This window comes from Cupressus sempervirens, chromosome 11, assembly GCF_028749045.1.
Source record: "Cupressus sempervirens isolate cs-2001-9-10 chromosome 11, ASM2874904v1, whole genome shotgun sequence".
Taxonomy (NCBI): domain Eukaryota; kingdom Viridiplantae; phylum Streptophyta; class Pinopsida; order Cupressales; family Cupressaceae; genus Cupressus; species Cupressus sempervirens.
Genome location: NC_143128.1, coordinates 1,687,038 through 1,960,000, shown reverse-complemented (window position 1 = coordinate 1,960,000; position 272,963 = coordinate 1,687,038). Strand labels below are relative to the sequence as shown.

General features: G+C 34.3%; 1 pseudogene; it reads right to left on the bottom strand.

Moving 5' to 3' along the window:
* Nucleotides 1-35,034: 35,034 nt before the first annotated feature.
* Nucleotides 35,035-152,760, bottom strand: LOC149527938 (mitochondrial carnitine/acylcarnitine carrier-like protein pseudogene; annotated as a pseudogene).
* Between the last annotated feature and the right edge of the window lie 120,203 nt (nt 152,761-272,963).

Sequence of the window (272,963 nt, the reverse complement as noted above, 5' to 3'; positions counted from 1 at the left end):
GAAACAAAAAAAATATCTAATACTAAATGCATTAAATAGGAAATTGAAATAAAAATATTCATAATAAATATTTAAATAAATGATTAAAATATATCCATTATATCTAGTAGCATATATGTATGCTATTAACTAATTTTACAAAACTATATACCATTCTATAAAAATGTAAAATTATATTAGTTTAACAATAAAATAATAAACATGACACCTAATCGGTCATACTTTTGAATTAGATGGAAAGTAATTAGGTCAGATCGACGTGGCTCTTATACATCATGTTAGTCCCTTCTATCATTCAGGGTATAAATGGGGGGTGAATATTTAAAAGGAGAAGGCACCGGGTATTAAAAGATACATTTATGGGAGGACAAGACAAGCTTAGAAATAAGATAAAGGACATAAGAACTCAAAATAATAAAGTAGATAAAGTGCAACAATATATATGAGATAAAAAGATGGCTTGAGTGCAAAAATAACCCATTAATATAAGAGGCTAAGAAGATAAAATACATAGAATATTCTAAAGGTAAGGAACTCAAAATAATTCAAAATAAGTCAAGACTATTAAATGGATAAATAAGAAAGAGGGTTATGTAATAAAGTAATAAGGACATATCAAGTGAATATTAAATGGTAAATAAGGGAAAGAGAAACAATAGTGGATAAACAATAGTATGTGATAAGTTGCCAACTTATTAGAAGACACCTATAGTTCTAATACTTTTTGTTTTGCATATGAAATAAGTATGTGTCAAAGATATATTATTCAAGTTTGATATATTTTCTTATATAAATATGTATATTTTAAATCATTCATAAGATCTTCTCAAAACCCCAAAATGAGAATTTAAAGAAACTAAAGAATAAGTTCCAAAAGGGACATTATAGTATCAAGGAACTCATTTCAATTGGAGTTACATAAACATTGTCCTAAAATTACCAAGCAATCTGACTGGGGACATTACAATGGGTATGCTTGCCAATAAGATTAGGCTTTTCACTTTGGTGTATTGAGGACTTTATACTTTGTTGAGATTTGATGAATGGTTTTTTTGGTGCAATTCATCTCTAGAATGATCTAAAAAGACTTGTAAGTAGCTACATTTGCAAGGGATAGTTTGAAGTCCAAGGACGGTTAAGACAATAGAAAGCTTTCATGGCATGATTTACAAAGGTCAACTATGATATCCAATGCAAGGCCCGTTTCATTTATATGTGCATCTCTTTTAGCCTTATTAGTCCCCTTTGTCTTTTTTTTTGTCACAATGTTTAAAAGCCTCATGATGTTTGCCTCTAAAGATTTTTGAATTGTTCACATGTTTGAATAAAAGAATGTCAAGATGCAATCTAGTGAAATGAATCTAAACAATTGTGAAGACTCACGATCACTCTCCAAAGACATTGATAAGGTGATTGCAAGTGTGTTGTAACTACTATAAGAAGTGAATATTGTTAAGATTGTTCAATATTTGCAATGTGTGACTACATAAACAAAAGTGCAACATCTTGCAAAAATCATCCCATACAATTAAAACTAAAAGACTCGTAACACCTTGTTGATCTAAAGCAATCTCTAAAGAAGACATGTATATAGGAGATGGGGACCCATCACAAGTTTCAAGAACTAAAGTGGATGAAAGCATACATAGTTCAACAAGTTCTTTTGAGAATGTATTCCAATTTAGGTGCATGAGTGTGTATGCCAATCAAAGGTATTATAATCTAATTGAAAGTGGAATATGAAAATGCAATTAATCAACACACTTGATCAATAACCCCGACAATAATTTCTCAACTCCAAAAGTCTAAATTGAGAAGCTTTGTACTGTGTGTGGACTCAACAAATTTCTCCACTTGATTGAACAATTTGATGGATACAAAGAAGAGTTGTTAATGATGAATACAATACATAATTGAAGGTTGTATTTCAAATATTTAATGGATTCTTTCCCATAAATACTCATATATGTGTTTTTACCCACTAGGAGGTGTTGCAAGGGACAAGGCTCAAATGAACAGAACATGCCTTGGGATAAATCCATATGTTGTTATGATCCTAAAGCAAGAAGCTATTGTTTTTATATGGAGGTTAATTAGACTTGGAAGTTAATTTCCCCCTAGTTCATTTGGTGAGGTTTCCTCCCATATTTTACTATGGGGGTTTGGTGGTAGCACCCCCATGCTCTAGGGGTTAAGGGGCAACATTCCTTGTGAGAACAACCTAGGCTGGGTCAAAGTGCAGTGCCCCTTGTAGGGTCTTGGGGTTAGTGACCCTAGGTGCACTCCTTGTCATGATAAGCACCCTTGAAGCCAAAAATGAATTTACTATTGTAAAAGGTGCTAAGAGTTATATTTTTCTATTGGTTGGCTTATTCTAGCCCTAATTTTTTAAGTGGCAAAAAAGTTGTATAAAATGGTGTAGGGTTAAGGATTTATTATGTATGATGAGATTATAGCTTCTTGCATCAGTATTGAGCTGTAAGAGATTATAGATTGTAATCACTAGATAATAAGAATATTGGACTCATTGTTTGGTAGGCATAGCCCAGTGATTGGGTGAACCATTTAAATCTCTATGTCTTGTGTTCTCTTTTATGTGATTTATTAGTTTTTGATATTGGTTATGTTTTGCATGTAATTATCACTTTTGTCTCATTAATCCTAACAAGTGGTATCAGATTAAGGTTTCTTTTAGTTATACTCAGCAGGAAGGACTCAAGATTGAATGAGAGTCTCACAATTAAGTGGGAGTGATGATAGATGAGGGTAAGCTAAAGGTAGAGAAGTTTAATGGGCATAACTTTCAATTATGGAAAATGCAAACGAAGGACTATCTTTATTAGAAGGATTTTTGACAACCATTGCAAGGAAAATAAGAGAAACCGATAGCTGTGACACATGAGCACTAGGATATTTTGGACAGAAAGACACTTGGATGTATTCATTTATGCTTGACACAATCGGTGGCATTTAATATTACTAAAGCAAAGATGACTGAAGAGTTGATTCAAACACTAACAAAGTTGTATGAAAAGCCTCTCGTTTCAAATAAGGTATTTCTCATGAAGTCTTTATTTAATATGAAGATGACAGAAGATGGATATGTTACTGATCATTTAAATGAGTTTAATATGGTTACTAGTCAATTATCCTATATAAATTTCAATTTTGATAAAGGAATTAGGGCTCTCTTGATTTTTTGTTCTTTTCCTAAAATTTGGAATGACTTGGTAATGACTATGAGTAATTATGTTTTTTTTGCTAATACCCTAAAATTTAATGATGTTATTGGCATGATCTTGAGTGAGGAAATTCATAGGAAAAACTTAAGTGGATCTACACCAAGAAGTGTCTTGAACACACAAAGAAAAGTTAGAATGAACAAGAGAGGAAATAATTCTAGAAATCATGGGAAATCAAGAGGAAAATCAAAGGGGAAAAGGCCTCAATCTAGGGGACTAAGAAAATTTTGGTGGTGTGGGAATCTAGGGCATGAGAAGAAAGATTGTTGGACTTGAAAGAGCAATGAAGGAGACAAACAAGAAGGGAACAAGGAGACAAATATGATAAGTAACAAATCTAAAGAGGATGTTTTGTTTCTTTTTGTAAAAGATGTTGAAGATTCATTGGTTTTAGATTCAGGGGCTTCATTTCATGCTACTCCCCATAGAGATTATTTTCTTGATTATGTTAAGGGGATTTTGGGTTAGTTTATTTGGGAGATAATACACTCTGTTAGATTGTTGGAAAGGGGAAAATTAAGATTAAGTCATGGATTGGGAACCATTGGCTACTACAAGAGGTAAGACATGTTCCAAGGTTCAGTTGGAATTTAATTTTAGCAGGGCAACTGGGTGACAAGGGTTGTACAATTACTTTTAATGAGGAAAATTGGAAGGTTTCAAAAGGTTCCTTAGTAGTATAAAAAATTCTGAAAGTAGGCACCTTATATCTTTGTACAAATCATATTGTTCCTTCTACTTTAATTGTTTTAGAGAAAAATGAATGTTCAAGAATAATTGCTGCAGTTGAGAAGGGGAGCAAATAATAGCTGCAGTTGAGAAGGGAGAACAAACAATAGCTATAGATTCTAAAACAACATTATGAAACCACAGACTTGGGCACATGAGTGGGAAAGGTACAAAATGATTTCATTTACAGAAAGTTTTACTACATCAAAAATGTGTCAATATGGATTTATCTGAAAGTTGTGTATACGGAAAACAAATGAAAGTTAGTTTTGTCAAGAGTGGGAAGGAAAAAAATGAGAAATTAGAGCTTATGCATAAATATGTATGGGGACTAGCTTAGGTATCTTCCCTAGGTGGCTCTCATTTTTATCTTACATTTATTTATGATGCAACTAGAAACATATGGGTTTATTTCCTTAGACATAAATTTGATGTATTTATAACTTTTAAGAAATGGAAATGCTTGGTTGAAAATGAGATTGGTAAAAGATTAAAATATCTCACACTTGATAATGGTGGTGAGAATTGTAGCAATGAATTTAAAGATTATTGTTCCACTAGTGATATTCATAGGTAGAAAAATATTCCAAGGACTATACAAGAAAATGGAGTTGTTGAACTCACGAACATGAAAAGCATGGATCGTCCAAGAAGTATGAGGTTGCATGTTGGGCAACCCTTAAACATATAGGAAAAGGTTGTCAATATCATTGTCTACTTGATTAATAGAGCACCATCTACTCCTTTGGGCTATGGTATTCCAAAGGAAGCATGCACTGACAAGAAGGCAAGTTATTCTTTTCTCAAAACCTTTGGTTGTGAAGCATTTTCACATATAGATTCTAAAAACTGAACCAAGTTGAAAGCTAAATCTAAGAAATGTATATTTCTTGGATATGACATTGATGAGTTTGGTTATAGGCCTTGGGATTTTGAAAATCATATAATTGTAAGAAACATGGATGTCATATTCAATGAGAAAGTGTTGTACAAAGATCTGTGGCAGCAACATTAGAAGAAAGAAAATGATTATGTACTACGGGATGATACTCTAAAAGATGATGGTCTAGTAGTTCCTTATGCTCCTCAACAACAAGAAAAGATACCATAGACATTAGTAAATTTTAGACATTCAATATGATCCACTTCCTTTGAATCAATATGATTAAAATCCTAGGAAGTTAATTGAAGCTAATCCTCTAGTTTCTCCCTGTGACATGAAAGCATGCATAATCTCAATCATGGAAGCTATCTTTCTTACCATCTGAGCTTAGAATATAAATCTCTTCTCACTCTACTCCCTCTCATTAGGAGAGCCCTATTGTCTTGACTATCCTTTTTAATCCTTGATGCTTCATCTCTTACATAATTTTAATCAAGTTCCTTTATATGCACTAGAATTAATATTAACTTTAATGATTGCAAGTGTATAAAATGATGGCCAAAATATTATATTTAAAAGCTTGCAGTTGACAACATCACCTCTTCAAAATTAATTTGGCATGAGTCTTAACACTCAATTTTGACTAGATGTATAAATTTACAAATTCAAATCTTGACGTCCATCTATTATGAGTCGAATCACATGGAACGATCAAGAGAAACATATCAATATCTTTTAGCTAGCATGGCAACAACTGACAACTAATCATTTCTTCAGCCCCTTGTAATGTTCCATATCCAACTAGCTTGAAATATTTGGATGATGTTCTCAAATTTCTACTAAAAGAGACTTCTTCCTCAAAAGTTTTTGCAATATATGCTATTTTTCTTTGATTTTATGCAAGAACATTATCGAAAATAGGCTTATATAACACTAGGAATTAGTGGTGATGGTCTAGCTACAGTGATTTTTTCTGAGGGTCTAGCTACAACAAGAGGTGTAGCTACCAATATCTTGGTTTGCCCATTGGCTTTCATTTTCTTGGTAGTACCCATGGCCTCATTATACTCTTATCTAGTCATCCTAGATTCCTTAGAGTATCTTGTATTTTCTTCTCCACATTCTTTTCAACTTGCTTACTATGAAGTCCCATATGAACTTCTCTCATCTTTTTTCCCTCATAAGTTCCCCATCGAGGAGATTCTATATTCTTCTTAGATTCAAGGTTAATCTTTGCATAAATTTTCTATGAGTTCTTTACTCATCTCATAACTTATGTGTTCTATAAGTTTCGCTCTAGGCTCTACATCCTCTATACAAGTTGTATAGGTTTCTACCATAATTTTTTTTTTGTCTTTATACTTCTATACTATAACAGGTGGAATTCTAAATCTTTGCTTCATTTTCTATTGAATTTTTCTCATCATTCTTCTAGTGTCTTCATCTCTTATTCCTTTAGCTCCATGTCTATAGCACTGAGTGATTAGCTTCATGGTGCATTGATCAGTATCCCAACCACTATTTTTCATTCTCTAGGAAACTATCTAGTTGCTTGGAAAAACAAGTAGGTCCATAAAGATTCAAACCTAAAGAATCCTTTCTTATATTTATTCAGTTTCTCTATTATGTCCAACAACTGTAGTCTGACTATTTCAGAAATTTTCATATTTTTCCTCTCAACAACCATCAAATATGCTGCATGGAAAAATCTTTCTAGCACAATGTTTATATTTGAAACATGGTTAAGCTTATAACCAATTATCTTGCTCAAAACTCTAACAATAGTATCCTTGACTAGGCCAAGTATCATATTTCTACCATCAAAATTGGTCTTCGGATTAACTTCAACCAACTTCTTAACATTCTTTTCATTAAGAGAGTTATGAACCTCATTTCTTAGTTCTATGACCTTGTGAACTAGGTCATTGTTAATCATGAAACGCATATCACCTACCCAAAACATTCCTTCATGAACTCTACTCAAAATAATCCTACTCCATTCATGGTTATTAAATTCCATGTAGAACATATACTTGATTAGATTCACCTCACTCATATGCGTGAACTCAAGTTTCAATGATAAATCTCCATTACAAACCGTGTTTAAATATTTATGAATCTCTTCATCTCCAATACTCTTAAATTTATAGTTAATGTAGCTTATAACATCTTCTATACTATAAAACACTTTCCAACTCACTGATTGATAAAATCCACTTGAAACTTGCTGGTTGCCCCTCTTGACAGCTTTTGGAACTCACTGATTGATAAAATCCACTTGAAACTTACTCATTGGAAAGGTTCTCTCCACAGTTAGGCTAGTAAGGTTATTGTTTTGAAGTCTATCCTACAAAGTGTTCCACTTTATGCTTTGAGTGTTTTCAAAATTCAAGACAGTTTGCTCTTTCTATTGAGAAAATTCAAAAGAACTTCTTATGGATTGGAACAGAGATTAAAAAAGACTCCCTCTGCTTGCTTGGGAAAATGTTTGTATGCCCTGGGGGAAGGGAGAGCTTGGCTTGCAAAGGATTTCTTCTATGAATGAATTCTTAAATTGGCTAAATTATTATGGAGATGGCACAAGGAAGAGGGGGAATGGAAGAATATTTGGGTTGATAAATATAATAGGGACCACTTTGATTTTCATCATTTCCTTAATAGTGACTTGGAACAAGGGGGTTCTCTGATATGGAAGAATGCTCAGAAATTCAAATATATTTTAAGGAAAGGGGTTAAATGGAAGGTGGGAAATGGTAGAAAATTTCTTTTTTGGGAAGACATTTGGATCTTGGACCATCCTCTTTGTGATGATCGAAGGTGGAATAGGTACATGGAGCAATGCAAGAATCAGTTCGGTACTTTTGTGGGTGATTATTGGAAGGATGATATGTGGGTGGATCTTCATAGTGTGGACTATAACTTGGGTGAGCTTGGAAAGTGTTTTAATGCATTCTTTTTAAACCATGAAGAGGATGTTTTGATATGGAAAAGTGACCCCAGTGGTATGTACTGTATTGCCTCTGCCTATGCTAATTCTTTCGATGATGATGATAAACCGTGATGGGCTAAGGCTTGGGTGAAAGGCATGACACCCAAATTTAATATCTTCTTTTGGATTCTTCTGTAGAATAAAATTTTGACTCTTGATAATCATAAGAAGAGAGGTTTCATCATTGTTAATTGATGTGTTCTTTGCAAGAATGACGGGGAATTAGTGGATCATATCATGTCACATTGTCCCTTTACCAAGAAGCTTTGGGATAAAGTTTGTAGCTTACTGAAAGTGGATTGGATTTTCCATGCTACTATCCAGTTGTTCTTTAGTACTTGGATGGCTCCTTCTAAGAATGCTTTGATTGTCAAATTGTGGGACTTCATTCCTCCTTATCTGTGTTGGGGCACTTGGAAGGAGTAAAACAATAGGATCTTTGGAGGTGTGGAATCCAATCCTAATCAAGTGTTCTATAAAATTAAAGTCCTTATGATTGAAAATATTAAAATTATTGGTTCTAGAGAAAAACCTTGTAATGAGTGGAAAGAATGCGTTCTTAATAGCTGGAACATAAGGAGTTTGGGAATGAATATTAAGGATCTTAATCCAAGGGATAATGCTAGATGGGACTATCCTTCGACGAATTGGTTTAAGATAAACTTTGACAGGGCCTCGAAAGGGAACCTAGGCAAAGTAGGATGTGAGGTTGTTATTAGAAATTCTAATGGTGACTATGTGGGATGAATGACTATTCCAATAGGGGATCAAACTAATCATGTTGCAAAAGCCTCTTCTACTCTTCATGGTCTTCTCTATGCCAAAAGTATGAATTTGAGGAACATATGGGTGGAAGGTGACTTCCTCAACATTATTAATTGTTTAAATAAAATTACTGAACCATCATGGACTATTGGCAATATTATCTTCAAGGCTATTAACATTATAAATTCTTTTCAAACATGCATTATAACTCATAATTTTGGAGAAGCCAACCATACTACTGATTGGGCTACAAATGTGGCTTGTTTTAGTGATCATAAAATCATTTGGGATTTTAATGAGTCCTTTCCTCCAGATGACCGCCAACTTATCGAGTATGATACATGGAGATCTAAGAAAAAATATTTTAATTATGATGGTGTCAGTGGTTTGTAATTATGAGGTGAACTCTTTCAGAGTGTGGTGGGTTATGATTTTTAGAAAGTTGAGCATTTCGCATGGATTTTGGGTATTTTTTTCCATTTCTCTTTTCATTTGTGGTGTGTCATTTAGTTGTAGAGTGATTTGGGGATTTCGGAGAAGAAAAACTAGCCAATTTGGTGAAGTGAATATGGGAGGAAAAAGGAAAAGGGTGGAGCCAGCAAGCTGTTTGGAGTGGAGGAACAAGATGGAGGTCTGGGATATTTTAAGGCAAGGCAATTTCATAGGGTACATGGAAAGGCTTAGAGGTAACAATCTAGCTATTATGTACCAATTCATCAAATCTTGGAAGGATGGCTTTTTGATGGTGGGTAACCAGCGAATGGATGTTACCGAAGAAGTAATTGTAGAGCCACAGGGTTGGACATGGACAAGATTAATTTTTATCCAGAGAGGAAGCTCTTGGATAGGGCCATCGATGATTTTGTGGAGACAGAGCAGGAGAAAAGTTGATTGGTAAAAATAGGTAATTTGTATTTCAACCCAGCCTCTGTTTCTCGACTATGGAAATTTGTGCTTTTTGTGATAATGGAATATCTAACTTTAGACATGAGATTCACCAAGTTTTATGGGTACCACTTCATGTTGGAAAATCACTTTTGGCATGATGTTAGGATCAATTTTCCATTTTATTTATTGCAATCTCTTAGTATTTCCACTCAGGCTATTCAAAAAAACCCAAATGGTGAGCATGTTTTCCATGAGGGTCTTATGGTTCTAATAATGAATGTGTTAAAGTCTAAGAAGATTGTGAAACCAAGGGGTAGTTTGAAAGGGGCAGACTGGAATATGGATGGGAGTCTCCTAGATAAGGGTTATGATTCTGATACCCAAGATGAAGTTGAAGGGGGTTTCTGTAGTTTGAAAAAGGGCTCTAGTTGTAGTTCTAAAAAGAAGAAAAAGATTGTTGTGTATGGTGATTCTGATCAGGAGAGTGACTTCATGGAGGAATTAGTGAGAGATTACTATAATATGAGGAGTGGAGGTAAAGGAAATGGTAGTAAGGGCTTCCAAGATGATCAAGTGTCACCTACTTCTGATGATGAGCCTCTGGCTCATTGGCTAGAAAGGAAAATAAAATCTTTAAGGTGGTAGGAGGAAAGGTTACAGACTAGAAAGAATGGTGACTCAGATAATGAGGATGTTGGAGAATAGGGGCACCTTCTAGATTTGGATGATAATATTGAAGGTGGGCTCGAGTCATCCAAGGGTCTTTATGGTAACCTTGGTTCAATTTTGAAGGATATTGGCTTCGTTAAGCAACAAATGTAGTTGCTAGGCAAGGAAATGGAGCAAGTCACCAAAACTGCCAGAGGTGAGCATACATTGGGCCAACATATCAACAAACTTTCAAAGGTTATTGGGAATGCAGAAGAAGTTAAAAACCTCATGCACAAGATACCACTCCTCGAGGCCAAAGAAAGGGTGATGGATAAAGAGACTAGTGGAATTCAGGGGAAGGTGTCAAAAATGGATACTAAACTGGGCAATTTGGAAAAATTGTTCAAATAGATGGTAGACAATGTGGGTAACCTCTTGAAGAGGAATGAAATTGACAAAGGGTAGGACTCCCCCTGGTGGTAGAGACTCAGGGACCAAGCAAATGAACCTAAGCTCATTCTAAAAAGAATGAGGATGTCAGTAAGAAGGATGAGGTGAAGGTCGGTGCTGATAATATGCATATTTTGGTGGATCAGGCTATTGACCTAATAAAGACTTCTTAGCTAGTTGGTTGTTGTTCTTTTACTATTCTTTTGCTGTCTTTTCCAGCTCTATCTTGGGTGACCTCATGGTTGTTCTTTTTGGAGGTTTGTTTCATGTTGTCCTATGCTACTTTTCTCTAATGTTTACATCTCTTGTTTATCTCTAGACTTTTGTTATTTTGTAAAGGTTTTGGGTCCTTTAAAACCTATTTTTACTTAATCAAATCATCTTCTACATGTAACACATTGGACAAGATTTGTAAAAATGATCCCAAAGGATCATCAACTAAGGATACAAATGGATGCCTTTTGAATTTATACCTTCACCTCTCACTAACATTGCATATTGTGGGAATCTCCATTATGCTAATATTGAATGCTTGAAAATTTGACTGAAAATTTTTAAAATACATAGTTTTGCTATGTTTGGCTTCCTGGACGTCACACTTACAAATACTCTTAATTTGCCTTTAATTCACTGCCAATTTTCTCTCAAAGGCTCTATAACTCCTTACATGATCAAATGGTACACTTACTCAATTTCACATTCCTTAAATATCTTCAAAATTAACTTCACATTAAATGTGTATCTTCTTCATCCATAAAAATTGTTTATGATTACCAGTAAGATTGATTTCTTTTGTAAAACTTCCTATGATTATGAAAATGTATGTGCACTTAACCATAGCCTCCTCACTATGTATTCTACATCTTGCTAACTTTATAAATTTTAATTCAAACTCTAACTTTAGTTCTAACCACTGATACTCTGTCTTTATGGGAAATACTTAATTCAAATAGGATGAATCACATACAATAGCCAACGTCAGCCATACATCATGTGCATCAAAAAATTCTTCTTCCAATACTATATGTGAGCTTGATAACTCATTTTCTTTGACAAATACTTCCTTGAATTCTTTTGCATGTTCTTTTATTTCATCTTTCTAACTGTTGTTACTACTATCATTTCTTTTGAAATTCTCCTTGTTATTCCTTCTAAAGTTTTGATTTCTATTAAAGTTCCTCATGTCCACTCTACACAATCTTTTATGTGTCCAAAGTTATTGCATAACTGACATATAGGTGTACTTCTTTTTGATTGGGTTCATGCTAATTTCCTGGTGCTTTGCAATTCTTGGCTATATGTCCAAAGTTGTTACACTTATAACATATAATATGGTTCCTCATTCCATTAGGTCTTTCTCCATCATTAGATCTTCTTTTTCTAGATCTTCTTTCACTAGATCTTCTTTTCTAGATCTTCTTTCACTATATCTTCTTCTTTCATTACTACCTGCAGGGTTAGTACCTCTAAAATTTATACTGTTCCTATTCTCAGTATCAAATTTAGGTTTGCTACAGTCAACTTCTTTATGACCAATACCATGACAATTATAACAATATTTTTTAAAACATTCTTAAATGACTTGTGTACTCTCTCTTCATGTGTCCAACTTCATTACATGTAAAACATCTTCCTTTGAATTTATATCTCACTTCTTTAGGTGGTTCAACTTGCTCTATTTTCCTAGGCTCAACACATTCTTTAGATTGACTAGCTTATCTTCTTTAGGTACTTCTTCTTCATTATGATTATTCATAGAAGTTTTAGGGGTTTCACCAAATGGATCTGATTAATTTCTTGTTTTAGTTTTCTTAGCTGACATATCAAGAAAATATCCAAGTCCTATCTTATCATTAGTAGGTCTCTATATTGACATTTACTCATCAAGTTTCTCTCTACTAGTTTACAACTTCTCAAGTTGTTGCTTAGTTTGTGTCAATTCTCCTTTCATAATGATATTGTATTTTTCAAGTTCTGCATGCTACAACTTAGTAGTTTCAAGTTTAGATGTGACTTTCTCAAGATTGGTTCTAAGGTCTACCATCTCAAATTTCAGATCATACTCTATCATGCTATCATCATCCTTTAGGCTCAACTTTAGATTTGTAATATCTAATTCATGCTTTAGAATTTTATTTTATTTCTTTAATCTCAAGATCTCATCACTATCTTTGATAGCTTGTGCTGACTCTTTCTTGGATCTAAGATGATCTATCTTATCTTTCAATTCTCTAATATATACCTTAGCATCTTCATATCTATCATTTAGTATATCAATCTTCTCAAGAGCTTCTTCAAGATTATTCTATAACTCTTCCATATTTATAGAGATCTTACTCAAGCTGTTAGGCCTTCGCAAAGTAACTATGCTCTGATACTAATGTTAGAAATAGGGAATATTGGGGGGGGGGGGGGGGTGTGAATTAGTATTCTATATTTTTTTTTCCCACAACATGATATTGTTACTTAATTTAAACCATGCATAAGAAAGTAAACCAATAATGCTAAATAGTAAAGATAACCATACACAATGAGAACTCAGAACACCATATTTTGTTAACTAGGGAAATCTTGGCCAAGGGAAAACCCTGGTGGGGATGGTACCCACAAAATGATACACTAAACAAAAGTATCCAAATAAGGATATTGACCTTATTAGGAGTCTTTTATTAAGTATAGTGTCTTGGTCCTTGTTAGAAGAATAGGCCCTGTTAAAAGCCTAAACCATTTTAGGAGTTGCTTCAACTCTATTAGGAGTTGGTGATACAAATACAATGTATGCATGATGAGCCCACTTCCCAAACATGCAATATATAATTTATCTTATTTACAAAAATAGAGATACGTACAATATTGTCTCACTGCTATACTTCATCGTTCCTCCGATCATACATCAAAATTTGCATCATACAAGCCTCCATATAGGAAAAAAAATCTTCACATAAGTTTTTATATGATCTACAACCACACACAACTTTGCAACTTATGATCTTTACTTATACCTTTACCTTTTAGAAAAAATCTATCCTGTTGGCTTTGATGCTTCCACATGCTTGGCTAATTATAAAATTGGCATCCACTAAATTAGGTTAACATCTATGATGTCATCCCAACATAGTTAAGTAATTATTTTGTTACCAAAATAATTCAAGCCATAATACTCAATCTTCTGTTGTGATCTGTTCTGCCTTGCTAATATTGGTACTAGTAAATCCTCTGTAACTATTGTTGTACTATTTGTACACATATATCCACTAGCACATGTCATCATGACACTGTCAACTATCTATCCTCAACTGCGCATGTGTCAACTCTAACTCTGTCATCTGTAATCACAAAATCTATCTCTGTGCTGATGCAAACTATCTAACACAGAGACAATTTTCTCTCTCTGATCTCACAATGAAATACCAAAATATATGTTACCATAAATGAAAACACAAAATCTACTAAATACTCAATTGACTTAACCATATTGCCAAAAATCCAAATAAGACTATAATCTTTCATATCATGTTCTAAGGGCTTGTTCCAGTCCATACAATAATTTGTTCAACTTGCATCCCATGTTCTTATTTTTATGTTCAACAAATCCTTCATGCTATTCAATATAGACTTCCTCTCCAAGTATTCTATTTAAAAATACACAGTTGACATCCATTTGATATACTTTGGAATTCTTGTACATAACACATGCCAATAGTGTACTTAATCCTTCCAATCTTGCTACAGGTGTAAAACATTCACCATAGTCAATTCCTTCTTCTTATGCATAAGCCTCACAAACAAATATTTCCTTGTTCCTAACTACATTTTTATTTAGCTTGTTTCATAAAATCTACTTGGTTCTATAACATTTTATAAGAAGGTCTCGGTACTTGTGTCTAGGTATTATTCTTCTCAATTTTATCAATCTCATCATTCATAGCATTAACCCAACATTTATTATCCAATGCAAATTTTATTTTTCTTGGTTCAAAATCAACTATTAAACATCTATCTTCGCTGAACTTTTATCTTGTTTTCATGCCTACACTTCTACCTCCAATTATCTATTTAGGTTAATGGTTGTTCCTCACATATTTGGCCAATACATGTTTTGTTCGTTGATTATCACCATTTCTTTCACTCCGTAAATGTTCAACTTCTTACTCAGGTTGTACTATCTAGTGCTTGGGTATAAAAATCTGTGACTCAAGTGTCCTTATTTGGTTCTTGGTAACTATGCTATAACTCGGGTAGAGTATCAGGTTCCTCTTCATAGACATATACAAAATTCTTGTAGTCTTTAGATTTCTTGTTTCTTTCCACATCATTCCTCTGTTGGTATCTCTAAGTTGTTTTGTCTATGCACTAGTCATATATAAGGCATAGTTAGTTGGTCATCATTGTGAATGAGTTACTCTATATAGGACGAGTCATGTAAAGACTTGCAAATAATCATGTATATGCCAAGCTCTATAGGAGTCAAATGAGTGTTTGATCATTGAGTACTTCCATACAAGATGAGTTCAGTAAATGCTGAGCATATAGATGATGAGATATATAGAAGGAGCCAAGTTAGTTAAGGCTGAAAAACAATAGGGAGAATAGTTATGACCGAGTATCAAAGATAGTATGCATCAAGTAACACATAGATAACAAACTTTGAGGTAAGCCATTTCAAGCTGACATGTAAATAATATTTAATGATCATAGAGTTTGTTATAGAGGTTGTTATGCATTTTGGCATGGATCACTAATTCGTATGAAAGGAGGAAAACCAATCAGATAAAATTAAAAAAAGGGAAATGTATAGAAGACTCTATAGATGTCTTTAAATGTGCAGATCCAAACCCTATTACAATATGATAGATGAAATGAAGGAAGCGAAGTATTATACAAAGGAGTTAGGTTTTGGAGGGTGCATGAAAAAGTTGTGAAGAAACAAATTTAGCAACCTAATGAAGTAGTGTAGGACAGAGTAAAGATATATTAGATAAGAGATCAGATCAAAGATTGGAATGAGGAGATCCATAATCAACAATTGTAAGTGTAGACCAAAGGATTAGGTCCTAAATCAATTTTGATAGATTGAATCAGGGTAAATCTCTTAACATAGCAGTTTTAATAGACCTTTGTAAATCTCTTAACAGAGTCCTTACTTTATTGTAAGTGTTAAATCCTTTAATCAAGGTAGACCTAACAATCTTGTAAATTTTTTAATAGGGCAGACCCCTCATAGGGTAGATCATAAGAAGTGATCAAATTTGTAGTCCTACTAGACTAACTTTGTTATTGCAGTAGTGAATATTTGTGGGTGTTATCCCTACCCTAGTTTTACCTTCACCTTGGAGGGTTTTTGGGTTACCAAAATCTTTTGTGTTATGTGTTTATATTTCATGGATCTGATACATAGTTAGATTTATTTCAACATTTGATAATTCAAGTTATGTTATGCATAAACTAGGTATGAGATGGTTAATATGGTGAATGTAGTCAAAAAAATTTGGAGGATAAAAGTTTTATAGATCCTGATTCATGCCTCATATGAGTATCTTAGCTTCCGAACAAGACTTAGAACAGTTGGCATAAGATAATAGTTCTCTTGAAAGAAGTTTAACAATTCAAGAGTTTAGATATTGGAGATGGAGGCTTACAAATTTGGAAAGGTTGTTGAAAATCAAGTAATTGACATCCAACTCATACTGCAACAACTTGAAGTAGCAAGAGAGGAACTGAGGAAATCCCTAAGAAAGATAAATGATATGGCTATTCAAGATAATGACACACTTTATAAAGAAGTTGATACACACAGATTTATTGATGATGGGTATTCTAGTGAAAGTGATGTAGGCATTACAAAATTATTATAGAAGAACAATATTATGAATGAAAAAGTCAAAGGATAAAAAAAAGAACATAAAATCTAGTCAGTAAGGCTATGTGAAGTAATAGAAAATAGAGAGTTGAAGAAGATAAATTGGTGGCTGAAGAAGACAAATGACTATCAAACTTGAAGAAAGATCATTTGATTGATAAAATCCCACAAACACTCAGCTAGACATGATGAATCAATTGATGCTTGTAAATAAGGAACTGAATAGAAAAGACATGAAGATAGAAAATATGAGATCATAGAGTGACCTATTGAGGAATGAGTTAACACTACAACATTTGGAGTGAAATTGAGATGACAATTTGCAATGACAGTGTAATTTGTGGTGATTTTTTTTTGCAATTGTTCATGATGTCATTGCAATACAAATGTTAGTGTCACAATTGTGATGCCCGCATGAGTATAATAAAAGAAAGAAGACATGACATAAATCATTACCCATTTGTTTTGATTACGAAGAGCTGTGCATGAAAGAGGGTGGAGAGCTCCAAATGAGGGTGGAGAGCCCTGAACATTGTCACACCCTTTTAATCTCTATATTTTGTTGTCATGGAATTTCTCTATGATTTCATTTTTGTGCCCTTGTGATCTCTTCATTTTGTTACCATGCCCTTTCTTTGTGATTCCATTGCCATGCCCTTTCTCTGCGATTTTGTTTTTGTGACGTGCCCTTGTGATCTCCATGCCCTTTCTCTACAATTTTGTTTCCGTTTCATGCCCTTACTTACAATTTTATTGCCATTCCATGCCCTTACTCTGTGATTTTCTTCAAGGGATATGCAAATGTTCTTTTCTTTTCCTTCTAAATAGGTATCTCTTTATTTCCTTCTAAACATGTATATCTTAGAGACCTTTTTAGAGGTGCTTATTACATGTTGGAAGAAAAAATAAATTGATCCAACTGCATACATATTCTAGAATCCAAATAATAAAACAATAAAAGTCACTCAACCCATGCTAAGTTACTTACGTCAAGATCCTACACAAAAATAATGTAGACTAGGAAAAATGGACATGATTTGCAAGAAATTAAAAAATAAAATCATAGAATATATTTTAGGAAAGAAGCTTGACATAACCTAGTTAAATGGGTCCAGTTGTTGATTAGCTAGGTTGATTAAAAATTCCTATAGAAGTATCATTAGATTAGGTACAATAAAACAAACAATTAGCTATTCCCAGCTAGCAGGATCAAATACAGTTTTCCAATGTGATAAAATTGCATATGTAGATGCATCACTTGCATGCTAGACATAAAGCACAATCCCCAATTTATAATGAATGGTCGGATATAAAGGATCCATACAATGGCCGAACAATGGATGTCAAGGATGTAACCATGCATGTATTAGCACACTCTCCCTATGAGGATCCCAAGTATCTACTAATGTTGTTAATTTGGGCATCACTATATGATCCAGAATGTTATGAAGTACTAAAGAAAGTAGTAACTTATCCCATGTTAGAAAATGTAGCATAGGTTCAGGTCCCTTTGCTCCCAGGAATGTGTAGTAGCTATTCTCACTGCTAGAAGAATAACTTCAGTGAAGTGTGAGGAGTTGAAGAAGCAAGTTCTATTTCTATGTAAATGCCATAATCATGAGGCTCATTACCTTGTAGAAGCCTCAACCATAATGAAATTACCTCTAAACCATGCAAAGGATTTTGAAGTGGTTCTCAACCTTGAAACACTGATATAAGAAATTGATACATGTGATCATCACACAGAGACTGTGCCAATACTTGAAACACTCTTATAAGAAAATGCAAATGCAATACATGACAAATTGCACAACTTGTAGTCCTCCCGATATTTGGACTATAAATTCTCAAAGACACTTGCAAGTGATTCCAATTTCATAGTACCTACCACAACAATGTCCTAGATTCTATCTAGTGTCTCCCATAACACCCTTTATGTTGCCTAGCTATTGTTTGTGTCGTGCAGTCTCTTTCTAAAGCTGCTCCTTTTGCTTATCTTTCTAAAGATGTTCCTTCTCCTTCCACTAGTACATTTTGGAAAATGTGTGACTATGTGACTAAATTTTTTAGTCACATTACTAATTTTTTTAGTCGTGTGACTAAAACTAACCACATCTACTATTTCTTTGCAATTTACAACTATAGCTGACCAAATAAGTGACTAAATTAGTCACTAGGCTAAATCACAAGATTAACAAGAAAAAGTCACTAAATAAACTATCAAATACATGACTAAATGCTTAATTACTAATAATTAGTCACCCAAACATGTATGTGGTTGAGATTTGACATTGCATTAAAAATAACATCAAAATTCTTCATGCATGCAATAAGACCTAAATTCTTAGTTGAGAAATAATGACCACAATATAATGCTCTTCTTGACACGCTATGACCTTCAATAAAATTAAAAAATTAAAAAAGGAGATGATATTATAGCATAAAGGAAACTTCTTGCAAAGCTTTAAAAAGTGTATTTTAATTTTTTCCCACAATATTTATACCTAAATTTTCTACATTTTAAACCATTCTAACTTAATCACTCTTTGTTCTCATAAAAATCTTCTCACTCAAAATTCAGAGCTCAAGTTCATCTAATTTTAACTAAACCAAACAGATAAAAATGTGAATGCTTTAGATAAAGGCAAAAATGTGCTTGATGTAAGCACACTTTACACGTTTAATGCACTTGAAGGCCATGTTTGTGGAGAACAAGGTAGTTCTAAAGATGATTAAAAATTATATATTAAGTATATATAATAATATTAATAAAATGCAACATATTATTATGATTAACACACACACACACACACACACATAATGGTAGTAGCAAACAACCCTCATAATCACAACACCTTGGTTGCAACATTGTTATGAAAAAACTATAAGCTCTTATTACCATGATAGAAAAATGTGTTGGGATACCTGATATATTGATGCAAAAATATTCTATACAAAATGGTAAAAAAGAGCACAATCCAATATATTGATGTGACAATATTCAATACAATTTAATTCAAAAATTGCATCTTATTGTAATTTTTAATTGAAATATGTTTAATGAAAGAATTGAGAAGAAAAAACATATAGATTAAACATCCTCATCTTTCCATCCCATTTCCAAAACCTTTAACAAGTATTGTAATCAATCACGATTCATTTTAACTTTTATTTCTTCTTCTAATATGATTTCTTTTTGATGACAAATTACATTGAATATTTTACTATATAAAAAATAAATATTATTAAATACTTTATTATTTTATTTTATGAGTAGAAATGCGCAATTTCACCATCTCAATATCCCAAAAAACACCTGCACAAAAAAGGTCTGAACCTTGAACTTCCTTTGAGATTTTAGAAGCTCCTTGTGTCGACGGAGGCTTTATTGGTAACGTTTTATGTTTTTTCACTATTCTTTCTATTTATGCCATATTCAAATTTTGTATGGTTCTTATTTTTATTTATGCAACACAGAGTAAAGTTGGGCAAGTATTTCATGGATCCAAAATCGAATCCGTAAGGAGGGTCAACATTTACAGGCTATGTGGAGCTCTCATACAAATATTATTGTAGTTCTTGTAAGTATTCAATGACCGATCATTCCTAGAATAGAGGTCATCACCACTTTGTCATTTTCATAACTCACAATCAAGGTATTATCTCCACTTATAAATTTTGACAATCATGGTATTTTATCTCCACAGATAAATTTTGATTTTCTGGATAACTGTGGACTAGCTCCACATTATTTTCTGATAAGAAAGGCATTTTCACTATCTCAAGGGCCTTTTTGCTGATGCTCACCTATCATAAGATCTTAGATAATATCAATAGGAAAACCCTAATTATTTATGTTTTTGACTGTCACGTGGTACAAGCCAAATCTCTGCAAAAATGGATTTTTTTTTATAGATTTAATTTGAGCAAAAACCATGAAACATTATATGATAAATGTCTTATTTCCAACACCTTTCAAATCCTTCCCTTATTAATCATCCTTCAGCAGGGTACTATGCCTTTGTTACCCATAAGAACCAATCATAAATACCTCCTTTAATATTGTTCAGTCTAGCAATTTTGGGCAAATTTAAGTCTTCCTAGAAACTGATTTAATGAGTATGGGCCAGCCTTCTCCGTGGCTTACCAACTGAAAAATATGGGCAGCTCTAGTGGGGCCACTCTTAGCACACACGATATAGAAGTTCACGAGGAAAATGCCAAAACTAGTAATTGATACCTATTTGGGTAGAAAGTATATAATTTGGGTAGAAAGTGTATAATTCAGTGATCAACATATGAATAAATGCCTAAACAAGCGATCATCACACATATATGAGAAAATCTATAAAACAATGATCTATGTGTATATATTTCATTTACCCAGCTGGATAAAATGTCTAGTTAAAACCTTTAGACATCTAAGAAGATAATGGCAAATAGGTACTAATGATTTCACTATCTTCAACATGCTAAAACATTCTTATTGTTAGTTTTCAGATTGATATACCAAAGTAGATAGATAGTATAATAAAAGGATTTATAGTATTGTATGTTTTTTCTTCCTTTCTTCATGTGATAATTTTAATAGTTAGCACTAATGTATCATTGGGACAATGTTGTCATTTTACTTAATTGTTATTTTTTCTATATGTATACATGCTAAAAATTTGATATGTTGTTCATCATTTCATTCAATTTCCTTTCCGTAACTTAAATTCTCAATAGACTGGCACCTATATGGAATTACCTTATCCATTAAGATGAGTAATCCCTGAAAGATGGATTTTATTTTTTATATAAGATATAAAAAAACTATATAATATGCTGATATGGAACACACTATATTACTAAAAAAAGGCCAGTTTCATTATAATGGAGTATTTTTTAGGTTGGATTTGTGATTGTTTTGTAATTTAATTATTAGGAAATCATGTTTAGAATTCAATCATTTATTAATAATGAGTGAGAGACAATCACACATTATGGTTCATAAATCAATAGATTCAGAGCTATAAAGAGTGTGCTACTTTCTAATTCCCAAGCCATGAGTTGGATTCAGCCAATGGACGAGATTAATCAGAATGACTGAACTTATGTGCACTTCATGCTATGCCTTCATAATGTGTCATCAACATAATCTTCAAGCTTCTCAAAACTTGGCAAAGATTTGATGAGTAGATTAAACTTCATACATAGTTTCAGGGATTCATTTTATAACAGCTTTTATTTAAACTCAGTTTCAATTTGTTTCATAATCATCATAAAGAAAAAGATAGAAATTCTATGAAAATAAACTAGTAACTACAACTACTCCTACAAAAAAAACTAAAAAATATTTGAATTAATATGGTTGATGGAAACATGTCAGACAAGTGACTATCTTTGAACACAGAGTAAAATATACTCCATTAAGTTATCTCAAATCACCAGATTATCTCTTATGTTAATGAAATGCATCAACAAATGCTCTTATTCAACCACAAGATTATACTTCTTTTCCATTTTATTTAACAAAAATTACAGTTGTTTACTCATAAGTCAAGAGTGGCCTTTGATCCTAACTTCTCATACATTCCCTATATTGATTTTTTTGGTTCTTGTAAAAAAATTAGGTGCTTAAAATATGATGATAAGTTCTTATAATCCAGTGGTAGTGAAGAGAACACAAATTGTGTTCCCCCAAATTGCGATATTGTCCAATTTGGATGATAAGTAAAATTATTATTTGAGTATCTTTTTCTTAATTACTATATTCATATTCCATAAGGTCTTATAAGACCACATTAATGTAATATATTTGATCAATTGGTTTCCAAAGGTTAGAAAATTCCAAAGTCATTAAAATGGCAAATATATGCAATAAACCATGTTAGAAGATCAAACACCCAAAGACAATTTTGGGGTAGTTCTGGCTGGAGTAGTACTGGGATGGGTGACCTCTGGGGAAGTCCTAGTGCTTCACCCCTGTGAGCATCACCTAGATCCAATGAGTGCTAAGTGTTCCATTTATTCTCATGAGAGATGGATTCATGTTGAATCACTACTCATGAAACATGGGTTAATGAGTTTGACTCAAAAATCACACAGTTAAATCCTGACAGCAATATCACAATTTGACTTGCTGTGGTATTTATCTCCTACTTGTCAATTTTGGGATAGTTAGGAAGTTTGTGATCAATTGTCATGATTTGAAAATGTTTGAATAAGTCTAAAATGATAAATAAAAAAAAGGGCATTGTGATGTATGAAGTTTCGAGTTAATGAAAAAGAAAGTTTTTTCTTTTTTGTATTTGCTCTCTTATTTTTTCTTTTAATATAACAGTCTGATTGCAGTCATTATTTCATGTCATAATCCTTACATTTCGATCTAATTTTCATTGGGATAGATGGAGGTCTGAACCCTCTAAAAGATGGCTTTTTTTTCACTTAATTTCGTTTAGTTTTGACTGAGATATGGGCATTTTGGTGAAAGCTGTCTAAACCATTGCAAGGGTAAACTGAAAGTCTGCAAAATGTAGTTTCTTATGCTCCACTTGCTTTAAGGCTCCATATTCGGTTGGGTGATGTGGAATATGGTAAATATTAGTATCTTAATATGTTCAGGTCACCATGCAACAGCAGGTTCATTTTTTGGATAGAAATGAACAGTGATATATTGTCTTGGTTTTAGAATGGGCAATGACACAACAAATCAAGAAAAAACTTTGTCTACACAAGTGAGAGGTAAGTAATAAAAGAGTGTTTTGAGGGATGAGAGAGGTATATTGGAGAGTCAAGGAATGAAACATTTTTAGAGATTGTGTTTGCAAGGCAAGGAATGAATTTATTTTGTTGTTGTAGAGATATTTGTAACTGTTATGCGTTGAACAGTAAAGTCATAAAATTTTGATTTTTTTTTAGAGGAGTTGTTGAGTTTAGAGCGTGAACGTAGGGGATTTTGTGGGAAGAGTCTAATACATTTATTGGGAAGTAGAATCTGAGTCAAATTCTCAATTAGAAACGCATATAGTTTTGTTGTTGCAACATACAAATGTGCAATTTTTCAGATTTGACAGTAAAGAGAGATTTTAAAAGTTGTCCCAGAATTCAAATGTAAAGTTTGGAACTATGAATGATTTTTAAATGGATACTGTAATGAGAACCATACGATCATATGTAGTTCATGCACATGAAGTATAGGGTGAGTTTCTTAATGTTTGCAAGGATTCTATCCTATTTGTTTATGATCCAGTAAAATGGTGGTGTCTAGCCTCAATTGAATTATATTTTTCTGGAAGGAATTTCAGCATCCCAAATGAGAAGTTCGAGATTGTGAATTGCTCTATATCACATTGAATGTAGGAAGGTTAGGAGTCACAGCTCTAGATTTGAGTCTAAATCTCTGTACTTTTATTTAAATTTGAATACATAATCCTTGGAGTCACAGCATTACTTGAAGGTTTTAGCTGTTGATGTTGTGTAGGGAGTCGCAACTCTACTTGAGTCTTAGATAGATTTCAAAGACTCTTGGGATGAGAAATTTTGGAGTTCTTATTCTACACTCTCTTAGAATCATTTGAGTTACAAAAACGAATATATCTTTCTGTTCATGTACAGTGTGCTACTCAGAGGCAGGGCAGTTTGGCAATAACAAGAAATGGATTCATCAAGAGTTCTCAGGTTGTAGTCTAAATATGTTAAGGGTTCTTTTGTGTTCAACATAACTTGGATTGGCCTTGTAGATGGGTCAAGGAAATTAAAGTTATTCTAATTTTCAAACCCGTGATTGGATGATAAGGAAATAATAGACTTACTAGTTTTGAAATTGGGGGTATTTCCTGCAAAGAAAGACATGGGAGAGGTTTTCTTAGGTGAAATATTATGAGTCTTTGTTGTCTTCTGATTTTCTCCATTAAAAAAGAAGGTCAAGTGCATCTTTAACACAAACTTGTGTATTCAATCTAATATCTATCACACGCTTCCTGCTATAGATTTGAGGAGTTGTATAGGGAGCATGAGAGCCAAGAATAGATCTAACATCATCACAGTCAAAGAACAAGTTAGTTGGAGAACAGGACTCATCATCAAAGTTCAAATTTATCTAGTGGTATCTATGAATCTCTAAGACACATGATGCCTCTATCAGTTTGACTTCTTCATTTCCAGGACTCCCAAAAAATGTCATCCCACTCTTCGTCAATAACTTTGAGGAGACAAGCGCGCTGCTCTAGTAGTGTTTCATGAACTTGATAAGTCTGTCAGAATTTAAACAAGCTCAGAAGGCTCCCAATGATTCACAATCTGACTTGCTACATCTGTAGAGCATTCCCAACAGCAACACTCTTATGGGAACAATCAAAACTTTATATCCTTCACCTTATTTGATAGTGATCTACTTTTTTTGGCATTTAACTAATGGAACAATGAACATGAAACTCTACTCTAAATCATCAAATACCTCTCAAGGATAGTGAAGAGAAAAATTGGAGTACGACTGAAAGGATTACCATTAAGCATAATGGTATGTGATGTTTAATTAAATACAATCCCATTTTGGGATTAAGGGGTTGGACTTTTCAATTATTTGAAGTTGAGAAACCAATGAAAAAATGTAATACTCTGTAATTTTCTGCTTTTTCTCAGTTTCGGTCATCTTGTGCTTGGAATAATGGATTAATTGTGACATGAAGTTGATTTTGTTTGAAGCATTTGTTAGTCTAATTTCCCATAAAACTTATTTGGTTTAAATCCATCAAGTTTCAAGGGAGTTTTAAAGAAAATTTGAAGAGAATAAATTACTAATTTTCTTAGCTTTTACTGCAACTTTGTTGTCCTAAAGTGAACTGTTCCCTTGTTTTAATTCTTGGTCGCTCAAGGAATATATGCTTGGAAAGTAGAGTGATTCTACGTTTTTATGCAATTGGTTTGGATCAACTTCATCAAGTAGGGAGGAAGTTATATATTTTTTCCTAAATATGTAATGGTCACCCTTGGATGTCCCAAAAAAACTAAACCAAATTGCTGAAAGGAATTATGTCAAACAGTTTGCATTCAACTTCTTAAAACCCCTTATAACTCCGGAAATCAAACGTTTTTATGGAATTGGTATCATATAACATAAACAAGAAAGAAACTATAATAATATGCAAAGTGAAAATGAATTGCTGCTAATAAAATGTTATTTTCAGAATTCATAAAACCAAATACATGGCAGATTTATCAACTCACTAATTACTTCAGCAATATTGTCATAATACTCCAGCCCATGCTTACGAACTTGCTGCTACAATACTTTGTCCTCCAATCAGTCCACTACCTTCATAATACCATTCCCTCCAAGCGGCATAAGCGACGGACAAGTAGTGAAGAAGATATGAGCAAAATATCAAATCTGCCTGTAGCCGGAAATGCAACTAAACTGCCTGATAATGAAGCCAATAAGAAAGAATTCCAAAGGCCAAACCCTAAGGGAATGACGTCTAGAATGTTACAAGAAAGGATAGACGTCCTCAAATGCCAAGAACGGAGCTGCAACTCACACACCAATTTCTTCTCATATTCAACCTGTCTAATGAAGCCACAAATGCTTCCTTTTATTCTATTCCCACGGGTCCCCTCAACTCATATGGGAAATGTGGGATAAAAGATGTGTAATATAAAACATATATTAAAATACCCCTTATGTCTCCCTTGGGTACACATCACCATAAAATAAATATTAAAGTAACACTTTAATATTTTACAATTAAATTAGACGTTACTTTAATAAAACTTCAGGCATTAAAATGTATTAGCAATCGGACTCCGAATAATGCGAGTGATAGCTCATCGAAAAGCTCTCACCGAGGAGTATCGAATCCAATCACCAAAATTGACCTGCACTGTGTCCTGCCGACTTACTAAAAATAGTAAGTATGCCTGAAACTGAGTAAATCAACTTCGTTTTGGCCCAAACTGGAAATGACTAGGCCAAAACACTCCAAGATCCCATTAAACCCTTCGTTAGCCCTCGGGACCATGTAGAACAAGGCTAACGCGCACACACCTGGTCAACTGCTAAAATGGGGACATTACAGTCCGCCCCCCTTGAAATTGCTTGTCCTCAAGCAATCTCAGTCCAGCCTGCTGAATAACCTGCTCACTCTCCCATGTAGAATCTTCCTCCGGCAGGTCTTTCCATTTGACCAAATACTCCTTCACTATCCTGTTTCTAAGCTTCCTCTCTCTGGTATCCACAATAGCCTCAGGTACTAACACAAGCTTCCCCTCCTCATCCAAAGGGGGTAAATCTGCAGAAGGCACTACACTCTGACCAATGGCTTTCTTAAGCCTAGACACATGAAACACATTGTGCACTCGATTGCCCTCTGGAAGCTCAAGCTCATAGGCGACTTTGCCCACTTTGCGAATCACCCTGTAGGGACCATAAAATCTAGGTTTCAACTTTTCAGCTCCGCTCTTCTTGAGCGATGACTGTCTATATGGTTGTAGCCTCAAGTAAACCATATCCCCTACCTCGAAGCTACGCTCTATTCGGTGCTGATCAGCATACAATTTCTGTTGATTCTGGGCCTGTTGTATATTCTCTTTGAGCACTTTCAGGATGTCCTGACTATCCTGCAATAAGTTTTTGGCTTTGGGCACTCTACTGTCCCCCAAAACTAAATCCATGAAGCTAGGTGCTTCATAACCATAGAGTGCCATGAAAGGAGTCATCTTGATGGACATATGATAAGTGGTGTTATAACAATACTCTCCCATATGCAACCATCTAATCCAAGCCTTTTGTTGTGTAGTTACATAGTTCCTCAAATATCCTTCCGCCCATTTATTCACAATCTCTGTTTGGCCATCTATTTGCAGATGATAACTAGTGCTAGGTGTAAGATCTGTACCACACAACCTAAACAACTCTTGCCAAAAAACACTCATAAACTTACTATCCCGGTCGCTGACAATGAATCTAGGCAGCCCATGTAACCTGAATATCTCTTTAAAGAAAAGATCTGCCACCTGTGCTGCTGTTTAAGTGGACGGAATAGCAAAGAAGTGAGCAAACTTCGTCAAGCGGTCCACCACCACATAGATGCAATCCCTTCCCTGCACTCATGGTAAACCAGTGATGAAGTCCATCAAAATACTTTCCCATTTCCTATCAGGAATGGGCAAGGGCTGTAATAAACCTGCAGGAAATGTGTGTTCTCCCTTATTCTGTTGACAAACCATACACTCCCTGACATACCTCTGAACATCATCCTTGAGCCCTTTCCATGAAAACTGCTCTCGGATCTGCCTGTAGGTCTTGAAGACCCCCGGATGTCCTGCTGTGGGTGCATCATGAAATGCCTTCAATATCGCCTCTCTCAAATGTGATGACAGAATCAAATAAACCCTGTCCTGAACTCTGATCAATCCATCTATCACCTCATAGCGATCATCCTGTATGGTACCTGAAATCAATCCAGAAGCCCAAGCATCTCTGACATACTCTGCTATAATCCGATCTCTCCAATCTCCTGAAATCTCTACGAGAGCACATAAGTGAGGTCTCCGAGATAAGGCATCAGCCACCACATTTTTCTTACCTTTGAAAAACTCTATGTCAAAGTCATAAGCCTGCAATTTAGTCACCCATTTTTGTTGCCGGTCATTAAGATCACGCTGGCTCATGAAGTATTTAATACTATTATGATCAGTCTTGATCACAAAACGTCCACCTACCAAATATGATCGAAATTTGGCCAATGCATGCATTATGGCCAACATCTCCCGGTCATAGACAGAATAACTTTTCTCAACTCCTCGGAGCTTCCTACTCTCAAATGCAATGGGATGCTTCTCCTGCATCAATACTGCTCCAATCCCATCACCTGATGCATCACAATGAAGCTCAAAAGGCTTTGTGAAATCCGGTAGAGCTAGAACTGGACATGAAGACATTACCTGCTTGAAATGCTCAAAACACCTTTGTGCTGCCCCTGTCCACACGAAGGCTCCTTTCCTGGTAAGATCTGTCAAGGGTGTAGCAATCTGTGAGAATCCCTTAACAAACCTTCTATAAAAACCACATAAACCAAAGAATCCCTTAAGCTGTGTAAGGTTTGTGGGAGTAGGCCACTCTACAATAGCTCTAATCTTTTCGGGATCAACCCGAATGCCATCTGCACTAATGATATGCCCCAGGTAAAGGAGCTCAGTCATGCCAAACTCACATTTAGATTCCTTGGCATACAATGAATCTCTCTCCAGAATAGATAACACCTCCTCCAGATGATGTAAGTGCTCCTCCCAGGTCTTACTGAAGACCAAGATGTCATCAAAAAAGATTAAGACAAATCTCCTCAGCTGCTTCCTGAATACCTGGTTCATACAACTTTGAAATGTAGCAGGTGCATTGGTTAGACAAAATGGCATAACCATGAACTCAAAGTGGCCATAGTGACATCGGAAGGCTGTTTTCTCAATGTCCTTTGCTCTCATCCTGATCTGATGGTATCCGGATCGCAAATCAATTTTGGTGAAGAAGCATGCCCCATGCAACTCATCAATCAATTCATCAATCCTAGGAATGGGATACCTATTTTTAATTGTTTTCTTATTCAGTGCCCTGTAATCGATGCACATGCGCATTGTCCCATCCTTCTTCTTTACCAATACTACTGCTGAAGCAAAAGGGCTCTTACTAGGCCTGATATGCCCCATCTCCAACAAATCCTTAATCGCCTTCTCTATCTCATCCTTGTGTTTCTTAGGATGACGATAGGGAGTAATCATAACTAGTTTGGCTCCCTCCTCGAGCTCAATAACATGTTCCATCCCTTTTTCAAGAGGAACCCCATGAGGAATATCGCTAAATACTTTAGCGTGTCTATCAAGTATCTTCTGGACATCTAGTGGATGACTCTTTTCTTGTGGCTCTGGTGAAGTTGGCATAATGTGGCACTCTGCCGCCCACTCTATGTCATCATGACGAAAAAGTCTCTGCATTCTCCTCAAGGACACTATTCTGCAACATCCATCTGAAAGCCCTCTAAGTACCACAGTTCTCCCCTCATGCTGGAATCTCATCTCCAATTTTGCTAGATTGAGTGTGAACTCAACTAGTGAAGCCATCCATGTCATCCCGAGGATGACATCATAATCTCCCATGTCCACAACATAGAACTCATCTTCCAACTCGTAGCCATCTCCAAACCTGATGCGAAGATTAGATATCTTCCGAGTGCATAATAACTTATCACCGTTAGCCACCATGACTCTAAACCCATCATGCTCCTCTGTCTGTAACCCTCTCCTAGCTACCAATTGTGCATCTATGAAGTTATGTGTAGCCCTAGTGTCAATAAGAGATATCACTTTCTGCCCCTGGATAGTACCCCTGACCTTAAATGTGATTGCCTTTTGGGCCCCTGTCAAGCGTGCCAACGATCTATCATCCTTAGGAATGTTGCTCTCCTCTATAGTGTTATCCTCATCTGAATCAGAGTGCTGATCCTCCCCTTCTGACTCTGACTCTTCTGCTGAAAAATACTCCATTTGATTTGCCTTAGCCTTGAGAGAACATTTATGAGATAAGTCCCAAGGCTCTCTACAATGGAAGCACAGCTTCTTCTTTCAAAGTTCATTCAAGGTTTCACTGTCTAGTCCTTTTGATCCTTCTTTGGGTTTGCTATACTCTTTCTGAAATGATTTTTTGTCTTTGTCCTTGCGGTAGGAAGAATCTGTTGAATGGTTTTTTCCTTTGTATACCGAAGGGGCTAAATCTCGTGCCTTTTTAGTTGCTTCAGCTAACGTGAGTGGATCATGTCCCTTCACCCAACCTCGTAATGGATCAGCAAGACCATCACAAAATAACACCACCAATCTCCTAGGAGAGATATCAGTAACAAGTACAGACAAGCATTGAAACTCAGCAATGTAAGCATCCACAGAACCTGACTGTTTTAACTGTGCTAGCTCCTTGAAATGTAACTCGGGATCCTTAGTGTCAAATCTCCCAATCAATGTTTCGGTGAATTCCTCATAGGATGTAATCTGATTATGCCCCAAAGTCACCATGCCATGATGCCACCATTCATGTGCAACGCCATCCAAGTGCATAGCCGCATACTTGATAGCCTCCTCCTCAGGCATAGGATTAAGCTGCAAGTATGTATCTACCTTCTGCACCCAAGCTCGTGCAGTCATCTTCCCTGAAGCATCATAATAAGGTAAAGAAAGTTTTCCAACTTTCTTCCTCAGCTCAAAGTTTTGATTCCTCCCTCCTGCTTTAGGCATGTCTCTCATCCTCAAGTCCATATAATCTCTAAGAGAAATATCCGCCTGAAACTCTGGTCCACTAGCCTCCCAGTCCCTCCTGAACTGATCCTGTAACTCAGTAATCTGTGGTTCGTTTACTGGATGAACCGGATCTCTGGGTGGAAAAGTGGGTAGAAGAGGTCTCGAGCTCACAGTCCGTGCTGGGAGTGCAACGTGTCTAAAGTTATCAGCCTCATTCCCATTGTTGCCGTGTCCATTATTACCATTAATGTTATTCTCAGGACCATTTTTGTTGCCTTGGCCTTCATGGTTATTGTTTCCCCCATTGTTATTGTTTCCCTCGTTGTTATTTTTTCTGTTGTTGGCATCACCTGGATTAATATTGACACCCATCTATCTAGCCATGAGCTGCAACATCATGTCCATTCGCCTATTCTGCTCCTGCTGCATACGTTGCCCCTGCTCTAATGTATCCAGTAACTGTCAGAACAGTACCTCCCCTTGATCTGGACCAGCATTTCAGCCTCCGCCTAATCCTGTATTCCTGTCATCTCGATCACCCATATTATTCACCTGATCAAAGAATATCTCCTCTGTGTCTGTATGGTTGAATTCAATGTCCCCCTGCACGGATGTACTAGACTGTTTGCTTTGCAAGTCTGAAATCCTATTTTGTCTTGCTCTGGTATCGCGGAAATTATAAGACCCCTGTCGCATGCTCAAACATAAATGCTTAGCCTGCGTTTTTTTTTTTTACTTACTTTTTCCCTCTATCCGGCTGTTCCAAATTCCCTATAAGACCTCCACAGGATGGCAGGACTTTTAGCTCTGATACCACTGTAATGGTCACCCTTGGATGTTCCAAAAAAACTAAACCAAATTGCTGAAAGGAATTATATCAAACAGTTTGCATTCAACTTCTTAAAACCCCTTATAACTCCGAAAATCAAACGTTTTTATGGAATTGGTATCATATAACATAAACAAGAAAGAAACTATAATAATATGCAAAGTGGAAATGAATTGCTGCTAATAAAATGTTATTTTCAGAATTCATAAAACCAAATACATGGCAGATTTATCAACTCACTAATTACTTCAGCAATATTGTCATAATACTCCAGCCCATGCTTACGAACTTGCTGCTACAATACTTTGTCCTCCAATCAGTCCACTACCTTCATAATACCATTCCCTCCAAGCGGCATAAGCGACGGACAAGTAGTGAAGAAGATATGAGCAAAATATCAAATCTGCCTGTAGCCGGAAATGCAACTAAACTGCCTGATAATGAAGCCAATAAGAAAGAATTCCAAAGGCCAAACCCCAAGGGAATGACGTCTAGAATGTTACAAGAGAAGATAGACGTCCTCAAATGCCAAGAACGGAGCTGCAACTCACACACCAATTTCTTCTCATATTCAACCTGTCTAATGAAGCCACAAATGCTTCCTTTTATTCTATTCCCACGGGTCCCCTCAACTCATATGGGCAATGTGGGATAAAAGATGTGTAATATAAAACATATATTAAAATACCCCTTATGTCTCCCTTGGGTACACATCACCATAAAATAAATATTAAAGTAACACTTTAATATTTTACAATTAAATTAGACGTTACTTTAATAAAACTTCAGGCATTAAAATGTATTAGCAATTGGACTCCGAATAATGCGAGTGATAGCTCATCGAAAAGCTCTCACTGAGGAGTATCGAATCCAATCACCAAAATTGACCTGCACTATGTCCTGCCGACTTACTAAAAATAGTAAGTATGCCTGAAACTGAGTAAATCAACTTCGTTTTGGCCCAAACTGGAAATGACTAGGCCAAAACACTCCAAGATCCCATTAAACCCTTCGTTAGCCCTCGGGACCATGTAGAACAAGGCTAACGGGCACACACTTGGTCAACTGCTAAAATGGGGACATTGCAAAATAGGCCTGTTGCAATTTAGGGTAACCAGTGACCATAAAACATCAAATTCATTTTATTTTACATGGTGGGAAGGACAATAAATTGGTGATATTTATTCCTGTAATGTACTCTTTCATATACCAAAGCATTAGGTTGCAATACTATGATTTGAATGAGTTATTTTGTTTCCCTAATACTGCTGCAGTAGTGATTAGACTGGTAGAGACAGAGTAGTGATAATTTCATATATTTTGAAGGTTGAGATTGATATCTATTGTATAGAGGCCATGAAAAATATCAAAGGATGATTAATAAATCCCTTCAACTTAGGAATAGTTAGTATTTATAATTGAATGTGAGGCCAACATTTATTGTGGATAGGGGATATAGAGTGATGATAGTCTAGTATAGATTGCAAGCTATCTTTATTTCCCATCAATGACACAAATATCATTTTTAAGGCCAATATTTTTCATCCATTTTTATTGGAGATTGTGTGTGTCAATCCAATCTAAGTGTGGGTATTCCATTGTTTGATGTTGTTACAAAACAAAGTTCTCCATCTCTTTGATATGTTAACAAAAATCGTGAAAGTTGTCCCAAGTTTGTGTATTGGATCTTTATCATATTGACGGTCAATGTGATGAGGTTACAAAATATTATGGTTGTGTTGTCTTGAAAGGTTCTTCAATTTATTATGTTTAATGTTGTTGAATGGTTTGAAAGCCGAATGGATATTTCCTTAAAGCTCTTGTAAAAGAATCAATAGTGTGAGTTTTGTGTTTGCCCTAGGCCTCTACATGATTTTTAGAGCCATCATGGCATTGGGGATAATTATCATGCTATACAAGGCATCTTTATTCAGTGACAAAACGATGAGTTTCACATGCCTGTACATGCAAATACCTATTTCTTGAATCTATCATTCTAATTTTAGATGAATTTCATGGTGAATGAGGAGGATTTGAATGGACTTTAAATAGTCATAGAGTAAGTGGAACATGATCCTCAAATCGGATAAAAGATTCTTTATAATATTGTGATGTATAAATTTACACAAAGGGATCACTTTGTACAAGATTTTTGTGAGACAACTTGAACATTGTTGCTATAGACAGCGAATCAGAAAAGATTCAAGTATTATGTCAGTGCTTAACATTTCAGTTAATTGTCCTTGTGGCTCTGTTAACATTTTACAATGTTGATTTTTCATCTTTAGTTGTTGGTTCCCAGCTCTTTCTCCTTGCACATCTATTTATATTCATACTGGTTTGTGGGTTACTCTTATTGGGTTAAGCCTTGTTTGTATTAATTTTTTTTGCTTGCTTTTCTCAATTTATTGTAATTTACTTTGAGTCTAGGACAAGTTTTCTGAGTTCTTTTCTATTATATCTGATGCACATTCAAGTCTGTAAATCTATTCTTGGTCATTCATGGTTGTTAATATAGTTTCTTTCTTTCTTTATTCCTTTGCATTATAATACAAGTTGTTACAAAAAAAAAGTTAGGTTGTGATCCATTGGAAGTAAATCCTGAGGATATGGTCCACTTTACAATGGAAGATGCAGGTCAGTCATAATGATACACTTGAATAGTCATACCAATTTCTAGGTTCACTCATGTTATTTTTCACTAGTAGGAGTAAAGTATAATATTCATACCAATTACTGAATTCATATTAACTTTAGTTAGTCCATTTGGTAGTTTGACCACAGTTTTTGGCATAATTAGCAGAAGATTTATCATTTTGGAGCTAGTACTTGTAGATTTATCCAAATGCATTATGTACTAGAGTTTATGTCAAGTCAAATTTTCATAATACTTAGTTAGAAATGCAATCTAAACTTAGTTTTAGGACAATAATAGAGTCAATTTGATAAATGTGTATTCAACACATTAAGCACACACAAAGAGCTGGTTTGATAATGTTTTCAACACACATGTATTTAGTAAGTGTTGGTTTGATTCAACCCAAACGTTTATTAAACACAGAACCCACACATGTATTAAGCACAAATACAAAACTACTCTTGAACCTATTTGATACTACCATACAATTCAAATTTGAAACAGACAACACAGTTACAGCATACAATTATATTGTTGGCAAATGAGATGTGGACTAAAATCATGTAACTGTTGTATTTTCCTTTCAGTTGCATGTTAAGAATTACAAGATCAATGAGATATGAACTTGCTCGTAAATGATAAGATAACTGATGTAAAAACAACAAAATTGTGAAGTCTATATATAGTCTCTAATACTGAGGCAAACAACTTTTAGGCCTTGAGAAAGACAGATGAAATTTCATTAAATATGAATAAAAGACCATGAAAATAAATCATTTTCATTAAAAGAGATGATTAAAATTTGTGAAACTGTAGAATTGAAACCAGCTTTCAAAGGAAGAAAGTGCTCATTCCCCAAATAATTTTTTGTTGTTGAAATTGTTCAATACACCAGAATTCTGGGTAAATATTCTATCATCCCAAACTTGACCTTGTAACCTCATAGGCCTTGACCTTGTAACCTCATAGGCAAGGAAACATGCAGCATTGACAGGAACACTTCTAGCCATGGCAAGCCCAAAGCCATTGTACAAACCTTTGATTCCTTCAGAAGCATCAAGTTTTTTAAATGCATCGATTGAACCAGAGTACTTTGGCTGGTGGTAATTATCAACCTGGATAACACTTTTGACAACATCAGTTGGATATACATCCATCCAGAAAGCATGACCAACAAGCCCACCTGATGTAAGGAGAGCACTTTGGCTCAATCTAGAAGTATCTCATCCTCCAACCAAATACTGCTTTATTCCCTCATAGACACCAAAAATAACTGTATTTCCAGGCACTTCTCATTTTAAAGTAGGAGTTAGACCCTTAAATAGTCCTAAAATCCCTCCGACTTTAAAACATGTGTGGCTACCCTGATTGGTCCATTGTATTTGATGGAAGCTGCTACTACTGTAAATGCACCTATTTTATAGGAATTTGGAAGGCCTCAATATAAATATTATATGCTTATTTTTAAGGGAAAACAATTGATTTATCAATAATATATTATCGGGTGCATTAGCAGGGCTCAAATGATGTACAAATGAATTGCACTGAACTATTAAGGTTTAATCCATGATTCCATGCAATGGGAGGTTGATTCTAATGGGTTTGAACTTTGAAAGAAATCTCAAGATTTCTATGCACCATGCCGGATGCTCAACAATGTAGATCTATTTTCCATTGTATAAAGAAAATCTCAACAGTTCAGCTCAATGCTTAAAGCCTGCTGATGTACTTCATTATTTATTATCAAGAATGGTGAAGTTTACACTAATCACATCACAATACAACAACACCAGTCTCTGTAATCCATGATTGCTAATTCTAAAAATGCAGCCAATTGAGCTAGAGTTAACCTCGAAGCTGGAAACTTAGAAGTGTACAAAGAAATTACTAAATGAAAAAATTAGGAAAAAAAAAAAACTTACCTGTCGTTGTCCCAGCAGTGGTAACTACAGCAGCTTCTCCAGTGGCAAGGGCACTTTGAGCTTGCAATCTATACTTCACTAGATCATTTGGGCATGCTAGCATTGACACAACAACGCCTGCCCCTCCTCCACAAATTATCTGTTGTTCCACAGAAAGGAGAACCGCAGGTGTTTTTCTAACTAAGGCTTCCATCTACCCTCTTGCAGTAAAGAGAACTGCATTCAGTGTTGCCACTATCGCTAATGGAGCTCCCATTCCTTTGTATAGGCCTTGGGGCCCCTCTGCTGTAATTGTCTGTTGAACAACATCCATGGCCCCAACATAGCGTGGAGGTTGGCTTGGAGGAGGTACTGGCTGACTCTGCAAATTTAGCTATATATTGAATAACTTTAAAGCCAGTTACTTTATCTATATCAACAGTTACAATGCAACAGAATCTATAGGAATGAAATTTTTCCTTCTCACACAATCATAAGCCAACCTATATAACTCACTCTTGAATGGAATAAAAATGGGGGCTTCAAACTTAACAAGTTCCCAATACATATAGAGACCCCAATCTTACCAAGAAAAACTTAAACATGCATTTTTTTCTCATGCAACATCTAATGTGTTAAAGTGCTAGATAGCACATGACCACGACCTTCCAAACTCTCTTTCAACAGGAGGTTTTTCTGAGCAATTCCAACTCTTAAAATAAATATACCTCAACTGTAAGGAATATTAATATATACCGTCTGCTCAAATGAAACTTCCTAAACAATAAAATATATAGTTTAGTTATTAAAAACTGAGTGTACGTAAATAACCAGCCATATACCTTTCCATACAAAATAGAATCAATTATTGATATCATCAGGATACTAGACACATTCTCACTACCAAACAATAAAAGAATCTTTCTAAATAATCCAACTATGGATGACTCAAAGTATTTTTGGTCTTTGCCATCATAAGTAATTAAATGAACAACTGTGCAAACATAGCTAATGCTGAGATTTTTTCAACGACAAGATAAATTAAACCCATACTGTCCTAATTCATATTAGTTGAACAAATCTTGGAAAATTTGGATTTTACAGAAAAGAACAATTCTTGCTATTCTAATTACATTCCATACAAAACCAGTACCCATCCTACTAGAACATTATAACGTCAACTCCATCCTTTCAGAGATGGTACAAAAAAGCATTCTGAAATGAATATCAATAGATATTTTGGTCTCACACAAACTACAACTCCAAATAAAAGTTAAAAATATATATAAACAAGTTACTTTTTGAAATCAACATACTTAAGACGAATTTCAAGAGTATGACGCCATAATCAAATACCAAGTACAAAAAGTCAACTATGTTCTTAATAAATGAAACAAGATTCATGTTGGTGAAGAGTAAGTAGGAGAATTTCATGCTAGTTAGGTGCCAAAGGATCACTAACAAAATGATTCCTGAAGTCAGTACCATTGCCAAAACAACTTGAAATATTGAAGATCACTCTTCCCTTGAGTTATAAAAGAGAGTGATAATGAACTGCTGAAAAACTGTCTTCCCTTCAGCTATAAATGACAATCATGATGAATGATTTCATTTATTACAATCATTTTTCTAACCCCCATGCAACTGGGTCCATCTTTTCTAATGGTCAAGGTTCTTTTAATGGACTTCCGGTTTTATCAACTATTCCTACTTCCCAATCAGGTGCAAGATGATGGGGACATTATTCAAGATATGGATTGGACTTCCAATTTTATTAACTATTCCTAGTTCCCAATCTGGTGCAAGATGATGGGGACATTATTCAAGATATGGATTGTGATAGAGTGATAAGATAAAAATTTGTCCTCTATTAATTGGTCTCAAAAATCTGTTATAGATGACAGCATATCATAGAGAGTTGGAATACACAAGGAGGTGGGTAAAAAGGGAGGAACATAGGTTACAAAGGGACAGAGTCAAGTTCACGTATGACCTCATGGAAGACTTAGAATCACATTCAGATGAAGAACCGGATTGAGAAAAAGGCAAAGCTTCTCAACTTGAAGGATCAAAGAAAGAACAGGTGGTGAAAGAGAAAAACAAAGATGAAAATCTCAATGACTCTTGACAACAAAATGATGAAAATATTTGTCTATGCCTAATCTAGATGACCCAGTGAATTTTTTTCTTACTTTGTCTGTCTTTCAACTCCACTTCTTCATTAGCATAAAGAAGTCTCTGCATCTCAAGCAATATCTCTTGATACTCAACAATGTTCAACCTTTGATTGACTCTGATTGTTCATATTCCCAAACTACTTTGTCTTGAATGCTCTTCTTCATATTGCAGACTTCTTTGTTGGTCTTGGAACAACTTTCAAGCTTACATGCATCATTGCCCTATGGATTTCAAGAGCGTTCTAATGACCCCTTATTCTTACTATTCTCTTCCATTCAAAACATGGAGTGACAAACTCAACCTAACCTAAAGGGAGCAAAAGAAAATTGGAATGGTTCTTGTCTACAACAAGGCATGTGTGCGAGGCACAATGTTGTGTAACACAAAAAAGTTGTCGATGTCAACCCATCATTTTGTCATCAGAGAAGAGAAGAATCATTAAAGAAAAAACTTCAAAGAAATTATTGTTCATTTCAAAAACCAAAACCAACAAATATTGAACAAAGAAGTTCAGAGCATTGCTGCAGTGTAGTGGTAACATAGCTTGGCAATTATGATGGAGAATGTAAATAAATAAATTTGGTTGTATGGACTTATTCAGCAGTACACAGCTGTGGTCCACATTATTTGTAGTTAAACAAAGCTATAATTGTAGGTGAATGATTACATAACATTTTGATCAAATGATACATCATTGAGTTGTATAGACAAACATGTCAAGTGACAGATGACAATAGCTAAGCTAAACAATGGAGAGAACATTTACTGTGAAGAAGAATAGAAGTTAGCAAATGAAAAAAATTGTGGCATTGGTGAGGAAAACTCTAAGTAGAGGGTTGTTGATAATTATGTTGAATGTAAAAATTTAAGGATAAGATAATTGAAGACGAATCCTATTTCAATGGAGGATTGCTAGGATGCAAGCAGAGGTTAATAGAAAAACAGCTTGTCTTGATTTCAAATAAAATCATGAATCATGAATTTGGTTTTTTTGATAGAAGAGACATATTTATAATAAAGGAAGCCTGTAAACAGAGAACTAAAACCCCGTGCAAGCCCCACAATCTATAAGGTGATAATCTATATTTATAGAAAACAAATAGAGCACATTACTAGAAAATCATCAAGATAATGTATAAAAATAGTAGGTTTCTCAAATCATATATAGAATGTTTTTAGTATCAAAATATACTATAGACTAAGACAACCAAACTTATTAAATAGTTGCAAATCAGAGCTAACGGAGACCAGTGGGCAAAGAGAAACATTTAAGGTAGAATAACAACCTTTCCCTGTACAAGTTTTAGAGGCAAACAAATATCTAATCAACATTCTTGTAAACTAAAACACATTAGTCAACAAAAAAGTGCTTGAATTCTTCATCCAATGAAATGATTCAAAACCCACAAAATATGAAAGAAGATTACATTTTCCACATGCTAGAAATGCCCATTTTCATGTAGGAGTGGCTTTTACATGGGTGTCAATAACTTGCAAAGCTTGGCACATTTCTTTTGCAGCCAAGTCTCTTTTGGTGGCTGTATATTTTTTTGCACTTGTGGCCTAGGGTGTCAAAACCTTCTTAACCAAAAATCATATAAGTATAGACCATGCGTGCATAAAAAAGTGAGATGCACAAAATTAGTCATGTTATGGTCACTCAATTTTTATTATGATGGGATCTCCCTACGGGGGAGATTGCTTAGTTCTTCCAATCTCATGTTCTATCTAGTTGGATTGCAAACAAGGAACCCCCAAGGATTCCAAGGGATTTTTATTGAAGAAACACATTTACATCATTACATGATATCGATGAAGAGCTCTACTTCAAAATTTTGTGTTCTTTTGTTATGAGTGATAAAACTCTAGTCTCTATCCAACAACAGATATGAAAAATTTGGGTGCCAATTCATGTGTGGTTTCCATCATACTTTTATGGTGCATATATTAAGTTTGATTCCCAAATTCAGTGGCATAAGGTAGTATAATAATGTATGTGACTGCCCCAAAGTAGGTAAATGGGCTTGGAGGTTATGTCAGTGTACAATAAAAAGTTCTAACAATAATGCACTCTATGAAAATAATATAAAAGAATTAAAATGCTCAAAAGAAAATAAAGCAATACAATACAGCTAGCCATGTGAAGGGAACAAAATCCTCAAACTGCAAGGGCTGATGAAGATTGGAAGGATTGAATGAAACTTCAATCAAATATCTCTAGAAGGGCCTAAAAGGGAGGAACCATCAATGCCATCATCAATCACTTGAAAGGACAGATGCACAATCTGGGAAAGCTCATTGGGGAATGCCTAAGGCTAGGGTAAGCAGGCATGATTGTGCAATGAGGGAGCAAAGAGCTCCCTCTAGACTCTCTTCTAACACTTGATGCTAGTGTAAATCTTGTAGAAGTGAATGTCCATCCCATAATCCATTTTGTAAGTGCTCATAAATCTAGTGAACCAATTTTATTAGCAGCATTGATATGATCAAAGCTAATTTTGTGTGAACCATTCCCTGTCCATCTAGGAAATGACTTCCCCTTCCTATATGGTTTGGTAGCCAAAAACTAAAATTTTGAAAGGCAAAATATGGCTAAAATAAAAAAGCTAAAGCCAAAAAGTAGAAAGGAAGTGAGTTGATCTATAGGATGGTCAAGATTACACTCAATGTAGAGGAAAGAGCTGCCAACAGGAAATAAACAATTGACTTTAGGATTACTTGCCGATTGAGGAGGTCCTCATAGGCCATGAGTTGCTTCTTGATAACAGAGATCATATTGGTCATTTGGAGAGCTAAATTAGTACAAACCAATTGGACTTTAATTTGTAGGGGAAGAAAGGTTAAAGAGAGGGGAGCCTTACAATAGAACTTCCAAATGTGGTCAGCGATAAAATGGTGAAAGTAATTGGTGATCTCATAGTGGGAAATGGAAAATCTGGGAATTACTTTTTAGGACCTAGGAAAATGGAAGATGGTAGGAAACATGGTCATGAGGAAGGGTTGTAGCAATGCAACATGTGAGTAAAACCAGCAAAATTGCTGGTTGGACTTAACCTAAACATAGAATGGGGAAGAGGAGGGTGGTTATAGGAATTTAAGCCATTTCGTAATTGGAAGTTTTGCATGGAGAAGTTTCCATGTAGTGAGGGGTGATTTTGAGTAAGTCTTGGACCACCCTATTAACAACTCATGTAGTGAGGGGCAATTCTAAATAAGCTTTTTGCCCTATTAACAGCTAGAGGATTTCCATTGAATTGGATCAACTAATACTGGTAGATTGATAAAGTAGCAAAGTTAAGCCCACTACTAAAAAAATAGCTCAAATCTAGACAAGTTAATTGAAACTAGTTGCCTAGCCTTCCACATGCTACTAAATGAAGCTGATGTGTTTGGGGGACCTCTACAAGAGGAGCCAATGAAGTGTGTCCCTCTTAGATCAAATAGGAGAAGAGCAATATATTGCTATATCTTATTCACAAAGATTTATTACATTTAAGCACATGGAGCAAAGTTAAACAAATGGAAGGAAAATGCTTCAGGAAACTGAAAAAGTAAATGAATGGGAAAAATTTTCACATGGACAAAATAAGTCCTCGAAAAAACAATTTTTGATTTCAATCTCTTGAAATGAAGTAAGAGAATTGACGACCTAAATAATGTGGAGGACAAACTTCCTTGGTAAAGAACTATGAGCTTTGAAATAAAATTTAATATTAACCCAAAATGTTAGTGTGGCATAGTAGAAGCATGATGGGCTCATAACCCATAGGTCCTAGGATCAAAACTTGGCTTTGATACTTGATTGTTATTAGTAGAGGCTTCGTAATTCTATTATGCTTTTTAAGGTTTTCTTTATCCTATTTTGTTAGCATAACCCATTTTGATGCCCCAACTGTGTTTTTCCATGTGGTCCTGGTTATTTGCTTACAATTATTTGCTACACTTAAAGCAGCTCCATTCTCAACAACATTTTAGGCAATAGCTAACATAATTAAGCTTGTTCTTTTCTCCTATAGATAAAGAATATGCCTGCCAGGAGAAAACTATGGTAGTGGGTACAAAGTGATGGTTAGGTTAATTAATTTAGTGACTTGTATATTTCATCACTTTTTTCGATGACCTTACTAATCTGATTCAAAAGATATAATGAAGTTTGATTGCCAAGTTTTCTGTAAAATCATGAGATGTGATTGTATTGTAGAAATAAACTGTATAGTTGACATAAACATGAACAATGCCATTAGAAAAACATGTAAAGCGCGCTTCATACCTTTGACTATTACAACAGAATGGTTCACTTTTGAATGTAAAGGTATTTTATCTAGAAACTCAATTTCTGATTTTTATTTAATTTAACTAAAGTGAAATAGGGGTTCAAGGGGAAAAAAAATTTGAATTGCAATCTCTTGAAAGTAAGTGCTGCAAAATGATTTTGGTACAAAAAAATTGACAAGAAAAGGGCTATAAAATTATGATCAATAGAAATTAGTTTGCAAATTTGAAGACAAATGCAAGATCTTGGAATAGCAGGCATATTAGAATATAAAAACCGAAACATAGACTTGAATAATGTTGATGGCATACTCGCTAGATTTGGAATTTAGCACTATTAAAAAAAAGTTGTTTGAGAAAAGTTGGGGCATTCTGAGGATCAAACTCGAGACCTCTCTTACCCGAAGCGAGAATCATGCCACTAGACCAAATGCCCTCATGCTTTTGCCAATTTTTCAACATTAAAATTCATAGCTTCCTTAATTTATGACTCTTAGTACACACATTTCCACAACAATGTTTTTTCTGCAAACATAAGTGTATGCGTAGATATGATTACAAATATTAGGAAATTTTACCTTTCATATATTTGTAATAAAGCCCATGCATGGGCTTCTATTCACAATGAAAACATTGCCAATGTAGCACCCAAATTGTTGTAGAAAATGCTTGGTTTTGTTGGAATATGGTGAGAAGAATTTTTCATGGTCTTGTAAAGAAGAGTGATAAACTTTGTGTGCTGAATTTTCTTATACAGTTAAAGATTTTTCTTTACTAAATGTTGTTCTGGATATCCTCATAACGTGTTGAATGTATTGGCCAATGTAGTACCGACTTATTAGGTATTGCAGCAAGTGATTGATTTTGTTGGAACATGGTAAGAAGCTTTTCTCTTGGCCTTGTTATAGTCTTACCAATGAAAAGAGTTACAAATATTGTGTGCCATCACTTTTCCTTCTTCTTTTCCTCATAGTTCATTGACTATATGTCTAATGACATATCTTGATTTTTCTTAGCAAAAATATGTACCCTTTTATATCGTTAAAAGATGTTTAATTACTTACTACTTTCTTACTGCTCATTGCATGTTTGAAGCGGCATCTGTTGTGTTCCATATGGTTGCCCCGAATCCATCATCAACAATTTTGATCTGCATTATGGTGTCACAATTCAAGGTTGATTTTTGGAAAAATTACATTAATTATTGTCCACATTTTCAACCTGTGAAAGATGCACATGCTATTTTTCTCAACTTTTAAAGTATAGAAGCATCATAAGAGATTAAATTTGTTGGTATTTAGGTACAAATAATGTAGTAAGTGCATGCCTTCAATGCAAAGTCAAGAAGCTTATTTACACTAGCTCTCCAAGTGTTGTCTTTGATGGTAATCACAACATATATAATGGTGATGAATCTTTATGTTATCTAGACAAGGTGATTTCCTTGCAAAATATTTATCTCTATTCTTTGTTCTTTTTTTGTTATCATTTTTTAGGATTTTAATTTGATTCGTGATTGTGTGGGCACTAGTTAATGATTTTTAATTATTTACCTACTAGGTACAAGAAAGTGGAGAATGCATTTGTAGTTACTAGCAACCTACCTAATCTTCTTAATGCCAATATCATGTTTGACAATGGGCCAACACTATTGGATTTTGAGGTAATCCTATCTCTTAAAAATGGTAGTCTCTTTGTATTAATTTAGCTCCCTAAATTTGCAACAATTTTGATTTTTTATCTGTAGTGCAGATTTGAACAAATTTTTTGTTTAGAAAAAAATTGCATTGGTTTCTTTCATTCACTGCTTACTTGAATTAATATTAACAGCTCTGGTTCAAGTTTTATTAAGAGTGGCATGTGATCTTTGTCATATTCATCCATCCCCATTTCTTTGATACACATCATAATTATTTAATTTCATGGTATGAGTACCATGATAGCTTTTTCATTCTCTAAATCCCCTTATTTTTTCCCTTATCAAATTGAGTATTACTACTCATAGAAGAAATAATTTATATGGTTAGATATGTGGAAGAATCACAATATCCTTTATTTCACATATCATGACAACAAGGGAGTAACTGGGTACTTCATTAGTCTATTCCTCCCATCCCCCATTTCTATACTAGAATAAAGAAGCATCTGTAGTAAACATTGGGTTTTACTTCTCTTCACTAGTCTCAACAGATACTTCTCGAGTTGTTCCCTTCCCACTTCTAATTCTCGGAATGATGTTAGTTGTTGCTGTTCCAAATAGATGGAGAGGATTATAAATATTAACTATGATGGGTCATACAAAATATTCCAACTCCTTGTGATTTTTATGATTATTGATGCAAGAAGAGTGAGAAGAGATATGTCTATTTCTTGAGTTCTTTTGATTTTTTACAGTAGCTTACACTAATTATATATAGAAACTAGATATAAATCACTAAAGAAATGATTGGGATAAACTCAACAGATAAGAACCAAGAGAGTGTAGAAAACAACACTATATATGATCATTTTTTGAAGGGTGCTAGCTCAATGGAAAAGCACCTGCTTTACAAGCAGATGGATGATGGTTCGATTCCATCATGCCCTCTTATGACTAAATACACTATTAAATATGCTACTAAATATTTGAAAAATAAACTACTAGATATGCTACTAAATATGCCACTAAACATTTGACTAAATATGCTAAATATGTTACCAAATATCTGAATAAATATACTACTAAATATGTGACTAAATCAGCTATCAAATATACAACTAAATATGTGATTAAATATACTAATAAGCATGTGACGAGCCACATAATTAAATATAATACTAAATCAATTACTTAATATGCTACTAAATATAGTACTATATATACTACTAATTATACTACTAAATCAATGATCAAAATCAGTGATCAAATAAATGACTAAAATTGCTTAGTAGTAAATTTAGTAGAGTTATAAGTGATTGGATATTAACTACTATTAGTCACATGACTGAGTTTAGTCACATATATACAAATTTTAGAGGTTTGTTTAGTCACATATTGCTATTTTTTTACTAGTGTTCTATCTCGTGCCTTAAATTTTGATTATAAAATTTTTGAATATCTACCTCTACCATAATTAAAATCAACTTCACATTGTGCTGTAACTTTGGAATAGGTGGTCATCGATAGCTTTCATTTCAGCATTCAAGTTTTCAAGATTGGTGAAAACCCTCACTTGTGGACCTCTCATGTCAAGCACTTTCTATACTATTTTAACACCATGTTCTTTCTTTTGAGCTAACAACTCTTCAGGTGCATTTTCTTATAAAACATTAATTTTGTTGAAAAATTGTAAACTCTTAGAAAGTGCATTGTTATTTTCATGTATATATTAATATATGTATGCATGGATATATGAATGTGTATATGTATGTATGTATGTATGTATGTATGTATGTATGCATGCATATATATGTATGTATGTATATACATATATATACATATGTATATGTATATATATGTGAATATATACATATAGACACACATATATCTGTGTGTCTATGTATGTATATATATATATAGAGAGAGAGAGAGATCTTGTGGATTATGGATTATGGATTATGGATTATAAAAATAAAATAAAAAATGACATTAATCATTCCCCATTTGTTTTGATTGATTGTGGTGAGTTATGCACAAAAGAGGCTAGGGAGCTCTGAACAAGGGTGGAGAGCTTTGAATGTTGGTGGAGATCAGTGAAGATCTAGGATTTTGATGTTGTTCCCTTGTGATCGCTGCATTTCATCATCATGTCATTCCCTTGTGATCTTCATGCCCTTGATTTGTGATTTTCTTCAAGGGGAGAAGAGGTATCTATGTAAATGCTTTTTTTTCCCTTCAAAACATGTATCTCTTGTTGATATATAATATCTTTGATCACATTTAAGGATAACTGATTATGCTGATTGTATGCATATGTACATATAGTATGTATATCAATTCACTATGTGAAATTATTTACATGCATACATACACACTTTCATAGTACTTGTGAAAAATTAAATTAACATTCATGTCTTGAATTCACATAAGAAATTATCCTTTTATTCAATTGAGACTATTCATACCAAACTAAGTATGCAGAAATATGTACTTACAAATTATATTATCTCTTGATGATTGAGTAAAGATCTCATACATAATAACATCTAGACAATGATTGGATGCATTCACATTAAGTCATAATAGGATGAAGCAAATGATCTATTTATGCTTATACAAATCAATGACTTAATATAAATCATGTTTGGTTAACCGTTGAATAAACTAATTAGTACAAGGTTAATAATTGTCTATATCAATAGTTATGTCATGAGTGGTTGTGTAGAGCACCAAGGCACTATTGTGGATTTTGGTTGAATGTTTTGGTTTCTCAACTAATCAGGCTAGCACAAATAAGTGTTGGATGAAAAATCCATGGTTGTAATGAAAAGATACCTTCATGTATGCCTAAGTCACTTTGGGCAAGTTATAAGCCAAAGTTGCTAGTTGGGAAAGTTGGATCTTTTTAATTTTTTGGTTAATATAGCCTAGGATTAGGTGTTTTTAGTTGTTTTTGAATAAGTTGTAATTTTTCCAAGTCCTAGAATTGAAAAATTGTGAAAATTGCAAAAGTTGGACTTTTTGTGCAAAATTGCTAATTTGCAACATTTTAAAAGTTGCTAAAAAATGCAACTTAGTTGAAAAGGAGTTGTAACTATTCAAACAATAGTGGATTTTTATTTGGATTTTAGGAAGGATAAATGCCTCATTTTTGAGGTCACAAAGGGTAGATTGTATGAATTGGGAGAAGTTGCAATAAGATATTTTTCAATTTTGAAGCAATTTTATTGTTTTCTTGTACTTTTTCCATACTATATAGATTGGTAGGCATGATTAGATGATTTTTTGAAGAACATTTTTGTCTTACCTTTCCATTTCTTTTGGTTTCAACATTTTGTGTGGAGTTTTGTTCAAGTTATTTCATTTTTTGTACAAGAGGGTTTGTAGGACAACAATTTTGTGCAAGCTTCAAAGATGGGCCGATAGTTGTGACTCCCATAGTTGGTTTTTAATGGCCTCTTGGGGAATGATAATTAGATGTGTCCTTTTAGTGATTCAAGGGCTTCAAGACTAGAAAATGTGTTTTTCTATTTTTCGTAACCAACTCTAGGTCAAGTGCCTATGAGGATTTGACCTTGTGAGCATATTGTTTGGAGTATAAGAGGAGAAGGAGACATGTTGGAGGGATGAGTGTTTGCAAAGAAGTTAGAGGAAGGTGAATAGGCATTCTTAAGTGTTGGGTATATTTCCATGACCCCACTTTCCCATAGTTGCTTAGTAAACCAATCCTAATTAGGCCAATTAGGACTACATTTCTTAGTGAAGGAAAGGGAGTGTTGGAGTGGAATTGAGTCTTGGTACTTTGGGATTGGATATAACTTTGAAAAGGGTATCTTGAACCCTAATTTTTTAAGTTTTATTTGGGACTTTTGGAAGTTAGACACCAAAAACCTCTTAAGGAGGCCTAAGAGGGGTACTAGGTGAATTTGGGTTTGATACATTATGGGAGTGTGGGGATAAAACTAGTGATGTATTTTTTATTATGTGGATGCCCTAGGTCTATTTGATTCTTTGTAACCATTGGAGCAAACCATTTTTTTGTTTTCCTCATGCTAGTCTAGTTGTGGGGATTAGGTCTTGAAGGCATAACTTGGATGAATTTGATTGTTAGATCATGGGTTCTTGAAGAAGTTGGTAGTCTTGTTTTCTTCAAGATTTGGAGGATTTGAATTGGTTATGACCTTGTGAGAAGGTTTGGGATTTGGTAACTTGTTGATTTGGTGTTAGAGTGGGAAAACCCATTTACAACTTTCTAGTTGTGTACTTTGCATCAAGTGGACATGAGACATGTCCTCTTGTGACATGCTTTTTGGCTCTGTGTCTTTTGAAATAATACTTGTACCTAGCTGAACAACCAAGAGAGGTATCAAAATCAATAAATGCCTTTCCCTTTGGTATTCAGTAACTTCAAATATAAAGAGTAGAGATTACTAATAATTATTTTCTAAAAATAGCAAAGAGATTCATAGTCAAATCTATAAGAAATATAATCACCTTCAACATCTCTTAATATTTCCCTCAGCAAGTGAATATAGAAACTTCTCTTTATGTATATGTATGTGTACACACACACACACACACACATAAAACAACAAAAATCACTCAACCAAATAATAAAATAATAGAACTCACTCAACCAAATAATAAAACAATAAAACTTACTCAACTCATACTAAGTGACTTATCTCAAAATCCTACACCCAAATAATGTAGACCAGGAAAAATGGGTAGAGTTCACAAGAAATTTTACAAAAACATATCATAGTAGACATTTTTAGAAAGAAACAAGCCATAACCCAGTTAAAGGGGTCTAGTTGTTGATTAGCTGGGTTGATTACAAATTCCTATAAAACTATCATCACATTAGGTAGAATAAAATGAACAATCAACTATTCCTAGCTAGCAGGATCAAATACAGTTTTGCAAGATGATAAAATTGCATATGTAGATGCATGTATGTATGTACATATGTATGTGTATATGTATGTATGTATATATGTATGTATATATATGTACATATGTATGTATGTATGTATGTGTATATGTATGCATATAAATGTATGTATGTATGTACATATACATTTATATATACATATGTATATATACATACATACAAACACATATATATGTGTCTATGTATGTATGTATGTATATATACAAAGAGATCTTAGGGATTGTGGAGATTAGTGGCGATCTAGGATTTTGTTGTCGTGCCCTTAGATCACTCCATTTTGTTTGTGTGCCCTTGTGATTTTTGCACCTCATTGTCGTGCCCTTGTGATCTCTATATATATATATGTATGTATATATATACACACATATATATGTATATATGCATATATATATATATATATATACATACATACACACATATGTGTGTGTATGTGTATATACACATACATATACATAAAGAGAAGATTCTCAAATCACTTGCTGGGGGAAATATAAAGAGATACATTTTTAGAAGGAAAATAATTTTTTTTTACATAGGTACCTCTTCTCCCCTTGAATAAAATCATAGAGCAAGCTCACAAAGATCACAAGGGGATGATACAACAACAAAATCATAGAGCAAGGGCACAAAGATCACAAGGGCATGACAACAAAATGTAGAGATCACAAGGGCATGGAAATGAAATGCAGTGATCACAAGGGCACGACAATGAAATCCTAGATCTCCATTGACCTTCACAAAAGGCACTACAAAAAAATGTAGAGATCATAAGGGAACATAAACAAAATGCAGTGATCACAAGGGTACAACAATGAAATCACCACCAACATTCAAAGCTCAGAGCTCTCAACCAACTTTTAAAGCTCTCCACCCTCATTTAGAGTTGTTCACCCTCTTTCATGTGCAACTCTCAAAAATCAATCAAAACAAATGGGAATGATTTATGTCATGTTTTTTTTTTAAAACTCACGTGAGCATCACAATTGTGGCACAAATATTAGTATTACGACGATGTTGAGGACACCTAAAAAAACATGAAAATCCACAAATTACCTTGTCGTTGCGAATTGCCATGAAAATTTGACCCAAATGTTCTAGTGTTAACTTAAGTGTTTTTAAGAATTTCAATTTGAAGATAGAAAAACCTATGGTTGAGGTTCCTACTATTGAAAGACAATTATCTGATCTTGTGTTTAAGAGTAGAGGGAGAAGGAAGAAAATTTATAATTAGATAAAGGCTTGCAACAAGCACAATTCATTTGATCATGGTAGTTGCAGTAGCAAGAGAAGAGATGATATTTCTAATCATACAGTTGGTTGTATCAATAAGTATCTATTGCTATTATTAATTTGGGCATCACTATGTGATCCAGAATATTATGAAGTAATTTAGCCAATAGTAACTCCTCCCATGTCTGTAGAAAATGTAACATAGGTTTAGAGTTGCTTGGCTCCTAGGAATTTATAGAATCTATTCTCACTACTAGAAGAATAACTTTAGTGAAGAGTTGAGTGTAAGGAGTTGAAGAAGTAAGTTCTACTTTTGTGTAAATGCCATAATCACGAGGCTCATTCCCTTATAGAAGCCTCTCCCAGAATGACATTACCTCTAAACCATGCAAAGCATGCATATGTATGTATGTATGTATGTAGATATGTATGTGCATATATATTTATGTATATGTATGTATGCATATATATAGACTATGAAAAATGGGCAGAGTTAATCTCATTGTTGATGGGCATTATATTTCCCCTACATACATAAATTACACACACACACACACACACACACACACACACACACACACACACAAACAAACACATGCATTTCTTATTAAATTTGCATTATTTGTGTGCAATATTTTGAGCTAAGTCACTTAGCACAAGTTGAGTGAGTTTTATTGTTTTATTATTTGGGCTTTGGAATATTTATGTAGCTAGATCAATTTTCTATTGTGCTAAGATGTAATAAGAACCTTAAAAAAGATCTCTCTATATATACATAAATACATTTATATGTATGTATGTATATATGTATGTTTGTATAAAAATATTTATACATATGCATATGTATATATGTATATACATACACACACACATGTGTGTGTCTATGCATGTGTGTGTGCATACATATATACACAAAGAGATCTTGTAGATTGTGGAGATTAGTGGAGATCTAGGATTTTTTTGTCATGCCCTTGTGATCTCCATTTATGCATGTATGCATACACACATACACAGACACATATACACATGCATATACATATATATACATATGCATATGTATATATATATGTGTATATCTAGATACATAGGTGTATGTCTATGTATGTATTTATATATAAATAGAGAGATCTTAACTAGGAAAAAAAAAACTTGCTCAACACATAGCATGACCATAGATGCAATGGAAACTCCTATTGGTAAGTAGATTATGGAATATGTATGCAGTTGGATCAATTGTATTTGATCTTGCTAGCTGGGAACAATTGATTGCTCATTTTATTGTTTCTAATTTGATTAAAATTCTATAGAAATTTGTAATCAACTCAATTAATCAAAAAATAGACCCATTTAACTAGGTTATGGATTGTTTCTTTCTTTGTATATATGTATGCATGTATGTATATGAGAATTAATGTATATATGTATATGTATCTCTCTGTATGTATGTATATATGTATATATGTATGTGCCCTTGTGATCACTACATTTTGTTGCCCTGCCCTTGTGATCTCTGAATCTCATTGCCATGCCCTTGTGATCTCTATATTTGTATGTATGTATATACATATGTATATGTACATGCATACATATATATGTATATGTATATATATGCATACACACACATGTGTGTGTCTACTTATGTATGGATGTATATAAACAAAAATATATTGGCACAAAAGAAAAACAACAAAACTCACTCATTACACAACATGGCCATTGATGCGATGTCAATGCCTATTGGTAAGTAGATTCCTCTTTCTCTCACATTTTTCATGTGTTTATTTCACTTGAACTATTATTTCTTAGGGGGATTTTGAAATATTGGATTCATTTTATGTAGGACATGATGAGGACATTCCTAGATGTACCCATGTTAAATGTATGAGAATCATTATAGAATTATGATGAATTTCTCATGAGAAATGGAGACGACCTTCCCCTAGGAGTAGTAGGAGGAAATGAGGACATTCCAAGTACTATAAGTATTGATCATTTCTTAAATATTTTAGATTTTAATAGAGAACTTAAATGTTGGGGGGCCAAATGAGCTTCCACCTTCACATGGTTGAGTCTAATTAATAGAGAATATTAGTATATTCTTGAAACCTAGTGAAGCTCATCATTAACCTATGATACCATGAAAACTAATTTTTGAATCTTTTGATTTTAGGCAATTTAGAAGGATGCCATAGTTCAATATGAAATCTCAATTCATATGCATATGACATTAGGTGGAGTTGAAAAAACTCAATAGGTTTGCATAGACCTATTAGATAAATATAAACATGGTGGGTTTTTTAGCTTTGCCTATTGTTCATGCACATAGAATGCAACTACATGTGCATTCTTGATTTAGAGTGGCATTCACAAGTTTATCAAATCAATGATATGATGTTAACGAGGAATTAATTAATAGAATTAATTAATTTTAGATGTTAACAAGGAATTTAGATGTTGGGAGGGGTGGGGGGGGGGGGTGGGTGGTTGTGGCCAAATGAGCTTCCATCTTCATGTGGTTGGCACTGATTTGTAGAGAATATTAAATTATTCTCGAAAACAAGTGAAGCTCAACATTAACCTATGATGGCATGACAATTAACTATGTGAATCTCTTGGTTTTTGGCAACACAGAAGGACATCATAGTTCAATATACAATCTCAATTTGTATTCATATGACATTAGGTGGAATTGAAAGAACCCAACATGTTTGCATTTTTGTTAGAAATTTGCATAGACCTATTAAATAAATGTAAACATAGTGGGGTTTTTTAGCTCCACCTATTGTCCATGCATACAAAACGAAGTTATACATGTATTCTCAATTTAGAGTGGCATTCACAACTTTATCAAATCAATGGTATGATGTTATTGGGGAATTTATTAATGGAATGAATGAATTTTAGATGTTAAAGAAGAATTTAGATGTTGAGGTTGCAGGGGGGGGTTGGGGCCAAATGAGCTTTCACCATTATGTGGTTGGCCCTGATTGTTAGAGAATATTAAATTATTCTCAAAAAACAAGTGAAGCTTAATATTAACCTATGATTGTAGCCAACTAACTATGTGAATCTCTTGGTTTCACGCAATTCAGAAGGACGCCATAGTTCAATATGAAATCTCAATTTATATGCATATGAAATTAGGTGGAGCTCAAAATACCCAACATGTTTGCATTTTTGTTAGAGATTTGCATAGACCTATTAAATAAATGTAAATGTGGTGAGTTTTTTTAGCTCTACCTATTGTCCATGCATATAGAACACAATTGTATGTGCATTCTCAATTGAGAGAGGAATTCACAAGTTTATCAAATCAATGGTATGATAGTAATGGGAATTTATTAATGGAATGAATGAATTTTGTTAATGAATGAATGAATTTTAGATGTTAACAAGGAATTTTGATGTTGGGTGGGTGGGGCTAAATGAGCTTCCATCTTCACATGGTTAGACCCGATTAGTGGAGAGTATTAAACTATCTTGAAACCAAGTGAAGCTCAACATTAACCTATGATTGCATGACAACTAACTGTGTGAATCTCTTGGTTTCAGGGAATGCAGAAGGGTGCCATAGTTCAATATGCAATCTCAATTCATATGCATACGACATCAGGTGGAGCTGAAAAAACCCAACATGTTTGCATGGACCTATTAAATAAATGTAGACATGGTGGGTTTTTTCAACTCTACCTATTGTCCATGCATATAGAACACAACTACATGTGCATTCTCGATTCAAAGTGGCATTCAAAAGTTTATCAAATCAATGGTATGATGTTAATGGGGAATTAATGAATTTTATTAATGAATGAATTGATTTTAGATGTTAATAGGGAATTTAGATGTTAGGAGAGGGTGGGGTCAAATGAGCTTCCACCTCACGTGGTTGCCCCTGATTAGTAGAGAATATTAAACTATTCTCAAAACTAAGTGAAGCTTAAAATTAATCTATGATTACATGACAAATAACTGTGTGAATCTATTGTTATTCGTTGGACTCATATTCCTTCATGAATTAATCAAAGTAAACATAAGAAATATTTTAGAGCTCATTATAACTAGAGAAGCTAGGTGCCCTATCCATGATTATTAAAGCCACAAAAGAAGGCATTGATTTCACCTATTGAGTATAAATATTTCAAGACCAAAGACAAAACCATGCCATGACTAATAAATCCATACAAGAAGGCATTTACTTCACCTTGATAACTTGCTTTGGAGACCAAAGGTGGTATGGTGACTATTCATTTGCAATGTCCCTCCCCATGTCCCTCAAGTAATCATGCATTCTTATCTGAACATCTTTGTTCTCTTTAGGAAAACAATTGTTTAATAGAGTTCCCCAACCAAGTGTTCCATAAAACTTAGCCTCCCATTCTTCATTGATTGCATGTCTTCTTTCTCCAATTAAGAAACATGCTGCATCCAAGAACACATCCTTCTCTTGCTTCCCTAGAGCATCATAGCTGATTTTGAGCCTCTTTGTGATGTCCTCGTGGGGAATATGGGAATACTTGCTCAATGTTTCTTTGCCTTGTTTTAATAATTCAACATGCCATCATAATTACAATGGCTTATTCTAATGGATAACCATTGCTCCTACAACATTGCTTCCACATACTCATCACAATTGTGATAGACTATTCTAACAGATAGCTGCCACTCCTACAATACCATTGTCACACAACCATCACAATTGGGATGACAAATTGAGAGCTTAAGGCATCGTATTTGTGACAGTTTACTATCGCAATTATGATGACATGAAGATGAACTCTTGCTCTTGCCTTCTTCTAAGTTATGGTAGCTTTATCTTTCACAACTATGATGGATGCTCTTGCTATCACAATTTGTGATAGAAAAATTCTATGCCTATTTAACATGATCCAATTCATGGTACTATCACTTGGGCAATGGGTGGAGATCGCAATTGTGATAGTTTGCCTTCACAATTTGGGCCCAACTGTAGCAGTGTAAAATTTGAGTAAGAACTTGTGTAAAGGATGGACACACCTAGTGAAGTAGTAAGATACTTTGCAGAACTAATGAGATCACCTAGGTCATCTGGAAACACCTTTGGATTAAAGCAACATTCATAGGCTAAAGAAGAAGAATCATCCAGGAGTGGAGAGATAAGGAATGTAAAGTCAAAATGAAATCCTAAACCTAATTTTATTGGTAACTATTTTTATTGCAAGAAGCAAGGACATAAAGTACATGAGTGTAGATGAAAGATGAACAATACACCTAATGCACCTAAATTTGAAGGATATTTGTACAATTTATAAAGGTATGGACATAGAGCATATGAATGCAGATAATAGGCAAAGCCTAACTAGACAACTAGAAGGCAGGGCAGTGCACCTAAGAAAGTTTTTTCTAATTGTCATAAGCTTTGACATTTGAGCAAGAACTACATGACCCAAGCACCAGTATCAAAGAATGAGCACAACAAATGTAAAGGAAAAGTAGATGCTAAAAAAAGAAGAACGAGATAAATCAAACTAGGAAGAAAAAGGTGGAAGCTAGAAGTAGTGGAACAAATGAAGTCAAGATCACCCAATCCAATGGAGAAGGTGGTCGCACCACCTCAAGCTGATCAAGAAAGCTATGTAAGGAACTATACATTTAATGAATTATCTTACATCAGTTCCTAACATAAATTTTTCCAAAGTTCATATTTGCATAGAACAAGATGCATTAGGACAAATTTATGGAAAGAATAATGTAATGAAATCATTTACACTTTATTGACTGAGTATTGCAATATGAATTGAGTACCCCCAATGACCAAATTGATGTATAGGCTAAGTTAGATGGTATTGACTGAGCTATATAATGAAGACTAAGTTCAAAAGGTTGATAAGGACCGAGACATGTGGATTCCACCTAACAGGGTACACAACATTTATGAAAACCCTAAGTTGAATGAATGGAGGTATATATCAAAAATTTGAAGGCATTTTACACACTTCACATTCACATTTCAAGAGCATGTAGTAATTTGAGGAATTTATGAAGAAATTTTAAGGTGATTGAAAGCTGATTTGTTGTTGAATTATGATCGAGTATTGATCATTAGTTGTGCCAAGTTGCTCAAAAATGAAAGTTTCAAAACCCTAAATGCAAAAATGGCATCATCATTATCAACGATGAAGAATAAAGAAGAAGTGGTAAGAAATGCTCAATTTATGAAGAGTGACACTTGTCCTCCACCTCATTATTGTGCTATACCTAAAATTTATATGAAATGAGATTCAATGGGTGCATTATCATTGATATATACCACCTACGTTATAATAATTCACAATAAAAGGAGTTGTTGCATGTGGAAGATTGGTGAATTAGGAGATTATGAAATTCATGTGGCATATCAAAAATTGTGTGATGAATGAGTATTGAAATATGAATTCAAGATTGTTGAGAGAAAATGGTTAATGATTTCCCCAGTATTCAAGATATTTTAAAATTGAATGGATCAAGGATGTGCTGAGAAAAAATTATGATATGAAGTTATGGCTAGAGGATGGACCAGTCAATATTATAAAGAAGATAATTCATGTTGTTACTGGTTACCCAACATTTGACAAGAAGAAGACCATAGATTTTCAAAGAAAATAATCTATTGAGGAGAATACCAAGGTCGAGTAGAATGGACATGGCATGTCTATTTCAACCATCACTAATCCATTAATTAAATTTGCGGCAAAAGTGATATCTTATAAATTTTATCAGTCAAGTTGATTAAATAGTGTGTCATATATGGCTATTGATTAGGCATGGGAATTGTGATGAAATATCATGAATATGACCTTGACGGGGTACACTACTTGCAACTGGAAAATAACCTGACATTAATTAGGAAAGCAAATAACTCAATGTGTATGTTTGGATCATTGATCATGTGTATTTTATTTTATACTTAGAGTTATTTTCCTACTATTGGAAATATTGTATGGGAATAAGGAAAACCTTCTACTAGGTAGATTAATGAGTACATTGCAAATTTGGGAGAAAATTTTGAGAATATTCTAGCTGGATGTTTTGAAAAATTCATGTAGAAAATGAGAAAGTGATTAAGGTTTCCAACATCTTTAGTCAAGAAACATTATAATGATGTGTGTTTTCAAGTTGATACTAATTACACATATGTACAAGTAGTTAAGCCAAGGCTAGTTTGACTTAAACCTTTTGGTTATGAAATTGAGATTGATGATGTAAGTGTGGGCATTACTGCACTACTTAATGAAGAAATTGATGCAAAGACTGAGTACTTTGGAAAATATGAAGAAGAAAAAGCTAGAATAATCGTGGACACCAAGATCTCTTCTATTGATAGGAAGAGAAAGAAATTTCTTGAAGACCTAGAAGGGAAACTAGACACATAGACCAGAGAAAAATAATCTTAATGGTGACACAAGGTCTTGGAGAGGATAAAGATAAAGACAATGAGAGTGATGTAGAGGAAGAGGAAGAAACTATAGAGAAATAGGGCAAAGCCCTATCACTTGTATCACCACCAACAAAGAAGGTCAAAACTATAAAAATCATTGGGCATAAGGTGAGCAATGAAGAAAAGAAGATAACATCTAAGCCCTTCTCTCCTCCTGCACCATAAAGACTAAGAACTAGGGAAACAATATCAGTTAGTGCCGAGCGACCATTGAAGAAAGATGTGGTAAAGATTAAAAAATTGAGTAAAGTTTCAAGTGGCGCGAGTATAGTCAAGAGGAAAATGTCATCCATTAAGAGTCAACCAAAGAGAAGAAGGTTAATAAAGAAAAGAGCTTTTGAAGAGGAAGATGAAGAGAGAACTAAATTTGATGAACCTAGTCATCACCGAGTCATTGATACAAAGCCTAAAACTATTGATGAGGTATGTGACAACATTTGAAACTTTGTAGGCCTATCATATTTTAGATATACCAAGTATAAAATATTGAGTGATGCTAACAAGTCTAAGGTAGAGGAGGCCATGTTAGAAATGATGGCTAAGAACAAGCTAGCATCTATAGTATTGGAACATAAGATTTTCAGAATTTGTGTAGTAGACTTGATGGCAAGTGGAAACATGCAATTGTAATTGAAAGGAAAATAAAAGAAGGCACATTAACCAAAATCATGCTTGAGTTAACGAATAAGAAAAAGACAACATTTTTGGAGAAGTATAAGAATATATTTGTTCCTAAATTTAGAATATTCATGATTTTTCAAAATAAGATTGAGGCTATTGTACAAAAAAATGAATCTTTGTGGAAAAGTATTTTTGGACTAACTATAGGAGGAGTTGAATAGGAGAAAGAACAAGACATGATAACTATTGAAGATGATCAAAGTGATGAAGAAGATTCAAATATGCTAAGCCCACAATATAATATATCTGCTATTCATGCCGCCACACCTGACACTCCTACAATACAACAAACAAGGGACTATCCCGAGGAAGTCGAAACACAAGTCCAAGCTGTTGATGAACAAATGAAAAATTTGGAAGCAAAGGAACCAGAAAAGGAGGTAGAAGAAAAGGAGAAATATAAAGATTTAAGTGTAGACCAATCTAATATAGGTCAAGGACCACTAGTCTTAGGACCTTAGAATGAGGGAAACAATGTGAATGTACAAAAAGAAGAGGAGAAATAAAGAGAGAATGTAGATTCATGGATAGTGTCGAGGGTATCGGCTAACACTCAAATCCCAACATTGATAGGCTCTACACAATAGGTGTGAGACCCTTCATATAAACTTATGTTGGGTGTTACTATTATTTTTCTCAACAATAAAACACAAATTAGATTAAGTAGTGAAACCCCCTCACCAATTTTAACTCTAGATTTGTTGAGTAGTAGCACTCCAAGGAAGGGAACATTAAAGAAGAAGGACAATTCTCTAGGTACTACTATTACCTTGGATGAAGTTATTGAGCTTAGAGAATCTAACTTTTGAACAAACTGTCATCTTGCAAGATATTCTTGTAAGAAAGAAAAGAGAAGAAGAGATGAATAGAGAGAAACAACAAAGGCAAGTGTTTTACAATATTAATGATATATTTGTTGATGCTTTTGATATATAGACCATTGATGAGAAGGCCCCCATTATCTCTTTGTGTAAATAGTTGAAAAATTCAACACTGAGGATATTGAAGCAAATGACAAACTAATGGCCTAGTCTAAGAAAAAGTTTAAAAATAAACTATTGGAGAAAATTTCTATTGATATTGTAGTCATAAATTTTAAATTGATGACACTTGTACAAAATATTGAAGAACTTGTTAAAAAAAAAAAAACTTTGTAAAATATTCTTTGTGACATGCCAAGATTTACAAACGAGTTTTAGGAAAACATTCAAAAGATTCATGTTCATACAAAATTATAAGACAACTCTATATCTTAGTCAACTAAATTGATCTCAATTCATTATAACAGATTATTATTTGCACAAGGAAGGTTGACCAAGATACAAATAATAGATAGTAGAATATGATGCAGAGGGATTTCAAAACCTTTAGAAAATCACCATGCAAAGACCACTCTCAAAACAACAGAGAGATCCGGCTGATAGGAAATGAAAAATAAGAAAATATTAAACTATTAAGATCTGATTTTCAGATTTCTTCCAAGATGTTGATCTAAATACAAATAGAAAAATGTATGTAGAATACTGCACAATCACATCTGTACAACACTAGAAACTTAAGAAAATTACAAGAAAACTCAAGAACTTCATTCTATTCACTTTCTCCCAAAAAAAATCTCTCTTAAAAAAATCTCTCTTCAAAAATCTCCCTTCAAAAATCTCCCTTACAATATGCACTCTTTCTCTTTTTGAAAAACCTTCTAATGTAACTCCCAAAAATCCATCATAGCTTTCTTGTGGCAGTTGCATTTTGAATGCTTACACATGGTGCTTTAAGAATATTCACCTTCTAATGTAACTCCCAAAAATCCATGATAGCTTTCTTGTGGCGGTTACATTTTGAATGCTTACACATGGTTCTTTAAGAATATTCACCTTCTAATGTAACTCCCAAAAATCCATCATAGCTTTCTTGTGGTGGTTACATTTTGAATGCCTACACATGGTGCTTTAAGAATATTCATCATTTTCTTCCTTTTGATTTTTCCCATAAACATTTTCAAAAATTAGAAACCTTTAACACACCCAAAATAATCTAAAATAAACTCATACTAAGTCCTAAGTGGATAATGTTGGGTAGGCTTATAATAATGCCACATAAATATTTCCACCACAAAAAAAAAGGACATTTATTTTAAAACATAAAACTCGAAACTCACACACAAACATTTCAAATTTCAAATTTTAAACTCAAAACTTTTTGATATTTGCTTTGTGCCCTGCATTTTAGTCATATTGTAGGTTGTCTTCCTGTCATAGACATGCTCCTACACCAGAATATGGACCAAACTTATCTCCATTTCGTCAATATTGATGCCTCACATGGAGGTTATGCAATGAGAGATAATTTTAACAAAGGATCTAGTTCAAAAAGATCATAATCTTTCTATTGCTGACAACCTAATCGACTTAGCTATAAATTTGGAGATAAAGATTCATGTTTTGGAATCATTAGGAACCACATGTGATCATGCTCTTGCCATGATCACTCAATCTCATAAACCATTCTTTGATAAGTATGGTTTGATTCCATCTACATAGTCCTAGAAGTAGACATAAGTACAAAAAAAAGTGGGATAGATGATATAAAGGAAAGTGAAAGGGGATAGATAAGCAATAAATAATCAAGAAAGATAAGATGTTAGAATGCACACAATTAATTAATTAGAGAATTAGGGCTCAGAATGGTAGAAATCAAACAAGTTATGAGAAAGCTAAAATTTGACTATTTGAGTCATGTACAATGTGTATTGTATGCTATGTTGTAAAAGAATTTTTGACATTCTATAACAAATGAGTCATAGACATAGGGGGAGTACTATTATTTTTTTAATGTAAAGATGTAATCATGACAAAGTATTTTTTCCACTAATGTCAAAGGGGGAGATTGTTGGTATCTCTAAGTTTTGTTGTCTATTAGTATCAAACACTTAGTCATATATAAGGAAGAGTTAGTTGGTCATCACTACAACTGAGTTACTCTATGTAGGCTGAGTCATGTAAAGACTTGTAAATAATAATGTAAATGCTAAGCTCAATAGGAGCCGAGCAAGTCTTTGGTCATTGAGTACTTCCATATAATCTAAGTTCAGTGAATGCCAAGAAGGCTAAGTACATATATTCCAAGTTACATAGACAGAGTCAAGTTAGTTAAGGTCAAGAAACAACAACAAGAATAGTTATGACCAAGCATCAGAGAAAATATGTGCCAAGTAAAACTAGAGAGAACAAAAATGTCTAAAATGGTACAAACTTTGAGCTAAATCATTTTGAGCCAACATGTAAATAACATTTAATGATCGTAGATTTTTTTACAAATATTTTTATACATTTTGATGTGGATCACTAATCCTATGAAGGGAGGTCAACCAATCAAATGAAGAGGAAACAAGGGAAATGTATAGAAGACTCTACAAATGTCTTTATAAAGGAAGATCTAAACCCTATTTTGATATGATAGATGAGATGAAGAAGTGAAGTATTATGCAAAGGAATTAGGTTTTGGAGGGTGCATGTGAATATTGTGAATTAATAGAATTAACAACCTAATAAAGTACTGAAGGATAAAGTATATTGGAAAAAGGAGATTCACAATCAATAATTGTAAGTGTAGGCTAAAGGATTAGGTATTGAATTATTTTTGATATATTGAATCATGAGAAATATCTTAATAGAGTGGTTATAAAAAACCTTTATAAATATCTTAAAGGATTCCTTACTTCATTGTGAGTGTTAAATTCTTTAATTACGGTAAACCTAGGAACCTTGTAAATCTTTTAATAGACCATAGCCCTCATAGGGTAGATCACCAGAAGTGATTAAATTTGTAGTCCTAATAGGCTAACTTTGTTACTATAGTAGTGAAGATGAGTGGATGTTATCCCCACCCTAGTCTTAGCTTCACCTTGGAGGGTTTTTGTATTACCAAAATCTTTTGTGTTATGTGTTTACATTTCATGGATGTGATACATAGATTTATTTCAGCATTTTATATTTCAAGTTATGTTATGCATAAGCTAGATACAAGATAGTTAATATGGTTAATGCATTCAAGATGTTTTGAAGGATAAAAGTTTTATAGATCTTGATTCACATCCTCCTCTTAGTATCTCAATTTTATAATATGACTTCCAACATCTTCTCTAAAAATTTATCAAATCTCACATGTTCATTTTTAATAATTTTATAGTAACCTTATTCAAACACTTATCTAGTTTACTCTTAGATGAATAGCCAAGGAATAAAAATTAATCTTTGTTGATATCAAGTTTACCATTCCTTGTATCTTTGTGAATGTAACATGCACTTTCAAAGATTTCAAAATAACTTACGTTTGGTGTGTGACCACACCATAATTTATAGGGTGTCTTGTTTGTTCCTTTCTTCAATTAAAACTTGGTGAACAATCCATGATTGATCTATTTCTCCTTTTAGAAATCCCATTTGGTTGTGGTGTCCTTAGTGCATACAAATATATTTCAATACAATTCTTAGTACATAAGTTAGTAAATTTAGAAAACATAAACTCACTGCCTCTATTATATCTTAAGAATTTCAAAGATTTACCAGTTCCTTTCCAAATCTATCTTTATAATATTTGAATATATAAAAATCATGTCATTTCACCTTCATAAAAATTATAGTCAACATCCTTGAGTAATCATTCACAAATAATATAAAATATTTATCACCATAGTAACTGCCAACACCAATTGGAGCACATAAATCTATATAAACTATTTCTAAAATATTATTTTAAGGGCATTTCTTGCTAGAAAAATAATAATTTGTCATCTTACCAAGATATCATTCCTTGTACATAGAAATTTATGGTTTCAACAGATTTTGTAAGCCTCCTATTCTTTTCTGTCTATTGATTTTTACCATGTTCTCAAAGTTTACATGACACAATCTTTTATGCCATAATTGCTCATCCTTACTTCTAGAAAATAAGAATATCTCAAGTATAGGATTAAGGTACAATTTAAGTTAACTTTTATTAGCATTCCTCTTCCAATCAGATTTCCCTAATCATCAAAGCTCTTGACCTTTCTTTTCTCAAGTTCTATCTTGTGACCTGAGCTTTTTAGCTATGTAACACTAAAAGGATTATATTTAACTCCTTGAATATAATATGCATCATCACATATGATTTTATCATTCAAAATTAGTGATCCTTTACCTTTCACTGATTATGGAACATCACTACCAAACTTCATAGTTTTACCATCATCAATTTCTTCAAATTTATCTAACTTTCTTAAATCACCAATCATATGATGTGAACAACCACTATACATAATTCATGAGTAATTCTTAATTACATGTTAAATAAGGGTAGTTTCATTATCATAACTTTCACCTTTTGTATCTTTCTTGATTGCAACATAAACCATTTCAACTACTTCTTTGTCATTATCAAAACTTGACTCTGCATGCTTTTCCCCAATAATATAGCATGACTTCTTGTATTTGCCTTTGTAATCCCTATTCTTCCTATACTTGAAATATTTCTTTTCATTTCTATCATTTCTATATGACTTGCTTCTAATAGGAGATTTAGCAGAAAGGTGACCAACCTCATTATATTTGAAACAAATCAAGGGCAATTTACTTTTACCTCTTGAGAACCTTCTTGAAAGCAGTGCTTCAAGCTCATCTATTTCATCTTTAGTTTTAGACTAAATTTCTAATGGTTAGTGAAGACTTAAATTCTTTTCCCATTGTAAGCATACCATTTTTGTAAATTTTTAGCTCAAATGCAATCAATTGCCCAACTAAGCTATTGACTGTCAGATAATTTCTAGGCGTAGCTCTTATTTCTTAAATTGCAAAAATTTTGATAGCATAAATAGGTAGAAGAGTTTTGAGAACCTTACTTATGATTTCAAAATCCATGAGAGTTCCTCTAGAAACTTTGATTGGACTTATGACCTCCTTTATTTGGTTCACATATTGTGCAACACTCTTATGTCATTTTACTTATCTCTAACACTGTAAGCTTTGGTTGTTCTTACATGATCATCTCCTCCATGTACCAGCTTCATTTTATCCCACATTTTCTTACCATTTTCACAGGTCTTGATATCATCAAATTTAACATCATTGAGAGAAGATGCAATATCAATAATCAGACTATTGTGATGTCTTTTCTAAATTATTTTTTCCATAGTCAAGTGACCAAAAAGTGTGGTATATTCATTCTCCATTGACATTATCTCTAATTCTAGATAGATACAACTTTATTTGGTCTTGCCATGATGAAAATTTATCCTTGTTCAACTTGGTACCTCTCTTTTATCTTTTATTTTTGGCTCAAATTCCTTTAAACTTCTTTCTCCAAGAACTTAGCTTTGATTAAAAAAATTGTTAGATAACCAAATGGATTTGTGTGGTGGGGGGGGGGGGAGGGGTTGAATTAGTTATATCCAACTATCATAAATTCCTTTCAAGCATTTTAGTGTGAAGAAAACATCATAAACTTCAACATTAATTACTAAGTGTACACATTAATCAACTCTGTGAAATGTTTTAATCCAAGATTTCAACTTACTGTTCTTTTCAATACTGAGTAGTAGTAAACTTTCCAATAATTACCTAGTGATTACTTAGTTATTACTAAGTTGCACTGAACTGCAAAAATATGTAAAATAACTTGCAATGAAAATAATATACACACATTTGATACCATGATTTTAATGTGGAAACCTTTTGAAGAGAAAAATACCCTGGGACTAGTAACCTATAATTTTCACTCTTCTAAAGTAAGCTGTGCTAGGAGCCAACCTTGTTAAAGGTTACATATACATTTTTAATACGACATTGTTAGAGGATTTCAACAAAAAACCATGTAGACCTTATCACTTCTTGTTCTAGTCTAAAGAGTGGCCAGATTTAAATGACTTACAAACACCACTAATTGACATTATCATATAGGATTTCATATACTTGTTATATCCACTCAATATTTCCAAGATTTTTTTCTACAATGGTTAAATAGTAATAGTATAAAGTGATATATTAAAAATATAAACTACCTTTTCTTATTTAGATATCTATACCTTTTTCTTCTCTTTGTTCGATCTCTCTTGGATCTTCGTTCACTCTGTACTCTAACTTGGCTGATTGACACCTCTTTCTCCTTCTCTTGCCTAGTTCACCTAGCTCAAAAATCTTCTTTTACCTTATTCGACTTCACATTTTGATCTCCTCTTATAAATATGATCAATAAAAAACTTAACATCAGCCAATAACCTAAAAGTTTCTCCAACATCTCCTTTAGGAAGGTTATCAATCTAATGATAGCTCATCCAACTATTGGTAACATTTGTGCCTATATTTGGGTATTTTGATTCATTGTTTTTATTTATTTTGAAGGAAAAATCTATTTACTAACAATCCCTTTGATGTCCTTGAACATTTTTAGATTATATTTAAATTTTCATAGTATATTTGTCTAATGATTGCAAAAATCTAGTTGTCTAGGGTGGTTTTTGCATTTTCATTTGAGATTTGTTCTAGCATTAAGGGGGAACCAAATATTAAATGTCAATTTGTACTATTATCCTCATTTTGTATTAGCATTTGGTGAATTTTTCCTCTATCATCTTAAGCCTATTCTAGTATCTAATCTTAGTTTTTACAATACTTAACAAATTTAGCATATTACTGATACATTAAGTTTTTGTACTTGTAGAGTATTCCATAGCTTAGAGAGAACACTATGGTGCATGCATTTACTTTCATCTTCGATGGTGTAGATAATGAAATCTAGGAGGAGGTGTACATGCTACACCCAAAATGACTATAGTGGATATTCTTCTTTCCCAATATGTGCCTCCATGTGCCTATGTTGATGCTATTAGCCAAGTGTTGGGATGTAGACATGGTGTCCTTTAATCTTCCTATCAAGGAGATGAATAGTACCTTAGAGAATGTGCACTAGATATTGCACCTACCTATTCTAGGGGTACACATATCACTTACTATGCCTCTTACAATAAAGGAGTTACAAGAGGGGAAATTATGGTTAGTGGGATAAAATACACACAACCAAAACCATATCTACTTGTAGTGGGTAGAGTAGTGTTGGATCATAATTCTCTTCTTGTGTCACATTCATATAACCACCATGACACAATTAGTGGTAACCAAAGAATAAGGATGACGTATTATTGGAGGACTTGTACTATATATTTGGGTGATTGAGGATTTGGTAGAATGATATGCATGGGGATGGAGGATTCTTGTTCATTTGTACCATGATTTGAGACGTCTTGTCTATCATAAGTTCTATAGTATAACTATTCACACACTTCTCTTTATGTGGCTCTTAGAGCACATCATGTACATGAGAGTAGTGGGGTGTTCACAATTGGCTAATGAAAATATGTAATTGTTGTCATTTATGGAAACACAAGATGTACATGCTTATAGGGAACTTCAAAAATAAAGATACTTACCTTTTGTTATCAAAAAATTGTCTAAGTATGAATTTGGTATATAACAGTGTATTGTTTTATTTATAACTTGTTTCTGACATCATATTATGACTAGTGAAGTTAGATGGAGATATTATACATGTTGATTATGACATGTATAGCCTTGGAAGTTAGTACAGACTATACAAAAAAGAGATATTCATGTTTGAAATGAAATAGGACAATAGAATTAAAGGAAAGGAATTATTTTGTTTGCAAAATAATTACTTGTCCAATTAGGGCCGACATCCTAGATGTTTACTTTAAGTTGGAAAATTTTATTATAGTATTAGCTAATCTAGAAGAAATTTGTGTAAAGGCATGGTATTTTTGCAAAGGACATAAGGTTATTTGGTTGATGTTGTGTGGGAGCAAGGAAAAATTGCTACTGGGTAGACAAGTGAGTATATTGCAAATTTGGGAGGTAGTTTTGAAAATGTATTAGATGGATATTTCGATGAGTTTAAATATAAAATGAGAAGAAGAAAAGGGATTCCTATATCCTTAGTAGAGAAATACTATAATAATGTGTGTTTTTTAGTTGATATTGATTACACATATGTTCATGTAGTTAAGCCGAGCGTGGCTTGGCTAATTAAACCATTTGGTTATGAGATTAACATTGATGATCTATGTGCAACAATCACTGCATTTCTTGCTAAGGTAGAGCCCTTTGGAAAATATGAGGAAGTAAAGGCAAGAATAATCATATATATTAAGATTGCTTCATCTGATAAGAAGAGGAAGAAGATGATTAAAGACCTAGAAGACAAACTAGGTAAATAGGTTAAAGGTGAAGAACCTTTAAAGATTACCCAACATCTTGGAGAAGATAAAGAAAGTGATGATGATGATATAGAGGAAGAGGAAGAAAGTGCAAAAAAGAATGGTAAAACCTTAGGTCTTGCCCCATTAGTAGTAAAGCAAGAAAAGAAAGTCACAATCATAGAGCCTAAGGTGAAGAAGGAAGTAAAGAAAGTAATATCTAAGCTCATGTCTCCTCTTGCACCAATTAGACCAAGAACTAGGGAAACTACAATAGCTAGTTCCAAACCACCATTAAGAAAGGGTATTACAAGAATTACCAAACCAAGTGAAGGTTCTTGTGGCATAAGTGGAAAAAAGAGAAAGCTATCAACCACCAAGGTTCAACCGAGGAGAAGAAAATTGATTACACAAAAGGATGATGATGTGGAAGATGTAGAGAAGGAAAAATATGATTAACCAAGTCACTATCGAGTAGCTATACATACAAATACAAAGTCAAATTTATGAGGTACGTAACAATGTTAAGAACTCTACAGGCTTATTTGGCTTTAAATTCATAAAGTATTGTACATTGAGTGTATTAGATAAGACTAAGGTAGGAGAAGCCATGTTAGACATGATGGAAAATTTAAAGACCACACCTATAGATATGGATAATAATATTCCTAATTAGTTGTACAATAGAACTAATACCAAATGGCAACATGCAATTAAGATCGAGAGGTATATTAGAGAAGGAGAATTAGAAAATATAATGTCTTAGTTAACCAAAAAGATTTTTTTTTTTTTTTTTGGAGAAGTATAGTAATATTTTTGTTCCTAAATATAGAGTGTTCATGGTTTTGCAACATAAAATTGAGGATGTTTTAAAATATAGTTAATTATTATGGAAGAGTATTTTTGCACTGACTGCTAGAAAAGCAATCAACAAGGGTGATAATGATAAGGATAAGGGCATTGGAGATGCTAAACTAGATAATGTATAGGATGTAAACAATTCCCTTAATACACTTGAAGAAGCTATCAAACAAAAGGTCATGGAGAGTGAAGAAGATACTTTGACAATATACAATGTACACATTGAAGAAGAAGACACATGTACCAAGATCATGAAAAAATGGTAATTTATCCCCTATTTATTCAACTACACCTAACACTCTTGTAATACAAAAAATAAGGGATTATCCTAAAATAGGAGATACATTTGTTCCAGTTGTTGATTTTAATGCAAAAATCGAATAGATTAAACAACTTCAACAATCCCCACAGACTAAAACATTAGTAATAGATGTTGAGGAGCCACTAAAAGAGATATAATCAAATAAGGTATTAGAATAATAGAAAGAGAAAGAGAAAGAACAAAAAGTAGTCTAGTCTACTATAGATCAGCAATGACCACAAGTCTCAGGACCTCTATTAGAGGGGAACAATGAGACATAGCTAAAAGAAAAGGAGAAGGAAGAAAATAAAACTGAAGTATCATAGAAAAAGATGAGTATGGTAGCTCACACTACATCCCCAACTACTTTAGATTTGTAATTTGCACAACATGTGCAAGTCCCTACAATACAAATCATACAAAGTGCTACTATTTTTGCCTTTGGCACTGATCCTTAAGATAGACCCAGTGGTCAAATCCCTTAACCCACTCTATCCATAGATGTGTTGAGTAAAAACACACCAAAAAAGAGTAAAGAGAAGAAGAAAAAGAAAAATTCTTTGGGTAAATTTGTTACCTTGGTAAAAGTCACAAAATTACTAGACTGGGATTTAAAGAATCTAACATTGTGCAGACAATCATCTTGCAAGATATCTTGGCAAGAAAGAAGAGACAAGAAGAAATGAGAAGTGAGAAATAATGGAGACAAGTACTACATGATATAAAAAATATCTTTATTGATGCATTTGACATTCATCATATTGATGAGCAAGCACCTATTATCTCTCATTTAGTCTATATTGTTGAAAAAATCAACACTAAGGATATAGAACAAATAAAAAAAGTGATCGTCTGGTTAGAAAAGAAAGTATTTGAGAAGGTATTTGATGTAATTTTATTGAGGAAAATTGAACTATTGAAAATTGTACAAAATCTAGAAGAACTTGTAAAGAAAATCCACGATCTATACAATATTCTATGTGATGTACCTAAATTCAGTAGTGAATTTCAAGCTAGTATTTAGAAGATTGAAGCTCATTTAAATCTTTAGGAAATTCTATATCTCAGTCAGTTGGATCAATTTCAATGCATTATAATAGATTATTGTTTGCACAAGGGAGGCTGGTTGAGATACATATAGTAGATACCTGAATGAGGGCCAAACATATCTCCATAAAATCCATGTTAATACATCATTTAGAGGTAATACAATGTGAGCTAGCTTCAACAAAGGATCTAGTACAATCAAACCATAATATTTCTACTGTTGATAGCTTGATTGACCTAGTTACAAATTTAGAGAGCAAGATTCAAGTCTTAGAATCAATAAGAATCACATAGGATCATACTCTTTCCATGATCATCCAAAATCAAAAGCCATTCATTGATAAATATGGTTTGATTTGATCCTGCCAAGCGTAACAACACACATGAGTGACAAAATAAAGGGAGATTGAAGATAATTTGAAAGAAAGAAAAGAAAAATGATAACATTTAGAGAATGCATAGGTCAAAGGTACGACAAAGTTACATCAAACTATTTGAGTCATGTAACATATGCATTACATGTATGAGTATGATGTAAAATTTTTTGTAGTCCTATATGGACTTAGTCATAGACATAAGGAGGGTACTATCATTTTTGAATTGTACTATAGTGATGTAAGCATGACAAAGTGTTTTTACCACTAATGTTAAAGGGGAATATTTTTGATCTCTTTAGTTTTGTTTTCTATTAGTGTCAAACAATTATTCATATAGAAGGTAGATTTGGTCAGTCATTATTGCGAATGAGTCACTCTATATATGTCGAGTTATGTAACTTGTTAAATTTGTAAATAATCTTGCATATGTTGAGCTCTATAGGAGTTGAGAAAGTATATGGTCATCAAAGTATCCCTATGCAATCTGAGTTTAGTGAATGCTAAATAAAATAGAAAGAGTTGGTGCCGAGTCACATAGAAGAAGTTGAGCTAGTTGGGGCTGAGTGTCAATAGGTAGAATAGTTATGATCGAGCATCAGAGACAATATGTGTCAAGTGTCACATACAAAATCTAGAAAGCATATTTAAATTAAGTGCAATATTATTTATTTATTTTTCTCTAGCACTGATAATAATCATTGAGTTTAATAATTTGCTAAGCAATAATGTAAGGTTATTTTATCTCCTAAGAATCACAAAAGTAAATTGAAGTCCTAACCATAACATTAAATTTACTTTAACATATTTGAATTTTAAATTTGCATAATTTTATAACACTATTTATCTACTTTTCAATACAACATGCATATAATTGAATTACAAATATAACTCATAAGTAAGGATATTACTCAATCATTTTATTTTTATTGACCACCTGATTGAAAGGCTTTGCCAGGAAAGAACCAGTAAGAAAACTCGACATTGTTGCCATTTCCACAATAAGTTAACAATATGTTTTTACACAGGATTTTAATCCTGAGGGAAAAAATTGCAACATATTTGAAATCTAATACAATTCTGAATTTCCTTCTTGGCCCTTAACAAGGGACTTATTATGAATTTTGCAGTACACCACGATGATCATGGAGAGAATGAAAACTAACTGGATAACAACCAAACATAACATGAAGACAAAAATAAACATTCACTCCCATCCCAGTTTGCACAATAGGTTTGACATTGAACTAGACTAGGGAGAAGGTGGATTTTTCCAATTGGAGACATCAGACATAAACCAAAATAGGTGCCCTTTCAGGGCTATAAACTCAAGAACTTCCATTCTTCATTCTTACATTCCAAAACTCATATGTAGTTTGTCCTGACAAGAAGGGGCCCATAATACCCTACCCTCTCTCCCTCTTCTCATCCTGAGAAGAGACTCTACATTGTCGAAGTCCAACTAAAGTGGTGCAGGAGCACCTAGGTAGGCTAAGTGTGAAACCTAGGTATTTCTTTATTTTTGGCTTGTAGTGATGCTAGCCACATCACTATTCTAATAATAGGTCCTATGTGGTCCTTAGGTGTGTTTAGGAGACTTGGCAAGACCCAAAGTGACCAAGTTGCTAGAAGTTGCCGACTATTGTCAACTAGGTGACTTAGGTCCAGAAAAGGCTAAAATGGTCTAGAAAGGTTCCAATGGCTTTGGATTGTTTATTTGAAGTCATTTTATGCATATTATATGTCTACTTTGTTTTTGTGCCAAATTTGGAGGTCTAACTCCATGTAGAACAAAAGTTGCTGAAATGTTGTCATGTTGTCATGACAACATTTTCTTGCAAAAAGCAACTTTTTGGCATTTGTGTGTTTAGAACGTCCTAACTATTTAGAAAAGTTATGGAACTGATGGAGGAGCCTTTAAAAATGTGAGGACAACCATTTTTAGGGGTTTGGACAAGTTGGTTTTGCATTTTGTACGAATTGAGCAAGTATTTTGTTGCCGGTTTTATGCATTTGAAGGCATTTTTAATAGAGGAGGATTGAATGGCCTGATTTTTGTGTTGGAAAAGTTCTAAAATATTGTTTTTAATCTTTTTGTAGTTTTGGTTTGATCATTTTAATTCATTTGCATTAGTGTAGAAAAATCTTTTTGTTCTTGGCAAGTTGCTGATCTGAACAGGGCTGCACTTAGAAAATGGGATCTTAGGGCCACTTCCCACCATTGGAAACCTCTGGTATTTTGGGATTTGAAACTAGGATCCATGTACATTATGTATCAAGAAGGAGGGACCTTGAAAGCATCAGCAAGCATTTTTAAGGTGATTCCCTAGGCAAGCCAAATGCAACTTGGCTAGGAATCACAGTTGGAAAATGAGTTATGGAGAGGATTGAGTGTACAAATACCTTAATCCGGCTGCACAACGAGTAATGAGAAGGTCTAACCTTGCTCCAATACAAAGGAGAGGTCTTGGAAAGGTGTCTAAGGTGGTTTTCCATCACAACAACGATAAAGCACTTGAAATCCTCATTTTTGGCCTAAAACTGTACTTTCATTGTACGGAAAGTTTGGAGGCTAGAAAATTACAGAATCTTGAAGTACTCTAAAAAGGGTATCCAAAAATATAATTTTTTTGTAGGGTTGTTAAGAAGTTTTTCAAGAAATCTTGTTTCCAGCTATTTAGGAGGGCTAATTTCTAGTAGCCTTTTTGGAGCAATTTGGTGTATCTTCCCTAGTAGATTGAATGCGCCTTTGAAATCAGCAATGTTTAGGGTCATTGATGTTAGAAGGAGTCTTAAAAAAAACCTAGATGAAGAACTGGTACCCTTGGAGCTATAGATGGACTTGAGGGTTAATAGTGGACTGGAGCCGGCTAGTAAGAAATTTGATGTTACTTTGTTGGTGTACCCCCAACTGAAGGATTAGGTTCTCTTGAGCAAGGTCCTAGTAATTATAGGGTGTGAAGAAGCCCTAGTGGGTCTAGTGAATGACCTAAGGTAGCCCTGAGAGAGAGCTTGGGGTTTGGAAGCAAGGTTGGGGTGTTACATCAGAGTGGTATCAGAGCCAGTTAAAGATTTGGGAAAGGTAGTTAATGTTGGAAGCCGCTGAAGAATCAGTAGGAGAATCCATGATGGTGACAAATGTGGAGTTAGCTAAAGAAGTTGATGAGAAAAGGCAAAGAAATCAGCTTCTTGAAGAAGCACTAGAAGAGGTGAAGCAAAAACTAGATGCAGTTGTAGAGGCAGCCAAGAAAAGAGATGAAGAAGAATATGGGAATGGTAAAAAGGTAGTAGAGGAAGATATTGTACCTGAACCTGATCCTATCTTGCAAGAAGAGCACTTCTTGAAGGCAATCAAAGCCTTAGGAGGTAAAGCTTTGGAAGGAGTGCCACTTTTCAGTGGTAAGATGGATATTGATGCAGTTATGGATTGGTTAGAGGGTATGGAGAACCACTTTGAGTGTGAGGGTATCTCAGAGGCACAGAAGGTTAAGGTTGCTAAGTCAAGGCTTAGAGGCTTAGCCTTAACATTGTGGAAGTATGTACAAGATGAAAGAGTCAGCATGGGCAAGAATCCAATTGCAAATTGGAGTGCTATGGCAAATAAAATCAAGGAGAACTTCCTACCTGAAGACTTTGAGATCCAACTCCATAAAAAGAGGCAAGGACTGAAGCAAAAAGATCTTGATGTGACCTCCTACACTGAAGAATTTCAAAGGTTGTGTTTGAGATCCAAGAAGCAAGAAGAGGAGTCACTCAAGGTGGCAAGGTATCTTGGTGGCTTGAAGTGGAACATTCAAGAGGAGCTTAGCTTATGGGCCCCTACCACTATCCAAAGATGTCATCAGCTAGCTTTGAAGGTAGAAGAAAAGAACAAGAGGAAAGGAGATTCTAACTTCAAAGATAGAGGCAAAGGCAGAAATCAGAAAAATCAAAGAGGAGGCTACCAAGGCAAAGGTAGTGATCAAAAGAGCCAAAGTGAAAGCAAACCCATGGAGCAAACTATTGACCACTCTTCAAGAGGTGGTTATAATAGAGGGAGAGGAAATCAAGGAGGATCAAGTAAGGGTAGAGGAGGTAGGAGCAGCTCTTACTTTGCAACAATGAAGTGTTACAATTGTGGTCAACTAGGCCATCCTGCCTATAGGTGCCCGGACAAACCCTCTTCCTCAAGCCAAGATAAAAGGCTAGCATATGCACAAGAAGATAATAGAAGTTGCAAGGATGTTGACATAGACCATATTGAGTCTGAAAAAGGTGAGAATCTTATGTTTAGGAGGGTGCTGATCAAGCAACCAGCTTCTAATGAGCCTAGACATAGAAGGACATTGTTTAGGATCAAGTGCAAGATCCTAGGAAAAGTATGCAAGGTGGTGGTTGATTCTGGATCAACTGATAATGTAATATCAGAGGAGGCTGTTACAAAGCTCAAATTGAAGAAGATACCTCATGAAAACCCTTACAAGGTCACATGGCTTAACAAAGGGAAAAGCATCCTAGTGAATGAACAAGCATGGGTGGACTTCTCAATTGCAGGATATAAAGACCGCTTATTATGTGATATTTTGCCAATGGATGCTTGTCATCTTTTGCTAGGGAGACCTTGGCAATTTGATAGGGAAGTGGTCTATGATGGCAAGGAAAATACCATAACATTTAAGAAAGGAAGCAAGACCTTCAAAATTTAGTCATTGTTAGAAGGGGATGAACCACAGTCCAAGGTGCCTAATGTGCTGCTATGTGGAGAGAAAGAGTTTATTAGAGACCTAAAGCATGAGGAGAGCCAAGGATTTGCAGTCATACTAAAGGCTGCAAGTGAAGAAAAGCCAGTCCAAGAACCTTTACCAGCAGAGGTACAAGAGTTTCTTGTAAAGTATAAGGAGATTGTTAGTGATGGTACACCAGCTACCCTACCACCAAGAAGAGTTATCAGCCATCAAATTGACTTTGTTCCAGGTACCTCACTACCTAATAAGGCAGCCTACAAGTTAACCCCAGATCAGAACCTTGAAGTGGCAAGACAAGTCCAAGAGTTGATGGACCAAGGTTTGATCCAAAAGAGCATAAGCCCTTGTGCAGTCCCGGTGGTTTTGGCATCCAAGAAGGGAGGAAAATGGAGGTTGTGTACTGACTCAAGGGCCATTAACCGCATTAAAATTAGGTATAGGTTTCCTATTCCAAGAATTGAAGACCTTATGGATTGTCTAGGAGGTGCTATGTATTTCACTAAGCTGGACTTGAAAAGTGGGTATCACCAAATTAGAATAAAGGAGGGAGATGAATGGAAGACAGCATTTACGACTACTGATGGTCTTTATGAATGGCTTGTGATGCCATTTGGTCTTTCCAATGCCCCTAGCACCTTCATGAGGCTCATGAATGAAGTGCTCAAAGACTTCACAGGCAGATTTGTGGTGGTGTATTTGGATGATATCCTCATCTAAAGCAAGACCAAAGAGGAACATGTCAAGCATGTAGAAGCAGTATTGAAGAGGCTTCATGAGGAGAAGCTATCTATCAACCTTGAGAAGTGTGACTTCTTCAAGCAAGAGTTGGTGTATCTAGGCTTTGTGGTGTCTAAAGAAACTTTGAATATGGACAAGGAGAAAGTTGCTGCTATCCTAAGTTGGCCTACACCTACCACATCTATTGAGGTAAGAAGTTTCCACGGTTTGTCTCAATTTTATAGGAAGTTCATTAGGAACTTTAGTGGTATTTGTGCACCATTTCTTGATACCATAAAGGGGGGAGTCAAGTCCAAGTTTAGGTGGACTTTAGAGGCTGAAAAGTCATTTGATATGTTAAAAAAACAAGTAGCTACTCAACCCATCCTAAAATTTCCTAGCTTTGAAAAGTTGTTCACCTTAGAATGTGATGCAAGTGGCCTAGCAGTGGGTGGGGTGTTGAGTCAAGAAGGTAGACCAGTAGCCTTCTATAGTGAAAAGCTAAATGAGGCCAAGAAGAAATACTCATCCTATGATCTAGAATTGTATGCCTTAGTCCAGTGTCTTAGGAAGTGGAGACACTATTTGTTGCCAAAAGAATTTGTTGTGTTTACAGATAATCAAGCTCTTAGCTACATCAACACACAAGAGAAGTTGAGCAACAGGCACTTGAAGTGGATGGAATATTTGCAGGCCTTCACCTTTACAATCAAGCATAAGAAAGGACAAATGAACAAGGTTGCTGATGCATTAAGTAGAAGGGTTTTAACAGTCCAAGAGATTCAGCTCCATAGCATTGGAGTGGAGAGTTTTCAGAATCTTTACAAGAATGATGAGGACTTTGATGAAGCCTATAAGGTATGCATGGATTTTGGAAACCACTTTCATAGCAGATTTTCAGAATACACTTTGCAAAATGGGTTGCTATTTAAGGGTACCCAGTTGTGTGTACCAAGAGGTTCCATGAGAGAGAACCTAATACAAGAGAAGCATAATGGCAGCTTGAGTGGGCATTTTGGTATCAGCAAGACAATAGAACTAGTGCAAAGGTTCTATTATTGGCCTAAATTGGTCAAATATGTAACCAAGTATGTGGAGCAATGTATGGTGTGTATGAAGGCAAAAGGAGGAATGAACAATGCAGGTCTTTACCAGCCCTTACCAATTCCTAGCAGACCATGGGATTGTGTAAGTATGGATTTCATTGTTGGTTTGCCTAAAACTAAGCAAGGGTATGATAGCATTTATGTTGTTGTTGATAGATTTAGTAGAATGGGACATTTCATTCCATGTAAGACAACTAATGATGCAAGTCATATAGCTCATTTGTTTTTCAAAGAGGTTGTAAGGATTCATGGACTTCCATTAAGCATTGTGTCGGATCGAGATGTGAAATTCATGAGTCACTTTTGGAAGACTTTATGGAAGAAGCTTGGCACTAACATGTCTTTTGGTTCAGCTTACCATCCTCAAACTGATGGTCAAACTGAGGTGGTTAATAGAACTTTAGGTAACCTTCTTAGGTGCCTAACTAAGGAGTATGGTCAGACTTGGGATGTTATCATCTCACAAGCAGAATATGCCTACAATGATAGCAAGAATAGGACTACCGGAAAGAGTCCTTTTGAAATTGTTTATGGCATGCACCCAAGAGGTGTGTGTGAACTAAGGTGTCTTGGAAACATGGATCAGATTAGTGGTCAAGCTGAAGACTTTGTAGAAACCATGAAGGAGATTCAGGAGCAAGTCAAGAAGACTATTCAAGACAACACTCTAAAACTCAAAGCCAAGGTGGATGAAAAGAAGAAGGATGTTCAGTTTGCTGTTGGGGACTATGTGATGGTCCATTTGGACAAAGCAAGGCTTCAAAAAGGCATTCCTACTAAGTTACAGATGAAGAGGGTAGGGCCTTGCAAAATATTGGCTAAATATGGAGCAAATGCCTATAAGGTAGATTTACCTTCCGATTTGGGCATATCCCCTATTTTTAATGTGCAAGACTTGGTGGCATACAAAGGTGACCCATCTCAGCTTAGTCCCGATGTTCATGAAGATATTGAACTTGCTTCAACACCTACAAACAACAAGTTGGAGGTAGAAAAGGTTTTAGATTCAAGGGTAAAGAAGACTACAAGGCACAAGGTTTACATGGAACACCTCATCAAATGGAAGGAGAAACCAATTTCAGAGGCTACATGGGTTGCTGAGACGGAGTTCAAGAAGGTTGGCATACCTCTAGATTTTTTGCAAACTGATCCACCTTGAGTTCTTTGTTGGAGGGGGGAGTATGGTGCAGGAGCACCTAGGTAGGCTAAGTGTGAAACCTAGGTATTTCTTTATTTTTGGCTTGTAGTGATGCTAGCCAAATCACTATTCTAATAATAGGTCCTATGTGGTCCTTAGGTGTGTTTAGGAGACTTGGCAAGACCCAAAGTGACCAAGTTGCTAGAAGTTGCCGACTATTGTCAACTAGGTGACTTAGGTCCAGAAAAGGCTAAAATGGTCTAGAAAGGTTCCAATGGCTTTGAATTGTTTATTTGAAGTTATTTTATGCATATTATATGTCTACTTTGTTTTTGTGCCAAATTTGGAGGTCTGACTCCATGTAGAACAAAAGTTGCTGAAATGTTGTCATGTTGTCATGACAACATTTTCTTGCAAAAAGCAACTTTTTGGCATTTGTGTGTTTAGAACGTCCTAACTGTTTAGAAAAGTTATGGAACTGATGGAGGAGCCTTTAAAAACATGAGGATAGCCATTTTTAGGGGGTTGGACAAGCTGGTTTTGCATTTTGTACGAATTGAGCAAGTATTTTGTTGCCAGTTTTATGCATTTGAAGGCATTTTTAATAGAGGAGGATTGAATGGCCTGATTTTTGTGTTGGAAAAGTTCTGAAATATTGTTTTTAATCTTTTTGTAGTGTTGGTTTGATCATTTTAATTCATTTGCATTAGTGTAGAAAAATCTTTTTGTTCTTGGCAAGTTGCTGATCTGAACAGGGCTGCACTTAGAAAATGGGATCTTAGGGCCACTTCCCACCATTGGAAACCTCTGGTATTTTGGGATTTGGAACTAGGATCCATGTACATTATGTATCAAGAAGGAGGGCCCTTGAAAGCATCAGCAAGCATTTTTAAGGTGATGCCCTAGGCAAGCCAAATGCAACTTGGCTAGGAATCACAGTTGGAAAATGAGTTATGGAGAGGATTGAGTATACAAATACCTTAATCCGGCTACACAGTGAGTAATGAGAAGGTCTAACCTTGCTCCAGTCCAAAGGAGAGGTCTTGGTAAGGTGTCTAAGGTGGTTTTCCATCACAATAGCGATAAAGCACTTGAAATCCTCATTTTTGGCCTAAAACTGTACTTTCATTGTACGGAAAGTTTGGAGGCTAGAAAATTACAGAATCTTGAAGTACTCTAAAAAGGGTGTCCAAAAATATAATTTTTTTGTAGGGTTGTTAAGAAGTTTTTCAAGAAATCTTGTTTCCAGCTATTTAGGAGGGCTAATTCCTAGTAGCCTTTTTGGAGCAATTTGGTGTATCTTCCCTAGTAGATTGAATGGGCCTATGAAATCAGAAATGTTTAGGGTCATGGATGTTAGAAGGAGTCTAAAAAAAAACCTAGATGAAGAACTGGTACCCTTGGAGCTATAGATGGACTTGAGGGTTAATAGCGGACTGGAGCTGGCTAGTAAGAAATTTGATGTTACTTTGTTGGTGTACCCCCAACTAAAGGATTAGGATCTCTTGAGCAAGGTCCTAGTAATTATAGGGTGTGAAGAAGCCCTAGTGGGTCTAGTGAATGACCTAAGGTAGCCCTGAGAGAGAGCTTGGGGTTTGGAAGCAAGGTTGGGGTGTTACATCATAAAGACTTTTTTCCATACATGGCCACTTCTGCTCTATCCGAGGGTGAGTAATGCTAATACACCCATTAAAAAAAAACCCTTCAAAATTCAAAGAAAAACACAAAGGAAAGACATTTAAGAAAACCTATTTGAATCCCTACTAACATACTCAACACACACACAAACATACAAATGCAAATACAATAATTTAAGCATGAACAAAACATGAACAACATGAGCTAAGGGATTCTTATATTAGAAATTAGGTTATGAAAAATGAACAAATTTGAGATGAGGATTCCCTTCCTTCTCCTTCTCCTTAAATCCTAAATTCTACTCTAAAACTAGAGGTTGGGTGAATACTCAAACCCTCTCAAATTTGCCTCTAAATAAGATCCTAAACTCAACCACCCCAAAAAGCGATAACTCCCCCACTTGTCTAAAAGTTCTAGAGTCTTCTAACTCAACTAGACATAGGCTAACCTCAAGCTAGAGTTTAAAGTTATCAAACTCATGATGGAAACAATCAATTTTCACAATAAAGTACAAATGGAGTTTTTGAGTGACCATAAAAGTCAACAAAAGGGGCTAGGGGGGTGGAAAATGCTCCCAACCCATACCCATATCCCTTAGGTACTTAGATTTCATAATTTTTGGCCTTTAGGATTAATTAGGGACCTATCAAAAGCTAGAAAATGTTAGGACTTCTAACAACCTTCAAAAATGCAGATTACTCACTAATCTTGATTAGGGTAATTACCTCAATTACCAACTAATTGGAAAAAAGATCACTAACCTAGTCCAACATAGATCTTTAGGTTACTCAATTAACCCTAACTATCACGTTGAAATGCATATACAATTTACGAGTGTCAAGTGATAATGAAAAATCATTGTTACAAAACATTAACACTTAATTCTTACAAAATGATACATTCATTCAAAGCATGATACAAATAAAATACGAACAACAGGGTTTGCGTCTTTTGTTAGACTCAACCCTAATTTCCACAAACAGTACATCAAGTTCAGTTTTGTTTCTCCATTAAATTTTCTAGGTAAAATATCTTGCACACTTATTGCACATGTCAGTAGCTCAAGAAAATCACATACATATATTCGAAACCTATCTGGATAGTTACATAAATCAAAATATGAATCTTTCATATAATTAATTATTTAATTAATTTCTACTCAGATTTGATCATCAGAAATCACATAATCAATATATCATAACTTATTCATTAATTTAGATTAAAATACTAGAATAATCATCATTAGGCATGCAGATACCTAAATATCATAACATCACCAATAGGGAATACTGAACCATCTAAAAACATATAACCTAATCATCATGGTACCAAAATCAACATCCTCATCATCAAGTGAAATTGCCTCACATCTTTGTTAGTGAAATTTTAATGTTTTAAATAGTCGAGATGATGTAGTAGTTCTTGAATCATTGACTATTAAAACATGGATGTATCAACTACTCTTTATTTAATTAGGACATTCACAACATAAAACATTTCTTCATATCCATTCAAATATCCTGCAATAGATTTAACAAAGAAAATCATATTTAATAAGTACATGTGAGGAGGGACCTTACAAAAAATCAGTAACTAGTTGCAATTGGTGGTTTTTCCCAAATTGGGTTTCCATGTTAAATCTTGGTGTCAAATGTGTTAATGCTATTTTTCTTCATGAATTTGCAACAAAGTTAAAGTAATAGTAATCACAGAGAACATCTTAAGATTTTCATGATAAATGTTTTCCAAGAATTTTTAGTATTTATCGAGTTACAACATTTCTTTATTTATCGAACATCAATAGAATTTAGTTTTCATATAATTGTTTTGTACTAACATCTAAGGGATCTAGGATTTATTTTTGTAGTAACTAATTCACCTCTCCTCTCTTAGTTACACCTCTCATATTTCCAAGAATCGGTATCAGAGCTTTTGGTTCTTGTAGAGAGGGTTTCAAGGACCTAAGCTAAAGATCAGAATGTCTTACAAAAAATAGATTCCAAAGTTGAACAGAGATAATTTTGTAGTATGGCAAGAACTTATGATATTAGGCTATGTGCAGGATCATGGTGTGCCAAAAAGTGGCAATCTAAAAAATATGTAGTTCTGAAATGCCTCAAAGAATTTCAAAATCTATTCCAATTTTTTTTTGACCCATCCTGATATTAAATGAAAACAATTAATACCTTTATAATTCCTACTATATCTCTCGATACCAACCTTATATGGTCATCTTTAAAACATCCCAAAAATGTGTTTTTGGCATGTTCTTATGTGTTTTTTACTTCAAGCATGTAGCTGACGACTTTTTTTTAACCAAAATTTGATGAAATGAAAAGGGTTTCTTAAGAATGTTCTTAGCTTTTCATAAATGTAAGGCTTGTCAAATTACAAGTTCAATAAGTAATTATTACTTATTTTCTAATGGAGTTAGCTACAAAGTGCTGATTGACATACTGGTTGAAAAATAGCTATAACTTTCAAACCATATAAGATTTGTGAAATCGAAAAGATGCATCACATTCTATGCTTCGAATAGTATAAGAAAAAAATAAGAAAAACTTAATTTTGATTTTTTTTGAACTAGTTAAGGTGGTCAAACACGAGAGTTTTTAAATTCTAAAAATAGTATAGTAAAAAATTCATAATTAATTATTTATTTGGACTGCATTAAAATCCAAACTTTTGACCAATCAAATAATTTTTTCTCTAGATAAGGCCTTGTTATTTAGAAATTACATTCAATTTCCTACAGATTATTTTCTTACAACTTTTTGATATAAATTCTAGAACCACTTTAAAATTATGTGTCAAGTTGACATAAACCTGATTTGCTGGTTTTTCACTGCCACTTAAGGCCATAGTTTGGTACACCATGATCCTACACATACCCATTACATTTGGTAACTATCAATGATTCAAGATGTAAATATCTTGATGCTAAATACAAGACTCATATTGGAACATTATCAATTGAAGACATTCTTGAAAAGAAAAATCATAACATCATTATGATTGATATTGCATCTACTCTTAGTTATGCTGAATTTGATGAAGTTAAAGATTGCAAAATAGCTCATATAATGTGGACCAGACTGAAGGACATTTATGGAGGAGATGACAATGTAAGAATAGCTAAAGTAGAAAGTTTTAGAGGTCAATTTGATCAGATGAAAATGAGAGAAGATGAAAATATTACAAAACATGTAGAAAGAATCAAAGCATGTGTGAGAGCAATCAAAGCATCTAGAGGAGACATTGATGAAAAAATATTTGTAAGAAAGGTACTCAGAACCCTTGTTCCTATTTATGAAATTAGAGTGTCTGCTATTCAAGAAATGAGATGTGAATATCCAAATAAAAATATAACTTTGGATGCTCTAGTTGGAAGATTGACAACTTTTGAGTCGGATAACTATGATAACTATGTTCCTAGTTTCAAAGGTATTGAGTCTGCATTTGAAGCCAAACTTTGACTCAAGAAAAATAGTAAGAAATAAAAAAAAATCAATAAAGAAGTGAAAAACAAACAAAAGAAATTTTTGATAGTGATCTTGAAGTTTTTGAAGCCACACTTGCAAAGAAATACTCCAAAGGCAAAGGAAAATACAAAGGCAAGATTCATCTAATCTACTTTTCTTGTGAAGAAGTTGGTCACATTGCTGCTAGTTGTCCAAATAGAGAAAACAAGTATGAGAAGAAAAGAAACAAGTACAGAGGCAAGAAGGAATTCAAGAGGTACAAGGACAAAGGTAAGAAATCTTGTTTTATGGCTAAAGATTCTGATAATAATGAAGATGAAATGGTATGAATTGCTTTAAAAGATGAATTTGATGATGAAGGAGACAAGATGGCACTTATCTCTCATGTTAGAAAAAATGATACATGAATTATTGACAGTGGTTGTTCACATCATATGACTACAGATAAAAAAAAAAATTGAACAGATAGAATATTATGATGGTGGTAGTGTGAGATTTGGAAACAATGAACCTTGTAACATAAAAGGAAGAGGATGTATCTCTTTGACTAATGAACTTGTATGTAATAATGCTTATTGGGTTGAAGGACTAAAGCATAACCTACTAAGTGTGATATAGTTGAATAACATTAGATTCAAGGTAGAATTCATGGATGGAAAAGCCAAACTGCTAGATGGAAAAGGAAATCTAGTCGGATCTAGTAAACAAACAAAAGGTAATATATTCTGTCTTGATCTCAATGAAAGTTCATGTTTTATTGCTCAAGTAGAAGAAAGCTATACATGGCACAAAAGAATATTTCATGTAAAGTTTGATAATATGGTTAAGAGAAAAAAAACATAAAAGAGTAAGAGGTATTCCTAGTTTGAAGAAACCTGATATGGGTCTATGCAAAAATTTCCAAATTAGTAAAATGGGAAAGACTAGTTTCAAAAGCAAAAACTGTCATTCTGAAGTAGTAGTAGAGCTTGTGCATACACACTTATGTGGACCTATTGGAATAAAGAATTACAGCGTAGAAAAGTTTTTCATTTTTTTTGTTGATGATTATTCTAGAATGATGACTGTAATGTATCTAAAAGAAAAATTAGAAGCTTTTCAAAATTCCAAGTGGTACTTGGCAAGAGCAGTTCAAAAGAAATTGGAAAGAGATTGAAATGTTTGAGATTAGATAGAGGTAGTAAATTTATCTCCAATGAATTTAACAAATTTTTCATTGAAAAAGGAATTAAAAGACAAGTATTAGCCCCTAGTACACCTCAATAGAATGGTATAGCTGAAAGAAGGGATAGATCCATCATAGATTGTGCAAGAACATTGATGATAGAAAATAGTGTTGCAATCAAATACTAGAAGGAAGCTATCAACATTTTAGTTCATATCCTGAATAGAGTATAGATGAAGAAAGACTCAAATAAAACTCCCTATGAACTATAGTATGGCAACAAACCTAATGTAAGCTACTTGAAAGTATTTGGTGGAAAATGTTATATCTTGAAAGAATCTAGAAAAGTAAATTTTGATGTCAAAGGTGATAAAGGCATATTTCTAGGATATTCCTATAGAAGTAAAGCATACAAAAATTTGAATTTTTCTACTCATAAAATCATAGAAAGTGCACATGTGACAATTGATGAGCTTGCAGAAAAGAGTGAAGAAGAAAGCAACAAAGAGCCTGTGGATTACAAATTTTTTGTTTACTATGAACGTGATACCCTACTAAATCTATCTAAGAGAAAGAAGGCTTCACCTCTCAAGTCCCAAAAATCTCCAATAGCTACCAAGTTGTAGATAGTGCAACCAGAGTCACCATCTAAAGGACCCATGTCACAATCAGAGGCTACCGAGCTAGAGCAAACCAAGTCTAATAGACCTAAGTCACAAATAGTGGGACCCAAGCTTGATAATAAAGTTCATGATGAAATTAATAAAATTCATTGCAAATCCAAAGAACCCATGTTACCAAGATATGTTAGAAAGCATCATGCACCTAATTAGATCATCGAAGAGAAATTAGATGGAACAATGATAAGAAGAAAATTTAAAGGTACATGTTTACTTGCTAAATTTGAACCTAGAAATGTTAAGGATGCTTTGAATAATGAAAGTTGGATTGAAGCAATGAATGAAGACATATAATAGATGGAGAAGAACAAAACTTAGAATCTTTGTTCCTAGACATAAGGATAAAAATGTAATTGGCACAAAGTGTGTGTTCATAAATGAGATGAATGAAGAGGAAAAAGTTTTCAAAAATAAATCAAGGTTGGTATGTAAAGGCTATTCTCAAGAAGAAGGTATTGATTATGGTGAAACTTTTTCTCCTATTGCAAGATTAGAAGGTGTTAAAATTTTACTAGAATATGCAGCTCATAGAGGATTTAAAGTGTATCAAATAGATGTAAAATCTACATTCTTGAATAGAATTATTGATGAGGAAGTCTACATTGAACAACTAGAAGGTCTTGTCAATCCTAGCAAAAAGGACATGGTCTGCAAGTTACACAAGGCATTATATGGTCTCAAGCAAGCTCCCAGAGCTTGGTATGAAAGACTTCATAACTAATTGATACAGATTGGTTTTCAAAGAACAAATGGTAAGAGTATCCTATATATCAAAGAAGGGCCAAACAAGAAGATTGTATTAGTATAAATATTTGTTAATGATACTTTATTCATAAGGAATAATGACTTATGCAAGGAATTCTTAGAAGAAATGAGTAAAGAATTTGAAATTTCTTTATTTGGTAACATAAAATTCTTTGTCAGATTGCAGATTCAATAGAAGAAAGATGGTATCTACATTACTCAATCTAAGTATATTCAAGAAATTCTAAAGAAATTTGGAATGGAGGATTCAAGACCAGTTGGAACTCCTATGTCTACTGAACATAAGCTTTCAAAAAATTATGATCCCAAAGAAGTAGATCAGACCACTTACATATCAATGATTGGAAAATTGAAGTATGTAGTACACACAAGGCTTGGTATTGCACTAGTAGCTAGTATTGTGGCAAGATTCTTAGCCAATCCCAAAGAAAATCACATGATGATAGTTAAAAGAATTATGAGATATTTGAAAGGTACTAAAGAATATAGTTTATGGTACAAAATAGGAGGCAATTTTACTTAAAAATATTTACAGATGCTGACTGGGCAGGAATTATTGATGACAGAGAAAACATTAGTGGTGGAGCATTCTTTCTTGGTAAAAAACTAGTATCTTGGACAAGCAATAAAAGAATTATATTTCTCAATCCACAACAAAATATGTGTTAGAAAAAGTCAATTTTTCTAATATTTTTTGGTTCAAACAACTAATGACAGGTATGAAGATAGAGATCAAGGATACAGTAGTCATATACTATGATAACACCAGTGCAATGAATATATCAAAGAATCTAGTGATGCATACCAAAAAAGAGAACATTGCTATAAAATATCATTTCTTGAGAGAAATTACAAGATGAAGAAGTTAGATTAGAATATATAAATACAAAAGAAAAAATTGTAGACATATTCACCAAGCCATTATGTAAGGATGCATTTCTATATCTAAGAGGTAAGCTAGGGATCATTCCCCTATTTGAAGCTCAATAAATGAAATTTAGTAACACATCAACCAAAGCATGTTGAAGATCAATCAGTTAATATAAAATTGGCAAGGGCATATTGGAAATGAATAAATAGTTAAGGTACATTGACATTCACTAAGTATTATATTTGGCATGTGTTGTCAAAGAGGGAAAAGTTTACTATCATATCTCATAGAAATTTTTGTTGAAAAGAAAGAGAAATTTTTTGTCAATGAGGGAGAATACACTTGGTAGAAGTTCTAGTAGACAAAATCTTTCTAACAAACGAATAAATTGGAGATAGAGTTCACACTGATAGAGGGAGTTCGCATGGATGAGAATTATAATGAAACTAAGGATATGTTCCTTACTTTAGTCTTACTTAAAAATTTAATTGTGTTATGACATTTTCCATCAATGCCAAAGAGGGAGATTTTTGAAACAATTGATTAATTGTGTATTGTCTTTTAGTTTGCATAAAATGTCATATCATTATTAGTCAGTGCATTCTGAGCTCACTCAAGCATTGAAGATAGTTTTTTTTGTGTCTACCGAGCATTCTAAAGTTTGCCAAGTAAAGAAGGTAGTTTCTACCAAGTTCACTTGGGTGCCAAAGGAAATTTTGTAGAAGATGAGTAATAATCAAGCTCACTCGATTAATGAAGGAAATTTTGGATGGAACCAGTGCTAATAGAGCTCACTCAATTACCAAAGGAACATTGTGAATATGCAGTTTTGACTGAGTTCACTTGGTTAACACATGAAAATCATTTTTGAGTTAGTGTCTACCAAGCAAGGTTGGCTAACAAAGGATTTTCTTGTTTTTGCATATTGAGTTTAATTGATTTATCTATTGGTTCTATTTGACTAAGGAGATGCATATTAATCATTCTAAAGTTGTATTCTAGCCAAGCTAATAATATGAAAGATATAAGATTAGAAGTGTATGTGTGGAAGATTTGATGATGCTAAGTAGAAGTGAATTAGAAGGATAAGAAAAATATTCTTGTGGAGCTAAAAAGATATTTTGATCAAGAAGGATCAAGTATACAAGCCAAAACCAAGATCTGTAATCAAAAAATTAATTGCATCTGAAATCAAGTCATCTCATTGTTACTCTCTAACCATTGTAGCAGTGATCTAAATCTCTTAAACATAGTTAACATAACAACTATTTTCAAATCCTCTAAAAAGGTGGCAGTTCTATTGAATTGTGTAAAGACCTCTAACAAGGCCACTCCTAACAGGGTGATTAAATCCTCTAATAGGGTCACACCTAATAGTGTATTTTGTAATCTTTAACAGGGTTGACTCCTAGTAGGGCTCCCTTCAAAAGAGTGACAATAAGTAACTAGTTGCAATTGGTGATTTTCCCAAATTGGGTTTCCATGTTATATCTTGGTGTCAAATGTGTTAATGTTATTTTTATTTATGAGTTTGCAATAAAGTTAAAGTAATAGTAATCACTTATAACATTTTAATATTTTCATGATAAATGTTTGCCAAGCATTTTTCAGTATTTACTAAGTTACAAGATTTCTTTGTTTACTGAGCATCAACAAAATTAAGTTTTTACAAAATTGTTTTGTACTAACATCTAAGGGATCTTGAATTTATTTTTTTAATAACTGATTCACCCCTCCACTCTTAGCTACTCCTCTCATATTTCCAACAACAAATTCATCAAGCATATGCATGTAGATCTAAGGTTAGTGATACACCTACTACACCTAGAATTGAGGGATATTTTTATAATTTTCAAATGTATGGACATAGAGCACAAGAATGTAGATCATAGGCAAAAATTTTCTGGACACCCAAAAGACAAGAAAATGCACCTAAGAAAGGTAACTCGATTAAAACACATGGTATATTTCTCATTATTTTGGAGAATATGGTCATATTCCAAAAAATTGCATAAGAACACATTTTAGGTGCTAGGGCCGAGAAGTGGTGACGAGTGATCCTATGTATGGAGGTTCAAACGTTGAGCATGATGAATCAAGTTGTGGGTTAGTTAACAATTGATTATAGAATAAAATGAACTTGGGTTTTGGTTAGGTTTTCACACATTAAGAAAGATAATTGTGGTAGTAATTCTAGAGTACTTAAGGAAGGGACACCCTATGTAACTTATACATCCCTAACCTATGTGGTTAATCCCAACATTGCTTGGTTGTGCCTATCCTCATTGGGGTATTCATGAAAAATGTGTTCTCTATGGAAGGATGAATTTAAGCATGTGTGGTTTATTCTAACACCTTAGGAAGGTATAATGAAACTCACCTAGATGAGGTCATAACCCCTTTACTCATACCTTCTCCTTGGTGGTCCTTTGTGATCCTTAGATTTTACTCTTGTTCACTTTTTGTTGCTTTCTTTGGAATATGAACCCTAGTAGCTCAGGCCTTATTTGGATCATGATTTTGTCTCCTAGCTCAGGGGGTGGTTACTTAGGGTCCACATGGTTGGGTGGCAAAACTTGAATCTTTTTTGTGGCTTTACAATTGAGTTCTTTCATGAAGATGCTTGGATAATATTTTTGATGATATTTTCAAAGATATTCTTGATTATTTTGTACTTGATGTAATATCAAATGATGTATATTATAAAGGAAAATTATGAATGTATTTGAAGAAAATAAATGTATAAGGAATGGGTAAATAGAAATGAAAAATTATATTGAGACCTATGATATGCAAGGGGTAGGGATGTTATCTCTCTTTATTGTAAATTCATTTATGGTATATTCATTGTGAAGATTCCTTAAAGAATGGGATAATGTTATGTTTCAATTATTTAATGAAACTTATGCTTTATTTGTATATATTATCTTTGGATAAATGTGTATAATGTTATGGTTAATGTATTGTTAATAGTACATCTTAAAGATAGGTCATGTTTTAGATTAACCAAATAAGATGCTTAAAGGAAATTAATTTAATGATTATATCATTAGGGGACCTATTGGAATTAAAAAAAAAAAAAAAACTTACCCAACTTAGTAGATTTAGATTTTCCTATTAGGTTCCCTAGTAGGGCATTACATGGCTTCTTATTACCCTATATGGGGTCCAATCGTCAACTTTATTCTTCTCTATGAGAAGTCTATTCCTTACTCTTTTATAGGTACAAAAACTTGGTGATAATGACCTCACTTATATCTATGTATTTTATTCTTCTTCTCTAACCTCATATCTGAAAGTTGTCAACCAATCAATTCTTGGTTGAACTATACAAATGATGTGCTTATTTGTGTTTGCAAGAAAACACATGTGACTCTTATAACTTTCCACAACAATTGTGGAAATTCTTTCTCATTGATACATGCCCTTCTTGAAGTCTTTGAGATAATTGCACAACATGGAATTGCCTTTTCCTTCCAATTTATTGTAGATCTCACCTATCTATATGGTTATAGGTTGGTATTTTCTCCACTTGTAGAGTGAGGACCCTGAGAACTATCCTCTAAGATAGAAAAATATATAAACTAGTATTGAGCCAAATCTTAGGGTTTGAATTTTATAGTCATTCATAATTTTTCAAAAGTTTTCTATCATTTTCCTATGTAGTCATCTACATAAGTTAATTTATGTCTTGTTGTGAATGGATTGCAATACTTCATAAGCTACATTTCTAGGGATTTGATATTCCTGACCAGAGAGGCTTAATTTAGACCCTATTACCATGCCTTCCCTTTTTTGATAGAAGGCACTTATTTTGCCAGTACAATATTCATGGATAAATGAATTCTATTCACATTTAATCTAATTACCTTATGTAATAAATTATTTGTGATCTTATAGGGCTTTTGTAGCCACATGTATTGATCATGGATTCAACATGAAGAAAATCTTACCCATTCCCCATGAAAGTAATCAAGTATGTCTACCGCTCTATTTAACACTGATTTCTCTAGGTCTTTGTGATCATCTTTTTACACTCCTAAGCATAATGCGATATATAACTTATGTATTACCTCATCACCCAATGTACCTCAACCTCTAGGTATGCACTTATATCACCTATAAAAAAAATCATCATATAGAGATGAAAACCATCTTTCATCTTCCATATCCTTTCATTTTAATATTATGCCCTCATAATTTGGATAATCACTAGTAGAATTTGATTGAAAAGATCACTATTAAAGAAGAGAGATTGTTTGCAAAGAGGAATATTGTTGATAAAGAATGTTTTCAATCATTATTTTGTCACTGATGTCAAACCTGCTATTTTTTGGAGTGACAATTGCTTATAAGATCCAAGTACTATCATTCAGTTGATTGATGAAGAGGATTTAATCAATAAGATGTAACAAAAGCACCTAAAGGAAAGGTTGAGTTATGGTTTTGTAATAAAGTACAAAGATTAGTTAAGACAATGGTAGAATAATGTATTGATAATATACTTGAAGATAAAGAGGTTGGCCACACTTAGAAACTCTAGGAGAATAAGTTGTAACAAAGCTATCTACAAAGCTTGACTAAGTTCATTAGTGAGTTCCGAGCAAGCTAGTTCATGCCGAGAAAATTATTAGTAAGTGCCAAGAAAATACATAATCTAGTGTGTGTAGAGTGAAATAGATGGAGCTAACCAACTCAAGTGCTAAGCAAGTAATAGGTGCCAAGCATCAATAAAAACTTAGTTGATGCTGAGTGAATCCACAGTAGGTGCCAAGCATAAGTAAAACATAGTAGGTGCCGAGTAACACAATATGTGTTGAGCATAAAAATTTTAATAGTGTCGAGCTATCGTATTATTTTAAAAGTGAAAGATTTTCTAGATATAAGCCAACAAAGTTTTTTACCTTGAATTTTGTGAAACAGATCAAGGATAAGGATGATGACCTAGTGGCATAGAATTTTAGGTAAACCATTTCTGGGTGAATACAAGAGGATTCTTCATGATGTTTCTAGAAGAAATAAGATATGGGGTAGATTCATTGAATATTACCTAATCCATTCGACCTAAAAGAAAGAGTGGGAAGATTCAAAAAAGAAAAGTATTCCAAACTTCTATTTAAGGAGTTATAGGTCAAGAAGCTAGAGTTGCTAAATTGCCAAGTTGTTGAAGTGGTTGATAGGATGTCAAGGTGAAGGCATCGAGAGAGAGGAAGAACAAAGTACAAAGACTCTCCTTAAATAGGTGACCACAGAGGAGATTGCACTAGTATATCAAGCATGGAGACTCAAGGAGACAAAGCTTGAAAGGAGGACAAGTTGTTAGAGCTGCAAAGACTAAAATCTAGGCAAAATTTGAGAGCTAAACTAAGATCTAAAATAAGCAAGTTAAGTTGTGAGTTGTATAAGATTGAAAGCCCTTATTGTTACTCTATAAAAATTATTTTAGTTAGGGTAAAATCCTATGGACTTAGGTTGGTTTAATAGCTATTTTAAATCCTTTAATAGGGTGGCATTCCAAGTGAATGTTCTAAAGTCCTCTAACCAGACCCACTTCTAACAGGGTGGTTAAGTCCTTTAACCAGGTCACATTTAATAGTGTGTTGTAAAGCCTTTAATAGGGTAGGCATTTCATAGGGCATCACTTCAAAAGAGTGAGAATTTAGTAGCATGTTACCGATAGGTTTTTCCCAAATTGGGTTTCCATGTAAATCATTGTGTTATGTGTTGATTCTTCATGTGTTACTCTTGCATGTTGATTTTATAATAACTTGCTAAGTAGGAAAGTTTAAGCTTGGATGCATGATTAGTTAAATGGGCTGACTATATTTAGTGAAAATGTTTTATTAGGACATTTGGACCTTGAATAATTGATTCACCCCCCCTCTCAGTTATTCTAAAGCATTTCTAACAATTGGTATTAGAGCCATCTGGCAATTTGGTTTGAAGGTACTAGAAGTAAGAAGATCAAGATATCCAAGAGAGAAGTTCCCAAGCTTAACAAATTTAACTTCATTGCATGTCAAATGTTAATGAAGCTACACCTTGTATGAATTAGTGACCATGCAAAAACCTCAATTAAAGGGGAACATGTTGATCCAGCTATTCCCACTGCAGAAGATATGAAGAAAAAGGAGCACAATCAAGCAATGCTGGAGATGGCCTCTACCCTCAACTTTCCTAAAGTTGATGACATCAAGGGATGTGACTCTGCATTCAAAATGTGGAAAGCCTTCATTGATATTTATGAAAGAGATCAAAATTTTCAAAGAGAAAAAAGAGAAAGCCTCAGAGGAAATTTTAATGACATGAAAATGGAGGAAGGTGAGAATGTTGCTCAACATGCCTCTAGAATGAATGAAGTAGTAAGTGTAATAAGAAGTTTGGGTGGTCATTTAGATGATGACATTGTTAATAGAAAATTCTTAGGAACCTTGCTCCCCATCTATGCTATTAGAGTTTTACCCATACAAGAATTAAGATGTGTACCAGGGAACTAGCTAACTCTTGAAGGTATAGTGGAAAGACTCATTGCATTTGAGTTGTCCAACTTTGATAACTACATATCTGAGAATCTTGAATTTTCTTTCAAGGCCAAGCTATCAATAAAAGATACCAAGGAGGTGAAACTAAAGAAGAAGAAGAAAAAGGTAAAGTATGCATCCAATGACAACAAAATGATAAAGAAGATGTGGAACAATTGGAAGCATTGCTAGCTAGAAGATTTCACAGAGGAAAAAGTAAATTCAAAGGTAAGTTTCTCATCATATGTTTTAATTGCAATGAAGTAGGACATATTACTACAAAGAAGGAAAAAAGAACAATAACAAAAAAGAAGATGATAGCAGAGATTATAAAGACAAGGGAAAAAAGTGCTACATTGTTGAAGAAGATGACTCTAATGAAAATGATGATGACGTAGTCTATGTAGCCATGAAGGATGAGTTAGATGAAGATGAAGCAACAACACTGGTAACCTATGTGAATAAGAATAACAAATGGATCATAGATAGTGGATGCTCACATCACATGACAGGAGACAAAAGTAAGTTTGTTACCTTTACTTAGTATGATGGAAATAGTGTTAGATTTGGAAATGATGCTCCATGTCTAATCAATGGAAAATGTTTTATTAAACTTAGAGAGAAAATTTCATGTGATAATGCATGCTATGTTGAAGGATTGAATTACAATTTTCTGAGTGTGTCATAGTTAGGCAATGTAGGATGCAAAGTAGAATTTGGAAATAAAACTATCAAAATCTATGATGTTAATGGAAATTTGATGGGAAAAGGAGAACATAATAGGAGTAATTTATTTTACCTAGATATGGAAGATGCAACCTATCTTATTGTAAAATTTGATGATGTGTGGCTATGGCATAAAAGGCTATGTCATGCCAACTTTGATAATCTAATTAGCATCAACAAAATGAAGAAAGTCAGAGGTTTGCCTAAACTAAAGAAGCCTAAAAATACAATGTGCAAACAATGTTGACTAGGGAAGATGACCAAGTCAAGTTTCAAAAGCAAAACATACACTTCCAAAGAAGTACTAGAGTTAGTGCATACTGATGTTAATGGAAATTTGATAGGAAAAGGAGAACAGAATAGGAGTAATTTATTTTACCTAGCTATGGAAGATGTAACCTATCTTATTGTAAAATTTGATGATGTGTGGCTATGGCATAAAAGGCTATGTCATGCCAACTTTGATAATCTAATTAGCATCAACAAAATGAAGAAATTCAGAGGTTTTCCTAAACTAAAGAAGCCTAAAAATACAATGTGCAAACAATGTTGACTAGGGAAGATGACCAAGTCAAGTTTCAAAAGCAAAACATACACTTCCAAAGAAGTACTAGATTTAGTGCATATTGATTTATGTGGCCTAATAGAAGTGAAAAGCTACAAAGGAGGAAGATATATAATGTTGTTTGTTGATGACTACTCTAGGATGATGACTATCATGTTATTAAAGAAAAAATTTGATGCATTTCAAATGTTTAAGTGGTATTTGGCTAGGGTTGAGAAGGAAATAGGAAAAAGTCTAAAGTGCCTAAGATTAGACAGAGGAGTAGAATTTGCATCAAAATAATTTGAGATACTTTGTAATGACAAAGGAATCAAGAGACAAACATTAGCACCTATAACTCCACCACATAATGAAATTATAGAAAGGAGGAATAGATTAGTGATAGACTGTGCTAGAACATTAATGATGTAGAAAACTGTTGCTCTAAAGTACTGTAGAGAAGCTGCTAGTACAACTATCTACACCCTGAATCGAGTACAAGTCAAGAAAGGTACAAATGCAACACCTTTTGAATTATAGTATGGTCACTCACCCAATGTAAAACAGTTCAAATTATTTGGTTGTAAATTCTATATTCTTAAAGATTCTAGAAATGACAAGTTTGATGCAAAGAGTGATGAAGGGATATTCCTTGGATACTCCACCAAAAGCAAAGCATATAAGTGTTTGAATACTAACACTAACAAGATTGTGGAGAGTGCAAATGTAAATTTTGATGAGCATGCAAATGTTCAAGTTGATGAAACAAAGAAACTAGAAGAGTACATATCCTTTGTATACTTTTATGAAGGAATTCCTAATGAAGAAGAAGCTACCAATTAAGTTGGGAATCAATAACAAGTTTAATATCAGTTGAGTCACAACCAGTGAATGCCAAGCTGCATTTAGAAGTCGAGTTGTAGAATGAAGATAATGCACATTCTAATTGTAAAATTAGTACACATGAAAGAGATGATGGAATGATAGAAAGAGATGTGCATAGTGACTCTAAAGCTGAAAGACCAAACTTGGAATTGAGGAAAGAACCAAGGTTATCCAAGTATGTGAAAAGACACCATGCTGCAAAACAAATCATTGGTGACAAAGAAGTCAAACCAATGACAAGGAATAGACTAAGAAATGAATCATGTCTGCTAAGCAAGATTGAACCCAAAACAATAAAAGGTTCACTGCAAGATGATAATTGGCATAAAGCTATGGAAGAAGAGATAGATTAGATAGAGAAGAAAAAAACTTGGACTTTAGTTCATAGACCATCTAATAAGAATGTGATTGGTACCAAATGGGTATTTAGGAACAAGCTAGATGAGAATGTTGAGATCACAAGAAATAAGGTGAGACTAGTCTGCAAAGGTTATGCACAAGAAGAAGGACTGGACTATGGGGAAACATTTGCCCCTGTTGCAAAAATGGAATGAGAAAGAATAGTACTTGCATATGCTGCCTACAAAGGTTTTAAATTATACCAAATGGATGTAAAGTTTTCTTTTTTGAATGGTATACTGGAAGAGGAAGTCTACATAGAACAACCAAAGGGATTTGTTGATGACAACAACAAGGATATGGTTTGCAAACTTCATAAAACACTCTATGGTTTGAAACAAGCACCTAGAGCATGGTTTGAGAGATTGCACAAATATCTAGTGAAGATAGGATTTGAAAGAATAGATGACAATAACAACTTGTATATCAAGGCAAAAATAGGTAAAGGCATTTTGATATCTAAAATTTTTGTTGATGATATAATATTTGGAGGAAAAGATGCCCTATGCAAAAAATTTTCTGACCAAATGAAACATGAGTTTGAGATGTCAATGTTTGGAGAAATCAAATTCTCTATTGGATTGCAAGTACATCAATTGAAACATGGCATATTTGTAACCCAATCAAAATATATCAAGTAGATACTCAAGAAATTTGGCTTAGAAGATTCAAAACCAATTAGTACACCAATGGTAATAGGACATAAGTTATCCAAAAATGATGAGTCAGCTGAGGTAAATTAGACAATGTACAGATCAATGATTGGAAATTCATAGTATGTTGTGCATTGTAGACAAGACATTGTGTTAGCTATTACAATAGTGGAAAGATTTTCTACAAACCCAAGAGAAAATCATCTTATGGTAGTAAAAAGAATATTGAGGTACCCAAAAGGAGCCAATGACTTTGGATCATACTACAAGAGGACTGAAAAGATTGAATTCAAAGCCTTCACTAATGCAGATTGGGGAGGTAATATTGATAATAGAAAAAGCACCAGTGGAGGAGAAATTTTCTTAGGTAAAATATTAGTCACTTGGACTAGCAAAAATTAAAGTTGTACCTCACAGTCTACAATAGAAGTTGAGTATTTTGCTACTGCTATCAACTTGCTATTGCTATCAACTACACCAATATTGTATGGATCAAACATTTGTTGAAAGCTATCAAAGAAGAGGTAACTGAACCTATGATACTCTATTGTGATAACACAAGTGCCTTCAACATATCAAAGAATCCTATGATGCATGCCAAAGTCAAGCACATTGCAATTAAGTATCACTATGTGAGAGAATTGGTGGAAGACAAGAAAGTGAGGATAGAATATGTCAGTTGAAAGGAACAAATTGCTGACATCTTCATAAAAGCATTACCTAAAGATGAATTTGATTATCTTAGAGGTAAGTTAGGGGTGATACCCCTATCCAAGGTTGTTTAAGAAACAACAAGATTGCCTTGCATCAAACAAGTTAATTGTTGAAATGTTATAAATTGATGCAGAGGATACTTACTTTAGGTTTTTTCTTGAAGTAATCAAAGTACTAAAATTTTAGACAAGTCACAAGCAAGGTGACAGAGGGAGAAATTGGAGTTCCTACAAATGCTACACTTTCATGAAAAGATGTTGAAATAATATGTCTTTGGCATTGTTGTCAAAGATGGAGAAATAGCAATAACTAATCAAATCTACACAATCAAATGGATAGAGGGAGAAGTAGCTAAACTGATCAAAAGAAAGAGATGATATCAGAATAGTTGAAATTGAACAATGCACGTAGAGGGAGAAATAATGTAAGAGGAAGAAATAGTAGTTAAGAGGAAGAGAAGAAATAATAAAAAAGGTAAGCTACATAAAAGAGGGAGACATACAAAACTTGATCAGATATATAAAGAAAGGATCAATTCAGAATAATAGCAGAAAGGAAGGAGAAAGGAAACAATAGCTAAGAGGTAGAAGCAGAAGCAAAGAAATTAGGATAGCAAATTAGAGAGGAAGTAGAACAAAAAGAGAAAACAATGTATCAGCAAAGAGGGAGATGTGAAAGCTAATGAAAATGGCAATGGTAAAAAAAAAATGTTGGCATTTGATTTACTAATTTAACCTAGTTAGCATTTTGATAACTTGGTTGATCTGTTTGGTTTGCCATTAATGCCAAAGAGGGAGATTGTTGGAATTTGATTGAAAAGATCACTATTAAAGAAGAGAGATTTTTTGCAAAGAGGAAGATTGTTGATAAAGAATGTTTTCAATCATTATTTTGTCACTAATGTCAAACCTGTTATTTGCTAGAATGATAATTGCTTATAAGATCCAAGTACTATCACTTAGTTGATTGAAGAAGAGGATTTAATCAATGAGATGTAACAAAAACACCTAAGGGAAAGGTTGAGTTATGGTTTTGTAATAAAGTACAAAGATCAGTTAAGACAATGGTAAAATAATGTATTGATAATATACTTGAAGATACAGAAGTTGGATACACTTAGAAACTATGGAAGAATAAGTTGTAACAAAGTTATCTGTAAAGCTTGACTAAGTTCATTAGTTTATGCCAAGCAAATTATTAGTAAGTGCTGAGCAAATGCATAATCTAGTGTGTGTTGAGTGAAATAGAAGGAGTCGACCAACTTCAAGTGCCGAGCAAGTAATAGATGCTAAGAATCAGTAAAAACTTAGTTGATGCCAAGTGAATCCGTAGTAGGTGCTGAGCATCAATAAAACATAGTAGGTGTCGAGTAACACAGTATGTGCCAAGCATCATAATTTCAATAGTGTTGATCTACTACATTATTTGAAAAGTCAAAGATTTTCCATATCCAAGTTGATAAAGTTTGTTACCTTGAATTTTGTGAACTAGATGGAGGATAAGGATGATGAGTTGGTGGCATAGAATTTTAGGTAAACCATTTTTGGGTGAATATAGGAGGATTCTTCATGGTGTTTCTAGAAGAAACAAGATATGTGGTAGATTCATTGAATCTTACCTAATCCATTTGACCTAAAAGAAAGAGAAGGAAGATTCAAGTGAGAAAAGTATTCCAAACTTCTATTTAAGGAGTTACAAGTAAAGAAGCTAGAGTTTCTAAATTGCCAAGTTGTTGAAGTGGTTGGTAGGATGTCAAGGTGAAGGCATAAGGAGAGAGGAAGAATAGAGTACAGAGACTCTACTTTGATAGGTGATCATAGAGGAGATCGCACTAGTATATCAAGCATGGAGACTCAAGGAGAAAAATCTTGAGAGGAGGACAAGCTATCGGAGCTGCAAAGACTGAAAGCTAGGCAAAATTTGAGAGCTAAACTAAGATCTAAAATTAGCAAGTTAAGTTGGGAGTTGTATCAGATCGAAAACCCTTATTATTACTCTCTAACAATTGTTTTAGTTAGGGTAAAATCCTATGGAATTAGGTTGGTTTAACAACCATTTGTAAATCCTTTAATAGGGTGACATTCCAAGTGAATGTTCTAAAGTCCTCTAACTAGGCCCACTTCTAATAGGGTGGTTAAATCCTTTAACCAGGTCACATTTAACAGTGTGTTTTAAAGCCTTTAATAGGGCAAGCCTTTCACAGGGCATCACCTCAGAAGAGTGACAATTGAGTAGCATGTTACTAGTGGTTTTTCCCAAATTGGGTTTCCACATAAATTTTTGTGTTATGTGTTGATTCTTCATGTGTTATTCTTGCATGTTGATTTTATAGTAACTTGCTAAGTAGGAAAGTTTAAGCTTGGATGAATGATTAGTTAAATGGTCTCACTATATTTATTGAAAATTTTTTATTAGGACATTTGGACCTTGAATAATTGATTCACCCCCCCTCTCACTTATTCTAAAGCATTTCTAACAATCACTTTGTCTTTTTATGATCAAATTAAACTTATTCGTGTCTTCAACCATTATGCCCTTGCATATTTTTGGGTATATTACTACACTAGATTGGGTGAATTCCTTCTTGTAATTTGTTGTTATCTTTCTTGCTATTTCTTCACAAATTCACTCTAAGCTCTTAAGGTTTCGCAATTTAAAGCACCAATTATTTCAATCTTGAAAAGTGATAAATGAATTGTAATACACCTATTTATGTCATGTAACTATAATGTTAGGGTTACAATAGTTAGCAAATATCTCTCCTATCATAGAACACAAGTCATTAAAACTTTTGATTTGCTTTGCAACAATCACTTTTCAACATTTGTTCCATGATCAATAGATTATGCTTGTTGCATTAACATCATTGCTTCTTATTTTATGACTTACCAACTTAGACTAGTGGACTAGTTTATTATTCACTTAATTACTATCTAACCAGTATAAGTATTATTAAGATTAGTTAGTTTTTGAGGTGTCACTAATGACCAATGAGATTTTAACCTCATTGTTGTTATGTGGAACCTAATTAGACTAGGAGGTTAATTTTCCCAACTTCATTTGGTATGGTTCGTACATATTTTTCTATAGGGGTTTGGAAACACCACCCATTGTGGGTTCCTAAGGTATAGAGTTTGATGCACACTCCCAATAAATTTGAGCATAAAAGAATTCATCAAATGGAAAAATGTTTATACGTGGAAACCTTCGATGAGAGGATGAAAATCAAGGTGGGGATAGTATACCCACTAGCTCTTATAATGCATGTAAAGGGTTTTCAAGTTCAGAGCTAAAAATATTTCTCCTATAAATACATCATATTAGGAATGTTCATAACTAATTAGAGTTACAAAAGCCTATGAAAGCTATCTAGTTTGAATATTTATAAATATCCTTTTGAGAAACACAATGTTAGAGGGTTTAAAAAATCTCACTAATGAAGATTTCTATGATAAGATCTACAAATAGATGTAATGACTAGAAAGAAATCTAAATGTGTGACCTAAACATAGCACTATCTTACCTTATAGATCTCCACTATGTATCCTTGAAGATGCTATGATCTCATTGTTTACTTTGTGAGAACTTTAGTCTCACTTTTGACCTTGGTTGTTTAGAATATCCTATTTCTGTAAAACTCCTCTTTGTAATTTATTTCCTTGCAATCTTTCACTTTGAAAAACTCTTCACTATTACTCTTAAAATAATCACTTTGGCTCAATAACTATGTTAGTAAAGATATCTCTTTGTTCTCCCATATTTCAAAATTAAAACTAAGCACTTTTATGTATTCGATAGTGTGAAGACATAGTTACCCACAAATTATCCTACTCAATTTTGAATTCCATGTCAGATCAATTCACATAATACCCATGACCCCTAATCCTAGGGTCTAGTCTAGTATCCCTACTAGTATATTTATGAGCCTATGTGTATTCTTTGTCCTATCCTTCTTCCATTGTTTTGACCTTACCTCCTTGAATTTCTATGCATCTGATTAAATTCATGGCAACTCACCTTGCAAATGATTAGTGATCAACTATATTCATACTTGTATGCTAGTTATGGCTTAACATGTATGTATATATTGTTTCACTCTTCTACTAGTGACGATGTTACCTTGTAACTATCCTTCCCTTTAATGATTTCCAATCAATGATAACATAGTTTTACAACCTTCATGCCAATGAGACCTGTGAGCTCAACAAACTTGACATTTTCAGATCATTGGGAAAGTATATGACATATTTCAAGTAGCACATTGGAGGAGTCAATTTTTTTTTAAATATCTTGGAGATATGATAGGGAGATCTTGTTGAAGGACAAAATGGTTATGATAAAATGTAGTATGACATTGAGGTAAATGAATTTCTTAAGGTGTATTCTTGGGAAGCTTAAGTTTTGAATGAATGGCTAAGCCTAAGATTCAACACATTGTATCTCTATTAGAACTGTTCTTAAGGAGGTATGTGATGAAAAAGTGAGATAGACTATGGAGTGTGATGGTCAAAATTAGGATATTGACTATAGAAGAGTAGATAATAGTTGAAAAAGTTCATAGAGAAGATTGATCTAAGAAGAAAGTAATTTATATCTAAATTAGTGATCTTTTTGTTTCCTAATTGTTGCAGCAAGATAATCCCTAAATTGATTGAAGTCTAACAAGTTCTTGTTATAAATCCTTAACCAAGTAAGCTCTTAAAAGATTATTTGAAATCCTCTCACAAGGTAGATCTTTGTAAATCTATTTGAACTTATAACAAGGTACAAATCACTTCTAATAGGGTTGACCCTCCAAAAGGGTTTTTTTTGTTTGTAATATAAGAGGTGTAACTAATAGAGGAGGGGTGAATTAGTTACCATAAAATAAATCCTAGATCCCTTAGATGTCAATACAAATAAAAAGATAAAATCCAATTAAACTATATTCTACTACTACTGGCAAACACACATGCACTCAGTTAACACTAGAAAATAAAGCAACTCGGTAAACACTGAGAATCAAATTTAACTTAGCAATAAAAAAAATACTAATCTCAATGTGATTAACCTTAAATTTAACTTAGTTTCATACACATAAAAGAAATAACATGAACAAAAGTGACACCAAGATTTAATGTGAAAACACAATTTGGGAAAAACTACCAATTGCAACTAGTTATTATTTTCACTCTTTTGAAGTGAGCCCTATTAGGAGCGAACCCTATTAAAGGTTACAAGAAACACTATTAGATGTGACCCTATTAGAGGATTTAATCACTCTATTAGGATTGGCCTTGTTAGAGGATTTACAAATTGCTGTTAAGCCAACTATCTATCTATATATATATATATATAACTACTACAATGGTTATGACCTGATTTCTAATGCAATTGAATTACTAATTAAAAATCTCAATTATAGCTATAATACTTGATCTTTTCTGATAAAATTTATATTTGCAACTCTATAAGGATATTCTTCTTATCCTTCAAATTCACATCCTCTAGGCTTCTTTAAATCTTCTATTTTCTTCCACACACTCAATCCTCAACTTGAACTTATATTTATATCTTACATATTGTCAAGTTATCTTGAATACAACTTAGAATACTTAATATTCATCTCCTCAGTTGGCAAGAACTAACAAACAAATCAATTGAACTCAGTATGCCATAACAAGAAAATTCTTTGTTAGCCAACCCAACTTGGTAGACACTAACATAGAAAACAATTTTCACATGTTAACCAAGTGAACTTGATTAATATTGGATATTCAAAAAGTTTTTTTGGTAATTGAGTGAACTTGGTTAACACTAATTCCATCCAACATTTCTTCATTAACTGAGTAAGTTTAGTTACCACTCACTATCTTCAAACTTTCCTTTGTCTTTTGAGAGAACTCGGTAGACATTGACTTGTGAACTTGGAATACATAGGAATTCTTAGTAGACATAGGCATAAATGATATGGCATTTTGTATAACATCAAAGACAATACATAATTAATCAATTATTTTTAACAATCTCCCACTTCGGCATTGATGGCAACACAACATGTAATAATAGAATGAAATTTTAGAGAAATAATAAAGTAAGGAAAATATCCTTAGTTTCATTTTGATTCCAATCCATGAGAACTCTCTTTATCAATGCGAACTCCCTCTACCTTCAGTTTCTCCCTTTGTCAACAAAATTATGTCTTCAACATCTTCTTCTGATAGCAGACTCTCCCTTTATGATGCTAGACCAAGTTCATCTCCTTTCTCAGACATCTTTAAATAAAAATTTTATGAAGTGTGTACTCTCCTTCTTTATAAAATTTTCTATTGTATAAAAAAAAATAGTCCCTCTTTGACATTTCATTCTAGAGAAAATATTTAGAGAATATTAGTTTACCTTATGTAACGATTCATATGCAATGTGCCTTTTTCAATATTGCATCAACTAACTAATCTTCAACATGCTCTATTTGATGCATTGCTAAACTTCATTTAGTGAGCTTAAGATAGGGGAATGACCCCTAACTTACCTTTTAGATATAAAAATGCATCCTTAGGTAATAGCTTAGTGAATATGTCTATAATATGTTCTTTAGTATTCACATATTCCTATCTTACCTCTTTATCTTGTAACGGTTCTCTCAAAAAGTGATATCTTATAGCAATGTTCTTGGCTTTGGTATGCATTACTGGATTTTTGATATGTTGATTGCACTGGTATTATCACAGAAAATAACCACTGGATCCTTGATTTCTATCTTCATACCTACCAATAGTTGTTTGAACCAAACAATATTGGAGTAATTAACTACTACTTCCACATATTCTTCATCTATTATGGATTGAGAAATAAAATTCTAGTTTCTTCTTGTCCAAGATACTAGTCTTTTACCAAGAAAGAATTATCCACCATTGGTGCACTTTCTGTCATCAATGCTTCTTGCCTAATCAACATCGACAAAGGCTTCCAACTCTAATTTGCCTCTAGAACTGTATCTCTTAGTCAATAAAAGAGGTAGAATAACAATAGGAAACAACTTTTGAACATTATGGTGAGTAGGAGCCGGAGCAGTGTAGGTGTGGTGGGTGGGAAGAATGGATTCAAAATTTTGGGGGGACTGAGATAGAATCATCTAGTTAAGAAGTGCAATCAGAGTCAGTAGGGGGAAACTCTAAAAAGAGGAATGATCCCAATGACAATAGGACTACAAAGGATTCAGGGGGGTTCTAGGTTGGATGCTACTTTGCCAAAAAAATGGGTTGGTCTATTCGACATCAAATCGATAGGCAAGTCCTCCTTTTCATTGGTAAAGAATATTTATGTGAAGGATCAAGGTACATTTACACTTGATACTCCAAATAAAATCATTGATAGAAATATTTCTAGGATGAAATTGACCTTGGTAGGAAGGTTCTCGGGTGCTAGACCCAACATTGAGGTCATTTTGGCCTTTGTTCAAAGGAAATGGGTGTTAAAAGGCTAGGTGTACATTGTAGTGAAGGTGAAAGGATACCTTTCTTTTGTTTTTTCCTGTGAAGAAGATAAATGAGAGATCCTTTGCAATAGTCCTTAGGTCAAACATACATTGATCCTATAGAAATGGGCTCCAAACTTGTATTCTCTTAATGAATCTAGGATTCAAGTGCCTGTTTGGATTAGATTGACAAGGTTACCAATGGGGTTTTGGGTGGAAGACATGTTCCACGATATTGCTAATACCTTGGGTGAGCTCCTATCTATGGATCCAGTCATATTGTTGAGAAGAAGAATAAAATATGCTAGAATCTGTGTGGGAGTTCTTCAAGGTACAGATATGCGAGAGGTTATTTCTCTTAAATCTAAACTTGGCATATGGAAGCAAAAAATTGAGTATGAGACAATTCCCTTTACTTGTTTTCACTACAAAAATCTAGCCATTGTGCTAAAAAATGCCCATCTTTGAATAGAGCTCCCAAAAAGGTGAAAAAAATGTGGGTTCACAAAGGATTGAATGATCAAAACGGAGCTAAAAAAAGAAGTTGCAAGGAAAGAAACACCCAGGAGGTTAGTGGTTTGGTGAAGGGAACTTTGGTGATTGATGAATCTGAACAAGTGGAAGTTTCTTAGGCAAAGGTGAATGCTGAAGGGGAAAATGAGGTAAAGGCTTTACTAGATAAAAAAAGTGAGCCTAAAAATTTGAATCATGAAGGAGGGATCAGTCCTAATAAAGATGATGAAGAAGAAAGTGGGGAGATCTAGATGGATAAAAGTGTTGAAGATGTTTTTGAATCATTTAATAAACCTAATTATATCATCATGAGTAGGGAAACTCAATGTCTAAATGAACCTCTTACAACCATAGAGAGTAATGAAAAAAGGGAGGATGTTGAGGAAATCCCTCAAGCTCTACAAGGGGTAGAGGAGGAATCTAGTGCAAACTAGACATAAGTTGGGGCTAAAAGAATCAATAAATCATAAAAGAAAAATGAGGTCGTATCTTCTAAAAAGAATAAAGAGATTGCTCTATTAAAAACTAGAAGTAATGAGAAAGGAGATATTCCTAGCACACCTTTAGGAAAAGGTAGTAAAAAGGGAAAATTTAAGAACAACAAGGATAGGGACTACTATCTACCTACAACACCATCAGATAAAGGTATTAAGGCTAGAGATGTTGGGCTATCTCCTTCATCAACAGGTACACCATCTAATATGCAGGGAAAAATTGTTGAGACTAATAAAAGTATAGGAGATGATAGTCAGACGAATATCTTAGATTCAAAAGAATTTCATAAGAAATAAAGTTCATTTCATGGAATATCAGAGGATTAAATAATCTTCACAAGCAAGATATTATGAAAAATATGATTAGGGATAACAAACCAAATATTGTACTCATTCAAGAAACAAAAATGTTAAAGGATAAAGTGGAAGATCTCTTGGTTTTTCGAGAAGGTAAGATTATTGGGAATGATTCTGATGGGGCCTTAGGTGCTATGGTAGTATACTGGACTGAAAAATGTATTAAGAGGGAAATTATCTCTTAGAATAGAAATATGATGAACATTAAATTTACCAATTCTAAGGATGGCTTTGTATGGGTGCTTACTAATGTTTATGCTCCCAATACTAAATGGGGTAGAAAAGCACTATAGGAAGATATCTCCAATTAGAGAAAAAACATTGCGGAGGAAAACTGGATTGTTATGGGGGATTTTAATACTCCTTTGAAAGAAAATGAAAATATGGGAGGAAGTCAAACAAACTTGGATAATAGGTTGAGTTTAATGGATATTATTGATAATCATCTATTGCATGATATGGATTTGTATGGGATTGATTATACTTGGACCAATAGAAGAACTAAAAAGGACCTCATTTAGGTAAGGTTGGAAATAGCCCTTATTAGTAGTTATTGGTTTTTAAAATCTAAATGCTCTCTTTTTGCTTAGGTTCGTATCGGCTCATATCACTACCCCATTTTTCTTGTGGCTGATATATTGACATTTAAGAAGAATTATCCCTGTAGGTTTGAAAAATTATGGACTCTCCATTTTGGACTAGAAAATCTTGTTAAGGAATGGTGGAGCATTTGTGTGGAGGGTACTGCCATGTTAAAAATTGTGAGTAAGTTGAAAAATGTTAAAAAGAATATCAAAATATGGAATAAGGACACTTTTGGGAACATTTTTGAGAATAAAAAGAAGATTCTAGAGGAGCTTAAAAAGATTCAAGATAGTATTCAGGTTGATGGATATGGATTTGTTTCTAGGGAAGAAGAGAAAATGAAATTGATTGAGATACATGATATTATCATTAAGGAGGAGATGTAATGGAGGCAACAATCTAGAAAAAAAATTTGAAGGAAGAGGCTCAAAATACTTAGTACTTTCACATGACTACTTTGAAGCATAGGATGATTAATATAATTTCTTAACTCAATGCTAATAGAGGTACTACAGAGGATAAGGAGATTATGAAAAGGGAAGTCATGGATTTTTTCAACAATTTATTGTAAGGTGATCCCAATTTGGACAAGGAGAAGCATAATATGTTCCTAGAATGTACACCAAACTATATATCTAAGGATTAAAATAAATTCCTCACTTCTATTCCATCTAATGAAGAAATTACCAAGGTTGTTTTCTCCTTTGATGGAGACAAGGCACTAGGTCCAGATGGGTTTCCTTTCCTATTCTTCCATAAGTATTGGTATATCATTTGTGAAGATGTTTTTAATGGGGTTAAGGAGTTCTTTGGTTCTAGGAAAATTCTCAAAGGATTGAATGGTACCTTTCTTGCTTTGTTTCCAAAAAAGTTGGGTGTTGATAGCATGGACTAGTTTTGACCAATTAGCCTTTGTAATTCTTTTTATAAAGTTATATCTAAAGTACTAACTCTTAGAATTTTGTCTCTTCTTCCTAATTGTATATCCATGCAGTAGAATGGTTTTGTTCCTAGTAGGAAGATCTTGGATTCTATTATCTTGATGCATGAAAATATTCACTCTCTTACTTTATCCAAGAAAGAGGGGTTTCTCCTTAAGCTTGATCTATCCAAAACTTATGATATGGTAGATTGGGCTTTTTTACAAAGAGGGCTATAAGCCTTTGGTTTTAATAAAATATTTAGGGACTAGTCATTATGCTAGTTTCTTTTGCTACTTTCTCAATGCTGGTGAATGGTAACTCCATTTTTCTGGGCTTCTCATGGTTTGAGGTAGGGGGATCCACTTCACCTATCCTCTTCATTCTTATGGCTAAATGCTTGGGAATATTTGTGGAAAAAATGGTGATTGTGAGGGATCTTGTTGGTCTCAAACCCACATCTAAAGAGTTGGTTTGTTCTCATCAACAATTTGTGGATGACTCAATAATGATGGGAGAAGCTTTAGTTAGAAATGCTAGAAACATAAATAATGCTTTAGAGGATTATGGGCAAGCTTTTGGTCAAACTATAAATTGGAACAAAAGTGTGATATATTTCATTAATGTTAATGATAATAGATAGAATAAAACTAAAAGAATTATTGGTTGTGAGATTGACACCTTACCGGGTTCTTATCTAGGTTTACCCCTTTGTATGGACCCATTTGAGATCTTTTGGAGTTCGTTGATTGATAAATTCATTTGAAGTTAGCAGGATGGAAAGGTTCCCTCCTTGGTCAGGGTAGTAAGGTTATTGTCCTTAAATCCATATTATAGAATGTTTCATTGTATGCCTTGAGTGTTTTAAAGATCTCTAGAAATTTTTCTCTAGCAATTAAAAAACATTAGAAGCTTTTCTTATGAAGGGGCAATGAAAAAAAAAAAAGACTAGCCCTAATTACTTGGGAGAGTTTGTATTCCTTTTAATAAAGGTGGCCTTAGTCTTAGAAGAGTTACCGCAATGAATGATTCTTTTTCTTGCTAAGTTGTTGTGGAGATGGCATAAAGAGGAAGGTTAATGGTGTGATATCTAGAAAGATAAATAAAATAGGGAGAATCAAGATCTTAAACACTTTCTTAACAATGAGGGGGCGGGGGGGGGGGGGGGGGGGGGGGGGGGGCTGGGTGGGGGTAGATGGAAGGTGGGAAATGGGAGGACTATTCTTTTTTGGGATGATATTTGGTTTGTTGATCATCCCCTCAGTGATGATCAAAGCTGGATTTTTCTTATGGAATAGTGTAAGAATCTCTTCGGGATTTTTGTTGAAGACTATTGGGAGGAGAATAGTTGAGTGGACCTCAAGAGAGTGGATAGAAACCTGAATGATCTCAACAAAATTTTGAATGTTATCTTTTTAATCCATGAGGAAGATGCTCTAATATGGAAATATAATCCAAATGGTTTTTTTTGTATCCTTAGTGTATGATAATGCTTTTGAAGAGCATCATGAGCCCTATTTGGCTAAAGCTTGATTTAAAGGTATGACTCCCAAAGTTAACATATTTTTTTGGATTCTTCTATAGGATAAAATTTTGACAACAGATAACTTATTGAAGAGAGGGTTCAACATAGTTAATTGATGCTATCTCTATAAGAATGATGTTGAAACAATTAACCGTATGACTATTCATCATTCTTATTCTAGAAGGCTATGGGATAACGTCTGTGGTCTACTAAATATTACTTGGATTTTCCCTACTACAATTCAAGATTTTTTCAATGGTTGGAAAGCTCCCTCTACTAACACCTTGGTTATGAAAATGTGAGATTTTATTTTCCCATTCCTTTGCTGGGGCATATGGAAGGAACATAATTATAGGTTGTTTAGGGGTTTAGATTCTAATCTATATTAGGTATTCTATAAGATTATGAATTTGGTGATTGAGAATATCAGATCTTGTGGAAAAGGACACCAACCTCAAAATGATTGGGAAGTGATGAGCTATTCTGAGATAGATGGTTTATTATCAATCAATGCCACATGGATTGTGGGTATTTTTTCCCATTAATTTCCTTGGTTGTGATATTGACTATGATTTTATGTTGTAGAGGGTTTTTATGAGAAGAGAGAAACTTTGTATTAGAGAGAAGATGATGGGAGGAAGGAGAAAAAGAATTGAACCAACAAGTTGCAAAGAGTGGAGGAAGAAGAAGGAAATCTAGGACATTCTAGAGGAAGAGAATTTTACTAGTTTTATGGAAAAATTAAAAGGAAGCAACCCTACCATAACCTGACATTTCATAAAGACATGGAAAGATGGGAGTGTTTTGGTGGGGAATCAAATAATGGAGCCCTAAAGACATCATAGCTAAAGCTACGGGGCTGAATATGGAGGGTATCAATTTCTACTCGGACATGAAGCTCTCAAATTGGGTGGTTGATGAGTTTGTAGATTCAACTAAGGAATGTAACAAACTGGTGAAAATATGTAATTCTTCCTTTAACCTTGGTTCCATTTTGTACCCTTGGAGATTTTTGATATTTGTGACTATTGAGTATCTTACTTTAGATGGGCACTTCACTAAGATTTATGGTCACCATTTCGTGTTGGTTAATCATTTTAGGCATAGGGTTAGGATAAAATTTCCTTTTTACCTTAGACAATCTTTGGGTAATTCTATTCTTGCCTTTCAAAATGATCTCGAGGGAGATCATGCATGCCATGAGGGGTTAATGGTTTTAATAATGAACCTACTAAAGTCAAAAAAGGTGGATAGGCCTAGGTAGGGTAAGAAATCACTTGATTATGAGACTGAGGGTAGTGATTCTAAGTAGGACTTTGATATGGATACTGAGGATGAGGTGGATGACATTTCTTTAAAGAACAAGAAAGGGGATCTATAAATCTATTCCAAGAAGAAAAGAAAGGGAAATGAGAGTGAATTAGATCAAGATAGTAATTATGAGGAGGAGCAGGAGAAGGGCTTTCAAAAGAGAGGAACCTTGGGAAAGGTCTTGGGAAAAAGGGGAAAGGTTACAAAAAGGGATTCTGTCCCCTTTGATTATGAACCCTTAATTAAAATGATCAAATGAAAAATAAAAAATGTGGTTGCTCAAGATGCAAGGGATGATAATGATCTCAAGGAGGTTGGCCTAGATAGAAATAAATAAGGGAGTAGGATGACTACTTTGATAAAAGGAAAGAGGATGAATAGGGGCTCCTAAAGGGCATCATGGATAACCCATGATCAATTATGAAGGATATTGGCACACTTAAACAAAAAATATAGGATATATCAAGGGACTTTGATCAGCTTAGCAAGATGGCAAGGGGGGAATGTACGCTGGGTCAGTACATTGATAGGCTATTTGAGGTTATCGACAATGTAGAAGAGGTAAAAAACTTGATGAAGTGTATGCAAACTATTGAAACCAAAAATAGGAACCTTGATCAATTAAGTAAAGAGATGCAAAAAAGGATGGATGGTCTGGTTGCTAGAGTGAGTAACATGGAAAATCTAGTCAAGAAACTAATAGATCAAAATTGCATTACTTTGAAGACTATGGCTGATAATTTCAATACCCTATTGAACAAGATGGAACAGAGTAAAGGCCAAGACTCCCCTATGAGGACTAGGGCCCAAACAAATATACACGGGCTAACTCCACGAAGATTAAAGGAGTGGAAGCCAAAAAGATGGATGATATGAAAGCCTGTACAAAAAATATGAATATCCTAGTACATCAAGCTACGAACTTGTTGAAGACGTTGTAGCTGTCCAGATGCTATCCTTTTGCTTTTTTTTTGCTATCTTTTTATGCATACTTTTACTTTGGCCTTCTTTCTCTATCCATATCCCTTTTTCTACGATACACAAAACCTTCTAGTTGTTCTATGTAAACTTCCTCTTCAAGAATTCTGTTCAAGAATGCAAATTTCACATCCATTTGATAAAATTTGAAACCTTTATGTGATGCATATGCTAGTAAAGTCCTAACACCTTCTAATCTTGCAATACGAGAAAAAGGTTCACCATAGTCAATACCTTCTTCTTGAGAGTAACCTTTGCATACTAACCTTTCTTTGTTTTTGGAAACTTATCCATCTTCATTCAACTTATTTCTAAAAACCCACTTTGTGCCAAATGCATTTTTTTCCTTGGGTTTAGGAACAAGAGTCCAAGTTTTATTCCTATCTTTCTTTTCTATTTCTTCATTCATAGCTTCAATCAAACTTTAATTATCCAAAGCATATTTTACTGATCTAAGTTCAAATTCAGCAAGCAAATATGTACCTTCTAATTTGTTTCTTGTCATTGTTCCATCTGACTTGTCCCCAATGATCTGATCAAGTGCATGGTTCCTTTTGTTATAATTTGCTAACATAGGTACTTTGGATCTAGAATTTATTTCGCTAACCTCGTTATGATCTTTTGTATCAAGCTTGGGTTTATCAAACTTGGTTTTCTCTGGCAATATCTTGGTAGCTTTTGACTATTACTCAGGTCCTTTAGACTATGAGTCAAGTTGCAACTTAGTAACTTTTGGAGATTTTGGGGACTCAAGAGGTGAAGTTTGATGACTTCCAATTATATTTGGTAATGTATTAGATTCATAATACACAAATCTTCTATAATCCTCGATTTATTTGCAACTTTTTTCTTCACTCTCTTCTACAAACTCATCAATTCTTATATGTGCACTTTTTATGATCTTATGAGTTGACAAATTTAAACATTTATATTTTTTCTTTTATAGGTGTATCCTAGGAATATGCCTTCATCACCTTTGACATCAAATTTACCTTTCCTAGATTCCTTCAAGATATAACATTTTCTACCAAATACTTTCAAGTAACTTATGTTAGGTTTGTAGCCATACCATAGTTCATAAGGAGTTTGATTTAGTCTTTCTTTAGCTATACTCTGTTCAAGGTATGGATGATAGTAACAATTGCTTCCTTCTAGTATTTGATTGCAACATTCTTTTCTATCTTCAAGGTTCTTGTACAATCAATGATAGATTTGTTGGATACAATTGATTAATTGTGTGTTGTTTTTTATGTTACACAAATGTCATATTAGTTGATAGTCAGTCATGTCGAGGTCACTTGGTTAGTGAAGACAATTTTCCTAGTCTACCAAGCATTCCTAAGTTTACTCTATATAGAAGGCAATATCTACTAAGCTCATTTGGGCATCAAAGGAAGTTATGAAGAATAGAGTGTTAACCAAGCTCACTTGGTTAATAAAGGGAAAGTTGAATAGAGTTAGTATTAATCAAGTTAACTTGGTTACCAAAGGGATTTTGTAAGTTCATAGTATTAACCAAACTTCTATTGGTTAACATAGGAAATTGCTTTAGAATCAATTTCTATCGAGCTAGATTGGCTACTAAAGGACTTTCTTATTTTGGCATGTAAAGCTTAATTATTTTACCTATTGATTCTAGCCAACTATGGTAATGAATATTGGTTATTCTAATTTGTAGTTGAGCCAACTTGATAATGTAGAAGGTATAAGTAAAAGGTTAAGCTGTGATTCCAAAGTGATGTATGCAAGTTGAATGAGTTGAAAGAGATAAAGAGAAAGGAAGCAAACTTAAAAGATAAGCAAGTATCCTTGTGGAGCAAAAAAGTGTTATTCAATCAGGAAGGCTCAAGTATAAAGTTAGAATAGAGATCTATAATCAGTAATTCAATTGCATCACAATTAGGTCATTTCATTGTTACTCTCTAACCATCATAGCAGTGATCTAAAATCTCCTAAGAGAGTTGGTTTAACAACCATTTGTGAATCCTCTAACAAGGTGGCAATTCCATTGAATTGTTTCAAGACCTCTTGCAAGGCCACTCCTAATAGGCTAATTAAATTCTTTAATAGGGTCACACCTAACAATGTGTTTTGTAACCTTTAATAGGGTTGACTACTAACAAGGCTCACTTCAAAAAAGTGAAAAATAGTAACTAGTTGCATTTTGTGGCTTTTCCCAAATTGGGTTTTCAAGCTAAATCTTGGTGTCTTATGTGTTCATGTTATTTATTTCATGCTTGCAAGTAAATTATTTATAATATATTAAGATATGCTAGGGAATACACACTCTGTATTTACCAAGTATCAACAATAATCAATTTTATCAGTCTGAGTTTTATTTGACATCTAAAGGATTTAGGATTTATTTTAGTATTAACTGATTCACCCTGACCCTCTTGGTTACTCCTCTTATATTTTGAACAATTGGTATCAGAGCTTTTGGTGCTTGCTGAGAAGGTTTCAAGGACCTAAGCTAATGATCATGATGTCTTACAAAAGAGAGATTCTGAAGTTGAACAAAGACAACTTTGTAGCATGGCAAAGACTTATGAGACTTCATCTAGCTACCATTAGTGATTGAGGTTGCAAATATCTTGATAAAGAATATAAAACTCCGATTGGAACATTGTTAATTGAAGATATTACTAAGAAGAAGAACCATAACATCATGATGATTAATTTTACATCTCCTCTTAGTCATGCTAAATTTGATGAGGTCAAAGATTATAATTCTTCTTTTGATATGTGGAACAAACTGAAATAAATCTTTGGAGGAAATGACAATGCAAGAAGAGACAAAGAAGAAAGCCTTAGAGGACAATTTGATCAAATGAGAATGAGAGAAGATGAAAATGTTCCAAAATATGTGGAAAGAACCAAGGCTAGTGTTAATGAAATCAGAGCATTTGGAGGAGAAATCAAAGAAGAAACTATTGTAAGTAAAATACTCAAAAAATTTCTTGCCATCTATGCAATCAAAGTGTCTACTATTCAAGAAAATAGATGTGATCCAAATAACAAGATAGGCTTGGATGCTCTAGTAGGAAGATTGACAACTTTTGAACTAGACAACCTTGACAACTACATTCCTACTTCCAAGAATATTGAATCTACATTTGAAGCTAAACTCTCACTCAAGGAAAAGGGAAAGAAGATAAAAGATAATCAATCGGGAAGTAAGGAAGAAACTGAAGAAAGTTTTGATAGTGATCTTGAAATTGTTGAAGCTCTACTTGCAAAGAAATATTCTAGGAGCAGAGGAAAGTACAAAGGTAAACTTCCTTTAGTTTGTCTCTCTTGTGAAAAAATTCGTCATATTGCTGCTAGGTGTCCAAACAAAGAAGGCAAGGAAGAGAAGAAAAACCACAAGTCCAAAAGCAAGAAGGAATTCAAAGGTCATTAATCCTAAAAAGACAAAGGTAAGAAAACTTGTTTTATGGCTAAAGATTCTAATAACAGTGAAGATGAAATAATGTATATTGTTCTAAAAGATGAATCTGATGATGAAGAAGATAATATGACACTTGTCTCTCATGTTAGCAAAAATGACACATGGATCATAGATAGTGGATGTTCTCACCATATGACTGTATATAAAACTAAGTTTGAACATTTTGAACACTATGGTGGAGGTAGTGTAAGGTTTGGTAATAATGAACCTTATTGCAAAAAAGGAAAAGGCCATATCTCATTAACCAATGAACTTGTATGTGACAATGCCTGGACTAAAACATAATTTACTGAGTGTGGCACAATTGAACAACATTGGATTCAAGGTAGATTTCATGAATGGTAAGGAAAGATTACTGGATAACCATGGAAATCTGATTGGATCAGGAAGGCAAACAAATGGTAACCTATTTTATCTTGATCTTGGTGATTGTTCATGCTTTATTGCTCAAGTAGAAGAAAAATGGCTATGGCACAAAAGACTATGTCATGTAAACTATGATAATATGGTCAAAATAAGAAAACTCAGAAGAGTAAGAGCTATTCCCAGTTTGAAGAAACTTGATGTTGGATTATACAAAATTTGCCAAATTGGTAAAATGGGAATGACTAGTTTTAAGAGCAAAAACTATTACTCAGAAGATATCTTGGAAATTGTATACTATTTTGTGTGGACCCATTGGAATAGAAACTTATAGTGGAGAAAATTTTTTCATTCTTTTTGTTGAATATTCTAGAATGATGACTGTTATGTATCTAAAAGAAAAATTAGAAGCTTTTGAGAAATTCAAATGGTATCCAGCTAGACTAGAAAAAGAAACTAGAAAAAGATTGAAATTCTTAAGATCAGATAGAGGTGGTGAATTCATCTCAAATGAATTCAACAACTTCTACATTGAAAGAGGAATCAAAAGACATGTATCAGCTCTTGGTACTTCTGAGAAAAATGGAATAACTAAAAGAAGAAATAGATCCATCATGGATTGTTCAAGAATACTAATAATTGAGGAGAATGTTGCTATCAAATACTGAAAGGAAGCTATCAGCACTGCAATTCATACTTTGAATTGAGTTCAATTGAAGAAGGACTCAAACAAAACTCTCTATGAACTATGGTATGGCTACAAACCCAATGTAAATTACTTGAAAGTATTTGGTAGCAAATGTTATATCTTGATAGGATCTAGAAAAGGAAAATTTGATGTAAAAGATGATGAAGGTATATTTCTAGGATATTCCTATAGAAGTAAAGTATACAAATGTTTGAATTTGTCCACTCACAAAATCATAGAAAGTGTACATGTGAGAATTGATGACTTTACAGAAAAGAGTGAAGAAGAAAGTAGAAAGAAGCTAGAAGATTATAGAAGATTTGTCTACTATGAACTTGCTACATTGCCAAACACATTTGATAAAAAAAGACTTCATCACCCGAGCTCTCCAAGTCTCCATCAGTTACCAAATTGTAGGAAGTGCAGACTGAGTCATAGGGAATCAAGTCACATTCAAAGGCTATTGAGTTAGTGCATACCAAGTCTAACGAACCCAAGCCATAGATAGAAGGACTTGAGCCTGAAGTTGAGATTCAAAATGAAGATAGCACAATTCATTCAAAAGTCAAAGGACATGTATTGGCTGAATATGTCAGAAGGCATCATGCACCTGATGAGATCATTGAAGAAAAAATAGATGGAACAATGACAAGAAGCAAATAAAAAAGTACATGTTTACTTCCCGAATTTGAACTTAGAAGTGTTAAAAATACACAAGAAAATGAAGGTTGGATTGAGGCTATAAATGAAGAAATAGAAAAAATAGAAAATAATAAAACTCAAACTCTTATACCTAGGCCCAAATATAAAAATGTGATTGGTACAAAATGGGTATTTAGAAATAAGTTGAATGAAGATGGAAAAGTGTCAAGAAATAAAGTAAGATTGATATGTAAAGGCTATTATCAAGAAGAAGGTATTGATTATGGTGAAACTTTTGCCTCTATTACAAGACTAGGCGGTGTTAGGATTTTATTGGCATATGAAGCTCACAGAGGATTCAAAGTGTATCAAATGGATGTTAAATCTACATTCTTGAATGGAATTCTTGATGAGAAAGTCTACATTGAATAGCTAGAAGGTTTTGTTGATCCTAACAAAAGGGACATGGTTTGAAAATTACACAAAGCCTTATATGGCCTAAAACAAGCTCCTAGAGCCTAGTATGAAAGATTACATAACTATTTGCTACAAATTGGATTTCAAATAAAAAATGATAACAGTAGTATGTACATCAAGGAAGGACAAGATAAGAAGATTATTTTGGCAGAAATATTTGTGGATGATACTCTATTCATAAAGAAATGATGACTTATGCAAAACATTTTCAGAGAAAATGAATAAAAAATTTGAGATGTTCAAATTTGGTGAAATGAGATTCTTTGTTGGATTGTAGATATAGTAGAACAAGAATGGTATCTATATCACTCAATCTAACTACATCAAAGAGATACTCAAGAAATTTGGAATGGACGATTCAAAACTAGTTAGAATCCCCATATGTACTGAACTTAAGCTTACCAAAGATGATGACTCCAAAGAAGTAGATTAGACCCTATACAGATCAATGATTGGGAAATTATAGTATGTAGTACATACAAGGCTTGATATTGCCTTAGTAGTTGGGATAATGGCAAGATTATTAGCAAAACCCAAAGAGAACCACCTAATGGCAATAAAAAGAATCTTGAGATATCTAAAACATACTGTAGACTATGGCTTATGTTAGAAACTCAGAGGCAACCTTCACCTAAAAGTATTTACTGATGCTGATTGGGTAGGAAATCTTGATGATAGAAAAAACACTAGTGATGAAGCATTATTTCTTGGTAATAAAGATGGTATCTTGGACAAGAAAGAAGTAAAACTACACATCTCAATCCATAACAAAAGTATAATATGTGGCTGTAGCAATAAATTTCTCTAACATTGTTTGGTTCAAACAGTTGTTGGAAGGCATGAAGGTTGAAATCAAAGAGCCAATAGTAATGTATTGTGATAACACCAGTGCAAGAAACATATCAAACAAGCCAGTGATGTATTCCAAAACAAAGCACATTGCTATAAAATATCACTTTGTAAGAGACTTAGTACAAGACAAAGAAATCAGATTGGAATATGTGTATACAAAATAACAAATTGCCAATATATTCACCAAGCCATTACCTAATGATGCATTTTTGTATGTAAGAGGTAAGCTAGGGATCATTCTCCTATCTGAAGCTCTCTAAATAAAGTTTAGTGATGCATCAACAAGAACAAAGTTGAAGATCAATCAGTTGATATAGTATTGACAAGGACATACTGCAAATGAATTTGTACTCAAGGTACATTGATACTAATTAGAATTGTCTTTGCCATGTGTTGTCAAAGAGGGAGAAGTTTACTGTCATATTTTTTGAAATTTTGTAGAGGGAGAAGTTAAGTAGTTCCTTTACAAAGGGAGAAACTTTCTAACAGAGGGAGTTTTTTTCTCAAAATTACATTGTGCTATGACATGTTGTGGTTCCATCAATGCCAAAGAGGGAGATTGTTGGATACAATTGATTAATTGTGGGTTATCTTTGATGTTGCACAAATTTCATATAAGTTAATAGTCAATGCATGCCGAGCTCACTTGGTCAATGAAGATAGTTTTCCTAGTCTAATAAACATTTCTAAGTTTACTTTGTATAGAAGGCAATATCTACTGAGCGCACTTGGGTGTCGAAAGAAGTTATGCAGAAAAGAGTGTTAACTGAGCTCACTTAGTTAACGAAGGGAAAGTTGAATAGAGATAGTATTAATTGAGTTAACTTGGTTACCAAAAGGATTTTTTAAGTTCTTAGTGTTAACCAAGCTTCTATTGGTTAACACAAGAAATTGCTTCAGAATCAGTTTCTACCAAGCTAGGTCAACTGCCAAAGGACTTTCTTATTTTGGCATGTAAAGCTTAATTATTTTACCTATTGATTCTAGCTAACTATAGAAATGAATATTGGTTATTCTAATTTTTATTTGAGCCAACTTGACAATTTGGAAGATATAAGTAAAAGGTCAAGTTGTGATTTCAAAGTGATGTATGCAAGCTGAATGAGTTGAAAGAGATAAAGAGAAAGGAAGAAAACTTGAAGGATTATTAGGTATCCTTGTGGAGAAGAAAAGTGTTATTCAATTATGAAGGATCAAGTATAAAGCCAAAATAGAGAACTATAATTAGCAATTCAGTTGCATCAAAATCATGTCATTTCATTGTTACTCTCTAACCATTGTAGCAGTGATCTAAAATCTCTTAATAGAGTTGGTTTGGTAGCAATTTTTAAATCCTCTAATAAGGTGGTAATTACATTCAACTATTTTAAGACTTCTTAGAAGGCCACTCCTAACAGGGTGATCAAATCCTTTAATAGGGTCACACCTAATAGTGTATTTTGTAACCTTTAATAGGGTTGGCTCCTAACAAGGCTCACTTCAAAAGAGTGAAAAATAGTAACTAGTTACATTTGGTGGTTTTTCCCAAATTGGGTTTCCACATTTAAATCTTGGTGTTTTATGTGTTCATGTTATTTCTTTGATGCTTGCAAGTAAATTATTGATAATATCTTAAGATTTGCTAAGCAATACACACTTTGCATTTACCGAGTATTAGTTGTAATTAGTTTTATCAGTCTAAAATTTATTTGACATCTAAGGGATCTATTTCTTTTATTTTAGTAGTAACTGGTTCACTCCTCCCCTCTCAATTACTCCTCCTATATTTCTAACACTGTCTATTCCTTCTTTTAGCTATACCATTCTACTATGGTGTACTAGGGGTTGATACTTATCTCTTAATTCCTCTTTCAATGCAAAATTCATTGAATTCATTAGAAATGAATTCACCACCTCAATCTGATCTCAAACACTTTAACTTCTTTCTAGTTTCTTTCTCTACTCTTGCAAGATACCACTTAAATTTTTGAAATGCTTCATACTTTTCTTTTAGATACATTACAATCATCATTCTATAGTAATCATAAAGAAAAAAGAATAAAAAACTTATTTCCACTATAACTCTCTATTTCAATAGGTCCACAAAAGTCTGTATGAACTAGCTCTAAGACTTCTTTAGAATGATAGTCCTTACTTCTGAAACTTGTCTTTCTCGTCTTACCAATTTGATAATTTTTCCATAGGATCAATTTTTCTCAAACTAGGAATACCTCTTACTTTTTTCTTCTTTCTTATCTTGACCAAAGTATCAAAGTTTGCATGACACAACCTTTTATGCCATAGCAACTTTATTCTACTTAATCAATAAAACATGAACTTTCATTGAGATCTAGTTAGAATAGACCTTTAGTTTGTTTGCTAGACCCAACCAAATTTCCTTTTCCATCCAACAGTTTGGCCTTCCCATTCATGAATTCTACTTTGAATACAATGTTATTAAACTATGCTACACTTAGTAGATTATGCTTTATTCCTTCAACCCAATAAACATTACCACATATAAGTTCATTGGTTAATGAGATGCAACCTTTTCCTTTGATGAAACAAAGATCATTATTTCCAAATCTAACACTTCCACCATCATAGTGTTCCATATGTTCAAAATTTGATTTGTCACTAGTCATATGAGAGAGTAACCATTATCAATAATCCATGTATCATTCTTACTAACATGATGAATATGTGCCATTTTATCTCACTCATCATCCGATTCATCTTTTATAGCTATATATACCATTTCATCATCTTCACTACTATCTGAATCTTTAGTCATAAAACAAGATTTCTGACCTTTTTCCTTGTATTTCTTGTAGCTCTTGAATTCCTTCTTTCCTTTGAACTTACTACTTTTCTTTTCATCTTTTCCTTCTTTCTTAGGACATCTTGTAGTGATGTGACCAACTTCTTCATGTGAAAAATAGATTAGAGGAATCTTACCTTTGCACTTTCCTCTACCTTTGGAATATTTCCTTGTAAGTAGGGCTTCAACAACTTCAAGATCACTATCTAAAATTTCTTCCTCTTCTTCACTTTCCTATTGTTTTCCTTTTGATTTTCCACTCTTTTTCTTGAGTAAAAGGTTGACTTCAATTGTAGATTCAATACCTTTGGAACTAGGGACATAGTTGTCATACTTATCGAACTCAAAATCTATCAATCTTCACACTAGAGCATCTAGATTTATCTTATTATTTGGATCACATCTCATCCCTTAAATAGAAGTCACTCTAATTGCATAGATAGGAAGAAGGGTTTTGAGTACCTTTCTTACAATTATTTTGTCATCAATGTCTCCTCCGGGTGCTTTTATTGCACTCACACTTGCTTTAATTCACTCAACATATTTATAATGTTTTCAACATTTCTCATATTCATTTGATAAAATTAGCCTCTAAGAATTTATGCTTTGTCTCTCCTTACATTGTCATCACCTCCATATATGTCTTTCAGTTTCATCAACATTTCATGAGTAGTAGTGCAACTTTTGACCTCAACAAATTCAACATAATTTAGAGTAGATGCAATGTCAATTATCATGATGTTATGATTTTTATTTTCAAAATTATATTTAACTACCAATGTTCCATTAGGAGCCTTGTATTGATTATAAAGATATTTACAACCTAAATCACTAATAGTTTCCAAGTGTAACCTCGTAAGTTTTTGCCATGCTGCAAAGTTGTCTCTGTTCAACTTAGGAATCTCTCTTTTATAAGACATCCTGATCTTTAGCTTAGGTCAACTAGTAGAGGATGGGGGGGGGGGGGGGGGGGGGGGTGTGAATTAGTTACCATAAAATAAATCCCAAATCCCTTGGATGTTAATACAAAGAAAAACATAAACTCTGATTAAATTGTATTCTGTTATTACAACAAACACACAGGCACTCGGTTAACACTAGTAAATACTGCAACTTTACAAATATTGTGAATCAACTCTAACTTAGAAATAACTGAATATACTGATCTCAATGTGATTAACCTTAAATTTAACTTACTTGCATACACAGAAAAGAAATATAATGAACACAAGTGACACTAAGATTTAACGTGGAAACCCAATTTGAGAAAAACCACCAACTGCAACTAGTTACTATTTTCACTCTTCTGAAGTGAGCCCTATTAGGAGACTGTTGGCACTCAAAATTGCCTTCCAAATTTCAAGCACCGTTGAAAAAATCAAGCCCTTAAACGCTTTTAAAAATGCATATGTGCTTGGTTGTACCCGACTGTCCATTCGAGATCCCTAAGGTGTTTAATTCTTCTAGCACCTTTCATTCAGCATGCCTAAGCACTTCATGAAGTTAAATTGAGTTTCTGAGTCATTTGGCAAAGTTTTGTTTCTAGCTAGTATCAATTTTGCATTTTCACCCGTGTCAAATAGCGATCAGAGGCCCAAATTGCATCTGAATATCTTTTACCCAGGAATGTATCATGACTAGCCACTTTGGGGATGCTTAGTATGCATAACAAAGAACCTATGTTTCAATTTTCAGGTCATTTCAAATCCTTTTGACTAGGTTTTGTAGCCCCCAAAGTTGGTCATTTACTGTTTTGTGCATTTGATGAGTTCACAATTCTTGGAAGCCCTGTTCGACCAATCATATCTTTGACCCAGTTGACCCAAATGAAAAAATTCCTTTTGCATCATGTTCTAGGGGTCAGACACTTCATATTTTCTAGTTTTGAGATCATGATGAATCCATTTGGGTATTTCACTAACATGATTAAAAACCCAATTTAAATTGTTTTGTTATGGCTAAGATATTCAGATTGATCCAGACCCCTGTTCGGCATGTTATAACTTTGACCCATTGATTGGTAAGCCAAAGTGAATTGTACCATTGTGTTGTGTCCTGAAAATCCTTAACGTATGCCAGTTCTTAAGTCATGACGAATCCATCTGCATACTCTAACATGTCTATACATTTTCCAAAAACTACTCTTTGACATATTTGCCAGTTTAAAATTTCCAAGTGCCTATTTTCGAAAATTCGCCAAAAGTGCCCTATGATTCGTCATGAGCCCAAAATATGGAATTATATTCTCTTCATGGAAAAGAACTTATATCCTAGTTTTTAGAACCCCAAGTGATCAATAACTCAGTTTATAATGTCGAACCCGACCTCAATTTATGTTTCTTAACATTGTTTGCCTACAGGGTAATTGAAGTATGGATGTTCGGCAATTAAAATCTCTTGACTGGGAATTCATCATGGGCTAAAAATTTGCAGTGTGATAGAGTATGCAGGACTAAATACTTATGCCAATTTTTGTCACCTGGTTGCTTGATTGAATTAGTTTTTAAGGCCAGCAGGCATGCCCCCTTACACAATTTTCACAGTGGTGTGGAGATAATTAAAATGTGCTTTCAGCAATCAATCAGCGATCACAATGGATTTCAGCCAGTTTGGGATAGTTGATGCATCAGTTTGCATATCAGTTGTTTGAAAATAAATTTTTTTTAGTCGGACCCACCTTGGGATCCGACTGATTTTATCAGACTGACTGAGGATCAGGTGTATTGTGAACAACATTGGAGCCAACTATGCGCAAGCAATTGCTTGTTTTGGTTTTGTAAACTAGAAGTGTCCATTGAAAAATTCTGAGATATAGAGGATGATTGGATGTAAAAATATGGTAATGGGAGTAATTTGGTTGTTATAAGGTTTGGAAATGGTTAAAAATTATATGGTGCATACTCTTGCTATGCATTTTCATTTGTTTGATTGCAATGGCAATGTCATCAACACCAAATGGGGGATCTATAAAAAGAATCCTCACCAATCTAGAGAGCATTCATTTTGCAGCAGGGTTGCATTTGTTTTACCATGTATAAAACAAATCAAAATTATGTGTCTTTTCTGTGGCTCACTGCCATTACACAAAGACATCCATATCCAAAGAAAAAATGTATTCCCAGCAATTGAGTGTGAGAAATCAACGTGGCACAAAGATAATGCATCTCAGGCATGAGGAGAATTCATCCAACTGTGGGGGAATCCACCATTGTCAATGTTTTGAAGGTAGGATAAGAAGGGTTTGGAGCATGGGACGGCTCCGAAGGAAGCTTGACATTTTAATTAAAATGGTCCATTTCCAAAGCACCAAGTAGAGTTCAACCCCCACAATTTGATAGGAGCGTGCAATTCCAATTGGCAGTAGGTTGTCCCGTGCCAAGATAGGGGGTGCAATTTTGAATGTGGCCGCAACAATATGAAGTGACCCATGTTTTTAGTGTGGAGAACACCCACATTTTTCTCCCGTTTACTTCCAAGTAGAATTAATGTGCAGAGCCATGTACAAGGAGGAGGGAGCAGATCAAATTTACATGTATCAGAAGAGCATCCCACATTTTTGGGGACAACTTATGCTAAGAACAGAACATTCCATGCCACGCAGCAAGAAAATGAGCAAGATTCACACCAAAATAGAGCTCACGAGAGAAATTTGAAGTCGCTTTGTTTGAAAAGTCGACAGTGTAAATAGAAGATGAGTCCACATTTTTCATGAGCAGGCAACTGCTTCACATTAGAGATTCAACACAAAAATGATGAAGCTGGTCTTGCATTTGAAGAGGTGGAGAAACACTCAAAGCTTTTGTCCCATATCGCTAGTGAGAGAGTTTTTCTTATGTTTTAAACGCAAATCTTTACAATACATAAGCTGTCTTAAGAAAGCCGCTTTCAGAAAGGCTGTGGCCATGTGTGGTGGGTCTGACCTAGGTGCTAGCTAGTGAGGAAATAAGTATCATTTTAAACAAACTCGCATATCAAAGTGGTGACATCAGCAAAGCCAAGCACTCGAAAAGCTGAAAAATCTTGCGCCTCGCTACTTCGCTAGCCGGGAAATCTAAGAAATTCTGGCTAGTGAGGTAGTGATGTCACCGGAAAACCCATAAAAAATTGGCAAGATCCAAAATATTGCGTGGGTTCCATCTTAGTGTCATCAGCGAATCAGTAAGTGACACGTGTCACTCGGTCAAACTTTCGGTTGACTCGGATGGAATGAGATGGAGAAATATGAGATGTTTAAAAAATAATATTTCTATTATTTTTCGCAAAAGGAAGTGACGTGGACATTCTTTTAAATCTGAAGGGGCTTATAAGCTAAAGTGAAAACTTTAGCTTATTTTAAATTTTGAAATTTAAAATCAAAGAGGTGCAGACTTGGTTTTTTTTGGGAGAAGGGTACTGTTTTTCAAATGAAGATTCTAGGCGATTCCTAAAGGCAAACATATCAGTATTATATATTGTCAGAATCATGGGAATCCAAATTTTTCAATTCTGAGGTTAGTTTCTCCACAGAAATCCATCTGTTAAAGCAGTATGAGGTTTTCTATCAGGTTCCTTTTCTGCAACCATTTTCTGGTATGGAAGTTCAAAATTGATTCCTAGCATAATGACAACATGGGTATGGTTAAAAGACAGTAAAAAGTGCAGTTGGGGTCGAATTGAATTAATTTCAAATAAGTTAAAGTTTGATTTGTTTAGCATTTTCATGAAGATTTCAGATATTTTGGCAAGTAAAGGGATTTCATCATTAGGCAAGGATATTTTGCAAGTTTGTTATAGATTAATGATAAAATCAAATCAGATCAAAGTGGGAGAGAGAAGAGACAGGTTTCTTCTAGTTCTTGCAAGGAATTCTGAAGGGACAAGTGTCAATTGCAAATTGAATCAGGGAATTGCCTTCTCCATACATATTCTTTCTTCTTCTCTGAAAAAGGTTGTTGGTTGGTTTTCTTTTTCCAGTTCTTAAAGCTCTGCTCAGGCTGTGAAAGCCACACACCCAACACATCTTTTATGAACAGTATATGGATTTCATAGATAGTTCTGATACAGTAGTGTGATCTTTTATCTTGTTTTATGCATTCCTAATGTACTTATTTCAAGGAGATAAATACAATGTGTAGAAGGCTTTGAATTTCAATATAATTCTATCTCCTTTCTTGTTGAATTTGTAATTTTATATGTTCAAGAACAAAGATCTTGAACCTATTTGCAATTGCCCAGTTGTATGTTTGAGGTTTGCTTGCCTTTGAATCAAGGATTCATATAATTACTTGTGGTTTCAGATAGGGTTGTAGATTCATTGAAAAGGATGTGTGAAAGTATGGGGTTATATTGGATGTTGTTGTCTGATTCATAAGGTGAATAGACCGAACATGAATGTTTCTACATATGCCATATGTTGAATGATGTTCAAGGATGCATAATTCTAGAGTATAGGATTGCCCTAATGGATAAGGCACTGGTCATTTGTAGGATCATTAAGTTTTTGGTTGCATATTGGACATGTTGTCTTTTCTCAATATAAATCAATCATTTTCCCTTCATGTTGAAGTGGACATTAAAGTTTAAACCCTCACTCAGTTTATGAATAATATAGGTTTGCACCTAGCTATTGTAGAATCTATGTTGTTTCATAAGCCATTAGGAGATATTAGGGGTTTCAATCTGCTTAATAGATTCAGTGTATGCTTTGATAACTGGTACCATATAAAGAATCTATATGTTCACCCACCTAGGTTTTGCAGAGCCTGAAGTGCAGAAGGAGTATAGCCTTATAGTTGGCCTGGTGTCTGAATGGGAATGTTGAAAATGGGAGTTAGCGACCCCTAGATGTGCTTTGTTCTCATCAGGATAATTGGAAATGGGTAACATTTTCAAACACCAATAGAGACAACCTTGTTAGAGGTTACGAAACACACTATTAGGTGTGACACTATTAGAGGATTTAATCATCTTGGTAGGAGTGACCTTGTTATAGGTCTTTGTACACTTCAATATAGAAATACTACCTTGTTTGAGGATTTACAAATAGTTGTTAAGCCAACTTTGTTAAGAGATTTGGATCACTGCTACAATGGTTAGTGAGTAACAATGAGATGACCTAATTTCTAATGCAACTAAATTATTGATTACAAATCTCAATTTTGGCTTTAATACTTGATCCTTTTTGATTTAATGTACAAGGATATTCTTCTTATCCTTCAAATTCTCTTCCTCTAGGTTTCTTCAAAACTTCTATTTTCTTCCACACATTCAATTGTCAACTTGACCTTATATTGATGTCTTATAGATTATCAATTCATCTTGAATATAACTTAGAATACTTAATATTCTTCTCCTTAGTCGACTAGAACCAACAAACAAATCAATTGAACTCAATATGCCAAAACAAGAAAATCCTTCGTTAGCAGACCTTGCTCAATAGACACTAACATAGAAAATGATTTTCCTATGTTAACCAAGTGAACTTAGTTAACATTGAATACTCATAAAGTTCCTTTGGTAACTGAGTAAGCTTTGTCAGCACTGGTTTCATAAAAAATTTCCTTCATTAACTGAGTGAGCTCGGTTAACTCTAAACTTCTACGAATTCTCTTTGTTAACTAAGTGAGCTTGGTTAAAACTTGTTATCTTCAAACTTTCCTTTGTCTCTCAAGTGAACTTGGTAGACACTAACTTTTGAGCTTGGCATACTTAGGAATTCTTAGAAGACATAGGGAAATGACTTTTATGCCTAAGTGAGTTTGACATACAATAACTAGAAATGATATGACATTTTGTGTAACATCAAAGATTAACACAATTAATCAATTATTTTCAATAATTTTAGCTCCTAACATGGAAACTAACTTCAAAACTAGTGAGGTTGTGGATATCACCCCCACCATGATTTTCACCCTCTAACAAGGGTTTTCATAATACCAAAACACTTGTGTTATGTGTGATGATTTAAGGTTATTATATATTGTTCTATTTTATTTACTTGCATCAGTTATACTCTCTATAATTTGGAAGTTAATATTTTAGCTCAATAGACCAATGTTTGAATTTATAAATCACCTATTTGTACTGTTCACCCCCTCTTAGTACCTAATAATCCTAACAATTTGTATAAGAGTTCTAATGCTCTTGATAATAAACCCAATATCTTGAGGTAAATATTCATAATCTTGGAGAGTTATAAGTATGAGAAGAAACCTAAAAGTGTAAAAAAAAATAGGAAGAAGTCATATAATTGATGGAAAAGGATTAAAAGAATTAAGAAAAAGTTACAAATTTGAAAATAGAGCTTAAAAAATAGTTTATCAAAATGTTTGAAGATCCTAAAGAAAAGAGATAAATTGAGGAAGCACTAAAAAGTTTAGAAAATGCAAAGAAAATTGTAGAGAATGCATTGAGGGAAAAAGGATGAATTCCTATTATTTTCCTTCTCATATATGGTCATGGATGTTTTATATGTGAAATTGCATTGACTGGATATCACTACAAGACTTATTATTCTCATGATCTTATTATGATTTTCCTTTCTATGTATGTTTATGGATGTTTTATATGTGCACATTGATTGATTAGATGACATCAAAAGACTTAATTTTTACCATGTATATCTTATATGGTCATCTAATGGATATGGATGGACTCATATGTTATCTTAGACATATATGTATTTATTATGGTTTCATGTAGATAGCACTTGGTTCATCATGACCACATATACCTTTATGGTTATCATAACATAAATAGATTTCATGTTTATAATGGAATTTTGTAGGTTCTCTACCTAAGTACCAAGATCTTTCATATGACACTTTATGCATAATATCAATGTAGATATTCCACATTTACTATTCGTACCTAGTAGATTATATCCTCTATATCTATAAATAGAGGTGATAATGCACTAACCCAACCATCTGGGACTTATTTTATCTCTTTGGTTAGGTGGCACAATCACATTTACATGGTTCTCATAGAGAATGAGATCTCTAACCTTAAAGGCACAAGATTATATTTTTTACAAACTGGTTTTTAGTAAGCTTGGAGATGTTGCAGTTCCATAAGGTGATACTCATCTTATATCTATATCTCATGTAACACAATGATATGATTAGTGTCATCATCAATAAACCATCTAAGAGAGACGTATAAAGATAGTATCTCAAGCTCAAGGGGAATTATGGTGTCAACTATATATTAATGAAATAAGGAGTATTCCCTATAACTATACAAATTATAGCATGGTATTCTCACAATGAGTAGGTTAATTGAACGTGCGAATCTCTCACATGTTTATTTGCCAACTTTCACAGAAATTTCTCAATGGTTGTATTAGAATCCTTGACTATTAGATTGTAGATAAAAGGGTGTAGAAAAGTGATTATGTATATGAAAATTACATATCCTTGGTATAAAAAAAATATTTGACTTATATGTGTCTTTTGCTCTTATTATGATTTCCCTTTTCATGTATATGGATGTTTTACACATATACATGTAGATTCATTAGATGACATCAAAAGAAATACTTTTTATCATGTATATCTTATATGATCAACTAGTGTATATCCATGGATTTAGATGTTACCTTAGACCTATATGTATTTATTATGGTTTCATACATATAATGCCTAGTTCATCATGACTAGATATGCATGTATGTTTATTATAACACAAATAGATTTCATGTTCATGATAGACTTTCATAGGATCTCTACTTGAGTACAAATACTTATCATATGACACATAAGTCATAACAAATTTAAAGTATTATTGTTCTATTATTATCCAATATTATACCATTTGGACTAGCTTTTGTATTAAGGATTTACCACTAGCATGCCCTTGAGTGGACCCTGAATGAGATTTCTAGAGAGAAAGGGGTATTTCATATTTATATGGACTAGCTTCTATACTAAGGATTTACCACAAACATGCCCTCTGGTGGACCTTGAATGATATTTTTGGAGAGAAAGGGGTTTATGCAATTTAAAATCTATTGTTCTTAAAACATGTACCGTCATAGAGATAATGCCGAAAGGAAATTTGAAATGATATTTTTTAGAAGGAAACTATAAATTGTTTTAGATGTGGTAGACCTTAACAAGGCTTCTATTGATCTCTTTAGTTTAGTTTTATATTAGTGTCAAACACTTAGTCATATAGAAGGTAGATTTGGTCATTTTTTACTATGACTAAGTCACTCGACATAGGTTGAGTTATGTATTTATTACACTTTTAGATAATCTTGTATATACCAAGCTCTATAGGACACAAACAAGTCTATGGTTTTTGAGTATCCCTATGGGATCCAAGTTATTTAGTGTCCAATGAATGTTGAGTAAAGCTAAGTGAGTATTTACCAAGTCACATAGAAGGAGCTAAGCTAGTAGAGGTTGAGCGTCAGTAGGAAGAATAATTATGAATGAGAATCAAGAACTATATGTGCTAAGTAAAACTATTTGAAAAAGAATGTTTAGAATGAAAAAAATTATGTGGTAAACTATTTTGGACTGAAATGTAAAAGGCATTTAATGAATGTAGAGTTTGTTATAGAGTTGTTTTACACATTTTGGCATGGATGACTAATCTCTATTAAGATGAGTTACCTAATTCAATTAAGAGGAAAAAAGGAAAGCATCCAAATAATTGATTATGTTGTAGAAGACTATATAGATGGTTATTTAAGGGAAAATAAAAAACCAATTCTATATGATGAAAAGTCTGGTAAAACTATATGCAATGGGATTGTATTTTGGAGGTTTCAAGGGATGTGAAGAAAGAAAGTATAGCAACCAAGTGGAGTAGTAAAGAGTATAGAAGAGATATATCAAATAGGACATCAGATTAGAGAGTGGAAGGACAAGATATGTAATTAACATTATAAGTGCATACCAAAGGATCAATTAGTGATACATTCTAGTAAGTGAATCAGGCTAAATCTCTTAACAGAGTTGTCCTAAAAGGCCTAGTTAAATCTCCTAATAGAATATTTACTTCATTGTAAGTTTTAAATCCTTTAATCAAGGTAGACCTAATATTCTTATAAATCTCTTAATAGGGAAGACTACTCACAAGGTAGATCATTAAAAGTGATCACATTCGTAGCCTTAATAGGAAAAATTTGCTACTATAGTAGTGAAGATTTGTGGGTGTCATCCCCAACCCATTTTTACCTTCACCTTGGAGGATTTTTGGGTAACCAAAATATTTGTGTTATATGTTTACATTTATGCTTATGGATGTGATGCATAGTTAGATCTATTTCATAATTTCAAGTTTAAGGTTATATTTTTCATGATCTATAAATGAGATAGATTAGTCATGAATGTAGTTAAGTTATTATTTTCTTTAAATCATAACAATTTTAGTGATCTAGATTCTTCCCTCTCAGTATCTCACTTTCCCAATAAAATTCCAATAATTGGTATCAGAGATTTATTCTCTTAAAATAAGTTTAACCACTTGAGAGTTGGGATCTTGGAGATGGAGGTGTATAAATTGGGAAAGATAATTGAATATCAAATGCTTGACATCTAGATCATACCAAAAACTTGAAATAGTAAGAGAGGAAATCAAGAAGTCCTTAAAGAAAGGGATTGAGATGACTTTTCATAATATGTTATATGCTCTATCAAGAAGTGGATACTAAACAAATGTTTGACAATGGAAATTCTAGTAAAAGTGATGCAACTATAGAAGATATATTAGACAAAAACAATATTCTACATGAAGAAGTTAGATGATTGAAGAGAGAACATGAAATCCAATGAGTAAGGCTCTGTGAAGTGATTAAATAGAAGAAGACACCTTAAGAAAAAAAGTCATGGAAGAAGAAGGTAAAAAAAATGGCTACTAGATATGATGAAAGATCATATGATGTGTAGACACTTACAAACAATCAGTTGGACATGATGAGACAATTGCTACTTAGAAACTAGGAGCTAAAGTAAAAGGGCATAAAGTTTAAAAATTTGAGATCACAAAGTAAAAAACTAAGGAATGATTTAAGATCTAAGAAGGAACTATTAGATGTTGAAAAGAGATTTTTTGAAGTGTGGACCCTATCATGGAACAATCATTATTTTGTCAATGATGACAAACCTACTACTTGCTAGTGAGAAAACTTCTTTTTGGTCTGAATGCTATCATTTATTTGATTGATGATAAGATAACAAGAGTACCTCGAGAAAGGTTGAGTTATTTGGTGTATAAAAAGGGCACTAAGACCAAGTAAGACAATAATGATATTATGGATTGTTGATTTTCTTAAGACTAAAGTAAATGGTTACTTAAGCTAAGCCTAGAATAAGAGTTTTCCTTAAAAGTGTGTGAGGCCTCACCCCTATCCATCATATCACATCTAAGACATTATATTTTGACACATTATGAAATGTTATGTTTAGACATTATTTGATGTACTAGAAATTATCTATATTATTTATGTTGTGTGATGTTTTATTTAAAAGAAATATTAATCATGTTAATTAATGGTTAATGTATAGGCATGCATTATGATAGTATATTTTAGTAAATGATTTAGAATTATGAATATGTTAAATGATTTAATTATGTAATTAGTGATGATTAAATATATGTAAAATATTGATAAAAGTTATCTAAATGAATTTTTTAGTGTTTTGATCAATTTGATTATACAAATTTGGTTTAAATATATGAATGTGATGTTAAAGAACTACTAATATTTGAATTAAGTGTGCAGGATAATTAACCATGGAATTAGTTGGAGAATCAGTAATTGACCCTATATGAAAACTCTAAGGCTGAAATTTAATCTAATAAAGTGATGTGAACCTCATTGTCAAGTGTTTTATTTTTCCAGTAATCTAGTAGGTCTGGGGGTCCACAACAATCTACATCACAAGATGTACAAGATTATACATTAGGGATCATGCTACACTTGTGGTGGCATGGGTCACCTAGCTAGAAAAATATCCATAGGGATAGCTAGTTTGTGTCAAAGAGGGGCTACCTCAAAGCCTAAAGTTGGTGATATGGGTAGATCCCACATAATTTTTGCAATGGTTGATAACTACCAGGTTGAGCATCAAGAAATTTTATCAAGGACACAGGTACAATAAAAGGTAATATGATTGCTATTTTATTTGATTCCAAAACCATCTACTCTTTTATATCTCCATCTATAGTGGAGCATTGTAGGCTATTGGTAGTTAGACAAGATGTCAGTTAGGAAGTAGAGTTAGCCTCAGGAGCTAGGTTATCAGTTAGTTCCATGGTAAAAAATTTTTAGCTTCAAATTAGAGACATGACCATGATGTCTGATCTATGCATTAACCCTCTAGGCTCATATGATGTTGTCCTTGGCATGGATTGACACTATTCCCCTAGTGCCAAGATAGATTATTGATAAAAGAGGGTAGAGTGTATGGATGAATATTGGATTTCTGGAGTGATCTTTGGAGTAAAGAGATCGATATGTCTTCATATGATTTCCACTATGTAGCTTAGATAGTGCATGCAAAAGGGATGCCAATTGTTTGATATCACCATTAGTGATAGAGAGAAGGATTTAGAGGGAGAGCCATACCTCAATGATTTCCTATTCTACAAGATTTTTCAAATGTATATCCTTTAGAGCTCCTTGGTATACCTCTACCCAGAGTAGTGGATTTTCACATAGATCTTGTGCCAAGAACTAAGCTAGTATTAAGAGAACCTTATAGGATGACTACTCATGAGCTTAGTGAGGTAAAGACTCTATTGGAGGAAATATTAGAGAAAGGGCATATTTGACCTAATTTGTCACCTTGGGGTGCACCAGTGATCTCCATGAAGAAGAAGGATGGATAAGTTAGGTTGTGCATTGATTATCTGCAATTGAAAAAAGTAACCATTATGAATCGATACCAATTTTCAAAGATTGAAGATCTTTTTGATCAATTAAAAGGTTAAAAAATATTCTTAAAGATAGATATTAAGTTCAGTTATCATCAATTTAGGGTTATGGAGAGTGATATCCACAAGACTGCACTCTATATGAGGTAGGGTCACTAGGAGTTCACTGTGGTACCATTTCTCCACATGAATGCTGCAATTGTATTCATAAGCCTCATGAAAGAAGTATTTTATACCTTTTGGATAAGTTTATATTTGTATTCTTAGATGATATTTTGGTATATTCTTGTAATGACAAGGAGCATGAGGAGCACCTAAGACAAGTATTGCAAAAGTTGAGAGAAAAATAGTTGTATCGTAGCTTGTCAAAATATTCATTCTATAAACCTGGAATATATTACCCTACTCATGACCTTAGAGCTTGCATCAATTGTATATGATTTAGTGAGGCGGTGACACTTCCTTTGAGATCATAGATTCAAGCTTCATTTTTACCATCAGAGCTTTAATACTAGGTAAAGGGGATGGATGGAGTTCGTTTGTGAGCATGATTTCAATGTTCATTACATCAAGTAGAAGGAAAATGTGGTTACATATACCTTAATTAGAAGGAACCATGATCTTTCATCTGTGACTACTTGTACCAATTTGAGAGAGCATATCCTATATCTTTTGCTAGAAGATGAGATATATGCATAAGTTAGTCAATTGTGGCATTCTCAGAGACCCTTAGAAGGGAAGTACTCAGAGTATTTATTGGAGTCTGATGGATTTTTATGTGATAGAGAATGTACCTATGTACCTTTCATTGGGGTTTTATGAGAGCTTATTGTACTTGAGGTTCATAGAGCATCTTATGTAGTACCTAAGTGTTAAGAAGCTACATGCAGATCTAAGGTGGTTATATCATTGGTTAGGCATGAGAGTGTAGATTGCTAGCATTTTTGTGAGATGCCTTGAATGTCAAAGGGTCAAGGAAGAATACCATCATCCTAGTGGGCTTCTTTAGCCTCATGAGATTCTAGAGTGGAAGTGGGATACTATTTTTATAGATTTTATTTTTGGTCTTCCCATGTCTTCTCACTTCCATGATGCTATTTTAGTGATGGTTGATAAATTGGCCAAGGTTGCCCACTTCTAAACTATGTGTACTACTTTTACATCATGAGACATATCTCAAGTTTTTTTTTGGGATATTTTTGTACTTCATGGCATTCTCCATAAGATCATCTCAGATAGAGACTCACTATTCACATCATCCTTTTGGAGAGAGCTGTAGGTAGTATTGGGCAGTAGGCTCAATTTTAGTATAGCATACCATCTGTAGACTGATAACTAGAATGAGAGAGTGAATCTAGTTGGAGGATATGTTGCACATGTATGGGATGGACCAAGAGGTCAAATGGAAGGAATACTTGCATCTTTTCAAGTTTTCCTATAAAATTGGGTACCCTTCCTCTATAGGTATGCCACCTTATCAGGCCTTGTATGGAAGACCTTATAGAACACCCTTAAGTTGGGAGAGGATTGATGATAGAGTGTCTATTGGTCCTTAAATATTCAAAGAGATGGAGTAGCAAGTGACTTTGATTCGATAACACCTTAGAGAGGAACATAATAAATAGAAGACGTATGCTCATGCGAAGAGGATTGATCAAGAGTATAAAGTTGGAGGTAGAGTTTTCTTGAGAGTGAGACCACACAAGAGTATGATTTGATTTAAAAAGGGCTCTAATTTGTCACCTTGGTTCCTTGGACATTTTGAGATCTTGGAGAGGATAGCACAAGTTCCTTATCGCCTAGCCTATCACACATCTACAATGTGTTCCATGTTTCTATACTTAGAGGATATATATATGATGAGTATTACATTATAGATTGGGATGCCTTGTAGGTGGATTCATATATGTAGTTAGCACTGGAGCCTATCTGTATTATTTCCTAATGGACCCTAGCTTTTTGTGATAGAGAACTAGACTAGATTAGGGTCCAACATGAATGTTATGATGAGGTCACAACTTCATGGGAGGATGCAACAGATATGAGATCATAGTACCCATACCTTTTTGATGAACTCTAAGAGGAACTTTATGCCTAGTGGTGGAGGATGTGAGGCCTCACATCGATCCATCATATTGCATCTCATATATTATATTTTGACACATCATGACTCAATATGTTGAGACACTATTTGATGGATTGGACATTATCTATATTATTTATGTCATGTGATGTTTTATTTTAAAAAAATGATTAATCAGGTTAATATATGTTTAATGTATAGACATACATTATAATGGTGTATTTTAGTAAATGATTCAGAGTTATAAATATGCTAAATTCTTTAATTAAGCAATTACTGATGATTAAATACGTCTGCAAAAGTGAGAAAGGTTAGTTAAATGAAAGTTTGAGTGTTTTACTCAATGTGATTATGAAAATTTGGTTTAAATATATGAATGTGATGTTATCAAACTACTAATATTTGAATTGAGTATGTAGGATAATTAACCATGAAATTAATTGAAAATTTGATAATTGAGCCTATATGCAAACTATAAGATAGGTAGAATCCAATAAAGTGATTCAAACCTTGTTGTCAAGTATTTTATTTGTATCTTAATATAAATATGTCTTTATCATTCTATATTTTGTGACATGTTGAATGTTATGTAAAAGTAAATCTTATGGTGCCACTTGACACTTGTTATATGCATATTTGTGTTGACATGTCAATTTAGGGTTAGTAGAGTAACCCATTAATCTAAGATTGATTTGTTAGTAACCCTAATTAGTTTCCCTTAATTAGGGTTTAGTGGAAAGTTTACATCCTTAGGGTTTTTTAAGATCAAATATTTCAAGCCACTTATATAGGTCCTAAAATAATCCTAGAGACTAAATTTAATGCAATCCAAGTGCTCAAGTAATCTAGTAGGTTTGGAGGTCCACAATAGTCCACATTACAAGGTGTACATACTTATACGTAGGGACTGTGCTACACTTGTGGTGGCCTGGGTTACCAAACTAGATAGTGTCCATAGGGATAGTCAACCAGTGGTTAGAGAGGGGTTATCTTAGATCCTAAAATTGGTGATATGGGTAGATCCCATTGTGTGTTTGCAATGGAGCACTACATTGAGCATCATGCCATAGTTATCAAGGACACATTTGTAATACAAGGTAGTATTGTTGCTATTTTATTTTATTCTAGAGCTACCGAATCCTTTATATCTCCATCTATAGTGGAGTTTTATAGGTTTGTGGTAGATGTCAGTTGGGAAGTAGAGTTAGCCTTAGGAGCTAGGGTGTCAATGAGTTCCATGGTACAAAATTGTCAGCTTCATATTGCAGACACGACCATGATGTTTGATCTACGCATTACCCCACTATGTTCCTATGATGTTATCCTCAACATGGATTGGATTTATACCCACAGTAAAAAGATGGATTATCAATAAAAGAGGTAGAGTGTGTGGATGAATATGAGATTTCTAGAGTGATCTTTGGATTAAAGAGATGAATATATCTTTGTATGATTTTCGCTATGCAACTTAGATGGTGCATAAAAAATGGATGTCAATTATTCACTATCACCATTCATGATAGAGAGTAGCATTTAGAGGGAGATCCATCCCTTGATGATTTTCCTATTCTATAGGATTTTTTATATGTATTTCCTTTAGAGTTCCTTGGTATGCCTCCGCCTAGAGTAGTGGATTTTCACATAGATCTTGTGCCAAGAGTTGAGCCAATATTGAGAGAAGCTTCTAAGATGAATACTCATGAGCATGGTGAGATAAATACTTTATTCGATGGAATCTTTGAGAAAGTGCATACTTGAACTAGCATGTCACCTTGGGGTGCACTGGTGATCTTCGTGAAGAAGAAGGATGGATCACTTAGGTTGTGCATTGATTATCGATAGTTGTACAAAGTAACCATTAAAAAATGATACCCACTTCCAAAGATTAACAATCTCTTTGATAAATTACAAGGCACAAGAGTATACTAAAAGATAGATCTAAAGTTAGGTTATCATTAATTGAGGATTGTGGAGAGTGATATCCACAAGACTACATTCTGTATGAGGTATGATCACTATGAGTTCACCATGGTACCATATGGCCTCATGAATGCTCCAATTGTATTCATGAGCCTCATGAATGGAGTATTTTGTATATTTTTGGATAAGTTTGTATTGATATTCCTAGATGATATTTTCATATATTCTTATAATGAGAAGGAGCTTGAGGAGCACCCGAGACAAATATTGTAGAAGTTGAGAGAAAATGAGTTGTATGACATCTTGTTGAAGTGTGCATTCTATAGATCTAAGATACATTATTTGGGTCATGTTATATCAAGTGATGGGGTGTCAATAGATCCATTGAAGATTAGGGTCATCATAGATAAGCCAAAACCTGCCTATATAATAGAGGTAAGGATTTTTATGGGATTAGTAGGATATTACCAACACTTTATTATGGGATTCTCTAGATTGGTACAAATCACATCTCTTCAAAGAAAGGGGAAGAAGTTTGATGGAAAGAGAAGTGTGAGAGAACTTTCCAAGGGCTCAAGTGACCCCTCATAAGTGCACTAATCCTTGTAGTGCTAGATCCTTTTGAGGCTTTTGTGATGTGTACAGATGCATCTTTAGATGGTATAGGGGCAATCCTTATGCAGGATGGATGAGCTATTTCCTATGAGTCTAGGAAGTTGAAGACTCATGAACTTAGTTACCCTACTCATGACCTAGAGCTTTTTGTAGTTGTACATGATTTAGTGAGGTAGTCACACTTCCTTTTAGGTCATAGATTCATGCTTCATTATGATAATTAGAGCTTGTAGTACATATGTACACAATCAAACCTTAATGCTAGGAAAAGAAGGTGGATGGAGTTTCTTTATGAGTATGATTTTGATGTGCATTTCATCAATAGAAAGGATAATATAGTTGCATATGCCTTAAGTAGAAGGCACTATGAGCTTTCATCTATGACTACTTGCACCAATTTGAGAGAGTGAATCCTACATCTTTTTCCAGAAGATGAGCTATATCAAAAAGTTAGTCCGTTAATGCATTCTTAGAGACCCTTAGAAGGGAAGTACTCATATTATTCATTGGATTCTAATAGACTTTTATGTTATAAAGGATGTATCTATGTACCTTCCATTGGGGGTTCACATGAGCTCATTATACTTGAGGCTCATAGAGCACCTTTTGTAGTGTACCCTAGTGTCAAGAAGGTACATCTAGATCTAAGGAAGTTATATCATTGGCCATGCATGCAAGTTAAAATTTATAGCATTTTTGTGAGATGCCTCAAATGTTAGAGGGTGAAGGTAGAACACTATCATCTTGGTGGGCTTCTTTAGCCTCATGGGATTCTTGAGTGGAAGTGTGGTACTATTTCTATGGATTTTATTGTTGGTTTTCCCATGTCTTCTCAACACCATGATTCTATTTGGTAATGGTTGACATGTTGACCAAGGTTTCTCACTTCTCATCCATGTGTACTAATTTCACAACATGATACATAACTTAAGTGTTTTTTTGGGATATTATTAGAACCCATAGCATTCCCTATAAGACTATCTTAGATAGAGACTCACTATTCACATCATCCTTTTGGAGAGAGCTACATGAAAAATTGGGTACTAGGCTCTATTTTAGTATAGCATACCATATTTAGATTGATGACAAGACTAAGAGAGTGAATCAAGTGTTGGAGGATATGTTTCACAGGTATGTGATAGACCTTCAAGTCAAATGGAAGGAATACTTGCATCTTGTCAAGTTTCCCTATAACAATGGACACCATTCCTCTATAGGTATACCACCAAATCATACCTTGTATGAAAGACCATACAGAACACCCTTGAGTTGGGACAAGATCAAGGATAGATTATCTTTTGGTCCTCAAATAATCAAAGAGATGGAGTAGCATGTGACTTTGATTTGACAGAGCCTTAGAGAGGAATAGGATAGATAGAAGAATTATGTTGATGTGAAGAGGACTGACCAAGAGTAAAAAAAGAAAATAGATTTTTCTTAAGACTATAACCACACAAGAGTCCAATTTAATTCCAAAAGGACTCTACATTGGCACCTTAGTTACTTGGACCTTTTGAAACCTTGGAGAGGATAGGACCAATTTATTACCATCTATTCTTATCACCTAGCCTATCATGCATCCATGATGTGTTCCATATTTCTATACTTAGAGGATATATATGAAGAGTCTCATATTATAGACTAGGATGCCTTATAGGTTGATTTAGATGGATAGTTATCCTTAGAGCCTATCCATATCATTTTTTGATGGATCTTAGCTCTTCGAGACCAAGAATTAGACTAGGTTAAGGTCTAGTGAGATTGTTATGATGAGGTCACAGCTTCATCAGTGGATGCAATGTAGATGACATCACTATAACCATAACTTTTTGATGAAATCCAAGAGGAATTCCATGCCTAGTGGGGGAGTATGTGAGGCCTTGCCTTGATTCATCATATCACATTTGATACATTATATCTTGACACATTATGGATTCATATGTTGAGACATGGATTGGACATTATCTATATTATTTATTTCATGTGATATTTTATTTAAAAAAATACTTAATCATGTTAATTGATGTTTAATGTGTATGCATGCATTATGATGGTATATTTTAGTAAATGATTCACAATTATGGATATTTTAAATGCTTTAGTTATGCAATTAGGGATGATTAAATATGTCTAAAAAGTGAGAAATGTTATTTGAATGAAAGTTTTAGTGTTTTCATCAATGTGATTATGAAAATTTGGTTTAGATATATGAATTTAATGTATTTAAACTAGTGATATTCAAATTTAGTGTGTATGATAATTAACCATGGAATTAATTAGAGAATTGGTAATTGACCCTTTGTGCAAACCATAAGACTAAGGATGAATCCAATAAAGTGATTCAAACCTCATTGTCAATTATTTTATTTGTATTGTAATCTAATTGTTTTTGTATCATTGTATATTTTGTGACATATCAAATGCTATGTAAAAGTAAATCTTATACTATTACTTGACACTCATTATATGCATATGTGTGTCACCATGTCGATTTTGGGTTAGTAGAGTAAACCATTAATCTAAGATTGATTAGGGAGTAACCCTAATTAGTTTCCCTTAATTAGGGTTTAGTGGAAAGGTTACATCCTTAGCATTTTTAAAGATAAAATATTTCAAGCCACTTTTATAGGTCCTAAAATAATCATAGAGGCCAAATTTAATGTAATCCAAGTGCCCCAGTAATCTAGTAGGTCAAGGGTTCCAGAACCATCCACATCACAAGGTGTACATGCTTATACCTAGGGACCATACTACACATGTGGTGGCATGATAAAAATGTGGTGGCATGCATCATCTAGCTAGAGAGTGTCCATAGGGATAGTTAGCCAGTGGTCTAAGATGGGCTACCTCAAAGCCTACAATTGGTGATATGGGTAGATCATACATATTTTTTACTACAGTTGATAATGGCTAGGCTGAGCATCAGGCCACAATTATCAAGGATACAAGTATAATACAAGGTAGTATACTTTCTATTTTATTTGATTCTAGAGCTAGTAACTCCTTCATATCTCCATCTATAGTGGAAAATTGTGGGCTGGTGGTAGTTAGACAAGATGTTTTCTGGGAAGTAGAGCTAGCCTCGGGAGCCAAGGTGTTAGTTACTTCCATGGTACATAATTGTTAGCTTCAAATTGGAGACATGACCATGATGTATGATATATGCATTACTCCTCTAGGTTTGTATGATTTTGTCCTTGGCATGGATTAGATTTATGCACATAGTGCTAGGATGGATTGTTGAAAAAAGAGGGTAGAGTATTTGGATTAATATGGTATTTATAAAGTGATTTTTAGAGTGAGGAGACTAGTATCTCTTCATATGATTTTTGATGCATAGCTTAGATAGTGCATGTGAAAGGGATCCTTTAGAGCTCCTTGTTATGCCTCCACCTAGAGCAGTCAATTTTCCACATATATCTTGTACCAAGAGCTGAGCCAGTATCGAGAGCACTTTATAGGATGACTACTCATGAACTTGGTGAGTTAATGACTTAGTTTGAAGAAATCATAGAAAAAGGTCATATTCAACCTAATGTATCACCTTGGGGTGCACCAGTTATCTTCATAAGAAAGAAGGATGGATCACTTAGGTTGTGCATTTATTATTGATAGTTGAACAAAGTAACCATTAAGAATAGATGCCCACTTAATAGGATTGATAATCTCTTTGATAAATTATAGGGTGCCCAACTATTCTTGAAGATAGATCTAAAGTCAGGTTATCATCAATTGAGGATTGTGGAGAGTAATATCTACAAGACTACATTTCGTACGAGGTATGGTCACTACAAGTTCATCGTGGTACCATTTGACCTCATGAATACTCCATTTGTATTCATGAGCCTTATGAATGGAGTATTATGTACCTTTTATGGATATGTTTTTAGTCATATGCCTAGATGATATTTTGATTTATTCTCATAATAAGTAGTATGAGGAGCATGTGAGACAAGTATTGTAGAATTTGAGAGAAAAATAGTTGTATGGAAACTTGTCAAAGTGTGTATTTTATATAGCTGAGATACATTATTTGGGTCATGTCATATCAAGTGATGGAGTCTTAGTAGATCCATCAAATATTGGGGCTATCATGGATTGGCCAACACCCATTGACGTCACAAAGGTGAGATTTTTTATGGGACGAGCAGGATATTACTAATGTTTTATTATGAGATTCTCTAGATTGACACACCTAATCACATCGATTCAAAGAAAGGGTAAGAAGTATGGGTGGAAAAATAAGTGTGAAAGAAATTTCCAAGAGCTTAAGAGATCCCTCATGAGTGCACTGATCCTTGCAATGCCAAATCCTTCTATAGATTTTTTGGTGTACACGGATGCACCTTTTGATGGTATAGGGGTAGTCCTTATTCAAGATGGATGACCTATTTCCTATAAGTCTAGGAAGTTGAAGACTCATAAACTGAATTACCCTACTCATGACCTATATCTTGCAACAATTGTACATGCTTTTGTGAGGTGGTGAAACTTCCTTCTAGGTCATAGATTCAAGCTTCATTCCAACCATTAGAGCTTGCAATAAATATTTACACAACCAAACCTTAATGATAGGCAAAGAACATGGATGGAGTTCCTTTGTGAGTATGATTTTGATGTTCATTACATCAAGTGAAAGGAGAATGTTGTTGCATATGCCTTAAGTAGAAGGTGCCATGATCTTTTATCTATGACTACTTGCATTGATTTAAGAGAGCATATCCTAAATATTTTGTCTAAAGATGAGCTATATGTAAAAGTTAGTTGGTGTATTCTTAGAGACCCTTACAAGGGAAGCAATCAGAGTATTCATTGGAGTTTGATGTACTTTTGCATCATAGAGGATGTATCTATGTACCTTCCATTGGGGGTTTTCATAAACTCATTGTACTTGAGGCTCATAGAGAACCTTATGCAGTGCACTCCAGTGTTAAGAAGCTACATGTAGATCTAAGGTATTTATATAATTGACCAGGCTTATAGAGTGCAAATTTCTAGCATTGTTACGAGGTGCCTTGAATGTTAGAGGGTGAAGGAAGAATAGTCTCATCCTGGTGGTCTTCTTCAACCTCATGCGATTCAAAATTAGACGTGGTATACTATTTCTATGGATTTTATTGTTAGTCTTTCCATGTCTTCTCAATGTGATGATGCTATTTTGGTAATGGTGGACATATTTAGCAAGGTCTCTCCCTTCTCAACCATGCATACTACTTTCATAGCATGAGAAGAGCTCAGGTTATTTAAATTAAATATGTTTGAAAAAGTGAGAAAGGTTATTTAAATGAAGGTTTTAGTATTTTTCTCAATGTGCTTATACAAATTTGGTTTATATATGTGAATGTGATGTTATCAAACTACTTATATTCAAATTAAGTTTGCCAAATAATTAACCATGGAATTAATTAGAGAATCGGTAATTGACCCTATGTACAAACTGTAAGACTGAGGTTGAATCCAATAAAGTTATTCAAATTTTGTTGTTAAGTGTTTTATTTGTATCGTAATCTGATGGTTTGTGTATCATTCTATATATTATGACACATTGAATGTTATGTAAATAAAATCTTATGGTGTCACTAGACACCTGTTATATGCATATGTGTGCTGAAATGTCAATTTAGGGCTAGCAAAGTAACCCATCAATCTAAGAATGATTAGTTAGTAACCCTAATTAGTTTCCCTTATTTAGGGTTTAGTGGAAATGTTACATCCTTAGGGTTTTTAAGATCAAATATTTAAAGCCACTTTTATAGGTTCTAAAAGGATCCTAGAGGCCAAATTTAATGTAATCCAAGTGCCCAAGTGGTATATGTATGGGTTAGGAACCTTTTACACCCATATAGAACTTCCTAGAAACATTCATGACCCCTAAAGTATCCCATTTTCCCTTTTGTGTGAAAATGGATCATCTCCATAAGGTTACCCAAGTTTCCACTCCTCTAAAATGTTGTCTTTATGATAGGGGCAAGTGCCAAGACCATAGGAGGCTTAAGTCAAGTTTGAAGTTATTTCTATTTTGGGTGAATGATTTTAGAGGCTATTTAGAGTCCCTTTGAGGAGTTGAAGGTTTTTCACTCATTCTTTACATTTAGAGAAGTCAAGTTTGGAGTTGGAAGTAGAGGATTTAGTTCATCTCAAGTTTCATTTCCATAACCTTTGTGAAGGTAGGTTCTCTACTGTGATAGTTATACTCCTTGTTTCATTACTTGTATGTGTTAGGTTGTTGCATATTGTAGTATGTGTGTGTTTGTATCATGTAAGGGATGGGTATTGTAGATTTTGTTTGTTTCTCTTCCTTGTTTTTTTGGGGAAGATATAAAGGGAGTGTTGGCATTACTTACCCTCAGATAGGGTAGAAGTTATCATGCACAATAGAAGGGCTTCAACTAGACTCTAGGTTAGTGCAAAGTTTCTTCTCATGTTGAGGAGATGTAGAAAGTAAGGTGTTATGGGCCCTTGCTTGTCAATACAAACTAATTTTGTTTTGGAGAAATAAGGAGAGAAAGAAATGGAAGTTTATATGATTTGGTAGCCTTAGAAGAGGCATATGATTTGTGTTCATGATTGAAATCTCCTACTTGGAAAAAATCCACCTTCTCCCTAGTCATACATTCATTATGAAACCTATTGTGCATACCTTGGATGAGAACTATATGTTGAGTGTGTCATTGTGATTATTTTCTAAATATCACCTAGTCAGTTATTAGTTCTCCTAGCTTAGGGTGTGGCCTCACATTAAGGCCTAGGTTAGGAGGCGAGCCTTCCATGGTTCTTGTTCTTTGTAGATTGTCTAAATATGATCTCATGATGGAGAAAACCCAATTTTCTTGGGACACTAATGGTGTTCTTGGTATCATGTTATTGGAGATTTCTCTATTGTAATACCACTTGATATATTGTATATTAGTGTTGAAAATGATCATGAAAGAGATGGTCTAAATATTATAAATTCAGTATTAATAAATCAAACATTTAGTTATTGTATGAAATTAGCAAGTTACGTGATCAAGTATTCTTAAATTGTAAACCATGACTTACTTTCAATTAGATTGCTTTGCAAAAGTTTTTTTTGATAACTCTCTATATTTCTTCATGAAATATTTTTTTTAATACATTGTATTTGAGATATCTTTTATAGAATATGGATAAATGAGTTATTCAATTGATAGATGCAATAGTTCATCTTTAAAATCATGTAAAAAAAAATAGTGTTTGATTTAAATACATTTACCTTACTTGCATATTGAAACCTCAGTTTATTTAAATATTGTTAATACAATGAATGATACCTTATTGCATTGTTTATAAACTACTTAAAATCACTCCTAATTAGATACAAAATTTATATCATTTTTTTATTTCAAGTCCACTTAATAAATTAACTAAAAATTAACATACTATGTCACTATTAAAATTTCTAGGGGAATTTCTAGCTTTGAAGGAAAAAAGAAATTTACAATTTTCATCTAATTGAGAGAGACAAAATGTTCTCTGGAAAATACATGAAGAAAATTTTAATTCAACCACAGAAAAAGGTAATAGGGAATATTCCCTAGATACCTTCACTTTTTTTTTTTCAAAATTAGCTTATTTCAATAAATTGTAATAAAAATAAAATACATTACATTTATAAATACTAGATACTTTTGAATTCCTAAATTTACCTATATTACTTTATCCTCAACTACCCCTCCCTCAATCCCCATCTATCCCTTCTGACTTGGTTCCTATTGTGGTTTCACAATACATGCCTCATTTTTCCTAGAAGTGCGGACCCCCTACTTTATTTTTTGGCTTTTCAGATCCCTAGTTTGGGATTTGAGTCTTTTTTAGGGTTTTTCCTAGTGTTCTCAATCAAATTCGGGTCCTGAATATATAAAACCCAAATTTTGAAAGTCAAATTTTAGAGAGCATGTCATTTATTTTACAAAAAAAAGGTGCACCAATGCATCTCCCTAGGCTTTCTAGTGTGCCAAAGCACTAAGTAAAGGGTGTCACCCTTCATGATGTGCAGTAGGGTAGCTACACAACACCAAGGAGTGCATGGGTCCCTAGGTCTATAAAACCTAGAGGACCCCCCTCTCTCCCTTCATCATTTCATTCTACTAGCATCCATCACTATAGAACCACACCTAATTAGGTGTTCCTCCTCCACTTTTTTCATGCAAAAAAAAAAAACATTAAACCCTAAATAAGGTGCATAGTTGTGCACCTTGTTTTTTACAAAACATACAAAACATTTTAAAAACAAAAGCAAAAGAAAAACTCTAAATTATGGTGGTACTACACACCCATATATTAAAATTTGATAAAGATAAAAGGTGCACTAGGCAGACCTATTAGGTGTTCTACGTGCACCCTATTTTGCACATAAGGGTCATAAAATTAGGTTTCTAGTTTTTTTTTGAGTAATTAGGGTTTTTTGGTCCTAGTCACGTTTGTATTAGGTTTGATGACTATTTAGAGATCCAGGACATTGGAATAGGTCATACAAATTTGGTCGCATTCCTAGCATTGTGCAATAAACCCACCAAAAGGTCTCTAATAATAACCCCCTTTATCTACAAAGGACTTATTAATGCAACATCACATCTAGTTTTAGTACATTCCTCAAAATTCATCATGACACTAGTGGAAAGATATGTTCTTGAAGAAAGGGTTGTGAAGAGCAGAGAGATCATCTTGGATCTCTAACACAATAACATAGAGAAGGCGTTCCATCTTTCAAGGGTAGATCAATTTATTAGATTGACTTATCACCAATCTAAGAGATGGTAAAAGGAACATGTTAATGAAGCTTCTGAAATGATATAGTCATCATACCTCATTAAGAAGACTTCTCTAGGGTGGAAAGAAGGAAAAGTAGATATAACAATATGTTACATGAAAGAGGATATTGGATATTTAATCATACTCTTGAGTAGAGTCATGGGCTTTCTAGAATTAGGGCACTTGAACATATGGATGGTCCATTTCATTAAGACTATCAAGACAAAAATGATGCTAACTGATTGGGCTTCCATTCTTAGCAAGAACTTAGGTGAGCAGCTGGTGGTGGTTAGGAATAACCATAGATTTTACATGACATCATACTTGGTGTACTTGTTAGCTATGAGAGAAAAAAATTATCTAGGGCTTTATAAGAAGGGTAGCATGCAAGATGCAAATGAATGGCCCTATATTGTATATCCTCAACTGGTGAAGAAGAAGCTTCTAGAGAAAAGCAAAGAATATAGGATCATAAATGATGAACTTATATTCACAATAATCTAGTTCACTGAGCAGGATTATGTGAAAAGGATGCCAGAGGAAGTAGCTACTAAGGTATCAGAAGTTGGAGCCTACTACATGTAATTTTGAACATTCACATATTTGAGGGTAGCAGGTATGATTATCAACCATAAGAAGCTCCCTAGGTATCCCAGTGATAAACTCATTCTAGTGGAGATTTTTCTCAACAACTCTTTTCTGCATATGATAGAGTCAGGAAGTAACACAAAATGTGTTGGGTGTGGCCTATCAGTATAGGAAGTTTTAATGTGGTTTGAAGACAATAAATTCCATCTTTTGAGTTTTAATGGGATCAATATCTCTTAGAAGAATATAATTCTCCATGGCCCTATTTTGATAAGATTAAAAGAGTTCAACATCTAGATAGCAAGGCATTTCATCATGAGGATGTGGTTGAGGATCACTAGATGAACACAATGTATGACTATGATATCCACATGAGGGATTATTGTAGGATGACTCTATATCTAGTAGAGAGTGCTTTGAAGATAAATATTCCATTGAAGATCATGCAATAAGACATGGAGGATCTTCTTGATCCTTTGTTCAACAAGGAAAGGATTGGTGATAGACCTATCATGAATGCCAAGGTTGAAAAAGAAGAGAACTTGGAAATTAATCATAGGGTGAGGCATGTCATAAAATTGACAAAGGATTGGATCAAGAGACCTTTCAAACTTGAGATTTCATAAACTTAGATATTAATCATAGTGCCTACATTTATAGCCCAGTCACTGGTGAGACCATAGATAGTACACCAACTTGATACACTAGTTGGATATTATAGGGCTCAAAAGGGTAAAGGAAAGAGGAAGAGAACTTTGCCTCAATAGGTGGAGCCAGAAGAGGAAGTGACTCAAGCACCTCCATAGCAAGGAGAAGAAAATGTACAAGGGCTGGAGAATGTGGAAGCTACACAAGCCCAAGATAATCCTTAAGTGTCACCAGCTAAACAAGGCCAAGGAGAAGCTAAAACTGAAGTGAAAGAGGTTTCTCTACCCCAAAAAGAGGTAAAGACCTCCCCTTCCACTATTAAGAAAAGAAATATCAAGACTTCGATAAAGAGGAGACAAAAGGTCATTAGGAGAGTAATTCCTTTCCCATCAATCCTTGAACCTATCCCAAAAGAAGCAAAAGAAGAGGATGAAAATGATAATATTCCTTTAAACTAGAGGACTCATCTCACAAGAGCCATGAAGTTAGAATGGAGAAGAAGCTGCACAATCACACCTCCATCCATTGTTGAGAAACCCATTCAATCTACAACCTTAGAAGAAGAAATGCAATAGTGGATAGATGAGTAGGATGTTGAGGGGACTAGTTTCTTTAAGATATTAGATTTTGATTTCATGCTAGTGACTATTAAATTGGTGGGAGAAAATATAAGAGACACTCTAACCAATCAACCTCAATAGGAGGATTGGAGTTAGTTACCACTTGGGTGACAAGCACCTGAGGTAGCTCCATCATCCCCAATACAAGTTACAGTTTGTGTAGACAAGGGACCAACTACCCCTCTTCCTCCAAACACCAAAGAAGGATAGCCCAAGTAGAAATCCAAGAAGAATAAGAGGAAGAGTCATAAAAAGCATATTCTAAGTAAGTGTTAGAGGAAGGGAAAATAAGTGAACAATCTTAGAAAACTTACCAAGACATAGAGGTAAGGACTATGGACTCTACAAACATAGAGACTCCCAGTGTGGATCTCATAGAAAAAGAGAGGACTCCAGAAAGGGGAGATAAGGAAAAGAGCATAGCTAAGAAAACTCCTTCATCCTTACAAGAAAAATATCCAATGGACCATATTGGGTATGTGTAGGATCATGGTGTGCCAAAAAGTGGCAATCTGAAAAATATGTAGTTCTGAAATGCCTCAAAGAATTTCAAAATCTATTCCCACTTTTTTTCCACCCATCCTGATACTAAATGAAAACAATTAATACCTTTATAATTCCTGCTATATCTTTCAATACGAACCTTATATGGTCATCTTTAAAACATCTCAAAAATATGTTTTTGGCATTTTCTTATGTGTTTTTTACTTCAAGCATGTAGCTGACGACTTTTTTAAACTAAAATTTGATGTAATGAAACGGGTTTCTTAAGAATGTTTTTAGCTTTTCATAAATATAAGTTTTGTCAAATTATGAGTTTAGTAAGTAATTATTACTTATTTTCTAATGGAATTACCTACAAAGTGAGCTGATTGACATACTGGTTGAAAAATAGCTATAACTTTCAAACCATATAAGATTTGTGAAATCCAAAAGATGTGTCACATTCTATACTTTGACTAGTATAATAATAAAATAAAAAAAGACACTTAATTTTGATTTTTTTTGAACTAGTTAAGGTGGTCAAACACGGGAGTTTTTTAATTTTGAAAATAGTATAGTAGAAAATTCATAATTAATTATTTATTTGGAATAAAAATTGCCAAAAATATGCATCACATCCATGCATGAGTCTAATTTTTATATCTAAAATTATATTTAAAAATATTATCATTTGATTATGATTAAGGTGGTTAGACATACACCTACTTTTTATTTTCGCCCAGAAATTTTTGTAGTATTGCATTAAAATCCAAACTTTTGACCAATCAAATAATTTTTTCTCTAGATAAGGCCTTATAGTTTAGAAACTAGATTCAATTTCCTATAGATTATTTTCTTACAACTTTTTGATATAAAGTTCAAAACCACTTTAAAATTATGTGTCAAGTTGACATAACCCTGATTTGCTAGTTTTTCACTGCCACTTAAGGCCATACTTCCCCATATTCAGAGATTTTCCATCAGCAATTATAACTGGGGCATGATCATCCTTTTCTATGGCTAGATTCATTCCTTTGCCTCTTGTTTGATCATCAGGATTAAAGACACTCTCCAAGGTAATGAGACCCTTGGGAAACTTGTTAGAACTGAGATGAATGATCTGATCACCATACTGATCTTGCAGTCTTGACTAGTTTCTATCTGAGAATTCTACCTCATTCTACAAGAAACTCACAATTTTCTCATTACAATCAAACACCTGCCAATGAGTGTTCTTCTCAGGGATGGCAGGCCTCACTACCACCTTTGTTTGTTTCTTCTTCTTCTCCTCAAGATTCCCTAGTACATCATAAGATGCGCCTATTGCTGCAAGTCTATCAGCATGTTTATTTTCTTTCTTAGAAATGCTCTGAATATTAAATGTGTTGAAGCCCTCAAGAAAATCCCAGACTCTATATTTGTAAAACTTGAGCAGGCCATTTTTGGTGGTGTTTTGGTTTCTCACCTGATTGACTACCAACTCACTATCTCCATATACTTTCAAGGCTTGAATTCCTCTCTTTTGGGCAAGTAGGAGGCCTTGAATCAAGGATTCATACTCAGCCACATTATTGGTGCAACTAAATTGGAGCCTAAAGGAGAAGTAGTATCTTAATTGTGCAGGAGAGATCAACATAATACCAGCCCCTAATCAATTTCTATTCCTTGATCCATCAAAGTACATACTCCATGTTCCATTTATATCATCATTAGTCCCAACAAGCTCAGGAACTTGAGCATCTTTCTCTATTATGTAATATGTACTAAGGCCTGTCTCAAGAGTCTCTAACATAGGCTCAAATTGATATGCATTTGCCCACTCATCCAAGAAAAAATTAGGAATCTCTGCTATGGAAGTGGTAGGCTCATTTACTGTGTCATTTTTGTTCATTTCTAAAATGGAACAATTCATATTGATGTAGTTGGGGTTGTAGGATTTAGTGTGATGAAGGGCTTGAGGTTCTACTCTAATTGAAGCATTGGCTCCATATCTGGTCTTAAAAGACATATATGACCAATCAGTGGATATGAATAGACCAATTTGAGCAATGAAGTCTCTTGAAAGACAAATAGCAAAGTGGGGCTTAACTTCAGCAATAGATATGTCTTGAATCACAGTGCAACTAGGGCATGCATGTAGGGCCATCTCCACATTCCTAACGATACCTATAGTTTTGACAGTACTACCATCCAACTGTAACACATCCCTAACAATGGGCTCATACTTCATTCCTAAAGCATCAGCAACACAACTAGGCATCACTGAGCTACAAGCCCCTAAATCTATCATGCAATTGTGGACTAATTTGCACCCTATAATCAGAGAAACATAGAATGGAGCAGGTCTAACCTTTTTATTTGTCTCCACATCCCCTGCTGGTTGTACTAGACTTGTGGCCTCTCCATGGTAGATCGCTGATCCTTGGGTTCAATCTTCTCTAATTCTTGCTGCAGTATCCTCTTCTGCATTGGTATGGTAGCAACATTATCCCACATAGAAATGTTCACATTTGTCTTCTTCATTTTCTCTACCACACTAAATGGTGCATTAGGAACTGTTGTCACTTAGGTTTGCACCCTTGTCCAAGGCCTATGCGTGAGGACAACCTAGTGAAACATGGAAACAACCTCCAAGCTGTGGGACTTGAACTGTGAGGTAGAGCCTCCCGAGAAGGCTGGCTTCCTCTTATAGTCAGGGTGCACCTATCTATTCTTAGAAGGAAAAGGGAGAAAGAGAGCACTAAAGCAAATCTACCTAGTCTAATCTAAGGCAGTGATGCACCAAAACAGAGTGTTCAGACTCATTTCTTCCCATACATGCGCTACAGAACTAGGGAACTAGGGTAACATCCAAAGTCATACATTCATTCAGACTTATATCGATCAACAACCACATACGAATCAAGAAACCAACTGAATAACACTAGGAACAGAAGATTTCACTTGTATATTATTCAATAGGCCAAAGATAGCTACAGTATGCAGACTGCTAATCTCAACAATACATCAATGAGAGCCAAAAATGATACACATACACGTTGATGGCTGAAAGAGATGATACAAGATGCTTATCTAGCTCAGAGACAAAGGGATTTTTACACTGCAAGTCTGCAAGCAGTAGCAGAGAAAATCAAGGAGAGTCGACCCTAAGAACAAGTCACCAAATTGCCTTTATAGATTAGGCATAACTGAAGATTTCTACATTACATTCACTTCTCACCTACTGGCATTAACTTTCCATCTTGAGAATCCAATCAAAGATCTGATTGAACATGGCCTACATACCAAGAAATCGGATATCCCTCTGAGAAAGAGCCTGGAGAAGACAGGAATGGTGCTACAACATTCCCTGACATGGTAGATGAATCAATCGGATGGATGGAGTGTCTTTCTACACTTGTAATTCATTCTGAGTTGGTGGCAATTAATTACACCATCAGATTGTGGCAAAACCCGGACTTCTCATCATTCATGATTCGTGCATCCATTGAATTGATCAGTCAATAGGCTCGATGAGCCAACTGGGCCATGCAGGCCAATCACACCTTCGATCTCGCCACCCTAGCAGTCTCTTTACCTTTGACTGGGTGATTACCACCCTTTCCGTGAGACTGGGCACTATGTCGCTATCGAACAAGTCTTCGAAGATCTCGATAGCGGCATAGCGCCTAAGGGTTTTAACCTGACTGTGCCACCTTACCATCTAACCGTAACCGCGCGCTAACCGCTATGTCAACTGTGATGATTGCAATGAACATCATCCATTGATCGTCTTACTTACTGTGCTTCCAAATCCAGGCCCACGAGGACACATGGTGCATGGGCACTAACTCACTATCGTAAAATTTGCACGCCTTCTCTATGGCAAGATAGCGCCTACCGCTGATCTGCGCAGATCTGATGGTGTAGAACTCACCCCTGCAATGTGCTGGTCGCATCAAGAAGCTGGTCCCATGACATGTTCGTGCCCTGACCTGGCATATGTGGCAATTCTTGATTTGTCGTGGACCCTCCAATCTATGATTGGGCCCATCCTGTTTGGCACCACCTCAACGATGCATCCTGGTGAGACTTGACCCCACCGACACGTGGCAAAAGGGTGCCGAGTCACTATGGTAAAAAACCTGCAGCTTCGCCATGGCGAGATGGTGCCTGTCATCGATCCTTTCCAATCCAAAAGTCACAAAACTCTCCCTCCTGTGACCCTCCTTTTCTTGTGATTCGTCGGGCCTGTTGATACGTGGCATCTCCTCGTTGGTTTGTTGGTCACTTAAATCTGACTGCACGGGCAGCATGGAATGTGGCCCTACCAAGACACATGGTGTACGGGCGCTATGTCGCCGATGTTAACTCCCGGGCAGTTCTTGATAGCGAGATAGCGCCAATTGTAGATCCCTGCAGATTCGACAATCGTGAAGACTCGCCATTCCTTTTGAGACTACTGGGCCTGTTGTACGCTATGCACTGACTCATACACACATGGCACTTCCCTATTTGGTTCGATGAAACATCAGCTGGAAAACCAAGACCTAATCCATAGAGCGACCACGTGTCAGCTAGGAGCCATGTCGCTATGTAGAAATCGAGACCAAATTCCAATAGCGTCATAGCACCCACTGATAGCGTGCCTTGAGATTTACACGTGTCCCCACTTGATTCGCTATCTTGACGCCGGGCTGACAAATTGCATTGCAGAGTACCGACGGGACCCATCTACCTGATCCTTCCTTGCCACGGTGAACTTTTCATTTGGGCACTATGTCGCCATCAAAAAATGCGTTGGTTTTCCATTGGCGCCATAATGCCTCGCCCTTTTTTGAAACCTCCGGGCCATGAAACTTGTTTTCCCGCCGCCATGAAGCTTCTAACTTGCCGTACTCTTCAATCTGTGACCGAACTCTGAATGACACCTAGCAATCCTTGGTGAGACATGTCCCATGTCGATCCACGTGGCGAATGGTCGCTATGTCGCCATGATAAAATCCATGCATCTCTGCCATAGCGAGATGGCGCTTACCGTTGATTCGAGCTGATCTGATGATGGTGATCATAAAGCCCGACTGTGTTAGTCATGTCAATAGAAACTTCGACCTGGCACACATGGTTCCTTCTAATTTTTCGTCGCGACACCTGATTTTGTCGGTCGTTGGAACTCGCCACCATGAATATTTTTGCTGGGCACTATGTCGCTATGGAGATTTTTTGGCCGATATGCCATAGCGACATAGCGCCAAGGGCATCAAGGAACTTTTTTGACCCACCGAACGTCGGACCCACCCCTACAACATGTCGATAGGGCATCATCGCGCTATCATAAATATCGTGCATTTCCTTTATAGTGCGATGGCGCCAACCGTCGGTACCACTTAGATTTGACGACCAAAAACTCGTGGGTCATAGCATTAAATATTAATTCAATACTAACCGTTGCATGAGCCATGCATTCAAATTTAAATACTTGGCGATAAAACCAGAGGTAACACTTCTGGCGACTCACAGGGGGCATGAGCCTGCTCAATGCATGACCAGTGCCTGAGAATGATTCATTGGGGCATGGAGTCGGAAAAGAGGGCCTGGAAGGTATGGAACCAAGAGCTACAAGAAACCCTAACCCTTAATGAGGAAATCAAAACATTAAAAAATCCTTGAACTCTGGCTCTTTCCCTGCGACTTGGAAACAAAAATAGGACCTCCTCAGCAACCTGAGACTTGTCAAAACTTCGAGAACTGGCGACTCAAGAAGTGGTCCGTGTGCACGCGCACTTATTGTAAAACAGGAACAACAGGAAGCAACTAAATTAACTATGTACATGGATTCACAACTTTTTCAGAAACAGGGCTTCAAATGGATCCCATTGACTGGAATGGGCAGAATTTCACCATTTGGCTTGCTTAGCTAGAACGCATTGGCCTATTTGCAACTGGAGATCAGATAAGGGACACTCTATAGTGGATAAAATTTGGAGTGCCTTCCTAGTTTTGCTCTGTCTAAGTCCCACTTGAGAACTAAATCTCCCTCTCTGAAGATTCTGGCCCTTGCCTTCTTATCAAAACTCTTCTTCATCTGTTGCTGCTGTATCTCCAGGGTTTGCATAGCTTTGTTTCTCTTTTCTTCTAGTTCAATCAACTCTTCCATTCTTACTGACATGGAACTATTTTCAACCAACTCCATTTGATGAGCCAACTCCAAGGATGGGAATTCCAATGAGATTGGAAGTTTGGCCTCCCTACCATATACCAGCACAAAAGGTGAATTCCCAATTGATCTCTTGGGTGTTATCCTATCAGCCCACAGAGCAGTCCTTAATTTTTTATGCCAAACCCTCTGACTGTCTTCTATCATTCTCCTTATGATTCTGATCAGATTTTTGTTGGAAGATTCAGCTAAACCATTGCCCTGCGGGTAGTAATTCGATGATGTACTCAGATAGATATTGTGACTCATTGCCCATGCACAAATATAGGTTCCAACAAAATATTTGGCATTATCTAAGATGATAGTGGAAGGAGCTCCAAACCTAGATACAATTCCATCAAGGAATTCAACAACTGATGGCTCTGTAGCATCCTTCAAGGCAACTGCCTCTGTCCACCTAGTAAAATAATTGGTAGCAGCCAAGATCCATTTATGACCTACACTAGATGGAGGATTAATGGGGCCTATGAAATCCAACCCCCACTGAGTGAAGGGCTGATCCACCTGAATGGGGTGAAGAGGAAGAGCTGCAAGTCTTTGTTTACCAAAGAAAAAGGTACATTTCTCACATTTTCTCACATACCTATAACAATCATGGAACAAAGATGGCCAGTAATATCCAGCCCTCATGATCTTCATGGCGGTTGTTCTTGTAGAGAAGTGGCCACCATCAGGGCCATCATGAAGTTCTTTAATCATCCTCTCAACCTGATCTTCTTCAATACATCTCAACAGGGTCCCATTAAAATCCCTCCTAAATAGGATATCATCAATCACAACATAGGGAATGGATTGCAGTCTATATTGTCTTCTTTTAGCTCTGTCCAATCCCTGAGGGTATCCATTCCCTGATAAAAAGTTCTTCATGTCATCCATCCAGCTCCTTGGGGCATTAACATTTCTTTCCTCTTGCTACTCTGTAATTACCATAGTAGTCCCTTCATCTGAATCCTGACCTGATAACATTTCCTTGCATAATCCTCTCCCTCTTACCAACTTGGTAATTTGAATATCAACATCATATTCCATTACCCTAGTGATCCATCCAGCTCTCTTTTCACCGATGTCCTTGCTTAGCAAGAAATCTTTTACACTCGCATGGGGCACCAGCAAATGGATCCTATTGTGGGATAAGAGGTGTCTAAATTTCTTCAAAGCTCTAATGACTGCAAGGGCTTGCTTCTCAACAAAGCTATACTTATCTTCATACTCCTTGAGTCCTTCACTAAAGAAGGCTATGGGATGCTCCTCATTCTTGTTATTTGTCTGAGTCAAGATAGCAGAAACACTTGACTCACCACCTAAAGTGTAGAGGATGAAATCTTTCTCAAAATTTGGGTTCATGAGAGTGGGGGTTGAGGCTATGGCTGCCTTAATTTCTTCAAAAATCTCCTTCCCCTCCTTGGTCCATGAGAAGACCATATATTTCTTAAGCATGGCTATGAGGGGTTTCACCATGATGGCAAGATTAGGAATAAACCTTCTTACGAAATTTATCCTACCAAGGAAACTTTGCAGCCCTTTCTTGTGTTTAGGGAGAGGAAGGGCAAGTATTGCTTTTGTTCTTTCTGGATCAATAGTCAACCCATCCTTAGATACAATGTGTCCCAGTAATTTTCCTTGGCTTGTAGTAAAGATACACTTGGATGGGTTGAGGGAAACCCCAAACTCTCTACATCTTAGAAATACCTGTCTCAAATGATCAAGATGATCTTTTACATTCTTGGAATATATAGTTATATCATCAAGGTATACTAAGACAAACCTGTCGATTAATCTTTTGAAAGCTACCTCCATTGCCTTTTGGAATGTGGCACCTGCATTTGTTAGTCCAAATGGCATCTTGCAATAAGCATAGGTGCCCCATTTCGTAGTAAACGTTGTCTTATATCTATCAGATTCTTTAACCAACACTTGGTTATAACCTGAAAATCCATCAAGAAAAGAGAATCTCCTTGACCCACTGACCTTGGACTGGATTTTCTCCATAGAAGGGAGAGGATGGTGATCCTTAAGGGAATCCTGATTAAGATCCCTAAAGTCCACACACAATCTTATTTCTCCATTCTTCTTCCTTACAGGGACAAGGTTAGCCACCCATGATGAGTGTTTGATAGGAAAAATTATGTTAGCTTCAATCAACTTGGATAGTTCCTTCCTCATTAAGGGTTCAATCTTGGGATTCACTGGCCTCTGTTTTTGCCTTACCGGTTTGACCCTATCAACTAAATCTATGGTATGCTGAAACGAACTAGGGTCAAACCCCTTTAAGTCATCATATGAACAAGCAAACACATCGTTAAATTCTTGACATAGATGAATGAAATTTTCTTGCTCAGTCTCAGAACATACCTTCCCCATGTTAAGAGATTTTCCATTAGCAATAATAACTGGAGCATGATCATCCTTTTCTGCAGCTAGATTTATTCCTTTGCCTCTTGTCTAATCATCAGGATTAAAGACACTCTCCAAGGTAATGAGACCCTTGGGCAACTTGTTGGAACTAAGGTGAATGATTTGATCACCATACTGATCTTGTAGTCTTGACTGGTTTCTTTCTGAAAATTTTGCTTCATTCTGCAAGAAACTCACAATCTGCTCATCGGACTCAAACACCTACCAATGAGTATTATTATCAAGAACAATAGGCCTTACTACCACCCTTATTTGTTGCTTCCTCTCTTCCTCGAGATTCCTTGGCACATCATAAGATGCACCCACTACTGCAAGTCTATCAACATATTTGTTTTCTTTCCTACGAATGCTTTGGATATTAAATGCTCGGAAACCCTCAAGAAAATCCTAGACTCTGTGTTTGTAAGACTTGAGCAGGCCATTTTTGGTGATATTCTGATTTCTCACTTGGTTCACTACGAACTCACTATCTCCATATACTTTCAAGGCTTGAATTCCCCTCTTTTGGGCAAGTAGGAGACCTTGGATCAAGGATTCGTACTCGGCCACATTATTGGTACAACTGAATTGGAGCCTAAAAGAGAAGTAGTATCTTATTTGTGAAGGAGAGATCAACATAACACTAGCCCCTGCTCCATTTCTATTCCTTGAGCCATCAAAGTACATATTCCATATTCCACTCATGTCATCATTAGCTCCAACAAGATCAGGAACTTGAGCCTCCTTTTCTATTATGCAATATGTACTAAGGCCTGTCTCAAGAGTTTCCAACATAGGCTCAAACTGACATGTATTTTCCCACTCATCTAAGAAGAAATCAGGAATCTCTACTATGGAGGTGGCAGGCTCATTTACTATGTCATTTTCATCCATCTCCAAAATGAGGTAATTCATATTAATGAAGTTGGGAGTCTAGGGTTCAGTGTGATCAAGGGCTTGAGGTTCTACTCTAATTGAAGTGTTGGCCCCATATCTGGTCTTAAATGACATATAAGACCAATCAGTAGATATGAATCCACCTATTTGTGCAGTGAAGTCTCTTGAAAGACAGATGGCAAAATAGGGCTTGACTTCAGCAACAGATATGTCTTGAATCATAGTACAACCAGGGCATGCATGTAGGGCCATTTCCACATTCTTAAGGATGCCTATGGTTTTGACAGTACTCCCATCTAATTGTAACACATCCCTAATAATGGGCTCATATTTCATTCCTAAAGCATCAGCAACACACCTAGGCATTACTGAGCTACTAGCCCCTAAATCTATCATGCAATTATGGACTAACTTGCGCCCTATAATTAGAGAAACATAGAATGGAGGAGGTCTAACCTTTTTATTATTCTCCATGTCACCTGATGGTTGTACTAAACTAGTGTCACCCTCCATGGTAGATGACTGATCCTTGGGCTCAATCTTTTCCAATTCTTGCTGCATCATCCTTTTCTGCATTGGTATGGTGAGAACTGCATCCCACATGGAAATGATTACATTGGTTTTCTTCATTTTCTCTACCACACTCAAGGGTGCATTAGGAATTTTAGCAAAAACTTTAGGAGCTGTACCCATGAGAGGCTGAGATGGAGCAACATAGGGATCACTTGCATCCTCCTTTCTTAGACCCTGCCTTTGCTATTGTGAAGTGTTTTTTTTCTCATTTGCTTTTTGTGTATGAGGTATAACACTCAAAGTTGAGGCGTACTCAGGAGAAAGGGGGGAAGTATGTCCCATAGCTCTCTTCTTGCTTCTTGTGTTATGAGCAATGGAATCCTGGTTTACATTACAATGCTCCTCCATCTGGTGATTCATAAAAGAGCAATCACCCTACCTCTGAACATATGAGGCCTCCTTGGAATGATCTTCCTTGTGTGATTTCTTTACTGTGGACTCCTGGACAGTTAGGGCCAAATAAGATTCTACTTTCTGTCATAGGCAGTAGGTATAAGAATAGTTACATAAAGGACAAAAGTCTTGATCTTGGGCTAAGTTATTTTGAGGAACTAAAGCTCTACTCTAATTTGAGCTTGAAGCAGCAGCATGACAATTTTTCCTATTCTAATCAAAAGAGCTATTCCAATGATTAGGAGGCCTACCACCACTTGGAGCCTGATGTTGTAATTGGGGAGGCTTGCCACTTTGGGCTTGCTGCCTTTCTAAGGCCACCACCTTGTTACTCATTTTTTGTATTAGAGAAAAACTATCCTCTAATATCTTCCCTTGGTCCTTCAACTCCTTCCCCTACTCTTGTAATTTTTTATCCAGAGTCCTCTCTCTTTTATCTGTATTCAGCACTAGACCTTGGAGCATTTCCTTGAGTTCCTCTATTCCATTTGAGGATGTGGAAGCTTGGGCAACTTGAGTAAGGGCTTGTGACGTAGAAATTGTAGGAAGAGGGGCTATTGCTGGTTGGTGGTTGGGAACATCAGGAAAGAAAGGCATAGGAGACCTTGGAGCCAACTTTCCTCCTTGTATTAGGATGTTCTCAACTTTGATAGCTATCTCATAAGCATTCGGTAACGTATCTCCTCCCATAGTTTGGATTGTAGTGGCAATGTCACTGTTGAAAGCTCTAAGATAATGCAAGAAGGCATTACCAGGGGTAGGTTTCACTATAGTAGGTATTCTATCCCATGTCTTTTGGAATCTGTAATTAAAATCAGTCATACATTCATGGGGGGCTCTTTTTATTGTAGTCAGCTGCTCTAGTAGTGATGCAGGAGCATCTTGCATGGGAAAATTATTGAAAAAAAAAAAACAAAAAAAAATTGTGGAGGAGAGAGAAAGTGATGAAAATTAGAGGAGAAATAATTAAAAAATAAAAAAAGGGAAAAAGGAGAAAAGAAAGGAAAAGAGGATTTCTATTTTCGAGGTGCATAGGTGGCATAATAGAAAGAAAATAAAAAAATAAATGGTTGTCATTTCATTTATCGAGGTGTGTTGGTAGAATTCTAGAAAGTTATGAATATTGTAGAAAGTTGTGGAAGTTGTAGAAGGTTGTGGAGGAATTCTAGAAGGTTGTGGATAATTCATGCATGGGGTGGTAAGTGCCTATTTAAGCAAGGCATATGAGCATTTCTAAAGCAAGCTCAAGAAGAAGGTGGAAGCTCAAGGAGAAGCTTGAGGAGTGGAAGCTCAAGGAGAAGCTTGAGAAGTGGAAGCTTGAGGAGTAGAAGCTCAAGGAGTACCTTGAGAAGGAGAAGCTCAAGAAGTGGAAGCTTGGGAAGGTGAAGGCTTCAAGGTGTGAAAGAGAAGGAGAAAGTGAAGAGTGATTTTTCTTGAGTCTGTAGACAGAGCGCCGAATGTGAGGCAGTTTACAGTAGGATTGTGGTGGAACTGTGAGTGTGTAGACAGAGCGTCAAATGTGAGGCAGTTTACACTTGGATCTTGGATTAAGTTTGTGAGAAGAGCTAGTGACTGCGGTTTAGAAACAAAGAGGTTTCTTGGTGGCTTGCGAGAACAAGTTGAGATCTTGGAGGTTTCTACCAAAGTGTGGATCTGGACTAGCTTGGGTTTGGATTGGATCTTGAGAGATCTTGTAGAAATGTTATTGTAATTGCTAAGGATTTTCAAGTTTAATAAAATTTCTTGGGAAGCATTTTTCTCTCTCTGTCTTCATATTGTTGCATTCTTAGTTGTGAGTTGGTAGGGTGGTGTGGCCCTTCGTTAGTGGTATCAGTGTAGCTACATCAGTGGTATCAGAGTAGGAGTTCCTGAGTGTACAAGTAGATTGCCGAAGTGTGAGGCAGTTTGTACCAGGACCTTGGTTGGGTAAATTCTATTAGAGTGGGAGTTGCTGAGCGTGTAAATAGATTGCCGAAGTTGAGGCAGTTTGCACTAGGACCTTGGGAGGACATGCAGATTGATTGATGGATGCAAAGATGGAAGATTGAACTTGTTGAGGCATGATTGTGGAGAGCTGGTGGATTGAAAATCCATTGTCCTAGACTTGTGATGTGGTTCCTAATTGTCCGTGCAAGGTGGCAGGTTGTGATCTGACTTGCAAACAATTTGGTTGTCACAAGGAGCGTGGGAAGGATTTGTTGCAGAGGGTTTACGAAGATCTTGGGAGATGGCTCCAAGAGGATTGGACCATAGGATGATTGCGAAAATCCATAATATAGTGGAGAGGAATTTTTCTAAGATGATTTCTCGGTTGGATGCTAGATTGGTTGATCAAGCTAAGAAGGTCAAGGTGGAAGAGAATGGTTTTGTTGATCAGTTTGTGGAGCCTAATGCAGAACCTGCAGAGCAACTAGAGGTTGTTGCTAAAGATATTCCTAATGTTGTTGATGTTGGGATAGAGGTTGGTTTTCATGATCAGTTGGTTGAGTCTGACATGGAGACTACAGAGCATTTGGTTGTGGATGATCTAGTTAGTGTTGGTGGTAACTTGTATGTTGCAGAGCACTCGGTCGTGGATGATCCAGTTGTTGGAGGGTTTGTTGCTATGGATGTGAATTCACTAGTTGCTGATGTGAATGAGGGTTTGTTGATAAAGAATTATGTTAAGTTTGTTTCTGGGAGTGAGCACGCTGATTGGATGGTTGAGATTCTGGTGTTTGATAGAGTGATGCAGATGTGGAAGATTTGTATGGTGGTTTTGTTGTCCCTGTTGAGGTGGAAACCTTTGGTGAAGATGAAGATGGTTGTAGATCTTTCTTTTTGGCGTCAAAGTGTGGGACACACTTTTCTATCTACCGGGGGAGTCTGATGCAGGAGCATTTTGCATGGGAAAATTATTGGAAAAAAAAAAAAAAAAAATTGTGGAGGAGAGAGAAAGTGATGAAAATTAGAGGAGAAATAATTAAAAAATAAAAAAGGGGAAAAAGGAGAAAAGAAAGGAAAAGAGGATTTCTATTTTCGAGGTGCATAGGTGGCATAATAGAAAGAAAATAAAAAAATAAATGGTTGTCATTTCATTTATCGAGGTGTGTGGGTAGAATTCTAGAAAGTTATGAATATTGTAGAAAGTTGTGGAAGTTGTAGAAGGTTGTGGAGGAATTCTAGAAGGTTGTGGATAAGTCATGCATGGGGTGGTAAGTTCCTATTTAAGCAGGGCATATGAGCATTTCTAGAGCAAGCTCAAGAAGAAGGTGGAAGCTCAAGGAGAAGCTTGAGGAGTGGAAGCTCAAGGAGAAGCTTGAGAAGTGGAAGCTTGAGGAGTAGAAGCTCAAGGAGTACCTTGAGAAGGAGAAGCTCAAGAAGTGGAAGCTTGGGAAGGTGAAGGCTTCAAGGTGTGAAAGAGAAGGAGAAAGTGAAGAGTAATTTTTCCTGAGTCTGTAGACAGAGCGCCGAATGTGAGGTAGTTTACAGTAGGATTGTGGTGGAATTGTGAGTGTGTAGACAGAGCGTCAAATGTGAGGCAGTTTACGCTTGGATCTTGGATTAAGTTTGTGAGAAGAGCTAGTGACTGTGGTTTAGAAACAAAGAGGTTGCTTGGTGGCTTGCGAGCACAAGTTGAGATCTTGGAGGTTTCTACCAGAGTGTGGATCTGGACTAGCTTGGGTTTGGATTAGATCTTGAGAGATCTTGTAGAAATGTTATTGTAATTGCTAAGGATTTTCAAGTTTAATAAAATTTCTTGGGAAGCATTTATCTCTCTCTGTCTTCACATTGTTGCATTCTTAGTTGTGAGTTGGTAGGGTGGTGTGGCCCTTCGTCAGTGGTATCAATGCAGTACTACATCAAGTAGTGACAAATGGTCACTCTTATCGTCAAAATGTTTGCATAATCCTGCTCCTAGTCCATCCCAATTAGTTATGGAACCATGAGCTAAAACTCTATACCACTGTAATGCTTTTCCTTTTAAAGATGAGGCTAGAAGTCTGACGGCAACATCATCTTCTGTAATACCATGAATATTGCAGACATTCGCTACCTCTTGGATATGCTCTAGTGGGGAAATAGAAGTTTCACCAGTAAAATCAGGTATACATTTTAGTGCAGATACTGGTATATCATGTCTTTGGGCTAACAATAGAGGACTTCCACCATTAAAGGTGGAAAAAGCATGAACTCTTGGCTATGCCATATAAATAAGTGTTCTATTGATGAGTTTTGATGGCAATCTAGGCTGAGTTCGAATAGTAGGGGGAGTAGAGATAGATCTTACAGGTATTTCAACTGTTATTCTACACCTAATTGGGGATAATGAATTTCTAGTCCTTCTTCTCCTAGGATTTGAAAGAGAAAGCTCTTGATATTGAAATTTACCTCTAGAAGATGCCCTTGTTTCAGTTCTGGGCATGAATTACTGCAAACTTGGTCGGGAACTGGACTTTTTGATGTTTGGAGTCGCCAAGTACTTGAAGAACCAGCCTCTTAAAGGCTCAAAAACTAAAGCTAGCACTACTTCTTCAGCATTTATCTCTAGAATTCTTCTTGACACCAGTAGACCTAAAATCTTCTAATATGAGTCCCACCGGGCGTGCCAAAAACTGTTGTCACTTAAGTTTGCACCCTTGTCCAAGGCCTATGCATGAGGGCAACCTAGTGAAACATGGAAACAACCTCCAAGTTGTGGGACTTGAACTGCGAGTTTGAGTCTCCGAAGAAGGCTGGCTTCCTCTTACTGTCAGGGCGCACCTATCTATTCTCAAAAGGAAAAGGGAGAAAGAGAGGACTAAAGAAAATCTACCTAGTCTAATCTAAGGCGGTGATGCACCAAAATAGAGTGTTCAGACTCATTTTTGCCCATGCATGCGCTACAGAACTAGGGTAACATCCAAAGTCATACATTCATTCAGACTTATATCGATCAACAACCACATACGGATCAGGAAACCAACTGAATAACACCAGGAACAGAAGATTTCACTTGTATATTATTCAATAGTCCAAAGATAGATACAGTATGTAGACTACTAATCTCAACAATACATCAAGGAGAGGCAAAAATGATACACATACACGTTGATGGCTGAAAGAGATGATACAGGATGCTTATCTAGCTCAGAGACAAAGGAACTTTTACACTGCAAGTCTGCAAGCAATAGCAGAGAAAATCAGGGAGAGTCGACCCTAAAAACAAGTCACCAAATTGCCTTTATAGGTTAGGCATAACTGAATATTTATACATTACATTCACTTCTTACCTACTGGCATTAACTTTCGATCTTGAGAATCCAATCAAAGATCTGATTGAACATGGCCTGCATACCAAGAAATCTGATATCCCTCTGAAAAAGAGCCTGAAGAAGACAGGAACGGTGCAACAACATTTCCTGACATGGTAGATGGATCAACCAGATGGATGGAGTGTCTTTCTGCACTTGGCATTCATTCCGAGTTGGTGGCAATTAATCACACCATCAGATTGTGACAAAACCCATATTTCTCATCATTCATGATTCGTGCATCCATCGAATCGATCAGTCAATAGGCTCGATGAGCCAACTAGGCCATGCAGGCCAATCAAACCTTCAATCTCACCACCCTGGCAGTCTCTTTACATTTGACTGGGTGCTTACCACCCTTTTCGTGAGACTGGGCGCTATGTCGCTATCGAAAAATTCTTCGAAGATCTCGATAGCGCCATAGCGCCTAAGGGTTTCAGCCTGACTGCGCCACCTTACCATCTAACTGCAACCGTGTGCTAACCGCTATGTCGATTGCGATGATTGCAATGATCGTCATGCATTGGCCGTCTTACTTACTGTGCTTCCAAATCCAGGCCCACGAGGACACGTGGTGCACAGGTGCTAACTCGCTATCATCAAATTCGCATGGCTTCTCCATGGCGAGATAGCACCCACCGCTGATCTTTGTAGATCTAACGGTGTAGAACTCGCCCCTGCAACGTGCTGGTTGTATCAAGAAGCTGGTCCCATGACATGTCCGTGCCCTGACTTGGCATATGTGGCAATTCATAATTCGCGGTGGACCCTCCAATCCGTGACTGGGCCCATCCTATTTGGCACCATCTTAGTGATGCATCCTAGCAAGACTTGACCCCACCGATACATGGCAAAATGGCACCAAGTCACTATGCTAAAAAACCCGCAGCTTTGCCATGGCGAGATGGTCCCTGTCGTCGATCCTTTCCAATCCGATAGTCACAAAACTCTCCCTCCTGCGACCCTCCTATCTCGTGATTCACCAGGCCCGTTGATACGTGGCATCTCCTCGTCGGTCTGTTGGTCACTTAAATCTGACTGCACCGGCAACATGGAATGTGGCCCCGCCAAGACACGTGGCACACAGGCGCTATGTCGCCAATGTTAACTCCTGGGAAATTCTTGATAGTGAGACAGCGCCAGTCATAGATCCCTGTGAATAGGACGATCGTGAAGAATTTCCATTCCTTCTGAGACTACTGGGCCTACTGTATGTTGTGCACTGACTCATACACACATGGCACTTCCCTATTTGGTTCGACAAAACATCAGCTAGCAACCCAAGACCTAATCCACAGAGTGACCACGTGTCAGCTAGGCATCATGTTGCTATGCAAAAATCGAGACCAAATTCCCATAGTGCCATAGCACCCACTGACAGCATGCCTTGAGATTTACACGTGTCCCCACTTGATTCACTATCTTGATGTCGGGCTGACAAATTACATTGCAGAGTACCGACGGGACCTATCTGCCTGATCCTTCCTCGCCGTGGTGAACTTTCTGTTTGGGCGCTATGTCGCCATCGAAAAATGCATTGGTTTTCCGTTGGCGCCATAGCGCCTTGCCATTTTTTGAAACCTCCAGGCCGTGAAACTTGTTTGCCCACTGCCATGAAGCTTCTGACCTGCCATACTCTTCGATCTTCGATCAAACTCTAAATGACACCTAGCAATCCTTGTTTAGACCTGTCCCATGTCGAGCCACGTGGCGGATGGTCGCTATGTTGCCATGATAAAATCCATGCATCTCTGCCATAGCGAGATGATGCTTACCATTGATCCGAGCTGATCTGACGGTGGTGATCATAAACCTTGACTGTGTTAGTCATGCCGATAGAAACTTTGACCTGGCACACGTGGTTCCTTCTAATTTTTCGCCACGATACCTGATTCTGTCGGTTGTTGGAACTCGCCACCATGAATATTTCTGCTAGGTGCTATGTCGCTATGGAGATTTTTTGGCCGATATGCGATAGCAACATAGTACCAAGGGCATCAATGAACTTTTCTGACCCGCCGAATGCCGGACCCACCCTTGCAACATGTCGACAGGGCATCATCATGCTATCATAAATAATGTGCATTTCATTTATAGCGTGATGGCGCCAACCATCGGTACCGCTTAGATCTGACGGCCAGAAACTTGTGGGTCATAGCATTAAATACTAATTTGAGACTAACCGTTGCATGAGCCACGTATTCAAATTTAAATCCTTGGAGGTAAAACCAAAGGTAACAAGAACTTTGGTAGAAACTTTGGGAGCCACACTTTAAGGGGTTGAGATGGGGCAACATAAGGATCACTTGCATCTTTCCTTCTAGAATCTTGCCTTTGCTGTTGTGAAGTACTGGTTCGTTGATTTGCTACTTGCTCATGAGATGTTGCCTTTGATGTTGAGGCCTGATTAGGAGGAGGAGGGACAACATCTTCCATAGCTCTTTTTTTGCTTCTAGTGTTATGAGCAATGGAATCCTGGTTTACATTACAATGCTCCCCAATCTGATGATTCATGAAAGAGCAATCATCATGCCCTTGAATATATTAGGCCTCCTTGGAATGATCCTCCTTTGATGATTGCTTTGCTACAGGTTCTTAGACAGTTAGGGCTAAATAACATTCTGCCTTCTGGCACATGCAATAGGCATAATAATAGTTGCAAGAAGGACAAAAATCTTTTTCTTGGGCCAAGTCATTTTGAGGGACTATAGCTCTGTTCTGATTTGAGCTTGAAGCAAAAGCATGACTATTTGGCTTACCCTAATCAAAAGAGCTATTCCACTAATTAGGAGGCCTACCACCATTTGGAGCTTGATATTGCGATTTGGGAGGCTTGCCGCCTTGAGCTTGGTGCCTCTCTAAGGCCACCACCTTGTTACTCATTTTTTGTATCATAGAAAAACTATCCTCTAATCTCTTTTCTTTGTCTTTCAACTCCCTCCCCTACTCTTGCAATTTTTTATCCAGGGTCTTCTCTCTGTTATCTGTATTCAGCACTAGACCTCAGAGCATTTCTTTGAGTTCATCTATCCCATTTGAGGATGTGGGCGCTTGAGGGACTGGAGGAAGGGCTTGTGATGTAGAAGTTGTAGGAAGAGGGGCCATTACTGGTTGGTGGTTGGGAACATCAAGAAAGAAAGGCATAGGGGGCCTTGGAGCCAACTTTCCTCCTTGTATTAGGATGTTCTCAGCTTTTATGGCTATCTCGTAGGCAATAGGCAAGGTATCTACTCCCATAGTTTGGATTGTAGTGGCAATATCACTGTTAAACACTCTAAGGTAGTGCAAGAAGACATTACAAGGGGTAGGTTTCACTGTAGTAGGTATTCTATCCCATGTCTTTTGAAATCTATAGTTAAAATTATTCATACACTCATGGGGGCCTCTTTTAATAGTAGTCAACTACTCTAAAAGTGGCAGATAGTCACTTCTATCCTCAAAATGTTTGCATAATCCTACTCCTAGTCCATCCCAATCAGTTATAGAACCATGAGCTAAGCCTCTATACCACTGTAACACTTTTCCTTTTAAAGATGAGGTTAGAAGTTTTATAGCAACATCATCCTCTGTAATACCATGAATATTATAGACATTTGCTACTTCTTAGATATGCTCTAAAGGGGAGATGGAAGTTTCACTAGTAAAATCAGGTATACTTTTGAGTGCAGATACTAGTATATCATGTCTTTGGGCTAACAATGGAGGACTTCCACCATTAAAGGTGGAAAAAGCATGAACTCTTAGTTGTGCCATGTAAACAAGTGTTCTATTGATGAGTGTTGATGGCAATCTAGGCTGAGTTCAAACAATAGGAGGAGTAGAGATAGATCTTACAGGTATATTGACTATTATTACATCCCGAACTGGTGATAATGAAATTCTAGTCCTCCTTCTAGGATTTAAAAGAGAAAGGTCTTGATATTGAAATTTACCTCTAGAAGATGCCCTTGTTTTAGCTCTGGGCATGAATTTCTACAACTTTGGCCTGGAACTAGATTTGTCGAAGCGCAGAGTCACCAAGTACTTTGAAGAATCAGCCTCTTGAAGGCTTAAACACCGAAGCCAGTACTATCTCTTTAGTATTAATCTTGAAACTCTTTCTTCTTTGACACCAGTAGACTTTAAATCTTTAATGGTTGGGTCCCATCAGGTGTGCCAAAAATTGTTGGTATGACAGGTGGAGGTCTGGAACTTATTTGAATCTTAGATGTTGTCCCACCGAGCGTGCCAAAAACTATTGGTATGATCAGTGGAGGTCTGGAACTGATTTGAATCTTTGATATTGTCCCACCGGGAATGCCAAAAACTGTTGGTATGATCAGTGGAGGTCTGGAACTGATTTGAATCTTTGATATTGTCCCACTGGGCATGCCAAAAAATTTTGTCACCTAGGTTTGCACCGTTGTCCAAGGCCTATGCACGAGGACAACCTAGTGAAACATGGAAACAACCTCCAAGATGTGGGACTTGAACTACGAGGTTGAGTCTTCGGAGAAGGCCAGCTTCCTCTTACTATTAGGGTGCACCTAACTACTCTTGGAGAGGAAAAGGGAGAAGGAGAGAACGAAAGAAAATCTACCTAGTTCTAATCTAAGGAGGTGATGCACCAAAATAGAGTGTTTGGACAAATCTCTACCCATACACGCACTATTAAACCAGAATGAAACTAAGGATATACACATCCAGACTTGCTTTAATCAAATAACCACATACAGATCAAAAAAACCAAGATGAATGACACAAGGAAGAAGTTCACTTATATATCATTCATAGGCCAGCAGAGATACAGTCATGCAGATTATAGATTTCCACAAAAAAATGGCATAGGCAAAGAATTCTTGCACTTTAATACCAATGGCTGAAGGAGATAAGTGGAGAATCAGATAGTTCAGAGGCACAAGGGAATTTTTACTAGAATTGCAGAGCAATAGCAAAGGAAAATCAGAGAGAAGTTCCTCCCTTAAAAATTTACAAAATCTGCCTTTATAGTTTAGACATAACTAAGATCTTTTCCTACTAAAGTGACTTCGCAACAACCTGCCATTAAGACCTACATAAAAATCATGGGGATCTGAAGAAAATCTGATCTTCCCTGTGAAAAGGTGTTCTGAGATGATAGAAAATGGTACCATTGATGCTCTGACCAGGTAGATGGGTCGACTAAGATAGTGGAGTGTTCCTCTTCATTCTGCATTCATTCCAGGTAGGTCAGGATCGATCATGAAGATCAGATCGCACAACAAAATAGATCACCTTCATTTTTTGGTTCATGAATTAGTAGGGTTAGTGAGTCAACTTAGGCTCATAAGCCAACTGGGCCACGTAGGCCAATTTCTTCTTTTCGTTCTGCCACCTAGGAAGTCTTCTGCAGTTGACCTCCTTTTATTAAACTAACCGTACCACCCTTCAAACTGTTATCATTAACTATGATGATCACCTAACTGCTAGCTATCAACCGTCAACCTTGGCTGAGCTAGCAAGACACGTGTTAGCAAGGTGCTATGTCACCATGGTATCTACCATGTAGCTTCTAATGGAAAGATAGCACCAACTATCGATCTACCTCAAATAGGATGATCATGAAGACTTGTCGTACTGCTATGCTATTCTTCCCCTAGGCCCATCATACCTGGCACCACCTCAGCAACTACACCACACTCAAATGACACTTGGAAATACCTGATAGAACTACCTTGGTGAGACCTGGCCCCACTAATCCACGTGGCGAAAGGGCACTATGTCACCATGTAAAAGATCACGCCACTTCACCATAGCGAGATGGTGCCTCCCATCGATCTGACGATTGTGAAGACTCATCATGCTTCACACTTTTATCCTCCATTGTCAGCACACCTAGAATCACCCTTGAGGTTTACAGGATAACACGGCCCCACCTAACACATGTCACTGAGGTGCTATCGCACCATGGTAAAGACCGCACAACTTCACCATAGTGAGATAGCGCCTGTCGTTGATCTGAATTGATCTGACCACGAGCAAGACGGACCTTACCTCTCAAGGTATCAATGAATAGGAACTAGCCATGTACCAAGTGACTGATGAATCCTCACTGACATCTAATGGAGCACATCTAAGACTCATCGAACACGTGGCAGGAGGGTGCTATGTCACCATCATATTCGTCATGCAACTTTCAAAAGTGACATAGAGCCAATCATCGATCTGCGTTGATCCAAGGGTGAAGAAAGTTGTGTGAAACATTAGAAGATGGCAGGTCCAACCCTACTAACATCAAGATCCACTGAGCTGGCGATGTGTCAGAACTTCAATGCAACCACCCCTCCACATCACCCATAGTTCCACCATGTCTTTGGCCGGCTAGGCGCTATGTCACTATCGAAAAACTTGTGAGTTTTCTGATGGCGACATGGCGCCCCACCGGCATTTCTCATCTTCGAACCGTGAAACTGAGTGCCCACCATGAAACTTTTTCGACCAGCCAAAGAACCTTGGATGAACTACAAACTGGACCCACTGGACATGCATCGCCAGGGCGCTATGTCGCCATCCTATTCATCGTGCAACTTCTGAGAAGCGACATAGCGCTAACCATCAATCTCCTCAGATCTAACGATGGAGAACTTGCGGGCCACAGAAACCATGTTATAAGGCTTGATTGCTTAGGCATTAAAATAATATTAACTCTAGGAATTAGCCATTGGATGGGTTGGACATTTGAAATTTGAATCTTGGCGGGGCGTAAAAAATGATAATAGTGACCCTTAGGGATGTTTTGGTTCGGCAATCTCGAGAACATTCAAGTGCTCAATGGTATAAGACAAGCTTGGGGATAGGTTTTACCCAACCACGCAGAGCTAACAAAATAGACAATTCAATCTGACGATGAATGGTGAGGGAGATTTAACAGTTGGCCACTTTGTACTAGCCAACACTACAAGTTTCAGCATCACCTGAGATGGTGTTGCAAAATCAAAATGGAGTAAGATCTCCAAAAAGTGAGAGAGGTTATTGTAGGTCTCTGCAACATGGTCCTCTAGCACTTAGAATTGCATCCATATCTTACAGGAGCTCTAAGATATGCCCTATCAAATATCGCTACTCTATTGCATTTAGTGACCCTTAGGGATGTTTTGGTTCATTGTGCTTGAGAATGTTCAAGCACTCAACAAGATGAGACAAGCTTGGGGCTAGGGTTTGCCCAGTCACTCAAAGCTAATAGAATAGAGAGTTTGATCCCATAACAAACAATGAGGGTGATTTGGTAGTTGGCAATTGTGTGCTAGCCAACACTACGAGTTTTAGAATCACCCGAGATGGCATCACAAAATCAAAACAAATTAAGATCTCCAAAAAGTGAGAGAGATTATTGTAGATCTCTGCAACATGGTCCTATAGGATTGGAATCGCATCTATACCTCACACGAGCTTTGAGATATGCCCCATCAAAGATGATTGCCTTATGGCATTTAGTGACCCTTAGGGATGTTTTGGTTCATTGTGCCTAATAAAATTCAAATGCTCAATGGGACTAGATGAGCTTGAAGCTAGGGTTTACCCAACCATCTAGAGCTAACAGAATAGATAGTTCAATCCTACGATGAATAGTGAGGGAGATTCGGCAGTTGGCAACTTTGTATTGGCCAACACTACGAGTTTTAGGATCACCTAAGATGGCATCACAAAATCAAAATGGAGTAAGATCTCTAAAAATTTAGAGATTTTATTGTAGGTCTCCATAATACAGTCCTATAGGACCTAGAATTACATCCATACCTTGCACGAGCTTTCAGATATGCCCCGTCAAAGATTGTTGCCCTATGGAATTTAGTGACCCTTAGGGACATTTTGGTTTGGCATTCTCGAGAATGTTCAAGCACTCAATAGGATGGGATGAGCTTGGGGCTAGGGTTTACCTAGCCACTCGAAGCTAATAGAATAAATAGTTTGATCCCACGATGAACGGTGAGGGAGATTTTCTAGATGGCAACTTTGTACTGGCCAACACTACGAGTTTCAGCATCACCCAAGATGGTTTAGCAAAATCAAAATGGATTAATATCTCCAAAAATATGAGAGAATTTATTGTAGCACCCCACAACATAGTCCTGTAGCACCTTGAATTGCATCCATATCTCACATGAGCTCTGAGATATGCCCTGTCAAAGATCATTGCCCTATGGCATTTAGTGACCCTTAGGGACATTTTAGTTTGACATGCCTGAGAATGTTTGAGTGGTCAATAGGATAGGATGAGCTTGGGACTAGCATTTACCTGGCCACTCAGAGGTAATAGAATAGACAGTTTGATCCCATGACAAACAATGAGGGAGATTTGGCAGTTGGCAATTTTGTACTGGCCAACACTATGAGGTTCAACATCACCTGAGATGGCATCACAAAATAAAAATGGAGTAAGATCTCCTAAAAAAAGAGAGAATTTATTGTAGGTCTTTGTAACATGGTCCTATAAGACCTAGAATCCCATCCATACCTCGCACAAGCTCTGAGATATGCCATGTCAAAGATCACTGCCCTATGGCATTTAGTGACTCTTAGGGATGTTTCAGTTTGGCATGCCTGAGAAAATTCAAGGGCTCAATAGGATAGAATGAGATTAGAGCTAGGGTTTACCTTACCACCCAGAGCTAATAGAACATATAGTTTGATCCCATGATGAATGGTGAGGGAGATTTGGTAGTTGGAAACTTTGTACTGGCCAACACTACAAGTTTTGGCATCACCCGAGATGGTCTTGCAAAATCAAAAAGGAGTAAGATCTCTAAAAAGAGAGAGAGGTCTCTGCAACATGGTCCTATAGCACCTAGAATTGCATCCATACCTCACACGAGCTCCAAGATATGCCCCATCAAAGATTGTTGCCTTATGGCATTTAGTAACCCTTAGGGACATTTTGGTTCAGTGTGCCCAAGATTGTTTGAGCACTCAAAGGGATAGCATGAGCTTGGGGCAAGGGTTTACCCAGCCACCCAAAGGTAATGAAATAAATAGATTGATCCCATGACGAACGATGATGGAGATATGAGAAAGAGATGTATGCGTAGGCCACTTTGTGCAAGATATGAGAAAAAGTTGCTAATTAGGCCAAATTGAGTCCTTTTGAGTTTTTGGTCAAGATAGCCTAAGATTAGGTGTTTTCAATTGTTTTTTGATAGTTTGGAACCTTTTCCAAGTCCTAGAAGTGAAATCTAGTGAACTTTGCATTAGTTGCACTTTTTGTGCAAAATTGCAAAAGTTGTAAAAGTTTCTTTAAAATGAAAATCTAATTGGAAACCTTCTAACCTTTAAAAAAAAATTCCCATGCTCATATACCCAAGCATGGATAGTTCCAACTTCCCAAACTTCCATTTGCAACATTTTTTGTAAAAATTGCAAAAGTTGCTCAAGCGACTTTTTGAGCAACATTGCAACTTTGCACTTACAGGACTTGGGATGCTAGGATGCTCAAGTTGGGCATTATCCCTCAAATTTTTCATCAAAATATATTAATTATCTTAATAGAACAACAAAAATCTCATTTCCAACTTTAAATGGAGACTTCAACTTAAATGGAGATTGTTAGTTCCCAAGCATGGCCCAATCAAGTAGATGATTGGTTTACAAAGCAACTAGTAGGAATTAAGGTCGTGGAAATGAACTCAATGATCAATAAGGTTTGAAAACACTAAAATAAATTATTTCCAAATGCTTGGCACTTCACCAATTCCCAAACTCCTGCCATTCACAAATCAACATCCTACAAGAGGTCAAATCCTTCATGGTACTTGACCTAGGGCTTGATTGGAAAAATCACAAAACACATCCTCCAGTCTTGAAACCCTGGAATCTTAAAAAAGACCCTACTAACTACCATTTCCCAAATGTGCATGAAATTTCAACCAAGGAAATTGTAGTTAGAGGCCCATTTTTGCTGTGTGCACCAAAATGTTGTCTTATAAACCTAGTTTCACTAAAAATACAATAACTTGAGTTAGAAAACATGTAGAATGATGAGACTAGAAGAAAAAGAAAGATGATTCAAAGATCTATCTCAAAAATTTATCACATCTAGTCTAAAATTCCATACATTTTGTGCAGCATGAAAACAACAATAAAAATGACTCAAACATTAAATTGCTTTCTTTACAACTTCTAACAATCTGTATATTAATGTCCTCCAGACCTCACAAATGAGATATATATATGTCTTATATATATTTTAATGGTTAGAACCAATATTTTAATAGTTATAACCCTTTTCCCACTAAGTTGCAAATTTGATCAACTTTTACAATTTTCAACAATGCAACTTTGCACAAAAAGTGCAATTTTCACATTTTTCACTTGATTCCACGTATAGGACTTGGAAAAGGTTCCAAAATACCTAAAACTAGATTAAAAAAAATTAGTCCTAGGATTTCTTGACCAAAAACATTAAAAATCTTGAATTTCCCTAATCAGAAACTTTTTCTTATAAATTAAATAAAGTGCCTTAAGCATACAAAATGGCGTCTTTCTTTGACAACCATGGACTCCTCATTCAAGAGTTGTTTATTCTAGCCTAAGTAGGTAAAAAAAATCATGAAAACCAAAATATTTAAACCAAGTTCCTTGGTGCTATGCACCAATAAAATACCCCCAAACATGAATGAAAAGAGAACAATGACCATGGACACAGTGAGATTGGTGAAATGCAACAAAAAAACTCTTTGTGTTTACAAGTTTGCAATAAATGGCATCCAATAACCATACTATCACACTTAGGTCCAATTTGATGTTTTCATTTATTAAGATGAAGTTTTGTAGATAGTCATTTTCACATTTTTTCTAATGTAGATCTTACAACCTTCTTTCACCAAAAGCATCCTAAGTGTCTAGTAAAACCCAACCCACTGCAAGATGCCAATCAGGGTTAATTTCCTTTACCCAATGCTGACCACAATCTCTCCAAGTGGACTCCACTTTTCTAAGGTCTTTCCCCTTCTTTGGGGCTCTTAGAAAACTTGGGTCAATTGTAGGTTTTAGGGACACTAGCCCTCAACTAGGCCAAATAAGGCAAAATGTGAAATCCGGTTTTCAAACACCAAACTTAGGCTAGGACCAACATCACTAGGTTCATACCACAAATATTCATGCCCTTTTAGGGTTCTAATACCCCCAAAAGACCAAATTCCCAAAATCAAGCCTAGAAATCCTAGTAGGTCAATTTTCAATTTTCTATGGCTAACTTCCAAACTTTCCAAATTAGGTATCAAACAAATTTTCCTTTTAAATTCCCTTTAAAAATTTCTTGAAGAATCCAAAATATCTTGGGCTGAACCTACTCCAGCATGTCCTAACTCCCACTTGGTTCACAGACCTAATAGGCCTAATTAGGTTGGCTTTCCAAAGCAAGTGTTAGGATATGGATTCATAGAATGATCAAAACTACATGGAACTCTTCCTCCCCATACCACATCTCCATTTCAGCCTTTTCCTAGGTTAGATTAGTTGGTTTGGAAGTCTACTCACCACTTCTCCTACAAATCTAGGTTGAACACATAGGGATGTTCAGCCTAGGGCCGGCTGGTAAAAATATGAAACCTTCTCCTCCAAGCCTAAAACTCTACCATATTAAAGTACACTCCCCTAACTTGCATTCCTCTAAGTGGCATTAAACTCTGACCATGCATATTTCCCAAAACACTCAAACTCAGCCCCCAAACAAGCAACTTGAACAAAAAATGCAATAACTTGAACAAATGAAAAGATAAATCATTCAAACCAAAATCAAATGAAGCCTAGTTCATCAAGCTATCCAACCATGTCAATTAATCCCTTCTCCCAATCTGTACAGTTCTATACAACATAGAAAAATAGTGAAAATGGTAGAAAATCAGAGTTTTATTCATGCAAATGTTCACTAGTTTGTACCATCATGTTGTCCTCTCCATGTACAACATATTTAAACATGTCCTCTATGTCTTCAATGGTCATAACCATATTTCAAATGGTTATGCCAACATACAAAAATTTTTGTAACCATATTTCAAAGTTTTTAGCATTTTTGCAATTTTGCTTGACAATTTTTGCAATTTTTGACAATTTTTGACAACTAACTTCCTATACACCTAGGACTTGACCAAATGACCCTAATGACTATTAAAACCTTCTAAGGATCAAAAAGATCCTATTTGCATTTAAAAACCACCAAAATTGTTTATTTTTGACCCATTTGTACAATTTGACACTCTGGCTTATAATGGCACCTAGAGCCCAATTGACCTTACATTTTGGTCTTATTACAACATTCTTATTAATGTTCCAAATCCAAAACTAGGACCACTATCCATTTGCCTTGGTGCCCTGCACTAGTTTCCTTCAAGCAAAATGGTGTAACCATCCCCTTTCTATTCTAACTATGACTTGGGGATGGAATATTAAAATATATCATAAGTAATTATGCATACTAATGTAGGGAACAGTTAGATGATGCAGATGATCATTCAACTAGACAAGTTCTGATTGCTTGGGTGCATAAAAATGGATTAAATTTGATGTCATAGGTATAGCAGAAGGAGATCTGCCTAAAGGAGGCCATGGTTTTATGTAAAATAGTAAAATTAGTCATCATAAACATGGTGTAGGATCAATTAATAGGTCCTGAAAGTGATTTCTTAGTTAGATTTTAAGAGGCCCTAGTTTTTGGCCTTGTTTGGTGAGGATTTCATCAAAATCACATATAGAAAGTTTATGGGTTCAATCCAATTGAAAAATATTAACTTTAGGGTCATATTAAGATACTTTACCAAGTTGTATGGTTGGGGGATAATTATTCCATATAGTTCCTTTGTAAATGGAGGGGTTTTTATGCTTAAAAAGTGGCCCATAGTGTAACAACAAAGACTTGGTCCAAAATAACCATACCTTATCTTTTGATATGTTATAGATAAGAAAAATCGGTATCCTAATATTCAACCTATTTTCTTTATGTTATGAAATAATATGGAGAAAAATGCAAGAGGACAACATTTGAGGGCTAATTGGGGGCTTGTAGGCCTAGTAGGCTAGGATGATTGGTTTACCTTAGAGATAGGCTCTTGGTATTTTGAAAGCTAGTTATTTGGGGTGTATTATGGTATTCAAAACCATTATATTACTAAGAAGTCTTTGGATAGTTCATTTACCTGATTTGGGAAACTTAAGCCTTAAGGTTGCATTCGAAAACCTTTGTCAGAACACATTGTTTAGAGTATTTTCTCATAGAACTTGTAAGGGCCCATCTTGCTCTAAATCACTTTTCCTAAAAGTTTCTATAAAGAAGATATGTAATCATATCATAAAGACTTTTTTGTAAGTGTAGAAGAGATACAATATGTAATTGGGTCCTAGAGCTACCTTACAAGTTGTAAGTTCAATACATGTTCATATGTAGTCAAGTCTCAAATACTTAACTATGATTGTGTTAAGAGGGTGATATGAAATTAGGTATTGAAGACTAGATTTTAGGGATGCAATACTTAACCCAATGACATGTGAAGATGCTTAAAGAGCTTGCAATCAATTCCTATAGACTTGATTATAATACATGCCTATCAACATAGAAGGATGACTTATTGGTTGGGTCTTAAGGTTTGCCAACCACTTAGGCATGAGAAAACTTGCAATCAAGTTTGTGAGACCCAATTCCATTTTGATAATTCATGTAACTTATGACTTTTAATTGATGTCAAGGACCTTGACTACGTATGAGAACTAAGACAAACTATTCACATGTTGAGATTCAAATATCAACCTATACACTAGTAACTATGAAGATAATGCAAGGGAATTAAAAGACATACAAAAGGGCCTAAGTGATGCAAGTGGTAAGGTACTAACAAGGTAGATTGGGATAGTACAACCTACAAGAACAACCTAGCAAGGTTTGATAGCCCAAACAAGGCTCAAGACCCCACACTTGCACCTTGACAAAAAATACTACTTAATACAAGAAACCTACACCAAACATGGAACCAAGAACTTAGACTCAAGAAATGATTTTATTACATTAGAATAGGCATATCAACTGGAATTGAAGACCCTAAATTGAGAAAAGAACATAATTCCTTCATTAACCTCTTGGATTCCTAATAGCCCAAGGAATGAGACTTAGGACTACAACTTGTATGCTCAACATGAAAAGAAAAGAATAACACCAAGATTAATTCCTATTTCTAATTTACTATCAGATTCCAAAGTGGAGAGATCACATTAGCAAGCAATTTGTCAAAACCCGTGGGGACAACATTTAGACACAAGGGCTAATTAGGCCACATTTAAAAAGGAGGTACCATGTAAACATGTGCTAAAAACATGAGACCAATTGGAGATGTTGACGAATGATCCAAATATGTTTATTACCAAGTTACAAACCATAATATGGAATGTTGAGGCCTTAAAATGTTGGGACAAAAGGTTTGTGTATTGATGCATACAAGGTATATGTATCTAGGGCATCATGTTTCTTCCTTCTCCCTACATCTTATCACTTAAAACAAAAATCATCTTAAATTGCATTAAAAATACAAGGATTCCACAAAAGGCCATAGATTTCCTATGGTGGAGTCTCACATTATATCTTGATTTCAATCAAAACCCTTGAAACCCTTGAATTTTGGGTTGTTGGCACTACAATAGGAATAACTTGAGTTCTACAATGTTTGAAGACCTCAAACTAATTGCATTATAAATATTATTCAAAAATCTATCCAACCATACCAAGCATAGATCTCGAGGCATCTATACACGACAGTACCATGCAGAAAAATAGCCTAGAATGCAGAAAATAAGGTTCTTTTTATTGATTTCAATGCCAAAAATGTACAGTGTATCTTCCACCCACCTGAAATAGATATATGAAGGTCTTTGCAAACTAATCCAATGATATTTGAAAGTTTGTGACTATTGGAGGAAAGATTAGAAGGATTTTTGCTTAGTAATGCAAAAAGTTGCAAAGTTGCGTAGCAACTTTTGCATTTTTAATGCATTTTTTACATTTTAGTCCCTAAAAGGCATTTTAACCATTCAAATGAGTTTAGATTGACCCAAAACAACTAATAGACCCTAGATTATAAGTATATGCATTCAAATTACATAAATTGTGCCCTTGTGATCTTATTGACCAACGAGTTCATAATATACCCAAATTGCTAATGGGCCACACAAAAGGGTTGATGGTGAACCTAAGAGGCCCAAACACCCTTATTTCATCATTCCATGTGAGAGTGCTCCTACACCACTAAGAGACATGAGCCACAATTCAAATGGATTTTTGTGTAGATTTATGCTTAATTATTACCAAGCAAAAATCAAGAGCAACATATTGAAAGGTTATGTTAAACAAAAATAATATTGATGATGACCTTCAATCTACCTTTGAACCCTTTTTAAAAAGGTCAAATCTCAATATACTTTGTTATTAAAGATGAAACAATATGTGCATTGTTCAATTCACTTGCTTCATATGTTTTTTACTCTTTTCTATCCTCACCAATATAACTCAAACTTCTACTACATGCAAAATACTTTCTAACACTTCCAACTTGTTAAATGGGTTATCCCTTAGCAATTCCATGCTAGGGACCCTTCCTTAAGCTAGAGACTTATCCCTTAACTTGATCATTTCCCTATGGTAAGATATGCCTTTAATTTTAGACCAATTAGTGACTCTTCCAAATATATTGTGACTTCCTACACCCTAGCTATCACAGCTAGGTCTAATGACCCTTATTGATCCAAAGTACATAGCCTACTTCTACCACTTGGTTCTTAAACCTCTAAGGGTACCCAAACCCACTTCAAGATAATATCTTGGTTACCAACCTTTGCCAAATGATGACCTTTACTTATCCAAGTGGACTCCACCCTCCTAAGGTTCTTCCCTTTTCCTAGGGTTCTTGGAAAACTTGGATCAAAATATGGCTTTAGGGACACTTGCCCTTAACTAGGCCAATTAAGGGAAAATGAGTAAAAAGGTTTCAATACTTCAAACTTAGACTTGATTCATCATTTCTATGACTAAACCACTAGGATTCATGCACTTTCAAGGCCCCAACACCTTCAAAGGATCAATATCCCTAACTTAGGCCTAGAATTCCTAGTAGGTCAAAATTAAATTTTCCTTGGCAATCTTCCAAACTTTCCAAAGGACGAGGCCAACTTATCACCTTTTAAAAAACCTTTTACCTAGTTCTTGAAGACTCAATGAATTCTTAGTTATCTTTGGATTAAAATATTACAAAAATATTAAATATTTAGACTTTTAAGATAGATATCAACTTTAAACAACATATAAAATGGCACTAGCTTTTTATGTAGAATTACCCATCTCTGATGAAAACAACAAATAAGTTCTACCCAAAAAAAAAACACATGAACTATATAAACAAATTATAACATAAAATATACTATTTAGATGAAACCATGAATGATGATAATGTATCTTGATTGGCATGCACGTCATCATCAACTTTAACATAGAAATCAACATCCCATTTAGTGAGTGTTGTAGAGAAGTAGGTCTTGGTCTTTGTTGAGGGCTGATGGTAGCCTTCAACATGTTTGAGTCTAAGGAAATCATTATGCTCTACATCTTCTTCTTCAATTACATGATCCAAAATGCCACCTAGTGTAGCATTGTGCCCAATCACAAACCTTATCACTATCCCCTTCTCCTCCTCCAACTTCTTCAGCTTTGCCCTTGCCATTCTCATTTCCCATTTCCCATTTTATTCGTGGGCTTCAAACAAGACATAGTAATATTCAAATTTAAAAACTTAAAATTGTTACAACTGTTTTTATTGAGTATAGTTGTTGATCTTTTGGCATCTAAGTGCGTCGAACAGAATCACATCATTTTCTACTGCTAAAAGAAATGTTGATTCCCACCACAAAAATTTCTTTTTTGGTTGAATATTTATTTTCTTTCTCCACTCCATTCACCTTCATTCCATTCACAACTCTTGCTGCTCCTAATTTCATTTCCAGTGAAGAAATTGTTTTGTCTAATGACATGCATCACTTATGCCCCTTTATATTCTTCAAATGAATCTTAAAACCATCTATTACAATACCACTTATCCCAATAGATTTATCTAATTTAAACTTCTCATACATTTATATATATCTTATATGATAACACATCAAAATTCAATCTAGCATTATAGGATAGGTTTTATAAGTTTATGATTCAAAAATAAATTTGTTTTAGAGTTTATCTGAAATAATTATAGATAGAAAAGCAAATAAAAGATAAAATCATGTTAGTCATAATATCATTATTGGTAACAATGTTCCAAGTGCAAATAATTATTTGTTTGAGCTTCTAGCAATGATCAAGTGGCTTACTGAATGGCTTGATGAGTCCTAGAAAGTTTTCCCATTATATCCTTGCTTTCGCCAGTTTCAAGTTTCTAGTTACATGCACACAATAATGACTTTACATCACAAAGCATTCACATTCTAACAATATTCATGTTCTTTCATTACATTTTGATCTAAACAAAAAATTCTAACCTTTCTCTTATTCAAATGACTAATCTAAAAATGGGTCCTATTACAGAATCTAATATAAATTAAAATAAAATATCTAGATTTTAAACAAATCAAAACATAAAATTTGTGATTTAAACTTATCTCATCACTTACACATAATAACAATACCCACCTTATCATGTGGATAGTCTTGGGGGAGAGGTTGCAACATTGTTTTGGGTGAGGGACAGTCCACATTTGGTATGCAAATAACATACCAATGCATAAACAAGCAAGTTAGAGGAATACAATGAATTTGGAGGGAATGGTAGAAAGGGAAACTCCAACTCCTCATAGCTTCTTTTGATCTTCTAGACACCTAAATATTTTTCCAAAGACCCCAAGGCATTTAAATCTATCTAAACACCTACAAAGTCCTTATTGCATATAAAATAACTCAAATTCCTCAAATTTGACCTTTGGTTCAATTTTGTATCTTGGCTTATAATAACACCAAGGATCCAATTGACCACTCTTTCTCTCTCTCCATCTCTCCCTATTCAATCTAATGAACCAACTAGATTTTCTCTACATTTTAATGTCTCAATTATTGCCTCATGGTCTGACTCACAAACTTTCCAAAGAATCTTACTATGTGGTTTTCCACCATATTTTATCAAGTGGACAATTGATGAAACAACAAGGTTTGAATAATGAAGAACCTTCCTCTCTATTTGCCAATCCTTGAATAACCACAAATTAGGGTTCTTCATAGAATATCATCTAAGCCATGTGTCAGTTATAACGACCATACTGATATGGTACTCTTAACCTTCACCATCTATAATTAAGTGATCCAATTTTTGTTTGGCTTGGACACAACATAAATAATAATATGTCCCTTCTTCATTATATTCAGGTGCAATAAAGACATGGCCTACAGTGATAAATGTATAAAATGTGGTCATTAATTTAGAAAATACTTAAGTAAAAGTTATAAAGTTACATATTGAAATTATAAAGATATATATATATATATATGGTTGCACTAGATCAGACAAGTGGTCAAATTCAATAGATGAATCCATCTCTACCATTTCTAGTGCTTGTGGGGGATGATAGGTGTCAACTGGGTCCAAAACTTGCATATGTGATTTGTTGACCCATTCGGTCGACTCACAGTCATCCCTATTTTCCTCTACACATGATGGACAATAGCATGCCATTTTTCATGTGTGGATACTCCATGAACCTACATCAGAGCTTCTAAAAGAGTGCAACTCACTTGATCTTGTTAGTGTGCAACAATCCTCATATGGTGCAATGTTAGTATTATCTATCAACCAAAAAAAATGTGAACCATAGACTCACCTTCCTTACCTAGACACATTTTAGTGTTATACCATTGGATCATGGATTTTGCATGTCAATATTATTCCATCTTTGTACTTTAGTTCTTCACGAGCTAAGGCTCTTTTGATGCATGTGCTTGTACCATCATGATCTCCCTTTTTATGACCAACCTTTGTGAAATTTCACATATATTGAATTCTATACAACCTGTGCATCCTACCCAACCAATAGAACATCCGTGCATTCTTGAATTGAAATGCACACTGGTCTAACCAAATAATGTGTTGACGATATGGTATGCCCTTGTTAACCAAATCTCCATAAAATAGTTGAAAACAACCATGTACAAACTCCATAGAATGTGATCGATCATTGCTGATGTAAAAATGGTACTCCCTCAAAATCTTCTTGTCATCCTCTGTACTTGTAGGTGAATGCATGAATGTTATGTGAACAAATATGGAAACTTGTTGAGAAGTATAATACTTTGGTTGCACCTCATTTTTTGGTTGTAGTGTGTAGTTCTCTATGAAATCTACAACCAAAACAATTGTATCTAGTGGAAACATATCCTTGCACAACTTGAATTGCAAATCCAACCATCAAGCTCTATGTGTATGCCTTGCATACTCATAAATAATCTTTTCACGAAAAATCTTCATGAACTCATACACTGGAATCTTTTCAATTACTAAATCACATCTTTTACCCTATTTCCCATCTTTTAGAGCATATTTCACTGTCTTAAATTTTTCATAATCTATTATTTCATTTCCAATTTAATGTGTACTATCCATATGTTCACAAGTTGATAAAAGTTGCAAAGAACCACAAAATAAGCATGTACAATCCAAGCATGATGTCTTTTAAAAAATTTGGCTGTCCCCTATTTCACATAAAATATTGGATATGAATTTCCTTGAAGATCTTGGTGGCTCATTCATGTCACAATCCTGTAAAACAAACTTAGAATGCAAAAACACACATATATGCCTAAAAACATCAAAATGGTTAGAAATTTCAATATGTATCCTACAAGAACAGGTTGTGTGTGTGTGTGATTTATCTTCACATAAAAAGGTTTACCCATCTCAAAAAAATTTTGACTTATTTAAATTTGAGGATACAAACCAATAAATTTTGCAAAAAATTATGTTTGAGTTGAGTCCAAAAAATGTTTCGCATGTGGGTCCCAATTTTGGCTACCAATCCTCCTTACAACATCTCTTTGATTAGGGGAAACACGTGTTATTTTTCCAAAAATCTTCAATCAATGATTTTAAAGCTTCACTAATTTCTTTATCCTTTTGTGGTAGTCTACTACTAAATGTCCATAACTCATTTTTTGTTCGATCTTCCAATCTCTCATGCCTTAACATGGGTCTCCTTAGAGTACCTTTACCAATTTTCAATATTTTTCTTGTCTTTCTCATGATTCAAGATTTTTTCATTTGGGTACTTACTATTTTCAATGTAAGTACTCATCTTGTGATATTACTATCCTTTATGCATGATTTAGAACCCACTTTTTCATAAGCACTCATTAGATTCTTTACAATACTTTTTTTAGTTGAATCGTCCATTGTTCTTAGCCCAAGAATCTTCATGATAGGCCTAAATTTCAAATTCATCATCATTTCAACAAATAATTGGCATTGACCTATAATATTTAATTCTTCAAAGAATAATCTCCACATACAATTAACTTTTCTTTGATAAGTACACTTGTTAACATTGTTAGGCATTGATTTCAAAATGTTAGTATCAATATCAATCAAATATTTTGGTCTTCTAAAATGAATTCTAGAAGGTATTATAATATCTTCCATTCTCTCAACATTTTTAACATCAACATAAGGTTGAGTATTTTGTGTACCTTGAACTAAAAATGATGTGCCTTGGCAATAAGACGCAAAAGATGGAATATCATGTACTTGATATGTTGATGTTGTGCCTTCAACATGACATGATGGAATGTGTACATCATTGGATCTACAAATTAGTGTCTCTTCAACATGAGAGGATGATATGACTCCAATATTGGAAGACGGTGTAGCTTCACAACTTAATTATCTTTTCGAGCATAGCAGTCTCATTCGTTCTCTTTGTCTTTCTAATTCTTCCTCTTTGTTTCTTTGTATCGGTGGTTCTTGTTCCTCTTCGAAAGTCAATTCTTCATTATTGCTTTGCAATTTTCTTTCTTCATGTAGTAGTTTCATTTCATCTCTTTTAATTGCAAAATCTACCTCCCTCTCTTCTTTTGTTTGAGTTTTTGGTTTCTTCCTTGGCATGATGATGATTTCTATATGTCAAATTATTCAAACATTTAAATTACTTACAATTTATAAATTACAAATGATTCAAATAAATATAAAAATTACAATTATTTCAGTGAATGCACAATATATATCAAACAACTTGCCAAATTTCTAACCATTTCTAAATAGTAATTCAAATTATAATGAAATTTGTCTCTATATATCAACAAACCATACTTAAAAAGGACTACATTAACCTTTTTTATAGAAAGAATATTCAAAAAGCCTTCAAATAGCATATCCAATGATTGAATTTGATGTTTTCTAGCTTCAAAAACTCTTCAAATAGTGTTTTCTAACTTCCATTTGCTTGAAACCCATGTTTTCTATCAGAACAATAGAATGCACAACAACAAAAAAAGTAGAATATGGATCAGCAGGGACTCAAACTTTCTTTATGACTATTTTTTGGGGATTTCACATAGTGTGTATGCACTATAAAGCATGTACGCACTATAGTTCGTATGCACTATGTAAAACTAAATCTCTCCCTAGCCCACCATCCTACTTCCTACTCTCTCTCTCTCTCTCTCTCCCATCCCGTATACTCTCTCACTCTCTCTCCTCTCCCATCCCCTACTCTCTCTCTCTCACTCCTTCTCCTACTCCCTCTCCCACTTCCTACTCTCTCTCTCTCCCATCTCGTACTCTCTCTCACTCTCTCTCCTCTCCCATCCCCTACTCTCTCTTGCTCTCCCTCTCCTACTCCCTCTCTCATTTCCTACTCTCTCTCCTATCCCTTACTCTCTCTCTCTCTCTTGGGGTACTCTCTCTCTCCCCTCTCCCATCCCCTACTCTCTCTCTCTCACTCGCACACTCTAGTCCTCCTCTCTCCTTCTCACTCTCCCTCTCCCACTCCCTCTCCCACTGCCTACTCTCTCTCCAATCCCCTACTCACTCTCTCTCTCTCCCATCCCATTCTCTCTTTGCCACACCCTACTCTTTCACACACTCTCACACTCTCTCCCATCCCCTACTCTCTCTTACACACACTCTCATCCCCCTTTCTCTCCCTCTCCCACTCCCTCTCCCACCACCTACTCTCTCTCTCTCCCACTTGCTACTCTATCTATCACTCTCTCTCCCCTCTCCCATCCCATACTCTCTCTTTCACACACACACACACACAAACACACACACACACACACACACACACTCCCATCCCCCCTCTCTCTCTCCTCTCCCATCCCCTACTCTCTAGATCTCTCTCACACACTCCCATCCCCCCCCTCTCTCTCTCTCTCTCCCACCACCTACTATCTCTCTCTCTCACTCTCTCTCCCTCTCTACTCTCTCTCTCTCTCCCATCCCCCACTCTCACCCTCTCTCCCATCCCCTACTCTCTCTCACACTCTCTCCCGTCCCCTACTCTCACTCTCTCTCTTACACACATTCCCATCCCCCCTCTCCCTCTCCCTCTCCCATTCCCTCTCCCACCACCTACTCTCTCTGCCATCCCCTACTCTCTCTCTCGGGCTACTATCTCTCTCTCCCCTCTCCCATCCCATACTCTCTCTCTTTCACACACCCACACACTCTCATCCCCCCTCTCTCTCCTCTCCCATCCCCTACTCTCTAGATCTCTCACACACACTCCCATCCCCCTCTCTCTCTCCCTCTCCAAATACCTATTGTCTCTCTCTCACTCTCTCCCTCACTACTCTCTCTCTCTCATCCCCTACTCTCACTCTTTATCTCCCATCCCTTACTCTCTCTCTGCCACCCCTACTCTCTCTCACACACTCTACCATCCCTTACTCTCTCTATCTTACATACACTCTCATCCCCCCTCTCTCTTCTCCCTCTCCCACTCCCTCTCCCACAACCCACTCTCTCTCTTTCACACACACACACCCATCCCCCTCTCTTTCTCTCTCTCTTTTCTCCCATCCCCTACTCTCTCTCACTCACTCTCCCTCTCTCTCTCTCTCTCCATCTATCTCTCTCTCTCTCTCACACACACATACAAACTCTCACTCTCTCCCTCTCTACTCTCTCTTTGCCACCTCCTACTCTCTCTCACATTCTCACACTCTCTCCCATCCCCTACTCTCTCTCTCTCTCTCTCTTACACACATTGCCATCCCCCCTCTCTCTCTCCCTCTCCCAGTCTCTCTCCCCTCTCCCATCCCCTACTCTCTCTCTTTCACACACACACACACCCATCCCCCCTCTCTCTCCTCTCCCATCCCCCACTCTCTCTCCCCTCTCCCATCCCCTACTCTCACTCTCTCTCTCCCATATTGTACTCTCTCTCTACCACCCCCTACTCTCTCTCTCATCCCCTACTCTCTCTCTTACACACACTCACATCCCCCCTCTCTCTCTCTCCCTCTCCCACCACCTACTCTCTCTCACTCTCTCTCCCATCCCCTACTCTCTCTCCCTTCTACCATCCCCTACTCTCTCTCTTTCATAGACACACACTCCCATCCCCCCCTCTCTCTCTCTCACATCCCCTACTCTCTAGATCTCTCACACACACTCCCATCCCCCCTCTCTCTCCCTCTCCCACTCCTCCCACCACGTACTCTCTCCCCCTCTCTACTCTCTCTCCCATCCCCTACTCTCTCTACCACCCCTATTCTCTCTCACACTCTCTCTCATTTCCTCTCTCTCTCTTACACACACTCCCATTCCCCCTCTCTCTCCCTCTCCCACTGACTACTCTCTCTCTTAGGCTAATCTATCTCTCTCTTAGGCTACCCTCTCTCTCCCCTCTTCCATCCCCTACTCTCTCTCTTTCACACACACACACACATACCCACCCCCCCCCTCTCTCTCCCCTCTCCCATCCCCTACTCTCTCTCTCACACACACTCTCATCCTCTTCTCTCTCTCACTCTCCCTCTCCCACTTCATCTCCCACTGCCTACTCTCTCTCTCCCATCCCTTACTCTCAATCTATCTCTCCCATCCTGTACTCTCTCTCTCTTCAACTCCTACTCTCTCTCACTCACTTCCTCTCTCTCACATCACCTACTCTCTCCCCCCTCTCTCCCATCCCCTGCTTTCTCTCTCTGCCACCCCTACTCTCTCTGAAACTCTCACACTCTCTTTCATGCCCTACTTTCTCTCTCACACACACACCCATCCTCCTCCCTCTCTCTCCCTCTCTTGCTCCATCTCCCACAGCTTATTCTCTCTCTACCATCCCCTACTCTCAATTTCTCTCTCCCATCTCGTACTCTCTCTGCCACCCCTACTCTCTCTCATACTTCTTCTCTCTCCCATCCTGTACTATCTCTTTGCCACCCCTACTCTCTCTCACTTCCTCTCTCTCCCATCCCTTACTCTCTCTCTCTCTCACTTCCCCTCTCACCCATCCCCTACTTTCTCTCTCCCCTCTCCCATTCCCTACTCTCTCTCTCTCTCTCTCTCTCTCTCTCTCTCTCTCTCACACACACACACACACACACACACACACACACACACACACCCATCTCGACCCCTCTCCTCTCTCTCTCACTCTCACTCTACCTCTCTCCTTCCCTCTCTATGCACTATTTAGGTGTCAATAGTGTGTGCACACTAAAGCATGCACACATCATTAAGAATTAAATTTAAAAAGCTTTAAATAGCATATGCACGCTATAGGGTGCACGTGTTATTCAAAGCTTTGTATTCTACCAAGCCTAAGGTTTGGTTTTGCCTTGGGGATCCAACCCAAAGGTTTGGAGTCTGTAAACTAGTTTGAGACATGTTTTGCTACAAACATTCAAAAAATAATTGATTTTTCTTGTGTGCTCTCCTTCAAGTTTCCTCGTGGTTGAGCATCAATAAAATCAAGTTACATGACATTGTAGATCTCTGTGTTAGCTATATAGCCATATTATTTATTTTTTATTTGAACTATTTTAAGCCTTTCATCTATAATTTCTTTTTAATATATTTCCATTTTTTTGTCAAAAACAAACATATACTAATTGGGCTATAGATTTTAGCTCATTCATTGAATTTTGTAACAACTTAGTTTCTTAGAAACTAGACTGCATTCTACACACTTTGAAAAAAAGGAAGTTTTGATTTTAGATTAGTTTTCAATCATTTCTAGATGGATCACACATATATTTCATATTTTTGGGATGTGTCTAATTAAAAAATTCATTAAATAAAATACACATTATAAAATTACCCAAAAATCTAGGATAAACTACATAGTGTTAGATAACTTTTGTCTAGAGTGATTAAAGAATTTCATAAAGAAAGTTAAAATTTTAGGGGGGTCACACTTTGTATTGTGTTATATTTTTTTGAAATAAATAGTAGCACTTTCTGTGGCCTCCTTTTTTGAGGACCTAAAAGTAAACCATTTTGAAAAAAATTAGTAGTTTAGAAACTAGATTCAAAGGGCTACTACTTTTGTTTTTATCATATCTTAAAATTTTGAGCGTAACTATCTTCAAATTCATGTTGAAGTTTAGAAATTGCTTATTTAGAAAAAAGGTGTCCACTTATGACCCCCTTTTGGCACCACAACTTGGTGCACTTACCCAATATCAAATGAGTTAATTTTCAAATGTTAAATGAGTTGACATTTACCAATTGAGTTGGCATTCTATAAACCAGGATATCAAATGAGTTGACATTTTAGAAACCATTTTTTACATTGAGGTAATATGTTGTTCATGTTCTTGCTTATACCCCCTAGCTAAGAGGGAGTGTTGATGCTTGGTAGCTTCATTCAGTTAAACCTATGAGACTATAGTATAAGTATTCATATATGGGTTAGTGCAAGAAGTTGGTCTCACTTTTGACCAAAAAGTTGAAGTGTTTTTCCTATTTTTGAAATATATTGTCAAATGATGCCAAAATTTGAGCCATTTAGAGATTAAATATAAAAAAAATCAAAAATAAAAATTGTAGTGCCTAGAATCTTCTTTTTGAATATGTAATTTATTTGTATACCCATAAGATAGATTATATTTTTGGTATGGATCTTTAAAACCACTTTTTCAAAATGTTTGTTTCAAGAGCATACCATGCTCATGTACTGACACCATAATTTGACACAACTAAATGATTTTTTGTGAATCCTTTTAAATGAAGTTACATAACACACCAAATATTGATGAGAATAATTTTCTTCAATTTTTTAGTGGATTTTTTAATTAATTTTTAATTGACAATTAAGCTAATTTCTAAAACCTCTCATGTACGGACGCCATAATTTAATCAATTTTTTATTTTTTTATTTTTCTTTTTAACCTCAAAAGAATTATTGAGAATTGATGACATGTAAATTAATTTACAAAATACGAAAAATTAAAATGATATTAAAATTTTAGTAAATGTCATTATTTAATGTTGAAGAGATACTTTTGATTGATAAATAATGGAAAAATAGAAAATGAACTCATAACACTATAAAATTTACAGCTTTGAAATTAGAATAGTAAGACCTATAATGGGTTTTAATTTTGTCAAAAAATTCAATCGGGACGATCATATAAAAATTATGACAATCCCTAAAATTGTCAATTAAATGCCTTAGTCAAAAATTGGTTCATCAAAGCATAGGCTTGGTCCCACCAAGCCTATGCCATGCCTTTCCCCAAGACAAAACCCGATGTGAATTCCCACCCATGGCAAATTCTTGCCCATGTCACTAGAATCAAGCACCTAATTTGAATTTAGTCGTTAACCAAATCAAACACTCAGTTTTTAAATAATCAGCTACCCGATTATTTAAAAATTAGGTGCTTTATTTATAATGAGGTACACAATTTTGATGTACCCGTTGGGCCCCAAAAGATGCCCCACAAAGCATCTTTCAATTATTGCAATGAATGAATCACAGTTTCAAACTGCAATAGTGAATGTCTATCATAATTATTTTATTTTCTTGTCTTCTTTTACAATTTGCAAGTTGTTGATTCGAATTCAAAACTGGTGCAAACATGGGGTCACAACATCAATGAGAGAGAAGACAAAGAATTAGAGAGTTGAGCAATTTTTTAGAGGAGAAAGACATTGAGGATACCATGATGGATGAAGAGGCTGAAGAAGAGAACCCAATACAAGGAGATTCAGGTGCAAATTCTAATCAAACATTCAATATAGGTGTGTCTCCAAACCCTTGGGTTTTTTCTCGTGATGAAATTGTTGATTTTTTAGAAGCAGGTTATGATTTAAACGATTTATATTTTCTTCATTAGAATAAATTGCCAAACAATCATACACAACAAACTCGAATAGAAATGCATGCCCTGAAAGAAATACTAAGAAAAAATGAAAATAAGATTCAAATTCCAAATAACATTGAAAATGAAATGACAATTGAAAATAAAAATGGTATGAATATAGACATGCAAACACCAAGTACTGAACAAACATGTTAAAATGATATGGAAGTGTATGAACGTAATTTTCATTTTTCTAATGATGTGCTAGATATTCTTCATGGATTGGTTTCATGGAGACAAATTAGGACACATGCTAATAGATTATATAGACTTTTTTTATTATAAGAAATTTGGGTTTCAATGTCAGTTGATGTTGCAACTAATTAAAATGTCTAAAAAGTTAAAAGTAATGAAAAGATTAGGAATGTATGCAAAACCTAAGAATAAAAATGAGCCTTTAAAAAAATTTGTATCCACTATTTCTAGTGCCTTTGATGTTATCGGAAAGAGAAGTCACTCTAAAGATAAGAATGCAGCATGACAAGAAATAACAAGATCTTTAGTTAAAAATCAACAATTGACAAAAGATTGATTAGTAACATAAGTGGATATCTTAACGTGAATCATAAAACTTTAGAAAGAGATGTAAAGAGAATGGTTAACTTTGAATGTGATCCAAAAAATATTTTGTGGACTTCTAGTGGTATACTCCTGAGATGTGATATGAAACTTACTAGTGAAGTCAAAAGATTGGTTGAAAAATCTTGGCACGATAATACAAGAGTATCACCTAATTTAAGAGATGTTCTTAAATTGAGAGTTGGCTCAAAAATACATGATCCACATCCTAAAAACCTTTTGGATATTACTCAAACTAAATTGTTCAAAATAATTGTAGATGGTAAGGTGTTAACTATTACCATTAGTCAAAAATCTTTTGAAAAGTGTAAACCATGGTATGTAAGGATTAACAAGGAAAGAATCACATGTTGTTGTAAAAATAATGTTCAATTTTGTTACCATTATGATGTATTTCGATCTATACATGGTACTATACATAGTAAAGAAATGTTGCAAGAATGTGGTATAAAAATACCACCTCAAACTCTAAAGGATTTCATATCAAGTTTGTTTTCTAAGCCACCTAATGATCAATACTTTCTTTTCAATGCATGTCTTTCTGGTACATGTGATATGTGTGGAAATCTTTCTTTGTTAGATGAATGTTTTGATGAAAATGTTTTGACCACTTTTGGACAAAAATTAGTTGCTGTAAAAAGATTCAAAACTAATGAATATTTATTGAAGGATGGGAAGATTGGAAGAAGGTGTGATCTTGATATAGATAAAGTTAGTTGTCATACATTTATGGATGAGTTTAAGAGTGTGATCATACCAAAATATTTTAAACACTCTCAATGTGCTAGATGGCTTGATTGACACATTCACATATGTAAGAATATATTTCCAATTGGTATTATACTTTTAGTTGTTGACTTTATAGAGAACTACTCACTTGCACTGCAAGACGGGGTACAACCACAATATTACAATTTAGTGCAAGTAACAATTTATGTTCATATAGTTTATAGGCATGCACCTAATAGTACAGAGGAGGATAGAAAGATATTAAGAGAGTACCATCTCTATATGAGTAATAATAAAATTTATTCATCTGAGTTTTTATAATATTGTTTCAAGGTCTTTTATGATAATTTAAAAGAGAGACAAATTCAAATGACACAATATTGGATATGGTCAGATAATTGTATAGGCCAATTCAAGAATGCTAGAATGTACACATAGGAAAACTAATATCCAACATGTGGAGATTTTTTGAGGCTGGACATGGTAAAGGAGAACATGATGGTGTCGTTGCATGTGTGAAGAGAGCCCTTAGTAGAGAGCAATTAAAATTTGAAGAAAAAGCCAAATTCAAAAATGCATGTGATATTGTGGAATGGTGTAACAAAAATTTATACACAAGATCAAGTCAAAACTCTACAATCAAATTTTTCTTCTGCCTAGTTAAAGAGAAGAATATCCTTTCAAGATATGACTATTATAAGAGCTATTGTACCCTACCACCATCTCTTGATTAGATTAGGGCTCAATATAGTTTAGCATTTTTTTATCCCTAATTTTTAATTATGATTTGAGTGAGGATTCATTATAGTGTAATTTTATTTAGGGAAATCAATTTGGTTAAGATTAGTCAATGTTCATATTTTTTCACTAATAGATACATGGTTCTATTTGGATTCAACAAATAGTTTGAATACTATCATAATAGTTATTATAAAATTTGATTTTTTATTACACTTTACTTTGATTTATAATAAGGGTTACAATTTAGTGCTAAATTTTAATTTACCTTATGAGTAGTATAAGGTTTTATTCAATTTTAAGATTAATATTGGTTAATGATGGTAATCTAGTTTAATGTAATACTTTAATTTAATTTAGTTTAGTTAGGATTTTTTTTCAATATAATTTAGTTTATGGTTATAATTAAATGTTTCGGAAAAGTTTTTTTTTAAATTTAAAAGGTTTTGAATTTTTTAAAAAACAATATGTTAAGATACTAACATTATATTTATATTATATATTATAAACTACTTTTCAATGATAAATAATTTTATATTAAAAAATTAATGAAAATTTATAAATTAAAAATATTTTTTTAATTGAATATTAGAATATATATATATAATAAAAAACATTAAAATTTAAAATCAATAATCCCATATATTGTGATCACCATCAAATAAATTGATTCTTTTAAAATATTTAATTATTATGCTTAATATATTCTATCTAATTAAACTATTAAACTATGACTAACAAAAACCACTACATAGTAATTATGTTTTTCTTACAGTTTACTAAAATTTGTATTACTTGAATATTTTATATTCCAAGCATAACGAGAAACTCTTATAATCAGGGTAAACTTTAAGAAAGTTGCCTCCAAAAAAGACATAAAATATTGGTGAACCTTTCATTATTTTGAAAAAAAAAATTATTTCTATTAGTGAATCTCTCAATGTTTTATTCCATATATGATAAATATTAGCAATTATTTTCAAATCATAACATTTTATATAAAATATTGACGAATCTCAATAATAATAGGAAGTTCAGTAATCACCATGGAATATTACAAATCAAATTTGAACATTTTTTTACCTCGTGTAATATTATGAAGATCGTTACATATACTTTAAATCAATAGAGAAAACTAAATATTGGTGATATATTCTTAAAGAAACTAATAATTATGATAATTATTGATTATTTCAATTTAATTTCTACAACAATATATAGTATTTAGGTGACTCAAATATAATCATATATTGAATATTGTGGCAAATAGTTGAGTTTAGATTTTTCAATAAAATAAATTATTGAGTGATTTTAAATATTCTAAAACTAAATTTTATAAAACTATGGCAATTTAGGTTGTGTCAAATCTTAAATTATTAGCCAAACTACTAGCCAAAATTTTCTAAAAATAGTCAATTTGCGAACATTAGCCACTAAAATATACCTTGCTTATAATAATACATTGCAATGTTAAGAGTCCTTCAAATTTTAAGATGTGGATTAAATATAGCGCTGGGAAAAACAAAATTTTCTATGAATGATAAATCATCAAAGAATCAAAGATATGCAAATTTTAGGGTTACCACCTAGCTCTTGCCAAACATCATTTTAAGACAACAAAAAAAGAAGTGTCATATATTTAAATATTTAAAATATTGGATAATTTTTTTAATCTATCTAAATTGAAAATTATATTTTTAATATAAAAGTATATCAAAAATATTCAAATATTAATCAAATATTCAAATATTAATAAAATATTTTAAATTTATAAAATATTTTAAATTTATAAATATTATAAAAATTATTAAATATTATTAATTATTTAAAAAATATAAGACTTCAATAAAATTAAAATTAATAAAATGTCTCCAAAAAAAGAAATGAATTTAGATTCACTAAATAAATTTGTAATATTTTATTTTTAAATAGCTAAAAAAACATTTCTGACAATAATTAGATTGCTAGTGATCGTCTCCTCAAACAAATAATAGGTCATAAGAGAAACCTAAATAATAGGATTTTTTTTTTTACTAGAGCCTATGAGAAATAGAAAGAAAGAAATAGTTCCCAACTACAAACCTCTTCTTGTTGTTCCACTTAGTTCCATGTCAATGATATTTAATTAAGATTCATGATATATTAAATTATTTCTAATATTTTATTTGTATATTTAGAATTTGTTCACAAAGAATAAAAATAAATTCTTCTTGTTCTAGCTAGATTCACAAATAGAAAATATTATACTAGTAGAACATATATGAGAAACTTTATTTTAAAAAATCTTAAATAAAGAATCTCTTCTTATTCCAACTAGGCTTACAAAGAGAAAATGCTAGTAGTAGACCATTGGAGAAATCAAAGAGTCTAAAAAAAATTTAAATAAAGTATTTCATCAGGTTCCAATTAGTCTCACATCATTGAATATTGAACACTATATTTTATATTTCATTTGTATGGTAAAAATTTGAACTAGTTGCATGTTTGAGCATACAAATAGACCATAAAAGAAACCTTAACAAAAAGTTAGTTCCAAAATAAGAATCTCTTCTTGTTCAACCTCACATCATTGAATAGTAAACCCTAAAATTTATATTTCAATTTAACTTGTACTATTTCATTTACATAGAAAGAATCTCTTTTTGCTCCAAATAGTCTTACAAATAGAAAGATTATAGTAGTAGACTTCACGAGAAATCAACGTAAATAATTAATTTCTAAATAAGAATTTCTCCTTGATTCAAATAGTTCACATCATTTCACATTTAATTAAGGTCTACATTTCACATTTAACTAGGATTCACATTTCAAATTATTTATAGTAATCATTTAAATAATATGATTTTTTTCTCCATACAACTATTCTGATATCATTTACTATTACACCCAATGCTTTCATCAAGAACATGTACAAGGGTACAACCTATAATTATATGAAGTTGTTGATACAATATATATGATACGAGACATCTCTGTATTTATTTATTGATTCATGTAAGTATCTATCATTAGAATTTATATAAATTAAATAGAAATAGTCATTGTAATAGAAGATTATGAAAGGCTACACTAGCCAAAACAAGAGCTACATGTAGTAGGAGTCCCACCATTTGTTAAAAAATATAAGAGTTGTGTCATTGCAGTTATAAATCACCCCAAGTAAGAATGTTATTTCAATTTAGCTTTGCACATTTGTTTACATTTTCTATGGCTAAAAAATATCATTGATATGGTTCTATTAAATAGATATACCAAATGTGAGAGAACTGTGAACTATTTTCAAAATGCCCACTAGAACATCTCCTAGCCCATTACCAAGATGTTTGTTATATATTATAGAAGATTTTCATGAATTCATTCTCCTCTTGCACAAAACAATTCTAACAATCTCATGTCTTCAAAAGTGTGAATCTAAACTAAGTATTTTCAAAATGCTCACTAGAACATCTCCTAGCCCATTACCAAGATAGTTGTTTGTTATCTATTATAGAAGATTGTCATGAATTCATTCTCCTCTTGCAGAAAAAAATTCTAACAATCTCATGTCTTTAAAAGTGTAAATCTAAACTAACTTACTAACCTACAAAGATCGAAGTAAATAAATCCTATTTCCTTGAAAGGGATAGAAAACATGTATTGTATCTTGCAAATAAATGCATGTCCATCTTCTCCAAGAAGTTGCATTCACAAAGTTGGGAAGAAATAATATACCATGAATGATCTACTTGAGTACCTTGGAGACACATTATCAAGTGAATGAGCAATATTCATCTTTAAGCATAAAGTACTGTCCCTGAACTAAGCAGTAGGTTATCATATAGCAATATCTTTTTATCAAAATCCAATAATTGCATTATATGCACAAAATGACAAGAAGTCTTGACTGTATAAAATAGCACTAAAAGTTATCTATTCAATGGAATCCTTCAAGAGATTTGAATTATTAAAGCACTTTCAAATTGCATTGTGACATTAGAGGAAATAGATCGGTGATCAAAAGGACAAATTTCTAGAAGTGATGAACAAAAGTAATAAAGACCATTGTTAAATGTTGTATTTTTAGCCACCTGCATCACATGCATATATAAGGTAGATTTATTTCACTAATTATGAACTACTTCAAAAGATGCTACATCTATTTGTATATCAAAAGTCTTAGTCAAATATAGAGATTTTGAATGCTCTAATAGACATGCATGCAAAATGACTTGAAAATTAGAAATCAAGAAGAATATTTTTCATTCGTGTATTTACTTAAAACTATACAGGTACATATATAGTTGTGTGCCAAATACATAAACCTACAGGAAAGGAAATAGCTATAGGAAAAAGAGGAAAGAATCAATTTAGGAAAGAATAGTTTAGGAAAGAATTAGTTCAATATTAGAAACAATCCAATATTGCAACACTCCCCCTCAAGTTGGTGCATAGATATCCCACATGCCCAACCTACCCAAAAACTTTGAGAACACTCCACTTGAAAATGCTTTGGTAAGAATATTAGCCAGGTAATCTTCTGATCGAATCTTAGACAGCTCCACAATTTTCTCATCCAACTTCTCCTTAATAAATAATCTATCTACCTCCACATGCTTTGTACAATCATGTTGAACCAAATTATGAGCAATATCACATGCTAGTTTATTGTCAAAATATATTTGAATTCGCCACCTAGGCAAACAGCCCAAATCTCTTAGGAGAATTCTTAGACACAATGCTTTGCATACTCCAAGTGCCATACCTCTAAATTTTTCTTCCACACTTGATCATGAAAAATCATTTTATTTTATTTCTTCTCCATGTAATGAGATTACCTCCTACAAAGGTGAAATAACCTGAAGTAGAACGCTTGTCATCTATTGCTCCAACCTAGTCAACATCAGTATATGCATCTACACTTTGATAATCCTCATTTCTAGTAAATAAAATTCCTTTTCTAGGAGTAGATTTTAGATACCTCAAAATGTGCATAACTGCATTCATATGTTTCTCTCTAGGATTATGCATAAATTGGCTAATAATACTTGATGGGTAAGGAAGGCCTGGCCTTGTGTGTGCTAAGTACATCAATCTTCCTACAAGTCTCTGGAATCAGCCTTTATCAACTAGTACCTTATTAGACTCAATACATAACTTCAATCCTTCTTCCATGGGTGTGTCAGTGGGTTGACATGCTAACATACCGATTTCTTCTAAAAAGTCTAAGGCATGCTTTCTTTGAGATAGAAAGCTCCCTTTATCAGATAAAGACACTTCAATCCTAGGGAAATATTTGAAGGGACCGAGGTCTTTCATTTTGTATTCTCTGAACAAGTAATCCTATAGAGCCCTCCTTTCTTTAGGATCATTTCCTGTAACTATCATGTCATCCACATACATAATATGTGTAGTGATCTTACCCTACTAATTCGTTATGAATAAAGTATGGTCTGAATTTCTCTAACGATAACCAAAGGCTTTCATTGACTTTATGAATCTTCTGAACCATGACCTCGGAGATTGTTTCAACCCATATAGTGACTTATTTAATCTGCACACCTTCAAACTATGTATTTATGGTATCATGTAGCTAGGTGGGAGTTCCATGTATACTTCTTCAAACAACTCTCCATGTGGAAAGGTGTTCTTCACATCAAACTATTGTAATGGCTAACCCAAGTTTGCAGCTAGAGACAACAAGACTTGTACTGTATTAATTTTAGCTATAGGTACAAGTGTCTCTATATAATTGATCCCATAGGTTTGGGTGTACCATTTTGCTACCAGTCTTGCCTTAAAGAATTCAATTGTACCATCTACTTCGTACTTAATAGTATAAACCCGCTAACATCCAACTAGTTTCATTCCTTGTAGATGGTCAACAAGTTCCCAAGTATTATTTTCCTATAATTATTTCATCTCCTCATTCATAGTGGCTTTCCACCTTGGATCAGTTAAGGCTTCCTACACATTGTTAGGAATAGATACAATAGATAATTGGTTTACAAATGACTGATTTGATTCTGAAAAATAAGGGTTAGACACATAATGACTCATAGGATATTTAACTTTACTAGAAAATTTGGGTTCATATGTGAATTTAGGAATACCTCTAGTGAGATGCTAAGGTAGCTATTTTCTAGATGGTTTGGGAACATCCTTGGTAAGTGATTGATATGGTGTGAGGGCCTTGGATGGAGGTGGACCCATAGCTTTAGTTTCTGGGTGTTTATCACTACTTTGATCCAAAGTTTCACCTTCTTCTTGATTAATAGTTTTAGAGAGTTCCCCTTCTTCAGAGATGTCCAAGCTACCCACATCTTCAGGGATGTGAACATCCACATCTTCAAAGGTGTTATCCACATCTTCAAATATTTCCAAGGTACCTATATCTTAAGAGATGTGAACATCCACATCTTTAGAGACGTGATCATCATAGTCCAGAGTCTGAATTTCCTTCGAGTGCTCCCCTGAAGTTTAGGCTCAAAGGAAAAATATATCAAGTCTTTGTGAAAAACTACATCCAATGTAATAAATAGTCATTGGGTTGGTTGATGATAGCATTAGTAGCCCTTTTGATAAACAACATATCCTAGAAAGACAAATCGTAGCACTCAAGGAGATAACTTGTTGTGTTGATGCTTATGGATGTGTACAAAAGCTACACAACCAAAGACATGAGGAGGTAAATTTGGGATAGCTAGAGCAACAACCACCTTAGTGAGAGCCTAGGATGGTGTTTGGAAATCAATAGTGCTAGAGGGTACCTAGTTGATCAAATATGCTACAGAAGTAAGTGCTTCGCCCCAATAGGATAATGGCATATGGGCTTCTATCAGAGAAGCATGCACAACCTCCAACAATTGATAATTTTTTCTCTCGAATACCCCATTCTGCTAAGGTGTATTGGAACAAGTAGTTTGATGAATAGTTTTGTGTGCTTCCAGATACTACTGAAGTTTAGAACTCAAATATTCACCTCCATTGTCACTATGAAGAACTTGAACTTGTGTATTGTACTGAGTACGAATCATGTTATAAAATTTTTGAAATAACAAGTTAATATCACTTTTAGACTTCATTAAGCATACCCAAGTCATCCCAGTACAATCATCAATAAAAGTAACAAACCAATGTGATCCACACAAGGTTAATGGAATTGGACTTTTATTCAAAGTTAATGGAAAAGAAGCATGATGGCTTTTTGCAAGTTCACAAACTCCACACCGGAAGCTAGAAACATGAAATTTTCCAAATAAACTAGGAAATAATTTCTTTAGATAACCAAAGGAAGCATCTCCTAGACGTCGATGCCATAAGCAAATTTTAGATTTTTGCTTGTCCCCCTCATAGCCATCCATCACTAGAGCTTGACGCAACTTGTTTGAACTCTTTGACACCAAGTCCAAGTAATATAGCTTCCCTCACCTAACACCACAACTAATCATTTTCCTCAATTGGATGTCCTTAAAAACATAGAAATCAAGCCAAAAAATTACAACACAAAGTAAAGTAGTGGTGATTTGGGAAACTGAAAACAAATAGTAATCTAAAGATAGAACCACTAAAATAGAATCTAGATACAAAGTATCAGTGAGAGGTAAGGATCCTTCACCAATAATTGGGGCCAAAGAGCCATTCACAGTGGAAAATTTTTTTTGTGAGGATGGTTTAAGGGATGAGACATATCTAGAATCAAATGTCCTATGATTTGTAGCACCATAATCAATTATTAATGCACTATTACAAACAAGTGTAGACATATTTAAAGACTTATCACCATTACCTACTACTGTTGCTAATGTTGAGATTTGTCTAGCAACATTATCCTTTGTCTTTGTTTCAAGAAATGATGCACTAGAGGTCTTCTTGGAATTCTTCTTCCGTGAATGCGGCTGCAATCCCACCATTCTAGATACCCAACAAGTTCAAAATAGTGACTTTTGGTATGACTAGTTTGATTGCAATGGGTGCATTTGTAGGTGGATTTATCAGCACCATTAGTGATCTAAGGTAAGTTTTGAGGAGGCCCATTCTAATTAGATCGGTTTCAAGTCACCATGGCTAAAGTTTTAATCTTTTCTAGTTCTCCAATCATTGTTGTGCATCGAACAAATTCACAATGGACCAATGCATAACATGCTTCTAATTTGAGAATAGGATCCTTTCTCAAAATTTTACCAAAAACTTGTTCGAAGTCACCATCTAATCCAGCAAGAAAAATATACACCCTTTGTTACTGAACTAATTTTTGGTAAGATTCTACATCATTCTCACTTTCCATGATCACTTTATCACGATGATCCAACTCACCAAAAATCTCGGTTAATTCTCCATAATACACAAAGAGTGTTCTACCATTATGTTTGGCTCAGAAAGCCCTCTAATTCAAGACAAACACCTCAATTCATCTGCAACATCATAAAAAGCCTTAGAAAGAGCTTTCCAAATATCTCAAGCAGTGGGTAAGCGAATGTATCACTTCATAATTTCTTGAGACATGGATATCAATAGCCATCTTTTAACCTTTTGATTGTCTGCATACCACTTCTCATATTCATCATCCTTCTCGATAGGTGGCTATGAGTTTGTAATCCTTGCCTTGAACGATGAACCTTTGGATTGAATAATAATGGGAGTAAATTTGCTCTCAAATACTTTTGAATATAAATCAGCCATTGTTCAATAAAGGGATACAAATGATTCAAGCTTCAAAGCTCTTATACCAAATTGAAATTCAAAAATCAACAAGAATATTTTTCATTCATGTATTTACATAAAATTGTATAGGTACATATATAGTTGTGTGCCAAATACATAAAGCTATAGGAAAGGAAACAACTACATGAAAAAAAGGAAAGAATCAATTTATGAAAGGATCAGTTCAAAGAATCAATTCAATATTAGAAACTATCCAATATTGCAACAAAATGTAGGATTGCAAGCATGGAACACTAACTATTTCATAAAATGTTCCAAAGAAATGGGAGATTGTGGATAGAAAGGATTGTAAGTATCGAGGTTGAAGCCAATTCCTTATTGATACAAAGAGAGAACATGGAGAGCCATAACCACTACTTTGAACTATTCAACCATGTCCCTTGTTGATCATAGGTTACTTTAGAAAATATGTTTGCACAAAAGAAGTGTGGTGGTTGCTTGACAAAAGCCTTCAAAGGAACATCCATTAAAAATTATGTTCCAAGTTGTCAGAAATGAGAAGCACAAAAAAAGGAATTTAAATTATTTGTTAGAATGGCTCATTTAGATGCCATCTCATTATATCATGATGATGTGGAAGTTTTATGAATATAGATTATCAGCAAAGCTAAGGATCTTTAAAGAAAACATAATTGGTGAGGTACAAAATATGAACACATAATCAGTGTCAAGTTTGACCATATACCTACAAATTGTGTTGGGTCTATGTTTATATGTCTTAGAAACTTTCAAAGTAGATGAAAAGTGGAATCGTTAAGGATGCACATCAACTATTTGATAGAATACCCAAGTATATAGAATGTGGTTGAAGTGTGTGTATGTCATTGAATATTAGGAAATATTTTGAAGAATATAAGAAAATGTAGTTGACGGTGATAAAAAGGAGCCAATTCAGTAGAAAATCTAAATAAAATATTCACTCCAACAAATGATAGTATAGATAGCTAGCACAAGATTAGAAAATACCCAGATTAAAAATGGTCTACAATATATAGTTGGGTAGATTATGAACATCAAGGATGACCAACTAGTTCACATATGACATAAGTAGAAATAAAATGTTGGCCTAAAACATAGTAAATTACATATATATCATATTCAACATTAACATTAAGATGAAAAGACCATGGTTATTAGCATAGAAAGGACTATCTTTATATAGATAGATGTCGACATATACCATAGAGTTAGGATGTTTGAGGATTATGGAATAGAGTATTTTATCTATCCAACTATTATTAATTCAAATTCCAACTAGGAGAAACTCCTACTTCTTATGGATTTTTCATCTATGAAATCTTGTATTAATCTTAGTACACATTTGAAATGGTTGATGAATAAACCAATGAATTTGTAAAGCACAATGCAAGAACAAAGCCTCTTTCAACATGCCATAAAAGTAATTATAGACAATTAACTACCAAAGAACTTATAAAACCACATATTCAATCATGTAATATAAAAATTTGTAGAAGCCATCTTAACAACTATACCTTGTATTAGTAATGGAAGAAACGCTTTATTTTTTAGTGAATCCTAGGCTACTCGTGTCGCATTCCAAGAGATGACTGTTAACCAAGACTTACAGAATTGGCTCTAATATGTTATAGGTATCAAAGTAGAAAAATACCTTTCTTGGAGGAATGCAAAGGTTCTTTGGATTGACCTAAAAAACCTATAGTTGAGATAAAGGGAGGTAAAGGGAGTTAAGGAGAATTGTTGGCATTAGAAGGGAGGAAGTTGTAACGCCCTGCTTGGGAACCCAAGAGAAGTAAACCTAACATGTTACAATATTTACTGAACTATTTTTTTTTTAAAGCTTAAACAACATCAAGATAACATTAATGTGGAAGCAATAAGAACATACACATCAAATACACATTTGCAATTACAAATATAGTTTTAATCCCTCAAGGGCTCCTTTACATTGAGTCACATTTAATAATTTTAAATTAATTAGTTTAAGTTCCAAGTACAATTTCTCAAGATCATAAAGAAATAATAGATACATAATTGCATAAGAAAATGCATAAGTATAAACAATACAATGCAAGTACATCCAATTAATAACATCCACTGCACATGTCACAGGGTATGTGAGAATAGATTCAATACATCAGAATACATGATAACATATATACATCATCTGAAAAGAAGTCTCTGAGATAAGAAATAATAATGATAAAGGTGCATCTTCTGCAACGAACATCCAACAATATAGCATCCTTAAGGGTTTTAGGTTGGAAAACCTTAACACCCCAATGATGTTAGCATTAAGTCCTCTAATGAAATGTTGGACCATCCATGGTGAACTATCACTAACTCTTGCATAAGACATAAGCTCAAAGAACTTATTCTCATACTCCACCACTGTCTTGTTACCCTGTCTCAAGTCATGAAACCCATCTACCCTTTGTAGTTGCCACTGTTTGGATAGAAATCGCTCATGGAAGTGTTCAAGGAACAACTCCCATGTGACAGTTTGCATATTTATCCCAAGTTTCTTCTCCTCCATATTCCACCAAATCGCTGCAAAGTGCTCTAAATGGGTGATGGCAAATCTTGCTTTGACATTGGAGTCTAAGTCTTGCATGGAAAAACATCTATCTAGATCAATCAACCAATTCTTAGCATCATATCCAGTACCTTCTCCATTAAAAGGTTTTATCTTAACCCATAATAGGTCCTTCATCTGGATGGACTAGCTTGACCACCTTATGCTCTCTAGGTTCCTCCCTCTAGGACTCATGGACCTATCTCTATCTCCATGCTTTGAATTATGAGCTCTATCCTGCAAAGGTAGGCATGCTAGGATCTCCTTGACCAAGTCTCTAGTAACCGGTCCTTCTGTCTCAGCATCTTGCTTAACACTAGCATCCTCTCTAGCCTCTTCCTGAATAGGGTCCCCTGAATGGACCAAGGAAGAAATACAGTGACTAACTCTCCCACGACTTCTACCACATCCTAAGCTATGACCCCAATGGATCTAGAACCAGAATTCATCTCTCCTACAACACCCAAACACAACAACGACATCTAAGAATCCAACATAACCATAGGGTAATAACTTACCGACATAAAGCAATAATCCAAAAAGTTTAATAAGTTTTCCAGTTCCATGTTCAGAATTTGTATCATTTCAGAGTTTGTTGTTCAATAGTTTGGTTTCAAGTTTGATGTCAATATAAGTTTGTCATTTAAATAAGTTGAAAGTTTACTAATTGCTCAAGTGATGGCGCACATAATGCCCAGAGTTCCCAATGTTGAAACCCAGGCTCTGATACCATATGTAACACCCCACTTGGGAACCCAAGAGAAATAAACCTAACATGTTACAATGTTTACTAAACTATTTTTAAAAAAAAAGTTTAAACAAAATCAAGATAACATTAATGCAGAAGCAATAAGAACATACACATCAAATACACATTTGCAATTACAAATATAGTTTCAATCCCTCAAGGGCTCCTTTACGTTGAGTCACATTTAATAATTTTAAATTAATTAGTTTAAGTTCCAAGTACAATTTCTCAAGATCATAAAGAAATAACAGATACATAATCGCATAAGCAAATGCATAAGTATAAACAATACAATGAAAGTACATCCAATTAATAACATCCACTGCACATGTCGCAGGGTATGTGAGAATAGATTCAATACATCAGAATACATGATAACATATATACATCATCTGAAAAGAAGTCTCTGAGATAAGAAATAAGAATGATAAAGGTACATTTTCTGCAACCAACATCCAATAGCTAGCAATGTGAAGGGGGACCCAAATGGTAAGAAGACACTACCTCCCAACCACGTGGTTACCTAGTCAGGCTTCCACTCCCACCGTGCAGGGAAGATAATAACAATCCACCTACGGCTATCAAACATAAAACATTCCTAGGAAAGGTACCCCTAATAGCCAAAACTACCTCAAAGGTAACACATACTACTCAAGAAGATAAAATAATCCAAAAGTAAGAACACTCAATCCAATACCGACAACACATAACCAAAAATCATACACGAACCAAGTATAAACCAAATACTAAGATCATAAGATAAAGTCAACGAAAGATATCCTCCTCAAGTTAAAACCCACATATCAAGAGTACATCATCCATGAAACACCTATCATCCTCAATGAAAGTAATAACCACAATAAACACATCCAACAATAAATACACCACCAGAGGTACACATAATCTACCGAGGAGACTCAGGCTACATACTAGGGAGTGTCATCACATGGCTGCTTGAGTTACCCTGGACCAATCTCTTAATAGACCCCGGACCCTCAAGCATTGAGTTACCCTGGACTGGTTACTCTGAACCCCGGACCCTCAACATCACACATGTGGAAACCAAAAAGCCCTCTCAAGAAAACGAAGCACTCATCCCATTCCCATCCTTAGTCTATACAAGAACTCAAGGCATGGTTGGGTCAAATATCTCTAACTTATCTTTTTTAGTGTGTTTTCCCCCCAAAAGTTTTACTTACTAGATTATCACTTATTACATAACCTGCATTAGGTTACCCTGGCACTGACCACTTTGGGTCCTGGACCCCTATGCAAGCCACTCCCAAGTCATGTACCTAGACAACCTCTCCTAAGCACATAAAAATACAGTTGTGTCCCATACCACAACACCCAGAAAGATCAAACTATGTTCCTCAATAGGCAACTTGATAATAAGATGGTTCTCCCATCCAAGTACACATAAATGCTCCATAAAGTAAAACTCATAAATATAATCTCAATTTGAATCACAAGACATATCATGACATCCAACCACATAAATGGTATAAAAGAATTTCCATAAAACCTCTGGTGATGTCCTAGACTGGTCGAGATCTAAACAACCCCAAAATCCAAAAGCATAAACAATACAAGAAAATAGTACAGTTTCATAGTTTGCATTTGATATGAAAATACACAATAGAGTCAACGGTAAAGTTTCAGTTTACATTTTGATGTACGTTTTAAGTATAGAAGATTCTCAGTATCGCCCTTATAACTTAACCAAATCATTTATTTGATTTAAGTATGGAATTACCCCTAATCGATTTAAATCAATTTCCAGTAACAATTTAGCATAACTATTTACTAAAATTATATTAGCAATACCTATTGATCTTTGAGTAAAATAATTGTAATTTTATAAAAAAAAAATCAATGTCAGTAATTAATAATAAAATCAATTCACATCTTCTTAAATAATTTATTTAACAATCTCGAATAAAATAGCAATTATATTACTATCGTTAATTAATTATTAAATTATTAAATGTTAATAATATTTATCAATAAAATTATTAACAAATAATAATTTAAATTTAACATAATCTAAACTTAACAATTTAAATTTAATATAATTTAAATTTAATAATTTATAATTTTTTTTGATATGATTTTAACGATTTAAAAATCCTTTAATAAATTAAAATTAATATAATATAAATTTAATAATTTAAAATTTTAATTTAATTGAGCATTCAATCAACCTTAAAAAGGTTGTCGTAGGCTTTTAAAAGCCAAACCGTGCGGCAGTTATAATAATGCCACCCCAAACTCATCACAATACACTGTGATTCCTGCAGATGCATGGGGAATGCCACTAGGGTTAGGTAAGTGGAAAAAGGTCAGTGTTAGTTTATTATTAGTTTTTCTAATTTTAATTTTAATTTTTTATTTTTTTTTGTTTTATTAAAAACTTTATAGAATGTCCTTGTCAAGTAATATATATATTAAAATTTTCTCTCTTTTTTTTAATATAAATTTTATGAATTATAAAATTAATAATTCATTTACTTTTACAAAAAAAAAACTTCTTCAATATATTTTAAATATATTATTATTATTATTTTAAATTTGAATAGGTTAAAGTTTACTAAAGTTCAACATCATTTTTAAAGAAAAATATGTAAATACATTTAAATTTAAATTTTATTATAATTTAATAAAATTAATTCAAACATATTAACATATAAATATATATATTTTTAAAAAGTATATATATATATAATTTTCTTTCAATAACATTTTCAATATTAATCTGATAGGAAAAATAGGTTTGACCATTTAAATTTATAATTTAAAAATTTTCTTTTATTTCAAACCCTTTTTCTCAAACTAATTTTCATTCTTTAAATCTATTGAAAAAAAAGAGAACATTTATCTTTAAAATCTTAAACCTGATTTCAATATCTAATAGATTCTCGTATTTGATTGATTTCTTATTCAATGTTATTCATATTAAGATACAATCCTCTAAAGTAAACTCAGTGTAGGATCCAACTAGGTCCATATATAGATATTTCTCAAACAAGAACAATATTGCATACCAGAAAAACAACACATGTAAAAGACACGGAGCAAACAGAAACTTGAAGAGTGAAACCCACTATACAGTCAAGCCACGAGATCCTACCTGGATCTGATGCTAACCTCTGACAACTAGATGCAAATTCCTACCACAAGCAAAATCTTTCAAGCCACATAAAATTCTTTTCTTTCCAAACCCTTCGAGTTGCTCTCCATAAACCTGTGTGTGCCCTGAAACCTGTGTCTGCAATAATGACCCGAAAACCCCTAATATAGAATCTAATTACCTTTTAGGGTTTCTATCCCCACAACTCTACAATCATAATTATTTTATTTAATTAATTCATTCATGCACAATTAATTTTCTTTTTAATTAAGATATTCTTTTATTATTCCTTTCATGCACGTTAAGTGAATTATTAAATTACTTTATTTAATTTTCCACTTGACTTCGCTTTAAATTAATTTATTAACTTTTTTAATCTCATGCGCACTATAATAAAATATCTTAATCAAGTTCATATATTTTATCTTTTAAATTAATTTCTATATTTTAAACTCATTCATGCGAACTTAAATCTTTTCCATAAATTAATATCTTTTAACTTCTTAATTTATTTATTTTTTGAATGTTTATTTTGATAAATATTTATTAACTTATATAACAATAATATTTAGCATTTATTTAAAAATGAACTCTAAATATATTATTATTAAATTAAATAAATATTATCATGTTCTAAATTTATTCTTTAAACTTTTATCTTCAAATTCAATTCGTTATATTTAATTAATTTCTTAATTAATTAAATATAATTAAATATTCAAAATTTCATAATAATTTTCCATTAAATTAATTTATTAATTTAATCTATTAATTAGACTTAATTAATAGAAATTCATCAAAGACTCACAAAACAACATACGCACAAAATACTCATGGGTTTAAAAAGGGGAGACAGTCTGTTATGAGTCCTCCTTGCAAGAAAAGTATTTTAGGCTATGGCTAGGATTGGACCTGATCATTATCTTCCCATTCTCACCATTTGAGTATTTGTAATAGGGCATGCTCATCCTGGCAATTCAGGGAAGTCGATGCCCAGTACTTGCATCCTGCATAAAAGACAAGCATGTACATGTATATAATATATCTAAACTAAACAGACAATGGTGGGGAGTTGTTCATCGTGTAGATCCCAACTAGCAGGTGACTACGACTCCCTCTCTTAACCACATCAAACATGTTAGACAGAAAGATAAAATAAACATGCACACCATACACATGCAAGTATGGGGTAAGTATCGTAAAAATCACAAGTCTAACATCAAATGTGTACATATAATAATGCATCTCTATCAATACAACATAATCATCATTAAAGACATCATGTTAACACTTTTATGAAAGAAACCACACTTACTAACTAGGAATCGTCATTAATGTCATGTGAAATGAAATCAACTAAACAATTATAACTGATATATTTGTAATCAAAGTCATGAAATAATATCATAGTATTGTAAATCTAGTATCTCTAAAACTAACCAATGCATAAAATCAGCCTAAGGAATTTGACAATGATAACAGAAATGCGGTTTAGGGGCAGGAACTACAGAAGTGTGAACTCTTAAAACCTGGCTTCCTGGTGAATTGTTGTCATTAGAAGGGAGGGAGTGTGCACTCTAAAAAGCTAGTTTCCTAGCCCTTCTGTATTAAACATTATGTAGGAAGAAAAATGGATTTGGAAACATAATAGTAATGGTGTCTTCTTAGTCAAGTCTACTAACTCTATGATAGAACTGGTGGGAGAAGATTCTAATTTGTGGAAAGAAGCTTGGGTGGGTAACATTTCCCCAAAAATTAACTGCTTTTGGTGGGCAGTTGCTCATGAGAAAATCATAACTTTAGATAATCTCAACAAAAGAGCTTTCAACTTTGCTAATAGATGTTTTTTATGTGAGAATGTCACTGAAACTATCGACCATTTATTTATTCAGTGTTCCTTTATTAGAGATATATAGCTTTGTGTTGTAGGAAACAAGAATTAATATAGTGATGATGAGATCAATTAATCTTCTTATACCATAATGCAGCAAAGCTTCTAAACTCCACCCTATCCTTCACAACCTATGACCTCTTATTCCCCCCATTATTGCCTAGTCTATATGGAAGGAAAGAAACAATAGAATCTTCAGAGAAGAGAAAAAGAAAATCCCTCCTATTTTCTATATTAGTAAGAGAATTATCAGGGAGAGAAACAATAATTGTCTACTTCCCTAAAGGGTTGTTCTATCCTACACTGATAAGAATCAAACAAAATTGGAATGTCACACAAAGCTTGGTCAATTTAAACTAGAACAATATTTGGAAAATAAAGTAGTATAAAAGGATTCTTCCTTATGAAAATTGGGTAATGCAACATGGTTGGTTGTTATAAAAGAAATTTGGGCATATCGGAAGCAGGTAGTATCATAAGAAACAATAATGGTCTTCTTCTCATGGGATATTCTATGAACATTAGAGTTAACTCTAACAAATTTTAATAAGGGAGTTGCTATGTGGTATGGAGTTAAACTCTTCCAAGACTATGAAACTAAAAATATAGAATTGGAAGGAGACTCAAAACTTATAACTAATATCATTCTTAATAAAACTAAGTGTTGATGGTGCATTTAGAGTCTTATGGATGATTGTAAAAGACATCTCCAGTCATTCCAAAATGTTATAATAAGACATACCTTAAGAGAAGGAAATAAAGCTACTAATTTTATGGCTAATTGGGGGCTTCTTTTTTAAAATTGGGGACAAGTTTCTGATATTGAATGTCATGAGGAGTTAAAGATTATGGTATTAAATGATAAAAAACACACCCAATTCTAGAAAGAGAATGAATGGAAAAGATTACTCTTTTTCCATAAATATCAATGTTAAGAAGGAAAAAATATTTGGTGTCTTTAGTCAATTTTGTAATTTCTCAAAGAAGTGGAATCTAGTTAGAAGGATGAATAAAGTGTTGAGTGAGAAACTTGGTCGAATTTGTTTTTCTAAATAACATATTTTACATTAAAAAATTAATCCTAAATTTAGCGGAGATACCTTTTGCATTTTAATCATGAAACTTTTGTGGAAATAATCTATAATAAGGAAGACTATGACACATGATATTGTAATAATTTTGAAATCTAAGGAGACTTCGATGAATCATTGAAAGTAAAACACCTATTTATGGAATGGGGGATGTGGCTTAATGCATCATAATGACCCCTGTCATTTGAAAGGTCTAAAAGTTATCATTTTTTATGTCAAGGATTTCTCAATTAATGTGGTAAAAAGTTAAATTTTGTACCACTTCTCATTTTTCTCTTTGCCTGTATATTATCATTTACTATTATTGCTTGGTTTTAGGAGGTTTGAGGAGGATAATTAAAATGCAGAAAGACATTGAAAGTTAGGGTAGGTTTAATACTACTACTTTTGATGAAGCTTGGGGTTTTTTTAAAGGCTTATATTTGGGGGATCCTTTCAAATGGGTCAAGCCAAGAAGCTACAAGAATTTTTTGCAGAATGAGGAAATATGGAACTACTTTGTGAAGGCAAGGTTGAGCAATTACATTGCAGTGATGAAAAGTCACATCTCCATGCTTTCTACTAAGTTTCCAAATTCTTGGTACAACGATGAGGTGCCATAGGTAGTGTTAAGTTTATTGTGACTCCCCAACTAATTAGCGAGGTGATGAGATTGAGATGCAAAGGGGATAAGGTGGAGAGGAAAGGGATAGGAAATTATAGAAAATTCAAGAACAAGTTTTTTGAAGGTATTGAATAGCCGGTTAGAATTAAGTCTAGTAATGGGTACGATCATACTTCTCTGCCTTTCCCTTTGCAATTGTTTCCCTTTGGGTTATGCATTATTTTACTTTAGAAAGACGGTTTACCACTTATCATGGCTACCACTTCCCACTCTCGAACATGTTAAGACATGGTGAAAAGATAAACAATGCTTTCATTTTATTTTCGTCTTTAGCCAATAGTATAAAAATGGGGATAATCAACTCATTCACCAGGATTTGATTTTCATCCTCTATCACCATGTGTTTTCCCATCATCTAGGTTTAGGTAAGTGTCTTATTGATAAACAGAGCTCTCTAGAAACTCTTGGAAACTCTATGGTTATTGAAGAAATTAAGTCAGATAATGAACTAGAAACCCATCTTCTTGAGCTTGGAGAATCAATTAATCCCAAGCAAGAATCTAAAAAAACTAAGGGTAAAACAAAAACACTTGAAGAATCCTTTATGTTGGAAACCCCAACTAAATGGAAAATGCCACCAAATCAAACCTTGCTAGTACCCCTATGAAAAGTAAAATCCTTAGAGAAGTTATTGAGGTGGATAAATAGGATTCTAAGGATTCCAATAGGGAAGCTTTGGAGACAAGAATTTGAAAGCTCAAAGGTACCATATTGAGGCTAGCTTTAGTGAAAGGAGGTCAGAGAGATTGAGTTTTGAAAATGGCAATAATTACAAGGAAGAAAGTACAGAGGAAACCCAAGATAAAAATGAAGAGGATGCTTAGTATACTAAGATCAAAGAAACATCTAAGTAAGATGAGAATAGTACTACTGAGCAAGAATTCAAAGCCAATGCTGATGGAAAAGACTCAAATGAGGTCGAGAAGGATTCCTAGGAAGCTTGCATTGAGGTTGTTTTAGGGCATGATGTTGAGATCCCCAATGCTGATAACCCTACTGAAGAACAAATTAAAACCCTGGAGATTATTTCTACTAATGAGGAAGGAAAGGTTGAAAGATAAAAAATGACCTAGAAGACCAGATTAAGGCCCTTAATGATAAAGTGGTGTCTTTGAACAACACATTTGATAATAAAATCACTTGCATTGAAATGGGTGTGGTCATCTCCACTTTATGCAAGGTCCAAAAAGAGACGATGTAGAAGGCTATCTATTACTAGACATAGAAAATTTTAAAAAGTTAGAATTCAGAAGAATAATGTTCAAGTAGAAATGCAAAGTGCAAAGGATGTTCACAATTGGGCTGAAGATCTTAGGTACATAATCAAGGAATGGGAGAATATAACTTGAAGTCCTAGCTTTCTAGGCCTTGGGCTTCCTTTTCTCTTTAGCTTTGGTGTGGGTTATTGTGCTCCTGCTTATAATTTTGGGACATAGTTTTAATATTCTTAAGTTTAAACTAAATTATGTTAATCTGTAGTACTCTAAGACTCAGTTATTTTTTCTGATTATCCAAAACAAATTGGCTTATAAGTTAGACTCTAGAATTAGTAGTTATTACTATAGTTTTTTATTAAGTTTTGTTTGGTGGTGAATCTCTAACAATTTGTGTTAGTGATGGTCTTTTATGTAGCTTGGTTGTAATAGCCTAACACATAAATGTTCTCTAGTTCTACAGGTTCAGGACTGCCTTCTCACCGCCTTTAATAAAAAACAACTATAAATAAAAACCATTTTTTAATTGAATGATTTTTGGAAGATCTTTTAAAGGAATTTTAGAGAAAATGTCTACCATGTTGAGATACATCTTGCGGGCTTGTAAAATATTATTACATCTTGAGATACTATAAAAGTTGTTCAGATTAAACATAACCTTTAAAGGATTTGATGAACCCAATACAATGGTTGAAGTTTAAAATATGGAAAAATTTTGACAAGTCAATGATGAAAAATATTTCTCATGCTTCTTGTTATTATTATTTAATAAGAACTGGAAAAAATTTGACAAGTCAAACTCAAGTATTAAGTTTAATTTATTGTTTTTTTTTGTTAGTTAAGTTGGTCTAATTGATTTATTTATGAATCTTATTGAAAACATTAAATGTTGGCAATTAAATTTATTTATTTTCTTGTTTATAATTCATTGCAAAAAATATTCGAAAATCAAAATGAAAAAAGTAGTATTTAAAATATATAAAATAAAATAAGATAATTGCAACAGCTAATAAAGACGTACTATTCATAGAAAATGAAGTGAAAACATAAGCCTCTGCTACATAGGTGGAACTAACAATAAGTGTGTCAAGGTTTTATTTTCATCTATTAAATAAAACAGAATTTGAAGAAAGTATAAACAAGTATCATGTATTTGAAAAAAATATGAATTGTAAATGATAAATTGTATTAGAAAATGGTATAATGAATATTTAATTCTATTTGAGTATATTAAAGTGTGTGTATGTGTGTATATATATATACACACACTTTTCTGACTCCTCTAATAAAAAATGAAAAATAGATAGTCAACTAGACGAGGACCTATGAGAATTCATCTTCATAATGCAACCATAGTACTCCAGCTCCTGGCAAATAAATAGATGGCATGGGTACTGGATTTTGTCTTCTCAGCCCAGCAATCTCTGTCCCTGGTCGAGGGCGGTGTGCCCGATTGCAAGCACTTGTATAGAGTTAAGCAAGACAAAGCATTATATATTTTTGTATATGTTTCTTAGCATGCTCGAATCATTCTTATTATTTTTATTATTAAGATGATGATATTTGTATTGAAAAAAGTTAGGAGCGGTTGCGACTGATCACCCCACCATTAAGATCTATATAAACATAAGCCCAGAGTTTCATGTCAGCATAGAATACCCATCCACCTTGAAGATACCTTGAAATTGATTGAGACAGCAATACCCTAAGAAATGGAGCACTACTCATCATACGAAGCGATCAGCAACGAGAACGAGAAGCCCAAAGCTCCACAGTCATCTCCCAATATGACTACACAATCTCTGTGAGAGGCCATCAGGAGCACTCAGCCCCAAGTACAATCACACACTATGTACAGAAGAGGCCCGCAATAGACCTTCTGATGGCAGAACTGGTGAGAGTCAACTATGAGATAATAATATTCACCTCGGCCACCAAAGAATACGCAGACGCCATTCTCGACAAGCTACAAATCGACATTATTCACAAAGCCAACATAGATATCCGCCTCTACAGAGACTCCTGCCTCCTCTCTAACAAAGACGGCTACGTCAAAGACATCACAATCCTCAAAAGAGACCTCAAAAATGTCATAATTGTGGACGATAATTCGGCGAGCTATAAACTTCACCTGGAAAATGCCTTCCCCGTGAAACCATTTTTCGGGGACTTAAACGATCGAGAGCTGTGCCGAGTAAGAGACCTCTCCATCATTCCGGCGCTGTTGTGCGATGTGAGAGAGACCGTCAAAATATATCTAGCCATAGGTGTGTTGGAATAACATTAATAATTCTTTTTACTTGCGCAATGTTTTGCATTTAGTTTTCTAGTTGTCAGTTTTTTCCTTCATCCTTAATAATTAGGGTTTCATTGATCTCTCGAATTAATAAACTAACTTAAATTTATATCTGGTAATATCTTGAATTAATTTATATGTATTCAAATGTGTATTTTTTGTAGGTGATTGTCACAATTTGGAGTGTGAGTTTTTACGGGGACACCAACGTGGATTGCATGCAATAGCACCGCAAAAGAAGATTATTGTTCTGGAGCTGATGAACACTTTGGTGAAGAGAAGTAAGGAGTTTATGAGGCATGATTTCACTATTCTGGTTCGTATCTCTAGAGAGCTTTGCACGACTTATGTAAGGAAGAGGCCTGGTTTGGACAATCTTTTGGCTGAGCTGGAGCAAAACAATGAGATTGTTCTCTATACTCGTTATACTCGGGAACAGGCACATCCCATTCTTGATAAGCTGGACATTGGTTTTCATCTCAACCGCAGACTTTACAAAGACTATTGCCAAGATTATTGGCTGTGTAAGGATATTGGTCTTCTGAATAAGGATTTAAACATGGAATATGCGAGTGTGAAGAATGTTGTGATTGTGGACTGTGATGCTTCTGCATTTAAACATCATCCTTATAATGGGTTTTTGGTAACTCCATTGGAGGAGGATGATAGTTTGGATATAGAGCTATGTAAGCTAAAGGGGTTTTGTAAGTGGGCTTATCTCTATGATGATGTCAGAGAAGCCATTGCTAACTTCAAAAGGAACGGTAGAAAGCCTATGTCCTATTTTCGTTAGGGTTGAGTTTGAATGTGTGTTTGTCAACTCTAGGTTTTCATTAGGGCCGCGTTTCCCTTTGTTATTAGTTATTATGAGGTTTGCAATTAGCTTATCCATATTGCAATTATACCATCCATCGCAAAACCTGCTAAATAATCTATTTGTTTGTGACTTTAAAGAAAAGAGGAAGGAAGCACAGATCTTCTCTGGCTTATGGATTGAAAAATATTTTTATATTAATATATTTTATAAAGCTTTGATATTTCCCACATAAACAAATTGAATAATATTAATTTCGAGTTATTTAACAATTAATTTATTGTTTTAAAATTATATATATATATATATATATTTAAATTTAGCATTTTAATAAATTCAGTAGTACTTTAAATATATAGTTATTTGATATTTAATATCAAATAATTAAGTGAAGAGGCTTTCTACAATGGAAACATTCATCAATGTAAACTTTTGCTATTTTTAAAAAAATTAAAATTCATATTAAGTGTCATATATTTTTATAATTAAATTTACATCTGTTCATTGCAAATGTAATTGATGAATGCAATCAAAATGTAATAACAAAGATTAAAGAGTCACCTGTTGCAAACAATAACCCCCGTGTTTTAATAATTTTTATTAATATTTAATGAGAATGGACGAGAGTGGATGGAGTAGTAGATTAAGTTTATTCATAACCAATGCCTCTAAAAAGGATGATTGGATAGTATTATTCAGCTCTGCAATAGATTTCATTGCATATTTTGGATAGAGATATCCTTCTCAAGGCACCTATTGTCATAAATTATCTTAGTACAACAATGCCTGAGAAGGATATCTTCTCGAGGCACTTATTGTCATAAATTATCTCAATATAGAAACGCTGAGAAGGATATCTGTCGACTTATTTTATATATATATGCTAGTTTAAATAACACTTTAAAGAACTAGAGTATATTTATAGGAAGAAAATAAGCAATATCAAAATAATAATTTATATTTATTGAAATTTATAAATATTATTTGAAATTGTTCATTTAAATTTTAGCTTAAGTGTAAATTAACCATGTTTGATTATTATAATTTGAAATATGTATGATTAATAGATTTTACTCTAGAAAATTATGACAAACAATTGAATGATATTTGTTTTGATTTAGGTGAAATTTTTTTGATAAATGAAAATGGTCTAGAATTTCTAGTCACTTGGAACCTATTTGCCTTTGAATTTATTTAATAAGTGGTATTCATAAATAGCTTGGATATTATTAAAATAGATTAGGTCAAGATTGAAGGGCCATTATGTGAAAAGATTATAAGCACATAGTCAAGGATGTGTGGATGGTTTTGCATATTATCATTAATGAGAGAAGATTAGAAGTAAATAGGGCTATATTATACAAGAAATAATAGTTATAAATTAATTTTGAAATTCTAGGTATCATATCCTTACAATTCAACATAATTTATTCACTTTTGTCTCTCTTTACTCTTCTATAGTTTTTTTCTCTCTTCTTTCTCCCCTTTACTTATATATTATCTCGTATAGCTATTAAAGGAGGATAGGATTCATGATATTATACCTACTTACAAGAAGTACTTATTTCCTAGCCTATTTAGATGAAAATCTATAAGGATTCATCAATGATGAATTCATGTCTCTTTCAAGGGAAATACTTTTATAATGTCAAATCTATGAGATCTATGGGATGAAGCTCAGTTAGCCTACAAAAGCTGTTCCCACTTTTTATCCATAATGTAAAATTGGCACTTAATTATTTGTTTTCATTCTTTACACCTTCAAACATACTGGAGGCTTCATTTAAAGTTTCCCAAGGAATTTGTTTAAAGATTCTTATGTGAATGTTTGAATGAACCCCCCTGAGTTGATTATTTTGTGAATTATGGTAATGAGGGTCACTTTCACCAAAAAATTAAAAAAAAAACCTAGCTAAGATACATTTAGAGGAAATGAAAAGTTACCTATGATCAAGGGTAATGATATTAAGAAGTGATTACTACCCATGTATATAAGAAGATCCCATGAAAATATGACAGTTTCTTAATATTAAAAAAGGAAAGGAAGAGGGGAAATGATGAAAAATAAGATTATTGTGTTTATAGTAGGGATAATAAACAAAATACACACAAATAAATGCAATAATCTTATTTATTATCCTTGTTAAATAAATTCAATAATCCCTAATATCCCTAATAAAGTATGAAATATTATACAATTTTTGAAATAAGGTAATTGTCGCCTTTGTAAGAACCTCTAGCTCAGTAACCATTGGTGATAGCTATACTTTTTGGATAGAAATAGGCTATCCAATCATCTGAATCACACTTTGATTTAATTTTTTTTCTTATCTCTCTATCAACTTTCCCTGTGTGTCAATATCCAGTGCATTCACCTTCTCCACAAGTAATGCTAAATGATCTACCATTGGTGCTTTTTCATCCAAAGTTGTAAATCTAGCACAATTTGCAAAAGAATATCCTTAACATCTATCACCACATGTTTGTTATTAAATTCCTTTCATAGTTTATCTTGTTTATCTTTCCTTGTACACAATTTACTATATTCCTTCAAAGCTTTAGGATCTAACTTAAGGAGTCATAATAATGAATTACAATTAGCTCATCTAAAGTTACACCATATATTCATGTCTTATTATTCTTGGCCTTATCCTTAAAGTTTTTGAGCTTGTGCTCAAGAATAATTTTGGTGGAATAGGAGCCTCATGCTCTTGATTTGTCTTTGTTGGCGCATTCTTCTTCTTATTCTCTAAATTGTTCTTCTACTTCTCATGGGATTCTTTTTGAGTGTTATTCTTGGGTGGAACTTGAGGTTGTTCCTCAGTTGTCTTACCTTTTTCTTGCTTCTTTAATCCCTCATGTTGAGGTCTTTGAGCATTTGACCTTTTACTTGTTCCAATAGAAGAAGTATCTTCAATATTTGCATTGGTATCTCCTTCGTTTTATATCGTTCCACCATTTCCTTTGGTAGGTCACTTGATCCTTTTAATTTCTCCCTTTTTTATTGCTAAGTATTAGTGTTGTCTACATCCATATGAATGTTAGTGGGTAAATAATTGAAAGAATCATTTACATTCATATTTATAATTGGTGTTTCAATTGGTGTTGTAGTAGCTTGATACTCTTGGACTTGTTTAATAATAAGTGAATAGCCAAGTATATATACATCGTGGTTGACTCAGGAAATAGTTGATCATCTAGATTTTTCTTGGTAGTAGCCATAAGATATTGATCATCACTTACTTCTTAATCTAGATCTTTTACTATCAAGTCTACAATTACCACATTTTCTTCTATACTTTTTACTAGTGTTGGTATATCATCAATAACATTTTGTATACATGTATTTTCATACTCATCTTCTTATTATCCATTTCAAATTTTCATGTCAGCTCAATGTTTGACACATGAATTGTATCATCAGTGTACTTTATGTTTAAAATTTTCTTCCACATCTTGATGTCATCTTCATCATTTTCATGAAATCTTCTAGTTAACACCTCTAATGCTCTTTTCTTGTGCATAAAGTTGCCCTAATATTTTTGCATTATCTCATTCTTTTCTGGTACTAACAAGTTTGGTATTGTGACTACAAGAGTAATCTCTCTCATTGTTCTCTCAATTTTCAACACATATCTTTGTTTTTGTAATAATTTGGTTATAGAAATCTTCAGCAATTATGTTGGAAAATTCAATAGGCACGTACTTGGATTTATACATCATATCAATAATATATTATTCAAGCTTAAGTTTATCTACATCACTTAATGTGTGATAATTAAAATGTCTAGAAGTATAGCTAAACCTCTAGTTGCTCTTATTGAATCTATAATCTCATTAACTGTATTGGGCTTCTTACTTTCTGCCCCTCTAAATTGGCTTCTGTCATCTAACTCAATTTTATCACTATCTTCGTTAAAAATCAGCTTTCTTCTCCTCTTTGTCTATTTTTGAGTGGATTATTAACTATCCTTTCTCTTTTAATAGCTTTTAGCTTGAGATTGTATAGCTTTGGTGATGTTTAAAACTCCTTTCTTGACATATGGGGTGGAAAGGGTAGTAGCTCTAATCCTCAAACAAGTAGCTTTAAGATTTTAAGGTGTGGCAATTTGTTTACTATTCTCCTTTCTTAGCCTTTGGTTTTTCAATATCAACTTCTTCTTCTTCTTTAGCTTCATCACCCCTTTCTCCATCATTGCTCTTGGTTGTAACTTTAACCAACTATCCTATATCCTCTTCTCCGCTGGAAATACCTTCAACTGTATCAATCAATTTTCTTTGATTTTATAATGAACTTGGGTCCAAAAATATCCATCTTAATTCTTATTACATGATAAAGCGAAAATGAGGGTTTTCCTTAAACCCATTTGGTTACATGTTTTGGAAACCTTTTCTCACAATGTTAAGAAACACAAGAGGAAATAATTTTTGGAAGTGCAAAGTCCAACCTTTACCCTCCCAAGTGACATCTTGACTTCTAAGGCCAAAGATTTCAATTCCACTTAAATGAAAGGAGGAAGGAAGGAAAAATCTTCTCCAGTTTACTAATTGAAAAGCATTTTTATATTAATATATTTTATATAGCTTTTACATTTATCATATAAACAAATTAAACAATAATAATTTAGAGTTATTTTTATTTAATAATTAAGGTATAATTTTAAAGTTAAAAATATATATGTATATATACATAAATTTATTATGATATTTATTATATAAATAATACATTTGGGTAAAAGCATAGATCTGTGTCACCGTTTGTGATACAAAAAACTATTTTGATAAAATCCCATTTCTCTATCAAAACTCAATTTAAAAAAAAAAACTAAAAATACCCTTTTATAGATTTCAGATTCAATATCATCATTATATAAATTTTTGAGTGTTTGAATTAGTTATAATATGTTATAATCTAAAAATATTATAAGTCGATATTTCAACATTTCAGAAGATGCTCTCTCAAAAAATGAAAAAAAATAGTAAATCATATCAAAAAAATAAAAAATATATATTTATCACTAGAGGAGAGAATCTTCTTCATGAATATGTAATTTTTTTTCAAGAAGGTATAGATTTGATAGGGAAGTTTTGACGGGAGGAAAAAATTATTGGATTCTGAAAAGGTCGAACTTGAGTACTTATAACAAAGAAAATATACATCAAAAATAATTATTTCTTTTTTTGTGCACTAGCTATACATGTCATCTATAAAATATTTTCAAATCATAACAAAAAAAGATGATCTGCACATTCTTGTTTAACGGGAACTACATCCTATATTTTTTACAGTTAAAAAAGGGACTTCAAAACAAAATAAAATGAATAAATTCTTAGTCAAAAAATAATAAAAATTATAGGCATAAAATTCTACACATTTCATCAGTTTACATCATCTTCATATTTTAAACGCAAATACCATTTTTTTTGTCATTAATGTTGAACTGTCACATTTTGATATCACTTTTCTTTATAAAAGGTGACACAAGTTTGTGCTTTTACCCATTTATACTTAAACTTAGTACTTTAATATCTATATGGTTGGTTATACTCTTTTAAATTAAATTATATGTGAAGTTTATTAATTGTATAAGTTGTAAAAACAAAATTATAAATGTAGATGACTCAAAAATATGAAATAAACAAAATTTTATTTAGACATTGTAGTAACAAATATTTTTCCTTCACATTAAAAATTATTAAAAGAAAGTACTAGTAAAATATTAAAATATAAATAAGTAAAACGTAATAATGATTTAAATAAAATTAAATTTATAAACATAGTTTTGTGTTATTATTGAATCAAAATTTAATTTTATTTGTAAATTAATATTGTTTTCTTATTATTGATCTTAGATTGGTTTTGACAAGTGAGTATCAACACACTTAAGTTATTTAATTAGTTCATGTCAAACAAGTAACATATGTCGAGAAAAACATAGACCATGTTGAGTCATAGTTAGCATCAAGCCACTTATGTGCCGAGTCACTCAAGTGTCAAGTAGATAGTATATGTCGAGTGACACAGGAGCTGAGTAAACATTGGATGTCGAGCAATGTAAGTGTCAAGTCATAGCAAAAAGATTAATGCATGTCGAGCATCAGAGACGTCAGATGCTGAGTGACACAGTCTTGACATATTTGTTTTTAATGGCACAAACAACTATGTAAACCATTTTTGATCTAACTTAAGATTGAATTTTGATATTTTGGAGATAAGGACGAATCTCTAGTTGAATTCCCTATGCAATTACATGTAGCCAATCAGAAAATGGCAAGGATTAAGTGGAAAAATAGATGAATCTCAGTTGTAGTTTCATACCTAACCCTAAGTCACTAAGTCTTCTTAAGGAGGACAAAACCCTAAACTCTCTATGTGTGTAAGGAATAGAATGAGCTAAGAAGGAAGTTTGCATGTGAATCAGGGCATTCATGGTGGCTTAGAAGTTATGAAGTGATATTGAATTGCAAAATCAGTTAGAGCATAATAGAGGCTAGAGAAGAGTATACAACATAGAGACATTTGATCAAGAAGGATCAAGAAGAGAAGTGCTTAGAGGTGACATGTTATTAGGCAAGCAAGTGTTGACTGCAGGATCAAAGCTAAGATATTCTAACAGGTGATTTCAATCAAAATATCTTAACATAGTAGTCCTAATAGGCTATATGAAATCCTTTAATAGGGTGTTTACTTAGTTGTAAGTTAAAGTCCTTTAACAAAGCACACTTCTAACAAGGTGTTGAAATCCTCTAACAAGATGAGACCTAATAGTCTTTGTAAGTCTTTAATAGGGCAGACCTTTCACAGGGTAGATTCATGACTCATGATCAAAACATTGTAACCTTAATTGGATACACTTTATTACTATAGTATTGAAGATTTACGGGTGTCATCCTCACCCTAGTTTTACCTTTTCACTTGGAGGGTTTCTAGGTAATCATATCTAGTGTTATGTGTTTGAATGCTTACATGTTTACATGATTTAGATGTATATGCTTTGCATGTTATTTCAGTTTACTCATTGAATGTATGAGATGGATGTGTGGTGAAAGTTTTATGGGTTCAAGGTTAAACTACTGATTCACCCACAACCCCTCCCGTCTCTTAGAAGTTTTCCATTCCTATTGTAATTCCAACAGGCTATATATTATTATTCTAATTTAAAGTATATATGATTAATAGATTTAATTATGAAAAAATATGAGAAATAATTGGTTTTTATTTTTTCATTTAAATCAAAGTTTATTTTTATTTTTCCAATAATGGCATGTTGTGATGGTTAAGTTGTTGAGTTGTTATCATTTCCATCAAGGTTCAAATATAATGGGGATGAGGTCCCCTATTTGTTGCCTCACTAGTTCATAGCTCTAGGTCAAAGCGTTTACCCCTCTTTAAAAATAAAAAGTCAAAGTTTATTTTATACATGAAAATGGTCTAAAAACTATAGTCACTTAGAACTTTATATATATATATATATATATATATATATATATATATATATATATATATATATATATATATATATAGAATAAGTGATCTTGATAGTTGATTTACATATTATGAAAATAGATTAATGTGTGGAGAATCTTACAAATTATCAATAATGAGAGAATATTAAAAGTATATAGTAGTGCATTATTAGTCAAAAATATTATAATTTGTTGTTTTAAAATGATTGGATGTGTTATTTTTAAAGTGGTGTCATTTTCTTTTTTATTATGCTAGGTACAATATCCTCATGGTTTAAGGTAATTTATTCACTTTTGTCTCATGTTAATATTACATGGTTTTGTTTTCTTCTTTATTCTCCCTATACTACATAGTATCTCATATAGTTATTAAAGAAGGATAAGGAGCACACTCTATTATACCTAGTCTTAATAGATACTTATTTCATAACCTAGTTAGATAACAGGATTTGCACCCCAAGTTAGAGTCCCTACCTTGAGTAGGAGCAAGGTGTTATCATTTGGCTAGCATTGCACATAGCAGTGATTGAAATTAGAGGAATTGTTTCCAAGATTACAAAAGGCAAGAAATGTGATGAATTAGGACAAGAAAACCTATCCAAAAAGGACACATATGGGATTTTGTTTTAGCTCAATGTGGTGCTATAATAAATAGAGGTGCATCAACATATCGTATTTTCTAAGAATCTCTTAAATAAGGTGTACATGGTGTGCACCATTTAGTATGATGAGAGACTATATTTTACTGATGCTTCAAACTTACTTTATATTTACTATTAGTGTGTTTAACATTATTTCATAAGTGTATACCATTTATTTGTTACCCTCAAATGTAAATTGTAGCTAAGAAAATATAATTCATGGCAGTGGTAACTTCCTTGCCTAATCCATTAAATCATTAGTATCTTCCTCATTGTTTCCTAAACATATAGTTTTGGCAGTGCCTCTTCACTCTATAACCTTCTTTTCTACTCCCGTGCTTTTAAAAAAATAGCGCAGATAAAATCCCATTGAAAGGGGAGGATTGATGTGGCTGTTTGAACAATTAAAAATAATTTATAAAGTTGGTTGTTATTTGATGCAAATTATCATTAAACAAAGTTATCCTACACCTAGCATGGTAGAGTACTCACTTAGCATATACATTTTCTTTTATTGTGTGTCTAAGAATGACCCACTCACCTATTTGATCTAAGGAGGGTGAATCACCAAACATCGTGAGAGGGAATCACCATAAGACATTCTCACTACAAATTCACAAAAGCTACAAGATTTTTGTTGTATAAAAAATATCCATAGAAAAAAAAATATGACTATTTAGATTTTTGAGAAAATAAATTCATTGATCATTACAAATTTAGCAATTCATAGGGAAAGGCATTTAATTGAAAATATTGATAAAAATTTAGAGAAATTTCTTTTTTTATTTGGTTAAAGGTAAATCTCAAATTTAATTTTCTTCATAGTAATAATAAATCATATAATATTAAATAAACCTTAATGAAAATTACTCTAAATAGTCAAATGTACAAATATGTATATAGAAATATCATTTTTCAACTATAGGGTCATTTGACATAGAACTATTTATTTCTTCTTATTTTTTTAAAATTGAGATTTAACTTTAACCAAATATACAATGATATTATTTGGTTACATGCATCAAAGAAATGAAAAACCAAATGAAGAGATTGGTACTCAACAAAATGAGTACCATCATTTTTAAATTACACAACTTCCTAGTGTTTTTTTGTTTTTTTTTTATTATTATTAGTAAACGGTCAAAGCCTTGTATTATATTGAATAAAATAAATTTAATTTATAGAATTCTCTATCCAAGCAGGCACTGGTAGGAAATAATAGAGCAAGAAAACATCCAGTCTTATCGAGGACTGAAGTCCTATTTAATATAGTTTAAAAGGGCCATGCCCCAATTTATCTGAAGCTTCATACATGCTAATATAAAATTTTATGAAGCAAGTAATAAAATATAGACATCCTTTGAAAAGGGGACATAAAACTAGAGAGAGGAAAGGTTCTGAACAAAATTTAGCAAGAATCCTGCCATGAAGAATTAATCCATCTGCCATCTGCATGACAAATTACAACTATCTTCCAATATGAGACTAGTACCAATTCAATGTAATCATAAAAATGGGAGGAGTAAAGAGGTGAATCAACATACTAAGAGACTCTTCATACAATAAGAATCTTGAATTGTACTAATAGAGTTAATCAGAAGATTTTATAATATGCATTATGTGAATCTTTATCTAAAATCTCATCTCATTACCTAATTAGTTTACATTTTATACTTAGAGTGGATTAGATATTTAGGGCCCTTATCCAATTTGAATGAAAAGATTCATCAAAATTATATTAACTAAATTCAATAATTTTAGATGTTCATTGATTCTTCTTATTCCTATCATATACTTATGAGCTTAAGAGGAGAATAATTAGACAACCTCTCCCCAATTTCCCAAGAGATTTCCATCTTAGAACATCATCTACTGGGTTAAGGATCCTATTTCACCTCTCCTATTTGATAGCCCGTCTGAATATGACTATCCTCACTTCCAAACCATGAGAGAGGGCAATAGATGACTCCATGTTCATAGAGAAACAATAGGGTTTGATAAGAAAGAGAAGCTATAAAAATATTTAGTATTCCAAGCCACAAATAATAGATGGCTACTCACGATCATTAAGCATTAATTGATGCCTACTCATATGTGTGTGGAATTATTGAGATGTACTAAAAGAGACTATACTTAATGTTTCATGATTATTTCTCAAATTTCTAATAAATGTAAGTAGATTTTCTTACTATGAATGCCTGTCTAATAAATACTTCTAATAAAGGTGCATCATATTTCTACTAAATTGTCCTTTTCTCTAATCTTAGTATTCTACTTAAATTAATTCTATTATGTTAAATATATAATGTCTTCTCCTTCCACTTCTTTATTTGCCAATTTATCAGCTTCTAAATTCCCTTCATGATAAATATTTTGTACTCTAATCTCCTCAAATTGATCTATAAGATTAAGTACACTTTCTAGTTTAACATTTGATATCCAATTTGGTATTTTTCACTTTCTAATTGTATTTAGGATAATTTATGAATCACCTTCAATAATTAACTTTTTAATATTATTTTTTATGCTTAATTTTAATCCTTCTTTTAATGATTTCAATTTAGCTATATTATTAGTTACATTACCTAATAGTTTAGCTTGTTTTAATATCCATTCTTCATGTTCTAATCTAACTATATAGCCCAATTTCACTTTCCTAGGATTCCCTCTAGAAGCTCTATCAAAGTTTAATTTCTTCCATCCTATCGGAGGTGCTACCCATTTACATTCTTTCCTAGCTATATTAACCTATTTAGGATAAACTAAGGGAGAACTAATCAAGTGAAGCCAATTTTTCCTCATAGTCTCATCCCATGCTAAGAATGTACCTTCCCCCTTTGGTGTGTTCCTGAGATGGTAATTCATAACTTCTATGATGGTTGCCTCAATTTTATTGAGAAAAGTTATTTTACTATGTTCTAAATTTTGAAATATTTGACTATTTCTTTCCTTCCATATTTCCCACATAATGATTGTAGGTCTAATATTACATAGTTTCTCATAGACCCTTATCCTATTCTTAATTGGTCAACCCCTAAGAAATCTCATAATATGTCGAGGTAAAGGGGAAGTACAATCCAATTTATTCTTAACCCAATACTGACAGTCTTGTGCAAAGGGGAACTTAAACATAGTATGCTCCATATCTTGAGATTCATTTTTGCATAGACTGCATTTGGATGGTCCTTCAAATTCCATTTTAGAGAGTCTATCAGCTATAAGAATTTGATTCTAAATTGCTACCCCCAAAGAAAGATACCAGCCTTAGGTAGGCATGTTGAATCCTAGCATAGATCTAAGGCTAAAGAAATATTATTCCATCTTTGTGAATTAATTATAAGATCATATCCTAGCTTAACTTTGAATATTCTATCATTAGATGCTCCCCAGATGAGTTTATCTGCTTGATTATTTTGAGTCACAGATCTACCCTTAAGGATATTTTCAAGGATAGTTTTATCTATACTTGGAATATTGATATTATCCAAAGATTTCCATACCAAAGTCTTGGTCTCATCAATCTTGATAAGTTTTTTGGCATTAGAAACCTTGGGTCCCCAAATATCAGTAATGACATTGATGCTATTTTTGGATATTCTAGAATTAATAATCAGGGTTTGATCATCCCATGAATCATACCAAAATAATGCCTCATTACCTCTAACTAAATCCCAAGATATTTGCTAACTAGAGGCCTACATTTCATCATAAAATTTCAATTTTCTGAACCTCTTAGTGGATTTCTGATTCTAAAGAGAGAGGAAGGATCTAATAGATTGAGATATTAATTATAAAGTATTTTTGCCCATTTTTTTTTATCTTTTTCCTTATATAAGAAGCATACTAGCTTTTCTCCTAATGCCTCATTCTGCCAACTGAGATTTTTTATGCCCAATCCTCCTTTATTCTTTGGCCTACATATCTTATCCCATTTTATTAGTGTTTTTTTCTTTTTCTCTTCTATTCCACTCTAGAAAATTTTCTAAATTTTCCTTCCAATTTTTTATTAACATTATTTGATAGTGGAAGGAAAGATAGAGGATAAGTAGGAATAGCTAACAGAAAAAATTTAATTTTTGTTCATCTCTCAGCTTTAGTTAGCCATTTCCCTTTCCATGATTCTATTTGTTTTTCTACTCTTTCTAATATATTGTCCCAATCTTTTTTTCTCCTAACTCCTTTTTCTGATTATATCCCTATATATATATATATATATATATATATATATATATATATATTCTTCTTCCATGTTCCTTGGTGTGTTTAAAAAGAAAATTTCTGATTTTTCTTCATTAACCTTTTGTCTTGATGCTGCTGAATAATCAAATATAATTTGTTTTAAAGCTTTGATTTCTTCCTTTGAACTACTTCCTGGGAAGAATGGTATCATTTGCAAACTGTTGATGTGTAATGTTTGGAACATTTTTAGTGATAGTAATGTCTTTAATTAATCCTACACCTTGTGCCTTTTGAATAGCTCTACCAAATATTTATTCCTTAATTATAAAAAGAAAAGGTGACATGGGGTCTCCTTGTTGAATACCCCTCGAAATCTTGAAGAAGACTTTAGGAGTACCATTAATAAGTAGTGAGATTTTTGGAGTAGATATATAGTGATAAATTATATTTTTCCATTGTTCGGAAAATCCAAACTTTTTGAGGCATTTACATAAAAACCTCCAATTTACTATGTCATATGCTTTTTCTTTATCTAACTTCATAAACATATAGACTTCTTTGTTTTTAATTGTTGAATGTATACTTTCCTAAATGATGGATATTCCATCGAGAATTGATCTACCAGATACAAACCCAATTTGTTCTTCTTAGATAATTTTTGGAAGCAAAGTTTTAATCCTATTTTCTATTTCTTTAGAATAAATTTTATATTTTTTATTACATAATGCTATGGGGCAAAAATCTGTTGCTGACTTTACTGTAGCTTTTTTTGGTATTAATGCTAAAAAGGTATGACTAATTTTAGTTAAGATTGATCCCCCATTTCTAGTTGCTTCTATTGCTTTCCATAATTTTTTCGTAAAGATTTTCCAACATTTTTGGAAGAACAAAGCTTGGAAACTATCAGGCCCTGGAGATTTATTTAGGCTAAGCTTAAAAAGAGCTAATTTGATTTATTCTTTTGTAAAAGGTTTATTGAGCTCCTTGTTGTCAAATTCTATGATAACTTTAGGTATATTATTTAGCATAATTTTTTGTTTAGTTAAATTAGATGAGTCATAATTGTTTAATAGATTCTCATAACATGTGACGAAAGTTTGAGCAATTTCTGTTGGATTATCAATAGTACTACTATTATTATCTTTAGTTTGAGTAACAGTTTTAAAAGCTCTATTGTGTATTGTAAGATTGTGAAAGAATTTTGTGTTTCTGTCTCCTTTTACTAACCATTTTTCCCTTGACTTTTGTCTCCAAAAGACTTCTTCTTTTGCTAAAATATCTTCTTATATGATTAGTAGTTCTTTTTCTTTAATGTATTTTCATTGTCCGTGCCATTTTTAAAGATTTCATTATTTAACTTTTTAAAATCTTCTTCATTATTCAGTTTGTCCTAGAATATATTATTGAAATGTGTTTTATTCTCTTTTTGTATGTTTTCTTTGAGCATTTTAAGTTTTGATACAAAATAATACATCTTTGATCCTATAAACTTCACTTCATCCCACCATTGTTTAATATTCTCCATGAATGTTTTATATAAGAACCACATCTTTTCACATTTTAAAGGATTCCTATTAGGTTTTATAGGTTGTGTTAATTCAATTTTAGCAAGATAATGATTTGATCCTGCAATATGGTAAATTGAGGCAATGATTGTGAAATCCACTTCTGTTAGTTCTCCTTTGAAAAAGAATCTGTCCAGTGTTTCTACAATATAATTGAAGTCTTTTCTTTATTATTCCATGTGAATACTCTATTACTGGTTGGTATTTGTATCAATTTATTAACTCTGACCCATTTTCTAAATTCTACTATATTTCTTGTTAAAATCTCAAAACCTCCAAATTTTTCTTTGAGGTCGAGTATGGCATTAAAGTCACCACCTATGATTATGTTTGTTGTAGGATATAGTTCCATAAAGGCAAATATATCATTCCAAATTTTTCATTTGTCTAAAGTTTGTATTGGGCCATAAACATTAATTAGAATAAATTAGAGATTATGCTTAATGCTTGAAACCATACTCCCCATCCAGTTGTTTTTTGATACTATATTTTTAATGTTTGTTGTCCTAGTATTCCAAATGATTCCCATTGCACTTTGTTGATCTCAAATTGGTTCTGACAATTGAGTGTTAACACACTTAAGAAATTTTCTAGGTTGAAGCTGAGTATAATATAGATGTTGAGTTACAATATGTGCCGATCCAGAAACTCAACAAGTGCCTAGTCATTTAGATGCCAAGTAGATAGACAGTGCTGAGCAAGTTTCAACTATCAAGTGACTAATAGATGTTGAGCTAGTGTATGTGCCGAGTAAACTATAGGTGCTAAGAAAGATAGAATTTATATGTGTCAAGCATCAATAATCAGTAAGTGTCAACCAACATAGAATCAACATAAGAGTTTGTGCCCTCACAAACTAAGATGCAAATTGTTTCTAAGCCAACATATGATGAATCTCAGAGGATTAAAAGATAAGATTGAATCTATTTGATTCCCTATAAAATCAACATGCAACAAATCAAAAAATGGAAAGAATTGAGTGGGAAAGATGGATGAATCTCAATCATAGATTCATACCTAACCCTAAGTCATGAAACCTTTTTAAGGAGGTTGAAACCCCATAATCTAAAAATGTATGAGAGAGTATGAGAGAAGAGAATGCATGCAAGGATAGAATACTAGCAAAGTTTGAAGAAAGTTAAAGGGGTGAAATGACTTAGAAGAAGGACAACATTGTAGTATCAGTTAACAGAATAGAGTATCAACACTTTGTATAGAATCATATTAGATCAAAGAGGATCTTATCATAATAGACTAAACATCGATATGATATCAGCAATTGAATATTATAAGTTATCAAGTCAACACATTCTACTACGTTTTCGAGCCATTGTATTAGGAGAATGAAAATCCTATGAAGATAAGATGGTTTAAGAGCCATTTTGTAAATCCTTTAACAAGGTAACATTCCAAGTGAATGTTTGTAAAATTCTTTAGACAAGTACACCATTAACAAGGTGTTGGAGCCTTTAACAACGTAGGCCTCTCACAGGGTAGACCATTGATGATGGTCAAACTTTGTAACCTCGACAAGTTACATATTGTTGTAGTGATAAGTTGTGGGTGTAATCCCCACCCCAGTTTTACCTTCTCATTTTGGAGGGTTTTTGGGTGATCAAATATTGTGTTGCTTATTTTCATGCATGCCTCAACTAGGAAAGAGGGTTAACCCCTTAGAAGTAGACCATAGGGGTGTTTTTCGAGTCGGCTCCTTAGGATTTTTCCCTAGTCGGCTAATAAAGAGGTTTTTAAAAAAAAAAAATTGTATATAAATATGAGTTTCATTTTTTACAATTTTCATTTATGTGAAATCAAGTTATTGGCTTTTGAATTGGGTAGAAAGAAATATTTGACAAACTTCAACCTATTTTTGAATTTTGGAGGAAGAATTTATGACATGGGCAATAAAGATAAAAGAGCAAGTAAATATGCATGAAGAAGAACTATGGAACAAGAAGATGAAAATCATCAAAAAACGCTAGCAAGATACTATCTTAGATCAGGTACACATGCACAATCTTTTTTCCAATGTATTTAATTAGTTTATTTAGTTAGGATTAGGGTTTGAATCCAGTTAGGAATATCATATTTATCTTAAATTAGCATTACTAGATTAACTTAATATTAAGAGTTTATTTGAAATTATGTTCATATTTAGGCCATTAGGGTTTATCCAATTATGTCCATATTAGTCCTTAGGGTGAATATTACGTTATAAATAAATTTAAATTATGAATTTATTTAGCATGGGAATTACCTTGTTTATTCAATTATGTTAATAATTTATAGTCCATTAAGGTTTATTAGATTATGATTTAAATTAAATAAATGAATTTATTTAGGACGTAGTCAACCAGGACAACCTATCGACATTGGAGAAGGTTCATCCCAAGTTCAAACAGGTACATGTGCATCTCTTGCAAGTATATAATATAGATCTTTCTAGAATTCTAGGTCTCTATCAAACTTTATATCTTTAATTTTTAAATTTAGTGAGTGATATTTCCCCTTATAAACTTACTTGATTTTATTTGTTATATCGTGCACGTGCAATTCTAGTAGATGATGAAAATGTTGGACATGAGGAAATTGAAGATGAAGCAATAGATATTGAAGAAGGACCATCTAAAGGTTAGATAATTTAATCAAGTACATAATATTTCACTCTTGAGTTAAACATGTATATATGTATACATATATGTCCCCTAAAGAGATTGTATCTTAAGACTTTGTTTCATTTTTTCTTGTGCAGCCCGAGATCAAACAACAAATGAGAATGTTAATTTAGCTCAAAGATTGAAGAGAAAAATTAATCATAGAAACATAGATCATTTAATTGAAATGGATGTGGAAACATTGAGAGAATATGCTAATCAACCTACACATACTACGAAGAGGAAATTGAATAAAAAGTCTAAAGACATAATTGCACAATTTGAGAATCTATCAACAGTGGAGAAAACTCAACTATTATCAATTTCACTTCTCAAAGATGAATTAGAAGAGCCACTGAGACTATTGGGTATAGATAAAAGTATAATAAAGATGAGGACTTCTAAACTAGAAAAAGATATTGTTGAAAGTGTTAAGGAAGGGTTACATTCCATTGGGAAAAAAACTAGATCTGCAGATAAATCCATTGCACAAAGAGTGATACTAACATCTATTTTAAATAAGAAAACATCCTAAAATAGACAGATCTCTTCATTATCATCTCATTTCGGGTATAGTCGGAAGACAATACTACATTATCTTAAAAGGAGAAACAATTTGAATGATAGTACATTAGAAGGCAATTGGGCACTAATGTGTAGAGCTCCTTGATCTGACATGATTGGGGAAACAGTTAAGAACTTAGTTATTCAATTTTGGATTGATAATACTCATCCTTCACCAAATAGAAGAGATATCATCAAGCAGAGGATTGGGCCTAAGGAATATATTCAACACGCAAAACATTGGTTGGATGTCACTCAACATGAATTGTATCTCTCATTTTGTAATTTAAATCCTAACATAAAGATTGGACAAACAATGTTTGAAAGATTGAAGCCCTATTTTGTGAAGATAAATAAATCTTTTGAAACATGTTGTTGTCAATATCATGTTGAATTTGATCTGTACTATGAAGGGTTTCGAAAGATGATAGAAGAAAGTGGTGAAACTTCTCAAAATACTTTTCCTAAATGACCGAGTCAATTCATAACATCAATCTTATGTGACAAACCAAATGATTGTGTCCGTGAAATAGATTGCATAAGAGGAACTTGTGAAACATGTGGTAACTTGACTAAATTTCCTTTGAGAGAAGAAGATACTAATACGAAAAGGATGGTAAAATGTAAGAGATATAAGTACATAAAGTCAGAAACAAAAGCTGGAAAAGAATCAACAAGTTTAGAATATGTAGAGGATGAGATATCGGCTGGAGAATTTATGTCAAATTTTCATAAATTGATTCAACCATATATACGCCATGCATTTTTTGCTAAGTGGCAAGAAAAACAATTTCAAACACTAAGAGAAACTTTCCCACTTGGAACAATTCTATCTGTTGTTGACTTTGTAGAGAATTACTCTTTCGTATCTCAAAAACAACTTCAAGCAAAATACTACTATACATAGCAAGTTACTATTATGGTTCAAGTGTCTTATCGACATGCACAAATTGATCTAGATGGTGTGGAAAGTACAAATCAAGCACGAGTCATTAAAAAAGAGTATCACTTTTATATTAGTGATGACAAAGAACATGACACACATTTTGTGGAACATTGTTTTAAGACATTTTTTGAATATTTGAAAAACAAAAACATTAAAATAGAAAAAAATTTGGTATGGTCAGATGGATGTGCAACACAATTTAAATCAGCTAGACCATTTTATGCATTATGTAGATATCATCGATACCTTAATATACCACACATTTGGAGTTTTTTTGAGAGTGGACATGGAAAGGGGTAGCATGATGGTGCAGGAGCTTGTATCAAACATACTTTAAGAAAGTATCAAATGGACTATAAAGGATATCACATTAATAATTCTCATGATGTGGTTGAGTGGTGCAAAATGCATTTTTCGGTGCCAACAAATATAGATAACACATCATTAGAAGCGGATCGAGTCATACCATTTAGAGTGTTTTGGGAGGTATCAGGTATATATAAATTAATTTTTTCATATTTTTAAATTGAATCTTAAATTTATATTTAATATGTTACCTTAGATTATCTCTAACTAAATTATGGACCTTGTGTACACATTCAGGTGTTGATAGAAGATCAATGCATGCATGCAAGAGGGTAGAGAAGACACGATCTTTGCATTCAGTCATGAGTACAAATAGTAATGTGTGGTCATTGTATACAAGAGAATACTCATGTTTTTGTCCTAATTGTATTGATGAAGACTATGGTGGTTGCATTAATCAAGAACGTGGATATGTGGGTGAATGGACTTTGGTGCCACTAGATGTTATTAATACGAATGTGTTTGAGGACGAAAACTATCATGATATTCCATTGATTTCTAGTGATTATAACCATATTTCAGGATTGATCAGAGTTGGTATGTATGAACTATATATATATACCTAGATCATGTACATGTATACATTTTTCATAATTTTGGTTTATTTTTATTATATATATGTACTTATGTAAATGACGTGTATCCAGAATTTTGACATATATAAGTTTGTGTAGGAAATGTTTTTGCAGTCATAGCATAATTGAAAAATGTAGAAGGTGCTAGCTATTATTTATTACGTTGCACCATGGAAAGAGAGAAGCTAACAAAGACTGAAATAAGTGATGAAACTTTTTCTCCCACAGGTTAGTATATAGTTGAATTATGTATATATGTATGTCAAGTATCTATATTTTTAATGAATTCAAATTCTTTGACTTAAATTCAAGATTAATGTATTTTTTAAATGTGTACATGTGCAGGTTTTGTTGTTGTACAAGGAACATATTTGAAGCAAATAAAATTACTTAAAAGTGGGATTCATTTCATCGATTATCAACCTAACAATAAGGTATATCAATATAGTAACCATGTTATTGCCACTGGTCTAACTCTTCATCCAGTCAAAGGACCTAGAATATGTAAGTTGAGGCTCCATATTGATGATCATGAGAAAATATTAAATGTTATCCAAGAACGAGTTGATCCACTTGATATGAGATAGAAACAACTCCTAATTTGAAATGTAACTCGAGAACAATTTGAAATTTGGTTCAAACTATTTGAAATTTGGTTGAACAATCATTTGATCAATTTGAAATTTCGTGGAATAACTAATTTTCTAAATTGAACTTTTACTCTTTCATTTTGAATTTTCTAAAGTAACTAATTATAGAAATTATGAACTTATATGTACATGTGTGTACACTAATTACCTGACATGTGCACCTTGAGGGAAAGAAATTCGAACACCACTTGTCTTAAGAGGATGAAATTAGGAGTTTGTAAAATTAATTATATTGAACTTTCTATTTCACTTAACTTGTCAATTTTTGGACACATGTACGCTTTCAATTTAACTAATTAGGACATGTGCTTTCAATTTCAGGACATGTGAGCTTTCAATTTAACTAATTACCTGACATGTGAGCTTTCAATTTTAGGACATGTGAGCTTTCAAGTTCAAATTGCAATTTGTTTAACTAAATTTTGAACATGTACATGTTTTAAGTTGGACTTGAATTAGAACATTGGGCTTAAGGGGATAAAATCCTAGGATACATGTGTGCACTTGAATTAAAATTTCACTATGATTAAAATTTGAAATGTAACTCAAGAACAATTTGAAATTTGGTTCAAACTATTTCAAATTGTGTTGAACAATTTGAAATTTGGTGTCCAATAACTAATTTTCTAAATTGAACGTTTACTCTTTCATTTTTAACTCAATGCAAGAATTCATTTAACTTTCTATTATATTGAACTTTCTATTTCATTTAACATGTCAATTTTAGAACACATGTACACTTTCAATTTAACTAATTAGGACATGTGCTTTCAATTTTAGGACATGTGAGCTTTCGATTTAACTAATTACTTGACATGTGAGCTTTCAAGTTCAAATTGCAATTTGTTTAAACTAAATTTTGAACATGTACATGTTTTAAGTTGGACTTGAATTTTACAACATTGGGCTTAAGGGGATAAAATTCTAGGATATGTGTACAAATAAAAGGGATGAGTTCTATAGATTTACTCGAGTTAGGAATTATGTACAACTAATTACCTGATACTTTAACATTTAATACATGTTCAATATATTACCAAACATTTAAATTACATGAACTATATATATATATATATATATATATATATATATATATATATATATATATATATATATATATATATTTAATCAATATATTAAACATGCACGTACATATCTAAATAAATTACTTACATATCTTAGATAGAAACAATTTATAATATACTAGATCTAGATCTAGTATGTACATTAGATTCTACAACATAATGCAACATGTATCAATCATCTCGAGAACAAATAACAAAAACATGTATCTATCTAGAGATCTATCAGAAGATAATATCAAATATAAATATAGCATGCACACATGTAGACATGTAAATCCAGGTACATCTATATCAAATCAAATATAAATATAACATGCATCATGTGTGTATATAAAGTGTCTATCTAACATATGTGAATGTCTCTCTAGATGAAAGTCTACAACAAATCATCTAGATAAAAAAAACTATAGATCATCACGTGTAGGACTATCATCGCCACACCTCCTCACAACGCGCTCTGAAGACTGACTAGTATCAAGGTGTTCACTAGGATGTGCTGACCCCTATATATAAATTCAAGAGAAAGTGATATCAATACATACATACATTTAATCAAGAGAAAGTGATATTGAAATACATGTACATGTATTTAATCAAAACATAAATAAACATTACCTGTCCACTACTGACATCATCCAATGAGTCTCGATGACGTACATGATCTGGCATCAAATTTGGAGTAAAAATAGGCGCGTCCCCCTACATTGTAAACGTGCACGGGCAACACATCAAATTAAAATTTCTCTACATGATTACATTTGAATCTACGTGCATGATATACATGTACATGTGCACACATGCACATGTCTAAATTAAATTAGTTTGAAATGATTGAAATTTTAACATGAACTTGAAATTTTTTTTACCTATGTAGATGGTGGCATCTGATAATACTTGGATTGCCTAGCATCGATCGTGTCCACTAATGGATCCAAATTTTGTTGTGTCGCATCAAGCTCAATCTTTGCATCTATGTGGGCCCCATGGCTAGTGACTGGCACATGTCCTAATAATGACGAGCCAAGTGGACTATGTACATGAGATGGCATAGAAGTAGAATCATCACGTGTCAACAAGTCCATCCACCCTGTGGTCGACAAGCTCAAATCAACATCATCAAGGCCCACATCTGAACTCTAAGCCTGCACTGTAACACTGGCTGAAGGGCTTGTGGTATGTATATGTCTCTGTGGAGCAAAAGAGTGGTCAGTAGATGGATCATCATGTGCACTACCACCATGACCACTACTTGATCGATGAGAGGAATATGGCTGAGGATGTGTCCTAGTACTACCATGGACATGACCTCAAACATCTGATGTGGGTATGCCAAGATGCTTTGATACAAATCTATATATATCTAATAAATCCTTAGTGAAACCAATCATAGTATCTCATGCCAACACTCTAGTGAGACCCTCTAAGCTAGCCACTGAAGGGATGCCTGCTGCACTGTACAAGTCTCCTGAAGATGAAGCATAGGATGATGATCTGGAATGCCGACGAGGCATCAAATATTGACCAACCTCATCACTCGAAATAGATCTGACAACTTCTGCAATCTCTCCAACTCCCTGAAGGACCCCACGTAACTGAGTGGTATGCATGGCCTCATCAGCTGATGGACCTAACACAGGGGAAATAGCAGGTGCCCTCTCTCTGACAATTGATCTATGTGCCAGTGGGGGACGACCTGGTTGCCTATCAGCCAATCTACCATGCCCTTGTCCTAAATGTCCTAGTAAATCTATGTAGTTCACCGCCCTGTATAAGTGAACCTCTGCATAAAGTTGTCAGGCAAAATAGAGTGGAATTTGGTCATTATTTGGATAATGACCATGGGCAGCAAGGAAGCATGGGTATATCAATGCAGCCATCTGTGGATCTATACACTTAAGGGGAGAATACCCCTTCACATACTTTTGTGAAAGATAATGAGAGAAACATTCCCTCTTCAGGACATCTTTGGGCACCAAGCGCTGCACCTCCTGGAGTGAAAGACCAAAGGAGACCTCTCGTCTCTTACTATCAAGGACATCCTGTATAGTATGTGCAGAATATGGGACAATGACATGAATCTCATCTCGAATAAATGTCAGGCTACATAAGATAGTTTGGCATGTACCACTATAAACACTAGAGCATGTGCCACTAGTAAGGCATTCCTAGAGTCTATGAATCTCCTGGTTAGTGCGATCATAGAGCTCCTGAGGTGGGATAGGTAGCTGATCATGGGGGACATGATGCTGCTCAGGGGGGATAGGCTGCTACTCAGGGCCTGGGATAGGCTGCTCGGGCCTGGGTATAGGCTGCTGCTTAGGGCTCAAGATAGGCTACTCGGGCTCGGGTATAGGATGCTCAAGGGGGATAGGTTGCTCGGGGGGGATAGAAGGTTGTTGATCAGCCATGTCAATGTACAATGTAGGTGTGTGTATAATGTGTAAACCTAAAAATTAAAATTAAAATGTATGACATTTAATAAACTTGAAATTTATATTAACATATATGTATGTACAATTTGACAAAATTAAAAAACTTGTATCTAAATTGTTTTAATAAAATTAAACATGCACATACATGTCTACATATATATATAAAAGTCCTAAAACTTAAATGAACATGTACCTTAAAAGAAAACTAAATTTTAAAACATATATGTTGTTATATATATAATGTTTGTAACTCAGGGACCTTTTAAGAACTACATGTGTGCAAGTTATATATCTATCTAAGTTAGATTGAATGTTCAAAGGTTTTAGACATATGTGTGCACATAAACTTGTCAGATGTAATTTAGATCCATGAAGTTTAAATATGTGCATATATATGTATATATAGATATATGTGTATATACATGTACATGATATGTATATTTGCACATATAGATCTATCATGCACATGTGTATATATACATGCATACGTGTGCATATATATATACACGTGAACATGATACATGTGCAAATATATATATCATGACACATATGCATATATAGATCTATTTGTGTACGTATATATAACAGTGATGTATCATTTTGAGACCTTGATATCAATGTTTAATTAGTTTTAGGATTAGGGTTCAATTTGGTTTGTACTATTTGATTAGGTTTACATGCTTAGGTTTCAATTAGGACAAGAGTTAATAAATTGAATTCAGGTTTCAATTCAATCTTAGGGTAACGGTTCAATTTTGTTAATGGTTGGGGAAAGGATTTAAGGTTAAATTCAAGGTTTCTACTATTAACATGGGAGATATAATTACCTTTTTATGATCATGGTTTAATTCAATTTGGTTTATAATTATAATATTAATTAGTTAAGGGCTAGGGTTACCTTTCAATCTAGTTTGATATATTCAATTTGGTTTAAGGTTGACCCAGGGGTTAGTTTATTTTAGTGTTAAATATTAATATATAATGCTAAATTATGATATCACTCATTTTTTGATATTTTGATATGATGGACATGTCATAAATGACATTTCTATATGATTCTTTTGATATGATATGCATGGATTATATATATATATATAATCTTATGATTTAGCCCGTAAATTATCATTTGTAATATAAGGGTTTAGAAATTAAATTTTAAGATCTTGAGGTTAGGGTTAGGGTTTGGATAATTAAATTTTAGTTTTAGGTTTAGGGTAAGAGTTAGAATTATGGTTAGGGCTATGATTTAAGATTGAGACCACGATTAAAGGGTTAGGATCATGTGGTCGGAGGACCCAAGTACCTAAGTAGAAATTATAGTCTAGATCAATTAGGGTTAGTAAAGTAGGAAAGTTAGCATTTAGGATTTAGGGTTATAGTTATGATTCTAGGGTTAGGGTACATTGGGTTTACATAATTTCTATTAGTACTATTTATAGGGTTAGGATATGGGCTGACATTGGTATTAGTATTATTTTTAGGGTTATGGTTTGTACATCAGGGTTTAAATTTATGGATCTAGGATTATGATTAGGGCTTATAATTTAGGATAAGGGTTGGGGCTTATCATCTAGTATAAGGGAACTTACCATTATAATTTATGATTAAGGTTAGAATAATGGTTTAGTACTTAAATTAGTTTATATCTAGCTAGCTTTTAAAATTAGAGTTTAGCATTTAAATTTAACAAATTTTAGGATCTTAGTGTACATACATCTTGATTCTAGGGTTTAGTATAATTTAGGGTCATGGTTTAACATTTATGATTATAGCTTATAGGTTTGTACATTATCATTGCTAGAAGTATGGTTAGAGGGTTAGGGTATGGGTTTACATCATGTTGAACTAGAAGTATGATTCAGAGGGTTAGGATTTGTATTAGCAATAAAAATTTTGATTATGGTTTTAACACATAGTTTAAATAAATTTATATAATTAAAGTTAGGATCAAGTATTAATATGATTTACTATTTAATGTTGGGGTTTATCATTTAGACCTCTACGGTTCAAATTGAGATTTAGAAAAGTTTTATGGTTTCAAGTGTGCATCTAAGATTAGGGGTTATAATTTATGATTAAAGGGTTTTGCAGTTAGGATTATGACCAGGTTTAGTATAATTTAGGGCTACTGTTTAGCATTAAGGAACTTAAGACTTAAAATTTAATTTAAATATATTTAAATTTTACATGAACATTAGATTATATGATGTACATTTTTTTATGTAACTTGTATATTATTTAATCAAGTTATGTTCTTATAATTAAATTTTATTAATTAAAGGTTGTAACATGTATTCTTTAGGTCATACACATTCTAAGTTATATACATTCTTATTTATGTATATGTATGTTATATTCTTACCTAGATGCAAATTAATCTTTGACATTCTTATATATGTATTTAATTTAGGATCTGGACCCAAGTTAAGACATGTGATTGAATTATAATATAGTTAATTATATACTTAGATTATTTTTAAATTCAATTTACAAATTGACATTATAGTTAATTCTAAATGAGGCCTAGCCAAGGGATCCAAAGAACTAATCAAAATTTTTACTAAGCAAACAATAATTTACAATTATAAAAAACATAAGAGATTGCAAATTCCTTAATGAGCACATTTACATTTCATTTTTAAATAATTATAAGTACTAAAAGTAAAATAAATAACACATCCACATGAAATAATATTAACTAGACTTCAGTTCAATCCATTTAAATAATTTATATACATTTGTTCCGAATGCCACTTGGCAAATTAATTCGGAATGCACAATCATCCACTGTACATGTCACAGCGTATGAAAGGCTGAAAGAATATACATTTATAAAATAGTTTACATCATCCATTTTCGATTCATGAAACAAAGTATAATACAATTTAAGTAAAATTATTTTAAATAGTATTAGAAGTTTTTTGTTTGGATCCCTTGGCGAGTTGTTATGTGATTAAGTACTTAGTTATATATGTTTAGGGTTTTATTGTACATAACTATATGGTTAGGTCATGATTATAGTTTAAATAATGAATTTAGGTCAAGGTTATATGGTTTTAGGTCCAGGTTATATGGTTCTAGGTCAAGGTTATATGGTTCTAAGTCAAAATTATATTTATTTGTAAAATTACATGTAACTTAAACAATAAATTTACATCTAATCTAATCATTCAACATTGTAATAAATACATAAATTAAATACATTTCAAAACATCTAAAATAATAAATTTTTAAATAAACTTTAAATTAAAAGACAATATTATATACTTAGATCTAATATAGATGAAAATTATCTTTAAAAAAATTTTATTTGTGCATTTAGAGATTCATAATAACATTAGAGGCTTAAGCATGAATAGTAAAATAAAATATACAAAGAAACATATATAAAAAACAATAAAATATACGAAAAAATATATAAATTTTAACTTAAACAATAGAAAAAAGGAAAAAACAAATGTTTCATACCTTTTTCAGACGGTCGATAAAGCGGATGCCAGTCTCTCTCCAACTTTCGATCGAAATAATGAGGAGAGAATCCGACTACGCCGCTATTTATGCTAGCGGGTTTCATAGTTTCGATCGAAACTTAAGTAAAGTTTCGATCGAATCTTTAAAATTGCGAGGAAACTCGCGTTCCAAGTTTCGATCGAAACTTTACTTAAGTTTCGATCGAAACTATTCGGCGCGGTTAGTTTCGATTGATAGTTATTTTCTATCGAAAGTAATTAGTTTTGATTGAAACTTTGAAAAAGAGCTTCTATCGAAATTATACGGGTAATTTTTTGGACTTGCGCTTGTTTCGAGGAATTTCTTCCTCTGAAAAAGTGTAACCCACTATTGTGGGTTCACCCTATGATAGAAGATGACAAGCGAAACCTTTCCAACATGTTAGAGGAAAATTCAATTGATCTTGCAAGAGCTTCCAATATGTAGCTAGACATCCTAAGCCAAATGATGAATGCCCATCATGAGCTAAATGTCAAGGACATTGAGATCTCCACACTAAAGATGCAAAATGAACAACTGCAAAATGACTTGAGAAGAGAGAAGAAAATTGTAGAGAGTTTCAACAAAACTAATGAAGCTATCAAATACTTTGAATAGCTACTAAAATCACCAAGATCCAGCAATGACACTTTAGGACTTAGATACACCAGCACTGAAAAAGGAGAGTTGTCAAAAACTACAGAAGAAAGAAGTGACAAAGGTAAGAACACAAAACCTACTTGTAATTTTTGTGGTAAAAAGGGGCATACCTCTAATGTATACAGAAGCAAGAATGTCAATCAGCATGAAAAACCTAAAAACATGGGACACTATCACAAGTTCAATAAGAAAGGTCATCAGGCATATGATTGGGTAAGTGCACAAAGTTGTGGTGCCAAAAGGGGGGTATAAGCGGACACCTTTTTCTTGAAATCTACAAATTTTGAACTTCAACAAGAATTTGAAGATAGTTACGCTCAAAATTTTCAGATATGACAAAAAAAAAGTCGTAGTCCTTTGAATCTAGTTTCTAAACTACTAATTTTTTTTCAAAATGGTTTAGTTTTATGTCCTCAAAAAAGGGGGCCACAAAAAGTGGTACTATTTATTCCAAAAAACCATAGCACAGTACAAAGTGTGGCCCCCCTAAAATTTTAACTTTTTTTTTGAAATTTTTTAATCGCTCTGGTCAAAAGTTACTTAACACTATGTAGTTTATCCTAGATTTTTTGAGTAATTTTATAATGTCTATTTTTTTTTTAACGACTATTTTAACTTGACACATCCCAAAAATGTGAAATATCTATGTGCTCCCCCTAGAAATAATTGAAAACTAATCTAAAATCAAAACCTTTTTTTTTCAAAGTGTGTAGAATGGAGTCTAGTTTCTCAAAAACTAAGTTGTTACAAAATTCGATGAACGAGCTAAAATCTATAGCCCAATTAGTATGTGGTGGTTTTTGACAAAAAATGAACATACATTCAAAAGAAATTATAAATGAAAGGCTTGAAATAGTTCAAATTAAAAATAAATTATATGGTTAGATAGCTAACATAGAGACCTATAATGCTATGTAACCTGATCTTATTGATACCCAACCATGAGAAATCTTGAAGGGGAGCACAGAAGAAAAAATAATCTTTTTTTGTATGTTTGCTGGAAAACACATCTTAGGCCTGTTCATCAAATCCAAACCTTTGAGTTGGATCTCCAAGGAAAAGCCAAGTCTCAGGCTTGGGTTTGATTAAGGTTTAAATAGTGCGTGCTCCCTATAGCGCACACGTGCTATAGCGTGCATGCGCTATTTAAACCTCAGTTCTAAATAGTGCATGCACGCTATAGGGTGCAAGCACTATAGTGCACACACACTATTAAGATGTAAGGTGAAAAAGAGAACTAGGTGGGGGGGGATAGGGGAATGACTATGTGTGTGCATGAAAGAGATAGAGAGAAAGTAGGGGATAGGAGAGGGGAGAGAGTACAGGATGGGAGAGAGAAAGTGAGAAAGAGTAGGGCTGGCAAAGAGAGTGTAGGATGAGAGAGAGAGAGAGAGTAGGGGTGGCAAAGAGAGGAAGTATGAGAGAGAGTACGGGTGGAAAAGAGAGAGTGCAGGATGGGGGAAAGAGATTTAAAGTAGGGGATGGGAGAGAGAGGAAGTGTGAGAGAGAGTATAGGTTGGGAGAGAGAGATTAAGAGTAGGGGATAGAGGAGAGAGAGAGTAGGTGATGGGAGACAGAGTGGGAGAGGAAGAACTTGAGAGAGAGCAGGATGGGAGTGCATGTGTGTGAAAGAGAGAGAGTATGGAATGGGAGAGGGGGAAGACAAATTAGCTCAAGCGAGAGTACGGGATGGAAGAGAGAGTAGGCAATGGGAGAGGGAGTGCGAGAGGGGGAGATAGGGGGAATAGAAATGTGTGTGTGTGTGTGTGTGTGTGAGAGAGAGAGAGAGAGAGAGAGAGAGAGAGAGAGAGAGAGAGAGAGAGTAGGGGATAGGAGAGAGTGTGAAAATTTAAGAGAGACTAGAGGGTAGCAAAGAGAGAGAGAGAGAGAGTGGAGAGGGAGAGAGTAAGAGTGAGAGTGAGAGAGAGAGAGTAGGCAGTGGGAGAGGGAGTGGGAGAGGGAGAGAAAGTGAGAGAAAAAGTAGGTGATGGAAGAGGAGAGAGGGGGAATGGGTGTGTGTTTGTGTCAAAGAGAGAGAGTCAAGAATGAGAGAGGGGAGAGAGAGATAGAGAGAGTAGGAAATGGTAGAGGGATGGGAGAGAGAGGAAGAGAGAGAGAGAGAGAGAGAGAGAGAGAGAGAGAGAGAGAGAGAGAGAGATAGTAGGTGGTGGAAGAGGGAGTGGGAGGGAGAGAGAGGTGGAATGGAAGCATTTAAGAGAGAGATAGAGTAGGGGATGGGAGAGAGTAGGTATCAGGACAAGGACGGCGAGAGAGAGAGAGAGGGGGGGAATGGGAATGTGTATTTATTTATAAGAGAGATAGAGTAAAGGATGGGAGAGAGTGTGAGAGTTTGAGAGAAATTAGTAGGGGATGGGAGAGAAGAAGAAGAGTGGGGGGATAAGAGTGTGTGTATCTATGAAAGTGAGAGAGTAGGGGATAGGAGAGAGTGTGAAAGTGTGAAAGTAGGGGGTGGCAGAGAGAGAGTACGAAAATGGGGGAGAGAAAGTAGGCGATGGGAGAGGAAAAGAGAGAGGGGGGATGGGAGTGTGTGTGTGTGTAAGAGAGATACAACAGGGGATGGGAGAGAGTCTGAGAGTGTGAGAGTAGGGGGTGGATGATAGAGAGAGTACAATGATGGGGGAGAGAAAGTAGGCGGTGGGAGAGGGAAAGAGAGAGGGGGGATGGGGGTGTATGTGTAAGATAGATAGAGTAGGGGATGGGAGAGAGTGAGAGTGTGAGAGAGTAGGGGATGGGAGAGAAGAGAGAGAGTAGGGGATGGGGGAGAGTGTGAGAGAGTAGGGTATGGGAGACGAGAGAGAGAGCAAGGGATGGGGGAGAGAAAGTAGGTGGTGGGAGAGAGAGTGGGAGAGGCAGAGAGAGCTTGTACAAGATGGGAGAGAGAGAGAGAGTAGAGAGGGAGAGAGAGAACTTGAGAGAGAGAGAGAGATAGTAGGTAGTAGTAGTGTGAGTGAGAGAGATTAGGGGGTGGTAGAGAGATTACGACGATGGGGGAGAGAAAGTAGGCAGTGGGAGAGGGAGAGAGAGGGGGAATGGGAATGTGTGTAAGAGTGAAAAATTAGGGGATGGAAGAGAAGAGAGAGAGTAGGGGATGTGGGAGAGAAATTAGGTGGTAGGAGAGGGAGAGAGATAGGGGGATAAGAGTGTGTGTGAGAGATCTAAAGAGTCTTGGATGGGAAAGGAGAGGGGGTGAGAGAGGTAGAGAGAGTAGGTGGTGGGAGAGGGAGAGTGAGAGAGAGTAAAGGATGGGAGAGATTAGGAAGAGAGAGAGGAAGGGGATGGGAGAGAGAGTAAGGAGGATAGAGAGTAGGGAGGATGGGGAGTGATGTGTTTTGAGAAAGTAGGGGGTGGCAGAGAGAGAGAGTATGACGACAAGGGAGAGAAAGTAGGCGGTGGGAGAGGAAAAGAGAGAGGGGGGATGGGAGTGTGTGTTTAAGAGAGACAGAGCAAGGGATGGGACAGAGTGTGAGAGTGTGAGAGTAGGGGGTGGCAGAGAGAGAGAGTATGACGATAGGGGAGAGAAAGTAGGTGGTTGGAGAGGGAAAGAGAGGGGGGGGGAATGGGGGTGTATGTGTAAGAGAGATAGAGTAGGGGATGGGAGAGAGTGAGAGTGTGAGAGAGTAGGGGATGGGAGAGAAGAGAGAGAGTAGGGGATGGGGGAGAGTGTGAGAGTGTGAGAGAGTAGGGGATGGGAGACAAGAGAGAGAGTAGGGGATGGGGGAGAGAAAGTAGGCGATGGGAGAGAGAGTGGGAGAGGCAGAGAGAGCTTTTACAAGATGGGGGAGAGAGAGTAGAGAGGGAGAGAGAGAACTTGAGAGAGAGAGAGAGAGATAGTAGGTAGTAGTAGTGTGAGGGTGAGAGAGAGTAGGAGGTGGTAGAGAGAGTATGACAATGGGGGAGAGAAAGTAGGCAGCAAGAGAGGGAGAGAGAGGGGGAATGGGAATGTGTTTAAGAGAGACAAAGTAGAGGATGGGAGATAAGAGAGAGAGTAGGGGATGGGGGAGAGAAATTAGGTGGTAGGAGAGGGAGAGGGAGAGAGATAGGGGGGATAAGATTGTATGTGAGAGATCTAAAGAGTCAGGGATGGGAGAGGAGAGGGGGTGAGAGAGGTAGAGAGAGTAGATGGTGGGAGAGGGAGGGTGAGAGGGAGTAAAGGATGGGAGAGAGTAGGAAGAGAGATAGGGAGGGGATGGGAGAGAGAGTAGGGAGGATGGGGAGTGATGTGTTTTGAGAGAGTGCGTATGCACTATAGTGCATATGCGCTTTATACTACATATGCACTATCTCAAATCACCAAATAATGGTCAAAAACCAACCTTGGGACCCATTTCATCCATTTTTAACTTTTCGTCTCTTATGCTCTCTATTATTTCAATAGAAAACACGGGTTTCAACATCTAGCAAACACTATTTCAACACTTTTGGAAGCTAGCAAACACCAAATTCAATCATTGGATACGTGACTTGAAGAATTTTTGAATATTCTTTTAAAAGAAAAGGTTAGTGCAATCCATTTTAAATATTGTTTGTGGATATATAGATACAAATTTGATTATAATTTGGTAAGTTATGTAATATATAGTGAATTCATTAAAAATTGTATGTTTGAATGAAATGTTATTTTGAAATGGTTAGAAATTTGACAAGTCATTTGATATATATTGTGTATTCATTCAAATAATTATAATTTTTATATGTAATTGAATAATTTGTGATTTAAACATTTTAAGTAATTCAGATGTTTGAATAATTTGACATGTAGAAATCATCATCATGCCAAGGAAGAAACCAAATATTCAAACAAATGCAGATAGGGAGAGAGATTTGACAATTAAAAGAGATAAAATGAAATTACTATGTGAACAAAGAAAATTGCAAAGCAATGATGAAGAATTAAATTTTGAAGAGGATCAAGAACCACTAGTACAAAGAAACAAGGAGGAAGAATTAGAAAGACAAAGAGAACGAATGATATTGTTATGCTCAAGAAGACAATTTAACTGTGAAGCTACACCATCCTCCAATGTTGGAGTCATATCATCTACTACACCATCTTCGAATGTTGGAGTCATATCATCCACTACACCATCTTTCAATGTTGAAGTCATATCATCCTCTCATGTTGAAGAGACACTGATTTATAGATCCGACGATATAGACACTCCATCATTTCATGTTGAAAGCACAACATCAACACATCAAGTAGGTGATATTCCATCTTTTGCATCTTATTGCCAAGGCACATCATCTTTAGTTCAAGGTACATGATACACTCAACCTTATATTGATTTTCAAAATGTTGAGAGAATTGAAGAGATTGGAACAACTTCTAGAATTCATTTTAGAAAACCAAAATATTTGATTGATATTGATACTAACATTTTGAAATCAATGCCTGACAAGATTAGCAAGCGTACTTGTCAAAGAAAAGTTAATCATATGTGGAGATTATTTTTTGAAGAATTAAATATTATAGGTCAATGCCAATTATTTGTTGAAATGATGAGAAATTTGAAATTTAGGCCTATCATGAAGATTCTTTGGCTAAGAACGATGGATGATTCAAATGAAAGAAATATTGTAAAGAATCTAATGAGTGCTTATGACAAAGTGGGTTCTAAATCATGCACCAAAGATAGTAATATCACAAGATGAGTACTCACATCAACAATATTAAGTAGCCAAATGAAGAAAGCTTGACTCATGAGAAAGACAAGCAAAATATTAAAAATTGGTAGAGGTACCTTAAGGAGAGCCATGCTAAGGTGTGAGAGATTAGAAGATCCAAAAAAAATGAGTTATGGTCATTTAGCGGTAGACTACCACGAAAGGATAAAGAAATTAGTGAAGCCTTGAAATCATTGATCAAAATTTTTTGGAAAAATAAGACACGTATTTCTCCTAATCAAAAAGATGTTGTAAGAAGGATGATTGGTAGCCGAAATTGTGAGCCACATGCGAAAAATTTTTTGGACCCAACTCAGACACAATTTTTTGCAAAATTTATTGGTATGTATCCTCAAATTTGAACAAGTCAAAGATTTTTTGAGATGGGTAAACATTTTTATGTGAAAATAAATCACACACGCACAACTTGTTGTAGAATACATATTGAATTTTCTAACCATTTTGATGTTTTTAGGCACATATGCGTAGTTTTGCATTCTCAGTTTGTTTTGCAGGATTGTGACATAAAAGAGCCACCACGATCTTCAAGGGAATTCATATCCAACATTTTATGTGAAAGAGGAGACGGCCAAGAATTTTACAAGACATCATGCTTGGATGGTACGTGCTTATTTTGTGGTTCTTTGCAACTTTTATCAACTTGTCAACATATGGATAGTACACATGCAATTGGAAATGAAATAGTAGATTACGGAAAATTTAAGACAATGATATATGCTCTAAAAGATGGAAAACATGGTAAAAGATGTGATCTAGTTATTGAAAAGATTCCAGTGTATGAGTTCATGAAGATTTTTCATGAAAAGATTATGTATGAGTATGCAAGGCATACCCATAGAGCTCGATGGTTGCATTTGCAATTCAAGTTGTGCAAGGATACGTTTCCATTGGATACCATTGTTTTGGTTGTAGATTTTGCAGAGAGCTGCACACTACAACCACAAAATGAGGTGCAAGAAAAGTATTGTACATCTCAATAGGTTTCTATATTTGTTCACATAACATTCATGCATTCACCTACAGGTATAGAGGATGACAGGAAGATTTTGAGGGAGTACCATTTTTACATCAGAGATGATCAATCACATTCTACGAAGTTTGTAGATGGTTATTTTCAACTATTTTATGGAGATTTGGCTAACAGGGGCATATCATATCATCAACACATTATTTGGTTAGACAATTGTGCATCTCAATTCAAGAATGCATGGATGTTCTATTGGTTGAGTAGGATGCACAGGTTGTGTAGAATTCAATATATGTGGAATTTCATAGAGGTTGGTCATGGTAAGGCAGAGCACGATGGTGCTGGCACATGCACTAAAAGAGTCTTGGCTCATGAAGAACTAAAGTACAAAGATGGAGCAATATTGATAGATGCAAAATCCATCGTCCAATGGTGTAACGCTACAATGGGTCTTGGTAAGGAAGGTGAGTCTACAGTTTGTAGAATTTTTTGGTTGATAGATAATACTAACATTGCACCATATGAGGATTGTTTTACACAAATAGGATCTAGTGAATTACACTATTTTAGAAGCTCTAATGCAGGTTCATGGAGTATCCACACACAAAAAATGGAATGCTATTTTCCATCATGTGTAGAGGAAAATTGGGATGACTTTGAGTCAATTGAATGGGTGAACAAATGCGATATACGAGTTTTGGACCCAATTGACACCTATCGTCCCCCACAAGCACTAGAAATGGTAGAGATGGATTCATCTATTGACTTTGACCACTTGTCAGATTTAGTGCAACCTGGTAATATATATATATATATATATATATATATATATATATATATATATCTTTGTAATTTCAATATGTAACTTTATAACTTTTACCCAAGTATTTTCTGAATTAATGACCGCATTTTGTACATTTGTCACTGCAGGCCATGTTTTTGCTATTATTGCACATGAAGAAAATGAAGAAGAGACAGATTATTATTTGTGTTGTTGTGTTGAAGCCAAACAAAAATTGGATCAGTGTGGTGGTTGTAACAGGCACATGGCTTAGACGATATCCTATGAAGAATCCTAACTTGTGGTTATTCGAGGATTGGCAAACAGAGAGGAAGATTCTTCATTATTCAAACCTTTTTGTTGCATCAAATGTCCACTTGATAAAATATTGTGGAAAATCACATAATATGATTCTTTGGAAAGTTCACAAGTCAGACCATGAGGCAATACTTGAGACATTAAAATGTTGAGCAGATCTAGTTGGCTCATTAGATTGAATTGGGAGAGAGAGAAAAAGTGATCAATTGGATCCAAATACAATGTTACAACCTCTTCCTCAAGATTATCACATGACTAAGGTGGACCGTATTGTTATGATGTGTAAGTGATGAGATTTAGTTTTGATTTTTTAGAATATAGATACATTATTTGAATTTATATTAGTTAATAGGACCCATTTTTTTAATCTTATCTTAGATTTGTTACTGTGCTAATTCTTTATTTTTAGGTCACCAAAGAAGAGGGCTAATAAAGTTGACACACAAGTGATAAAGAGTGAGATGCCAAAATCATCTGTGAAATCGTATTATCAATTCACATCCTCAATATTTATTAGTTTTCTTTGTTCAAGTACCATTGTATGCTAATCATCTTATGCCTGGAATTGCAGAGGTTAAATTATGTCAATACTAAGGTTTGTGGCATCAATACTAAGGTTATAGCATCAATTGGTCACGCTAAGTGTAGTAGTTGTATCATGAATCCTTCTGAACCAATATGACTAAGATTCTCAGAAGAAGACTAAACCATATCATCTATCTAATCCCTCTTTATATAAGAGTTTGTCAAACAATGAGAATGAAACATTAATTATTACTCCCCCCTCAATATAAAATTCTCATTGATTACATTTTTTAAAGTTTTAAGTCACTATCAACCTCTATATCATTGTATTCTTCTTATCATCAAATTACACAACAATGAGAATATGAACGATGACTTCTTCACATGAACCTGACAATTATAAATGCTACACCTTAATAAATGTTTGGGCTTCATCTTTACCATTTGAGCTTATAATACAATACATTGGCTTCATTTGTATTTGGAAGTATTTATTATGTTTGTTCCAAAAGTCATTCTTCATTTGCCAATATGAAAATGCGACTATCATGAAAGGCATAGTCTTATAATTTGTAATTTGTATAATGGTATAAAAGCTTGGTTGTGGGTTTGAATCCATTGCCGAGTAAAAGCACAAACTTGTGTCACCTTTTATAAAGAAACGTGATGTTAGAATGTGATAGTTCAACATTAACGACAAACAAAATGGTATTTGTGTTTAAAATATGAAGATGATGTAAACTGACGAAATGTGTAGAATTGTATGAATTTTATGCCTATAATTTTTATAAATTTTTTGACTAAGAATTTATTCATTTTATTTTATTTTGAAGTCCCTTTTTTAACTATAAAAAGTATAGAATGTAGTTCCCATCAAACAAGTATGTGCAAATCATCTTTTTTTGTTCTAATTTGAAAATATTTTATAGATGACATGTATAGCTAGTGAACAAAAAAAGAAATAATTAATTTTGATGTATATTTTCTTTGTTATAAGTACTCAAGTTTGACCTTGTCAAGATCCAATAGTTTTTTCCTCCCGTCAAAACTTCTCTATCAAATCTATACATTCTTGAAAAAAAATTACATATTCGTGAAGAGGATTCTCTCCTCTAGTGATAAATATAATTTTTTTATTTTTTTGATATGATTTACTATTCTTTTTCATTTTTTGAGAGAGCATCTTCTGAAATGTTGAAATATCGACTTATAATATTTTGAGATTATAACATATTATAACTTTATTCAAAACACTCAAAAATTTATATAATGATGATATTGAATCTGAGATCTATAAAAGGGTATTTTTAGTTTTTGAAAAAAATTGAGTTTTGATAGAGAAATGAGATTTGACCGAAAGAGGTTTTTGTATCACAAATGGTGACACAGATCTGTGCTTTTACCCTGCCCCCATGACCCTCCTTCTCATGCATTTATTCTATTTATTCTTCTACCTCCTCCTATGCTTGGCCATTTTGCAACACCATCTGGATGGAACTCTAGCCTTCCTCAAAACCATTATACATGAACTCTCCTTCTTCAAGATATTCTATAAAAAGTTCCTCAACCCTTGAACCTTTCAAAACCCCAATCTCAATGGAAGGCTTCTAGACCAAAGGAACTAGTAGATCCGGTTCTTTAAGAGAAAGAGACAACAAATCCAATTTTCTAGTGACTAGATGGAAAATTGGGGAAATCATTTCAATTAGTTGTAAATTGAAAGGAATTATAAGTAAACTATATCAATATAATAAGTAACTTAGTAATTATATCAATATAATTTAATTACTAAGGAAATGAATTTATTACTCTAATATATATTACATCATTTTGCAGACAAAGGTGTTGAATTTGATGCTTAACAAATTTACATACATGTGTAATAAATAATAAGTGTTGTAGCTTTGGGATCAACACTATAAAATGAAGGATGTCATACTACATTCACAGAGGTACCAAAATATTTCATTTGATATGGAGACAAAAGAAAATGTGTATTCTTCATAACTACATTTGAGTCTCATGTATTATCATTTTCAGCTATTGACATCAAAGATACCTTTACATATTCATCATTGTATTGATCAACGAGTCCTTATTGCACTCACTAGTTCTAAGCCAATGACCAAGGTATGAAAGAGTTTTAATTAAAATTTCATTAGTACTAAAATTCAATATAAAATTCATAGGCACAATCAAGTGGTAACTTTCATGGTTTTTATAGGGTCTTATTATTCTTGACCATCAATATATCCCTGAGGTGTATATACAGAGGAATTATCAGCTAGCTGTAATAGAATATTAAGTTTTATGTATAAATATATTTTATTTTTTTATATAAAATAGTTATTTATTCATATATAATTTTGATTGTAACATGTTGAGTTATAGAAGATTCTAAACTAATGGACTAGTGAGCATGTTAGGAAGACCTCATTATATACACCGGTCATCTCCCACTTGTTGGAAATTAAAGACAATTAGGGATTTATTTTGTTCCCCTAGTTGGAAAGAGTATATATCTAATGATGTACATTTTACACCTATATGGCATTATTGGGCATATGTTTTGTATAATTTTTTCTATGTATGTCATTTTTTACATATATTTCATGTATAACATTATTAGACATATGCTTATGATGTTTCAAATGATTGATAAATGAATTATATGATATTGTTAGACCTTATGGAATAAAATTTGATTTTTTGTTATCACATTGGTTTGATGCTTGTATTGAATCAATCAACATATTTTCCTTTTAATTCTTCCACATTTGGCATATCCATCTAACAATGAACTTATGATACTCCCATCAAGAAGTGCATGATTGCATGGTTTTATGGTGGATGTCCCTCTCTTTTTTAAATTCCAATTTTATTCATCTACATGAGTAAGGGAGATCAATTCCATTTCTTTCAATTGTATTTAAAGGTCATTAAAGTTTTTTCAAATAATGTGACTAAATAAATATTATTCAGCATTTACCTCTATCATCAAGGTTGATTCATTCCTCCTCTTATTTTACCAAATAATTTGGATGAATCACCCATGGCTCCTTACATTTCTTGAAGAAAATTTTCAAAGACTTTGCAACATGTCTTCTCTTCTTCCATATAGTTCATGTTCATTGAAGACATTTGGTAAAACAATATATATGCTTTGTATATTCTCACAACACCAATAGTCATGGTACAATGCTTCCAAGATCCATAGTTGAAGAGAAGCTATGTGAAGCTTCTAGAACCATGGACCTATACTTAATTTAGTATTATTGCATCCATGTTACTTATGAAAGTGGAAGTTTCACATAGATAAGTAGGGAAACCAAAATTGAAAGCCAAACTTAACATAGAAAAGTAAAGCAAGCCTCAACTATATTCTCATTAAACACTGTGAATTCAAATATCTTTGATGGGGAATATCTCAGAGCTCATGAAAGATATGGATGAGGTTCTAGTTCCTATAGGACCATGTTGCAGAGGCCTACAATAACCTCTCTCACTTTTTGGAGATCGTATTCCATTTTCATTCTACAACGCCATCTCGGGTGATGTTGAAACTTGCAATGTTGGCGAGTACAAAGTTGCCAACTGCCAAATCTCTCTCATCTTTCATCGTGGGATCAAACTGTCTACTCGATTAGCTTTAGGTGGTTGGATAAACCCTATCCCCAACCTCTTCTTGTCCCCTTTAGTGCTCGAACGTTCTCAGGGACGCTGAACTGGAATGTCCCTAAGGGTAACTAAATGCCACAAGGCTGCAATCTTTGACGGGGCATATCTCGAAGCTCATTCAAGATATGGATGAGATTCTAGTTCCCACAGGACCATGTTATAGAGACCTACAATAAACTCTCTCACTATTTGGAGATCGCATTCTTTTCATTCTACAACGCCATCTCGGGTGATGTTGAAACTTGCAGTGTTGGCTAGTACAAAGTTGCCAACTACCAAATCTCTCTCATCTTTCGTCATGGGATCAAATTGTCTTCTCCATTAGCTCTAGGTGGCTAGGTAAACCCTATCCCCAACCTTGTCTTGTCCCCTTTAGTGCTCGAACATTCTCAGGCACCCTGAACCGAAATGTCCCTAAGGGTCACTAAATGCCACAGGGCTGCAATCTTTGATGGGGCATATCTCGGAGCTCATGCAAGATATAGATGAGATTCTAGTTCCTAAAGGACCATGTTATAGAGATCTAAAATAATCTCTCTCACTTTTTGGAGATCGCATTCCATTTTCATTCTATAACGCCATCTCGGGTGATGCTAAAACTTGCAGTGTTGGCTAGTACAAAGTTGCCAACTGCCAAATCTCTCTTATCTTTCGTCATGGGATTAAACTGTCTGCTCCATTAGCTCCAGATGGCCGAGTAAACCCTATTCCCAACCTCATCTTGTCCCCTTCAGTGCTCGAACATTCTCAGGCACACTGAACCGAAATGTCCCTAAGGGTCACTAAATGCCAGAGGATTGCAATCTTTGATGTGACATATCTTGGAGCTTGTGTGAGATATGGATGAGATTCCAATTCCTACAGGACTATGTTGTAAAGACCTACAATAACCTCTCTCACTTTTTGGAGATCGCATTTCATTTTCATTCTACAATGCCATCTTGGGTGATGTTGAAACTTGTAATGTTGGCCAGTACAAAGTTGGCAACTTCCAAATCTCTCTCATCTTTCCTCGTGGGATCAAACTATCTGCTCCATTAGCTCTAGGTGGCTAGGTAAACACTATCCCCAACCTCATCTTGTCCCTTCAATGCTCAAATGTTCTCCGGCACACTGAACTAGAATGTCCCTAAGGGTCACTAAATCCCACAGGGCTGCAATCTTTGACTCGGCATATCTTGGAGTTCGTGCAATATATGGATGAGGTTCTAGTTCCTACAAGACCATGTTGTAGAGACCTACAATAACCTCTCTCACTTTTTGGAGATCGTATTTTGTTTTCATTCTACAACGCCATCTTGGGTGATGTTGAAACTTGCAGTGTTGGCCAGTACAAAGTTGCCAACTGCCAAATCTCTCTCATCTTTCGTCATGGGATCAAACTGTATGCTCCATTAGCTCTAGGTGGCTGGGTAAATGCTATCTCCAACCTCCTCTTGTCCCCTTTAGTGCTTGAACATTCTCAAGCATGCTGAACTAGAATGTCCCTAAGGGTCACTAAATCCTACAGGGCTGCAATCTTGGATGGGGCATATCTCGAAGCTCGTGCAAGATATGGATGAGATTCTAGTTCCTACAAGACCGTGTTGTAGAGACCTACAATAACCTCTCTCTTTTTTTGGAGATCGCATTCCATTTTCATTCTATAATGTCATCTCGGGTGATGTTGAAACTTGTAGTGTTGTCCAGTACAAAGTTGCCAACTGCAAAATCCCTCTCATCTTTCGTCATGGGATCAAACTGTCTGCTCCATTAGGTCTAGGTGGCTAGGTAAACCCTATCCCCAATGTCATCTTGTCCTCTTCAGTACTCAAACATTGTCAGGCATGCTGAATCGGAATGTCCCTAAGGGTAACTAAATGCCACAGGGCTGCAATCTTTGATGGGGCATATCTCGAAGCTCATGCAAGATATGGATGAGATTCTAGCTCTTATAGGACTGTGTTGCAGAGACCTACAATAAAATATCTCATTTTTTTGAGATCACATTCCATTTTCATTCTACAATGCCATCTTGGCTGATGCTGAAACTTGCAGTGTTGGCCGGTACAAAGTTGCCAACTGCCAAATCTCTCTCATCTTTTGTCATGGGATCAAACTGTCTACACCATTAGCTCTAGGTGGCTAGGTAGAACCTATCCCCAACCTCGTCTTGTCCCCTTTAGTGCTCAAATGTTCTCAGGCATGCTCAACTGGAATGTCCCTAAGGGTCACTAAATGCCACCGAGCTGCAATCTTTGATGGGGCATATCTTAGAGCTTCGACGAGATATGGATGAGATTCCAATTCCTACAAGACCGTGTTATAGAGACCTACAATAACCTCTCTCACTTTTTGGTGATCACATTTCATTTTCATTCTACAATGCCATCTCGGGTGATGCTGAAACTTGCAGTGTTGGCTAGTACAAAGTTGCCAACTGCCAAATCTCTCTCATCTTTTGTCATGGGATCAAACTGTCTGCTCCATTAGCTCTAGGTGGCTAGGTAAACCCTATCCCCAAGCTCATCTTTTCCCCTTTAGTGCTCAAATATTCTCAGGCATGCTCAACTGGAATGTCCCTAAGGGTCACTAAATGCCACAGGGCTGCAATCTTTGATGGGGCGTATCTCTGAGCTCATGCGAGATATGGATGAGATTCTAGTTCCTACAAGACCATGTTGCAGAGACCTAAAAAACCTTCTCTCACTTTTTGGAGATCCCATTCCATTTTCATTCTACAATGCCATCTTGGGTGATGCATATCTTAATTATATTATTGGAAAGCGTATCTAGCATGTCATTTTTGGAAAGACAAATCATGGAACTTGGTAAATGTTTCATAAGTTAATGAAATGTGTTACTACCAAATTATGTAAACTTAGGACTATATGATCTCCAAGAGTTTGGTTATGTTCTTTAGTGCACCTTAGACGCAAGGTAGTGTGTAGCTGCTACTCCCTCTTTGTGAGTAATGTTAGTCACTTTGTATATGTAAATTGGTTTTCAATTGGGTATGTTATTTTCAACCTTAATGCTGATGAAGGATTAGCTTGAATCAGCTTATAACTATCTAGCCACCAGATTTTCTGTGATTCCATCAAATGTGGGTTTTGTTTGTATTTATTTATTTTATTTTTTTTGTTGTGCTCTTGACCTTTGAGGCTTTGAATTTAAACTTGTGCACTTTGGTTTTTGAAATTTTATGTTCCCTAGGTGGCTAGGAGGTATGTTCTATGGTGCTAGTTATGTGCTGTGATGTTCTCTATTAGGTTCAATGTGAAACATTGATAGAATGTATATGGGAGTAGATTGCAAAGAGCATACCATTGTCCTTTTTGTAATACACTATTTATTATTTTTTAATTAAACTCACTTCTAAATCCTATCTTCCACATGGACCCATTCCTCTTTTGGAAATCCCTGAGATTGCCAATTCTTATTAATTCGAGTATAGACAAGATGAACTAGATTAATACAGTGACCTATACATCAAAGGAGGATGGTTAAGAAATGGTCTACCAGAGATCAGCCAAGGATAAGGATAGCATAGTAAAAAAATGATTATTTATCTAGTGGATATAAGTCTTTTATATAAAAAACCATTTATATGCATAGTAAAAGAACTAAATATAGATTTGAGACATATTGATCACCTGCAGTCTGATCATCTTCACAAGTATGCAACTTTTTTTTCACTATTTCATGCGGGTTTATTGAACTTTCTTTATGAGGTCATTTACAGATGGGATGTTCAAAGGTTGAGTTCCTATGGGCTGTCAATACTTTGACTATACTTTAAGTAAATGATTATCAATATGGGAAAAAATGGAACTCATTGTATTTTGAAGTACTGAGAAGATGGCCTTGCCCTTCCCTAGGAGTTTCAAAAATGGGAGACATTAGGTAAGAGAGTGAAAATGTTACTATCACTTCAACACACATGACACAATTGGAAATGCAAATTTTGATGGTAATCATTTTGTAATAAGGGAGAGACTAGGGATGATCATTGTTACTATCTCTTTAGTAGTGAATTTTTCTTTTCTCTTGAATTTGGTGGTGGGGGATCAGTGGTAATTCTCCTTGGATATTCCTTCTTATGATGTTAGTGACAAGTATTGCTCTTTGAAAACACTTGTACAATATTTTTTAAATTATTAGATAAAAACAAAGAATTGTAAGTATTAAACATGATTAGCCGTTAGTTCCTAGAAGATCTTTATTTCCCCATCAATGCATTTAGAAAGTTAAGTTTTAAGAAGATCATAAATAGAAAAAATTAGAGAAGCAATTTAAACATTTATATTGATTGGAAACATGTGAGTCTTGAGTTTCCTCTGCCTTTTAAAGAATGTTCCTTAGCTAGCATACCTAATTCCACATTCCATAAGAGTGTCATTGCGCTAAGATAAAGCTTCCTGGTCAATAATAATCTAGCCTATTGAGGTACATAATACTTCTCAATTAAACTTGTGTTAATTCAGTATTAATTTTGTAATTAACTACAATTTCAGTATCTGTGTACAGGGGGTGACTGAGAAAACTATTTGAGGTCCAATTTAAAAATATATTTGTAAGTATCTTGACCAAGGTTCACAACTTCAATAATTAATACATTCATTCAGGCTAGAACCTCACTACAAAAAAATAATATATAAAAAAGGTAATGAATAACATCATGTATGGACCCAAATCAACCAATGAAAGTCAAATCAGCATAATGTGGAAAAAAAATATATGAATTGAGTGGGTTGTCATAGAAAAGCTTCAGAATAAAATTCATGTCTAGAATTAAAAGACCTTAAAGAAAATTTATGCTTGTAACACAAATGGCCATTCAAAATTGAATATGATTACAATATGTGAAATAGCATTATGAGAACTTGTAATGCTCTTGTGAACATCATGTTAATTCTTGTAAGAATCCCTGAGATGCTTGTTATAGTCCAAATTTTGTTGAAATTGAATTAATTTTTATCCTGTCGGTTAATTGGCTTAGGGTGATATATGCTTCTTGGATGGAATAATGAGTTTGTGATTAACTCTGTATTAAGATTCATAGCATATTCTATTTATTTGCAAAGGAAATTTATAAATTAAGCTAATGTCATATGGCTTGCTTGAGAAAGATGTCTGTATTCTTATTGATGGGTACTAATGACTGTCCACATTTAGTTCTTTAATATCCTATTTGACAAGCTTTCCATAGACATTTCTTTGCCATACTAAGTATTTTTGAAAACATATTTGAGTAGAAGCACTATAGTAGATACTACATGATGTTTTAACAAATAAAGTAATAGGTTAAAGACTATTATTTCCAAGGTATTATGTCATAGTATTTTAATTGTAATGATCTTAGACTAATTATATTCTTGAAGGCAACTTTGACATGCAGCAAGAAAGACAACCTACAACCAAAGCCTTAAATGCTCATAGCCAAAGCCACTAGTGTACATAGCCAAAGCCATGGATGCTTATAGCCAAAGTTATGAGTGTTCACAACCAAAGCCATGAGTACGTGAAGTCAATGATCACAATTGTTTACAACTATTCATGAGAAACAACTTCTTTGCAGTTTTTGAGAAATACTAATAAAGGAAAAAATAACATCTACTAGTTGGTAGACATAATGGCAACTCTCTAGCAATTGAATTTAATTTCATACATGCGCATATCTAATTTAATTTCATACACGAACATATCTAATTTAACGTCATACATGAACAAACATATAATATAAAATGATAACCAATAATGTCATATACATTAAAAAACACATAATATATTATGATAACCAATAATGTCGTATATGAACAAACATATCATATATTAACCAATAATGTCATACATCAAATATAGAATGTCATATGTACATCAAATGTATGTCGAATATGTCTCTCTGATGCCTATATATATACATGGGGAAGGAAAAAACTCTATATATATATGTGTGTGTGTGTGTGTGTGTGTGTGTGTGTGTGTGTGTGTGTGTGTGTTTGTGTGTGTGTGTGTGTGTGTGTGTGTGTGTGTGTGTGTGTGTGTGTGTGTGTGTGTATGTATCGAATATCTCAACTACATCTTTTTCTTCCCACAAGGGGAAGGAAACAAGTCTCTCGACGTCCTCTGCCGTCATGTGGAGGAAGACAGTGGAGATGACGGGGCCCTCCTGACACACCCACTTGACCTCTTGTTGAGGCTCTTCTCTGGGTCCAACTAATACAAAGAAAGTAGATATGAATCAATATTTATTATATGTTTAAATAAAATGTATGTACACACAACATCAATTATTTTCTTACCGCCAACAAATACTCACTCTGTAAGTCCACCTAAAATGCTCATGGACGATCAAGTGTGACAAGAGCTTACAAAAATTTAATAAATATAATAACTTATAAATAACATTAGAAATTTTGAGATTAACTATTATAAACAACAACTAAAATGAAGAAAATTCTTTCATACCTCTGTCAGTGGCTGTGAGCTAGCCATAGCTGCAGCCACTCCACTATCAACAGACTGTCGCAGATGAGGAGGTGTGTCCGACATAATGAGCTGCATGTCATACAATACAAGTTATATCTAACATGAAACATGGAATAAATATAATCAAATGAATTAAATTAACATGAAACAATTGTACCTGTGTGAAGCTCGTATGATGTCTCTGCTCTGTGTCTGTAGTAAAGGTTGAGGGTCCTGTGTAGAACTGATGCACATGCATAATTTTATTTTGTCAATCCTTAATATGATTACATAATAAATATATGTATTAATTAAAATGATTAAATTGATACATATCTGAGGACTTGTCGAAGGGAGAAAAAATGGGCCTGGAGGATCGCTGCTAGGCCCAACAACACTTTGAGCCTAAATTTTGAACAATGTCAATAAATGCTAATTAATTAATCATTCACTATACATATGAAATGTGATCAAATTAGTAATTTACCTGTGTGTCAATGCCAAATGTCTTTTTTAGGAACTCATCGGTGACAAGCCCATCATCCGCACCATCTCCGGCATGAGTGCCAAATGTACATAGGGATCTGCATGAAGTGCACACGTGACCACGATGTATAAAAGGCTCCCCCTCAACTAATGGGCTCATGGAATGGATGAGGGTCTACGTCAAAGCATTAATGGTCCCTAGGGTGTTGGCCTCTACATGTTCCTTCACAATTGAAGGAATAATCACATGCTCATGTTGTGGATGGACCACAGGTGCCCTAACTACATTAGGGTCACAATATGCTCCTAGCCTCTCAAATGATGACCCCCCACCTCTACCCTAGGAGTCTAACATATCAAAATAATTGGGGATCTCCCCAAGGACAAACTCACAATATAATTTCTTCAAAAAATACATGGTGACCTCATGATTGTTGCAAGGAGGGGCATCAAAAACCATCCACCATCTATCCCAAAAATTATTTCTAATAACATCATGTATACATCAATGGATGGGGAATTATTTTGTACCCCCTCTAATAGTATTTGGCTCATCGGGTTTTCTAAATAATTCACATATACTACCTTTTGATATATATATTTTTTTAACATCTTCATATGACAATTTATTTGCATAAAATCTTTTTTGTTCATCCCTCTTAGCCCACCAAATATCTAACTGACCACTAATTGAGGCTATCTGAGTGTTAATGGATTTGAGGGATGATGCGATTTGAGCCCCCATTGGATTGGTTTGTCTGGATTCTTTCAACCGAGAAATGAGTCTTTCTAATTTAGTTTTGCCTCTTTGTATTTAATTTCTTATATTTTCTTGTGTGCTTGGCAGAGGCCTTGCAATTGGTTTGAGTTGTGGAATTTGTTGTTCTTCTTGAGGAGGGTTTTGATTTTGAGGTTCTTGAGGGTTTTGTGGATTTTCTGGTTGATTATGGACATTTTCTGATAAAAAATCAATTGAAATACAACTAAATAAACAAATCTAAATGAAATTTGTAAAAACCCTACAAAAGAATATCAAAAACCAATAAAACAATGTGGAAAACATATTAAACAATGAAAAGTTAAGTTTATATCATTTACCTCATCATCGTGGGTGTGCTCATTTTCTTTGATTTTATCGGTGAGGAGGCATTTTGGCAAATGGTGGTGAATTTTTATTGTCAAACCCGCATACGTGCTGTTGGAGAGCCAAAAAACAAATTTAAAATGATGGGCCATGGGTCTGTAGCCCATCATATAACTTTTTGGACATTAGAATAGTGTGTACATGCTATAGTGTGTACGCACTATGGCTTGGGTGACCCAAGCCATAGCGCATACGCGCTATTGAAAATTAGAAAAAAAAAAATTGTCATCCTTTTGGCACCACAACTCGGTGCATATGCCTGATTGTAGAACTAAAACAATCAAGACACCAAGATTTGAAGGTCACTGCTACAATTGTAAGAAGTATGAACATAAAGCCTTTGAATGTAGATCTAAGCCTATGTGGACACCAAACCAACCAGCAAAGACAAATAGTCATGGACAACACTACAATTGGGACTACAACACTAGGCAGAGTTGTCACTACTATCAAGAATATGGACACATTCTTGAGAACTACATAAGAACACACTTTAGTGGCAATTACAATAGGTGGTTGAGTCAAATCACTTGTTTTAGCTGCCTAAAGATTGGACACATTAGCAAGTATTGCCAAACTAGGTCAAAGGCACCCAGCTCTGAGTTCAAAAAAGGACAAGGAAAAGTTTATATTGAACACATCAGAGGAGAAATGAATAGAACATGGAAAAGAAAAGATGGAAGCAACACATCGAATGGAGGGATCACTCCACCTAAAAGGTCAAGTGGTCACATTTCATCCAACTAAGCAAAAGAAGGTATGAGGGACTAATATTTAAATGTTATATCATACATTAGTTCCAAGAATAAACTAGTACTAAAAAGGATAGATCAGCATGAATAAAGATGCAAAGTTAAATCTTCAATATTTTCACATTGTTGTCAAGCAAGGAAAGTTTCCTTCAGATGCCGAGTAAAATCCTAGTATATGCGGAGTTGTCTACCAAAGTCAGTAGAAGCCGAGTTAGTAGTGGATGTCAAGTCAAGGGAAATTCCTATTAAAGCTAAGTAAGGAAAACTCCAATGTATGTTGAGTGTTGGAAAATCAATGGAAGTCGAGTGAAATAGAATTGCATAAGGAGCTAAGTGGACAGTTGTATATGCACTTAGCATTAATTGCTATGAAATGAAAGGTATAAGGTTGAGTTTTCAATCATTTTTCATCATCAAAAATATAGAGCAAGAGCAAGGAGAGCATAGAAACAATTCCCAAGAAGAGATTGAATCTTTTGCAAAGATTCCAACCAAGATTTAGCATCATTTCATCAATTTAAGATATTTACACTAGTGTCGAGCTACGCAATTAAGCAATTTTTATGTCTTGAAATGCTAGTTTTCAAAAATGGCATCTAGCTTTAGGAAACCCCAAGACAAGGAGTTTTTTGAGGTTCAATTGGTCAATAATAAAGTTAAACAACTAGATTTTAGGCCAATTCCCAAAGTTGCATACAAAAATGACCCTGCCGGAGCTTTATCTATTATTCCACCTAAAGTTGTGATGGTGCAAGATATTAGAAAGTGTTATAACTGTAAAATAGGTGCAATTGGTGACATGGAGATTCAGAAAGAATATGAAAAACTTTGTGAGAATGGGGTATTGAAGGAAGAGTTTTAGATTGTTGAAAGGAAGGGCTTAACCCATGCCCTAGATTTTTCTATTGTATTCAAAACTGAATGGATAAGAATTGTGTTAAGTAGAATCCATGATGGAAGCCTATGGTTGGAAGATGGACCCATTAAACTATCTAAAAGAATTATACATAGAGTAATCAAGTACCCAACCCTAGAATGGCCAAACACCCTAAGGAGTGATTCTAAAGAAGCCATGGAGAAGAACACTAGGGCAAAGTGGAACAAGAGAGGGATGACTTTTGACACCATCAGAGATCCTTTTGTAGAATTTGTTGTTAGCACCATATCTCATAAATTCTACCAGTCAAGCTGACTCAATAGTGTACCTTGTATTGTAGTTGATGTGGGATACAAAATTTTTAAGAAAGATCATACTTATGATCTAGCTGAACTGCAACTAGAAAAGATTATGGAAAATTTGGGAGCAATAAGGAGGTCCAAGGGTGCCCAATGAAAATTTGGATCAATTTGATATGTTTATTTTTCTATGTTCAGAATGGATTCCCCTCTTTTGGAAAGGTAAGCTGGAAAGGTAAGCTAGAAAAAAAATAGGGGCAAATTTTGAAACTATAATGACCAGCTACTTTGAAGACTTTAAGAAGTCAATGAAACAGAGACTCAAGATACATGTCTCTCTTGTTGAACAACATATTAATGACATTTGTCTCTTAGTTGACATTGATTTCACATACATCCATCATCCATGTAACAGTACCAACGGTGAGATGGCTAAGGCCACTTGGATATGAAATCAATATTGATGAGGCATCTATAGTAATCACAACATTTCTTGCAAAAGACATTGAAAAAAGTGCAAAACCTTTTGGCACTTTTGATGTTGTGAAGTCTAAAGTTGAAATGGAATTGACAACTAGTTCAACCCTGAAGAAAAGGGATAGATTGATGAAAAAGCTTAAGGCTAGATTTTGTGAAGGCATAGTAGAAGGTGAGGAGGATGATGAAGAGGAAGATGAGGATGAAGAAGAGTAGGAGCAAGGGCCACTTTCTTTGACTCAAGGCATGGGAGAAGATGTAGAAGAGGTAGAAGGTGTCGAGGAGGAAGAGTAAGTCAAGGAAGCACCTACCAAGCCTAATCCAAAGAAGAGAAAAGCTCAAAAGTAGACTGCATCTCATCCCAAAGGCAAGAAGATAACCAATCCTAGCCTAGCGAGGCCTACCACAAGGGCCAGTACAAGAGCTACAATAAAGGAGGCTAAGGAGTAGGAAAAGAAGAAGGTTGCTGAGCAAGCAGGTCCAGCCAAGAAGAAGCTAAGAAGAAAATATTTTGCACCCCTTGAATCAGATGAAGAAAGAATAGAATCTGATGACAACAACCAATTTAGAGTGGTGAGTGACACCACTAAGTCTGATTTAGAAACCATATGTGATAATATTAAGGATAATGTAGACTTGTCAGTTTAAAAATTATTGATTTTAATAAGTTGAATAGAGAGGAATAGAACATGGTTGAAGAGTCAGTCTACACCATGATGGAAAATTTCAAGAACACTCCACTTGAACTTGACAATTCAATGCCTAAGGAGTTATATTCCATTGTAGAAAATAAATGGCATTATTGCCTTAATATGAAAAAGAAATAAGAGAGTCAACATTGGTTTGAGTAATGCCTAAACTCACTAAAGGGAAAATTAGAAAATCAAATAAGAAACATGGGAGCAAATTTGCTCCCAAATATAGAGCATTCAATATTCTACAAAATAAAATTAAGGATATTGTGAAGAAGTCCACTCTAATGTGGAAGTTAATCTATGGCCTCACAATTGTGAAAGAAGGAGAGGCAGATCCATTTGAGGGAAGAAATAATGGAGATGAAGAAGACAATGATAAGGAAGAAGAAGGTGAAAAGGATAAGGTAGATTTATAGTGGAGAAGCAGACACAAAAATATGAAATGGAAACTACTAAACAGTAGCAAACAGAATAGAGTGGGCAAGACATACAATTGCCGCCACCAAGTCCTCCACATGTAACTCCCACACCTACAGTTATAGTAATTGTTCAAGATGTTCCTGACAGTTCTAGTTAGAACATAAATCTACTAACTATAGAGGATCTTAAAAGAATCCTTCACTAGACTACCCTACAAGCACAACTATGTACAAATCTAGTCTTGGTGAGTATGGAAGAATTGCAAAAGGCTGTAGCTGAAATCACAAGGGATAAGGTGAATCCACAAGAACCACCTTCTCATATCAAAACAACTACAAGTGGACAACCCCAAGAGAAAGTTGCACAAGATACATCAGCTAAGGTTGACTCCACAGTTATAGTCTCTACAACTATTATGGAGCCAGTAAAGGATCAAACAGGACAAATGGATACCTCTGTCTCTAAAACACAAGAATAAGGTGCACCCCCACAAATCACAATAATTGATAAGGAAAATTTTGAAGAGGACAAGGAAATTCCTAAGGAGAAGGAACAAGAGGCAATACAAACATTGATAAATTTGCCTACAACAGGGACTCCAACTGGAACATCACAAAAGCTTAGCACTGAAGCAATAGCAATTCAAATTTCAGCATCAAGCTCGAGCTCTACAAAGGTTGCAAGGGTACTCCACTATGGATACCCTACTCTAGATGAAGAAATAGTCATTCCTAAGTATGACTATGCAACCATGAACATAGATCAAATAAATGAAGTGCAAGAGGCACTAGAAAAGAAAAAGAAATATGAGATACTTAGAAATGATTATAAACAAAGGAAAGCATTAATTGAGATTAAAGACATCTTTCTAGATGCATTTAGCTTGTAGGTACCTAATGAAACCAAGCCTATTATGGAACAACTATCTATTATAGTGGACTAGGTACAGAATGAAGACCTTAATACTAATGCAAAACTATTAGAATGGTTTGAAAAGAGGTTTCAAAAAAAGGCGAATGAAAGAATATCAAGTGAAATAGCACTATCACAGGTGGAGCTAGCAAAGAAGATTGAAAAGGTAAAGGTAGTACTTGAGAATATATTCTCATTGCACTCAAAATTGTGTGACCCATCAATTTTCACATAACAAACCAGCCAGTGGATGATGAGCTTGGAGAGGAATTTAAAGATGTCAAGCATGCAACTACCCAAGGATCTATCTCAAAGTAAGAGGCATTTTCAAACTATGCTTTACACTCAAAAGGAACTAGTTGTGCTAACAATAGATGAGGCAAATACTAAGGCTAGGTTAATACAAATACAATTTTCCATAACCCCACACATGGAAATTTTGCAAAAGGAATTGACCTATTCTGGAATTGTGTTAAAGAAAGACCCCAATCTTTCTACATTAGAAGGCCTAGTTCACCTTCCAGCAGAGTGAGCCATCCAACTTAAATCACTAGAAATTGCACTAGGCAATTGGGATGTTGCTCTCAAGATAGTAATGGAGGTAAATAAATATTTTTTGGCTTTTATATTTAGTTAATGTATAGATCCCTTTGACATAAGTATCAAAAAATGGGGAGATAAAATTTTTGGGAGATAGATTTTGGGGGAGAGAAATATTAAAGCCAAAAGGATACAATAACTGCAAGGGAAGATGTGTGAAATGGGGAGTTTAGAATAGAGTAGATAGAACAAGGCAGATAGAGAAAGAATGACAAGGAAAGGTAGAGATAGAGAGTATCTAAATTAGTGAAACAAATCTAGCATGAGAAGTTTTGGAGATAGAAAAGGCACATCAACTCAGGGGGAGTTATAAATTTTGAGGTATCTTCACAAAAATTTGAACAATTTTTGAAGTTTTGTATATATGTCAAATAGATGTAAATTATACTCAAAAAGATTAGATTCATCATGTATAGTTAAGTGTTTTTGACACTCATGTCAAAGGGGGAGATTGCTGATCTTAGATTGGTTTCAACAATTTAGTGTCAACACGCTTAAGAAATTTTCTAAGTTCATGCTGAGTATAATATAGATGTCGAGTTACAATATGTGTTGAGCTAGAAATTTAAAATGTGCCTAGTCATTCAGATGTCAAGCAAATAGACAATGTCAAGCAAGTTTCAATTGCCGAGTGACTAATAGATGTCAAGCCAGTGTATATGTCGAGTAAACTATAGGTGTCGAGCAAGAAACATTTTCTATGTGTCAAGCATCAGTAATCAATAAGTGTCGAGTAACACAGAATCAACATAAGAGTTTGTGTCATCACAAACTAAGATGTAAACTTTTTCTGAGCTGACATATGATGAATCTAGAAGGACTAAAAGATAAGATCGAATCTATTTGATTCCCTATAAAATCAACATGCAACCAATAAGAAAAATGGAAAGAATTGAGCGGGAAAGATAGATGAATCTCAATTGTAGATTCATACCTAAACCTTAGTCATGAAACCTTTTTAAGGAGGTCAAAACCCCATAATCCAAAAATGTATGAGAGAGTATGTGAGAAGAGAATGCATGCAAGGATAGAATACTAGTGAAGTTTGAAGAAAGTGAAAGGGGTGAAATGACTTAGAAGAAGGATAGCATTGCAGTATTAGTTAACAGAATAGAGTATCAACACTTCATACAAAATCATATTACATCAAAGAGGATCATATCATAATGGACTGAAGATTGATATGAAATCAGAAATTGAAGATTGTAAGTTATCAGGTCAACACATTCTACTGTACTTTCTAGCCATTGTATTAGGAGAATGAAAATCCTATGAAGATAGGTTGGTTCAATAGTCATTTTGTAAATCCTTTAATAGGGTGACATTCCAAAATTGAGTTTTTGTAAAATCCTTTAGACAGATACACCATTAATAGGTGTTGGAGCCTTTAATAGGGGAATCTTCTCATAGGGAAGACCATTGATGATGGTCAAACTTTGTAATCTTGACAAGTTACATATTATTGTAGTGATAAGTTGTGGGTGTCATCCCCACCCTAGTTTTACCTTCTCATTTTGGAGGGTATCTAGGTGATCAAATATTGTGTTGTCTATTTCCATGCATGCCTTTAATTTCATGTTAATTAGAAATGTTCATGCATGTATTGATTTTTGTTAAAAAATTTATGGGTTAAAAGTTCGGTACTTCTAATTCATCCCCCACCCACCCCCCCCGCACCGCCCTCTCAAAAGTATTCTTCCCACTTGTAAATTCCAACACATCTAATGCTCCTTCTGATTCCTTTATTTCTACATTCCATCTACCTAGTCTTTTTCCTAGTTTTTCCCCTTCTTCTTTGTTAAGCTTGGTTTCTTGTATCATTATTATATCTTATTCAAAGAGTATTAAGTTATTTTTTTACATAACTTCCTAGTGTTATCATAAGGGCTCTCATCAAATATTTCATTAATAGAATTGGAACTCTTTGCCCCATTAGGGTTTTACACAGAAAAATCAAGCTCAAGAACTTATTTATTGGAAAATCTCATACATTGTAGCTTATAACCCTAAAATCATAATGTTCACAAAAGGAGATATAAATGATGATACACATAGAGGAGATTAATAAATAAATAATTATGTATTCTAAGTGAAAAATAGTCAAAATTTTATGCACCCTAAAATGGTCACCTAGACTATGGGCCCCCATTATTTAATTGATCAAATTTCTTGAATCAATAGTTTGCAATATTTTATTAAATCAATTTCCCTGATCAAATACATCTTTTTTTATTTTTAAGGTTGATTATTTTATCCTAAGTCTTATTTAATTAAAAGAAAATCTCCCTCCTAATTAAATAAAATAACTCCCCATTTAATTAAAAGAAAACCTCTCTTTTAATTAAATAATTCATCCACATTTAATTAATTAAGAGAAAAATCCCCCTTTTAATTTAATTAAATATTTTTTATTTAATTAAAAGAACTTTCTCCCTTTTAATTAAATAAAAATCCCACTTAAATATCTCTTTTTGATGAAAAAGGAAATAAAAGAAATAAAAAATTAAATAAATCTATTTTTTGTTTTCTCTACACTTAATGTGGGAGTTATTTTTCTCCTCTTTCCACTTTCTTCTCCATTTAATCATTTTCCTATTTTCTCATTGGTGGATCTTTATTTCACAGACATCATTCTTTCTCCACCCTTGATTAAATTTTTTTTCCCTCTTAATCTTGATCATCCAATCTTCTTTATAAGGGAGAACCCTCTCCTCATTTTGGACATCCATTATTATGCTATTGTTATGCTGTAGGTTTGGAGAGCAATTTTTGAAGAAGGAGTTTGAATACTAAATCTTTTTGTGGAGAACTTCTACCTTCTTGTCTTATTCTCTCTTGCATGCATGGCTTCCATCATGAGTTTTCATCCTTGCATTTTCATATTAACTTAGATCCATATTTGTTTTTGTATGGCATTTGTTATTAAATTTCCCTTCTTGCATTGTTTTGCATTGTTATCATTTAGATTAGTTTTCATCTCCATTTGCATGCATATTGGATCCTTGAATCTCTTGTTTCATGGTGTACTTGCATGGGCATAAACTAGGTCAAGCTGAGGGCCTCCATTACAAACCTCCACACTCCATGAATAGAGATCTATGAGCCAGAATTTGAGACCTCATTTTTTAACAATCTTGAATATAATGACTCATAGAGGTATGCCCACATTTTAGGCATACAAAAATAACTATTAAATATCAGAAAAACGTTCCTTTATAGTTGGAAATCTTGTTAACTAAATATACTTAAAGTAAAATTTAAAAAATAAACAAATGAATTCTATACATCTATAAATACTTTTTTTCTATAGCAGAAAAATTAGTTGTGGTTGCAATGCTAGAAAA